This window comes from Monomorium pharaonis, chromosome 5, assembly GCF_013373865.1.
Source record: "Monomorium pharaonis isolate MP-MQ-018 chromosome 5, ASM1337386v2, whole genome shotgun sequence".
In the NCBI taxonomy this organism is placed as follows: domain Eukaryota; kingdom Metazoa; phylum Arthropoda; class Insecta; order Hymenoptera; family Formicidae; genus Monomorium; species Monomorium pharaonis.
The window spans coordinates 6,194,701-6,483,058 of NC_050471.1; the positions used below are offsets into that span (position 1 = coordinate 6,194,701).

Here is a 288,358-nt window from a genome sequence, read left to right on the forward strand (position 1 = left end):
TAAAAACAGATTAATTGTACCAATAAATGAACAATTATCGCTGAACGATTATTGACTCTGTATTTATTCAGAAATATAATAGCAAACATTTGTAATTTCGAGTGTTTATATCAAATTTATCAATATAATAAATAGCAAAAGCAATAATATAAAAGATAAAAGCTAAAGCATGTGAAGATTGTCTCTAATAACACACAATAAAAATGTGTGTATTTATTTTTATTATCTGTGTGTTATCAGAAAGATACAGACAAAATAAATATGTTTATATTAATTTTTTAATTTCGAAGTATTTTATCAATTTTCTGAATATTATGGTATACTTATATTTTTCAATATCTTAATTTTTAATTGTTAAATGTTTATAGCTTAAGAATGATCCCCGTTTGTTATAAACACATTTTGTTCACATGCAATTGAATTGCATACTGTCAACATATGTTTATGTGCACATTTTGCTTTCATCTTTTCGAAATATGGAATTTTATTGCATCACAAATATAATTAAACTTATATTCATCATATGTATTTTAAGATTCTATGAGTTAAGGAGTCGAAACATATTAGTGTCACTTTTTGAATTATTTTACTGATTTTATGATTTCAAAAATGTTTTGATATATCTCTTTGTATTTGATCTCTATACGTAGTCGTGTGGTCACCATCTGTAGGCACAGCTGTATGTTCTCCATTCGAGAATCTACAAATCCATATGGCCAATCCATGGATTAGCACATTTTGCGTTGTAAGAGACAGAATTACTATATACCAATTTTGTTTAATTTGATCGTTAATACGTATGCTAAATGAAATCCAACGTTGAGTAGTAACTAGTTAAAAAGTTAAAAATTATAAAGTTAAAAGTTAGTAACTTTTAACTTGGTTTAAAATAAGTTAACTTTAACTAATTATTTTTTAAATGCATAAACTTTAACTTATTAATTTTTTCTTTTAGTTAAAGAAAAAACTAAATATTTATTTTATTTAAATAAGTATCTTTAAGTTAAATTTATTTATGTAAAAGAAAACAATTAATAAAAAAATGCATTTTTTGATTTTTATGTTATTGTTTATATTTATAACTTATATTTCTTTGTTATATTTCATATAAATTTAATTTACAAAAAAATATTAAATTTAATGATGCATATTATAATAATTTTGAGTAATTTAACTTTAAGAAAATTGTGATATTTAAATTTATATAAATAATGCTTTTCAAAATTACTTTTTAATTTAAGTTAATTTAATCTTGACGTAACTTTTAACGAAAGTAACTTAATTTTATAAGCTATTAACTTTAATTTAATTTAGTTAAAAAATATATTAGTTTGTCTAATCATAAAAATCATGAAATATCTATTTTTTGGCTTAAAATTCTTCTGTAGTTATAATTTTTATCGATAAATGAAGGAAGGTATTTTATTTTATTAATAAGAAAAAAATTATCCATGAGACATTTTAATTTTATTTTCTTAGAACAATTCTGTTAAAGTATTTCGAACGCGCGTTCGCATGTTGTGGGCCATATTTTCATGATTACAACGAGTCCCGCGTTTCATCTCGGCAGTAGTCGGACTTGTCAAACCAGAAATTGGCCGCGCATCAACAAGCGTAACCGATCAAGGTCGTCCAGGATTTTTATTTTATCCCATTATTATTTTCCCACGGCGCTTGTAACTGACGTTTTTGTCGAATATGCTTAATTGAATATTGCGAGTTTTTCTTTAGCAAAATGTATAATTAGCGAGGTAAATAATTTGCTCTTTTATTATCTTTTTCCTGTTAATAAAATTTAATTATTTATAATATGCAAGATTTTGGGAAGGAAATAATATTATTGCGAATTTGTAGATAAATAAAGCTTGTAAAATATAAATATGAATGAATTATGTATTAGTCATATCAAAGAATAATGTTTTTTAAGATCTCTCAATACTATAATCATTTTCAATATTAATCAGATTTTCATAATCTTTAATGTTCTTGATATGCTTTTTTGATACATACAGGACTATTTTAAAATTAAATTTATATTTGTATTCAGATGTAGTTAAGAAACTAGGTAAGTGATAGTTAACAACTATTTATATCAGTTATTATTTCAAACGCGTGAGTATGACAATCTTCTACGTTCCCAGAAAACCTAAAAAAAAAAATTAAAATAGTTGCAGTTTACAAGAAGGAGGCAAAAAAATTACACCTTTGACTCAGAATCTGTAGATAATCACCGATAGATAATTTTTGCTCAAAACAACCGAGTTGATGCATATTTCTACGAAATAAACTGTTCGGATTAATTATTTTTGCGAAGTTGATATTTTCTTCGCATTACGCAGTCTTTAACGTTTCAAAAGATCACACTTTTGGTTTCTGAAATCTATTCATCAAAAAGATTCCATTTCCTTTTGAACGGATATCTTGCCAACATTTTTCGACATGGAAATCAAAGAATAAAAGAATGCCTGAAACGATCCTTGAGTGACTTTTGGTCACTCTTAAATATGATTCACTACATTCCTTTTCTTACGCCTTAGAATTGGTTGGGACTCGTAAATTATGCAGCCACCTTTAAATTATAAATTTTAAAATACGCATAGAAAATTTTATATAATTTTATATAAGTTCAAATTTGTATGTGAATTTTGCGAGAAAAGTAAATCAGAAATATAAATGTTATAAATTAATAAATTAAGTAAATATTATAGATATAGATTTGTATGCAAATTATGATTTTTAATTTAAATTTAAATATAAAAAAATATTGTTTTGTTTTTCATTGCTCTCGGGCATGACTTGTGATTAAATCGCACTGAAAATTTTGAATGAAAACAGTTTTTTTTGCTCGGCTACAAGAACTGTGTAATTTAGTGTATTATTCTCTAGATTTAATTATTTTAAAAAAGTTTAAATTTTTTGTAAGTATGTTAATTGAAATAAAATGCTTCGTATCACCTGTTGTAAGGATTGTATCAAGAATTCTGTGATTATCGAGTTACTTTTGCGATATCAGTGATTAAATTGTATATCTTAAAGTAAGGACGGCTGATTTGATAGCGATAAAAACTATACTTAAATATTTCCGCTAACATCTATATGTTCTACTGTTGTATTATTGAACGCCAATTATAATATATATTATGCGATATTTATTCTTAAATTTGGAATTTATTCTTAAAGCTAAAGCTTGATTTTTTAATTAATTATTTATATCTTGAGCAAAGATATATATAAGCTGATGAGATCTTTTTTGTTGTTGATTTATTATTTGTGAAGAAATCGATTAATCTACCGATTGAATCGTTCTTATGAATACGCTGATAATCCCACGATCTGATATTTTCCATAACAAACAAACGAATCTTGTCGGATACATTTCACGCCTTCACGATATATTTATGTAGTGTTATAAAAAGCTCTCGATCGTGGTGAATATCGGTCGCGCGCGCGAGAAAAAGAGAGCATTAATGACTGTTATTTTGGCCGGTAATTTCGCGCGCAATTGCACGAGTCAACTCGCTAAACAGACACGCCTGTGTTTCGCACGGTCGCCTTTCAATTCGCGTCGGATTCAAAAAGCAACCTCAGCGCTGGACACGGCCGATCTCTCATTTCCTTTCGCTCCTAAAGTGCACAGGTTGCAATAAAAAGAATTCATAATTCGCAGAAAAAAAGTAATTTAAGAAATTTTATGAATTGAATTAAGAATTTAAACCAAAGGCATTGGATTTAGAATCTAAATTATATTTATAATTTATAATATACTGTTCGTTTTATGCTAATCACGAATTAATATTTAATTCATTAATTATTTTAATTTTTCCCTTTGATAATTTTTATCAACTTTCAAATTGAAAATAGGACGAATAATGACTCTGTGTGTGCATGTGTGTGCGTGTGTGTCGGTACAAATATATTTCAAATTAACCATTCAATCCCGATTTAGATTATCTTGTTAAAGATGTCGGTGTGATTGTGGAAGATAATAGCAAGTTTTATTTCGTTCCCTCAATTTCCACCACGAGGTATCCTTGTAATAATAGTAACGAAGAACGTTCCACCCGGGCACTCGGGAGACGGAAGTCAGACGACAGCTGGCGATTGCGGGGGAGGATGCGGAGGCAAGAGAGGAGACGGCGAAGATGGTCGCGTTAAAGGCGAGCGGTATTAACTCGGGGAGTGCCACGTAATTTACGTTAACAGTCAACACGCGAACGCGCGACAGGAGGTGGCCTTTATCTTTCCCTGCGACACGTCACTTTTGGTGTGTCGAACATGATACCGTATTAATCCCATAACTCCCGGAGGGAGAGACCGTAATATTTTTATCAGCCCGTATTGCGTTTCAGCTCGTGTTCTACGCCGCGCAAAAGTTAGTCCGATTTGCTGCAATAAACAAATACTTTATTCAATATACGCTTGCGTATATATCGATAAAAATTTCAATATATAAAATATCTGATAAAATACATAAATAAAAATAACGTGATATTCGACACGAAGGGATGAATATTTATACGGCGGATTTGAATTTATTCTTGCAGAATAAACCGCGCTCGCCACGTAAAACATTTCCATATTAATGATCAGTAATATTCGAATGACGGGAGGAAACGCTGCGACTAACGAAAACGTCGCCATCGAGTGACACGAATCCCCCTGTTAGATACGCGTTTCGGAAAGTCGTCGATCTCGCGGCGAATCACGCGGGATCGATTTCCGCAGAATCAGCGTCGGTCTCGCTCTCTTATCGCGCGAGTTTCTTTTTTTTCTTTTTTTTTTTATTTTTTTATACGACCGCGCGATAAAACCCCACGTCGCGTACGTCGCGAACGAAACGCGTGACGCGTTAAACGCATTACGCGCGATAACCGAACCGCGCGTATCAGATCGGAATACGAGTGCTCGCGTACCCGCGCACGAGGGCACGCACGCGAGCCGGATCTTCTCATCGTCGTCGCGCCCGCAGTATCGCTTAATCTGTCTTTAGACTGATTGTGAGAACAATCCGATCCGGTCTTTACTGAGGATTGTTATCGTCACGATTGTTTGCTCTCTCTCCGCTATTATCGCCACCGTGAGTCGCTTAAAGAGGATGTTTTGGTCTTTCGCAGCAAGCGTTGGACAACATTTTATATTGATTTATGACTTTATGCGAATATACATCCTTATTCTTAAAGATTTTGCAGCAAAAGTATATTATGAAAATCATTCAAAATTGATTCTTTGTATCGTATTATTAAATTATATGTTTTCCTGTTGTTTGTAATCGTAAAAAATCTGCAAGATTTTCACCAGGCTTCTATTGATTTTGTAATTGACACTTTTAATCGAATAACATCATGATGCGAAAAATATATGCTGCGGCAAAGAAATGTTTTCACGAGTTTCTTGAAGAGTCTTCGCTTAATCTATTAACGTATGTTTATTTCAACAGCTTATAGAGACTACAAGATAAAATTGTCAACTTTGCTTTCTCTCTGTCAAGCCTTTTTCTGTAAGAAGAAAAATACGAGAACATGGGGTTTGTTTTAAGGGGGAGGGGGGGTTTCTTTCCCAGATGAGTGGCCCGACGAAATGAAAGAAATCACTGTTAACGCACAAGGAGCGCGTTGCGCCTGCTCGTGTCGTTTTTAGAGATGTGTGCTTGCACTCGATACCTTACGGTTGGTTTGACTCTGTCCAGTTCTCGACTCTCTTTCTCAGGCCTCGTCAAACACGATGATCTTCTTTCAGAAAAATAAAAAATCGGAAAGACTTGAGAATTTTGAGAATTAGCCTCATTTAGAATTTGTTACATTCTGCTTTAATATTTGTAATTGAGATTTAGATAGAAATTTATTTGGTGGGAAATCTATTTCTTAACGTTGCAAGATAAATTATAATTTTTTTGGAAAATTTTATACACGCAACGTTTGCAACAAGTTATTTTCGTATTACTGTTATATATTTGAGAATAGAATGTTTTATTATAAAATTAAATCTTTCTCTCTAGATTTAGATTTAAAAGAAAGTAGATGAATAATAACATATAATAATGACGTATATATGCGTATTATGTATATAAAATATTGATACATAAATATTTATCTTAAAAATGGTTTATGTTTAAATTTTGTGTAAAGCACATTGCATAAAATGTTATTTCAAGTCATTTTCACTTAGAGGAGAGAATTGTCTGCCTAATTGAGAAAGTTAATAACGTTAACCAGAACACGTAGATATGAAGTAATTGTTCCGTGGCAAATGCTTGGACAGAATACGCAGGACAGTTGGTGTGTGTCAGCCGTGTGAAAAGCCTTGGCTTATCGATTTTCCAGATTTAACAAACCAAGACAGCACATGCGACACATCCGCTAATATTTAACGCGTTATCTCTTACGCATTCGTGCTTATCTCGTCAGTTCATTGATTCACGCGCTTTCGTGAAATATATAGTTCTCAAACTACTCCGTTAAAACTAGTAGATGAGAAATATACGAAAATATATAATTTATTTATTATAACTTGATATGAGTTCTTAAAAATTATGATATATATTTACTCAGCATTTATTTGTATTAAAAATTTTATTACCTTTCTTTTGCTAAAAGTTTCTATATATCGCGCGTTAATATTGCAACATTATAGTCCGATTTTATTATATATAATCATAACAATTTTAAGATAAAAATGATTAAATCTAAAAGAATTATATTATTGCGTAATATTGAGTGATACTAAAAAATCTTGAAAATTTCTTTTTATATCTAATTATTTACGTAACATAATTTGTTTCTTTGATGATATCCCTGACAATTAAGTATCTGTCGGTCTAATAGCAGTACCGATACTAATTGACCGTGACAGTTTTTCAATGATGGGGGTTGTACATGACCTACCTACCGAGCCAATCGACCGATCGACTCGGCGTGACAGAGGGTCGTTAACGCGTCATCGTGCGGCGCGGAAGTTCAGCCCCGGCCCAGTCCCATATAGAGTCACGTCTCTGGTGCCTTATGACGTAGTCGGCAGCGGGGTGTCGTTCTATATTTACGGTGACGGTAATGTAACGATGCCTGGCTGCGTGCGTGCGTACGTACGTACGTACGTGCGTGCGTGCATGCGTGCGTTCACCCCGCGAAAGTAATCGTGGCGCGAGCGCGACACGCGCTTCCTGCATTTGCCTACACGATTATCGCCCCTTTTGGAACAGCCCCATATCGCTTATTTATACAGAGCCCGTCGTCCCGCTACTTCCGCAAGTCAGTCTCTTGATAGATCTTACGAACGATCGGGAGTCAATTTCCTTGGAAGTAATCCCAAGCTGATGTCTATCGGAATTTTTTAATCTTTGATATTAAATACTCTTATATACAACTCTAGAAATATAATATATCAGTAAAGTAAAATAGAACATTTGAAATAGAGCAATATACTGATGCTATCACATCTATCTCAATTAGGAACATTACTTTTTGAGAAAAATGTTATTTTTATTTGTCAGCATCACACGTTAGTTCTTAACTGTACCTAAATCTGCTTGGTATTTTCTATTGCAAATAATTTGAATAAGATTTGTTTCTTAAATTTTTTCCGGTAATTTTGAACGCTACCTATTGTTCGTAAAGTATGCGATGTTTCATTTTGCAAGAACCGCGTTGAGAGTCCCCAGGTGCAATTACGCACAGGGGCGTTCGCGTCGGCACTGCGAAATTGCATGTCAGTCGCCGATAAAATTAGGCCGGCTTAATAAGATCCGATTTCGCAGGCGCGATTAGATGGAGCGGCTGCCTTTCCTCTGTGGATTGCGCGAATGACAGTTGGTGCAATAATGCGTGGGCTCGGCCGGGCCCGCGGGGGAATCCCCGCGATGCGCCGCATAGGTTACACACCGGGCACATCACGAGCGATATCTATGAAACATATGCAACGATAGGGGTGCGTCGAAGCCATCGGTGAAACAAGGCGCGCACGTAGCCCCGATGCGTGTCGGCCAGATGTTCCCCTAAAAGGGCCAAGGAAATTCCCAAGGGTTCTCGAGGCCGCCCTCGCCTCGTGGACCATTTGCACACTCCTTAAGTGCATCATTGCAAAGTTTCATCCTTCCATTAGTCAGCTCGAGTACTCTGAGTACGTTAATAAAGATGGCCTTTTTTTCTAAATACCTTTTCAGAAACGGATTTAAATGTACTATTATGATAACTGTTTGTTAAGAAACATGAACAAGGAAGGAAGCGATGCTTAGAAGAATGACTTATATTATCTATAATAATTATTGATCATATCTGAAATCAAACTGCATTTGTTGGTGTAATTTGGCAGAGTGTAAAAAACATTACGTAAAAATATTAAATTGAACACATGTATATGTATTCAATTTAATATTTTTTTATGTATATGTATAATATTGCATTTTGGCGAACTATTCAAATTTATGTTTATATTAATGCATATCGATTCAATTTATATGAACTCGCATTTACATATTAGCTTTCACAGAGAATGCAAAATCTAGTTGAACGCGGTATACATAATAAATTGTCATTATCATCGTATATGGTAAAACGTTTTCATCGACATAGTAGAAACTTTCATTGAAATAGAAAAAAAAAATCGAGGTCTTTTTACGACCTATAAATCTTGGAATATAAACGACTTATTTTGGGAAAGGCGTGCGTTCCTCAAAGAATAGGAAAATTTTTGCCCACAAGCCGGATTTCTACAAACAGCCGTTTCAGCCAGATATACACTAGTACCACAATAAGTCCTATCGCGTTGACATTCCGTGGCTGTCTGAGGCTGAAGTGACCGCCCGCTGGGGCACTCAAATTCTATTATCCCGCCGTCCGCCGCCACCCTCTGCGCCAATCTCGTCGCGATCCTGGCGTCGTCCTGGCAATCGACCGACGGCCGGGACGACCCTCCTGCGAGTGGCACGTGAAGGATACGGCATGCTAATCCGGCGGGACCTCGAGGGTAACCAGATGGCAGGTCCTCGACTAATCCTGCGCCACCTGACAAGCAGCCAGTCAGTCAGATTCGTTCTTTCCTGTTCTGTTGCTTGCGGTCCCTCGTCGAGATAAACAAAGATAGAAAAGGACCTCAGCGCCTATTCATTATGAGGCCTCTCGAGCGGCGACCAGATTTATTATTTTTCGCGAACTGACGCGTTCAAGCAAATTATTTCCAATCTAAAACTGTTTTATTATATCTTTTCGAGAATCCCTGTCTAAATGATTATCTTAATACGCTAATATCGAGATGATTGTATGTTTTACACACGCACACATATAATTTATAGACTATAATGTTAAATGTGTAAACGCTTTGGTAGATGAGTAATGCGAACCTGATAGCGTAATATGCGCGCGCAGATGCATCTTTTACTTATTTGTCTAGTCAGGTCACCAAAATTACGCGATGACGAATTTGTCTGATCTCGCTGCGCCATTCCACTGTGTTTCGCGTCTTCAATGTGACACAATTCGTCTGGTAGCTGGTTGCTATGGCCAAGGTACACCTGCTCGCTGCTCTCATCTGCCCGCACGTTGCCTTAATAAATTTTGTCGCTTACCCGCAGACCCGGAGAAACGACCGTAATCTCTTAGTGGCTCTCGTAACACATTGGCATTCTAACGTATTTCTCGAAGGCATTTTGTGTTATGTCTCTCTCTATAATGCTTGCCGAGAATTATATATTTCGACCGCACGTTCGCACGTGTATACGTGAGTGCATGTGTAGTGACAGTTTTACGTTTATTCAATTTTGTTAATTTGTAAACCGAAGTCTATCAATCTGTTTTTAGCGTCAGAGCGTTCGAAACCGATTTTTAATTGTCTTTAATTCAATTAAGATTTCAAACTGAAAATATTTTTTCAAGCTTGCATTCCCCCTTTCTCTACTTCTCTGTACAAATACCCCGCGAGAGTTTCCTAATATTTATCCGGACGAGAACAAACTTATAGCCCACCGTATTTTATATCGAACAATCAGCTCGATAGTTATTCGCCCTCCGAGTCTCACCGTTAGAAATGCGAGAACGTGCATCGGCGTTATTGTCGCGCGCGTTTCCGACGCGACCGGCAGGAGCGGCGCGCATATGCGCGCTGGAAAAACGCGGAAAGGACGAGCGCAGGCAGTTGCATCCAGCGCGCGCCGTGTGTAGTTTATAATCTCTAAATATTTGATGGTCGGACCGCCGCGCGCGCGTCGCGCGCGCGATAGCGTCGGCGGAATGGTGGTCACATCTGCGCCAGTGTCGGCTTCAATTATTAAAGCTCCGCCATATGTCCTCTCCCGGGTATCTCTAATCCGTCCTGTTCTAACTCCCCTTGCCTGTGCATTGAACCCCGTTCTTCGCGATTCTCGCAAGTACCCGGGTGAAAATCGAAGGAGTGCCGTCTCTCACTGTTAAGACACACACGTCGCAATCTCGGAAAGAGATTTTATCTCCAGAGTTAAATGTCGCTCAAGCAACGAACATACATTACAGTTGATGTCGTACATGCTACACACGTTATTATAATTAAGATATTTATTTATCATTCAAAGAAATAATAAGGTCAATTTAATTAATAATTTTTAAAATTATTACTCGCCCTATTCCATTATGCACGGATAGTGGATTCTGGCTAGTTACTCTGTCGCGAATTTTGATTTTGGCCATTGCGCCTGTCCAAAAACAATTTCGTTACACGGAATTGTAACTGGGTATTAATCTTTCCTGGCAAATTGTTCTTATGCCGAATCCCAGCCATTCATCTCGCCGCGTTTTCGCTCGGAATAATGGGGGGGAAGATTACACAGCGGGTCGGGATCTCTTTATTATGCTCATTTGATTGAGGGCGTGACGCGATTGGCGCGATACACGCGTACGCGCACCAGTTGGAAATTCATGGTGTGTACACGAAATTTCGTAAATCAAGAGCAGGCGAGGGGGGAGGGGGAAACGCGTCCGACAGCTCGCGTGACAGTGGATACGCTTTGGCCGGTCAGATCCCGACTGTATCGCTGTACGGCGTGTAATTATGATCGGATTTGATGGATAGATGAACGGACGTGGCCGGCCGGATCGGATGATGTTCACATACTCGGCTACGTACGCGCGGCCGTCGTTTAATTCGGATAACGCGATATCCGCGCGCGCGATACGATCGTGCGATTGCCGACGAGGAGATGGGAATCGCGCCACACCACTGCACCGACGTCGTTCGTTATCTGCGATCTGAATTCCGATGCGTGTATCGGCTGTGAACTATCGCGACGAATAACGAACGGCAACGTTCATAGCGCGTCTTGTGACGAGGTCACGGTGTGAAATGAAAATATAATATAATCAGCTGACAAGTCAATTTAATATCAACAAAACGCTTTAATTTTACATACGCATTAGAGATATGCAAATCAAGGGTTTTTGACGCCAATTTGAATTGCGTTTAAATCTTATAAGGATTTCAAGTCAAATAAGTTGTTCTTCTCTAATGCATATTATAAATTTGATAAAAAATTTACGTAATCTGTTATTCGTTTAATTTTTTCAATTCTGGTTAAGTGTTAAGTAATTTCATGTTGTATTATTATTGGTTTTTTGATAATATTGCAAATTTGATGTATGATTTGTTAATATCTAAATTCTTCGCGTGACACAACTTTTCGAAGCTAAGACAAAGACTTAAATAATGTTTCTGTATATCTTTATTTTCCCAAGTATGGTATTTTGATCAATTTCTGGTAATAATTCAATTTTCTGCGTGATAGGGGGCTTTTATCCAATATATAAATAACGAAATATTAATAACCAAAACGTTTACTTCTGAAATATACTTTCCTAAAAATAGCGTTCTCTTTTTTAAAGAAGGGAATTTGGTTCCGAAATGAGCAGTCATTATTATCGACTTGACCCGCAGAAAGGGGCGCAACAGAAACATGTAACCAAGAGAAAGAGAGAGAGAGAGAGAGAGAGAGAGAGAGAGAGAGAGAGAGAGCTCTAGTTTTTTCTCCTTCTCCGCTTGGCCTCTTTCGCTCTTGATAGCTCACGATGTCGCCATTAGTTCGCCGCATGTCGCGGGAGACACGTGCTGTTTCAATTACAGCACCGTAAGGGCGGGATTTGTTGAGAAAGTAACAGGGAGAGCCAGTTTCAACCCTCTTTTTCAGCCCAGTACAATGACACGTGGTGACCTCGCCTCATTGAAACAACCAAAGAGAGGGCTGCCTCGAACTTGTTTGCGCTACTTTAGCCCGAAGAATCAATGGTCGAATTTATTTTTATGCTACAATTATTTTTATGCTACAAACAGTTTTTGCTTTCGTCGATGGGAGTTAATGTACATTTTTAACTTTTAACTCGAAATATTTAAAAGATATGTTTGCACGTATATGTCTTATTTGTATGAGAGGAGGATAAAAATTTTATTATATCTATTGACGAGATATAATATTACGTTAATTTGATTTGTTTCTCTTGTTATCTTGAATGCATCGGCACGTAATTGGCGCAAATTCCCATCTCTTGGAAATTGTAATTAAATTTACTATAATTAAATTTACTGCCAGTATGTAACTGGCTCAATTGTTAGAAATCGTAATCTAATTCACTAGCGCATCCAAAATATTCGATTAATTCGTCTATGCTAATTATAGATCTGAGGGATCTGCGGAGGGGGGGGGGAAGTGTGGGAAATAACTTTGGGGCTTGTCGATTAATCGGAAGAAGTCTCATCCGTATGCGCCGCGCGCGCGGTCGGTGGTGCATCGCACACGCACGCGAGAGACATCAAATTTACCTCCGGAGCCAGCAACGGCGGTTGTTTGCAATCACGTACAAACGTCGGGACGCCCATTGACGATGGTCGTCATTGTCAACGCGCGGCGCGATGACATTCCCCTTTGTTTACGCTATCCGTCGCACGAACGACAAATCACCGTGAATACTAACGCGATCGCGCTTCGCATCGGCTGGGTTCGCGTCGGCATGTATACGGTGTCCGAAAAGTATCGTACCGCGAATCCTGTCTGCAAACACTGGAGAGATATACAATGGAAGGCAAAGTGATAGTGTTGATTGTTTTAATGATGATTCACGAACTAAATCTGTGCGTTGAAATTAAATTGAAACGAAATCTCAGACTCGCAAGAGGATTATTTTTAATTCAGTTGCATTGTGCTGTGAATTTTAATTCGAGAATTATTTATTTATTTATTTAATATATTTAATATATTTACGTGTACGATGCATCACATAATCAAATTCTCTCGAAGTATTATACAATATTAAGAGGATTTGAAAAAATTATGTGAATTTTCACTGTCAAGGGTTAACAAGCGGGATAAATAACATTTGATGGATTTTTTTTTAAAGATAACCTCGACACCCCGTGTGCACGCAATGTGTGCTCGACGACGCGAATCAAGCTACCGTACGTCATCGAATATAAATGCACACACGCATATTTTCGTCGCGAAGCGTGTAATAAATTCGGAACGTAAAGACCCAGGTCACTTTCGACCTTTCTTGCTTGCGAACATGTGTTCGACATGTTCAAGAGTGACGCAATGCATAAAAACTATGGCTTTCATAATAAACGCAATAGTATGTTATATAGGCCATAAAGCCTAAAATACAAGAGAAGCATGAAGATCGTCACATGTAATGCAGCAACGTGGAATAGTAAACTGTCGAATAGCAAATCATATGCAAACGTATATATTACACAATTGCAAAGTAAATAGTTTTTGAAACACATCAAACCATAAAGTAAATATCTATTCTGATCCATATCTATATAAACTTTTAGATACTTCAAAATAAAATTGTTTTTTTTTTATATGTGTACGCACACTCGCATACACACAGAAGCAATTAAATCGCTCTTCCTGCCGCATCTGGAACTTTGCCGTTAGCTTTTCCATTATTTGTCTCCGATTCTCGTAATGTCTAAATAGTCGGGCGCAAACGAGCAAGACATCCGATTCTTGAATTACCGGCGAAGTTGGAAACACGTGTCGTCAAGCACTCGACACAGGATAATTACGAGTGGACTCTCTCTTTTTCTCTTTCTCTCTCATCCCAGATTTTCCATGTCGTTTAGACTCCATCGTTTCGCCGACGATTGCTCTCACCACGCCCAAAACAGACGACGTCCTTGTGCCGTAAAAAGTGGTCGAGTTTTACCGACGTGCAGAGTTTCCTCAAGATTGGAAATCACCGTTGGACCATCCAGATGCCAGACATAGCTTCGCTAAAACGTGTGTTGTGTTGTTGGCCACCACATGTGTAAAAATACTTGGAAAAGGTTAAGTTTTATTCACGCATATGGTCACTTTTGTTTTATAACCGAAGAATTTCCAGGATGCACGGAGGAACTTGTAATTATACAGAATATGGAAGAGTAAACCTGAAAATTGGAAAATGAACTGCAATAAATTTCCTCTGTACAACACGAACAAATTCATCTTGGTTTCCATTGTTAAAAATATTTTACATCTGAAATAATTAAGTTCAAGATTCTTTTACATATTAAATATCCGCGTGTATGCGAGCCTCCAATTAAAATCGCACGCAAAAAAAAAAATTAGACCACCCTGTTTCCGCGAGCCGATTAAGCTGCTCGAATTTAACTTTAAATAAGATTTGGGATGCACGGATGCTCCTACTCTCAGTCAGAAAGTAGTTAAAGGAACAAGCAAAAGTTCAAGCGCCAATTACGTGTAATTAATCGGTACTCGGAATCCTGGCGCGGCATGCATTTCTCAAGGGTTAATCAAGTGCCGGCGAATTAAAGCGGTAAGTTTCGGCCAATCCAATCATCCGGTCGATGGCTCCTTCCATTCAGGGGCAGGTGGTGCAATTTGACTCGAGGAACCATCGAATTCGTTGTTTCCTCGCGAGAGTGACGCGAATAAGAGGCGGGATCTGTACGTGCATATGTATATGTATGTGTTTGCGCGTGTATGTGTGTCATCGAGGCGTCCGAATTATCTGTCGAAGATCGCGTGGCTCGTCCCATCTGTCGTTCTATCGAATGCGGCAGAGATGTCAGGTGTATTCTTTTCGATTGAGGAATAATTGGTGAGAGCGAATATATAATAAATTCGCACCGAATTCGAATTTTGCCTGGCGAAACTTTTTCGATCAGCTCCTTTTGTTTTCCTCTTAATTCTTTTATAATACTATTATAACTTAACTATTCCACATGCAATTTTGTGTGTGTGTGTGTGTGTGTTGTGTGTAAGGGGGCTGTAAATATGTTATTTTAATAAAATCCGATATAATCAATTTTATATAATTTGATTATATAATATTATTTATTCCTTCAAATATATGGAAAGAACGATTTTATTATGAGATTAAAAAATTTGGAAAAAGATACAGATATAGAAATAATTTTGTTAGATTATCAAAATAATTATGTAAGACGCACAAGCTGATTGTTAAAATATTAACATTGTTTGCAGCATTACTCATCACACACTTCTTTCATAATTACTTTGATAGTCCAAGAAAATTGTTTACAGATCTATATCTACCTAAATTTTTAGATCCTTTGACAAAATCGTTCTTTCTGTGCTCTATTTTAATTCGGTTAATTGGCAGCAGGCGGTCCCGTCGCACTTTCTAATTTACAAGGAGACTATCGCGAGAAATTCGAGACGCATCGAGGTGCGGATGTTCTATGTCGCCTAGGTGTGAGTTTCCACGGGATATCGCGACATCGGTAGCCGAGGACCACGGAGATAGCGGGACACGCTACACGAATCGTATTTTCCCGTCTAATTAGCGCCGCCTGCCGTCGCCGTTCGTTGCGGTCGCAGGTGCTCGGGCTTTTATTTGCTCGCCAGAAAGTAGCAACAGCTGAAACCGCGCACCACCGCGTATACGCGGGCTCGGCTACGCTGCGTGTACGTGTGTGTGTGTGTGTGTGTGTGTGTGTATGTGTGTATGGACGACGTATGCGTGCGTACGCTCGATATATATATACCACTCTATCCGTACATCGTGGTTCTAACGCCGCTTGTAAATTGTCGACGCGCGATTGCTGGAAACCGCACTCGCCAGACCGCGTTTATCGTCGCGCGAGGAGCAGTCCTTCGCCCTCCACCCTCTTTTTAGGATTTTCGAAATCGCGGTTTTAGTCGGCGCACCTGTGCGATCGTTCTCCTCTCCGTTCCCTTTCTCGCGCTCCTTTAAATTGAAGCAGGCGAGATTTCAGGAAGGACGAGAGAATGAAAGACACGTGAATGCGCGAACAGCGGGATGGTTTGAGGTTTCCCCTTTATCTCACTCCGTGATTTTGCTTCCTAAAATAAAATGTCTAAATATATTTAAATAAAAAGTTTGCTAAAATGAGACATTGTTGCATTATAAATTCAAATGTAACGATTATTAGGCGCAGTGAGTTGTGAAATCTCTGGGAAGAAGATCCGAGTTCAAACTTCGATAGATCGAAATTATCTATGTAGTTTCTCACGCTGTTTCTCTTTAGCTGTTATTTTGACGCTAAATGCTTTATTTGTTATTTTACGGAAAATTAAATCACGCATATTAATAAAGCATTTCTTACATACTTGAACTTGCAGTGTGGAATTGATAATCTTGTTGAACGTCAAAGTAATCATGTCTGACACTTGAATTGTTAATTGGAAAAACGTTAAAACTTTTTACAGCGCTGCTCATCACGTTTGAACATTCTTCATAATTGTTTTGTGTCTAGCCACACTGAGAGAAATTTTCAAGTACCTTAGCAAACCCATTCTTTTCATGTAAATATATTTTTAGCTCTCCAGTGCACTGTGTACAAATAATTTTCATCATTTTTAATCGGGACGTTTTCCTTTAGATTTTTTTTTGTAACTTTGTCGAAGAGATTTTAACGAAACACGTGATACCTCTAGTTTACCCACGCTGTGGAATTCCAATCCTCCGGGTTTACCCTTCGGTCATGTTCCAATCCGCCGACGTCTCACTTGGCTCCCGTGGCGAGAACGCATTCCGGTAGCGGGAACGTTTCCGTTTGGAATTCGAAGACGCGCGCAACACGCATCTCGCGGGCGTGCGGGATCGGTTTAGCCGGCGGCGCGAGCTAGCATTAAAAGTTTATACTAGTAATTTGTATCCCTTCGGGCTGAGACTCTCCCCGGTTGAAGAAGGGAAGCCTCCGAAGTCTCTCACGCTGGCTGCAGTTACGTGATAATGGACCAGTGGAATCTTTCTACTGCTTCTCTCCCATTTTGCTACGAACGCGACTTGATCCAACGACCTTTCCTGGCGTACACTGTTCTAGTCGATACGCACTCTGATAGGCTGTATTATTTAAAAAATTTGGCAATTCTCCCGGAAGAGTATATTGAGATTGCTTTAGCAAGCTGCTGTGAATTAAGAGAAAGAAGGAGAGAAAGAGAGAAATCAAGTTAATATATGTCTTATATGTCTAAATATATTATTAACAAATTATATATACATATACATATATTTTAAAATAATATTTGATATATTTTTATAAACATTAAATAATTATGATGAAACATTTATTGTAGTCTGATCGTTTGTCAAAAATATATTCATATATTTCGTAAATTATTTTAAAAATTCTCTGTGATTATACAAATGTTTCTCACAATGATACATTTTGTATATTTATTCAGTTTGTCGCAAAAAAATTGTTAGAAACAAGTACTTTCGAGCAATTTAACCCTCTAATCTTTTTAATTTCAAACGTCCTCGGTTTCAACGAAGTCTTAATTTGAAGCTTGGTCGCTGAGATATTCATTGACAATTCAAGAATGGTTCCGTTGAATTTGTTGTGGAGGAAAAGTCATCTTCGAATTCATTGGGAGAGCGCGCGCTCCCCTGAAATTTTATGCAAATTCGACGATACATCCTGCAGCTTTAATGCCCGTAATCGTTACGCATTTAATCAATATAAAAAGATAGAATGAGACGGGCGGAGGCCCAGCTCCCGTCGAAAATTCGGGATCGTTTCAGCCAGCGGCCGGTCGAGTGCACACACGGTGGCAGTGGCATTTGCACCTAACACACTCACGTCAAGGAGAACCGGATCGCCCGGGTTGAGGAGTGGTCCTTTTCGTGCAGTGTCAAGGTGCTGCCCGCGAGACTATCTCGAGATTAAAGTCCAGTCAGGAACACGGGCAGCCTCAGGATTCCGGTACCCCGTAGTTGTGCCGTAGTTTAATCCTTCAAAGATTAACTTTTTTGTGTCAAACTTATATACAAAGGCATGTATCATTAAACGCTTCACGATGAATTTATATAGTGGAATTGATTTAACACAATCGCACGTAAGCGGAAAGTATGCATGAATATATACTGCATCTGAATATAAAGAGTAAACTCACATTCTTTTCCTTACGTAGTTTTGAATCGATCGTAGAGTTTGCTTTGAATATTCCCGATGGGGACTTCATTCCGGGAATCGGACTTTCCGAAAATTTTAATAGACCCACGGGTTTCATCCGTGGGAAAAATACACACGTTCGCCCACGTATGTTGTAAAAGTGCGTTCTCTAACTAGCATTATGTCGCGATGTGTTTGCCTACGTGAAAGTACACAAAGATGGACCAGGATGACCCTTAAGTGGCTATCCCTAGCATCCTTGTGCCCGATATGAAAAGTAGAATGTTCCGCTATTTCTACGTGTTATAGCAATACGATTAATTTTTATAATTAATTCTAAAAGGCTATTTTATGTTAATAATAATTAATTCATTATACCTTACACGTTAATTATAGTTATATTAATATTATCGGGTTGATCGCGCACATATGCAGGATGCCGATCTTTTCGATAGATAGCCGATAGCAAGAAACGAGTTATGCATTTTTTGTTTTGCATCGGTATTTTATAGTGATACCACCTGTATTTTATGTCTTTATTATTTATTCACGTTTTCAGTGAACCGCGAGAGATTTAAACGTTCTAGTGGCGCGATATATTCGAGGAGCGAGTACAGTTGTTGCAAAGATTCGATTTTTTTTTTTTTGACAAGTAATTGACAGTAAAGGACGACTTATGTTCTCCTTTTTACATGTATACATATAAATGACGGCGCAACCTTCCTTTCCCTGTACCACCTACACGCGTTTGCCTTAAATAGTCAACAAGGACGCGAGATGTTGACGCACAGAAAACAAGTCAAAATACTTTTCGCTCCATTATGGTATGGATAAGCCATTAAATTTTCATTAATAAGCTATTCGTTCTCTCTCTCTCCCTCTCTCTTTCGCTAAGACGTTTACGAAGTGTTTCAATGTCAAATTGGAACAAAAATAAAATGGTACTTCGAACGATTGTCCCTCTAAGAGGATTTCACAGCGTGGCAATCGACTCTCTACGATCAAAGATTCCTCGTCCTGCCCTTCCCAAACGGAGGCGATGAGAAAAAAGCAAGCAAAAGGTGGCGGGATTGTCCGATGAGGGACCTGGCGCCTACACGGTGCCTGGCACACCTGTGCCTGCCCGTCTCTCTCTCTCTTCCTCTCCCACCTCTCGCTTTTATTATTTTCCTTTTCCTCATCCCGGCCCCAGGCGCGGCAGTCTACTACATCTTCTCTATTCTCTCTGTCTCTGCGCCGCGCTATATCAAGTCCTCTCTACATGGTGCCAAGGAATCATACATGCAAACTTCAGTATTGTAAAGCGAGAAAAAGAGTTGGATATGAATCTTAAGAGATCTTTTACCTTTAATTTAGACAAAAAATGAGACGAAACAAATAGTGCGATCCTCTTTGTAGACAAAAAACAAATTGTCATTCTTTAGTTAATTGCAAATGTGTTTCATAATTTTAAGGCAAGCTTTAATGGTCAAGAGATAGTTCAACGTAGAAATTAAGAAAAGATGTAAAAAAACGATAGTTGACTATTAGTTGTATTTGATTTTTTCAATCAAATTGTCGACATTAAATCAGTCGAAGAATCCAGGTGATGTTCGTGCTGGTAATTTTTCAACACCCTGTATAGGCACGATTTCTGTCTTTATATCTTTCCGGTAGAGTTCAGAGCGGATCCAGCTTTTATCTTCTCGATCTACTTCATCGGTGAGCCGGCGCAAAAGCCACTTCTTCGTTTGTAGTAGATTTTAGTCACCTGAAGCGCTTCACGTCTTTCAAGTTTTGGAACATTACGTGACCGTTTCTTTAAGATCATCACATCCCGCATTAACGATTTTATCCAAGCATTTGCCACCTGGCTGAGAGAGAAAGAAATAGAGAGTGCCAATTTGACGTTTCTACGTGACGAGGTTTGGGCCTTGTCGGCTTTTGAACCGTTCGTTCGCTTATTTCCTTTTCGTGTAAATTGACTTTACAATTGAATCCATCAACGAAATATGAGATTAACGTGTTCCGTTGTGAAAGAAATCAACGTTCTCCTTGTATTACTTGATTTTATATATTGTTGGAATGCTACAATACCGCAACGAGCTGTTTCATTTATATTTGTATCCTAATCTTGAAAAATATTTTCAAGATATTAAAAAAAAAAAGAATATTTTAAGATAGGAGAAACTTTTGTCTAAGAAAAAAATGTTTTAAATATTATGTTACTTCTGACACATCGACATAATATGCTTATTTTTCTCTCTCTCGTTGAAAGCAAAATTATATTTATGATATAAATCTAAGTATATGCAACTTAGAGATTTTAATATTTTAATATATTTTACTTTACTCTTTCATGATATTCTCTGAAAAGTTCTTGGTAAGAAAAGGCGCTATTTGAAATTGTCGAAATGTATTGTTTAAATCCGAAATATAGGAGATGAAAGAAAAGAGGGAAAAGGTTCTTATAGGTAGGTGATATTGTCGAGAAAGGTCGGAGCAACCGTTGGCGCATCAACAGGTGGGTATCGGGTGGCGGAATGAGAGTCGAATCGAAGCAAGGTGAGGCGTGGCGGGGGCACGGGCACGCAAGCACTCACACAACCGCATCTGAAATGGCTTTTCTCCGAGCGCGGCTGGAGCGATCGTATTTCATCTCTCGTACATACGCGGTACCGCTTATTTCTCACGTTCTTAAAGCCCGGCCGTTCGGCTTCCTGACTTACGGGCCTCGATGAGGCGCGTCGCGAATAGTAACGGCTGCGGTATCTATGCTTCTGCTTATACAATCTCAGCATCACCGGCAATACGATATTTGTATACAGTTTTCTTATTCCAAAATAATTTTGAAAAAAGAAAATCAAGACAATTTTTTGCGCTAATTATTTATAGAGTTAACATATTACCTGTAATTTATTGTGAGAAGAAATTTTTCCTCAAACCCCCCCCTTTTTTTTTTCAAAAATAAAACTCTAATTTGACCGTAGCACGAATTTAAATTGCGCGCCAATTTATCCCAAAGTTGTTGAAATAAATTCTTTAGTTTGACAGTAAGAGTAAAGGAAAGAAGCAGCTTCCGTGCATAAGTATATACAATTTATTGACGCCACCGGAGACGCACGAAGATAATTTATTTTAATCTTCTTCTGAGTACTTTTTTAATCGAGTAACCGTATCCATCCACGGTGACGTCGCGATTGATAAATCTGTCTCACGGACAGATCTTCTCGAGAGGTCTCGATTGCGAGAAGTATATCATGCCGGCGCATCCCGTTCGGCCCATTCGGCAGAATGATTACACGAGACGGAAGAAGAGGGGAGGTAGCACCTCGAGGAGGAGTCCACCATGTATCGGCTACCTCGATACGCGTTTCCGCGAAGCCGTAAATCAGCGGCGCTGCGATTACGCACTCGTGACCGCGTAATTTATCTTTAAGAAGGCCATCAAGTGAAGGAAGAAGGAGAGCGAGCGAGTGCGAGGGAGTGAGGCCGAGTGAGACCGAGAGAGTGGAAAACGTTTCGCTGGATGATGGTGGGACCCTCTTTCGACCCGATTCGTTCGACGCGAGTGTTACAGGTGCGCCGGAGCCTGGGACCGGATCACTCGTTAAACACGCCACGACGCACCTGCCGCGGCATCATTCATTGCCTTTATTTCCCTCTGCTCTCCTCCTCTCCCCTCCTCTTCTTTGCTCGCAGCCCCGGTTCTCGATCTCGTTCCTTTCCTTTTTTCATCCCTTTTCTCGATTCTCACTTGAGGAGACGCCCTTGGCGACGCGCTCCAAACGCGCCATCGTCTTTCTCGTCCCTTCTGCTCGCTCTCCCTGTTACTCATGCTATAGAAATTCACCCGTGCATCTCTTCTTTTTTACTTTTACACGGGATCAGTCTCGGCACATCCTTTCAATTGTTTATTATGTACTACTTGTGGGGGAAGAAAAAGTTCTTTGACACGAAATGAAGATTTGATGATTAGTTACTTCCTTTGCACATATCAGGAACAGTGTAGATTTTAATAACGATGTTTTTCTTTAATTGGTGTTGATTCTTACGGAAAATTCGATAAAAGTGACGTTTTCAAACGACCGCCTGATGTTTTTCAATTTTTGATGATCAAATATTCTATAAATTTAGCTTTTATTAACATTCCGTTAAAATACATTTTAGACTAGTTGTGAATAAAGTAGCAAATGTCTTTTGTATATTATTTCTCTAAAACAAAGCAGAGCATTTAATTTTGCATGTCACATTTAAAATTCACAAATTTTCTTTTATCTGCTTTCATATTATTTTGTTCTGTTGGACAAGTAAAATAAAAGTTTTTGATCGATACATAGAAATCTAGCATCAATGTGTCACATTAAAAATTTACAAATTTTCTTTTACGTGCTTTCATATTCTTTTGTTCTGTTGGACAACAAGTAAAATAAAGATTTGTGAACGATATAGTACATAGAAATCTATCATCAATGTGTATCTCACCATGTGATGAAGAAAGATTCGATTTTAAAGCGCAAAATTTTATGCGCTTTTAAAGAAGATTATTACTGATTAGAAATCCGCTGTTGTTCTTTCTCAACAGAAATCTTGTCGACCTTACAGAAATGTCTAAAAGCTTTGCGGTCGGTTTAAGATTTAAGAAGCACTTTTCACGGCCAATCTCTGTTGTCTACACAGCTTAGAAAACTGTGCAGTTATAGTTGAAACAGAAGTCTGGAATTTTTTAGGTTCTAGGGCATTTGGAGTTCTCGAAAGGAAATTACGGATTATGTACAATAGGCTTTACCTTTCTCGAGAGAAAAAATGTTTCCCTTTTCAACGGGGCTTTTAACTGCAGCCGGATTAGTTGCGCCTTGAGTGGCCTGCCGTGGTAAGACGAACAGGTGCGATCGAACGGTGATCATTTCTAGGTATCAGTTACAAAACGCAGTAAGGGTCTCCGCTATCCATGAAAGTTAGTCGTGTCGACTGGTGCCATTGTACATCTGAAAGAATTTACTATCGCTATGCTCACATTCGATGGGACGCCGGAGAATCCTTACTGATTAGATAGCTGGGTATCCGTTGCGTAAGAAATTTTTTCTAAAGAAGTTTTGTTTGATTTATATTAGGTTTATGCAAAGCGAATAGCTTTTGAGACAGGTGCCGAATCCATAGGAATCTTCGAGAAACGTACCCGATTTCGTCGGTAGTTAGAAAGACTTTTTAATCCTTTGAATTAATGGAATTTTCGGACGGATATTGAGAAAGTGAGTAATTAATGCGTTTTACGACTTTCGTTAGATTTGGATTAATTCGGCTCGAATAAGTTATCGAAGATAGTTGATTTCTCAGATGCGAGGATTAAGCTTCCACTCAGTGATTTATTTCCCATAAAAAAATATCTTTTTAATTTTTTAAATATAATTTCTGGAAACATTGAGAATCTAATTACAAAATTTATTACATTTTTTTCGACTATGCTTAAATATCTTCTCGGTAAATCTGTTATAAATTATGCTGAAGCGCACGCTTAATCTCTTTGTTCTTCATTGTCGTAATCTAAAAAGAAACTAAATATATAAATCTTTATAATAAATAACGGAATATAAATGTTTCGTTAACTCAAACGCACCTCGTGCGTTTCTTCTAAAATTGCGTTTGAGTAAAAGTTGAAATTATAAGCCATTATATCTCGTTTTATAAGATAGACGAGACAAAGACGTGTCCGTGTAGGGCCGAACCGCAAAGGGCTTCAGGTATCGCGGGTAAAAAGCCCGCACGAGAACGACTTCGGCCGGGACCTCGGCCGTTAATATCGCATCGTTCATTTTCTCATTCTCTTCGAACGGGAGAAAGAGAAGACTGGGGCGTGCAGTGGGTGCGTTATGGGCAAGTAGACACAGGTGTTAAGGCAATTCTAGAGGGAAAAACCGGGCCCGGAACTCAATGGCTCGGTGACCCAGGTGGCCGGTCGGTGGTTGTGTATCGATGTCACCGGGATATTCCAAATATACTTTTCTGCCTCGTTGTTGTAAATTGTAAGCGATAGTCTCGGGTTACGCTCTCCCGTGCGAGAGTCGACCACGGATTTCTACCTGCGTCTCCCTCGGCCGCCTAATTAAGCGGTGCCTTCGTACAGTCGCTGCGTTCCCCCCGGAGTCTGGTTCGATGTGTGTTCCTAACTCTCTTGCTCTCTCTCTCTCTCTCTCTCGCTGTGTAAAAATTATATATGTGCAGGCGGGATCCTCCGGTGTATGATTTTATCGCGAAGCACATGAGATTCGCTTCTTACGGGAGCGGAGTAGTCGAGCGATTCCAGAAAACGTGGGTTTGTAAACCGGGGAATATAAAATGAGGAAAGGCGCAACCCGATACTCCCCGAGTGCACGATGGCACGTGTCTCTCGTTCCGCATAAAGGGAATCCGGGCGGCGTATGCATCATCCGCGAGGATCGCTCTCCTACGCTCTCCGGGCACAAAGCGCCGCGCCGGCAAGCCCCGTTCCACAAATCATAACGCGCGTATATCTCGACGAGTGTGCGCGCCGCCGTCATTAGTCCCCCGTGCTCACGGGGAAGATGGGCTTGTCTTTGACGACTGTTTATGCCGAAGAATATCCCGAGAACGTAATATTATAGGCACTTGCGAGATCATTCGTCTCTCTTTCTCTTCTTCGCCGGCCGTCATTATCCCTAATGAAATCGCGCGCGAGTCGTTATTATTATTACGTTATTATCGACTTTTCGAATCACGTCGGTCGAGAGTTGACGCGACTCCCGGCTTCCCTTTGTTTCCTCGCGGTCAATTGCACTAGGACCATCGCGTTAAGCCGTCCGCCGATCCGCCGAAAGATACTTCGGTCTTTCCGCGGCCCCCGCACTCGTAGCGAGAAAACCTCGCGCAAACAAGATAATCTCGGCGGCGCTCCCACTGAATCGTTCCTGGAAGCGGGACCGACCGCGAGGACACCGGTGAGAGGAAAGAGCCGCCAGGTACGCGCACTTAAGAAGCGAAAAAATGAGACTTTGCGAAGGCGTTTATCGTCGTCATACGAATACGCCGTGCCAATGCTACCGGATGCCTAGGAGCCGTTCAAGATGGGCGTTTCGTCATGCCTCGGGCTGATCTTCCATATCGTACCTTGAAAAGAATCGGCAGCTCAGTAATGGTTAAGAACAGAGATGCAAAAAGTTCAATTTGACGTAAAATTGCAATAAGGATAAAATCATGATTTTTTTTAAATAACAACACAAAATTGAATTTTATTTGTTAAATAGAATGAAACCGCAATTTAGAGAGTTAGTCTGGACTCTTGTTCCTTAAGTTCATCAATCGTCTTTTTCTTTCGCGTATCATTCGGTATCCTGGGTCCGAACGGATGAAATGTGTGGAAACGTGATTTCTTTATAGTCCTTCAAGGACTTCTCGCGGTTTCTCCATCGAGCGCGGTAATCGATAATCGAGTTATCTTCCATGGCTCATTGCCCTAATGGTCCTGTTTTCTCGTTAGCGTGCGGATGGAGATCAACCTTCGTCGGCAGCATGCGATCTCGATCTCTGCCTTACGAAACGGGCTTCGTAGCCGGCGGCCCGATCGATTCCGAGAAGGATATCTCGTAAATGTTAATTTACGGATCCAATATCGCGGCATGGCGACAGATACCTCGCGTCCCGATATCTTCTTGCCGATGCCTTCATCGTACGCGTGAACGTTGTTGCGCGCCGCGAATGTAATTCACGTGTCATTGAGAAACGAGACGTTTATGGAGCACTCGCGTGTATCCGCGGAATGGTCCCTCACCGATGTTGTTCTCAACATGAGCCGAAGATCGTTCGGCGCAGATGCGGAAAATGTACGGCAGATGCGCCTTTTATGGGATATACGTGATGTCATAATCTCTTCATCGGAGGCGGTAAACCGCCTGAGTTCTGTAAGACCGCCTACCGATTGTACGAATCGACCAGCGAGTAGCCCATTCTCCTCTCGAAAGGAGAACAATTGTCTTCAATCCACGATTTAGTCGAGATAATAAAAAAGACAAATGTCGCATCTGCGAGAGGATTTGTGCCTTTGAACTTTGCTTTCGTTCGCGTGACCTGATTTTAAGAGTTGCATAAAAATTTAAATGACTTATCATTGCTTCCGAAAATATTATAATTGCGACAACAAAATTTTGGATCTTTAGCAGATTTTATATATTGCGAAATATGTAGTTGAACAGCATTTTTTATAATTTATACGTAAATCGCAAAGTAAACAAATTAACGGTATTAATAGTAAATCGACGAAAACATCAAGTATAAGCCAATATCAGTCAAAGATTTTGATGTCTAAGAATTTTGCATGAATTATACAATTTATAGTTCAACTCAACTCAAACTGCAAATCAGTGATAAATATACTGATTGCAATTTAGAGAATAATGAGCATCTCTCGTGAAAAAAAAAGATATTGCGAAAAATCAGCTTTAAGGTTTTAATCGGAACCTTTGTACAATATTGTAAAATTATTAAGCATTAAGATTTGATCGATATTAGCTTTTCTTGCTTATATTCAAAGAAATTAACTTTCGTAAAAAAAGTTCCTAATTGATTTTTTCAAGAAGAGAACTAAAGTTCAGATTTTTGTGATATCGCGATATTTGAATGTAGCCGATGTTGCGATTATAGCCAAGTGAGATGTTTCGCGGAGCGGAGATCAATAACGACGAGACTGATTGGTCATTACCACGTGCAAACGAGCGTGCCAGGTGGAAATGTGTAAATCGTAAAATTTCACAAGACCCCCGCGTGTATCGGTAGCAAAATAATAATTCACGCGTTTCATGCGCGCGTTAATACTGTCGCCAGAACCTGCGAGCTGTTATTTTCATCGCGCCACGGCCAGATGTGAACGTTAAACGCGGTGACTAATGCAATTTCATGCTTTCTGGCAATCGGTAGCCTTTGAGTCGTTACACCGTACTATACTGGGTGTTCCAGAAGTGTCATCACGTTTTTTTTTATGCTGCTGCTGCTGCTGCGATAAAAAACGCGATCAATTACATGCTGAACATCCGAATCCATGGCGCTTTAATTGTTTGATTATCTTCTGAAAGGATCGAATATTAGAAAAAAAGAGGGAGGGAAGCTGCGCACGCGAGAACCGTTTTCTAGCTTTGAGACACATAGTTTTTCAGGGGTCAAGGCAATTTTTTCACCGGCTGTTCGTTTCCGCCACGGAGTCCCTGCCGATGTCGGCACCGACCGACTGGTCGCGCATAAACTCGCTGTTATTGTTGCGGCTATAGAAACACAATACGCGGTTCCAATGTCTCTTCGCGCGAAAGGCAGATCTCTCGGCTGCGAGAACGATAAAAGGATTCCGGGGGAGAGAAGGAGACAGGGCGACGGGTGAGCGAGCGAGAGAAAGGTCGATGCTGCGAGGGTGATGTCGCGGGGGTGACGGGGGATCGGCGGGCACCCCGCGACCGGCCGCGACGTAAAGATTACGAGGCGCGACATCTGGCGCCACGCACACACGGGCGCGCACACGTACGTGCCATGTGTTTTATGCCGAGAGCTCTCTCGCGAGAGAGAGAGAGAGGGGGTGGGAAAAGGGAGAGGGAGATCGTGCAGCCCGAGGATCAGAGTCCTCGCCCACTCTTTACTCTACCCGGTAGCCTGGACGAGGCGCGCGAGCCCGTCGCGCTGAGATTCCGCTCGCTCGAACGGCACTCGCCCTCGCGAATGCTTCACGACCCGTCGTACATGCGAGCGCGAACAATAGCGGTTACGTACGTACGAGCGGAATACTTAAGCCTGAACGTCTACGTGTAATCAGTAAGAAAGAGTACCATAGGCTGCCGCGGCAGGTGATGGGGAAATCATTAAATGGATTGATTGAGGATCCCGCGGTATACTTGAAGTGTCGGAAAACAAATGTTATAGAATTTTTACGGAATTTTTTCTGTAAAGCAGGATAAATTGATAGATAAGGCGAAGTTTATGTGAATAATTTCTTTATATAATGTTTCTTCGATTAATGTTTTTAATTATCGATCTTTTATCTCATTATTTGTTTCTTTTAAGACTTTTACTTTACTCGAAGGAACGAATCTGTCACAAAGTGTTTCCTCGGGTCTATAAAAATTTTTCTAAAAGTGTTAGACAGGGTAGATTACACAGTTCCATGATAATCCTTCTGTTTTTTTGGGGGGCCTCTTTTCCTAGCGGTTTCTATAATACATTCCAGCTTGATGTCGGGAGCGCCGCGTCAGTTGTGGGACATTTGTCAGAAACTCAAAGCTGGCATCTTCGCCGAGCGCTTCGAAATGCTCTAATTATACATCCACACAACGCTAGAGAAACCCGGACCGTTTTCTATTCCACCCGCGGAACACCTGCACGCATTCGTCTGGTCGCGTGGTCATGCGCGAAGTGTCATACACAGAGAGACGGCTGCTACGAGTGCGTCGCGAGGCGTCGCTGCGACTTACAAAACAAGGACGTCGGCTCGCGACGACGCCACGGCGCCGACGTCCAGCTGGCATCCCTGTCACCCCCCTTGACACGTACCGGAGTCGCGTCGCCGCGAATTCCGCGCTATCTCGATCGCCGCGACGTCGTTTTCTGCCGCTGGCTGCTTTGGCGCGATGAAAACGAACGCTTTCGTCTCGAGTTACGTGCAACACCCTTTTCCAAAGGACGTCGGTTCGTGACAATTTTGTTAACTTGAGAAAATTAATGCCAGCAAGAGGTTTAGTCATCTAATATTTCGGGAAGAGGAAAAGCCACATCTAAATTAGTAAAATAACTCAAAAGGCAAATAAAATTCGTAATTCTGTCAGATTATATACAAGTCCACGTGCGCAACATTCATAATTTACGATTTTAGTTTACTAGCGTCATTGATGCAATCTTTTGAATCATTTCGATGTTTAATTTACATCAGTTGGGACAGGTATATACGTTTCGTCATATGTCATTGGAGATTTTTTTGTGTCTCCGCGTTCGCGGGAACACCAGATATCCAAGAAAAGGAATGGGAGATTAACAAATGGTCCCATTTATATATACCGCTCTATTCTCGAGGCAAGTGTGCGCTCGCCCGCCGGCGTTGTTATTTCGCGCCAGCTGACCGCGAGGCATCCCAGAATCGGTGCGTCGTCGTCGGTCCAGTGCAGCGGCCGCGGGGCCACGGGTGGGTATTCTCAGTCTGGCTTGTCGTCCCCGCGAGTCTTTTCTCCCGCGCGCGTATTCGTCTCCCTCGAAACGTTCTAATTCCGTAGACACGTGCCCGGATGGAAACAGATGTACCCGTTCCTCCCCCGTGCTCCGCCACCACCCCGCCTCCTGCCGCCGCGTCTCCTTCTGTCGTATAAATATATTCGGTGAGTTTCAGTCGTTGAGTCGTGACCGGGTATGTCGGCCCTCGCCAGTGCCGTACTTAGACGTGCGATATAAAGTTACCGACGTGTGGCTTGGCGCCACACTGGCCGGACATTCTCGGTATTCGCCGTCCCGGTGACACCCGCGGCCACGTATCCCGACCCCGTGGATATTTCTTCCCCGGGCACCGGCCATCTGCGCGAAAACAACAACAATGGGCACAGGATAAAATATCGGATCGATGCTCGCGACGTCGCATTAATTTTAACCGTGGGCCAATTTGGCTCCATTAGCAGCGATCTGTCTTGCGTCACGTGCAGATGACTGTGAATTGTATAACGGAATGAACGAGATAAATATATATTGTGTACATTTTATGTCCCATTCCCAGATTTTTTTCTCGGTTGAGAGGAAATCTGCGCCTATTGTTAGATGAAACTGGGATGTATCAAAACACGTATTTTAATTCCCTTGCTCACTGCCGGCTTATCTATGCAAGATTTCTGTGACAGAGCCTTACATTAGGACGATAATCACAGTTGTTCGCAGTTAGCACTGCTTGCGATTGATTGTATCGGGGCTTAATTATTCGTGAACCGCATTTTCTCCTTTCACAAATAGAAAACCTTGTTCATAAGTAGAGACGGGCGCCTCGCTGCTAAGAAAACCCGGACAGAGCGAAACGTTTCCTGAAACACGGGCGAATTCTCAGGAATGCGAGAATGCGGGGTAGATAGTTAGATAGCTGGTATGTAGGTAGGTAGGTAGGTAGGTAGGTAGATAGGTGGATAGTCCCGGTGCAACCACACTGGCGTACGCGCTCGTGTTGCATTATTATGCATCGCATGTGAGTGCAGCGCACGTTTGTCGCGGGTCGGTCCGAGGCGGATCGGAGAACAGGATGAATCCTAGGAACACGGACTTACTCAGAAGGGAGGAAGTAAGCACGGCGACATCCTCGTCCCTAACGTACGGAGTACGGAATACGTCTTACTCTTTCTCTCTTCCTTTGTCATCTCTCTTGTCCGTCGCGATTCTGAACGTCCTCCGTCTCCGTCAATCATCGTGCTGCCGAGCGTGCGATGACCCGATTCCTCGAAAAAGATCACACGCCAGGCGACACCTGTCCCCGCGGAAGCTAGTCGTATCTTAATTTGATGTACTATTTCCATCCCCGCGAGGACGGTTCTTTCTTTTATTTTTTGCTCTAAGAAAGCGAGAAGGGTAAGAAAACGTCGCGTGGGTGTACGGCTCCTTTGCCTCCTTCTTCACCTCCTCGTGTCGAATGAGTCATCGAGACACGAGTCCGCGATCGCGCGCTCGCTTGCTCGCTTGCTCGACACGACTGGCATTATTATTCATGAGCCGGTAGCGCGAAACCTGGAATACGCGCGCTAGCCGTATGCCACGTGCTGTCGAAACTGTCGGCGAAGTCAAAGAAACACGGTTTCCGTTGGAATGGAGATTGTGAAGCGAAGACAAATTCTGCGCAATTGAAATTCGATCTCTCTCTCTCTCTCTCTCTCTGTATATACAAAAGTATAATTAAAATACAAAAATAACTATTACACGTGTATTTATTTCAAAAGTTAAATAATAATAATGAGCATTTGTAATGACACGCTAAAAGCATAACTATCTAATTAGATAGTAATTAAATAATACAATGAAGAATTCTCAAATAATAATTTGTAGAACAATAAAAAAGTATGTTTTTTTTTTAAACATAAATTATCTCTTCAAGTAATTGAATGACGTTAAAAAATGATACAGTGATGCCTATTATATCTTAATCATCCATAAATATCTACGAATCCGTTTTAGATCGCGATTGTATTACAAGGTAGGTGAAAAGAGAGAGGGAGAGAGAGAGAGAGAGAGATAGACGAAGTACAGAATTAGGGACACGTCTCATATTATTATAATGCGGAATTCTAGTAGTTGCGATGACACACGCGAACAATCACGTGGATGTAATTTTATGGTCTCGCGTATCTCCGCTTATGCGAGGAACACGATTCGGGATCCGCGTGGTCCCGCGTATGCACGCGCGGCCGCCTCGCCGTGTGCGTGCGCGGATGCGTGCGTACCTACACGCAGATACGTGCGTGTGCAAAAGGGCGACGCTGAGAAATGCGCGTGTGGCGCCAATGGCGGTGAATGCAACGCGACTCGAGCGGAGAGCCGGCTGCGGAATGCAGTTCCGAGCCAAACTCAGAGGCAGCCTCTCGTCTCTCGGCTACTGTGCGCAGAAACAAGAACGAAGGAAAGAGGAGGAGGGGGAGGGAAGGGAGAAAAAGGTGGATAGGGTCGGTAGGAAACGGGCCCCATCGTGAGCCCCCCGGGGCCCTTTATCATCGCGGATGCGAAACGAGATGTCGAAGCGCGCCGGGGTTGGAGATACGATCCGCCTTCTAGCCAGTCGGTGTGAGATGCAGAAGACGTGCCCTTTATTTTTCAGTATCTAAGTAATACAGGTGGTCGGGACACAAGATGGGCACCTAGATAGGCGAAAATTATTTAGGATACAAAAAAAAGAAGCGGCTTACATTTGAATGGTTTATGTGTTAGTTGCGGCAGGTCATTTTATTACGCGGTTTTTTTTTACGCAAAGACATACAGATTCTCGCAATCATTTTTGTTCGATATTACTTTTCTCGGATGCGAACAGACGATTAACGCAGGTACCAAAAATCTGTTAACGCCGATAAAGGAATTTCTCCCTTTGGACTTAAAAATTTTTCTATTGAAATTTTTTATTTGACACATGTGAATAAAATGATAAAGTATTGGGGCACATAAGTAAAACAAAATTAATTACCGTGTAAAATTCTTTTACGTCAAAGAATTGAAAAAAATTTAACATCTGTTAATAATTTGATCTTAATAATTGAAGCAATTTAATCTTAATGACCAAAGCAATAATTAAAATTGTTGCTGACTTTGCCATTACAAGTAATAAACGCTTAAATATGCATGTTTCGAAGATTGCTTCTCGCTTCTAGAGGATATAAACCATAATTTGCCGGCCGCAAGCTGACGATCGTACATTAATCTTATCGCTTCTTAGCGCGCAGAAATAATCTTGAAATTCTCCTCGCGATTTGATTAACAAGTAAGTAGCGATGATACAAAAAACAAGGGAGAAAGAGAGAGAGAGAGAGAGAGAGAGAGAAGAGAGAGAGAGGGAGAGAGAGGCGCCGACGAGCCTTTCCACCGGCGCGGCGCGGCAGATCCACTTTTTGCGGCGGCCAGGCGGGGCAGGTAGAGGCGTTCCTGCGGCGTGTCTCTTCTGCGCTCAATGTGCTCGATGTCACGACGTCGCGCGGAATGACGTGGCGTACTCCGCGTACTCGGGAGTTCAGGAGCTGTGCGGCAAAACCCCGCCAGAGAGAAGGAGCCGTTAATTCGAGCCGAGAAAGAGCCAGTCGGGTTCGAGTTCGCGAGGAACACGAGGCGCGCGCTTTAATTACTTCTTTCGCACGACGTCGTTAATGATACCGCGATTATGATTCGGCGTTTATGACCATTGAGCGACACGGGTGCTATCTTTCTCTTTCTCTCTTTTCTCTTCTTCCTCCTCCCCTTTTTCTCTCTCTCTCTCTCTCTCTCTTTCTCTTTCGCTCTTTTCCTTTCTCCCTTTTATTTCTCGGAATAGACCATGGGAAAGAGAGGTTCTTTTTTTCCCATCGTCTTTCCTTTCGCTTCCCTTATCGTTCAGTTTCTAATCTTATCTTAGAAATTGTATTCGCAGAAAGAAATTGATCTTCTACGATTTGAGATAGTTAATATTTGCAAACACGGCGTTTTACGGACTTGTAAATTCATCGATGCATGGACGACCGATGAAGATGAAATTCACCTTAGACTTCGTTTAGATCGAGTCCTGTGATGGATGACCGAATTTTCAATAAAATCCATTCTTTCTCCTCTCTCTCTCCCTCCCCCTCTCTCTCCAGCACAATCGACTCTCAAATATATTACACAATTGTGTACTAATGGCATAGTAGAAAAAGAAAAAAAAAACATATACGATATTGTAGTAACACAACATTTAAGAATCTTTCTGAAATTAAAAACAAACACGTGTACATGCATATATGTTGAGTTTTAAATAGAGAACATATTGATCCGGTACATGAGAATTGCTAATAACAATCTACGCTATTTATATTATGCTGTACTATAAATAATATAAATAAATAAACTTATTTTAAGTGTTAAAACTGATCAATCTCGATTGTAATTATCTCCACAAATTTAACAATGTTAATAAAAATTATATTAAAAAATGTGAAGGTTAATTTAGATATTTTAGATTAGATCTAATTTTTTAAATCTGGTATCCTGTTTTTAAATAGATAATGGAATAGTGTCCGATTAGAAATATTTTATTTTTATTTTAACGTAAAAAAAGCATTGTGCTAAACGAGCGCGGAGGTAATCTAATTAGAAGCTGGATCGTTATTTGCGATCGTTCCGGCTGTCCTTTCTGTTTATGTGGATTTATGGTACTTGCGTTCTGAACGACCAACAGAGCGAGGCGGGCGGCTCGTTCGTTTGCGTAATGCGAAACGGTGATTGACTAGTAGCCTCTCGGTTTGCACACCATATGGCGTCAGCCATGCAGCGAATCACGGCCTCCGTGCCTCGTCGGCCGCAAACAAGATGCCCTTTTTGCGTCGGATTCCTTTTTTCCATCTGTCCCTTCCTCGCTGTTCTTCCGCACCGACTAGAAGGGTGAGAAACTCTAGAGTAAACTTTCGGTGGCACAATCGCTTCGTTTGTAATTAAATATCGAACGCAGTTATTCAGTACAGGGGACTAACTTATAATATTTCGTTAGAGCATCAGTATTTTGCGCATATTAACGTTTATATTAATTTAATTTAAAACCTATTTGTATTAATTTAATTTAATTAAATGCAATAAATTCTTTACAGTCTTTTCAATTAGTATTATTAAATTGATTATTACTTTAATATTGTAATATTTTGGTTCAATTAAAAACTTGCGTTTCAAGATTGAACGGCGCGCAGTTCAAAGAACTAGAAAAAATATATAAAAACATATATGTGAAATATTGATTAAAACTCTAAGATTCGTTATGATCGCTGTTGACCTCTTTATCTAGATTTTAATTGTGTTACACATTTTATGGTCTTTATATATTAATTATTAATTTAATTATTTGATAAATAAAAAGCAAATTTCATTAATAATATAGGTACGCATAAGGGCAAATATTTATCTTCTTATGCTCAAATTTATATTACTTAAATTGATCGAAGGGCGCTCCATCGCGGTCTCTCATGTAAACAACCATATGGTATTACGACGTCAAGAGAGGAAAGAAGGTAGGAATTCAATCGGCCATTTCGTAGATTAGAAATTTCAATCTCACGAAATGAATTCTCGCCGTTCTCTCTCCTCAATTCATCCATTTCTCGCGGAGTGAGAGCTCCGCGGCTCTAATCGCCGCACATGCGGGGAGAACTTTGATTATCGACCCGCGGGACGTGTAATTGGCCGGGGGAGATCGTTAGCGCTTGTACGAGACTCGAGACCGGCAATTTCTTTCGCGATCGCCCGTGAATTATTGCGCCTTCGTAGAGTCGCCGGGTCCCCGTCTTAATACGGCGAGGCCGTGGAATCACGCCCGGCCGACATGGAGGGACGTTTCCGGTGTTTAGGAGGATCATTCTGGCCCCGGTAATCACCACCTGCCACCGCTAATTGCCAGCATTCGGACCGCCCCGAATGTCCGATGTGTTCCGACGATAATATTTGTCCGACACCAGCTTGCGTATAGTTTCCGCGACGATTGCTCACCGAATGCTCACCTGTGATCATGGCGCAGTTAACCGTACAACGCGATACTTTAATTTGTCTAGCGGGACCCGTCGATCTTCCAAAGGAAGAACGAGGCAGCTTTGCGTTATGGGAGTAATTTATCAATTAATCCTTTTTCTTGGAGTCGGGTGGTCAGGCGAAATTGGATTGTGCAAAAATTGTGAAGCGTCGTTAGCGTGCGAATAAACGACGCGTTCGAATGGCTGTCTGTAATCTGCACCGCGCTTAATAATTTTGTGTAGAATATCTGAAAAAACATTGAGAAATTCGTACGATTCGTGAGTAATTACTTGTGGCAATATTATCATCTTGCTTAGTGAAAATATTTCGTTGAATTTCAAGATGCGTTACGGTCAAAGTTAAGGGAGTGTTGGAAAACCGTCGCCGGTTGGCATGCGACGTGTTAAACCAACGTCGTGTAACACGTTTCTCGTCTTGCCGATGTTAATCGATGTTACCGCTCGCTCGTGAAACGCGAAGCGAATATTGGACGACTGACCGATCTGCTCCCGCACCTGCGACGTGATTATTAAAGGATCTCTTTGTCCTCGAGTGTCAAAACATATTTTACGGAAGATCTTTACATTTTTCTGAATACGTGACTTTTGTCACGTATTTAACCAAAAACTTAACCGAAGAAATAAATCTTTGCACATAAAAAAAAGGGAAAATACACGATTTAAACAAAGTGATATTGATAGCCTTGGTCTATTTAATTTTATTCTACTTTTCAATTTTAATTACGAATTTTTCGATAAATTTAGCATTGAGCTTTCTCGAGGTATCTTCAAATGGCTTGCTAATTATACAATTTCGTCTATCCTGAATCGATTTGCGTGCGAGGGCATTTTTTGGCAGCCGGGCGATAATTATTTTCAGCGGGCCATTTGTCGAACCGCGCGCCCTTTCCTTGTCTCAATTCGCGATCATTAACATCTCTATCTGTCGATCTACGGGCGCAGCTCCTCGATGCATCAGGTGCACAATGTAGGGGGAAGGTGGGGCACTAGGCAGGGTGGCAACGGCACATCGCGGACGCTCGTATGCTCGGGCAGGTGGATATGTGTGCATATGTGTACGTGCGCTGTGTGCACGTTCAGCGTGTTCACGCTCGCGAGTGCAAACAGCCGGAATGCTTAAGCACGCGCCGGAACCGGAAGCTGCTGGGTGAGCACGCGAGCAGCGCTGCACTTCGTGCACCGTCAGGTGCTACGGCGCAGGAAATTAGGGTGAAACGCTTTGCCGCGGAGGAGGGCGTGAAGGGGGAGGGGTGAAACAGGGGCACGACAGCAAAATTTGCATTAACAAGCCTGCCGGGGCGAGCGCGCGTTATCTCGCAACGACGAATCGATCCGCGATCTTGAAAGTTGCGACTATCGCGCGCGTGCGTTCAGGTGCGCGTAATTATAGTTCGATAAGGTGTTACTGGGACAAATTGTATTTATGCATCCTTAATATCGCGAAATAGGTACAAATATAGAATATATATCTAGATGTATTTTTCGCGGAAGACACTAGAAACTAAAGGATACAATTTTCTAAGAGGTAAAGAGAGAGAAAAAGATTATGATATTTAAAAATAACATTGATATTAAATACCGAGTAAAAGTTGAGGTATGCTTTTGCTAGCCTCCAAATTAAATTGTAAGAATAGCGTTTCGCTATCATGGATTTGCAATTAATTTGTATGGTAAATCTTAATTAATATTCAATATCGAACGACAAGTTCCTGGCATACGTAATATAACATTTTACATATTAATTAACATATTAATCTTATAAACAAGGTAACCGCAATACGTCTTCGTCATAAAGTCAACATTGCATAATTATCACGCGGAGTCATCTCAGGTTCGAACGGCGCAAAAAGAAGCGACCAGCTGCAACTGAAGCGAATTTCTTATCCCGTAAGAACCAACGGCAACGCACACTCGACCAGCGCGTTGGGTGCTCCTCGCGGGTCGTTCACGCGCGCGGCGTATTCTTCGGAAGGCGTCTCGGGCAGATCCGGAATTGGTTCCCCGGTGTAAACACCTGTACGCTTAATAATCGGGAATTTCTGGCGATTATCGAGCCCCGGTCGCTTTCGTTGCGCGCTGCTCGCCCTCCTCGCCTCATTACGTTACATCGCCCGCGAAAGCGGCATCTTGCAGCGCGCGAGTGCTACGGGGGCTACAGGTGTTGCCTTTTAATTTTCCAGAAGGTGCACAGAAGCAGGTATCGTTTACGCGGAAGTTGTTTTCTCTTCAAAAATATTTTTCTCTTTACGTAGAGACACAAACATAGATAACGAAGGACGAGAAAATATATTTAATACAAATAAAAATATATATAATAAATAATACATGCTCTCTACGTAAGAATTATCTCGCGCGAAGTTAAGACTGTAAGGTGTTCCATTGCATTGGCATGATAAAATTTGTAACTTATAATTTATATATTGTTTTATCATCATAATATTTTAACATGATTACAAAAATTAGAAACATACGAAATAAGCTAAAATGCAATTGATTGATGTAGTAAGTCGTATGACAAAAACAATTAGCTAATTTAAACAGATAAGATCAAGTCGCATTAGCCTTCGACACTGATATTCATCACGTGCGTTTGAAGTAAAGAACTCCAGCGATCGAATAATCTCACTTTCACGTCGATCATGGAAGCAGGTCGCGCGACACTCGCGCGTCTATCGATCCACCGTAAATCCCCCCTGGTACATAAGTTCGCGGGCACGAAATTATTCGACGTTTTAATGGCGCGGCCCGGACGATATCGATGCCCGCTGAACATCGGCCGGATGTGGGTCAGATGTCATGTGGGCGACCCCTATAAACGGCGCCGGCCGTCGCACAATGGCCACAATGCGGCGGCACGTCGGCGAGCCAAAAAGCCGCGCGTCGCACTCGCGCGCGTTATATGTTGTACATAATATACTACTCCGGTGTGACTCCGTCGCAGGTGAACACGAGCGAGCTTCACCTGGCGCGCGTGCCAACTGTCTAATTAATGACAATCGCCGTGTGCGAGCGAGAGGCCGCCCGTCTCTATTCATACATACGCGCGCAATTTGCCCCGGCTATGCACGTAGCCGGTAATGCCCGGGTCCGGCTTATCGATCCCGCCGTGATGTTGCCGAGATATCGGCCAAATTGGCCGTCCCTAGAGAAGGAGACGCGTGCCGCGCGTAAGGATTACATCAATTTACATGAGAATCGCACGAGTGTGCCGCGCGTCCATTGTATGGCTGAGCGAGGAGAATCTCGTCAAGTTAAAAAAAAAAAAAAGGATTGAAGATAAAAGTTTAAAGCACATATAAAGGCCGAATTAAGTGAATGAGAGAATTAAAATAAACGTTAGTAAAAGTCTCGTTTAGGTCTTTAATCGCTAATATAATTTGTTTAATTTTGACGCTTCTTTAATTCCTATTGAGGAATTAAAAGAAGTTTCACGTTATTTAATCTTCTGAACAACGCTCTCCCGATATCTCGTTTCAATTTTTCATGATCCACTAATCATTGCATGTCCGCAGATTGATTGACCATCCACATCTGCGGGCAGTATTTGTAATTGACCGAGAATTTTTCTTTTTCGCGCAGCGCGATCGCTCGGTAGTATACAAGTTATACACGATCGATTCGATTTGGCCGTGCATATCGATCGCCGACATGGACCGCATCCCCGCGAGCGGTCGGTAGGCGGAGATGAACCTGTAATGCACCAGAGAGCGTGGGACCGCTATGCGGGAAAAGTGCACGCTTCCTCGCGGATGAGATCGCGCGTAGCGCTACCGCGCGATTGGCCCGTGCTCTTGGCACGAGGACTTTTTACATCGCGATGCAAGAGGAATTATAGAGGATCTGTATCCCTATCTCGCGAGACGTATAATAACGGCAAAATATAGCATTTATCCTAATAATTCTTCTCCCGACGTTGTCTTCAAATATTCTGGATTATTTTTTTCTCATAAATCATAGGAAGAGATCGTTTTTTTTTTTTTGAAATTTATGATTATGATTATATTCTATATTGTTGTGTGTCTAGAAGAGATAATGGAGGGCCATGGAGGGCCTCTAATGCATGGGCGACGGTAGGGTTGCTAGTTACACGGCGTTGTTCATCTTCGCTCTGTAGCAATATATTTCGGGATAAAAGGATTTTACGAAAGATACAAGAAACAATGCTTTAGAAAATGAATCAAGATGGAATATCATGTCTCATTTAGTTATGTCTCATCTCGTATATTTCAGTCGTAATAACGACTGTTACGATCCAATTACGATCGAATTTCGATTGTTCATTACTATGATGCTAATTATTCGCCGCGTGAAGAATTTACGGCACGCGATAGTACGCGTATCGAACGATAACATATCGCCGGCATGTTCGCCGGCAAATGACAACCCAGGAACGTATTTTCATTTTCCGGACAGGATAACAAATGGAGGAATGTCTGAGAGGTTCAGAGAAAAAAAGAAGGAACGGGCCCGTGGAAATTACAGAAGGCCGCGGCGGAGCCACGGAGATTACTCCTGGTGCCTGAAACGCAGAAATAAGTGCGGGGAGGGCCAGTTGTGCCCCTCTTCCTTTTCTACCTGCAGGTTCGCGTGATGACGGCGTGTGCCCGCGGGGGCGTTCGATTCTTCTCGAGAGTCGTGGATCGCGTGCGAGTCTCGCAGCTGGAGAGTAGAGAGAAAGAGAGAGAACCCTCGGCTCTCGGGAGTTTATCGCCGGGCCCCCGGAGGCACGCGGGGCCCACTCGCAACGGGCACCTTAAACGTGGGCGGAACGGCAGGGGCGCCCCCGGGGTGTTTCTCACCCGCATACCTGATGTACGTGCCAGCCACCTTCTCACCCATCTCCTCTCCTCCTCCCTCTCCTTCTCCTGCTTCGGCTCCTTCTGCTCCTCTCGTCCTCTCCATTACCATTCGGCTTCTTGATCTCTCTCCTCTCTCGCTCTCTACTTCCACGCGCGTCTCTTCGCCTTCTTTTTGGATCTCGTCATCATCCTCTCTTTCTTTTCGCTTAGGAATTACTTAGCGCGCGCTCGTGCTTGTACGAGATAAGAATTCTTGATAGCCGGCTCACCCTTTTATTTCTCCACTTCTCTAAGATGGGATTAGAGAGTGTCGGGAATATAATGTACGAGGGAAAGTAGGAATATGAAATACTGCGCTGTGCGTGGATATATAGAAATACTGTTACGCTCGACTCGTAAAATTGGACACTTAATTATGTGAATTTACTTTCGTGTTCGTGTCTCGTGTATAGTTTATGCGCATTCCAGCGAGATAAGCGCCGAGCCACCACGCGCTGATGAGGGTTAATTTTCGCAGCGACCGTTCTATTCGGGAATAACGGGGAGTCCGGTCGCTCAAGAGAGTCCAATTTGTTCACGGCGCGGAATCCGGCGTGAGATCCGTTATCGAGCTCTGTCCGAGATTCTTTTCCGTAGACACGAAAGCCGCGGTGCCGTCGCCGCCGCCGACGCCGCCGCATTCCCGCGAAATTATTGCCTACCGGTAAACTCTCGGACCTTCCGCCGGCCGATGCCGGGTGTCTCGGAATTGAAATCGTAGAGAAGCGGTCTAAAGAAGAAGCAAGATGGAACTCCGATCCCACAGTGAGGAACAGAAGCGTTCGTATGGGCACCGTGAGAGACACGAAGGGTATAATGCACCCCTTTGGGTTTCCATGAGTAGGGAAGCTTTAATTAAAAAGTAGCGTTAGAGTTAAGATTTTTTGCTACTTAATTTAATTTAATGTAAATTTTTTATTTTTTACGATATGTATTAAGACCATGAAGTTATTGAAATGAGTAGCGACAGTTCTTTAAAAACGTATTATACGGGTAGATGAATGAAAACTTTTATTCTCGAAAAATCATTTAACTTTTTGTGAAATTTTTATATTTTAATAACAGTATCGTTCCTGTAATTACTATTTCGTGGCTGTTATTGCGATCGATTTATAATGATTTCGTAGAAACTATCTGGGGAATTGTAAACGACGCGCAATCGTCCCGCTCGACTCCAACGCAATTCTAATGAGGGAGCCTTAGATTTTAATAAGTTCCTAAGAAAAATTCCGACGGCAGCTCTATGGCTGCGCGCGGGCCCGTCGATCCTATGCTGCCCCGAGGACGTTCCCATGAGTCGGGGGCGGCCACGCCGACGCTTTCGTAGAGCTCTGGAAGATGCTGGATCCGAGAGAGAGCACCCCGCGGGCCATGCCATGTTCCACCTCGTGAGCGGTGCGTGCAACCGCGCGCTCTCGCAAACACGTTATTACGCGAACCCTTAATAACCCAGTGTGAGAGTTAACCTTTGCCTTTCTCTTTCTCTCTCTTCCTCTCTCTCTCACTCTCCCTTTCTCTTTTCTCTTCGAGGAGACTTCCACTTCCTTTCGCTCCTTCTTCTTCCTCGCTTCGATCCCAACTATCGGATTAGCTGTATTTCCAGAAACGTGTACGGTAGCCAGTTACATCTGGACGCAACCTTTGACATACCTTGCGGCTCTCTTGATCGATAATCGCCAGTGTGATTCGTATGAAGAGAAAAGAGGGAAGTTGTCCATTTAATTAAGCTTCAGTGCTTTCGTCAAGTTTGACATTTGGCAGTAATTCTTGATTTTGCAAGAGTTTCGATAATTACTATTTTAAGTGCAATATAAAGTTAGCTAGTATGCTAATGCAGCATTAATAGAAAAAGATTTCTTTTAAAACAGAAAATTACAAACCTATGATTGTAGACAAAAACTTGACTTTAGTCTTTTCTATGAATGTGTGTGTGATCAATTGATTTCAATGACAGTGGAGATGTTAATTCGTAATGCTTTTACTCCACGATCTCGATTCTTCAAAAATAGTCTTTGAGGAATTAGCTTCTATAGAATATTATATTCCTTTTACGTGATAAAAATATTGCAAAGAATAACGAATAATTTCACCACTGAAGAACGCATCTCGCCGCGTATGATTCGTCTCGGCGAATATTGAGCGACGATGTCGCGATGGGATGAATCAGGAAGCGATGCGAGGCAAGAAGTTCTTGGCCTCCGTGTCGCCGGATCACTGTCGACAGAAGGTATCTGCGTGGTCGTCGTTTGTCAACTCGCAACGCTTCCGCGAGATGAAGCTCTTATCCTCGAAATGACAAAAATTGTTATCACTTATGACACAATTGACTTGTCGACAATTAAATACCTCGTCGAACTGATAACGCAATTTTATATTTACGGATATTTGGAAACAAGAGGGTGAATGTTAACAATTAAATTTCACACGCGCGCACATTCATCTCGATCATCCGAGCTTGTCGAACGGGCGGGCTGCGGTATAAACATAGATCGTGGTTTATGTACTCCCAGCAGTAATGAAAAAACAAACAAAAATGAATGATATCTTTCGCCCTCTGAACAGGAGCGCGCTGTCGCGCGAGTTATCGATCTCCCCGCGATACGCGACGTGTTGCCGCCTCGGCCATCCCCTATCGGACGCCGCGCTGGGACGTAACGAAGGCGCTGCATCGCCCGCATCGAACGTCCCGCGAATTTCGGTATTAGGACCGTATGAAGCCCGAGGTCGAGCGCGCCGACGAGCGCACGGATGGGAGCGAGGTCCGACGGTCGTGGAGTCGTCCCCGGGGCCGGGACAACGCGCGTCTCCGCGTTGACGCGCACGACGTCGTATTCACATTAGTAGGATCCCCCGACGCGCCGGAGGTGTTTTCGGACGTCGGCCGGCCCGACGAGATAGTCCGGCGGATTATCATGCGCGTGCATGTCGACAAAGGAAGTTTAGCTTGTAAAGCTGATTAAACCTTAGTTAATCACAACCGAGCAGGCCGGCATGAGGTGGCTGGAGGTGTGCGTAGGCCGATCCCCTCTTCCCATCCCCGGTCGATCGCGGCTGCCCGCGATAGGGGCGTTCACCGTCTCCCCGCTCCTGGAGCTCTATCTCCCCCTCCCCACGAGTTCTCTCGTACGCGCGCCGATTCACGTCGACTGCGGTTCTCCCCCCCCCTCCCCCCCGTTTGCGCGCGCAAACTCGGACTCCTCGGGCACGTGCTCTCCCAGTAGCGGCTCGTGCGAGCGGGCGGTCCCGCGCGGCAAACCGGCGCGCGCGACACGCGCTCCGCGCCGCTCATGTTCGCCCGCTGCGCGCGACATAGCAACTGAATTCGGTACTGCAGTCCGCGAATTCCGGAGATTCTACCGTCATACCTAACGGCCGCGCGCGCGCGCCGACGACGATACTCTCCCGCACTTTGCGTGCGTGTCGCTGTTCCATCTTCCCTCTCGCGATCTTTCCCCCCTCCGACCGCAGGTTTACCTCCCGCGCGTTTCCATCTCGAAGGGTGAGAACCCACGAGAGGAAAAGCGTGTCGGAGACTCGTCCTTCGCCGCCGGCGCGAAGCCCCGTCACCGCGAGATTTCATTATTGGCGAGCACGAGATTAGATAATTTGATTCAGCTCCGACAGAATCGACGGAAATAATTTGTCCTGCGGAAACGAAAACTTCTCACACCATGTTTCGGAGGGGGAAAAACTCGCAAGACTTTGGAACGGGGCGGATCATCGGGACGCGTACCGATGCATACGAAACGGAGTCTCCGTCGCGAAGAACGAGAGTGGTTCTCCTCGTGCGCGCGTCCCAGCGCGAGGAGGACGCGGGAGAGCGCGAGCGAGTAACGGAGATTCGACGAAGACCGCGAGCGGGTACTAGCGCAGAAGTGATAGAGACAGAGGTATGGGGAAACCTCCTCGGACAGCTGGTCCCCTGGCACATCGGCGCAGCGCCGCAGCGCCACGCGTCACGGCGAGCACCATCGCAACGCGCGGCGCCTTTACGCCGGCCACCGCGACGCGGCTACGCCGTGGCGTTTTGACTCCTTCCTGCCCGACCATCGTCGCGATGCCGCGACGGCGGCGCTGACGAGCCCTCCTCGAACCGCCCGCCGCGCGTTCGACTTTCGGATGACGAGCAGCAGTGTGCCAAGACGCTCGAGCACCTCAAGCTAACGAGCTTAATCTAAAAGCTTCACGCACGAGAGAAACAAAAGCCGCGGTCTTGAGTCACTCGACACCCATTTTATGTATAATCTATAATAATTCGTCTCGGAATTTAGGATAGAGTTCCATTTGTGTAGCATGAATTTAAAGAAGCAGGATGCACACATATGTGTATAAAAAGATGTATCGAAAAATATATGACATAAAATAGTTATAAATAGTTATAGTTCTCCTTAAATCTAATAAGCAAATTATAGAGCATTTAAACATTAGCTTTAAAAGGGCCAATTAACTATTTTTTAGCTAGGATAGAACTTGTATTCATGAGACAAACTTATTCTTGATTTAGCGAGATGAATTTGTTTCAGTAAGCTTTTCATTCGTCTTGTTAATGAGATAGTTGAATAAAAGTGTACTTTTAAGAGTGAAGAGTCTATGCAATTTCAAGTCTATTAGTTTAATATAAATATTTTTTAAAATTCTCTTTTTTTTTTAATTTTATTATTAAGTTCTACTTTTGGTTCAGCTGCGTTACTGCTGTTATCCAGCATTAGACGCCACCTCTTGGTCAAGAAACATACGAAGAAGTAACAGTCATTTCATTCAGCAACTGCAACCCACAAACTGATGTAGCAATCAGTAAGATATCTTTATGGTAGATGGCAATACTGATGAAGTTGAGTCTCTTTACCAACATACGTTCTAAAATTTTAATTGATCAGGTATTGCGCTGGGGTATCGTTGATGACAATCGTCATTTGATATTCTACCTTCGTCACTGGTATCATTGACCAGATTTTCACTAAGGTCAATATCTAAATGTACAAGCAATTGCAAAAGACGCGATTTTCTCTGATCCATAAAAATCAAATTGACACAGTTGAATGTTGTTAATTTGCCATATCATGGTATTAATAATTTATGCATTGGTATTAATTATGATAACAATGTGTATATATTTTAATAAGATTATTAAATTTAATAGGTTTTTTCTTATGTAAATCTAGAGTGATATAAGAGTCGTTATTTTTAAAGAATATTTGATATTGATTTTTGTTAAAAATTGTATATTTATTTATATAAATTTGTCATATTGAGTGAACACTGAGTTTTCTACTAGATATTTCTAGTTGCGTCTTTCTCTTCTTTTTTGGTAACTTGCGTGAACTTATACTATCAATAAAAAAATGAGCGTAAAAACGCACTCAATTATTCTACATTATTCAACTAAACTTGAGAAAACTAAGAAAACGATTTTGACTTAATATAATTACAAGAAAAATTATTTAAAAGTCATTGTCATGTAATTTTGCAATTACAACAAAATTTCTTTCTCTAATGCTACTTAAAAAAAAAATTAAATTATAATAAATTACCTTAATTTTGAGAATTGAAAGCCTCGTTTCTAAATATCTAAACTAAAACTCATGGAGGCATCGTTATTAAAATATAAAGATGTCTCGCTATTGTCAAGCTGAAGGCCTGAACGGCCAAGTCCTAAAATCCGTAGGTAATAAAAACAAATACTGTCCCGTTTGGAATATGCCGTGTCGCAAAAAAAAATCGACACCTTTATCGCCGCGTTTAATTCGTAATCTCCTAGAAAAGTCTAAGTATATTCGCTCAAAACGTTATGAAATCGTTTTGCTCTTAAGAGGAACCGATTCGGCGCCATCTTCCACTGTAGTGCCATTTTCCTTCGCGTAGCTGGGTATGCCGGGCGGATTGTTCCAGCTCTGTAATTCGCCAGTGCCAAAAATGGCAAATGTCACCGCGCCGCAGAAATAGATGGCCGCTAGGATCCAAAAAATAATAGTCCACTGTGTGTAGGTCTGATTGTGGTATGTGATGTTACCGACCATGAAGGTGCTAAGGAAACCACCTATCGAGCTGAAAGTGTTGGCGATACCAAATATGGTCCCGGAGAAATTGGGCGCGATGTCGAGACCGTTTCCGAGATAACCGGCCGTTATGCCGCCGTTTATTGTCAGAGCAACGGTGAATACGATAACCGACGCCACGCGATCGCAACCATAGTACGCTTGGATCATCATGAGGATGCCGGGAGTTAGCACAGCTAGAAATTGAAGTTTGTTTGGTATTAGTCATACAATTTTTTTAATCCAATACTTTATCAATTCGTTGATTGCCACTCTTGATAGACTATATTGAAATTTTTCGAACGTTTGGTAAAAATAAACGCCGTCTAATACAAAATTTTGAGCGACATACATAATTATGTGACAATGTAAAATAACAAGTACGCTGTTCAATATACTATTCATGAGACTATAATCTGTTATTTAATTATATGCTTATGATAAAATAAAATGTTTACGATATAATAAAAGTTCTGCTGTGACGTAACGGTAAGACATAAAACACTTGCTGAGCAAACAACGTGTTCATTTATAGATTTTAAAAAATTTATGGAGACCGCTTAATTAAAAAAAGAATCTGTTTTACGAGTCACCTAGATCAAAATAAGAATATTTCGAAAACATTCGTGAATGTTATACTTACCGAACGTCGTAAAAATTTTACGTGTTGCTGTCACGGATAACTTGTTGTTGCGGAGCAAATAATCGGCCAAGATGGACATTGATAAGGCGAAAATGTACTTGCCTAAATAAGGTAACGAGGATAATAGTCCGTTCTGAAAATATTCATCTCATTAATATTTCAACGTATCCCATTAGTAATTAATCTCTTCCGTAACAAATATTATTTCCATCGAATAATCAGTGAAACAACGACGAAATAAAACATTTTATCTTTACTTGCACTGATTCAATATATACCTCTTTAATGTTGAAATGCAAGATGTACTTCATGTAAGTCGGAAGCTGATTGACAATGGTGTGATAACCGAAGACGCTGCACGCGTGCGTTATCACGATAGCCCAAACAGGCGCCGAAGTGATAAGTGCGCGCCACGGTATTGGTAGATGCTGTTGGTTAAAGTACTGCATTATTATTTTAAACATATAGATTAAAATGTTGTGGAATACATAAAGCACGATTTTTCAACCGCGATCAATACATTTGTTCCAATTTATATTGTTATCTTCGCTTAAAATTCTTAGATGATTAGAATAGATTAATGAAGGGCAAACTAAAATAGAATAAAATGCAATTTGGTATTAAAATGAATACTTTTTTTTACTATTATAACCTTGGTAGTGGTGGTCGTGCCAATCGCGCTCTCGATAAAGTGCCGCTCCTCCGCACTAATACGCGGATGCTGCGATGGTGAGTCGAACACCAGCAAGAACCACGTTACGCTCCAGATAATCCCGATCACGCCGGTCACGTAGAATACCGACTCCCAGCCTAACGAGGCGATGAGGAACCCGCACATCAGCATAGTTATCGCGGCGCCGAGGGATGAGGCTGCAAGTAACGAGGAGGCAAGAGTTTATGGCGCTGCGATTGACGCAACCGCGGTTCTTTGTCGCGTTCATAAAACGGCTGCGTCTATCTCGCGTAAGGCTCAAGAACGAGGACGGTTGACGATTATGGCATCTATTGGCCTGGATTTTCGCGATCGCGTGGCGAATTAGATCATGATCATTTACCCATCATGTGAGAGACGAACTTGCTACGCTCCGTCGGTGGAATCCATCGAGCAGTCATTGGCTGGATGGCAGGCCAGGTGGCACCCTGATTTGCGAGACGAATCAATTTTTGAGATACTGTCAGTACTAATTGCGTGATCGTTTGCAGTCACGTAAAACTCGATTGATGAGCGTAATTTGATTACGTGCAGAGACAGAGAAAGAGAAAGATGGAAAGAGAGAGAGAAATGCTCGATAGATTCAGATGTCAGAATTTCGCCTGTTAGATCGTTTCTCACGAGGCGGACGCGCACATTTATTTTAATTATAATGGTTTCCTGAATGAAATGGCGACGTACCATCATAAATCCCAACGCGACTCTTAACACGACGACCGCGATGTAGCCTAAGGAAGCCGCCAGCGGTGTCAGTAGTGTGAGGAAACTCGACATCAACATGCAGTAGCCGAAGATTCGTTTGGTACCGATTATCTCCGCGAGCCGACCGCCGGGAAACTCCGTGCAGATGTAACCCCAGAAAAAGCTGCCAAGGATCATATTTACCTCATATTCGTTCCATGAGTACTTGGTCTGGGCTCGTTCCTCCTAAGATTGAAAATCGAGAAATTTGTAAAAGTTGGACTTGAAAAAAATTGAGCGAAGGAAAATATCCCGCAATTATTAAGGCAAGGAAAATTAAAAGTTAAAGAGATCGATTAAGACAATCTTCGATGATCAATGAAAATGCGAACTCGAGTGAATCAAGGATAGTTCTCTCTGTTTAGGGTTGGGAAACTTTTTAAAAGTAACTCGTTATTGTTATTAATATTAAAAATTAAGTTATTGTTATTTAAAAACTAATGATTCGTTACTGTTACTGTTACTTTTTTAATGCTAAAACAAGATTAAATTAAACAAAAAGTTTGCTTTTATGTCTTTTAATATTAATAAAGCAATATTATTTTGTATCTTAAATTTGCACAAAACCGTAAAAATTAAAAAAGAAAGGAATGTTGATTTTGATTAAATTTACAAAATAGAGTAAAATATTTATACTTTTTTGCACCTTCAATTTTATGGGTAAAACTTTTAACATAATAATACAAAATTCAAAATTGTTCTTGAAATACATGCGACAGTATAATTATTGATTTATGACATCTTAAAACTGTACTTAAAACTGTACTTAAGGTGGTTTCAAACATAACAATAGACTATAAATATTGAAGAGTAAAGATTGAATATATACATACATAATGAAATCTGTTTAAATAGATTTAAAATGTAAAAAATAACGATGAAGATAACTATCAAATTTTTTATTGTTACTGAAAAATGTAACTACTTTATCGTTATAGTTTCACAAAGAGAAAAACGTTGTTACTAAATTCATTATTTATTTTTTATTTTTATTTTATTTATGATAAGAATTATTTTTAACAGAAAAAATAATTGCAATGGTAACAACAAAGTTATCAACAATGCATTACTCCTCAACGGTCGACAAAACAATTCTCAAGACTCTGTTTTGATGTAACAGTGAACTGTAGCAGTTTTCTATTGCAATTAATTACGATTAAACGTTGTATCGACTTTACAGTTTTGAATATAATCCCAATCGCGTGATAAGTTTAATCTGGATGATGAGGTCATTCACCGACTATAAGTTCGGCTTTACACGAGTTTCAACTAACCCGGTACCAGTGTGGGAACGTTGCGAGCCTGCTGCCGTTGTTCATCTCGTTGACTCTATTAACGTCGATGTCGATCGTCGGGGTCCTGGTGTCGTCGATCGGGGTGAGATCGTTCATCATCGTCGCCTGGGCACCGCACTCATCCGGCATCAACGCCGATCCGTTGGAATGCGAATGTTGACCGCTACTATTGTTCGATATTACCATCGAAACGATCGCTATCGTTAGATTCATGCGCAGCATATAGTTTAACATGAAGCCGAGAATCACCATAATGTCTAATACCTGCCGGCATGACAGACAATCTGGAAAAAAAACATTTGCGGTTATTTGTTTTGCGGTGAATTTTCTGTGGCTCGAAATCGACCACGAACATTCAGTCGATACATTAAATTAAACTAATGCATATTAACAATTACATAACATTTTTATTTATGTCTTCCTTATTGTAAAATAAGTTTATATATTTTTGATAATATTGAATAAGATATATTATTTAAGTACAAGAGAAAAAAAATCTAAGAAAATAGCTTCTTTTGAGAGAGATTTATACTAATAAGCCTTAAAATTATTATTGGTATTAAAAACTAGTATTGCTTTGAAATACATTATGAAATAATCATAGAAAACAATAGTCACATTAATTTTCTTCCGATTATTTGCGTTACGATTTTGTTTTATAGTTTTATATAAAACAACTTTCTAAATGAATATCTTGCTTAAAATTTTTAGCCCTTTAAGTTTCTCAGTTTTCCGTAAATTAAAAATATACAAATATTTAAAAAATCATAACAGATATGTTTGTTGAAATTTAAGAGGAATTATGTTGCGTCGTTTTGTTTTGTGTGTACAAGTGACGTTAGTTAGTTTTATTTACATTGACTTTATTTTGTCCGATTCTATGATTTCTTTTACACAATTACTGTCGATAGAGTGTGTGTCGAAAACAGGACGTTTGTATATATGCGACTGGTGAGCGTCGTCTGTGTCACATGTTCCTAGTGTGCTGTAAACAATTTTTACGTAACGTCAGCACGCAATCCACGCGGCTACGTATCGTTTCGGTCCATTATCGATCCCGATGCTATTGTACGCAATGCACCGCGGCTTATCTCGAGGTCATTGTTGGGGGATCCCGGACGTTTCGACGTACGAGATCACGCTTTCTCTCAATCCAATCGTCGCGGCGTTTATCATAAACGGAATCCCGAATTATGATGCGGCTACGCAAATGTTTTCCGCTTGCAGCGCGCCAATCAAGCGGAATGGATTAATTAAAAGCGCGTCGCGATTGTGCCAATTCACGACTCGGTCGCGTCTGTTTTGCTTTAATGAATCGTCATATATAAGTGGGTCTTCTCGGTCACTCGACGGTTTCCTCGTTCACTGGCAGGCCGCCGAAATTATTTCAAGAATGGCACTCGCCGGCCAATTATTTATCCTTTCCTTTCTTCGTTTACGCGCACGTCGTCTTAAGATTTCGCAAATCCGGAGACACGTGCGTCGTGATAGCGAAAGCTTCAGATTCCGCGAGACGTTACATCAACGTGGTGAGTTGTAAGAAGGAAGCTTGCGGAGCGAAGAAGCGGGCAAGCCCGCACTTAATCGTGGATCGCAAACAGGCGCACCTCGTCCCCGATATTAATAGTCAGCATTAGGTCGCCTTGCATCGTCCGTCGTTTGCATGCACTATGCGATCGTATCCGCAAAAGTCGAGTAGTTACTTTGCTTATCGCGAATTTGCGTCCGAGGTTATCGCAGAATCATTCGATGTTACTATATACACATAATGAATCAAATTCCATATACATAGAATTTAATGACTAATTCCCTTGGCCCATTTTTTTCCTCGATGGATGGAAACGCGAATTGAAATGAAAAGCAATAGTAGAAGCAATCTTTAAATAATTATTGTGGGTGTAAGATAAGATCAATGTGTCTGTGGAATGGCATAATTATTGAATAGAAATAATTATTGAAAATGAGAATTACTGGAAATGATGTTAATTTTCTGCGAATTAAGTAAGCAGCTGATAGAATCGTAATCGCGAGCAAATTGATGTGAACTCAAGTGGACTTTACTTCGGCAGAATTTTATTTTATTTATCTTTAAAAAATATAACAGATTGCTTAAAAAATTTACTGCGACGGGAGCCAGCCAACCTTCTTACGTCAGTTTACTCTGTCTAATCGTTCTCGTCTTTGACGCATTTAATTACAACAGAGAAACGCGTACCGAGAGACAAATAAGTTATGCCCCGTTGCGTAATCATGCACGTGTCGGACTTCGACGATGAAAGTGAATGGTCATCAATACGCGGACGATTAGAGTTCTTAGATTGAAAGGTAACCAAGAGGCGTTGCAACCAAGAGTCGGTACGGATAATTTGCGAGTTAAACGTTCCTCGACGAGGATCTAGTCAGCATTGTAAAGTCAACGCAAAGTCGTGCTCGTACTGTTGTATCTGACGTAACCAAAACCGTGAGTAAGGTCGAATGAAATCGTAGACAGGTTTATTCTTATTACGACGAAGTACTTTTATTTGGTAGATTTGAGCAATTTCAAAGAATTAAAAAAAATATTAATAGCAAAAGTTATAAAAGTTTACTGCATACAAGTTTTGATAAGCGTAAGTTAATATACAGTTGAGTAAACTATTTTTTAATTATTGAGTTTTAGCAACAATTGTAAAATAGTTCCAATTATGTGCATTCTATATATTATATAAAACTTGTATAATTATTATTTTTGTAATTACGGTTATTACGACAGGAACAACTACGTGTCTTTTTATATGAATGTGTTGAAATCGCTTCCGTATTTTTCTAGCTTTTTATAATATTTTTACATATAAGTCACTAAACTTAACTAGAAAGTTAATAATTTATTTTATTGCTTAGCCTGCTTTCCGATTAATAACAAAAAACAATTGATTTGAAATTCATATTTTATTTATATAGTAATAAAAAAGATATTTCTTTTATTTATACTTACACAAATGTAATTTTATTACACGCTTTACTTTTAGCTTTTAATTCAATTTTATTTAAATTTAATTAATTTTAATTTTAATGTTTTTAAAGATTATATTTAATATTTTATTTATCATGAGTTAAGATAATAAGACCCCCAAGATTGGCTTTGTTTGCTTTTCATTCAACCCTGCTCCTTTTTAAATGAGGAAATTTGATTTGCGTTGATGGATTATATTGTCTCTTTCCGTTTATAATCGTACGAAGAAACGCCAATCCTCCCGCGCGCAGTGACTCGTGACGTTAATAATGAAATCAATTAAGAAAATTAAGTCATTTGTTCCTCGTTATTTTTACTTTAATCGATCTGTGTGTTTCCGTATTCATTGTGACACGTTTATTCTATTTACTATGTTACGTAATAAATTCTTTATTCACGTTTGATCTAAATAGCTAAATTGTTACAGTTGCTATTCGATATTTTACTGTTGTACTTTTCATTTCAACATCTACGTGCTAGAAACGTATACGTTTTCCGTGCACGAGATTGCTTCGGTGAGGGCGAGATCCCAGTGAATATGTAATTTGGACGATTGGACAGGAGTGCCTATTTAAAAGTCCAATCTGACCGATATAATAACGACGTTCCTGAATCGAGAGCTCACCCGCCGCGTGTCGTGCTATCCACTTAACCGCTATTGCGACTATTACGCTGCCCGATCATGCAGCAATGAGCGGCTTGATACTTTAAATGCAGAAAATACATAACGCATTTCTAGTATTCGAAACTTATCAGACTTTGAATGTTTGATGATAATAATGACGCACAATATCCATAACGTACAATTTAGCTCTAGTTTGGTATGAAAGTTAGAAGTTTTGATCATTAAACGAAACAGCTAAATTGACAATTGTTGAAGACATACAAATTGGCAAAGAACAATCGTGTGAAGTTGATTACAATTCAACATAGTTTATTTAATTTGCAGACACTCATCAATCTTAATATCCATTGATATCTGATTTTAATAAATTTGTGCATTATATTAAATTGATTTAAGTCACATTGATTATTAATATAACAAGAAATTATAATTGATCTTTAAATAAAATTTAAAAAAGAAGACAAAGTTAAAATTTTCCAAAATGTTATTAAAAAAAATTAATTATTAACAGATTAAATTGTTCTACATCTGTTTATTTGTAAATGGTAGCAACGTTTCCAAACACAGTCTACATAATTTTTCATATGTAGAACAATATCAATTACACATCGTTTTATATATGTTAGTGTTGCAGGGTCAGCTTGACCAATGCTCAGCGCTAATCATAATTTTTACGGCTGCTTTTATACTTGATTTACAAGCCGGTTTCACTTGAGCGCAGGGTTGTGTCGTCGATGACCTCGATAACGTGACACTGGTTTTAATAGCCGGAAAACTTGGTAACGCGCTACGATATAATTAATGCAGATGAACCTTTGCATTTCCGAAAATAGGGGTTTTTCAATTAATTTTGTGCATAATATATAATTATTGATTTAATTTTTTTTCTGATTTAGATTAATAAGTTCCTGATTCGCATAAGCAACAAGATGTATAAAATGCATTCTAACACAAATATTTAAATTGTAAACATATTCTCGTTTTCCTCCTTAGGTATTAAAAAAAAAAAATTAATTAAGAATGCACGAAATATAATTTTTTAATATACATTATTAGTAATATTGCAAAGCATGCAGCGTCAAAATAATTGTCATTAATAGATTGCAACATGATCTTTGCTTTATTTCATGATTTTGTAGAAGCGTGTTCTTGTGTTGAGATGCATTATTTGTGTCGTGGATCAGATACCATTACGACCTTCACCTAGAACTCTGTACACGTTTTCCCGTTGGCTATTCATAGCGATTTCGTCGCTTTGCGAGAGCCCAAAATAGTGTACCTGGTTTTCTTAAAGTCGGGTTTGATGACATGCAACTTCGCGATTCGGAAACATCGATTCAGGTCAAGACATAAGTTTAACGACACAAACGGTATTTATTGTCTATGAGATTCATCGTTATATGCACTCGCATCTAATTGGTCGAAGATTAGAGGCTGGTGCGTCGCGTCGTGCCGCGTAGACTATAAGCGTTAAATTTATGAACACGCGATCGCCTGTCAGACGTCATGTGCGAATGTCGTAGATGATAATATGAATGTCGTATATGTTAACTTCATGAATGTGGAGGTGAAGATTCGGGGCAAACGGCGATTGTGAGTTTTAAATCGCGAATAGACTACGCTTATATTTCATGTAAACTTTATTCAGAAAGAGATCATAGATTACGCGAAGCATCATTTCCTTTATACATATGTATTAAATATAATAGCCACTAATGCTTTTCAATACCTTTTCTTTTTTTCTATATTTCATATCTTCTATTATTTTTATATCTGAAATATGTATATGTATAAAACGTTATTATTCACTTGAGTATAAGTGAAATTTATTTTTACATTTTTAAAGATTTTTTATTACGTGCAGATTAACTTATTTCATGTATACTTAGGTATATTTCTGTAATCAGTAAGATATTAGAAACGATAATGTAATATGTTTGTATATGTATCGATTAAGTGTATTGTCAGGAAGCTGACATTTTTATTACTTTAATTCAACCGTTGACGCGTCCGCCGCCTTCTTGACGAATCATCATCCCTTCCCGTAATAAAGAATACATTAACGTCTAAGCGGAAGCCGCGTTCGTTGCCGTCCGTCGCGAGACACGCGTACAACTTTAAGCTTGTCTACACATGAATCCGTTCATTTCCCTTCAAGAAAGTTATGCCATTGCATAAGTTTTTTTAGAAAAAAAAAAGTTTAATAGTATAAATAATATAATTAAGAAAATAAACGTAATATTAAAAATGTATGACAAATAATATTAATAATATAATATATATTCACATAGATTATTAATTAATGATTTTAAAATTATATTAAATATTCAATTTTTCAGTGTTATTCGTTTAAAATCGGAAAATCAAATGCGTGTAAATAAGACACGAAATGCGTAAAACAAACAGGTTTGCTTTAACCAATTATGACTTATGTTGAATTATTGTGTTGGAAAATCTAATAAAACCAGTTAAGAAATCTTGTTCTGCGAATTGCAATAAAAGTTAAATATTATATGACGTGTCACATGTTTAAGATAATACATGTTTAGAATACATTAAAATCAAATGAGATTTAGAGTAATACATATAAATAAAAATGCCTCGGTGAATAAAAATTTTAAATTTCCGTTATATACTATCGTCATACTCGTAAAATTTTGACCTTCTAAGCGTGCGATTTGCTCTGTTTATATTCTGATATAACGGAACATAAATTTATTTATTTGACTTGAATAAAACATTAGAACAAGATAAGCGTTACAAAAAACATTTCTATTCTCTATTACTTGCGTTTTCTTTTGTGTTGTATTAATTATATAATTTTATAACAATTATTTTAAATGATTGTGTCGATGATCAGTGATATTATGATAATTTAGGTCTATTTCTACCAACTTAGATTAACTTTAATCTTGATTTAATTTATTTGTTATCTTATTCTAATTCTAAAAATTAGAAAAAGATCAAGAATAAGTTAAACGGAGATTAAAGTTATTTTTCATTATTTATTCTTTATTCTTAATATTTATTCTATAAATATAAGAAAACCATGCTAATACGTTTCACAATTTTTTTATTTGCGAAAAATTATTTGCTAATCTACTTTTGTTAAAATTGGTCTTAAAATGTTATAATAACAAATTATTTATACAGTCATTTAACCCCTTGTCATGTCAACCGTGACTTACCTAGCACGTTGCGATTGGATGCCATTTCGCCGGTGATAATATAATGATGATTGCAAACACTCCTCACTGATTTTCCGGCCTTTCTGTTTTTCAATTTCAGCACACGTTTTCAAAAATCAGATTTAATTTAGCTATCTTTTGTTATTCCTACTGGAGTAGACTTATATTTTCTCCAATTAAATACGATTCTTCACGTGTAAACCATCATGTCACTCGAACGTTAATTGACACAAGGAAGAGCCTTTATACCCCTCTTAGAGGATTAACTCTTGGAAAAGCTCGCTTTTCATACGAATGCTTGCTCTAGCGTGGCAACTCGTTCGGTCGCCGCGCTTTAACTGTGCCTCTGCTCTAAATGCTGCCAAAAATCTCAGCTGCAAATCGCGGCGCTGGCTACTCGGAAGAAGACGAAGACGATGTAGAGGAGGCCCGTCAATAGCGTCAGCGTTGCGACACCGACGTCTTCCGCGGGCTGCGTCGTTCTCCCGCTTCGCGTTTCGCTCTGTTCCGTCGTAACGTTCCTCGGTGTCGTAACGAAGTTACTGCGTGCGATGAAGCGACGAGGTGGTAGAGGCAGAGGGAAAGAAAGAGATGAAGGGGGGCACGACCACGCACGTCACGAGCGTCCGCAGTTGTGTACAATGACGTGCTTTGTTCGCCGCGTCGAAGAAAAGATGAATGCGCCCTATCAAATCGGACCGACGATTTTTCCTACCCCCGTGTCTAGTATTCGCCGTGTCTAGAGGTGGATGGTATGCGAGGAACCAGGTGTGCGGACCAAAAAGAAGAAACGCTTTTCTTCACAGAAAGGTCTAAAAGGTTTTTGAAATTGGAAGATTAATCTTTAAGTATGTTACATGGTGCATCAATCTCCCTCAATCCCTAGATTTTTAAAATAATATTTTTTTCCGTCCTCAAACGCTTTTCTTCTTCTCCTATCTAACTTTTATATGAACTATAAACTTTTTTATTGCTATACATTTAACGAAGTTATATCTTTTTGCTATTTCAAATTTCGTAAACTTGTGTTTAATTGGAGCGATAATGTGAGAAAATAATGAGGTGGTCATAATATACACAATCTCAAGACGTTATTAATTATACAAATATTATATAGAAATACATATAATTGTTATATACATAAAGTTTTCCTTAGGTAATATATCGTGGATTCGTGTTCAGTGATATCGCAGTTAAGGGGTTAGTATAATTCCACACGCTCAAAATATCTCGCATTCGTTCCTTGCTCCGTTATTTCGCGAAGAGATAAATCTTTACGAAGTGACGGAAGATAACTGTTGTTCGAGCGATATGTTGTAACGTGCCAGGCGTTATCGTGACGTTGTAGTGATTAATCAACGTCAGTATTAATTCGCTGATCTGTCGCTTCAGCGTTCTAATGACTGTAATTGGTAGTTACCAAGCATATTCACCGCGCCGCTGACGTTCTCTCTGACAGGATTAATTAGGTCTAGAATCACCAACTGTCTCTTCGGTCACTTTGCGCGATTGAACGCTGAATGAAATGTCTGTTGAAGTAACCAAAGCAAAGTAAACGGAAGTAAACGAAGAACTGAAGAAATGAAGGCAACTTTCCATTGAAGTTAGTTGAAATAATCGAATATTGTTCCCGAAAATTAAAGTGCAAAACAGAATTCTACTTTTTTTAACTTTGTAGTGATAAAGTTACATTCTGACAAGGTGATTATTTGTTATCTCGAGCTTTGCAATGCAAACGAATCATAATTATTCGTATTTACATATATTCGCAAAGTATTATGTATTCAAGATATAAGATAAAACTTTTTAGTTGCGACGTAGTTGTCCTTCTCCGGGGCATTTCACGAAACAATTATCATATTTTTGTGAACAATACTTTAATTAGCATACTTTTAAAGATTTTTTTCTCTTTCTTGATTGAAGGGAAAAAAACAGATAATTTCTCGTTCTTCTAAGTTTTTACTTGAAACATCTATTAAATTCCGCTTTAAGAGAGTTTTTGTAAGAATAAGAAACGAGATTTGATTCGACAATGTTAATTACGAGCAAGAAGATATGCAAGGACATTCTGCGACGAAGCGAAAAGTACTTTTCTAATTTCTTTTTAGAATAACTGCCCATGATAACCGCATATCGCAATATAGCACGATATATGTTTAGACTTCGCGCGTTGTGTAATTCCATCAACTATCTTATACATTCACTTATCATCTCAACTAACAGGATATCTCTCTCTCGCATTCATTCTTTCGGTGTTGCGCAAGTACCGTTCCGAGTTCGGAAAGTTTTCATGGTACATGGATCCACGCGTTTAAACGACAAAACGCGATACTTACACCACGCGCACATCTCTTACAAACGGATAAAGCGCTCGCAATAGTTAATCGAGGATATTGAGCTTGCTGTTGGTCTTCCTCAATTGCGCCCGCCAGGGTATAATTTGACCATCGTCGGAGTCATCCTTGGCAGGATCGTCCCTCTTCTCGTCCACTTCGGGTTTTTCTTCCTTCTTGATGACGCACGACACCGCTGCCACCGCCGCTGGCAAAGCGTCCCTCTTCGGATTTGCCGACGTTGCTTCGAATTTCGTCGTCGATGTGCTAATCGAGGTCGACACCTGCGTCTGATTCAGTCTGCAATCAAATCGATAATTCGATTCTTGAATAACGTGCTTGAAAAATTTTTACCTTGCTACTTTGTTAATTAATGAAGGAAAAAATTAAATGTTAAAATATAATTATATTTTAATAATATGTAACAAGAAATAAAGCTTCAATAAAGAGGAATGCAAGAAGTAAAATCGGCGGTCACAGATTTGATGAGTTCAATTTTTTTATGCACGTATAAAATATTACGCGTAATGTTATACGTATCATGTATAATTACTCATGTAACATGAAACGGAGGAACTTGAGGTCAATTGCAACAAGAGGCAATTGTAATATTCACAATATTCACAATAATTGAAGCAGTTAGCCCTCGCTGCCCCTTTTCTCTATACGCGGAGTTAAAAACACGCGGAGTTAAATCTCGGGGGGGAAAAAAACAGCGCGAGATGAATCTCTTTCTAAAAAATATCACAATCCAAGTACAATTTTGTGACGAGCAGTTGAAACATTTCTCACTGTTGTAAGACTCGTTCCAATTAATTCTGGCTTTCTCCAATCACCGAGAAATAACGTTCAATGAGCGCTGATGATTGATTGATACGGATCCATTAATCTTTGTACCTCTTTTCCTCGTTGTCTTTCTTGGCGAGAAGCTGCCGTTTCCACGGCGGAATCGCTTTCTGCCGCCTCTCCTCGTTCTCTCGCGCTATCTGCTCCTCGAGCTCCTTCTTCGCTCGTTCGGCGGCTTTACGAGCTAACATTTGCCGCTTCCAGATTGGTATTACGTTTCCCGAGCTGTCCTTCTCGGGGATCTACAGAAAAGAAGTCCACAGTTCGAGATTTCAAAGCTAAATTGCACAAGAATATGAAAAAAGAGGAAAACAGATTCTTTTATGGATTAGAAAGATTAGACACTTTTACGATTTTTTAAAAATATGCGGTATGCTCTTCAAGAAGAATAACAAATAAAATGAGTGACAAATAAAATTCTTACTTGGTCAACGAAGTTCGTAACGTTGAACGCTTTGCTGATTTCCGACATGAGGTTCTGCTCCTGAGTCTTCTCGACCTGCGCCCTCTCCACCTTCAGCTTCTTGATGCCGGGTATATCCTTGGTGCGCTTCAGTTCGGCGATCAGATCCGTCTTTTGCACGAAGAACGGCTCCGACACTGAGACCGATACAGTTTTATCGAAAATTTATCCGCGACTTATTGATTTATTTTTTTTTTTAACTTTATAGCGAGGTAACACGGTCGTAATAAATTTCGTTCGACGCGCGCAATAAACACAGTGAAACGATCTCAAGGGGTCGATAATACTAAACGATTAATAGTAAAGCATAGAGTAACACTATAAGAACTGGAATCCACTGGGATAAGGTTGAAGTTTGAATCCCTCTCCGCTCGAGTTCGCGCAGAAGCGTTAAATTATACACGTGCATGTGTGTCGCGGACTAACTGGCTTACCGTTAGTCATGGACACGCTGCGAGGTGGCGGAGCGGAGAACGTCTTGGTGGCGTTCATCTTCGCGCCGGTCCGTCGTAGCTGGATACTCGTGAGGTCCTGGATGCTGATTGTGGCTAAGGGTTGCTGCGGGGAGTTGCTCTTGGAGCTCTCGGTCTCGGTGCCGGTGCCGGTGCCGGCATTCGCGGTCTGATTCCCCCCCCGTGCCCCTCGCTGTTGCAGGGGTGACAGGGGTGGTGGCGGGGGGCCCGTGGAAGATCCCTTGGCCTCCTCGTTGCTCCTTCGCGCCCCCTCCTCCTCGTCCGCCTCCTCCTCTTCACCCTGCTCCGTATTCCGGCTCTGGATGTCCAAGTTGTCCACTGACCTGCGAGCGCGATTTTCGCATTGTCACGCGAGCGGAAAATTTCATAATGCCGCTATGCTCGAAGACAAATTTGTTTGTTTCAATAAGATTTGTTTCATCTATCAGAGAATCATGATATTTAGGTATTTTGTTTCGCGTCTGTTGAGAGTAGATATATATTTTTAATGCATTAAATTATTTATGACAATCATATTACAAGATTTTAAACTTTTCGGGATATATTAATGCTTTAAAAATTGTTCGAGAAAGATTTTCATCAAATCTAAATTATTTCGAAGAGAAACGCCAATAAAAGGAGAGGGAAATATTTTGTCACATAATAAATGAAAAGTACTTTAACCCCGGAAGAAGAATGTCAGTCATGTTAAATTGATTTCTCACGTTTCTGCGTAATCGGAAAGTCCAATGCACGCGTGAGTTTACGTTTCTCTGCATAACTGAAAAGGCTTCAACTGGCGGCACCTGTTATGTCAGCCGTAAAGCAAACTTTAGCTATAATCATTACGAGGGTGATTGTCGATATTATTTCAAGTGCGTGAAGATTGAATTGATAAATCATAGTCGTAGACGTTGACGATAAATAAAAGCGTTCGATGTTTACCAAACTACTTTTCGTTTTTTTTTTAAATTGCGTGCTATAATGTGCGCGCACGGTTTGAATAATCGTACAGACACTATAAACGAAGCACTTGAAGTAAACTTTAAATCACCACCTTCTGAATAATTTAAATAATTGAAGTATATTACATACAGCATTCCTCGTTATTCGCTTGTTCAGTTCACGTATTCTAAACATCCTTGAAATGCACTACATATTTTGAATATTCATATCGTCAATTCGAAATCGTTTCAATTAAACAAACGACGATAGAATATTTGCCACTTCACATCTATCGATTAACAACCGCGATATACACGAAGGAAACAGACAGAAGTAAACACCGTTGTACGTAAGGTAGGAAGGATCACTGACCTCGCCTTCGACAGGCTGTTTTTAGACGACACCTTGCAGATACTCTTCAGGTATTCGGACGGCTTGAGTAGAGTATTGGAGTCCGCATTGGCGAACTTTGGCGGTATGAACGGCAGCACCATGTGCCTGTTTACCAGGTGGGACGCCTGGCTCGCTTTAATTTCGTCCGCGTCCACCGGTGCACTGGCGGGAGCCGGCACTTCCGGCTGTTGCGGATGCTCGCCGGAGGATGATGCGTCGGACTTGTTGGTCGCTGTTCCGAGACCGACCAGCAGCGTTAGAGAAAGAGAGAGAGACGGAGATAGACGGGGAGATATAGAGAAGGTGGAATAAATGTAAAAAGAGGAGCCGAGAGGAGAGGGAGTTTCTCGTTATATCCTGCAGCATTGGATGACGGTCGTTACCGAGGGGCAAGTGAAATCTAGGTAAGTATATTATATGCCCGGTGAGCGCTATGGTCTAGTAAGTGAGGCCACCTCCGCGCTGAGCATGATCCGCTAACAGTTTAATTAAAGGCCGAAGTATACGCGCGTGCAGCCCAAATTGAGATCGCGATGTGACGAGAGGAGGGGAGGGAGGTTCGTCCCTCCCTCCCTTCCTCCTACTCTCCTCTCCCTGCGCCAGTGTCCGATCGCGAGCCGAGCCGGCCCAATTAAACGCGGCGCTGATTAACATCTGCGAATTAATTTCGCGCGATTTTAACTGTAATTGCCGGTCGTCGTAGTCGATTTAGCTAATTGCCTTCGCTACGTTCGTATCGAAGAGTCAGAATGCACCCGCCCCGAAAATGTAGGCATAATTCGCACGAGCGTAACACGGCCGCCCGAGGTAATTACTTGCAGCAATAAAAAATACAGTAACAGAATTATGAATTGCGTATAACGGAGTTATCGCATTTCCTGATAGTCCGGAGGGGACCACAACCGGAGTTGGTCTTTCTCCTCGTTTATAGAAATCAATTAATTATAGCGGAGATAATCAAATTACGGAAGCGTTAAACGTCGAAGACAGAGAAACTTCGAATCTCGCGAGGTGTTCCGCAAGTAGCGTCATTAAGACTCGTTAAAGATAAAAATCTGTCGAGGAAGTAATTGAGAGTACAATGGTCTTTGCATTGACCGGTAGTCATAAAACATCGATCGGTCATAAAATTGCGTTCGTGCGTGACGCGATCTCTTCTCGTGATTGTTGCGAATAATGTTAAATTACGGTTATTTTATATATATATATACATATATATATTAAGAGGAAATGTCCTCTGTTATCTGACACGGAGTAATTTAGAAAACACAATAATTTCAACAAACGCGATCGCGTTTACGCAGCGTGCATTCAGCAATGACGCGTTTGTCTTCGATCCGCGATATTTCAAAATTGTAGATAAGCCGAAACGCTTGAACGAATTTCGCGGAAAATGTCAAGTGAATGCGCGTGCACGCACATTTTGTTCGAAGTCGAGCTGCAACTTTCGCGCTCGCGGCAATTTCGCAAGGGAGGGTATCAAAGAGAGCGTCAAGCACAATTTCTCACCGAAGGACTCGGTCCTTCCGTCCTGGCCGCTTCCTCGTGCATCTTTCTTGTCGGCACCTGCGTCCGCATTCGGCTTCGGGTTCACCAGGAGAACCACCACGTCATCGTCCGGCGGTGGCGGTGGTGGCGGTGGCGGTGGTTTCGAGAGACTAGGGAATGAAATTTTTGATTCCGATGTGATTATCGTGAAAAATACACAATATAAGTGTTTCAAAATATAATCTGTGATAAATTATTATCACAGATTAAAAATATTATTCATAGAATGTTGATTAAAAATCGTTGTTTGGACGCAAACTTTTTGCTCCTCGAATTTTCATGGTTTATGTATTAGTAAAAAGTATAAATGATCTTTCTCTGATGAGAAGATAATATTTCTTCTGAAGAAGAAAACATAGAAAATTGGTGGAGATAAGTTTTATCATTTCGTATAAGACAATGTGAAAGTACTTTTTATAATAACCGATTGCAGCGTCTGATAAAAATAAATAATAATAGTAGTAATAAAAATCCCGCCTGTTAGATAATTAAGGGGTTAGATAACATTTGTCAATTTTATGAAAACAAGTGAAGGTAAAAACCATGGAGAACAATCACAGTAATAGATACGTTCATCTAATTGCAGACAATAATAGTAAATGAAAACGAGTGAAAACATGTGGAAAGTTAAACAGTTATATGTACGTACGTGTATGCGTGTGTATATGTGTAGCAATAAAATTTATGAAGGTACGTTTATCGTATTTCGAAAGTAATTTCTTCACATTGAAAGATTCTTTTACAGCTTTTTTTTTTTAATCTAAGTTTTATAGTCCCCTCGCTCACCTGAACGAATCGACTCGAATTACTCATGTTCGTTTCATCGATGTATTAACGGCCAAAGACAATTGTCGGCAAGAGAACAGTTATCATCTACAATTCGCATTCGCATGATATCTCAAAGGAAAACGAACGGCAAAGTTAATGGGCAAAAGGAAAGGAGCAAATCGAATCGCGCGAAGTAGCGAGCAACTTCGCCGCTCGATCGACTTTCGATCGAGCTTTCTTTTATTGGCGCGGCTTTAACCCAAGTCTCTCGATCCGGTATCGATTCGCCCTACTTACCTAGGTCCGCCGTTGCCATTTGTACGGATCTCCTTTTCACTTTCCACCTGTGCGCTGGACGAGTCCTTCCTCTCTGTGAAACGAAACAGAATCGCGCACCGATCAATCGCAGTTGTTTGCGTCGTCGAATTGATTTGAGATTTCGCAGTGTAGTCACAATGCCCTGTTATCGCTTTTTGCGAAAAATTATCAGCGTCGAATCGCGTCATGTTAATTTGGTGACGAGTAAAGACAAGTTGTTTCTAATTTCATTACTCATCAGATATAATGGACACAGAATCACAATCAGAATATAGCGATAATAAAAACAAAGGAACACGAGCAGAAAATCATTTTTTGTTTTTGTGAATAATCTATTGTGATTTTTTAAATTCTCTCCTGTTAAAATGATTTTTTTCTTCTTACTCGATGACTTATTTTGTATACAAAAATTGAAAAGCTGTTTCATTTTATTTAAAGTCATGAATAATGACTTGTTACGATACTAGCACATAGTTTACGCGATTTATTTTTTGATCATAAGCACTGTGGCCACTCTGCGGGTATTTCCGGTTATTTTCGACATACCGTGCAGTACTTCCGAGTTCGTCTTGGTCCCCGGCTTGCCGATCCGTTCGCTGCTGCTGTGTCGCGATAAGGACGGAGTAGACGTCGTCGACGACAGGCCGTGGACCTCGCTGCTCATGTTCGAGGACTCGCTGGCGCTGCTGGATCGACTGTATCGCCTGTCGGTTTTTCGAGAACGACTGAAACGGTCAGAGACGATCGATGTTTCGCGAATTTACGAATTGGGAATTAAGTTTATCTATTAGCGATTAAGTACCTTATCTGCGAGATAAACGAACAAGAAAAATAATGATACGATGCAGTTCTCCAAACGCGTCGTCCACGAACAATCATCTCTTAATGATTGTAAAGTCAATTTAGAGCATAATACGGTTCCAAATGTTGTTACATCGAGATTGCTTACCTTCGTGGTCGATTTATAGTGTCTGATACTTTATTGTGCTGCGCTCATCAAAATTCTTTTCTTATAAGTTGACATGCGATTCGCGGTATCGCGAGAACGACTTTAATAATACCGCTACTCAGATTAATAAATATACACTTTGCCAGATAAATTTTTACATCTAACAACTTTTATTTAAAAAAGGGTGTAATAGTAAATATATGGTTCATGTTTTTCTTAAAAAATTTCTTTTATATTACTGCTTTAATATTATTTCTATATCTCTCTATATCTTGTAACAATGTTCTCTTTACAGCGATCGTTTTAGTTAAAAATTTAATATAGCAATGTTGTTTTTCTTTAACTTGAAAGAAAAAAAATTTTTGATGAGGAAATTAACTTTCAATTAATTCTTCTAATTTTAGGAGAGATTAAGGAATCAAATGTTTTGAACTAATTTCGATATAATCTTGCTTGCAGTGAAGTTAATTCGAATCATGTTACCTGCTGTCGGAGGTATTGTCCGCTGGCTTTTTGCGCGATGACGAGCTCACGCTGCTCGTTTCCTCCTGCCTCACGCAGATCTGCTCGTAAGCATGATCCGAGGGCTCCCTCGCGATCTCGGAGCGCGCCGCATGTCCGTTGCCGGGATGCGATCGGCCGACGAATCCGCCGTTGTTGATGTGCACGTCCACTTTCACTGAAAGCCAAAGCCTCGCTGAAATATTACGCATCGCACACGAGAAAACTGCCTTCCACGCGAAAACATATCACGCTCGAGAAGTTCTCCAGAACTTTAGCAAAGGTCAAACTTGCGATTCGCAAAAGTCGCCGCGGTCGATTACTTTGCAGAAACTACAACCTTGATTCTAAATTTTCATTAAATTATAATTATATTATAAATTTTTTATTTTACAATTAATTACAAACGAGCCTTATTTGGTTCATAGCTGAATCCCTTCGTGCTGATATTTCTTGTGTGGTTTTATATACATTTTCAAGTTTATCAAATGTGTCGAATAAATTATTAATATTGATAATAATGACGCTAACGAGCATTTATTATGGCAATAGGAATCCTTTTCAAATACTATAAAGAATTTATTGGAAAGAATAATAGCCAGAGAAATTTCCCTCTGAATTTCCGGATTCTTAGTTCGATCACTGAAATGTACACAGAAAAAAAAGTAATATGCCAATAACATATGTAATTGCGTTCTGCCAACTACATAAAATACTCAATACAATAATAGTTACTGTTAATGCAAGTACAATGTTGATACTGCAATAGCATATATTATTGTGTTGAATATATCTGTAGTTGACAGCCCGCAATTACATATCTTATTGGATATATATTTTTTTTTGGTGTATTAATATTTATCGCAACAACCAGAAAAAATGTATTAATGATGTAACAACATAGACCGATATGTGAAAACACAACTAAATCAAAGATGAGCCTTATTTGACATCTGGACATTTTTTATTTCAATTTTCGCGCACTATCGGCGACTTTTGTGCGTTTCGCTGAATCCTTGCTCGATCCGTTGATCGTAGTTTTTATTGCTCTTATTCATTAAGAGCCGCTGCACTGTAACGGCTTAACGGTATCCGCGGTAAATCGCGCGCGAGTCTTTAACCCGGTTTCCCGGAGCGCGCGTGTTGTTTGCGACGTGTGTGGCTTTTTTCGCTTCCCTGACAATTACCCCGAGTATCTCTCTTTCCTCGAGATCAGTCTCGCAGTATTCTACCGCGCACTTCTAGTCACATGTCGTTTGTAAAACTCACGACCAAACTTTATTGCTTGTGATGCCAAATCAACGAGAAGGACAATTAGTATTTACGTTCTTGTAGGACACATTTGTTTCATACAGACGTCGATTTACGATGTGCGATATTTATCATCAATTATTAATTAATCTTTTTAATTAAATTTGTGTGCTTTACTTTTAATTATTTAGAGATTCGATACTAATCGATATATTGAAACGCAAGCAATGAAAGCAGATGGTTCCATCTGCTCGACTTTTGAAATTTTGCAAATATGGAAAGAGAGACAGAAAAATCGCCAATACCGAACATCGGATGCGAATCGAGGTCGCCCTGGAGTCACAACAGTTGTTGAGAACCGACGAGGTTTTCGATAAACAGGGTGTCCCAGAATTATCGCTTCGACTTACCTTAGCTACAAATAATTTAACTCCGATAGAATTCATATTTCTTAAATTTGACATGATATCTTTTTTCAATGTTTTTGAACTGTTGCATTTAAATAGCCAAGCTTTGGATAAAAATCTTACTAGCAATGATCAACATTTGTTTCGAAGTAATGTAAATCCAATGACTTGTCATAAATTCGAATAATTTGCCGTTCGGTTAAAGCCCCCCTTCACTTTCGACGATCGTCGACAGGGTACTTTCTGGACACCGTGTGTAACGCGCGTTATATTGTAGCGATGAAATATCTGGGACGTGCTACTTACCAGTCAGAGTCTCATCTTTCCTCTCCGGCACATGGCGCTGGTCCGCCACGACGCCGTTCCGCGACTTCTCGGCGTCGCCGAACAGCCGCGTGATCCTGGTGTAGACGAGATCGTGCGGGCTGTGCAGGTAGAAAGACTCGGCCGCGTCCTTGGGTTTGGGCGGTTCGCCGATGTACGCACTCATGGGATTTATGTAGATACCGTCCCGCGGCCGAGAGCCCGGCGGGTGCAGGAAGAACGGCTCTTGGAACATGCCGCAGCCGCGCAACGAGCACTGCAACGTGTTTTAATGGCGCTTTTAGCATTTGATGATGCACAAGAAAAGAAAGAAAAAAACTATGAGCCTCTACAACTTTTTTATGAGAACGATTTCTTTTCAACTAGAATTTTAGAGATGAATTTATATTATGATATTGAGTTGATTTTACATTAAAAAAGTCGAAAACGTGCAGTAAAATTGTTTTATACGATGCGTCATTTCTGAGATAATTGAATTTGGAAATTGACATAGTTTTACTTGAGATGTAAAATATCATTACCTTTAAAAAGGTGTGTATTTGCACCTGTATCGGTACATTTTATAATAACTTTTTATAAAAAAATGATTAAGACAGTTTGAAAAAAAATTTCCAGAAGCTAATCTAGAAGCAAATTCAGCTTTAATATTTTAAGAAAAAAAAACGAGAGTTATCAAGAGAATCTTCGATGGTATCTAAGACGCCTTTCCTTTTTAAAAAAGATAGCTTAAGAATTCTGTACACACCTTTGTACACACTTTCTCCTGACCTGAGATGTCAAATCGCCAACTGTCATTTCAACATTTTGCTGAAGTCTACTCTTACCTTGTCGATGGAGCTCGCAACGCAGCTGCACGTGGTGGTGTCACTCATGTGGCCTGAGTAGTCCGACCCGGCACTATCCCTGGCCATCTTCGGGGTGACATTAGGAGGAGGTGGCTTGCCGGTCTCCTGCTGCACACCCGGACAAACGAAGAGCGATTAGAACTGTTCGCCGGCGATCGGCGCTTACCCGTAGATCCATTAGATCGGAATGATCTTGATCTTAACGTGGAACCTGTCGCGGAAACGATCGTCTCTTCCTTATTGAGCGAGCAATGGAAGCGCCTGAATCTCCTCTCTCTCTCTCTCTTTCTCTTTTCCTCGTTCTCTCTCCTGTTCTATCTCTCTAGCTCGTTTCCTCGATGTACCTCAATCGATTGCATTTGTCGAACTCTGTGTGCCCGAGGATTTGTGATAATCCCCGTTGCTTAATAGCGATTACCCACGGTTGCGCAAAAGTCTGGGATTGACCTCGTTCGCGTTCACCGGAAAAGTTTATTTTGCGAGAGAGGGAGAAAAACGCCGATGATTCGGCGAACATTGCAAGAACGCTACTATTGTTGTGGAAGGATGCAGCTATTTAGATATGTAACCTTGCATATGTAAGCGGTTTGTAATAAGGTGTAGGAAAGTGGAAACGCGCAAATTGTGACTAATGCTTCTATGTAATTTTTACGGAGGATTACGAGAAAATATTTATTTATTTATTTATCGAGCAAATATGGAATTAGTGATCAAATTTAGGATCTTAATACTAAAAAATGAGAGGAATAAAAAGAAATTAAATACTATCGTGTACGTTTGCTTAAATCCGACAAAAATTAAATCTTTTATCTATGTAATATAATTAAATTACAATGAGCTTATGAAGAAACTGTCAGGTATCGATTTTGCAACGCGATTTCAAATTAATATAAATAAGTAAATTAAACAATTAATATACGTTTTGTGATTTAAATAAAGCTCTACGGAGAGATTGTGAAAGGAAAGCGTAATTAATTCGCGCAATATCAACAAAATATATTGTTCGGCGTTAATCTGCTTCAAAACGCGTTAAAAAATAAATCGATTTGTGGTATACGTCGATCGGCGGAGAAAAAGCGATTAGATCTGAATTATTCGTACGGGCGGGGCAACTTTAACTTGAAACTGAACAAATTGGATTATTTTGCGTTTTGTTAGACTGGTAACCTGTTGACACGCTGATTAGATTATACTGTAAGATACGGGCTCGTAATTCTCTTTCTGTGTAATTCTATGTACGCGTGAAAACTGTGCGCGACTGCTTCTCAGTCGTTCTCGTTTCATCGAGGTGAAACTGTGTGTCGATACAAAACAAGATGCAGTACTCAGACATTCGACTAAGCCGATGAAATGTACGCGACAAAGAAAGGAGAGAGAGAGAGAGAGAGTTCTTTTTTAGAATATATTTTGAAATATCCTTTCGCACGCACACAAAATGAATAAAACGGATTAATTTTCGTCGTCAATCAAAAAATGCAAAACCAACGTGTCGATTGGAAATAATGTTATTAAATACGAATCTTTAGATATTTAGGTATTGTTGTTTGCTCAACTGTGTTTAATTAATTACAATTAAAGATGTACATATTTATAATATAGTTTATCTAAAATTAGTTTTTAGTCTTAAAGTTTATTATACCGAAATATTTTATTTCGAAAGATTAAACAGAGAAAAGAAATGGACAAAGTGACTGATAAAGTAGTTCTTGCTTTACCGAGCGTCATGGCGTTGCGGAAATACACTTGTATGCCGTACCGTAGTCGTTATGCAAATTCATACGCGATGTGCTTGGCCTGTGGTGTAATTGGGTCGCATGATGAAAGAAGGAAGCGAAAGAAGAGCGCGCCATCGCGTAAGAGGAGAGGATTTATTCTCCGTGGAGCGATAAAAGTGACAAATCTACGTCGCTCGGCCACGCGGGAAAGTGGTATTTAGATGATGGCCATACGCATTTTAATTTCCGCGCCGGTCGAGAGGAGAAATTCGCGCCGCGAGAGATCTCTCCTCACGTCTAAATGCGGCTCGACCAATCTCTCACGATCGCTATCTTGTTGAATTTGTACACTACATTTGTATATTTATTGAAATTGTTTCTTAAAAAATTCGTTCCTTTTATTTTAATTTGGACCTTCCTTTAGTTGAAGGAGATATGTCTCTCGTCTTGCCCTCGTCAAAATTGACAGGAGAAAACGCATATGTGATTTCACTGTCTGCTGCATCCTTATTGACTTCTCGATTGGGGTATCGCGTGAGCCTGGGTGGCATCTCGGGTCTCTTTACGAAGTTATGACAATGTATCGTGACAGAATGGAATGACAAACAGTCGCGGCAGCGCGATGTCACTGGTCCGTGATGGCGGGGCACCACCCCGGAAAAAATGTCCGTCCACGCGAATCCTTTCCCCATGACGTGTATTCCGTTGCGATACGCGCCAACGACACGCTTTCCGCTCAACCGGGTGAAGGCCGAAAAGCGACAAGAAGAAAAAAAAAAGGTATTTATGCGACGTATCAAGCGGACTTTTATTCGCATCTTTTATTTAGTGGAATTCCGCGTGCGAAACGAAATAACAGTGCGTCTTCAACTTTGTAAGTCGTGTTTTCAGTCTGTAATGACGTATTCGGGAATTATGATAATGAACTCTTTTCATCGATGTGCGATCACGCGAGGATCTCCTCTCCTTGATGTCGATCAAGTCGCCGCTGACGTGGTGTTTTTAATAGCCGGTTCATTGCCCACTGTAATTACGAATAACAGTTTGGCGCTTGCTTCCGACTAACAAGCCAGCTTCCTCCCGCTATCTCGCTATATTTTTACCGTAAATCGAAATATTCGTGTGAGCAAACATTAGAAAGCCGTGGATTTATAGCCGTTACATTTTTATTATCGGATCGGTGATTTTAAACACGTATCAAGTTAAATGTATCGGTCTCGAGAAAGTCTCAACAAAAACTTCTTCCTTCTTCTAATTTCACTTGAAAATGTTAGATTTAATGTAGATTTTAGCTTTTACTGTTCTTACTATCAAAATCAGCGGATGAGAAATTATAAAATAAAATAAACTTCGAAGAAATTTTTTTAAAAGCACAACTGAAAGGATAAAATACAAAAATTTTTTTAATAAAAAAATAAAATTTAGTAGAATAATTAATTAAGTAATCGTCACTTTCTCTTAAGACAAATTAAAAAGAAGATAAAAATAATAAGAGGAATGAAAATTCATATAAAATAAGAAAGCGTCCGAGTTAGATTTAATAAAGATTCCTGGAATTATTCATTTAAGAAATCAATTCTTCGTATTTTCTGAGCCGCGATATTTTGATTTCGCGTTTGACTTTTCGCGCAATACTCCCATTGCTGCAGATAACTTTAAAACTGCTTTAACCTCGTCTTGTTATCGGCCACGAACCGCATCGTAGCGTCTGCCTTATCTTCGCAAGCGCGGACACGCGGGAGAGACATCGGAGTCTCATGCGTGGAACTGACCCGCGCAAGGTCGACTTGTGCTACTCGCCACGCTGTAAAATACGATTTGTGATACCGCTGTGATGCTACTTCATTCATCACGACGGGGAAATGATATAGTGCCTGTCGATCGAGCGTAACTGCGAAACCGCGAATGAAATTCAAGTTATGAAGATACCTACGTTGGCGAACTTAATGAAATTGGCGAGCAGTTGGCGAAAAAAGGCTTTCCCAAAAATATATTTCATATTTAACGATTGGTAGAGGAGAGGATGATATTATGGTCCTTATTTAAATTGTACACTTTGTTAATAATTAATATTTTAAATTGAAAATTTGACATTTCCATTCGTTTTGATATGAAAACTTTGAAAAAGAGACTGTATTAGATTTGAGACGATCAACATGCTTATGAAATTACATACAAAATCTCGTATGCTGTTGTTTATCTTTGTATATAACTCAAAATGTATATAATCGAATAAAATGTTAAATTAACAAATGTACATATATTTGTGTGATAATACGTCTCAGTTTAAGGAAATATGTATAATTCAACGTTAAAATACTTTCAAAACGAGAAAGTTTCAAAACGTTTAAAAGTAAAAATTCCTTGTCCAATAAATGTCAGTTATGTATTGGTATATTAACGCTACTTTATAACTGCAAATTACTAAACAAATGACTTTATAAGTCATTTCACTTCAATTCTTTTACTATTCTTTACTAATAATCGAAATACTGTGACCAAAATATCTGTAAGAACTACAATACCATTTTGATTTAATTTTACGTCCAATATATTTCCATCACGACACGTTTCGCATTAAATCTATAATTGGCATATATGTGATACTTTGAGTTAAGTTGGACGTTACGTTTCTATTACAATAACACTTGGGATACATTGTGTTGAATTTATGACAGAATAAATATGTTTGATCTTGATATTAATATTCGAGACGAATCTGTCAGTTATACGGGCAATAAACATTTCGGATATCAATTTTACAATCTCTTACCTCGATCTCTTCGACGCGGAAATACGCGCGTAAGTGTGCATTTTCCCATTACACGCATGAACGTTCGCGCCGCTCATTACGAGTGAAAAGTAGCAGCTATTAGATTTGCACGCAAAACCGGATCATACGATAGAAACCACGGTTCTCCGTTACAGCCAGCCGATTTTATTAACTTTCAAGTCATCGTCGATTCGACGTCAGCAGAGTCGACCTTATGAACTTCGAATTAATTGTTCTTTTATTCTTTTTCCGAGTCAAATTTCTAACAAATGCGTGAAAAAAAAATGACGGATGTGAATCGAATTTTATGCCATACTACTTTTATAGTTTAAGTGTTCTTTGTACAGTCCAATATTTTTTATTGTTGATGCAAATTTAAATATATAATAGGATGTGTTATCTCAAAGTCGCGTATTGGACTGCGAGGAGAGGTTGAACGTTACCTCTCGGGAGTGTAGTACCTACAACATTACGGTACTTACGGATTACGGTTCACTTACGTATACACCCATGCAAAACCGGATTTCGCCGCTGCCACGTAACGCCGTAAAACCAAAAGCCTCAGGTCACCCGCTTGCCGTTCAAGAAAGTCCTCTCCAGAAGAAGACGCGGACTTCGCCCGATCTTCCCATCCATCTATCGGAACACACGCTTCGCTGTCCTAGTTTGGATTGGACCGAGACTTGCCGAGGCTCGCTCGTCAAGGCCGTTCATCCACGAGTCCCCAGAACCACCAGAGACAACGGTACTTCCGCTCCGCGTTGATCGAACGGCTGATCTACCTCGCACTCCGGACGAGTTTACAGGAGTAGCAGATTCTTCAAAATTGCCATCAGAAATCTCCAGCTTTTTACTAACCAGACTTGGCCTTCCTAAATTTTAAGCGGGAGATTCAGCGGATTTCAAATCTTGAAACTGACTCGCTCAGGTGTCTAATTTTTTCTAAACAGGTATGATTGTCCTGCCATCGATAAATATTTAGGATCTTTCGAAGTATCACAAGTATCAAAACTGATCTCTCCAAAGAATATCCAAAACTTTCCCAGGTGTTTGCGGTCACTTCTGACTGTCTTCGCATTCTAGAAAACTGGATCTCTTGCAGATTTAAACATGAAGACTGAAAGGATCCTTGGAATAATTCCCAGATATAATCTTTCGATTTGTGTATATTTTCAAATTTTAAAGAGGTAGAATTTCCCAGAGTCCTCGAAATTTCTACAATCACGCGACGCTGTTTTCCACTGGCTCTTGCCAACTCGGCGAACACGTCCGGTCAGCGCGAGCGGGCGCGCGACTATGACTCCCGAGCTAACACCGGAGTCACGCGCGAGTTAGCACCTGCCGGCAGGCTGGGTGACGCGGGTCGATTTCTCGACTGGTACCCGACGATGCCGCGCGCGAGTTTTCCTCTGATCGACGAGCGGTGAAGGGAGCAAACGAAGCGAGTAAACTCGCACCGCACCGCACCCGCGCCGTTCAGGTCCGGGTTGCCCTTTTCCGATTCTGGCTTCCAGAATCCGATGTCCGCCCAGATGGAGAGCAGCAGGCGCGAGAGCGATCGGGAAAACGGGCGCGCGGGTGACGGTCGGCCAACGAACTCGCGCGAGTCTCTCTCTCGGAGGCCGGTGCGTGCCACCGGTGCGAGCGCAGGAGGCGGCAGACCGGGACTCTCTCGCCACTCTCGAGCAGATCGTCGAGAGCCCACCTGCTCTCGTCCGAAGTGTACGACGAGGTAGGGATACGACGCTGCGGCCGTCCACCGGAGAGAAGACCTCTCCTCTCGCGGATCTCGTCCTTTTGCCTTTCCACGCCGAGTTGTCCTACTCCCGTAAAATCCTGCGGCTTTTCCTCGCCACGTTCCCATTCAAATCTTTCGATCTTTAGAGAGACCAATTAACTGGGAGATGTTTACTTTAATATCGTTTTTGAATAATTCTTAAAAGTTTTTCAGTTTATTATTTCAGTATTATATTTTTTTCTTTGAATTTTTGTTATATTAATGGACTGTAGATAACTCGAAAATTTAGGAACAATGTGTGCGCTTCTCCTTTATTAATATCTAAATATTAAAATGAGAAATAAAATAAAGAAACTTGTTTTGTCCACAAATGATCTTTTCACTTCTATTCTAAATTGATTCTAAATTTTATTCTAAATTTTATTCTATTTTAAATTTGGAATTTTCGATATCAAATAAATGACATCTTTACAGAAAATGTAGCTGTCAGCATAAAAAATTGACATTCATCTTCGGTTGCTTCTTATTAATTCGACGCGCGCCTTCTTGAAAAGTAAGCGCGACCTAGAAAACGTACACGGGATCGAGTTCTTTTTCTTCAGGTTTCTGTGCATCTGTGCGTTCCCCGTTATTTCTCTCTCCCAAGATGCAAAAGGAAGTCTCCTCTCGAACAGGGTGATGGAAAAGAGAAGCCATCGCCGCCGCAAGGTGGCACCGCTCTTTCCTCTCTTCGACTTTATCATTTCCCACCAAGAGAAGGATTTCTTGCCTCCTTCTCGCTCAATTCCACTACACCTAACTGTAACGAATGATTCCCTGCTGTTGCTGCTTCTGCTGCCGGTGCTGGTGGTTGAGTTTCTTCTTTAAGGTGCTACTGCGAGTCTCGGATTGAACAATTATGGATTCTATTCATAAGCGTTTATGAATAGAAGTTAATAATTCGTAAAATTACCGCGCAACTTCCTGTGAATATTTCCAAATGATTCATCGTAGGATTAAACGATTTTTAGTGATTATACGAAGAAAGCTAGTCTTTCAACCTTTTCCTTTCCTCACTTAATTATAATATGACATGGATTACTTCAGTATTTTATATTCAGTATATTTTCTCTTCTCATGACCAATTAATCGAGCAACATTAGAAGTCTTTGTATGACAGAGAAAACTCAAAGTCATTGCTTTTTATCATGCAAAATGTTGATTAATATATAATACGGATTTTTTAATTTAGGATTCTTATTATTTGTTCGTTTACTCGTAATTTGTAAAGATTAATTCACATTTCATCATTTGTAAAGTTTATAATCGTGGTACTACCGCTGAATCAAACTCTGTTTCTGTTTTTCTCGCTACAGAGTTTGTTGGATTTTTTTATTTTTAATGAATCCATAATTTAATCGAACTGGAATGCGATAAAATGTCAACAATTACTGGTTTTCAAGAATTAACAAGTGAAATCCATAAATCGGAATCTATTAAGTTTAGTTGTTAAATCATCTGTGAAAATTTATTTAGTATACTTCCATTTTTCAACAATTCTGCATTTTTAATTTTTGCGATTGGTAATAAAACTAGTCCGAGCGGTCTCCCGAATTGATATCGGCGACATTTTGAGAATTCACGTTCTCCAACATACAGCCTATCTTTTATCGAAAAAACCCTACTGTCACTTTGATTTTTTTCCGTTCGAGAACCAGTCGGATCAGTGTTGCGCAACACCTAGAATGTAGTAGAATTTTTCATTATTTTCTATGTGTATACCTTATTTTTGTAAAGCACTGATTAAACTGTTATGCACAAATGTAAAGATAAATGAATAAACAAACATTTATTGCGCCGCAAATTAGCAATAAACTTGAAATGTCTAAGCATTACGTACTAACATCACGTAATAAGGTATCATGAAAAGCAAATAAACACAAGAAAATAAACGTTAATAGACATCATGTGAAATTTGTAAATAGAATATGTGAAAAATTGATTTTATAAACGTTTATCCATTGTCTCGTGGAAGAAAATAGAACGTCGTTGTGACAAAGGAATTGTCCTACTGCTCTTGAGTAAATCGCACTTTCGTGAAATTATTCTATTTACCATGCCATAATCTCAGATTGCGAGATACGCTCTGTCGCTTTTATTTGTTTGCAGTTGTGGCAAAAGTTGCAATTAGATTCCTTTTTTTTTTTTCTGCAACCGCACATCACGTCTCTCACGAAAACAACGCGTGATCGTATGCAAATTTGCATCCTAATTATAGCTATAATTCCATTCGGTCGTTCATAACGATAATATCGAGATCGATACGCAAAAACATTCCGATAATTTAATCCTGCTCGCAATGCAAAAAAAAAAAAACTGAAGGCTTTCCTAAGCGAACGCGATGGACTCGTTATTACATGCCATCAGTAAATGACTGATTCTCCGCATGGTGAAAGTTCGAGAATATGGAGCGCAATTATGACAAATGCCTTGTTTATGGCAAGTGTTATTTTCTGCGTTGCAGTCGCGCTTTGCGCGAGCGAGCTTAAATCTGGAGCTCTATTAACATCAAATAGCACAAATGTTATATTTATTATATTTAATAACTGGCTGTTATACAGACTATTACGACATTTGTAGATATAAATCAAATTTATTCTACATCGTAAAACACAACAATTTTAGTTTAATGAGATATAAATCATGTCATATACAAATCTTAATTATAATTACTTTATATTATACTTTAATTATAATTACTTTGATATGTTATATATTATTATATATTATATTATTAAATATATGTTACAAGAAAGTATTGCGAAATTTCCGATAACAGCGGTTAACGATCTGGAATCAAAAATTACTCTCTTTACTGGTGCTTCATTTGGAATGCAACGCAACGTCTTCGTTGTAATCATGATTGATGGAAATTCGCGTATAATTACGCCAAAGGTGCGAGAAGGCGTACTCGTTTGGCGTGACGCAAAACTTTCTCGCGAGCAACAAACTTTTCGCGATAACCGATCGGTATCAAGGTGAAAATGATTAGATAAGTATACAGAATCCTTTTGACGAGCGTGCGTAAATCATAACGTGCGTGATGCTGCGAATTCATTTTGGAGGCGTCAACACATTCAATTTCGACGAAAGGCGAAACACAAATTTCTGTTAAACTACAACATTACTCATTTATCAAAATAAAAGTATAAAGATTACTGAAACCATGATCTTCACGAATCTGTAAAATAAGATATGATACAATAAAATGAAGAAATCAATGCTACTGTTGCTATTATTATTATTTACTTTGCTTTACTAAATTATTTGTCTTTTTAATATCGTATACGCATAATAATAAATTAGTATACATAATTAAAATTATATTGTAGAGAAGGAGAGAAAAGATTTATTTGTAACATAAAATTATTTGGCTGATTAACTTGTAAAGATTATTGCTATGGTTTGACTTATTTGTACGATGCAACTATTGAAAAAGACAATTTCATAAAATGATGAAATAAGTATCGTAAAACACAAGCATATTATACTTTGCTACGACACTGAATGTAGCAAACAAGGCAAGTTTGTAAATTGTAATTTTTAATGACGTCAAGAAATCAATAAAACATTTATCTATAATATAACACACGTCATTAATACACGCCTTTTCTGCTCATAAATCTCATTCAAAGATACAAGAATGTTTTCAGTAAACACAATGGAAATCGAGCCTCTAATCAGTATGCGAGTGCAGAGTGTGTATTGTGAAGAAATCTGAAAAGAAGATCTATACAAGAATCATTAATTCATTAATTGCTTGTGCATGTTCGAATTATCATGTTATTAGAAATGTTATCATGTATCATCGTGTCCATCGTTCAATTTCAATTTTATAATTTAAATTCAAAGTGGACATCAGATGCCAATAAAGAAAATTGTAAAAGGGAACACTATTATTAAGTAGAATATTTATTGTGTGAGTACATATAATTTGAGGAGCTCAAATGCTAGAATATCGAAATAACAAAATCAAAATTCACCGGGTGCTCTCATGGAAAATACCTGGCGTTGGAGACTGATTTGAATACGGTTCACACGACTCGATAATAACATGCGATGAGTCTGTGTCGTTGCGAGGGGCTCGTCTCGCCTACGAGAGGCGATAATACCGTAGCATGATGTGGAATTTCTGGCTCTTCGACTGGTTATCAGAGACAGCCTATTAATGTGGCCGTGCCCACACGGATAGTCGCGCTTGATTGGTCCGGGAGTAAACACGTTTTTTTTTTTCGTCCATAACAATCTATTATCCGTCATCGTCGTCTAAGGACGACCACGTTCGTATAAAACGGGAGAGTGCTGCGGGAATTCTGTATTTCGTGTTAAGAGAAGAGAGGTGTCTTCCAAAGGAAAAAACCGCCTGGCGCTATGAAGGACGTGCTCAAGGTAGCAAAAGTGTTTCGATTCTGACTGATTTTTCGAAAAAATTTAATGTACTAAAGGAAAGCCTTTTTTAATGGTAGAAATAACAGCTGAAAATTATTTGATTTAGAAAAAGACAGTATGCTTATTTTATTGAAAAATATCTTCTAGTATCTTACGGGATTCGGCTGTGAGTTCTCCAGCGAAGATGAGCGTTGTCCAGGAGCGCTGCCCATTGGGCAGAACAATCCACAGAAATGTCCATATGGTCTTTATGCGGAACAATTATCGGGCACTGCGTTTACTGGTGAGTAAAATCACCTCGACTTGCTCAAACTCTTTCAACATTCCTGAAGCAATTTATCTTAAAGAAAACTTTGTATATTGATTATTAGTTTTAGCAATCTGTAAATCGGATGGTATAGATTTATATAACAAATTTTAATGTGAACAATCTCGTTTGTTTCGAAATAAATTTGTTTCGTCACAAAAAAGATAAACTTATTTAAGTGTTAATTTAAGTGCGATTAGATTTCAAGTCTTTAACTTGTGTCTTATCAGATTTTGATAAGAGAAGTCTTAAGATATCATGAATTGTGTGATAATAAATGTTACTTGATTTGGATTCCTCATTCTCGCAATGATGAATCGATAATTTAATGATACTTGTTTCTGATACAATACCAGACGCTATATCACTCGAAAATGCCATTATTTCTATTTTTTAGTTCCGCGTAGTCACAATAAAAGATCGTGGCTGTATCGGATAAGACCGTCCGTCGTTCACAGTCCATTCAAACCCTTCATTAAAGCCCATGGTGCCGAATCTTATATGAAGAACGATTGGAACGATACTTACCCCAATCCCAACCAGGTAAATTTTCAAGAGTTCAAGGGTGCAAAATAACGATCTAACTAAACGATTAATATAATTGTAATTTAAAAAATTTTTCTCTTTTCTTCTCTCTCAATTTTCTTGAGAGAAGAAACGTGGAATAGATTTCTATTGCACCGAATCGTTTAATGAAATATGAATTATCGGAAGAACTAATTTTTCCAAAATTAATTGCCCGCGCTTTAGTTAAGATGGAAGGCCTTTGACATTCCGAGTCGACGAGATCCCGAAGTCGACTTTGTCGAGGGTCTTCACACTCTGTGCGGTGCCGGCGATCTCAAGGTGCGCCAAGGTGTCGCGGTGCACGTGTACTTGTGTAACGCATCTATGAAAGATAGGGCTTTCTATAACGCCGATGGTGATTTTCTCATCGGTAAGTGATAACAAAAAGATGACTTTTTCGACAAAAAAAAAAAACAAATATATCTTAATTTCCAAATACGATTGCAGTTCCACAGTTGGGCGATCTGCACATCACCACCGAGTTCGGCAAAATACAATGCGAGCCAAACGAGATATGTGTCATTCAGCAGGGAATGCGATTCTCCATAACCGTCTTCGGCCCATCCAGAGGTTACATCCTCGAGGTCTTCGATAATCATTTCCAGTTGCCAGATTTGGGTCCGATAGGTAATTCCATTGTTATATCCACGTCTCTCCCCGTCTCTCCGCGTCTCTCCCGGTCTCTTCCCGTCTCTCCGCGTCTCTCCCGGTCTCTCCCGGTCTCTCTCCGTCTCTCCCGGTCTCTCCCCGTCTCTCCCGGTATCTCCCCGTCTCTCCGCGTCTCTCCCGGTCTCTCCCCGTTTCTCCGCGTCTCTCCCGGTCTCTCCCCGTCTCTCCGCGTCTCTCCCGGTCTCTCCCCGTCTCTCCCCGTCTGTCTCAGTCTCAATTATATACTATCGAGAAATTAATTGTGGAAGTTACTTAATAATTTATAGAAACTTGAAAAAACTAATCTAAATTCGTAATTTTCTTAATATTAATAATAGACTTATAATAATAAACTTCGTACTTTGATCTTTAAGACAAATCTTTGTGAAAAAAATTATATAAGTGGCTATGCCGTCGTTAAACAATTCATTTTTTCTATTTTCGAAAAATTTGATTAAAAAATTAATGTTTCTTTGAGCAAATTAATAAGCTAAATTAACACATAGGAGCAAATGGCCTAGCGAATCCGAGAGACTTTCAGACACCAGTGGCTTCATATGAGGATCGCGAGATCGATTACGAGATCGTGTGTAAATATCATGGAAAGTTGTTTGTGGCTAATCAAAGTCATAGTCCCTTTGACGTGGTTGCGTGGCATGGCAATTACGTACCATACAAATACGATCTCAATAGGTTCATGGTCATCAATTCCGTCTCTTTTGATCATTGCGTGAGTAAACATTATCGCACGTCATAGATATCTGTAACAAATTCTAAGATTAAGATTTAAAAAGATTAAGATTCAAAAAAAATTTTCTATGAATTGCAATATTATTTCGTACATAAAATACAATTTTTTTAATATGAAATATGAAAGGAAAGCTCGCGGTTGATTGAATTTTATTTGTAACACTTGCTGTTTTCAACTTAATCCTTTTTTAATATGGATTTTAGATTTTAACGTAGAACAAATGTGTGGTAAATAATCCTCTTTCTTTTTAATCCTCCTGCATATTCATCGGATTAATCACTCTCGGAATGTTAAACAGCTCAATTAATTCCGCAGGATCCCTCCATCTTCACCGTGCTGACGTGCCCCACTAACAAGCCTGGAACCGCCGCGGCCGACTTTGTGATCTTTCCACCCCGATGGTCCGTACAAGAGCATACTTTCCGACCCCCTTACTATCACCGTAAGTATATTCCTAGAAAGTATATTTTTTGCATTTGTGTGCGCGCCGATGCAAAGATGAAACTAGTCTGTGCAAACTTTTCTTAACGCGATTTAACATGAAAGGGAAATCAAAGTGCACGCCAAAATGGCGTTTAATAAGATTATCGCAACATTACGTTGAGTTTTAAATTACACAAGTGCGTCAAAAATGTAAGAATTAAAATCCAAATCGATTAACAATTTAAGAGACATCCCGAGTACTTGAAATATCTTTCAAGTTTTTTTTAGACCTTTGGATCTTCAATTTGCTTGGTAATCGTTTGATAGCTATTTTGATGATCAAACTATCGATCCGTCGATCCGTAACGCGTTTACTAGACACGGTCGTCAAGAAATTGCGGATTCTGCGGCTTTTTTCCCCGAGTCACCGGTCTCGTGGGGTCGATTACGTGCGGCAAGAGTTCGAGCGCGAGTGCTCCGTCGAACTCGAGTCGGCGGTGTCTTCGTTCCAGAAGAGCGCCCCTGAAAATTGTGCAACCGAGTTGGCACGGAGAAAACTCGAAATTTTTCCCGGCGACCGATCGCGCAATATCTCTTTCTCCGGTAGGTCGTTTCACCGATTTCCTGTCGCCGCGATCCGATCGATTATGACGGGACGGGATGGGCCACTTTCGTTCGTTCGACCGACGCGATTGTCCCCGTCGCCGTTGTCATATTTCGCTACATTATCGCGCTCTCTTGTTGAGAAAGTCCATCGCGTGCAAGAATAGAGAGAGAGAGATGCGCAAGCGTGATGCCTATCAACTGGAGGTTGCATCCTTACGATGCATTAAGTAATTGAAAGCCACGAGAAACGGCCATTATCAGTATCTTCCAATATATCCATCCCGCCTATTATACAGAAGTTATGCTTGCGAAATTATAGGAATAATCGTGACAGAAGACTAAGCGCGTGGTGGTTTTCCGGAAAGCAATTATTTTTTGTCATCAGTGAATATTGAAAGTGTGTGTACATGTAAATGAAAGAAATTATGCATATTTATTCGGTAATTATCGTAAAATTGATAAGAAAATAATTGCGAAAAAATAACGTACAAAAATTATATCTTTATGAGGTACTTTGTCATTGTCAATATAAATATTTCATGATATTCAATAATAGTTTTTAGCTAAAAATTATTTTTTTGATTTATTTTATTTCAACTTTTTATTTGATTGTTTAATTTGGTTTCTTTACTCTATTTTATATAATATTCTTTTTATTTTATTACAGCTAAAATATTAAAATACTATAGGATATTAAAATTTAATTAATAACAATTTAAATAATTAAATCCTTTCTGCACAGATACTTGTTTATATACATTATACTAATATTTAATAGTACAATTTTATTTTGCTAATGTGAAACTGCGCAACAACAAGGCTACGAGCAATATCTTGGAATACTTTGAGCACCAGTAAGAGTAGCCGTTCGTTGCTTTCTCTGAGATTTGATAACCAGTATAGCAGTGTATTCAATGCGGGCCATTCTCCACGTTAATGAATAAGTCGGCGGCGCGTGGAGAGCGATAATATGCAAAATACGCGTAATTTCCATTGCAGATCCGGCTGCTGCGTCTCGTTGCGCGATCGCGAATCGCTCGTGACGTGCTCGTTTTGCATGTCGACTTGTCGATGATATCCGCCATTCATTCGTTGTCATGGTGTTAGTACTGAAACGCGTTAGTGCAATTAACGATTTAATAGCGATTAAGTTTCTTTCAAAATTCGATTCGTTTAAATAATTTGAAAGAAATAGCGTATATGACTATTTTGCTATTTTGTGTCCTTTTTAAATATGTAATTTATATCAATTTTTGCTACTATTAACAAACGCTTATACATACATAAATATAAATATAGTGTTATATACGTATTATTATTATTCGAGTAGAATAGATTTTTTATGCTATTCCTCTTATGCATAATTAAATCTTTTCAAAATTGCAAAAAATTACATAAATGGTCATTATGAATTTAATTTTTAGAAGAGAAGATGGCATTATAATTTTTGTAGCTATTATGCATGGTTCGTAATAAATCGTTGTCTCTGTTACATTTTAGAATAATTTCACATATCTATAAATTTATATAATGCAGCTTGTATTTATAATTAAAATTTCTTGACATTCTGCTGTTGGATTTTAAGGAAACTGTATGAGCGAATTTATGGGATTGATAAAGGGTCGTTACGAAGCAAAGGAGGATGGTTTTTCTGCCGGTGGTGCATCACTACATTCTATCATGACTCCGCACGGTCCCGATAAACAATGTTTCGATGCTGCGTCTAAGAACGAGTTAATGCCAGAACGGATTGCCGATGGTACGCAGGCATTTATGTTCGAAACTTCATACAGCATGGCTGTGACAGAATGGGCTAACAAGCTTTGCAACAAACTGGATAATGAGTACTACAAATGCTGGCAGAGTCTACAGAAACATTTTGACCTCACTGATAAGCCGGTCAAAGATATTTAAGACGACGATCAGATGTCTTCATTTTTTGACGCATTTACGAAGGAGACGATCTGTTTTATCAGTTCTAAAGATAAATTTTCTAAAGATAAACCTTTCTTCTCTCTCGAGGCAGAACAAATTTTTAAGACCACAATTTTCGTACGACAGTTTATTTTCGCAACTTTGAATCAACTTCGAGAAAAGAAGTTGATGATTTATTTTAACGAAGAAAAATAGAAAAGACATCAGAGTTTTTTCTTTTCAATAGCGACCACATTATTAAGAGCATTTGAGATATCTCTTATTATTAAGTTATTATTACTGGTAAATATTAATATTTTTGTTATTGAAAGAACAGGCGTTGTAATTTTTTTCTTCTCCGTTTGCCTCTTTCATAGTGTGTCGTATCCATGAAGATGTAGTATAAAATTGCAAAGTTATCTGGTGCGTGTAGCGGGGACTGATTATAAATTCGCCAACATCGCGTTCATACAAGGAATGTTACCGGGTGCAAAGAACTTTTAATCGCATCTACTTGCTAGCGAGTTCTCGATATGCAATTTGACGAAAGTATGTTAAATTATGCATTACTGACATTTAAAAGCACTTAAATTTATTTTGACATTAAAAAGTACTCAACTTCACTTTTTAATGATAATTAGATACTATGAAAATATATTAGTTATATTTTAAAATATTATTAGTGCAATAGTAAAATATTACTAAATTAGTTGTTTTTATATTTTTTCAAAACGTGCCGTGTAACTGTAGAATGAGTTTCGTAAAAGACAAATAATTAACTCCATGAAAACTAGAAAAAATTGATAAGATTATAAAATGTATTCTCTAGTAAAATTACAAAATTGGAATTGATTAGTTTGGCACTTCTGAGATACATAAATACTTTTAACTTAATCAATAAATTGTATTGAAATAGTATAGATGGATTTAAAAAGTAAGATATAATATTTAGTAATCAAATAATTAATTTCTGTAATAACAATCAAAAAGTAACTTAGCTGTAATACTCAAGAAATTAATAAAACACATTGTTGCGTAACTTTGTGAATACTAATATCTGCGCGAATATTATCATCGTAATTTTTGAAAATAGGATACGTTGTTCTGAATTACATTTTCTAAAATTTAAATATTTAGATAATTTTTTAAAATGTAACTAAAAATAAATTTAAATATATATATCTAAAAAAATAATTTAAATATGTACATCTATTGACTTTGCATAAACGAGTGAACAATGAAGATATTAAAGGCTTGGAAAAAACAGTTTCTTTTTCATTTTTTCCGCGGATTGTTTCGGATTTTTTCACAAGAGTAGAAAAATTTGTCGAAAAATTGGCATATGTTTTTCTTAAAATTTACATTTACTTTTGTATTTCTAAATAACTAGAGTTAATTTAAAGTTGGTCTATTATATATTTTCTGCTTTTAAAGTATTTTTTAGTATTAATTACAAGGGAAACATCAAATCACAGTAAATAAAAATAGAATTAATATTTTTTTAAATAATTCACATATTTTTTTACTAAAATATATTTTATTTCCAAATTAAATTGTAACTTATAATTTAAACAAAAAGCGTATTATATATAAACTTTATGAAATAAAAATAAAAGTTTTTACATGTTTTAAGCAGATTAAAACAAATTATAAAATTGTTTAAATAAAATAAATTATAACTTTTGTAAAAAACTTAACCTTATTCGCGTTCTAAGAATTAATGTTTTTATAAATCTAGTATTATAAATACAATAAGCGCGCGCGCGCGTGTGTGTGTGTAAGGTGTATGTGTGTGTGCATGTAATTTTAATTTACTTTAGGTAAAAAAGAGAAGAGCAATCTTTGATAAATGTAGAGAATAATATTAGAATAATAGAATATGACCTTTTTGGTTATAAATAATAGATGTTAATTTAGAAGAACTATAATTTAAAATAATATTGCATTATAATAATATGATTATGATTATAATTCATGTTCATAGTGATGTGGTTCATGATAAGATTAAACTCTCATATCTGATTGTAAGATTTAACATCCGCATAAACGTTCATGAAATTATTTCACCGTTGAAGACAATAAGAGTCATTAGTATTATTATCTAATATATCTCAAATCCTGCGATAATTATCTACGATAATTATTGTTTTAAACGAACGCATCATAAAATTGTTTATAAAATAAAAAGATACTTTTATAAAATAAAAGCACTTTTCTTTCTTTGTTTCACTCCAATTACGTATCACGTTTAATTTGCAGTTTGAAAATCGATATCGTATTTTAACAACATACCCCTTTATTCTTTATCTTATCAAGGACAGGAAATTGATTGTTCTTTTAGCAATTAAGTTTCTGCTTGCTCCTTACAGTCTGCGCTACATTTGCTAAAAATATATATATTTCCGAATCGCGAAAAGCAGTATCGATTAATCTTTCATGTTTTTCTCCTTTTGAATCATAACCGATTCGACACGGTAAAACCACTGAATGACTCGAGTCATCGATGATCCGTCTTGCAGAGATCGTTCTTGTCGACAAGCAATGCCTAGTAGTATCTGGCGTTCCCAGCAGAGTCTTCCTCGCATCGACGCGCAGTTTGCGACCTCGGGCCCGATAGAAGTGATCGTTGACACCGTTCTGCCGGAGGTATTTTGCGTCGTTCGACGTTGTGCGCGTGTGAATCAGAAAACCGTGGAATGATAACTGGACGTACGAATTGTCATCGTGATTCCGTCGTGATTTCGCCGCGCGGTGATTGACATGTCGTCGGGTTCAGCGTCGACACGTGCGGTCCGTCGAATGTTGCGCGTCGTCAAGTGAGCGAACAATAAACCCGGAAGAATGAAAGAGACAATACGCGACGGCTTCCTCGTCGCCGCGGTCGTCCTGTGCTCCTGGCTGACTGGACGTGCCGCAGCCTCGTATTGTTATCCGGACTACTGTCAGAACATGGTAAGTGTCACTTTGCTCTGATTATCTGTTTACGGCTACAGGTTTCTTTGAGGTATCACATCAACCATGTATACAGGGTGTCTCGGGGATCACGTGGTTTCTTCGACTTGACGAATTTATTTTTTAACTATTATTTATTAATTTTAATTATATTATCCTAGATGAAAATTAAATCGAATACTTCCTTTAATTTTAACTTAGGATATTGTTGGTATGTTACTTTTGGAGCAACGTATACATCGCGTTATGTGTACAATAACAATAGGTTGTATATACAGGGTGACTATTTTCTCACGTATTACTTTAATGTTTTAAATTTAGATATAATTTTTTTTCTTCACGAAAATATCGAGATACTAATAATTTTCAGGTTTATAAGAAAAAAATAAAGAGGAAGCGAAATAAAATTCTTTTTATGAATTAAATTTTAGGTAGCCAAGTAGGTTGCAAAATGGATTGCATTTGTTAGCTTTATATAAGTGACATTTTCAATTTGTTAATTAAATTTTTAATTAAATATGAATTTAATCACGAAGAGATATAATGCTGAAGATGAAAAAGTTTTGTAATATTTTCGTAAAGAAAAACTATTTCAATTTAATTAAGCTCTTTCAAAAAAGTAATATGAACAATGGAACACCTTGTATAACTTCCATAAAAACGCCTATTCTTAATATTTATATGATTAATCGATTTTAGTTATTGATTTACACATAATCTTTCGTTCTCTCTGCCTTTCTCATGAATAGATAGATAATAAGATTCGATAACAAATAAAATGCTCATTTTTGCATTATGTAAGCGATTGCTGATAAAACCTGAAATAAAAGTTTATCTTTAGCTCTGTGTCATTCAATTGAAATAACCTTTTTTTTTTCATCTCAAGAGCTGACTAATTACAATATCACGTACAGACATCTGCGAGACTTTGTATTCACAGTAAATTTGTATTTTTTTTTTTTTAGACTTACCTGGTTCCAACACCTGGTTTCCAATGTATACTGACGCCAGTACAAAGGGGCGAAGGTAGGCAGCGATAATATAATTTGGAGGAAGAATATCTCTCAGATTCGTTGAAAGTCGTACAATTTTTTCAGGTTGTGCAAAGCTAAAACTTGAGGATGTCGGAAAACCGTCCAAGCGCGACATCGACGTCGCAATTTTCACATTGTACGCGTACGTGACGAACGTTAGCAGCAGCGAAAAAACGACTGCGTTCAACCTATCGGTTTCGGACATCAATTTTCATAGTAAGGAAACATCAGTTGCTCGGCATACTTTAGCACACCCGAAATAGGTGTATATCTTCAATATCTCTCCGTCGCTGTGCAGATTAAAAGAAATCTCCTTTGTGTAAACTAGGGTTAATCACACGTTATCAAAACGTCGATGATAACGACGAGAACGCGTGCAGGCACGTAGAGTTTTACGGAAACGCCAGCCACCCTGCTCCCAAAGACTTGTACGTGTCGTGCCCGTTCTCCGGCACCGAATACGAGGGAGCCCCGTACCGCTTGGAATACCTTGCGATCGGAAAGAATTACGCGTACAACAGGGAGTACGTGTTTCAAGTACCGCGGCATGAACTTATCGGTGGGTTTCTCTCGTTAGCTCTCTCCCCGGCAAACACCAATCAAAAGACTGTTAGTTATAATTTCCTACTTAACAATATATAACGTATAACAGTTATATCACTGTCATAAGTTATGTAACAGTGTTGTAAAAGTTATGTATTGTTGAGTGGAAAATTACAACAGTTATGTAATTTGTGAGCGGTGTTTATTGGGTCTCTTCATTTCTACTTCGCGTATGACTTTGCGCCCTTCGTAACTGTCCCTTCGACTGTCTCTTTCAGAGGACGGCATCCAGGTCGAGACGTTCACGCCCTTCATATACATTGACGTGTCGGACCCGCCGATTCTGGCACTGCACGTACAACCGCTTCCGTCGACGTACAACGTGACGAAGTACAAGGCGTGGCTGATTAGGAACGACACAGGCTCGACGATCGTCAGCACGACGGTCCTCGCGAATGGGAACGACGGGCACGTGATACGGCACAATTTCTCGGTCCCGGAAGGCGTCTATCGCGTCCGAGTCGCGGCCCTGCATCCTGACTGCGGCGAGGACGGATGTGCGAACAGCACGTCGCCCTACATACACATAAGTAAATTCGCGATTCAGCTTATCCTTTTTATTTTTTCTCTTTGTTTTTTTTCTCGTCAACTTGTTCTTTTTCCTCTCGATCGTTTTTCTCTCTCAATGATATTGATTTCCTATTGTGGTAGAACACGCCTCCGACCGACTGCTGATTATGATAATTAGCTTGATATGGATACCACCTGTACTGTTGTACGCGGTGTACAACGTGTTTAAGCTGTACAGAAAGTGGGGTGAGAATTTTGTCGATTCTTTTTCCCTCGCAAGCAAAGGAACGTACTCTGACTCGTTCAATAAATTTTTTTTCCTTTATATGTAGTTTTAAAGAGATTGGCGATAAGGCCAAACTGCTTATTGGTGTACTCACCGACACATCCGTCGCACGTGAACGTGATGGCGGAATTCGCAAAGTATCTGCGATACTGTAATATCAACGCCATGATCGACATGTTTGATATTGCAGAAACCGCCAGCAAAGTGAGTAATCATAATAAATCGACGACGTGATACTGCGGCAATTGCTTTCGAAGTAGACTCACAATTTGATTACAGGAGTTTAATTGAATTTCATTTAATAATGCGTGATCACAGGACCCAGGACTCTGGTGCAACACGGCGTTTCAGACCGCGGACGTCGTGCTGGTTGTGACGTCGCCGCCGACGTCTGCGAATTCCGACGCGACAATCATTTATCGAAATGTAGACAACCACCTGTTGCGACTGCTGAAGGAGAACTATCCGCGTAGAAATAAGAGATATTACGCGGTATACTTGCCGTACTGCAAGCCGGATCATATACCAGAGGAGGCGCGGGTTTTCAAGAAGTTCCGCATACCCGAAGACCTTACCAGGCTCGTGAAAATGATCCATGGTATTGCCTGTCTGCGATTCTTCACGTCGTCGAACCACGAGCTGCTGGAGAGCATCAGATTCGCTACGGCAAAGATATCCGAAGATGAGGCCACCAGTGCGATTGTGAAGAACACCGAGGAGACCGGTGAGTGGCTTTATCGTGATAAATACTCGATTTAATTGATGTACAACAACACCTTGTTATCGCATTATTCTTCTTCACATACAATTCTTTGATTTATAGCAGATATATAGCAGATATGATTACTTTTTCTGTGCTTTATTTATTTTTCCTTGTGCTCGATGGAGATGTTATTTTATTATTATTGCATCAACAATTTTATGTGAGTGATTCTGGATTTTTTTAAGACGATCTGTTACCACCAATCGTCGTACAAGAGACTGCAAATTGCGATGCTGATCGATCCACCGAAGTGCGTAGGCCCGATTCGCCAGACAGCGATGTCATGCTTCAATCTTTCACGACACGTATTGACGAACTGAATTTACTTGGAGAGATTGACGAAGAAAAGTCCTTTGTCAATAATTCCGCGAGGAATAATTGCGAATTTCGCATAGATAAGCTGAACTTGTGATTTTTTTATATGTATGAATAGCATGTAGGAGATTATTTTCTTATCATTTTATTATCAATTGATTTTATATGTGATTGTAGTTGATTAGAATAAAAGAGTAATTTTCCACAAATTTATCGTGTCTCGTCTTCAACGCTCCTGCATTCTGAAACTTGAAAATCGTGTTTTACATGTATACGTATAATTATATTGTAATCTGATAAACAAATTTTTTATTACATATTACAATCGCTGTATTTCCCTTTAACGTTTTTTTCAATTTTGAGAAGATCGCCATTGCAATAAGAGGAAACACTGTTAGGAATCGGGTAAGAGTAATATAAAAAAATAATCAATTTGGAAGCGTCTTTTATATGTTTTTGTGATATATCAATTACAAGAAAATAATATGGCACAATATTAACCGGTTCTTAACGCGCGTGCGCCACATGTTAATGCCCCGGATTGGTTTAAGAAGAAAAAGGGGGGAAAAAACATCAAATGTGGTACTAGTCGAAATCATATGCAGTCGTGTCGTAAAATCCGTACGATAAATAACTAGGCTAATCGTGGGTGGAATGTTGCATCTTATACATAAATACAAAAGGGACGATTTCCGTTCCCAGTGAGGTACACGGCGAAACACAGTCTTCTTCGGATATGACGTCGTGTCAACCGGAGCCCACACACGCGTCTCGTAAAAAATACTACTCTTACGCTTCTGTCGTATCACTTCGATCTGCGTGCGATCTGCTGCTTCGTTGTGTCGGGCACACGAAAGCCACAAAAGCTAGTGCGACAATAAAAAGTATCTCGTTTCGAAAGAAAGCGTGACAATTAAGTTTCAAGTTAAATAGTAGGGTGCCGTACTTCGTAATTTCACAACCACGAATCTATCTATCAAGAAAGATTTGATGGAAGACCAAATCTGCAACTTCCCTAAACGGTTCATATCTTAAATTACGCGGCCTCAGGTGAAAAATTTTAAAATTAATCGTGAAAACGTTTTCTCACTTATTTGCACTATTGGAACTTGTACTTGTAACGGAAACTGCTAACGATTATAGTTAGGAAACATCTTATGGCTTTTAGTTTGGATAGCTTGTTCTCGATGAGCAACTATTCTCAAACTTCATCACAGTCGCATGGTGTGACATACAGAAAAAAATTTTTGAATGCTAAATATACAACGTCTTTTTTAAGAAATCGCACGATTGATAATAACGCGTAACTATTACTATTAATAGTATTAAAAGCGGCTTTACCAACGACAGACAGCCGTACTTTAAGTACATAAAAACATTGCAAATTAATTATTAATTTACACTTGGTATAGTAACTGCTTTGCGCGATATAGTTTATCTCTAACTTCCTATAGAGCCTTTTGTTCGATCAAGAATTGTTTCAGGAATTCTTTCGCGATATAATTTGAATCGCGGCTTATTCAACTCCGCGGGGTTGATATTTGTTCTTTCACAAGTGCAAATTGTCATTCATTCAGCACGTTATCGTGTCACTCCCTCAATTCCTATAAACTGCCATAAACAATGATACCCATCATCTCATGTGAATCATTCGTTTTCAATTGCTCGCACACAGTTTTCTCTCATACTTTCTCATTAAATAAATATGCCTCTCTTTCTCGTATAATTTGCAATTGTTCCCTCAATCAGCTACATTTATTTCTTTCCATCCATATCGCCTATCCGTCCCAAGACGACGAAAGCTCGTCGATATTCAGAAAACTCATGTGTTTTCTTATTTTGGATTTTTCTCATTTGTCAAATGTTCAACGTGAGATTACGTCGATCAATTCGTCACGTTATTGTCATTCCTGTCGTCATCCGTGCTCCCAAACATCAAGAGGTCCTCTGTCTCCGTCGATTTCTTCCCTTGCATATCGATATAGGACTGAGGACGTTCGTTAGGAGGTGTTCTTAGGTCGTTTTCACTGTTACTGGTCACGCTGACATTTCTCAGCTTTATCGGACTTTCGTAATGATTGGCGGTCAAGTTTGCGGGTCGTTCGTTCACGTAAGATGACTTCATGGGCTCGTCAGGGAAGGACGCTATAGACGGTTGCCAGAGCGCCTGCAGCTTGTCCACCTTGTCGCATTTTGTGACAGGCTCAGAAGATATTCGGCCGAGGTAGTTGACGGTATCTGTCCTTAGAGTCCCATTAGCAGTCTCGTTATTCACTTGATTGTTACCAGAACCTGCAAAAAAGGTTTGAATTTTAAGAATTCAAAATCGTGTATTATTACAAAATCAAATTGTTAAACAACTGTTAATAATAATTGATTCATTAGAAATTTTCCAAGCCGAGAATTTGAAAATAATTTTGAACTATCAAGATTTAGAAATTTCTTTAAATTCTTAGAAATATTAATAATGATGACAGTCATTTATAGACGACGGTATTTTGAATCAATTTGTTTCACTTGCCATTTTCGGTGTCCAAGCCTTGTAGAGATGCAAAGTAGGCTTGATTGTGAACAGTTCGTGGATTAAGATCGAGGTATTCAACACCATCCTCTAGCATGCGCTCCCAATGACTAGTTAGTTCCTTGAAAGACGGTCGCATGCTGGGCTCTTGATGCCAACACGACACCATTAACTTGTATCTGAAAAAATATCACTTTTTTACAATCGATTTGAAGATGTTTCTTTAGAAGTTATAAAAAATAAAAATGTTTTTTCGCGCTTTCTCTCTGTCTCGTCTTTCGCGAGAAAGAGAGAGAGAGAGAGAGAGAGAATGCAGCTTTATGACAAGCTTTACGACGCGCTGAAATAGTTAACCTACTTTATTTCAACTGCTAGCACTTTTCCAAGAGTATATCTTTGGCAATAGTTTAATTTAATTGAAAAGATTTCCTGTCACGTTCGAGGATTCAGTTATTTCTGTTTATTACTATTACTTCACATTGCATATTTTATTACTACATCATTAATTTAGTAACATAAACATACACAGCATATGTATTGAGGTTGATTTCGCAGTACAGCGATCTAATCTTCACAGAAGATGAATGTTTCACATATGATACGAAGTCACGCTACTATAATCATGAACTCCCTCTGATAATTACGCACGAGTCCCTCGTAATTATGAATATCGTACAAGTTACACGCAGTTCTACGTCCTTTGATTTTATCAACGTTGATTAGTCAGTTGAGTTAACTTTCAATTAGAACTCGGAAAAAACCGAGTTTCAAAGAACGTAAATAATAATTTTTTTTAAAGGTAATTATGAAAAGTGTAGAAAGAGAGAAAAAAGGGAAAGAAGAGCGGGAAAGAAAATAATAATACAGAAAAATTGTATATACAAAGCAACTGTGAAAAAAAAAATCATTGTGTTGAAGGAGAAAGCAACTTTTATGTAAAAGATAATTCTGAGACGTGAATTCATTTAGTAAATGAATAGGAAATGAATTACGATAAATGAAACTAAATTTCTAAAGTAGGCACAAGATTGATGATTCTTAAGATTAATGAACGTTAAGCACTTTAAATCACTAACGAGGCGATTGTTAAGCACTTACAACTGTTGCGAGCAATTAGCCGGCTTCTCCATACGGTAGCCGGCCTTCAGTAGATTGTAGAGATTATGCACGTCCACTCCAGGATACGGGGAGGCTCCTAACGTGACCAACTCCCACAGGAGCACGCCGAAGCTCCAAACGTCCGATTTGCTGGTGTACACATGGTCGGCCAGGGATTCTGGCGCCATCCATTTTACAGGCACTGCGGGCACGAACCGTAAAACCTTGGCTAACGCGAAGTAACAGTCGGGCTCGTGCGAGTCATTAAAGGTGTTTTTCCTCGCGAATCCGCCCGAAAGAATTACGACCGGATTACTCCGTCGTGGTTGAATTAGGGTCGTTACTATTAAGCTAAAATATCGTTCGTGCGACTCGTAATATCGCATTTTTCAATGCTGAATTACGATATTTTTTGTCCGATAATTTAGATTTCTCTTAATATTAGATACAAGTTTATAATTTATAAAATATTATTGGATACTAAATTATTATTTGATACACCGCTACATAAATAATGAGAGAATAGGTAATCCGCAAGTTTCGAATCGGAGTACAAATTATTAATTAGACAGACGGTCTTACCTCGTCCCTTGCTCCGCTTCAAGTACGCATCGTCCTCATATACATCACGAGTTAGACCGAAGTCCGAGATCTTGCAAACCTTACCGGTTGCAAGCAAAACATTCCTCGCCGCGAGATCCCGATGCACCAACTGCAGTGCGGACGAAACTTTGATTAATTGCTAATGACTTGACCGAGTCGAGTTGAGACATTTCTAGACTTTCGCTTTACCTTCCAGAGAATTGCAGAGAGAATTACAATCGCGTACTCTTAAATTTCATTAACTAATTTGCAAGAAAAGTCAATTTGAATATTATTAAATAATATTATTACAATGTTTTCTCTCTCTCTCTGTTATCAATTTTCAGTTAGTTCTATTATATATTTTGAATATTTTTCCATTTAAATATTTTATTTCATAAATAATGAGTTTAATAATTTAGAAACAAAGTTCCAGATATGTAATTTTCTGAATATTCCGACATGTATTACCGTACCTTAATATCGGCGAGATATGCCATTCCTTTACTTATTTGCCAGGCGAACGAGAGAATATCGCGCGGCGTTATAGTATAGTTCAATGCATTATCGCTACATTGCGATTCCTCGCCGACGTTGATCGGCGAAGTGGAAAGCAGTGACGTCGGTGCCGGGATCCTACTCTCCGACTCCAAGTGCCGGCTGCGTCTCAGATAGTTACTGAAATTTCGTGTAAATTTATCCCATAAACCGCGAGCATTATCCAGGAAATTGATGGTCAATAATCCGTCCGTCCGGCGTTCCCGAGAAACTTGGATTGCCAGGATGGCGATATGGATCTTCCGGCACGTGCACCGCGTCCGCGGAAAAATTTAATTACCGGGAGCAACTGGTTTTCGCAAAGGTTGTTGTCCCTGCCGGCGATGGTGGAATTCCACGCGGCGGAATTCCGCATCGCGGAGAATTCCCGGAGTTATTTCCGCGTTTGCAAGTCGGTCGCGTCGCGCTGCAACGTCCTTCATTTTGACATGTATATGGGAGCATTGTTGGCATAAATAGAGGATAAAACTGCTCGACCTTTGATGTTATTTCTCTCGACTATAACGAGACAATGAAAATACCAGACTACGAATACCAAGCATTAATATCCGCGCGCTATTTATTCATCTCTTTTCACGCCTAACAAAAGAACATTTTCTCTTTAACTTTCTAGGACAATATATGTCTAAGTTTCTTACCAGATCTTTTAAAATATTATTTTTCTCATGTATCTCATTCATAATATATTTCATATAAATTATAGTAATATATTTGCAAATATAAGAACTCGCAACATATACATACAAAATTCTCTAATCTAATCTCGGAAAGATGCTCGATTATTCGTCATACGAAGAAAGATAAAGTTATCTGCACATAAGTTAGAGTCAGTTTCGACAGGTATGACGCACGAATCGCGTCGATTCGCTTTCAGCCAGCGTAGCACGGGCTTTTATCGATAAGACCAGAAGCTCGTGAAACGGAAAGGTCGTAAATAGCGTCAGGACAGCGGCGATCGAATATATCACGGCGCGCACTTACCGTAAGGAGCCGTATTCGGCGAATTCGATGATGAGGTAGACGGGCGCGCCCGGCGGTGTCGTGCAAGCACCCAGCAGTCGGATCACGTTCGGATGCTGTGCCTCCTTTAGCAGCTGGTATTCGGATAGTAGATCTGCCAGTTCGGAGGCGCACGCGTCCTCCTTCAGGGTCTTCACCGCGACGGTCGTAGGTCCGGGAATTCCGCCGATGTTCATGGCCTTGGCGCGCAAAACGCGCCCGAACTCGCCCTCGCCCAGCACTTGCTCGATCTTCAGGAGCGATCGTGGAAATTCCCACTTTGGGTCCGGCTAAAATTCCATACGAAATTTCGATGGTTAGACACGCACGCGATTAATTTCGCTTTTTTTTTTCATCGCAAGCTCACTCCGCTGAACAGATAACGATTTTAATTTTTTTTTTTCTTGAAATAGAACGACTTTTAGTCATTGATAAGCTAATTCGACATTATATTTAGAGTTATGCTTGTTCTCTAAGTTTGACCTATTTACATTTAATATATACATGACGTTTATTCTTATTTTAATTCTCCTTTATTTTATTCACAACATATGAAGCAATTCCTTCAGTTGTATTTCCAGAGTTCTCGAACAAAGATCTTAAAGATAGAGAATGCGTGTACCGATTAATAAATCCTTTCGAGCTTGTTACGATAAGAGCTCTACTCCCTCTAATCCGAAATTACGCCTCGCTGGAACATGTTTCCAGATTCGTGTCAGACGATATCTGTTCGGCATTACTTCACACGAATTGCATTGCAAAAGGTACAGACGGATACCCAATTAAACGACGGTTCAAGAATAATAATAGGATCACGTAGCTAATTGAGAAATACCTTTACAAATTAGTAGTCATTTCGAATTAGGATTAGCATTACCTACATTGAGCCTTTTGCTATGTAATTCCGGATTAGGCTACCCATGTCCATTAATTATAGAGAATAATTTAAATTAATAAACGTGACACGAATCGTTAAATTTAGAAATCTTAGTTTAGAAAGTATAACGAAATTGACATTTTTAACATTCTCTGCTTTATGTTGCAAAGAAATCGAGAGGTTTCTCAGGAGATTTTCTTTTTGACAGGATGATAGAACTTTTTTCGGAAATGTCATACTATTCTTTTTTCGATGTATAAATTTTGCAATATGTCAATTTTGTGATACTTAAAATGATATTATCGCGTTATTCTCGACATCTCCAAAAATGTTCTTCGAAGATCTGGTATTCACTCTTACTGAACTGATGGAGAACACATTGTTGTAAAGCGATTATGATTTTAACGTTGCTCTGGCTTTTTCAATTTAGCAAATTTTGAGCAAGGTTGAGTGCATCGCGTTTGTCGTAAACAAGGAGCTAATATGATTAGCTCGCAGGGAATAAACAATTTAGCGGATAAAGCTACGTAAAGTCTTTTAAATTCGAGAATTAATTATTAACTGACGCAGATTCATTTGCTCGCCAATCAAAATCTTGTTATAAAATTACTCTATTCTAAAGTTTGATAACGAAATTTGTGCGACGTAAAAGTGCTCTCGATGAATTCGCGTGTGCGTCACGAAAAGGTTTACCCCCGTAAACTCACACTGTTCACTGAGCCGCACACGCCACGTTAGAGTCGATCCGACTTCGTTTTGACTTTATTGAATAAAAGTGACTTTATCTTGCTAGTGTCGCTTGAAGAACACGCCTCGCGAAGAATAGAAATATCGTGAATTCTTTCCACTGACATTTCGCGGCTTTACTCGTCTTTTTTCATCGATATTTTTATCGTGTTCTTTCATTCGGTTGTAGATGCTACAAGTAGCAGAACGCGCGTAACCCCCCTTTTTTAACTTAAATAACAACACATGGAAGAAAGTTTATATAATAATTATTAAGTATTATTATATTAGTTCAAAATTTAAGTATTACAAGAAAATAAACTAAATTTTGCGAGTAAATGGTATATTACGTTCAATTTTATGTTTTATTAGATTTTATTATTTTACGGGATATGTTTGCTCCGCATCTTTTCATTTGCATATTTCGAGCTGGTGGTATTTGGAGGAGATGCAGTGAAATATATTCGTATTCCGCTTTAGAGAAAGAAAGGAAAAATTCAGTTAAAAGTTCTTTTTTACTAGTTTTCTTTTATATAAATATAAAAGAAATCGGCAGTAAAGAAACTTTGCGTTTCAAAATCTTGACGATCATCTGTAAAAATTCTGGCAACCCTCACATAACTTTAAGCGTTGTTAATTAGACTGAACAATTTTGGGAATTGTTTCGAGATGCGGGAAACACCGAGTCGAACTTCAATTTCGACGTAACTCGAAGCAAATACGGAGTTGTGCTAAGAAGTTTTTGTAAACCATGGAATGTACGTTAACGCGTTAAATAAGATTCCTTTGCATACCTTCGTTCAAAGTAAATTACAAGCCCCTACGTGACAGGGACCCAAGATCGAAAAGCCCGCAGCGAAACTTGCGATCATCCGAGATATCGGAAAGCAGAACTACGCGGGAACGACGCGAGATGAGAAACCGTCTCTTGGTTCAGAGAAATAATAAAACGTCGATGAGTCTCACATCTCGCGTGATCCCCTTGAAATAATCTGCAAAATTTGCGAAGTATCGCACTCTCTCTCAAAGACGTCCGAGACTTCCTCAAAATTTTAAATTAAATCTTAAATTGATGCAATCTCGCGTTTTCTTATTGCCTCATCAGTAGTCAGCTGGGACGCCGTGGCCTTCCGAAAGGATGCGGCATCCAAGCGCAATTCTCCCAAGAATACGCAAAGATGTATTTTGCGGAAATGCGTCTTCCGCGATTTAACGTGTTTCTAAGAGACGGGCGATCAAGCGCGAGCAACAGCATTACTAAACAAATATCCCGAACGAACTTGAGGACTACGGAGCCTGACCGAGTTTTCACGACGCGTTTAGATTCCGAGAACCAACCCTCTCGAAGTCTCGCGCTCCTCCGTGCGGAAAGCTGAGGGAGCTTACGCGCTTTAGCACGCTGCTTCCAGGATTACGCGGATGCACGCGAGCACGCACGTACGATATATCACGTGCAGGAGGCGAAGTCTGCGGGTCATGTTGCGCAGTTGCAGGCACAGATGTGAAAAGAGAGCGAGTTTTATGATTTTCCCTCCCTTTTCGAGAGAAAAAGCTTATTAAAGAAATAAATAAAAGTGAGAAATGTATTTCTCCGCCATAACATTTTCTTTCACGCAAAACTTTGATAGAAGCCGAGCTATGATTGCCTCATCCGCGCGTTGATATCGAGCAAATTGCTCGTTTTTATTAAATTTTATATGTGACTAGAAAAAAATAAATAAAAAAACTGCAAAGGAGAAGCTTCTCTTGAATTTATATGTGAAAATGTATTTGATGATATATGATTCAGGTTTGTTTGATTTCGAGCACGTTTTTTTTTATTTCAAGCACAAAAAATGTACATCTTATAGATAAATTTATAGAAAAGTGAAATTTTAATATATGTATGCAATATTTAATATTAAACAACATAATTTCGATTAATAAAAGTCATTGAGTTATGTCCGAAAATCTCCTTCTAAATTTATTTGCAAAATTAATTAATTACTAGTTTCAAAAGACAAGACATCATAATCTAGATATAAGCGGCTTACAGAATAATTTTATTACTATTCAAGAATTATTAAAGAATGCCTTTTTATCTTTATTCACCGGAAAGTCTGCCGCAACTAGATAACACCGGCGTTAAAGTAATAAGAAAGTTTCTGCAACTTTGCAGGCTCTGTATCTTAGATAACGTCTATTCAAGAGTATATATCGAAGATCAAAATTATTATAATGTAAGTGAATTTAAAATTCGCTGTTGTAAATATGTAAGCTATGTAAATTGTACCGATTGCTGTGCTTTTATCGTTATAAATAAACATCATTTGATATTTTTTTTTTGTAAACACAAGTTCTTATGGTATGGAAATTATTCAATAAAATTAGTTGAATTTCAATGGAAACCGTTTTAGTGCAAGAATGAGGTAAGCCCATTATTTTCAGGTTTATCTCATTCTTATTCTAATTTTTTCCATTTCTAGTGGATAATGTCGGTAGATGTATTCTGAACAAAGTGAACGATTACTTACCGGGCATGTCTTCGGTAACAATAAATGACGATTCGCCGCTGTGAAAGTGTCCAAACCGATCAGGAGACCATCGCCGCGATCGATGTAGTCGGACGGCAAAATACCAATACCATTTGCCGCATCGTCCACCCTGTGTTTGCATTCCCGTCGAGCGCCCTTCGCCGCCATCCTGGAACGCAGAGCATCGCGATGCGGAAGACAAGCTATGTTGGCTCATGAAGCTATTTTGGTTTGTGGAGTGAAATAGGATAATTGGCGTTGAGCAAACCATGTCATTATCAATTGCGGGAGTGTAAATTACTTTCATCTTCTCTATGATAATAATCATTAATTTATAACGAGTTCGTATTGTATAACTAAATGTAAAATTATGAAATAACATGATTTCTTCTTGATAAAAAAATAAAAGAGTAAAGGAAGTTATTACAACAAATATTTTACCAAAATAAAATATGTTTAATTTTTCTTCTTTGGTTTCGATCGAACTATTTTAAGATGAATTAATGCAGCTTAGCAGAAGTTAGTTTGTTGTGGTCACTATTGTTACCATGAGAGAGAAATTCTAGTAGACATTGACCCAAATTCGAAAGTTTAGATAGCTTGCAGGCTTGTAAGTTTGAATTGCATATAGCAAGGTATGCTAGCGTTTGTAATACCTCTCCGCAATTTGATAGAAATTTATTGGCGGAGGTTGATGTCAAATTTCCAAACACATTCCATTTTAGTTTCTCTTTAAATTTTAAACTGTAGTAGAAAAATTATAAAAACACGTACTGACAAAAAATAACCAGATAGAATGTACTTAAAATTCACAAAAGGAATAGTAAGTGAAGATAACCGATTGCAAGCTGCGAACGTAAAAAAAACGTGCTATCGCAACGTGCATATCATTTAAACTTTCGCAATTCCGCTCTTTGCGAGAAACTTTCGTCGAGTTCGACTTTACTTCTGGACAAGTTAAACAAATATATTCTTTCCTTTTATGAAAAATTCTTTCGATTTGTATTCCTGCTATGAATTCTTTGATATATGTTAGGAGGTTATAAAACTTGAAAATATATTTGATTTTATATATATATATATATATATATATATATATATATATATATCATAAAGAAACATACAGGTAAATTTTCATCTTAGATCAATCGATTATAAATTATTAATTTATGCTATCTGGACATTTACTTGTATGATGTTTTGATACTTTGTATTTCTGTATTAATAAGCGTAATAATTTTTACACCTTTTTTTTACAGTATTTTCGCTTTATATCTACATTTTTAATATAACTTCGGAAAGTCCAAGGTTAAATAAACTACGTTCAAATCCCAGTTACTATAAGCCTCGCAATGCCCTTAATTCCTTGTAAACATAAGATTCAAGCCGATAAGCTCTTTGCACAAGCCACTGGTCCAGAAACGATTTACCAAATCCTTTTAAGACTCGTGCAGACCACAAGACTTCTAATAAGATATTGTCACGTTTTACTATCTTACATCGTACCATCTTATATCTTATACCAATATTCGGTTTTCCCAAACAGACTTTAATATTATATTTTACATGAATTCGGTTTTTTTTAAACAGAATTTACTATTATTTAATTCTTTCACTTTTATATCAATTTTAATCAGGCAATGAATAATAAATATAACATAAAAAAATTTATATAAGAGTAATATATATGTAAATGATGATTTTATTTAAACTTTTTTTTTTGCAAGAGAATGCTCGTTAGAAATTAAGTGTTTCTAAAGAAGACTTACATGATAATTTTCTTTAATATTATATGTATGTAAAATTTTTTAATGGCAGTAGAATAATTTTGTCATCTTATATAAATAATTTTTTTGCTTCTTACCTATATCTCCACATAACTAATGACCCCACAATCACGATCAACACAAACAGACTAGCCCCAATAACACCTATCATGCACGTAGGACCGCACGGTCCACTGGATGCTGCAAAAACGTAAAGGACAAAGTTAATAATGTTTGATAGAGTGAAAAACAGACCGTTTCGCGTAACATCATAATATTAAGAGAAAAAATTATGTAAATTTCTTTCTTCAATAAAAAATATTCAAAGTAAAGCCCAAATATTTGATGTATTAAATTGAAATATTTTATAATTTCAAATTTTAATACTAAGTTTCTACAAATAATTAAAAAATTGTGTTTAAACTATCAGTGGCATTTCTGTGATTCAATATTGCTTAGTACACGTGATTTCTATGGAAGAGAAAATGATGCGAAAGAAATGCGATGACCGACCTTTGCGCGCGCCCAACGTGACAATGTCGTTTTTTTGATTACGTGATTTTCTGTTTTCCAAGCGTTCCTCCCTTGTCATTCCGGACACATCATTTCCTTGCAAAAAGGAGTCGATTCCGCACATGCACTGTAGTAGATTGTCGCAGGTGCAAGTTTTCAGGCCGCTCTTAATGCCGCGGCCGTCGCTATTCATGTGGGCGAAATGAACATCAGCTAAAAACGCGAATACAACCACTCTCAGATCGATCGCCTCTCGAGGACGAGTATAGTAATCCTTCTTCAATAGCCCTTAAAGCCCTTTCGACGAGACGCTACTGCGACAACGCGAAATCCTTTTAAATGAAAGGCTTTTGAACACGAAAGAAATCGAAAGAGAGTACTATATCTAAAGTGTCAAGACTGAAGATCTATAACACGATTTTATATGTTGTCTTATACTTTTTCTATATGCATCTAAATTCTTTAATATTGTTTTAGAAATTTAGAGATTCTGAACTTTGAGGGCTGTTAAAATAGGAGAAATTTTCTCTTTTTTTTTTCTTAATAAAAGCATTTTAATTATCATAAATAAATTGTTATTTGATTATTTTTTCACAATATTAACAATAATTTCACAATAATAAAAATAATTTTTAACGCAACGATATTGTGGCATTTTAGCACCGTTGGTTTTACACTAATTCGGTCGGTGAAGCAATACATGCGACTCACATTCGACGGTGCAGTCTTGCGGACACATGTGCGGAACGCTGCGCTCCAGTTCGTCGCATTCGTTGTCCGGACAGTACGACAGATTCGGAGAACAAGTGGAATAATATTCTGACATTTGAGTAGCGTTGTTGTTTCTCCAAACGCATCGACCGATGAAACTGCCATTGCTATGCATAAATTCATTATTAAAGCCTTCTTATAATTACCCATACCGAAAGGGGCTTACATAAAGTATTACAAGCTATTTTCTCAGAATTATCAGGGGTGACTTCTATTATGTAGATCATGCTATTAGACGATGAGGAAATGATTACGAGAAATTTATTCTTCATTTTATTATCAATTATTTTATTATAAATTTAGAAAACCCTTAAATCGACCCGACTAAAATTAAATATTTAATAATTCTTTAAAAAGTATTCCCTATTCAGAAAAGTAAAATATGTAAATTTAATTTAAAAATAAAAAATAAAAACTAATTTGAAAAAAGGATTATATAAAATTATGTAAAATATAAATAAAGAAAAAACTGTAGCAACGGATCAAATAATAAGAGACAGTTTTTTAAAAAGTAACATTTTAAAATAATTTTAATAATGAAAGGTATTTTTATAAATATAACATTTATAATAATATTAAATTGCATTTTTTGCGGGAAACAGATTAAAATGCGAAAAAAAAACCATTACTTTTTATAACAAAGCAAATAAAAATAGAAAAAAAATGTAGAAAAAGATAAACCGTCAATTAACATCTTTTACCTTATCATGTCAGAAAACGATAATCGTCAAGGGGGACACAGAAAGCGAGTCAAGTGGAACCTAATGGAGGAGCCATAAACCTGGACGCGCTACCATCCGAAATAGTCGTTACGATGAAATTGTGCCTCGTGGCGACGTGACATTCTTCCGGGAAAAAGAACGAAAGTAATGACCCAGTCTCCCCATTTATTTCATTGTAGAAAATCACCGTCAATTCCGAGACACAATGATAGCGGGTTTGTTCGATATCAAATAGATTTGCTTTATATAAAAAGTCGTCATCGGTCAATAGTATCTTTCAAATAATGGCTTTTGTATCTATTACTTGAAAACTTATTAGTGCGTAATAACCAAAATATGCTTTGGCATTATTTCTCGAGCAATGTAACTATTTTTTTTTTTAGATTTTATATAAAATAAAGATTTGCAAAATGCAAGAGCATTTTGAAAATTCTTGATATACAGAAGCAAACTGGAATTATGCGCCATTTTCCACCGGTGTAATTATAAAGTAAGATATGCAACATTTGTGGAACGCAAGCACTCTGTGGAATGCGCTTCTGTTGTTAAACTCACTAGTATTAGATTTATACACCGCTTGGAAATTAAAGGGGACGTTTTTGCCGCGTAAAATAAAAAAACTGTTCAACGAAAGTTCTGCAAATGTAATAGTCTTTCAGGTAAATAGCAAATTATAAGACCTACTAATTACTTTGTAGAAATTTCGTTTCATCTATGATCACGATTTGATCATTTTAATATTAAGTATTATATCATATTTATAGAAGAAAATTATGGATCACTCTTATTTTTTGTTATTAAAAATATATTGGATTTTAAACAAAATTCATGCTAAGGATTCTGGTACTATTTATCAATCAGAAGAATAACGGTTTTATGAAGGGACCTGCTGCTATGAAGGAAAATAGATGGTACTCACCTGAGGACTCCGCTGCCAATTCCGCAGAACTTTTCGCATTTCTCGCGAGATTCCGCGTACGCGCATGTGTCCATCTCGTCTTGAGCCAATTGTGCGCACGTGACGATCTTCGATTGCGGCACATCAATCAGAGTCACTCGCAGCGTCTTGGTCATCGCGGTACCACCTGCTGCGATCCATTTTAACTTCAGTCTAGTGAACAAATTGATATACCATATTAGATTCACGTGACAAGAAGGATCGTTCTGGTCCGAGTGTTGATTCTTATTGACTCAGTCAAAACGCAAATCCTTTCTTATTAAAAAAAAAAGAATAGAAAGATATAAGTATTTTTAATTCAGATATATATTTAGATGCTCAATAAAGAATACGAAATATGTAATACAAATATTTAGACATATTATGCCGAAAATGTGTTGTTTGGATTGCACTCATGCTTGGTCGAAAGTATCTGGATATCTATCCAATTTGTTTTGAAGAACGTGACACGTTTCAATAGTTATGTGTAAATTCAGTGTATAATTATAATTGTAACATTCTTATAAATATAGGAAATTGATCGAAAGATGATAATTTCATTTATGATCTAGATTAGAAGCGTTATCTACGTTAATAGCACTTCGTTCTTTTTGTACAGAAAAAGCTATTTTATAATTAAGAACTAGTTTATTCTTGCATTATAATAGCAAGGCATTTATAGGATGACAAACTTACTGAACGGTTTTGGGCTCGGATCGTAGCTTAGTTTCATTGGAAACGTAAACGATACCATCCCGTTGGGTGACGTTGAAGGCACTCGAGCCGTTCACGAGAATGAAAGTTATCGAAGGATGCGGCTTCACGCTGGGTTTTGCCACGCGTAAATATCTAGGCGAAATCCGGGCTATCTTCGTATTCGTCGGATACAAAAATATCGGGACAGTCGATGGCGCTGCGGTTGTTAAAGCTTGATGTACCGGCCCTGAGAAAACTATACTGATGTTCACCTAAATAAAAAAAAAATAAATTATTGTTGATTTTATCTAAATCAAATTTTATAGGGGAAAAATTATGTACTTATTATATTATTCTTATTCATGTTTTATAATTATTTTTATTCTTCAGAATTTTATTTAAGAGTTATTCCGTTTCTAATTAAATACTTATTTATGAATCTCACTTTTCTATTAAACAGCTTTTTATGATGCTATTATACGAATATTGATTTTTTACAAAGTTTTTTTAATGATATAAAAATACTCTTGTAGTTGGAAGCTCTTCTTGTAGTAGGAGCTTACATAATGATTAATGATGCGAGAAAATCTTTTCATAGAGTATCTCAAAAACGATGAGAAGAAATATTATTATTATACTTTGAATTTCTCTGATTAACTTCTTATTTCATTATTATCTCAATGTGATTTAGTGTATATCTGCATAATTATTTTATATAACATACTTGTTATTATATTTATTATTTTTAAATGTTAATTAAATGATTTATTTTACAATATTATAAGCGAAAATTATTTTTAAAAAATTATTATTACAATGTCAAAGATATGCGATGGCTTATTACATGAAAAGAGGAAGTTTTACCACTAGAAGAGATCTCGAAAAAACTCAAATAATGTCTTGTCGCGAAAAATCGATATTAAAGACCACCACAGGTGCGATTGCTATTACGTGACGCTCTTTATTAGAATTTATCGTTCACATTTCTTGATAATCGCAGAATGGTATAGCAGGAAAAGTCCTCGGTATTTAAACGTGTACTAATATTTTCTAAACGCGAAGGAATTGCGAATGAATCTTTATCGCATTCGTTTATAATTTGATAGTGCCATCATGTCATTTTTTCCCTACACGGAAAAAGACTCTTTTTAATATTAAATTATATCTATAAGTTTAAGGTATTAACATAAAAAAATAGGAAAATATTTCTGAATTTTTGAAATTTCTGACACACCGTTTGTCTAAATCGTATCGTCAATATTTTACGTATTTATTTAATATAACCAACATTTGATAATAAAAAAAAAATTTAATAATATTAGCAAGAGAGTTTAAAAGGTAACATCTTGCTTTATGTTAACATTAAAAAAAATCAAGTATAGCTGTTTTTTTTAAATAATTTTGGCGATACTATTTAGAAGACTCAAGAGCGATTTATATCTAAATCATACTTTTTACAGTACAAAGAAGGTTTACAATAAATTAATTTGTTATTGAAAGATAGTAAAAGATTGAACATTGTAGTAACAAGCACCTAAAACATTTTAATATTTATTTGTTTATAAATCAGTACCAAATAGAAAATACCATAAAAAATAATTTAAATAATACGCATTTAGCAACTCTCTATTATATTTCGACTTTTCGTTTAAAAAGAATAAGGATGACGGAAAATTCAATTATTTTCTATACGTATTTATTGGAGAATAATTTAAAGAATCCATGAAGATCGGCATTCAATTGCAAAAACGTTAATATTGTGTTTTGCAAGGAAAGACATGATTATCCAAGAGGATCGCCGATACTTCAGACACGGCCTGATTTAAGGGTCACGGAATATATATCAAGAGCAGGTCGTCGAGGTCGCTTGGATATCGGCGTCGAGATTTATTTTCTCGCGTGGTTTCAATTTAAGCAGCTAATCGTGCGCAGCGCGGATGATATAGGGTATCCATTAAAGGTGCACGACGAGCGCGACTCGAATTAGAACGAATGCCATCTGATTATTATCGCTTTTATATATCGCGCGTTCTACAATTATTATCTTATTTCCAATTATATATTTAAGATGACATATATTCCACACGTCTGACACTATTGAGTGAGCAGAATTTAACAATGACACGTATGGATAGAGTATATTTATAAATATGTATAAATTTCGCTTTAACACGCCTTAATTATGAATATAAATTAAAAATAATTAAAAAATAAAATTAAGATTTCTTGATAAATCTGTCTATTTTCTGTAATCTGTAAAAAATTAAGCAATTTTTTCTTAATATTTAACATTTTACTTTACAACTTTAACTTAATATTTAAATTATTTCTACCAAATCATGAAATTAAAATTTATTTGCATAACTGTAGAAAAAAAGACTTTAGTTTTCGACATGATACATTTAACTTATAAATTAAATAATTTTTCAATAAAATCCACTGTGTGAGTGTTAAAAAGTTTTTAAAAATTTCTGGTTTTATATTTTACAATTTTAAATTCATCAAGATTTAAGAAGATTTTAGCTTGACGTTGGTTAAGTTTTTTTATTCGATGTTGTCACGTTCTCTGTATGAATCAACTGCAAATTCTGGTAGGTGTGAATGATTAAACATTCCCATCGTGAAAATGGTGGACAAAATGTTTGGAAATTGCATTCTACGCGGAACAATGCATCTGTTCGTGCATATTGCGCTTTGTTTCGCAATTCTGGAAGCTTCTTTGCGTATTTCATCACATCGAGCGATCAGTCAGATTATTTTGACCGAATAAATGTTTTTTTCCTGGGATGGAAAATTTTCCGGAAAGATCGTTTTCGTTCGTTTGTCCGAGGAAAAACTTCGGAGAATTGCGTTAATGACAATCGTATTATTCGAAACAAAGCTCGGCAATAAGTGACTTTACACCCACACGCCAATTTTAGATGGCGGACGCGGGTATTTAATCCGCGATTAGCTGCCTCCATGAAATCAATGCCGCACCCCAAGGAACCTCTAACAAGGCGAGATTTCACCACCTAATTGTTTAATGGCCTCCGATTATACGGGCAGTGAGAATTACGGATGCAAGGCACACGACTAATGGCCATTAATAAGTCCTTATCTTTCGACTTCCTCGATACAAACTTGAATCGATATTGTTTCGTGCCAATCGAGAGTTGACTCGACAGAAAGGAAATTTGCGTTTTAAAAAAAAACGCCCGCATTTATGAAAAGATAAATATGCTTTTGAGAGAAATTAATTACTTTTGAAAAATGAACAAATAAGACATTATTATTCACTTCTATCTGAAAAAGAGCGCTTTGCTTCTGAAATAATTAAAACTATTTAATTATATACAAATTTCTAGCGTTGCAATTTTATCTCGCTGTAGTAATCGAAATTAAATTTTAGCAGTCGTTACGTGATTATCGCTGATTTATATTTGATGTAAATGAGTGGAAGCAAGAGATTTGTACTTGATGTAAATGAGTGGAAATAATCCTTCATGGTCGAAAGTTCCACATTTCACGTAAAGTGTGATCGTAGATCTAACTCTGAGATATCACGGGCATCTTGGGTTTCTCGTATATTAAACCAGGCTCTCCACAAGTTATGAGATCAGTACGGTGCACTTTCGCCTCGAGTTTTACCAGTGCCGTTCAGTGACATATAACGGTGAGATATTGGGGAGGCTTCCGCCGATATTGTGGAATTTATCGGTGCAAACTTTTTTAATCGTATAACAGATTTCCACGCCATGCGTGTGTGCCTTTCGTTTATTTCGCTGAAAGCCAGGTCATTACAAAGAGCTCTGATTTGATTCTCTGATCCAACAATCAATTTTTAACAAATCCTAGTATTCTGTCCAATCTAAATTGCAACGTTTTTTATATTCGGTTTATAAATTTGAATTCCTTTTATATTTGTATTATTTTAATTGTCTTATATTAATAATAATTTAATTTTCTAATCTTGAAACTGACTTTGAATACGTGCGAAGAAATAAAGAAAAAGTTCTTCTAGGCCTCCAAACTACGAGACCAAAGAAATTATTGAGTCAGAGGACTTTAGAGTGTTCCGATCTTTAAAGTGCATTGGGGTAAGTTAAGAAACTAGGCTTTTACTCTACCACATGCTACTACGCTCGGAATCGGCTGTTAAGTTACTTAGCCGCTGTCCTTTGACACATTGCAAATGGAGCGAGTGTTTCAAGTAGCTTGCCAATGAGTGTCGGTGACGTAGAATCAATACTGACTCACCGAATTCGCCCCGTATCCCGCTAGAAGCGACTCATCCGTGACCTGCAGGACCACGCGGTATGGTGATTTCGGCAATAGTGTCGTCTTCGTGTGGATCCCTGGAAAATACGCGCGAGCTTCTGATTACGAACGCGGAAGTTACACGAGGCGAGTATTTATCAAGTGAAATGAAACGTAAAAAATGCGAAATGAGAATGGTACTCGGTACTCACTGGGAAAAATACCAGTCGAAGGCACCTGATCCGGGCGTTTGTGATGCTCAATCGGTAGAATGCTGTAACTTACGTTTAATGCATTTGCAGTATCATTAAGCAAACGAACGCTGTACTGGTTGCTGCTCACGGCATCCGCGTCCTTCAGGACTAAAAGATTATCGTCTATCAACCTAGAGTTCTGTAACATAAGAAAATATTTCTTTAAATATTGCTATAAAGTTTTCATTTATAAAATTTGCATGATTTTTTTTTGCAATTTGCATAGTTTAAAACAATAATGAGTACTTATTAATAATATTAGATTATTTTACATGTTTGTAGCTTTCTAAAACTGTTTTGTTTATACATTTTTCTCTTTTTTCTTTATACATTTTTCTCATAATCTATATATAAAATACAAAATTGTCGTGGAGCGTAAACTGGTACATTTCTTTGTCACTGAGAACAGATCATTGGTGTGTGTGTGGGGAGGGGGTGTATGTGTGAGTGTGTAATTTGTTCTTTTCACATATAACATAATTACATTTCAAATAAATAATAAATTATTTATTTCATTCTTTAATACTTAAATTGCTTTCATGTTTAAAATGTTCAGTTTTGATCCTTTTATTTTATAACTTTGGTATTTAATAAATAGAAATATATTGTATTATAAAATTTATCAATTTATTTTATTGTTAAGTACTCACTTGTGTTTGCCGAATTTTGCCATTATTGTCTATTATACCAGTTTTAGGACTCAATTTCTCAGACGCTTATTTTTGATGTTGCAAAAATATTAATTATTACAAAATATGAAATAGTATACTTTTTCAATCACTTCTTATTTTAATTTATTCATTTATTATAGTTATGATATAATAAACAATGTTTGATTTCTTAATAATCCTATAATATTTAAAGAAAATATGTGAAGAAAGCAATTTTTTTCAACGTGACTATTCTTTAAAATCTTTGAGAGTATTAAATTGCCTCATTTTCAAGTATTTTCACTGCACTTATCGAAACGACATAAGATTTCGATTAATCGATCGAACTTCGCTCATTAAAGTCTTGAACTAGGTTCGTAGAAAGTCCTCAGGTGTTTCAGTATTCGAACGAAATAATTGCTTCTCCGTGGAAGTGAAATGAACAATAAAAAGTAACAATTGAATGAAAGAAAAAAAGGTGTTTACCGAGAGCTGTGAAAAGTAGAGAAAGAAAAAGAAGATTTGACGCGGTAGAGAAGGGTATTTCGAGAGAGGTTTAATCAGGATCAATCCCAGAAGCTCCTCTCTCGTCGTAGGTATGCTTCATCACTCTCGCATGTCTTTTGTAATACTCGTCGCACTTGACGTTTCCTTTTTATTACGCGCGTCGCGTTGAAAACAATGCGATAATTACACGAACAATGAGCGCTTGATTAAGTCTCGTTTCCGACGTAGTGACGCTGTAGTTGGAAAATGCAATTCGTTCGTTGAGAAACATTAAAATTTGCTAGATAAAATGCTCTCAGGTACTGAATATGGTAAAAAAGATAAGAACAGTTAAAATTATTCACGCAAAAAGATTTTATCACACAATATTATTTTATAATTTTTACTTATTTTTATTATTATTTTCATTTATCCTTATGAAAATGTAATTTAGTACGATATCCTTTATCACTCTTTTCAATTTTTGTGTTTTATATATTTATTTATAAATAAAAGCGTCATTAAACGAGAGAGAGAGAGAGAGAGAGAGAGAGAGAGAGAGAGAGAGAGAGAGAGAGAGAGAGAAAATTCAATTTAATAATAATTCAAAATTTTTCTTTAAAGAATAATGGATTAAGAAATAATGGATATTATTAGACATAAAGTTAGATTAGAACTAGAACACAGAGTAGGCGGGCTTTTGATATAGATCAACGACGCCCTTATGCTCCGATGACGATAAATCAGTGACTTCCTTAATACTAGTTAATCGGTCCCAAGTTATTCGATCGTAGTAGCCGCTAAATTAGAACGGCTTGATTTCGCTCTTTGATATTGTGAAGTTACCTTGGAGAAATCCTCAAGCGTTATATTGATGGAAGTTTCGCCTTGCGCTTTCGGAGGATTGTCGTCTTCATCCAGAACGTCGATAGTAAGGACTTCCGTTTGTGCGTACTGTATCCCGGTCTCTTCCCAAATAACGCATCTCACCTGAATTTTAACGTGAGGTCCAGGTCCTCCCGGAGGAGGTCCAATAACGTCTCGGTCTAAGGATGCGTTTGCAAATAATTTACCGTCCACTATGTGAAAATAGTCTGTTCCTGAAAGTCGAGAATAACTTATCTCATAAACTTATTTCATTATTTTTACAACGACATGCTTCAAGTTCAATTTCAAATGCAGTATAACATGTACGTTATTCAAAAGTAGTTTCTGGTAGCAAAGCATCTATGTCATTAGCATAAATTAACATAACTGAAAAGGTTCCAAGAACAAACCGTGCAAGCGCCAAATTTATCAGATATGAATCTAATAAAAAAATAATGTTATATTAATATGACATTGATAATACCACTGATAAAAAAGCTTTAACAGACATTTATTATTTTAATGTATTATTATTCAAGTCAATATAAACCATTACTTTCATATTTTATCATTTTCAACATTAGTATCAAAGTTATTGTTATTTTGCAATACTGACACTTTCTCCAATATTATATAATTTTAATAAAATATTAAAACTGTTTGAAGCATTACACACACACACACACATACGCGCGCGCGGGTATATAAATGTATTTTTTTACAGTTTTGTATAAAAGTTTGATGTTTATATCCCACTATTGTTAGATTAAGCTCTCGTCCTAAAAAGTTGCATTTGAAATATGGCGCTTGCAACATTTTCCCGGTAGCCACTTCTATTGTATTCAGCTGCCAAAAAATAAAATTTTAAACTGCCAGTGAAGAGATTCAGGGATTTGATATATGATTCTGCATACACAAAGAGGACCACAACCGCCACAGATTTCTATTATTACGTATTATGTTACAATAATAGTAACGACGTCTTTAGCGAATTTTAATGATGGCAGTTTTGTGCTAATCTGACGGCAGCTTTAACTTCGCTCGCTGCCACGAACAGTTACGGTAGAATTTATTCGTATTTTACATCGAATGACTTCAATCAATCACTATTCACTGCTTTCCCGGCTTTGTCAGTGAAAAATGCTCGATCCTTGATGGAGGATTTATCTTTCGTAAATATAAACCTGACAGTTCAACGAGAATCGCTAGTGCAACGATACGATATTTATCGGAAACACTTCAACTAAAGAAGCTGAAGATCTCAAATACGTGGAGAATTAAGTTTTTAAATTCTTCATTAATTTAGTTAATTTTACGTTAGACACAGACACACATTCAACAATTTTTTAATGATTAAATTAATTTAAAATTTAAATCACTACTATTTGTAATTAAATTAATCGAATGGAGTACCAGATCGAACTAGGAAGGATCAGAAACTGAAAGGATTGAGATATCACTGAAGATACTTGCCATTCAATAATTCATAACTGATAACGCGAAATTTGGGACACACGTAGCTGTATACCTCCGGGCCAAACATGCCAATCATGGTGACTGGTTGATTCTCGTAAATCTTGTATCTTGATGTGTTCCAGAAGCACATGTCCTGCAACACGAGGGACTATGTGGATTAACGCCTCCGATAACATATATCTCGCCGCATTAACCCGTTAATAGTTGTTTACTTTCTTATGTGACAAAGAAATTAAACAAAACAAATTTCTATTCATAATGTTTCTACATTCTGTGAATAATAAAGTGAGTTACTATTCAATTTTCTTCTTATTCAAATCAACTTTCTTATTATTTATGTGCATGGTATGAATTTTAAATACTCCCAACTGCGATGGATCAGATTAAATGGGTCACTTGCAAATATTTAGAAGAAAGTAAAAATTTATTACGACATTTTACCTGGACAAAATCTGCACAGTTAATTGTTTTTCCCGTCACCGGTACTGGCTGTATTTTTATTTCAAGTACCGCTTCGCCAAAATTCTCTTCCGTCCCTTTGATAATAATATCGACGGCGCCTTACAACGTAAAAAATAACTATTTTAGCTTCAAGATTACATTTTATTTTTCTACAATAATATATTAGATAATATTTCTTTAAAAATTAAAAATGTGTATAAAGATGTATCTACCATTTTTGGGAAACTTCCGTAACATGACGTCGTTCCCATTTCTAAGGTAAATTAAAGACCCTTCGCGTGGCATGCGGATCTGGTACTTCACATTTTGTGGCTTAGTAGAGTCGTTCCGAAGAGTCCTAAGGTCAATTAATTTCACCTCCTTGTGTTCAGCCGAGTACGGTAACTTTATTGTGAGATCTGATTGCGGGAAGTAGAGTCCTGAAACAAAAGAAGGAAATACGTTTGTTCGATTCTTATCAGTAGCCTCTTCGTCCGCAATTTTTCCGGGCAGGATTTTTCAGACTGCGCATTAGGCTGACTTATATCGGATATCGTTCCTGAAAGTTGTCGCGATCAGGAACAATGGCTCTTCGCTCGTAAATTCTCCGCGAAACGAACTCAATGCCTCGCCGGAAGCGTAGGAGGGTATGACCCCGAATTTCGGGAAGCGCATGGCAGTAATGGTATGTACACTATATGTATAGTGGTGCAGTAACTTCAGGTTCGACGATTTTGCTGACGATTTCGCGCGCACGTCTCACACAGTTGGCACCCGGAAACATCACGTACACCTTGCGGCTGTTTGCCGCCGTTGCTACGTTCAAAGTTGACAGGTGCAGCACAGAAGTATCGACAAGTGAAAAGAAAATACATAAGAACAATAGTTTTTATTAATATAAAATCTATTAAATTCTTTTTACTTAGAACGGTAATAATTGTTAACAATTTCGTTATTTTTATTAATTCTATTTCTCCAAGAACAATGGTTGTATCATTTTTTATTACAAAATATAGAGAATGGAAAAGAATATTTCTAAGCAATTCTATTATATATTTCCATTAGGAATATTTTACATGCGCAACCGAGAATGTTTTTTTAATTTTGAATTTTAAAAAATGCAAGAGACGTGAAAGCAAAATCTGTTGTCGAATAGAAATTCAATAGTATTGCGAAAACTTGCTTAACGTTTAAATAAACGAAAACTATCTTCTATGAAAATCTGGATCCAATTTTGCTATTTTGTGTAGAGAGAGAGAGAGAGAGAGAGAGAGAGAGAGAGAGAGAGAGAGAGAGAGAGAGAGAGAGAGAGAGAGAGAGAGAGAGAGAGAGAGAGAGAGAGAGAGAGAGAGAGACAGAGATAAATTATATGGTAGAAGTCTCTGATGTATATTTCATAACAGTAAGAAAATTTGCATTTTTGTCGGAGGGCGAATATTCAAGCAATAGTTTTTCGTGTCCTTTTCTGAAATACAAAACCAATTTCGTGGAAAATAGAAAGGAGACTAACCGAGCATCTTCTTTCATTCGTGATACCGCAAGGATTCTTTTTGCAAGCTTTCCCAGGGTAAGGACTCCAGTATGCGAATGCAGGACGTACGTTTCTGAAACGTGTTCAGCCGCAAAAATGTGCGCCGCTGAATAAAATATGCCACGAGACGATCTAAAGGCCGTCTGGCATAAGGCATACGTTACAATATATGTATACGTCGAAGCCGATCGTCTGGTGGTTTCTACGTTTGAGCTTACGTTTGAACACGCTCTCGAGATCGTCGCCGCCACGTCCGGCAAATAAATTATGTCGCGAGAGGCGACTTTTCCTCTCATGCTTCCTGTCATGTGTTATAAATTGTATGATAAGAGCTCGCGAGACACAGGAAAAACTCTTTCTACCGCACGCAATTGCAGATCTGAGATACAAAAAGATATAACAATGCGATAGAGGCTGTTTGTTTCAAAAGTAATGTAAGTCTAATCTTAGAGTGTATAAATTTCAGAGAAATGTAAATGTAAAATTACGTAGTGTGATATGTTTATTTTAGCGAAATTAAAACTAAATTTACAGTCAGCACAGGAAATTAAACACGTCCACATTTTATGTAAAACAAATGTCGGAAACACACACATGCACGCAATCATATTATTCCGGAAATACAAAATACTTGGTCAGTAATCGTGCGAGAAACTAAGAAAGTCAGTTCTGAGTCTGTTTCTTATGGTTGGGTGGGTTCCTCTTTATTCGACGGGCATTTCCAATTTCGACTGGAATGGACATTCGACGATAGTCCATATATTCAGCGATAAGAGTCTGTATCGACTTGATCGTGCCAGGAGCGGTCTGGGGATATTCTGTCGCTCTTGTGAAATGATGATATTGCTCCCTTAAGTGCGACTGTCAAGGAGGATCAAGGGATTTAAAAGATAGTACAGTCGTTACATATTTATAGCGACACTTATATTGACGGCATTATATAGTATGATTTTTTGTATAACAAAATAAGACTATCAGATATATGCACATAATTTTATTATATATACCACACCACATAATGCATTGTATACAACAATATTATTTTATCGTTTGATTTCTTCTGTAAATCTTCTTATATTATTTATTTAATTATTTTATTAAATTTACATTTAAATTATGTTTATTTTTATTCTTTGTTAAGTCATTTTTTAAATTTCCATCTCGTCTCTGCAAACATTTTCATAAAAGAATAAAAATTGGAATCTTTTGAAGTATACTTATAAATTTTATTATATTTCCTTCCTCTCTTTAGGGTAATATAATTTTAAACGCATTTTATAAATATAACTTGAAGTTAAGGGGTAAATTAGAGGTAACTTATTATTAAAGGGCATTCGAATCTGAAGGCTCCATTTTTAGCTTAAGCCCTCTTAAAGAAATTACTATGAGAGATCGCGTTAAATGCTGAAACAACGATTTGGTTTTCCAATGAACGGTGGCAAATCTAATTTCGGTATTTGCGCGGGCAGATTCAATGTCGAGAAAGGGAGACATTACCGTTCCCTGCACCGGAACCTTCGCGTGTGGCCATCGTTGTCGGCTTGGAGGAACGAACCTCCCGCTCGGTGTCAAGGTGAGCGTGCAATCAATATATGCCGGAGCGGTTGTTAATTTTAATCCATGGATCGCGTGTACGGTTAGATACAGACGGAACGATTACGAGCACTTTTACAATCCGCCCTTCCTCCCACGCAAGTTCCTTGACACACACCATCCTCGAAAGATATTTCTCAAACAACATAGTATAGTATAGTGTATTCCAAAATCTTTCTAATTATAGATTTAGTGAGAATTTCAAAGATTTTTTGCGATTAAAATATTGAATAGTTTTCGAGTTAAAAGTTATAATAAAGCTTTCTCGTGAATTAAATTGTTACAAAACAATTTAATTAAAAAATTTTATTATACGTTGTTTTAAAAATCAAATTGAATCAAATTCAAATTTAAAATTTAAGACTTTTAAATTCTTTAATTTTCTAGAATTTGTTGAAGATATGGAATTGTTTAAAATATAGTTTCTTTTGAAATTTAATTTTTCAAATATTTTTTATATAAAATCTATTTCTAAATAAATGTTAAAAAACGACTTTCTCATTAAATGTTAGCGACAAGTAATGGTCATCCTAAAAAATTTTAAGTAATAGTTAATTTCTTTACTCATGTTTAATGTGTTTATCCAGATGTTAATTTGTTGTGTAAGCAAGTGTGTAAATTACCATATGTTTGTACACTCTCTTCCCTTCCCACTACATTGTCGATACGACATATTCAGCATGGGCTCTTAATTTGAATAGTAATTTCTATCTATACCTATCTCTCTCGTGGAAATGAGAACAATTAATTCTGTGACTGGAAGGCAAAGAACGATGTCCTCTATTAGAACAGTTTTCTCATTATACTCTTGAGATATAGAGTGAAATTGATCGTTCTTTTTTTTTATAAGACACAGATAAAAATTTCAATCGGCTATTAAGAAATATATCAGTAACTTTATAAAATTTTTAAGAATTAAAGAAGCGGCACACGAAGTAATACAATATAAAATAATATATTTAAAAAACGATAAAATCTAAATAAAGAAATACGGTGAATAGAATTTCTTTTAGCACTTTTATTTCAAGAAACTCACTGATCTTGAATACTACATTACGGTACTTTATCGCCGAGTAAATCCGCTTTATCACGAAACACGGACTAAGTTGCACATGCATTTAGGTACACCCGGTGCAAGCTGTCTGTATCCTAGGAGCGATCGACCATAGGGGAGTTCTCGGCGTGTTAAATGTCACAGGGAGTAGCGTTTGCATATTCAAGAGTGGATAACGCCAAGGTAGATACGTCTCGCAGACGTCTCCTTCTGTCTCTTTTCCTGTAATTGAATTCTCGATGCCGAATATCAGACTTCATTGGAATACTTATTTAGAGGTCTGGACAACGTATTTCTATATTCTAAAGATATTCCACATCTTATATAACAGAATATATACTATATGTAATATAATAAAATTATTATTATATAAAATACATTTAATAATAAATTATAGGATAAAAAATGTTTTAGTCAGTACTATTTTTCTCTAAATAAACAAAAAATTGTCAAAGAGAGATATTATTGCTAGCATTGGTTTTTCTGATATTAATCAGCGAGTCCATTAAATATGCGAATTTCAGACGTAATTTACGTAAAGTAGGTTCTACCAAGAATTCTGCTAAAATTCCGCGTATGATCATTTCCGCAATGGATGGATTCGATTTGCGCTTATGTGAGCCGTAAATCAGATGCGGATCTTAGGGAATCAGCTGTACGAAATAAGCTTTCTTGATAAATGTGATCCACTAATAATAAACGGACGCCAATGTGTAAGTATAACCGCGCGTTGCATTTAGCCCTAACAGTTATTACTCCGTGACAGATTTCTCTTGTAATCGTGGAACAAAGTCTAATGGACTTCGGCTGTCATTTCTCATTATTCCTTTCAATCGATACTTTCAACATTTTCAAGTGATATTGGACGAGTTAAGGATGATAATTTGCACTTCAATGCGATTGTTAAAATCCATTCAGCATGAATATTATCTAAAAGCGCATTTCTATTGTAGTTACGATTTTTCCTTAGATTTTGTAATTTTTTATGCATGTGATTTTTCATAAACAATGATTTAATTTAACTATAATAATAATTTTATCTGCTGTGCTACTTGTACAAATTGTGGTAGTGTGATGTTTATTTACGTAAACTTAAACTTAATTCCGACGCTGTCGATTACTAACCGTTCGTTCTCCGAAGCTCCGCGCACTTTTTGGGTAAAAGCAAGCTCAGTTTCGAGGAGCCGTAAAAATAGCGTGGTCGGCAGCGTAATTTTTCGAGGTGGCAATGAAAATAAAAGGGGCCTCGTCTAGCAGATGAAATAGGTGCCCGGTATTTCTGCCGCCTGTCTACTATAATGACATTCTGTAACCCCGCTTTATTGGTGCGACGGTGGTACGTTAATCCCAGGGATTCTCCACGAATGCCCGGAATTGTTTATTCCGCGGTCCGAACCCACCACCGAGACACCACATCTCACAAACGACACCGCGGATCGTTTATTAAACCATTTTACCCAACATGCCTATAGCGTCGTCAGTCTCCCGACGTACACACGTTCTCTCGTTTCTGAAAACCGGAATCCACCTGACTCTCGTCGAGGATTAGGAATGAATTACGCATATCGCTATGCACGCTGTCCTAGAACGATCGCAATTTTACCCCACATGGAGTTACATACATACTAGAGGAAGAAAAATGGAGAGTCATCTGTATGTTAAAAAGCAAAGAAAGTTGAACGGAAAACTTGGCGAATGTAGTTTTAAAAATAGAAATGAAGAATACACATACTTTTCATCATGTTATATATATATTTTTTTAAATTATATGCATTTCTTTAATATATGCTACTCTTTAAAATATCTTTCTTGGATGATAATGTCATTATAGAGTGAGATTCTAGTGCAATTGTATCGTTAAACCTTCAAGATTTTAAAGTTATATTGTAAAACTTTGCACGTTAATAACGTGCCAAGATAATGCATACGCCTTGAAGTACGACTTTAAACGTTCGCGATGATATGTTATCGCAGTGAAAGAAAAGCCGATCATATTCATGAATGGCTCCTCCTACTTAAGGGTTTTCGTTCGGGAAAGAAGAACACTGCAACACTCGTATTCTTAAGTGCTGTCGATATGACTTACGAGACGGGAACGCTTAGGGTTGTCGACACCGAGCGCCGAAAGTGGCGGATGAGCTCGGCTTATACCGCTTACAGAATTTTCTACGCCACGATACTTTATCGTTGTGATGTCGGAAGGACGTATATTAAGCGCCAATTCATTCGTATGATTTTTATACCAACCCCCGTTGGATTCATGAAATGTATATTACATTGGAGTTCGCAGAGCAAACACCGTTATTGATTTGACAAGAAAATTTTCTTGGCGATTTTTCTTTCAGGAGATGATTGAAGAGCTTTTTTCCAAACTATCTTAAATCCTTAATCTCAGACTCTTATTAATACATGTGGAAGTTGTATCTTTCCTATCTTAATTTATATTTCTTTAGAATATTTAGATTAAGAACAGTTGATCTCTTTTCGGAAATCAAAGAAGGAGAATTTAGCACATTTATAATTATCTTCAAATAAACATCTGTGAGTATATTTTTAACTTCATTATTTATAATATCTCATTTTTCATATCGTATAAAATCATAAAATATGATGTATTGGTATAATTTGTAATACAAATATGTATTATTTCCTGAAATTTTATTCAAATAACAGAAAAATATTCTTTAAATAAATCTTTCAACTCTCTCGTATAGGAATGTGTTAGGATACAAATATCTGCTCTTATACGTCACTCGTGGCGTTCTATTGTATCCCATGAGAGATATCCTAACGTTCGCGTACTTCATCTTCTTTACTGTTCTGCTACTCTTATCACATTTCGTCCAGTGTCGCTATAAAGATGTCACAATAAACGCCGCAACAATAAAGTAAGCCTGGCTATAAAGATGCATTATCACTGTCTTAATTTTAATGGAAGTTACAGAGATATTTAGAGACGATGTATTCTCTTCAATCTTAATGTACAAACTTTTGCGCTACCATAAAGAAATTAGCTCACTTCCTTCGTAATCAAGTATCACATGTTATTAATATTAAAATAGTAAATGATTTAATTTCCCAAAACGAAATTATTAATATGAAAATAAATTCATGGATCTTTTGATTTGAATAAATCACTCATGAATGTTTATTTAGGTGAATATTCGAATACGCGATGATATTAAAATTATTTGAGCGAATTATACGACTGCAGTCATACAATTAGCCATAACAAAGGGAAATTCAATTACCCAGTCGAACGCTGATCGGTGCTGTAATCGAACTAGGAATTGACGCGACAAACGGCGTAAGCTGCTGTACGAATTTCGGCGGCGAGCTATCGGCTAATCCCCGACTAATGGCTCGTACAAGCCGACTTTGCGAAGTTCGATTGCGGCGGATAATTATAGCATGTCGAAGTTGGACACCGAGGCGGCTTAAGCCTTGTGCATAATGCAGAACGGATAGAGAGACGAGTGCGAGAATCTGTCCGGGCCGATCGATGCAGTCCATGCGGGCGATAATACGCACGTAACGCTAACGTACGCGTACGTACGCATGCATGCATCCACGAACGCAGGTAAACGCGGGATCGTTATACGTAGAAACCCCGTATTTGCACATCGAGTTACAATTCCCGAAAATAGAGAACGTGAACACGATACGTGCAGCCATACAACGCAGCGGCCCTCGCTCCTCGATCTCGAGAAGGTCCCTTTTGCCCCGCGCAATCGTGAGGATTAACGTTCTATTCTGGCGCACTTCAATTTCCAAATTACAGAATAATTTTCATACGGAATCTTCGCTGCTAAATTACGCAGAATTCATTTTCGCGGTTAAATATAACGTACTTCTTTAATTCATACGGACGATTATATAGATTATTTTGCTTTTATATATATATTGGATTATCGAATAACTTTTCATCGCGGTATTTGTCGCGTCACAAAATGTGAAAGACACGCCACCGTTCGCTCGATCCTTCGTGTATGAAGAAACGTACGGGTGGAATATCCTGATATTTAATACTGACGATCCGTTAAAGCTGACGTATTGACGTGCGGACGACCGACCGACAGACCGATGCGATACGGAACACGTGTGTCAATAGGTCTCGAGGTGGGGAGGGAAGAAAGCGGGCTGGCTATTGTCGTGACACTTGGCAAGGAGATGGTCCTGGCGCGATGCCGCACGCGACCGCGGCGAGGTATTATGAATCCTCGAAAGACACCTGCATGCATGCGACGCCGATAAATAACGAGGGCCGCGCCTGTTTTTCCCCGCTTCTTTTTCCTCCCCCGCCCCCCCCCGCGTTTCCCTCATTTTCCCGCTTTTATCCCGATATCCGACCTCCCTCTATCCTCGAAACTTTCCGAAATAGCCTCGGCTATATTTAGGACACTACGGCACACTGGGGCTCTACGGAAAACTCCGCGGTCGTCGAGTATCCCGCACCTTTTAAGAGACGAACTTACGACCTCGTTAACATCGGCACGTTAATATCCGGCGCGGTACGTTAATGCGGTACGTGCTGTAACGTATGTGGCGAGAAACGAAACCGTAAACACTTGCGACTCGTTATTGCGTTACGGCGATGGCCTTACTCCATTTGGTCGCGGACGTGATTTTATATTGGGAAAGGGGGGTAGGGGGAGATTGAGAAGAATGTAATCTAAAATTTGCCAATAGGTCCTTTGGACCACTGAAATTTTAATTTTGCAAGTTTAGTATATTATAATGCTCGTTTCATAACACATATTTAAAGAATTTTTTAATATATATGTAAAAAAAAAAAAATTTGTGGTAAATCACCCCCTATATAATTAAACTTAGTTACGTATCTGCAGAATTTTTGCGGAAAGCGATAATTACGAGTTTATCGAGTTTGCGTGAAGTCGGATGCGGGAAATCCATAAATTTCGCATACATATCCATTATCCCAATACGATTTGACGCGGTACATTTCTCTGCTTAATATGTCCCTAATAAACAACTGATAATTCGTCATAAATTTGCATTTATAACCATATTGAAATTTTAACAACAAAAATCGTACCTTTATATTATAATTAAAGTCAATCATTAAATGGCAAATTAAATTACAAATAAATTGAATTATAATTTATAAAATGTTTTTGTGATTAATTAAGAATAATAATAATCTAATTATACGTACAAAAACATTTTACATTTCTTCCAAATTAAATTTTAGATTTAGCTTCTTATCTTGATATAAAATTATCGCTTAATTGATAAGATTATGGAAAGGGATATTTTACATGTACAGGCATGTTTGATTAATATCACATTAATAAGCAGTATCCTAATGCCTGGCCATTACGACACGCTGGATCGAGTAAGGAAGGATATATTATTAATTTTACATTCGCGTTGCTCGGGTAATCGGCCTTATCATCCGTGGTGAATAATGCTACGGGCGATATCGTAATGCCGTGCTTAAGTAATTCGCTTACCGCGTATACGCGATGTACATTAAATTTTATGGTATACGGCAGGCCCGTGATAATGGCACCGGCGCGCAACAATTGCGTCCGCGGCTGCATTTCGCGCGGCAAATAACAAACTTTTCCCGGAATCGTGCATTACAGAATAACAAAAAGTCATCCTGGAAATAAAAATTTTCTTCGAGAGATATCTCCCCACTTCCACACACGAGCACGTAAAGGCTGTATAATATCCTTTTCCTTCGACGCGTCGCAATTTCGTTCGCGCGGCGAGTTGGTTATTCATTGAAACGAAATTTTTCTTCTTTTTCTTCTCACCAGAATGATGCCCATCTCGCTCGCCGCTCTTCGCCAACACCCCATTTATTTTCAACCGACGAGATAAACTCGCGTGTATTTTTAGTGCAATTTTAGTTAGATTAAAAAATGTATTGCGTATCGTTTGAGATTTACGGCTCTCCGATGTATCTATTTTACATTGTTGACGGAAAGAGGAAATAAAATTAAATGATCGCGTTAATAAAATATTTTCGACATCGCGAGAGAATCGATGAAGTGAATCAAAGTAATGGATGTAAACTGTGACAGAAAAATATCAACTTGTTGATTTTCAAACGTGCTGTCATCGCAGAAATTTTTTTTTCAGATATCACACTTAAAAAAAAAGCAATTAACGAACATTTGAAAGTGACATGTTTTAATTAATTCATTTGATTTCAAACCAACAGGATTCCCTGGGGTATTTGTATGTACCTAAGCCGCGCGATCTTCTAATTAGTCGTAAAGATGATTACGGCAGCTTTAAGACCTCGCGATTAAACTTGTATGCCAACAGAATCTTGCTCTCTTCGTTAAATACGCTGCGTTTCTGTACCGCCCGGTAGCGGAACTAATTCGCACGTTCCTTTCCCGTCGCGCCAGGGCGAATAAATTAAGCAAATAAATTATGAACAAGGACTATTGTTCTCGCGCGGAACGCGCATTACTTTTGTATCGGATCGATCGGAATTTGCGGCACGTTGCGTTGTAATCGTCGTATCGTAACGAGAATTCACGCGCGATACGCACAGGTGCAGATGGCGATGTGATCATCGATTTTTCCCTCGCCCATCCCTCTAACAAACGATGGATATAATTGCTTTTAACTCGACTTTTATGTTCCATTCTTGGCCTCACTGCTAAGTTAAGTTTACCCAGGGACCGACCGCGTACACCATCGCGCTTTTACCGGCAATAAGGTGCCGAAGGCTTAATCAAAGTCTTGGTAAACATGGCCCAGTTTTCATATCACGATCACCTTACGACCACGAACAACACGATCGACGGGTACTTCCTTAATTTCCCGTCCTCCCGACGGGCTTAATGGACGATGGTTAATTAATGTTTAATGTCATTAACACTACACTAACTTTAATATTCATCTTATTTCAATATGAATACGTGAGAAACATGAATAAATCAAATTTCTTTATATAAATGCTCTTATTTCGGATAATTAATAAATCTTATTTTTAATCAAATTTTCGTATAGTTATATATATATATATTTGATTTATTGATTTATTGTTTTGTCCAATATATATTTTAGTGTGCATATATATTTTTGTACAAACCATTTTTTAATATTTAATTTTTAGTATATTCACATTTCACAAAAAATTAAGAAAATAAGAAAACGTGGAATATTTTTCAACAAAAAATGTGTATTTTTCTCGAGAGGTAAATGCTGAATTTTACATCAAATTATTACAGTTGGGAATTTAACGCCTGGTAGAAACTTATAATCATAATTGATTTTCTGTTGTTTACACATCTCGAGAAATCTCGGTTCTACCGCCACTCAAGTAAAACTCTTTAAAATTTCCACATGTAAATATATGTATCTACAAAATAATATTACGTTTTCCGATTACAATGTCATACTTATAAAATCGAGCATAAAAACCACCTGTGCAAGATGCAATACAATCGCTTAGCGATCGCACGAATGCAATATTCCTTACACATATTTCACTGTACGCGCGTTATTTTACATCTTTCCATTTCGCTAATGCAAAAAGTTTCAGTTAAAATCAGATGGTATACAGAATAAATGGTACACGTTGAACAAACTGAAACGTAATTTTTTAAACTTTATTCTTGGAAATTTTAATAATTTTAATGAGCACATATGTACAAACATTTCTATATATCATATTTGTCTAAGGGAGAGTTGTTGAATGCAAATAATTTAAATTATTTTTTATTATATTTTCCATTTGGTACTGATTTATACGCAAATAAATGTTGCAGATAGCAACTTGATATTTCAGGTACTTATTACTGCAACGTTTAATTTTTCATCAATAAAATTCAGTTGTTGTAAGCCTTTTTACACTACACTGCAAAAGGTAGATTTTTTCTCGTAATAATCACAAATATAAATTTGAGAAAAATAAGTACATGTACTACTGTAAATAGTCGTAAAGTAAAATGTTGTCAAATACAACATACTTTGATGTGCTGCGGAAGCATTTGCGTAAAATAGAAAACGACTAAAACTATGATAGATATGTAAATATATTTCCACGTGCTGTACTTGCGTAGAAAAAGATATTAGTGTTAATTTAACAATCATTGTCTCATACGTAAGCAAGAATAAAATCTTCCTTTAAGAGTTGGATAATTTTACATATATAAATATCAGCAGAATATTATACTTTTATTTCGATATAAATCACATTTCAAGAATATATAAGATTACACTATATAAAATTAGTTTATTAATTATAGTATTAAAATATTCTAATTCTTTGTTTAAAGATATTTCTTTTATCTAATTTTATATAATATCTTTTCTTAACTTTTGGTAAAAAATTATTATTAAGTACAAATATATTTTTCTATAATTGGACAAAAGCATACAAAATTCTTTATGTAAGCAAGTTACGTCTATTCAAGGTTTTAAACTCTTAAAAAATTTTCTATTCTCCTTATATATGAGAGACAATAAAATTGTAGATATGAGATTAATTTTTTCATGAGGAATGAGAGAAGAGACGCTCGCTGAGGATGTCGAAGAAAAGCGTGGCACAAAAATACGGCGACGAGTTCGAGAGCACGAAAACGGTCGCGCGAGAAAGTTGCACGTTGTTTTTCTTCTCGCGCGACTTTTTCCCGGAATCCGAGCGTGGAGCAACACAGGACGGCGACCTTGAATGCGCGATGTCACACGAGACGAGCGCTCAGTCGCGTTCGGTCGCGTTGCCTGGACGATGAGGCTCCAGCCGTAGATATTTTATTTATTTCGCTCGCGCCGCCCGCGAAAACTCGCCCCGAGACGCAGCTCCGGATTCGACGAGATGTAAACGAAATGTCTCGACACGTGTGTGCCGTTTCACCTCGTCCACCCTCGACCGAATCTGGCCGATATCGCGAGAAACTTTTCTCGTTACGACTTGCCAAAGGATATCGAGCGCCACGCGAGTAACGTTGGATTTATAACCTCAATACGTGTAGATATTTCAAGTATAATTTATTACACCCGTTTGTTTTTCGTGACGGCGCTTGATAACCTCGCCGTTTCTCTCGAATTTGCTGAAGGCGAAGTCCGAAGTCGCATCGATCATTCACGCTACTCAATTGGAAATATTTACCGTAAATGCGACTGTGAATTTCCATACGTCCTGATTCGTTAGAGGCAAGTATGTCGACGGACGGCCAAAATTCTAACGGTTGATCCTCATTAATATCTCAATAAGAGAGAATAATGACGCAGAACTCTCGAAGAACCTTTATTCCCACGGAGATAATGCACAACGCCAAAGAAACTTACTTAAAACACTTCTATCGGTGCACCGACGAAACGTGAAATCGTCAAGGCGGAATCCGTTCCCGCGTAGCGGCGCGAAATTAGGCACGTATCGCCAGCGTGATGACGTCACGCGAGCATTAGAAACGGCCGGCAGTTCGCGTCGAGCGTCGGTCCCGGTACGAGGTCCTTCGAGTCGCCGAACGTTACGCCTCGAGTCCCCGCGATTTCCCCTCCCCTCGGACACTGTCGCGCGGGTGAGCGACACGGAAGTGCCGAATTCAACGACGAGCCGTTATTTCGAGTCGCATTAATCCAGTAATCCACCCGTTGTCGGCTCTCTCGACCGTCCCGTCGCGAACAGTAGATTCTGTTGCCGGATCCCCCCCGGATTTCGATGGACTCTCGCATATGTATTTCTCTCGTTGATCGTCCGCGTTGAGCGTGTCCGTCACCGGCACACGTCGAACACGTCGGCGTGGATGGAAGTGCCGATGAGCTCGGCCGGAGCTTCGCGGATGATGCATCGCTCGCTCGCTCGTTTGAGATACAATGCTATTTGCGTCGCGGTCATTGCGCGCGTCCGCCATGACACCTCGCGAATCCCAACGGTCAAAAGTGCAGCGTCATGATTCGAGAATGCCGAAGGGACCTCCGCGATGTATCTGCTCGTCTCCGCGAACGAGTGTAAGACGACGACACTCGACTAATATCGTGTTTCGGGTAAAGTTGGCAAAATTATTCGTGTACTCCGTCGTTGGAGTACGATAAATAACCGTGAGAGATTGTCGGGGGATTGTCCGGTGATTAATGCTCGTGTGTGTATGTGTGTGATCGTGATCAACCGCAAAAGGATTAGTACGAGAAAAACGGAACCAGGATGGAGAACGACGAGTCCGACGGCAACGCGGTGGCGGCGCATCGACTGGTGAGTAGAAGTTTATTTATCGTCGTAGGTTGCCCGGAAAATAATGGCGTGCCCCGCTATTTTTAGAAAACTAATGTGTATAAAGAGGTTTTTATAAAATTTGTGTGGCGAGTATATTTAGTAAGACAATCGTCAGGGGTATTCTTCGTTAAAAATAATAGCTAAAAGAGAAGAAATTAAGTAATTCGTCTTCTTAATAGTGGAACTTATACTTTTCTGTGTATGCAAGGTATAGTTATTTTATTCATAATAAATATAAATATTTTATACATTTTTCTGTGGAGAGTAATGTAAAATTAATGATAAAAATAGTGAAGTTTATTAATAATGAATTCTTTGAAATAATTATGAGAAATCTATACAAATATTTTTCAAACGTTACCGGAAATTAATTTATGAATTGAATTAGTTAGATTAAATTCAATTTTCCGAATCAATCTAGTATTGCCAAATATCGCTAATATTTGAGATTTGGTTAATTTATTTCTCTCTTGAATTTAATTATATTTTACATTAATACAATATGATTATATTGTTTATATGAGGCGCGAATAAAAATAAATGCTGCAGATTTGATTTGGGCAGCTGAAGATGTTACCGGTGTTGTTTTTATTTGATCATTAAATTATGAAGCCTGCACGTCTCTTCATTTTATGCGACATATCTTTTCTCCAAATTAATTCACTGCTGCAGGTTACGCGTAACCAGATTTCAACATTATTTCATATGTGATTATTTCAAGTAGACAATACTGTTTCATATTTTGTGCTCCAAATTGTGTTAATATTTATCACATTTTCCGACACATTTTTTAACATCCTTCGTATTTTGCAATATTGTATAACTACAGCAATTCTGCATTAAAAAAATGTATAAAAAAAGGTTCTATTTAAAAAATACAAAAGTTCCATATTACAAAAACAGAAAAAAGGGGAACCATTCAAATATGTATTCTTTCAAAAATGTTTACAACCTAATTGTTTCAGATATACTTTTACAATATATTCGGTCGATACATTTTTCTATACAAATTCTTTAATTGATCTTTTTTACGCAATGTTTCTGCCCTCTCAATCTCGACGTGTTTGCCCAAGACACGGCGTAGGCGTCGAGAAACAAAATGTTGTTCGTTCTCAGAATAGCAGATGGAGACAATCGACGTCGTTTGAATTTCTCGACGCTCGTTAAAAGTCGTTAGTTCGTTAGGGCGTTAAGGCTTAATCCCCCTGTATCCGCGGAATGACAAATTGTATCATAAATTCAAGGGGGAAACGGAGCAAGGGATAAATTGAGCGAATTGTATATTTAGTCCTATTGTGTGTTCGTTCACCTTAAGTACCACTTGAAACTGCAACTGAATCTTTAATTCGCGAGAGGAAACAAATTATCTTAATGCCGTATAATCATAAGAGACATAATCATATTTTTTTGCACGATACAATCGACGATTGTACACGTGATGGTCATTACGTTTTTACGCAAATCGAGTTAGCGTGGAGCTGAATACAAAACAGGAATAAGATTTTCCTTTTTTAACAATTTAATTAAGGATCGTCTGCGAAGACGAGGAGAGAGATTTTCGTTTATTTCGCTTTCTATCGCGCGGAATTACGCTCCGTAGAATTTAGAACATTCGCGACGTCGTCGAGAGATGCATTAATCTGCGGACGAGCGAGAAAGAGAGAGAGAGAGAGTCGTCTCGACCGAAGTATCCTTTAAGCGTGGACAAGCGTGTCGCGTTTCGAGGAATTTAGTTTCCGGACGCGGACTCGTCCGCCTCCTCCTCGTGGTTATATCGAGGTGGACGGATACGTCGCGCGACGGATGCGACGATGTTGACTGACCCCCCCTTCAGGAGGACGGGGAGTGTGCAACGTATGCGCGCGACAGTTTTCTGTTTGCTCGGGTGATACACGTTCCATATACACACGGTAATGTCGCGGATGCGTCGCGAAAATGATACGGTCAACAACGAGCGCGCGCGCGCGCGCGACCATGCTAATTCCTCCGGCGGGGCGTCGTATGTGTTTTCCGTCGTGGTCAATGCGCCGATCGAGCTCAGATCGAACAAATTCGATCAATCCTCTTTGCGACGGACGGACGGACGAAACTATCCATTAACAGTTTTGCTCCCTTTTGGCGCCGCTCTTCGAGATTCTGATCGATGCGAGATATATTTTTCGCAGACGGGAGAAATTCCCTGACAATGTGTTCGTCAGCGGCATAAATGAAATTAATGTTTCTCATAAAATTTTTTAACAGTAGCTAGTAATTTTTTATGAACCGCCACACGTCTCTTTCTCTCTCTCTCTCTCTCTCTCTCGCGCGCGCGCACACGTGTATACATATTTTGTTTTGCCCTTTCACTTCAACTCTATTCACGACCGAGTCGTAAATAGTAGCTTATCGATGCAAACAGCAATGTGTATCTGCATCGTCGACAATTGGATATTTAGGGCGATTAGCTGATATCGAGATGGTCAACCGTTGCATATCAGAGATCGAAATCTGTGATGTTTTTCCATTGTGCCGGGCTATCGCGATTTAATACAATATAGCGTGAAATATTTAATATCTGATCTTTTTGTCAAAGCATATTTTTCAGTTAAACTCATTTTTCGAACTCGTGCAACGGAAAATTGTAGAAATAAAGGGTAGAAAGGTATAAAAGATTTTGCATGAAAATAAATAATTCCACGCAGACTTTATCATTTTATTACGTCATATGCCGAGTTGAGCTTGCTTAAATTTCAACATTTAAACATTAAATATTCCGCGTGGAACCGTACTAAAAAAGAATCACGGCGGGCTTCATATTCAGATTTTATTTCACGTTCCTCTTATTTCGTACCGAACGACGCGGGGGTGCGGCAGTACAAGTTTCCGTATCCGCCAACATTTGAAGGTGCGAACATTTTTGCGCGTTTCATGATTCATGTCTGCTCGTTCCCGCGGGGACGAGCATCCGTGTTTACAAATGAGATTAATCTCGGCGGCTTCTCTCTCGCATCCGCGCCGCGGGATTTATATCCCTTCGCCGCCGCAGTGATGCGAGTCGATCTACGATCGGACGTGCGTGGTGCCGTTTCTCGTCGTCGATATTGCCTGCGTAAATATTAGAAAGATGCGAATTGCCCGCGCCATATATGTGTGTGTGTGTGTGTGTGTTGTATAGCCGCAGCATTGACTATATACACGTGGCTTATCGAGGATTCTTCCAGCACGCTAAATCCTTTCCATTGAAAGGAATGAGATTTAACGCCTCAGAGATGTCTAAAACGGTCGCTCTATTGAGGACTCTCTTGGCATGCTAAATCCTTCCTTTGAGAAGAAAGATTTAACAGTTATTGTGATTGTTATCGTACCTCTATTATAATTGCGAAAGTTACTCCCGCCAACAGAGAAAAATATATAATTTTAATGTTCTCTGCCACCTGAATTCTCTCCCTGTGTCGAGCTCGTTTGAAACCTAGCTTTTCGAGAAATTTATCTATATTATGATGATACAATTGTTATAATTATTATACAATTATTATAATTTATTAGCCATTACGGAATTAATATCACATGTTACTAGTGACATTTGTTAAATTAATGAACATCCCAATTTTCCTATTAATTTGATCTTGAATGGAGGGTTTGTAATTAATTAATTTTGATCGATTTCCACGTTAAAGTTCTCACTATTGCTCCGTCATTATTGCTCTCGTGCTGTAATTTGTTCGTATACCTTGACGGTAACCCAGATTGCACGAAACTTTGTTCCCCGGCGTGTATCAGGTCACCGAAGTGTTGTCGTGTCTTTTTTAATCACTGTGCATGTGTCGGGCGAGATACACGACTTGCTGCGCCGTGTTGTCCGGTATGGCGCGAAAATGGATGATTTCCGCTGGGAAAACCATGCAATAATAAGAGTGATACGGGCGACAACGGTGAAACGCCGCGGAAGCCTAACGAAGAAATTAATGGTCTATTATGAGGCACGCGACAGCCGTGAACATTTGAGGCTTAAGTGGATTTACCGTGGAAATTCCTCGAAGGTAGGGCCTCCGACAGACGAGATACAGAGTGGTCGAAACCATACGCAGTCCATATCTTACGGAAATTATTCGAATGTAATGTGAAAGAGTATTTGTATATTATTTGTAAACAGAAACTAAATTAATTATTTGTTTTCCAAATCGACCGTACGACAAAAAGATTTAAAGTGAGAAATCACAAATTAATATAATCCGTGTAATATCGGGTTGCGTTTTGGCTATCCCGTAGAAGAAGCGTCAGGTGAAATGTTGAGAGAATTCTGTTTGCTTCTTAAGTCGGCCCCCGGCATTTACATACATGCCAACGTGTGAAAAATACAGCTGCGAATACATTTTCATAACACCTTGCATATCGTTTGATCCATCCCGTTGTTACAGGCTCGATTCGTATCAGACTTTCAGATTGGGATGAATTTAAATTACAATTCATTGTCGTCGATCATCCCGCGTGTTCGGACGCACAGTTAAAGCGCATTTGTCGTTACAAACTGTTGCATTAATAAGTTGTCATACTCGTCTTTATAAATTAAACACTACACCGATGTTTAACTAATTAATTAATCAATCTCTCGATTATTCAATTTTCGTTGTAATTTGAGCAGATGTATAATGAAGGAGAAGCATTTCCTATTATTTGTCCACTACCTTCGCTCATCAATTGTTGATGTAAATGCCGCTTGTAGACTATCGATCGTCTGTAAAAAAAAAAACTCGATCACTCGCTTCGCGATGGTATATTCTCGTCGCGTCTTAACCCGTCAGCTCGTTTTACTATTCTGCGACGTTCCATTTAAAGTGGAAATGTCCGGCTAAAGGTTAGATGTTATGAGACAATAAAGGTTAGTGTATTTTCTACCGATGATGCCTGGACAAGATATATCGCGCGCGATATCTACAACCATTAACAACGCCCATTCGCTTAATTTCGAAATTCCGGGTCGAAAAAATTTACATGCTCAAAGCATTTGTAGGTACGTGACTCGATTAGTTTCCGTAATGCGGAAATTTCAGGGGGGAGAATATTTACCCGCTGCGTGATATATTTATCGGTCCCACACCCGAATTTTATCTCCACGGAAGATATACATTATCGTCGTCGTATCATCACGGTACATATACAAATACAGAAACATGTCTTATGTAAACTATTCTAACGTAGAAAATGCGTTGTATTGCAAACACATGTAAAATAATTAAATAACGAGAAATTTTAATATATAATAGAATTAATAATTGAATAAATTGTATTTAACATTTATAATTGTGTGCCTATAATATTTCGTGATAATAAATTTAATATTATGTAAAGGTTGAAATATTACATTATATAATATAATAAATGAAATATTTATCTCTTTTATTTCTTTTTTGTATTGCAAAACTTGGTGCATTTTGCAAGATACATATATTATTTCCAACAAAATAATTTCTTTTATTTATATGATACAATATCAACGCAAAAGTTAAATAAAGAATAATTAGAACACACATTTTCAATTCGCGTGGCAAACATGGTAACGCAATAACGTTAATAATATTACTCCACACAATTTGACATTTTCGACTTTGTACGGACGGAAATCTTCTTGCGTACTGTACACAGTTAATTAGCAACAAACGTCAGCGGTCGGTTGTCGTCAACGTGGTTAACGCGCACCGTGCGTCACACGTGCGTTTTCGGTATGTGGGTTACGGGGTGTGGCGACAGCAGTCACCCCTCATGTGGGACCGACGCAGGATGGATTTTTACCTACATATACGTGTCTTTGACTTTTTTTTACCACGCGGGGGACAGGGAGGGCAGCGATGTAGTCAGATTAAATTACAGCGGTGCGTTGTAACGGGGCATTCATGTCGAGGAGGCGAGTCTCTCGATTACATTATCGCGCCGGTCCCATTACATTGCGTTAATAATACCGTATTCATTATGAGCGACGCGACCGCGAACAATGCTCACTTGCAAGTCACGTAATCGCCGTCCACGAACGGGCGCGCGGGCGTGTTTTCACAGAGCCGGCGTTATTTTCCCCGGAAAATTCGTTTCCATTCGGCGACCGATAACGGCCGTGTATGTGTTAACGATCCTATAAAATGCTGCCGAGTTTTCGCCGAGCCGTTTCGCGATTACGCGAATGAGAGCGCGATACCGTAAAGCTTTAGCGCGGCCGTAACGCGTGTTCGGGCGTTCGTGATGCGCTCACGCCATGTCAATGTCGACACGAAAGAGCAAAGTGGCGATACGATGATCACTGTCGTCGAGGATATTGAGTATCAATTCCCTTGATGCACTTTAGAGATCAAAGAAGTCCGGTGTATATAAAAATTACGGCGCGTGTAACTTTGTTATCGTGGATGAAACTTTCGAGATATCGACCTTCTGATGGTTTTGTATTATTTCGCACTTATTAGATCGTACCGTACGGATAATAGATGACATTTATAGTAGCACGATAATTACATCGATAATTTAATATTCTTTTCCACAGAATTTCCTTAACTGTGTTGATATTGTCTTTGCAAATATTATATATGATAACAAACTGTGGAATGACAATATAATGATAGCGAACTATCGTTAAAAGTCAAATCCCGCTACTGATTGTCATATTATTATATACACTGCTTGCTATTTTTATATGCCATGGAGAAAATTTTATATTAAAAATTACTATACGATAGCAATTACGGACCATAAGAAGAAATTTTAAAAAATTATACCACGAGGTAGTGTAAATACTATAATAATGATAACTGATAATTTGATGAAAAACATTAAAAATTTTCATAATTTCTTCTGTAATCCGCGTTTACTATTTACCATAATAATTTTTACCATAAAAATTCTCCCATGTACTCTCTTATTATAATTGTTAATTTTTTGCATTGAAAAGAGAGATTGCATCCTATTTTTAATCTGCTTCTAGCACGTATAATTACGCATACACATTGTTGCATAACGGAGCACCAAAGCTCAAAAGCTCATTGTGCAGTTAGGGTACACATAATTACTGCGTAATCGCCAAATTAAACGTAACAATTGAGCTATATGGAGCCTTATTACTAGTCCTATCGTGCCGAATATGTCTCCCGTCTTCGCTCGTTACTCGCGCAGCTTTATTAAATTAATGAACGCGTTCTTTGTGCCACCGTGCGGCATCACGTTGGCATTAATATTCTTCGGAGGTGCGATGTAGCCAGGCTTTGAAGGGAGCGCGAGAGACGCGTTTGTTGTTCGTGAACGAGATAGGAATCGATATTCTAGTCGCCGTAACGCGCAAAGGATGTTTCAATTTCATAAGCACATCCACTGCATGTCATACATGTGAGATAAGCGGTCGCGATTACGTTTAATGAATATACATGGCCGTGGGTGGCACACAATTTAACGTTTCGTGAAATGTCACGGTAAAGTCAAGGTGGTGCGCGATGGGATCTTCTTCGAGACTTCTCGTGCTTTTTTTTATATATAACCACGATCAATTTACAAGTACTCATGCATATACTGCCGCGCGGCAGTATATTATACATCTGAACTGAAGGCTGCCCGAGGTTGTTTGATTCCGGGTACCGTTGAATTATAATAACAATAATCATCCTGCAAAGCTTGATGCGAATTTGATGAGGAAAGATTAGAAATACGCGGAAAGCACAGGATCGCCGAGGTTAAGGCCAGCCATTTGCATGCCTCGAAACAATGGCTTGAGCTTTATTTTCTGCTACACCTGCAGTATAAAATACGTATATATGTGCGCGCGTATATGCAGGATATAATGATCGATATACGTCTGTATTGTGTGCGCGGCGACCAAAATAATAGTCGTAAAACAGTTATTTGGTTTACCGAAATCGTCAATTTTTTTTAAATACTTTATATATACCAGTATATTCAGCTTGTTTTCTGGACCGCATTGTTAATAATTATTTATTACATTCGTGAAATATTATTACGAGATATGTAGCACAAAATAACACATAATCTATAATTTACAAACAAGTGACTTATGAAAATTATAAAGCTACTTTAATATGATATTATTGTGCTTAAAACGGTGCTATCCTCTTTAAGCTTTTCATTTAAGATGTTTTTACTACCTCCACTACATTTTTTAACGTGATGAATATCGCTGAATTTTTTAGCTTTTTTTTTAAATAATAGAGTAAAAATGGCAAACTCGTTCGATTTGTTACTTCCGTCTATTTAAGTCTCCACTGATCTTTTTTTTTAAGCGGCGGTGATGTCTTTAAATCATTTTGAAAACAGAAAAAATGAAAGATAATATTATAAAGTGTATTTCTAGAAACACGTTCGTGACATGAACAATCCTAACCTACTTTTGCTCGAAACTGTAATTTGCCAGACGTTTCCTCAACATTTGTTTCGTGATATAGTTATTAATTTGATTAAATGTCGCGCACACATCGGAATTGTATTTTTTGTCCCTAACGCATTTTGATTAAATTACCAACGTTTTCACATTACTTGCGTGTTATTTTGCGTGGTTCGCAAAACACGAATATAACTGTGAAATCGCGTCCGTTAACAACACATGGATGCACTGGCAATTTATCCACGATAATGGAGCATGTTAAGATACACCAAGTTTTGCGGAGAGGAAAGAGGCGCGATTTAGAGTACTTGACACCCTGATGCACTTTCTTTTAAGGATCCCGAATCCTTTCTTGGTTGTTTCTTGGCCATTAGTTCACTGGGAGAGCACAGTTGTCAGGCAATGATTCATAGAAAGCACTCGAGAGCAGTAAAATAGCGCACATTTCGTGGAAATGCCGGACACAGAAATGTTATTCGCTTATTTCTTATATGCAAGCAATCAATATTAGAAATATCCAATCAAACTTATACTTGATGGAAATCGATCAGTTGAATCACAATAGAAACTCATAATTTAAAGTCCATTGGCTGGACTATAATCGAAATATATGTATAATTCAATCTAATTACAGAACTCGAATCAACAAGAGAGAAAGAATGTTGAACTTTGAATGTTGAAGCGATCTTAAAAGTTATGACTTTTCAAAAATTTATTCCTTGTATATACACAGAGAGAATTTTCTTTTAAAATTTATCTTCAAAATCTGGTAATTGTGGAATAATGTGTCACCTCGAGGAATTTTATTATACTTTTTAGTGAAATTTACTATACTTTTAGTAAATTTTACTAAAAATATAATAAATTTTACTATACCTTTAGTAAATTTAACTAAAAAATATAGTAAAATTCCTCGAGGTCATACATTATCCCATAATTACTAAATTTTGAGGATAAATTTTAAGAGAAAATTCTCTCCGTGTATTCTTTTAGATTAAATGTCTTGAAATATCTTCAATTTCAAGTTGCCAAATATATTCAACCTGCAATTTCCATTAAGCAAACTTGATCGTAATGCCTTCTTACACCGCCTAATGGCGTATGCTGGAAATCGATTCTTACGTGCACATAATGCACGCGCGCCCTTTGATTAGGTTGCAAGCGAGGGTGAGGGTTGCTTTTAGGACTCGTCTTGATTAACAATTTCGATGCGGCACGCGATGTTTGATTTTTCTATTTTGACCGTTTCCATAATTGTAACGTGCATTAATTTTTTATTGTTGTCGACAAATTATGAGGGGAATTTACAATTCGAAATTTGGTGTTAAATTAAAGAGATTACTGTTAACTGTTTCTAACATATTGTATTCTTGATAAAACCGTTTATATTATGTATAAAATTGTTTTTATAAAAGAATTATACGTATATTATATATATACATATAAATATACGTATAAAATAGTTTTTATAAAAAAATTATACATATATTATATATATATGTATGAAAGAAATGTACCTTTTACTCTTACGCGTTTCAATTAATTTATTCCTTGCAAGTCTAAAGCAGCTGATTATCATACTGTAAGTCCAATGGTGAAATAATCTTCACAAATTCTCGGAAATCCCACGCTTTAGAAAGTTAATTCAAAAGAGTGAGAACAGTTTTTCTTTTGAATCTGGTACCTGGCAAACGCCGCCATGAATGTATAGCCGGTGAACGGAGTCCGTAACTTTGCGGCAAGAAGACCCACACGTCAGACATTTTGCACCCGCTGCGTGTTTTGTCGCGTCATTAACAGGGAGTCTCGCCGTTCTCATTACTATTCATGGTATGTAATGACTTGACGCGCAAATGTGAAGCATCATGCCTCGCGACAGTGGCGAACGATCCAATTTTTTTTCCATCCTCTCAAGTCCAATCTCCTATTAATATTCAATATTTTGAAACAAGTTCTTTTGCTGTCGGCATATTCGGTCATTGAAACATTATTGTGCGAAAAACTGTCATCATTAGTATAGTAAATTCACGTTAGAATTATATTCATATAATAAATAAATAACCAACAAAGAATCAAGTTATATCCTGAAGGATTATTACGATTTATAACGTGCAAATTTAACTTTAAATTTAATTTAACTTTAACATTCTCGCGCACATTGTTATTTTTTCAAAAAAAGTTGCGGATATATTTTTCAAAATGACATTTTGCGATTCACACTGGCTATAGCTTGCCTTCGGCTCGGATCCTTTTTATTCTACATAATCGCCCACTGCCACATGTGTGATAGCGTTCATTAATTACTCGCATAAATACCGACGCGCGCGTGGGTGTCGCTTGCATCGGATTAACATTCATACGCGACGCTTCATCGTCCGACGCGTGGTGGCCGCGGCGCGGCGTTTCGATTATCGATCCTTGAGGGCCAAGCGTTGCGGTACGACATCGGGGATGCTATAGTTCGGCCCGCAAATAAAAAGAGCATTATTGCGGCGAGGCGATAAACGTCGGGCGTGAATGACGCGCCCGCTTCGAAAAAGGTTTCACGTCGCGCGCGACGATTTGTACTTATCGAACTTTCGCGCGGTGCTTTATCGATAGTATCGTGAAGGGCCCCTTTCAGAATCCCGTCAACAGTGGACGCTATTGTGCGGACGGAATACCGCGCGGCTCTGTGATCTAGCGTTCTAGTTTCGTTGTCGCCCCTCCCCCCCTCCCCCCTCCCATGTCTGCACGTCACACGAAAATTCGCGGAAATCGCTCGGCAGGATCGCCGAGGAAAAATGTCACGCGAAATTTACACCGCGCTCTCTATTTTCGGTGGGAAGACGTGCGAAATGCTAATATCTCCTTTCGCGATACGACGCGTAATCCCTCGCGATAACTTATCTCAACCAAACTCCGCTGCGCCTATCTTTCTGCGTCGGAAACTGTATATACCTATCCGCTTATATTTTGTGGCCCTACACATCACGTGCTAAGGTTTTTTTTACATTTCTCGCTACGCGCACCACGTCGGGCGTTACATTATTTTACAGTTTTCTAACTCGTAGCTCCTCCGTCAGCTCGCCATTACAAATTGCATCCGATATACCAGCAGCTAAGTATAGTAGCTCGCGCGCTTGGCGTTAAAAAATGCACATTTCTTCACCTATCTCTCGCGGAACATCATTAGCCAACGCGCATTTAGCTTCCTGTCGACCAGCGCATTTCGATCGCGTGTGTACGCTCGCTTTGCTAAATTACAGGTTCGCATGAGCTTTGCTAATCTTGTAATTAATTTCCTAAAATGACGCGGTGTCGCGTCGAGAATTCCAACTCGTCGCCTCGTGAACTTACATTATTTAAAGACGTCCATTGTACGACGGGACAGGACGAGGGGTAACGGCGATCGCCGGTTAAAAGGACTGAAATATAGTTTCGCGATGGCGACCCCGATGCAACCGCGGAAACGCAGCCAAGGTCGCGACTTGCCATTGAATGGCGCGAATTCAATGTCAATGAAGCCGGGTGACTTTCTTCGACGAGATCGATGTCGAATTTCGCCGGCTGGACGGCGGGCAAACGCGATAGCGTGACGCGAGTAATAAACCGGCGCAGTCTTGCCATGCCGGAGTTCTGCACAGCGTCCGTGGGCTGCGTGGGGTGGGACCAACCCTGCCGCATTCACCCTCGCCTCGTCGTCGTCGGCGTCGTCGTCGTATCCTCCCTCTTACGTTAATGCGTCGGGGCCACGGCAAGAAAAGGAGCAAAAAGCCGCATCTGCGGGGAACCAAGCCGTCGATACCGAGCACAACGTCAGATACCCCTTGATATAGTGCGATAGTATCAAATTGTGTCTGCAATTACGTAGGTTTTGGTATCTCGAAAATTGAACTTGATTAAAAGAAAAAAAAAGGACTGCTCCCTTTTCCTCCTTGCGCTGCGTGCAATCTAGATGCTATTGTATTTTTATTGCCGCGCATACAATGCAGCTAATGGACAATGGGGAAATGTTTAATTACTCTGAACTTTAAACTATGACGTCAATTTCCCGGACAATATTTCCTATAGGCTTTTCCTGTGTTCTTTGCTCTTTGCATTTTTTAAGCAATATTTTTCTAATATTTTAGCGCGGATATTTTTAAAAATAATTAATTGGATCCATATTTTTTGGAAAAATATAAATCCCGTTTCTGAAAAGGAGATTTCAAGCGATACTTCATGCATTTTTTTTTTTTTATTTAGAGATTCGAGATATAGTTATTGAGTTGAAATACAGATATACGGTTTATTTGATTTGTTTTTGGGATTATGCCAAGGCTACGTTTGAAAAATGAGGGTCCTTCAGAGATTATAATGCGATAGGGCAATAACGAGAACTGTCGTACAACGCGATCTTGTCACGCGTGACGTATCGGCCTGAATGGTTGGCTGCAAAAAATACGGTCGTATGCGAAAGGCCGGTATCGATTCTCGCGATTAATCGGGGCCGCATACACGTGAGAATACGCGTTCGGCACGTGACACTGCGATCGTTGCATGATCAAACACAAATGTCGACTTTTCCGTAGCACTGTTACAAAAGCGCTCAAAGAGGTTTTGCTGTTCGTGACTTTTGCCCCGGTGTCCTCAGGCTCAATCTAGATTCGCCGTCGGCACTTCAACAGGCTTTGTAAATCGTTACACTGTTTCACGTCAAACATTAGATTGCTTAAAAGAAAGAGAAAGAGATTATCGTAATATGTCGCTTGTGATGTTGTTATACAAGAGATACATACTTTTATTTAAATTGCATCTTTTATACCACTATAGCGTAATGCTAATGAAATGTGAGCTCATTTGCAAGTCACAGTCATAGAAGAATCACTTCCTTATGGTATACTTTGAGCCTTATTATATACATACACAAATGCATAAAAACTCTGAACTAATGATTAATAACTGGGACCCCTAATTTAATGAATTAAATTCAGCCTTGTGGATTTTAGCTAGGTTTTTTTTAGAGATCTTGCACAATTCCGTAAACTCTAGATACCGTGCCTAGTGTGCGACTTATGGTGCTTGAAGGACTAAATGACCCTGCCGGTGCACCTGGAGCTGCGTTCTGCGAATTGCGTTATCGCCAGCCCCTATCAATGCACCCTTGCCCGAGACCCTTTTTCGCGCTCGTGCGATTCCGTATGCGAAATCGATAGTCCCCGTGCGGGCGTGCGTGAGAAGTCAAGCGAAGACCGACGGACGGGGCCTGTCTGTAACTTGTAGCGCTTACAGCCGCCTATAACGCGCCTCCTGCGCATTTACGAAATTCGCATTGTCTCGTGACACGCCGCTTCCTGGGAATTACATACAATGTTATATTCCGTAAAGCGTATACGGCGTAAGAATTGAATTAGAGCGAGTCGCTCGGAGAGATGTGTTCCCGGTGTTGCGAAGAGAGATTGCAATTTAACGGCGACTTGTTAAGCTTGATATAACTAAATGCGAGCCCGGCTTTGCGCATCGTTGAAAACATCAGTGCAATATTACCGTCTTGTAATTTACGTACTGTAATTACAACGTTATAACTGTTACAGTTTGCACGATATCGCAACGTGATGAGACTGTAATCGCAGCTTAATGGCGGTAGCGTTATAAGTTCATAATGTTATCAGATTATAAAGTCACAAAGTAAAACTAATATTATATACAACAATGGGCGCGTTACGGAGTAAAACCTTTCGCTTCCACCGCCGACGTTTACCAACGGCGCGAGCCGGGGGATAATTGGATGAGTGCGGCAGCATTGATGCATTAGGAAAACGCGGCGCATCTGCCACGCGGAGAATTACGTTCCAAGTGCAAAGGTTAATCCCATAGTCACCCTCTCAATTCCCGCTCTCCGCCAATTAGGGATTGGTCTAATATAGGATAATCTTAGGTCAACTTGGCTGTCATCTAAAAGCTTTCCCTTATGCGACATAATTATCGTTAACCCCTCGACGAAATTCTGATTTTCGATAGTATTATTTTGAGGTTGCGATATAATTAGAGATTAGTTCTGTAAAATTTATATTTTTATATTTTTTATGTTTAAATAAATTTTTGTTGAGCGAAATTGTAAAGAATTTATCGTAAAGAATTTATATCAACGGAATTTTTTTCAACGAAATAACGAACAGATGGTTTCTATAAAAGAAAAAAAATTCAATGCGAAAGTTTTAGTGTATCCGTCAATGTTTTTTGGGCTGTATTATACCTAACGAGATTCGATAACGGCACGTCTGCTTATTATTTTTGATGCGTCAGCTGTTTTATCCAACAAATATTGCGTGATGTTTCGGCATAGGATTGCAAATAAGATACGGCAATTTAGCATACAATAGCTACTTAATTAATTAATCATGGATATGGCGCGACTTAAAAAATTCAATTACAACATTGTAAATGATCGTTTGTATTCTTTCGCTTGTATTATTTAGCTAGGAAATATGTCAGTGACGAATACGACGGTCAAGCAGTCTGGCTATTTTCGTTATACTGGATTTATTGGTTACGATATTAAACCATAAATTACAAATGTGTTTCCGATGTGTTTTCATAAATTGCGCACAAAATTATTAATTTATCTTTCGTTCTTTCGATAGATAATATAAATGAAACAAACTTTTCTGAAACCGATAAATGATTATGAAAGATCACGTGGCAAAAATAAGAAAACTTCGGTGCAGGTATATAATAATTTTGAAGTTTTCTCTTGCGTTATGATCTAAATTCACCGCAAATGCAACATTATTTTTATTTGTCATAATGACAGATGATGTTTGCATTATAGAATATAGACGACACATATGAGAAAGCTGTCTTAATAATGTTTGCGAAATTTTTTGGGACATACCTGAGACCACTGATATCCTTATCACCATTAACGAGGATAACAGCAAAGTCACGAACTGCAATCCAGGTCTCTGCATGATGGATGATACACGTCTGTCGTTCGACCAATTGCAAAGATCACTTTGACATTGCATTCACTGCGACTTGAGATTGCACACCGATTCGGCGAAGTTATTCTCTCGCCAAAATTCACCGCCGCGTCCGTTACATCCGTCTTCCTGTCAAGTGGGGAAACATTAAAATTACAGTTAGCGGAGTATAATTCGCATTAAATAATTGTTTTAATGCGAAGCAAAATGTGACATAGAAATTTGTGACATAGAAAATAAATAAAACATTGTGATTGATTTTTGCAAAGATTATTAATGAAGTTCTTTCTGCGTTTTGACGCAAAGATACACAGGTTGCCTCACCAGGGAATGTCAATATTTTGGGAGACAATAATGGCGGTCGTTTTGGGAAGAAAAGAGGATATATTGAAAAGAGGATAAATCCGTGTATGCTTTCGAACGTTTATCGTAGATTATGAATTAAAGAAAAGGGAAAATGTTATTGTTTGTTATATAAAATCTTATTGTACATCAGATGTGTCTCGAATCTTGTAACGATGTCAATTATTTGTTTTATTTTAAATCAATGAATGAGCGATTCCTGCTGGTTTTTTAAGTGTAAATGTAAAGTTTTATTTATTCGTAATCGGATAAATTGTATGTTTGCTCCGAATAATTAATATTGGATCTTAAAAAAAAATTTTATAACACTCTTTAAATGTCGGTGATTTTTGCTGCGCGTTTTGAAAAAAGTCCATGATTTTTTCTACGTTGAAGTCAGAGGAAAAATGCTAATGATGTCATTAATGAAAACAATGCCGATTATTGTTAAACTATAATCATATACCTTCTCGTGAAATCCGCTATACTTCCGGCGGTGGCCGAGCGACAACGGGAACAATACGTAGCGGCGCCGATCTCGGAGAACGACTTTTTACGAGCTCAAATTGATGTCTCATTTTTTAATATCACGTTTGACGGTTTTCGTACAGAGACGTTGTAAATGTAGGCAAAAGAGGCGGTATCCAGACGTCGCGACGTTACGGCGTTGCGGCCAATACTAAAACGACGTCGGGACACCCGCCGTTATCAGACACAATTTTCCACGCGTGCGCACGCGCCCCCGAGAAACCCGCGGGGGCTGCTGAAGCGGCGCGGGGTTACGTGGGGCAACAATACCGAGGGAATTCCCTATGGCCGCACTGGGAATAGGTGCGACTCCTCTTTTGCACGTCGTTCGTAGGTTCATGACACTACACTCGTATTTCGATTATTAACACCTCGGTATGTATAGTAACGATTTCAATGGACGGTTTTACGAAGTGCAAGTCTGCACTTGAGACGCTTTGATTTGAAACAAAAATAGTTGAAATGTTGTATTTTAACAAAGTATTTTATGAAAGTATTTTAACAAATTAAATTTAAAAAAATTTGATAACTCAATATAAATTAAATTTTTAAAAAATTGAAATAAAAATTAACTCAATATTTAATTAAAATTTTACAAGCAATGTCTTCAAGGAATATTTTAATATAATGGTACTAGTATGAAAAATATGCTGAAATTGATTAAATCTCTTATTTTGATAGATAAAATATTTAAAATATTTTACAAGAAGTCTATTACATAAACAATGATTTAAGCTAAATTTCGATGCAAATTAGATACAATTTTTAGCAAATATATATGTAGGAAAATGGATATTTTATATTTATCTCTATGAATTGCGTATAATTTACGGCTAATTGTTTAAATAAAAAGTAGAAAAATATAAGATTATTATAAATTGCTATATTAAAAAATCTAAAATACTTAAATATTTCGTTAAAAAATACGTGTTTTGTTATCAATTTGTTATAGTTATATCTATTTTATTGAATGTGTCACATTTAACCTATATTTTATATTTAGCTTATTTTTTTCACTTCTATATTAATTTTTTACAAAGTACAGTTGTGTATTGATCGTATTTTGTCTCACCTGCAACAGGTTATATTATTTATTCGCATTATTCGCTTTTCTCCTAATTTGGCTAGAACATTAATATATGGTGGGCTCTCTCTCTCTTTCTCTTTCTGTTTTCCACTTGCTTCTCGTAAACAGAAGATCCCGTGAAACCGGAGATGTTAGTACGCCCTTAATGTCGAGCCTGTAGTTAGGGGAATGCCGTCGTGTTTCTCCCTTATTTTTCTTAGGATGAGCTTAGACGCGTGACACGCGTTTGATTTAGAGCACGACGTTTAGACGCCGATGGCGTTTTTTCAGTCTCGCGGATGTTTCATTCGCGAGGAAAGGCGTCTTTATGATTTAGCGACTTTCTCGTCGAGCAATACACTTAACTAAATGCTTTTTCCTGCTCAGTATCGTTCCCATGCTCTCGCGGATCCCTTAGGTCTTAAAATAATTTGAAATTTTTACTATATAAGATATTACTGTTATTATTATGTTAAAACAATGTTTTTATTTTATTCTAAAAACTATTTTAAATTTTTATTTTAAAAAAGTAAGACAAAATGGCAAGTTTTAGAGTAAACAAATTAATATAATTTTTTAGAATAAAATAAAATCAAATTTATCAAAAATTTTGTCAAATATTGTTGGCTCAAAAAGCTTGATAAAAATTTTCTTTATATCGTTCGTAATCAATATTGGAAAATACTTGTTTCTTTTCTTATGCTCAGTACATCACTGCCGTTTCTTCCGCGTGTTTTAGCGAAGATTGCGCGTTGCCGGTTTATACTTATTCACAAAGTTCGTAAAAAGTTAAATCGGGACATCAAAAACAAATGTCCAGCATATGATTTACGGTTTACGCAACAAAGTCTTCGCTGCTGAATGTATTTGCTTTACATTCACGATATGTATCTTGCTACCATTACTGATGAATCGAATACTGTAAAATTGCAAATGTAGAAAATTCTCTGCGATTTATCATCATATTTTATTTTTAAAATAAGAATAAATATCGAAAGAAGTAAGATTGTTCTTCTTAAAAAACTAAATTAAATTGCAATTTTTAAAAAACATTTTTATATAAATAAAAGTTGTATATTAGTAATTTTTACTAATTTATTAACTCAAATTTTTATAAAATTTTATCTTATTGTCTAACTTATTAAAAATTTTAATTCTAAAATAATTAACATATGTATATCGAAATGATGTTATTTTTCTTATCTCTTAAATAACTCTGTTTAAAACGTAGTCATTTTCTACAGGTAAAATGATATAATGACCAAGTGGTTGATTAGCTTTATATATTCGATGTTATGAGATCTGTATTAGTACCGAATAGCTATCTATATAGGCGGTTCCCATTTTGCATAATCCATATGGTCAATTTATATAACTCTTGTCATATCTACCATATAACTCTTGTCACATGTGTTTGTTTTGTGTGACTGCATTACAGCATTATATATATATAATGTAGTAGATATATATGCACTGAGAAAAAATGTTGTTAATTTGACTTAATTTTCCAACTAAATTAAATTTTATCTATTCAAATATTTATATATTTCAATTAACTATATAAATACTATGAATTGAAATTCGTGCATTTAAATTAAATGCATAAATTCTTAAACTTACAAAATTTTAATTTAGTTGGAAAATTTTGTCACATTAATAATATTTTTTTCTCAATGTAGTAATATATTAATTTAAAACAATGATTTTAAATATTGAAATAATATGCTTGTTATTAAATCGAGCAGTAGATTTTGGGAATCTACTTTTTCCATATTGATTCATTGTACGCAATATTATATTTTGGGATTAGCGTCCAGCATCCACGCGATCGTAAAGCACGACATGTGCTTGTTTATTAATCGATATAACGATCATAACATTTTATTTGTCGCTACGTCGATGAGTGTGTGAATGATATATACATTATCGCATTTTTTACCTTTCCATGAGTGGGACGCTCGCATCGTGAAATTTTTTATCTGTATGCACGCTGCACTAAAGATAAAACTCACCCCATGAAATAGATTGTAGCGTAGTAACGTTGTTTGTCATCCCGGTATTATGACTGCTCAAGTAACAAGCTCTATTCTCATCATATCTTTCGGGCTTCCAATTTCACTTTAAGTAGGACACATATGTTCAATATATAATTTAAAAGAAAATTTTAAATATAATTAAGTTTTCCACAGTTTTAAAGTTTCGATAATTTCTTAAATTACAAAAATTCTATTTTAATTTTTAATAACTTTCGAAAATTTTTATCTCCTGAAAGATTCTTTTCGTAAAAAGATACAAGAAATATTTGTGGCAAACAACTCAGTTATTTTCGTAACGTAAGCATAATGGATGCGGTATAAAATCTTGCTGGAAATCGTTTGTGTCATCTCGGATTACGTGTATCGAAAAGTTTATACATTGTCGAGTACTTTAACTCGAAAGAATCCTGTATCCGAGAGACGTGTTTCGAGCAAGAAAATGGTGCGCCCCTTGCATCGTAGTAATGGCCGGACTGGGATAGCGCGCATGAGGGGTGCATTTCAATTGATCCACCGTTATCGCGAGGAGGGTTCGTTGACCAACATTATCGTATATAACGAAGCGCACGCGAAGTCTCGGTGTGCGCTTGCTTGAAATGTCCTTGAAGAGCAATCGCTTCTCCATTAAGGCCACCGACGTTATTAGCTCTACTATAGGTATGCTTGATTATAATTGACACAATTAAACAAAAAGAAGTTAAGGAATTTCTGGTTTTTCAAATCTTAATTAATTGAAAATAATTGTCTTTCTTTTAAATTTCTTATAATTATTTTGTAAATTAATATGAATTTATTAAAAAAATAGCTGAAGAATAATAATAAAGATTAATTATTTTTTTAATCTTTAATTTGCTAGTACAATAATAGTCTTTCTCGGGGTTTCTGTTATCTACGAGTCGAAAAATATGCCTTTTGTGAAACATTTTATATGTATATTAAATTATATGTAATGGACCTATATATTCCATCATTAGCCTCGAAGTCTTTTGTCTCGAAGCAGGAGTTTCTCGTGCTTAATGGATCCGAAGGGTTGTTCGTTTATTTTCGCGATTCATATGCCGCAAATACATACAACTTCTCGATTGTCCGTACAAAAATCGATACGTAGGGAATGACTCCTTTTTTTCTCGTGTTACACTTTAATTACTGCTTTCAGTGATATTAGTATGCCTATTCGTAGCATTGAATAGTGCTTTTGATGAACAGACATTTTCATAGGATCTTTTACTTTTGTGTTATAACATTTCTGAGCTTCTCGTTCAACGAGCAAAAAGAAGTGTGATTACATATCAATATTACTGACAAAACAAAAAACCGCGGACGAAATTTTTTTCTGTGTCGTTAAAAGTAGTCGTTAGTCTCGCTAATCTCGATTGCTGTGAATATATAGGATAGATGCAAATTATTCTTGAGCAACGTTAATTACCAAACTAATTACTATGTTGTACGCCATTCCCTGCGACGAGCTTGAGAAGATAAACAGGACATTTTTCTATGTATCAAGCTTTAATTCTTCTACGAACTTTGTCTAGCTACTTTCGACAAGAAATTACCGTTATTTAGTGAACGGGGCAACTTTTGTTATTTTCTGCTTTGCTTAATTTTACAAATATACTATAGTTTTACATTGATAATTTTCTTCTCTCAGGAGTTTATTTTCGTTCTTCTAAATATTCTAGCTTCTTCTAAATATCTCTTTGTAGAATAATCTGTTAATCTATATTGTGTGAAAAATTGTTTATTGATTGAAATTTGACTTGATTATACGTTACGCATTATTAGGCAAATGAGATGAATAACGATGCTTGCTTCGCGCCTGTGACTGGCAGTCTGTGATTTATCGATATGGCTGCAAGGATACTGATGTCATACACTATTGCTCCGCTGTGTGCGACGCAATGTCCCGGCGGAAGAGATGCTCGCTCTCGTTGTCTAGACCGGGGAAAGTCCCGATGAGTCAGACTGGCGGAATCATCCCCCCGAGAAAAGAGTAGTTTACCACATCCTTTTCATAACCATTGTACGAAAATTAAGCCTTTGATGCTTAGAGCAAAGGGGATAAGTCAGAAAGAACATTCTATTGTTCAGAGAAATCAAAATTATCACGCCTAATTTCATTATACGTATATACAGTCTATATAATTATATATTATTTCTATGTATTTAATTAATTAAAAACGTTAATTTTAAAATTATTATCTTTATATATTTTCGAAATTATTATTAAGTGATAATGTAATACTTTTGTAAAATACAATAGAGAAATAATGTATTATTATGAAACCCAAGTTATTTTCTCTCTCGCTGTTTAAATTATATCTCAAAGCGAATCGAGTTAAAAGAGCTAAATTCTTTTCATCAAGAGTCTTTCCCGTAAAATCAGCTTGATATAAAACTCGAAAGAAACATATCTCTTAGAGTCGGTTGTTCCATTTTCTTGGTAAACTTATCTATCAGATAAATATATGTTTGTCTTTATTTATTTAAGAAAAGAAATGAAGGTAGACACATGCTTACCTGGTAGGTAAATTTACCAAGAGGTTGGAACAACCGGCTCTTAGAACTCTCAGTGAGACGCATAATGAAATTTCGCATAGTATATTTTTGTTTTTTTTCTTTTGATATGAGCAACGTTTTTCTCTTTAAGGCTTTATTCTCTCGTTAATTTCGAAAAAAATAGTATTTTAAATAATAAGATGATAGATTTCTAAATGTTAGATTTTTGAATTGTAATTTTTTTAAATTGACCTATTTTTTATGTTAAAATGCTTTTCAAAATGTTTTTTATTTACCAACTTTTACTTTGCTGTGTACAAGATTATTTGCTAGTCATTCTATCGTTGCACCACCGTTTATGACTTGAACATATATTGCATTTTTAATGACCGTATGGTAGTATCGGGAGTTTTATTTACGATTTATTCCGCATTTTATGTAACACTGTGTTTGGAAAATTAACAACAAATATCTCAATTTAATTTCGCAATTTAATTTAATTACTGTTTCGGTATCAAGGAAAGTCTTCGAATATTATGCAATATTAATCCATAATTTATAGAGAAAAATTATTTGATTCGTCAGCGAATATAATTCGCAAAATTTAGCAGGACTTTCTGCAGCAAGGATTTCCGAATCGAAAACGTGCATAAGTTACGAGCTTTGGTATTCTAATTTTTCATGTCGTTTGGTATTCCCGGAATTTCGTAAATGTAGCTGGGAAACGTTCAGTTGCGCTCGCAGTCGCGTCGAAATGATTTCGATACTGTTATCAGATCTTTATTACATTCCGCTTTTATGCTAACGCATTTATGTCCTTTATAGCAGCCGTCCTTTATTAAATTTATTAAAAGTGATTAAAGATTAATCGATCGTCTACTTTGTAACGGTAGACAGAAAATATTAACGTTATATCTGTATTTTCTTCACAATATATTCTTTCCGCTATTTGAATTGTAATAGGAGATTGTCATTGATGAAATCTGACGATTTCATCTGCTACGTCTTTTGGATTATAACGTCATCCCAGCGAGCATAATCACTATGGGGGGATCGAATTGCAATTTGGGCTTAAGGAAACTCTACGGGGTGAAATCGTCGACACGTATAGAATTGATCGGCGATAAGTAACGTGAAACGTCAGCGCACACGCGTCACGATGTCATGTTATCAGGAAATGATCCCTTATGGATCGTCTTCGTCGTAAGACGAGTTTACCATATTATCATGATTAGATCGTGCTAAATTCGTGCGGGGAATCGATTGGTTACGCAGGTGAATGCGGAGGACCATCAGCATCGCAGAGTAAAAATGCTAATTTCCCGAATGACGAGGTTTGCCGATCGTCCGCGTGCATTGTTTTGGACAAACGCGTTGCACGCGATGAATTATTCATGGCGAGGTAGGCGCGGGGGCGGCAAGCTTAATGCCGCTCGATTTTACGACGGATAAGAGCGCGGACTTCATTTCACGATCGAGAGAGTTACAAGTCCACGTACTTTAAGAATGTGCGTGAATATATTCGTCTGGCGTTTTTAAAGCGGCTAAAAACTTTTGTGAAATGAAAAGGAAATTATTCGACTCTCGTTGTTTCGGCGATTTTACAGCAGGGTTTAATGAACGCCATACGATAAATAAAATGATATAGTAAGTACGAGCCAATTAATTCCTAAAAGTATATCTTAGAAGTTACATATTTGATGTTTTGCTTTAAGGATAAGAGTTTTTGAAAACTTTGTAAATATCGTTATTTGTCAAGAATGATACGAGAGGAAAGAAAGATATACGAAAATTTCATTACCTGTAAAATTTCGGAACTTGTTGCTCCGGAAATGCGGTTTATTAGACGCGCAATTTTTGCAAACTGCGTAAATTGTGTTTGTAGAGGATCCAGCAAAAAGAAATAAATTGAATGAGAAAATTTCTAGACAACTAGTTTCAGAGTTTTTATTCTCGAGCGCTTCACGGAACAAGCGGAAAGCTCGATCGCGAGACTGAAGTTACTCGTTTTATATAAGAACTTTTTTTGCGCGGAAAAATTCTGACGAGATAAATCCGTCATGTCAGCTTCGTGTTATTTTTCATCTGCATGCCCAGTTTACTGCGGGAGTTGGCTGTGGTGAAAGTGTTGAGTTGTACTCAACTTGGCATTGATGCGGGTGCTAAACAACACTTTACAACGAGAATTATATTACAAATTTTCTCTCTTTCTCTCTTTCTCTTTTCTACTTTCTTCATTCTTTCTTTCCTATGGTAAAACAGGAAGGCTGAAGAAAAAGGCTCGAGATGAGATAGTAATATATGTAGAAGTACGAGCTAGTATGTTTGTCTTAATTTCATAAATATTTCAGCGGTAAAATTAAAACGTGTTTGTGCTTCCGTACTTTGTATATATATGTAGTCTTTGCATATATTTCACTTTAATCTTTCACCAAAAAATACTCGTGTTCTTTTACCGTAACAAATGCACTTTGCGCGTTAAAGTAAATGAAAGATACGTGAGTAATAAATTATATTAATTAAATGTATTAAATCGTATCTCTTAAAATTATTGAGAATTGCTCAAGTAAGCAAGAAACATGAAAGTAACATTTAAAAATAGTGATTTTATATGTATTTTTCAACGTTTGTAAAACAATACCTGCATGTAGATATACATATATACATGCTACATAGAGAAAGAGAATATTCTTCCAAAAATATACAATTACAACATGTTGTCTGTATTTATTAATTTATATATAATTATATGAGAGTGAAATAGAGTTTTGAGCATTTTTTAATGTTGTTTCTAACTTTATTTCTCCCTCCAATTTAGAATCTTTAATTTTAGTTTTATGTATCTTTAATTTATTATCCACTGATAAAATTAATTCTACATGTGCATTTGAGGATTAGACTGTTTTGATCAAAAAACTCTATTTCTAAGAAAGCAAGAATCCACAGTCAGTAAACATGAGGATATTCTGCATGGCGGCCGATAACATAGCTACGAGTAAATAAGGTATCAGTACTCGGTATACTTTTACTCAACCGATAATACATAGGTTATCGAACTACTGGGAAATGTTCGAAAATAGCGAATACCTGCTCAAGGTATATTGTGTATGTTATATCATCTGTAGAATATGATAAAAGAATTAATAATTTTCAGCATCCCTATTCGGTCCACATTAGAGGGCACGAAGAGTATGTTCTGATATTTTCTTGAGATGTTAGATGACCGATTTGTACAATCATTTAGGCTTAGCAAATCCACGGATTCGAGCACAATATATTTTACTTTTGATACCCCCACGTACATTTACCTATTATATATATTTATTTATCCAATTTTATGAGCAAGAATATGATAAATACTTGAGAAAACTTGGAAGATGCAATTCAACTTCAAAAAAGTAATGAAAAAATATAGGAATAATAAAAAATTAAGACAAGATACGCATACGTGATACTTAATTTATTACATAGTTACATCAGATTAGTGAAAGCTAAAGTTTATTTTTTACTTAGATTTTTTAATTTAAAAAAGTATTACATTTGTATACTGGTAAAAAAAAAAGAATTACATTTTAAAATTTATAAAGCCAATTTAATAGATGTGACAATCGTTGAATGCAAAATGATTTACCGACATTTATACTCTATATGGGTAGCTTAATTTGCGAAAAACGAAATGTTTATTTTACGGAAATTATAACATCACAGGCTAACCAATTTGTATCGCAGTTAATATACACTCGTACAAACATCTTTATTCGCAATATATTTGCCTTTAATTAACGCATTTAATAAAGCAGCCGCTATATTTATAGTTATAAAATATTAATGAAACATCATGACTATTACATGACCCAAAATGAATAACACATATTAAATGCAACAGAGATTAAATCAAAGATAAAATTGCCGAAGTGATCGATGCGTGGACTTGTTTAAATAATGATGCGGGATGAGTCGCTTTACATATGTACCGTTCGGTATATAATCCTATAAAATAAATCATGAAATTATTGTCTGCCACGTAAAGAGACCGCCACACAAAGTAAATTTCCAAATAACGTGAAACTCTGACGCTTATGTCAATTTTGTATGATTACATAATAACGTATTAATTTGATTTTTAAACAGAATATTGGGTTAAACATATGATAAATTTTCAGAAGTAAGCAATAATTATGTATTTTGTATTTATAATTCTGATTATTACTAACATATTACCTTATTTTGCATGCGTATAATATTATTATGTATGTAATTTTATAATTGCAGAAAGTTGTACAAATTAGATTAGAACTTTTCGTACATAACACGTTGCTCTTTCGAGACATAATTATTTGAGTTTTGGTCCTTGAGACAACACCCGACATTCGTGTAAGCCAGAAGCGTACGGAAAGCTCTTAATCCCTGGGTAGCATTAAACATTCTTTGGGACCGCGTTATCCTCGGAGTTATCCCGAAAGGGTTAAGTGACGAATAACTGTACGGCTTACGTTAATTCCGCGGTGGTGGCGGCGGGCTGCCCTATATATTGCACGATTGCGCCAGACCAGAGGAAACCGCGTACAAGTTCGGATGTTTATGCTTCGAGCAAAACCGAGAAGTACAGCTCCAGCGGAGTAACTCTCGCCTTGCCGCCGCTATGGCAATAAGCATGCACTATATGGTTCCCTCATGCATATTCGGCAAAGGTAAACTTTACGACGAATTTGCCCCTCGGCCAGTTCCGCGCACAACTAGCTAATTAACTATTGCGCCGGATAACTTTCGATAACTGCGACTGTCCGCGACACTGTCACGCAGCTTACACGTAATCAACCTGTCGTCGTTATCCGTGATGCGATATTCATGCAAGTTGACGCGAGTTTCCTGTCACTAAGCGACGATGAGTGATTTCGAACGAATTTGAAGTGGAAAATGCTTTTCAATTTAAATGTGACTTCCTTAAATTTTCGTGGAAGAAACTAAAAGCAGCTTAACCCAAATATATATTTGCGAATAGAAAGATTTAAAATATGAGTAAAATAAGACGTTAAATCGTTTTTAAGCCTTCTAGAAATGTTAATGAAATTAATTATACGTTGTAGTTCTTTCAAAAACTTTAAAAGAATGAAAATGAAATAATGATATGGGAGGAATAAAGTTTGATTCTATCTTTCGTTACGCATATTATTAAAGGCTGAAAAACATAACAAAGTGTTTTAAGAAACACATTATCCGAAATACATGCGCATAAACGAAGGTGGCTGTTCAAGATGGTTGTTAGGATTAAAGACGCTATTCAGGTAGCGATATTTTCATAATCGTAAAAAGTAGCATTATATTCGCATTTGCGTTTCTTGTTTCGGACGCTATAAACTTTTACGAAGGTATATTACTGTCATAACATAACGTCAGGAAAGATTCTTTTTTAAACAACATACACGAAATGTTTTCATAAAACTCGGAAGTACTTGTTTTATTGTGAGTCATTAAATGTTGTTCGGCTGAGAAATATCGAAAAAGGATAAAAAAAGAGATAGTCATAGTATTCTATAAAAAATTATATTACGTCTATTTTTCCCAAGGAGGAAAGAAAGTCAGATTTATTTAGCGTTGAATTTTTCTTATTTTATATTTTATATTTTTTTCCTAAATTCTTTCTTCGATAAATAGTTTTAGATAAATATCACAGCCTAGCCAAGCTTTCTCAAGCAACTACACATTTAATTGAATTTCTACAATTTTGTAGGTACGACTTCGAAATGTTTGTGTGTTGCTCTCTTCATGATTTTGATGTGCTAATCTCAGCAAGTTTCGCCGGCGATTCTTTCACAGATTGCGGAAAGAATAGAGATACGCAGAAGCATACTGTGAAAAGAAAATACTATATTAGAAGAGAAATCAAATTGAATTCTATTCAGTAACTAAAATTAATTATAATTATATAATTAAGTCAATTAATCTACAATATTTGAGCATTTGTAACAATGATTTATGAGGTTTGTTGCAAATTTATACATATTACGTGCATAATTGGATAATCTTGACACTGAAGAAAATAATATTTACGAATATAATTGCATGATAAAATAATTAAGAGCTCTATTTTTATTACTATAATCAAAAAGTAATAGCTGTAGTATTTATAATAATAATAATTTTACATTTACAATTTTACCAACTATGAAAAAATTGTACTGTAAGTTATAATTTCAAATACAATAAAATATTAAGAGAAGAGACAGATATGAAAATAACAAATAAAATAAAAATTTTTACGTAGGAAAAGCAATTACAATTATAATGATTGTATAACTTTTCTTAACATTTGCTTATTCTTACGTAATTAACTAATATTCTTACGTAATAGCTACAATTTGTATTATTAAAACAATTATAAATGTATAGTTGGCATTAGAAATGACTGAATTATATTTAATTTATAATAGAATTGCAATTATTTTTTTCTGTCAGTGTAATGCAACAATTTAAATATTTGTATGTGTGTGTGTGTGTGTGTGTGTGTGTGTGTGTGTGTGTGTGTGTGTGTGTGTGTGTGTGTGTGTGTGTGTGTGTGTGTGTAATAGATAAATCTTATTTATTATTTATAAAATATGATACGATTCGAAGGGATTAAACTGATTTGCATTGCGTTAATCGTACCTGAGAAAAAACAGCCCAATCCTACGAAAGCTATGATGCATTCGGTGTCCAGAAGCGCGGAGAAAATTAGATTTCCCAAGATAGCGCCAATATTTCCAATGGTCACTAGGATACTGGTGCTCGTGACTCTGCAACAAAAAGATCAATTTATATCGATCGATTATATTTATCTCCTCATGACGATATATCCTTGTTTTTCGCGTTAACGGATATGGACGATGATAAGCAGCGAATCGAGGATTGCGTTCGATAAGTTCCGAGATTGCTACCGTTTGCGCGTACTCGCCACATCTGCCACGTGGTTGCACGTGGCGCAATTAATTTCTCCAGAATTGTACGGGGATGGGCGGGCATGACTGAGAGAAAGAGAGAGAGAGAGAGAGAAAGCGGAGGATACGGTCGCGCGTGTCAAAGAGACGCGCTTATATATTCGCGTGGCATTACCTTAATGGGACGGGAATAACGTCGACATTCACCGCGGTAACGATATTACCCGCTATTCTTGTCGTCACGATAACCGCCGCCGCCAGCGTCAGCATATACGGCGAAGACTGCGCCCAATTTATTCCGAAACTGCTTGCCGCCGATATCAGGAGGGCCATGACTGCAACAATGGTGTTGTACCCGTTAATTTATGGATTATTCCCGCGGAACAATTGTACCATGGACAACACTTAGCCACTTCTTCGCCATGCAGTAAGAATACATAAACATGCACACAAAGAAAATCTTGATATTCTCTTTAGAAGAAGGAAAAGATTATTTTTTTATACAATTACTTATTACATTTGTTCTTTGTGTAAGATAATTTATATTAATTTCTTTAACAAAATTAGGAAGGATGATACTTTTAATGTTTACACAGTGTATAAATGTAACGATATCTTACGCATTATGATCTGTTTTCGAAGCTTGGTAGTCATTATGAATCCGGCGAGAAATGAGAATAGAACAGCTGACGATGCGATGATGGTGGAATTTCGATAAACGTCGGGATTAATGGTCCACTGGAAAAGCATCAAGGCGTTACATAAATTCTGTTGAGGGAAATTGTTAATGAGACTCGCCGCTTGCGGTTAATCGATGATCGACGGTTTAATTACTCGTTAATTAGAAAATCTCTGCGGTTTTATCTCAAGATTGATACTGTGATATTGATTTGACAATAATTACATTAATAACAAAGTGCGTCTTGGCGTCTCGTGTGTTTTTTTACCAACCCTCAAACATACGTCGTCAAAGTTCGAGCAATTCAAATATTGCCTGGCCGGTAAGGTTGCGTTAACATCCAGCATCTCGCATATGGTCGGCTGCCGCCTGTGCTTCAGCGTCCAATTGTCCTGATCAAAGTTGTTGAGAATAATAAAGAGATGCGGCACCCATAGCCTCATCGTGTTAAATCTACAATCGAATAGTATTCACCGGGTTCAAGTATAATATTTATCGCGTCGGAAAGCGTCCAAGGGGGCATCGCGACTTATCCAAACTTACCCGAGCATACTTCCAAATTGGAGGAAACTTACGAAGCCGAAGGCAGGCAGGTATGCCGTCGTTGTCAATAGTAATTTTGTGTTGTACAACGAGATGCGCATCCTCTCGAGGCTCGCTTCGAGCATGGGACGCGCCAATTGCGTCTTTTGCTGAACGAACAGCGCTTTTATCTGCAACGAGAAGGGAACGACGATGAAAGGCGCCCTTTTCTCGGCTCACCGAGTGAATTATGCGTCCGATTTGTGCACCGCTATCTAAATGTAGTGGCGCGAGCGGCATAGAATACGAAAGTATAGACATCTAGTATAAGATAGGGAAAAGTATATAATGTATGATACATAAAGCACGAACGGTATAAATTTATCATTGTTTTCATTATCACAAGATCCGAATGAATAGATCTGTGAAATGGTGATTTATTGTCCAAAGGTTTCGCGATAAAAAGAGGTGCAAAATTTAAATTCGTTTGGGATCGTAACGCCCAGTACCACCGACCCTGCCTTCGTTCGCCTGGAAAATACGATTTGCGCCTTTCTCTACTTCCGCTTCCGCTTTACTTCGCTTTTTTTCCCTTCGCCGCGGACGTGCCGTAAATAAAACGTGTCGTTTGTATCTAGCCGAGGTGCTATGAAGTCGCGGAGGATATCTCCCGGTCATTTGTTAGAGCCCGAAACAACGAGTTTTGCTCGATAAGCCGGTAAAACGTTAATAACGCCCGAATAATGCAATATTGTCGTTGCTCGAGTCAGAAACGAAAATGTATCTTGGTCTATGTTCTGCTAAAAAAAAAAAACGATCAATAACGAGTGCAGCAATACATATATATGTTCGCTTGAAAGAGATTGAAGATAATAAAAACTGAAAAGTTTCAGAGAGATCAAACTTTTTAAATTAAGTTTCAGTGTTTCGGCTTAAGCGAGTTAATAAAAATAGATAGTCCAATCTGAAAAGGACAAAAGTATAGGAGAAAGTAAGAGATATGGAGATAAAAGTTAAGTCGTTTTACGCGTCATTTGACTTACCGGGAACGTATCCGCAGGCTGCCTAGTGTTCATACAATATATTCTCTTAAGCAATTTCAAGGCAGCATCTGACCTGCCAATTGCCATGAGATACTTAGGGCTTTCCGGTAACATGAACGCTGTCAAGAGACCGACGACGGAAGGTATCGAGCAGATCAGTAGATATATACGCCAAGAATTGTAGTCTTGCTTAAGGATTTCGATGTGCCAATCCAACGGTAATATTATCATGCCCAGAGCTGTTGAGTCGTACGTTTAATTACGAGACAAATCCGTAAGAGCACATGTGTCGTGTCTTTATTAAATTTTTTTTCCTCCCCGGGAAATATCGAACAATCTTTCGAGTTTTCGTTCTTGCGACATTGTCTGCTTTGTGGAGATAGATAACAGGCAACGAGAAGTATTAATCATATAGAGAATCAGTCCGTCAGCTAAAATTAATTAATTTATTTCTCGAAGCTTTGCAATCTCGCTGCATTCAGCCAGAACTATTCGGTGCCAATGTGATTCATCGTACGCGTTGTTAAGTAAAGTTTGCTGGTTATTATACACGGAACGTCGCGATAGTGACACGTAATTTAGTTTCGAACTAGTTCCGCCAACCTCGGCGAAACAAGTATGGGATCGCTTACGAATCCTTTTCGCATGATTCATTCTCAAAATATTATAGTTATATTTAGACAGATTAATAGTACAAACAAAATAAACGGTAGATACAATACTGATAATAATTGTAATTGGGAAATTATTACGATTAGATACTTATTATAGCTCTAAATTATATATATTTTATTATACCTTTGCATGCGTCATTTATTTGGTCTTGTGGGCAACAAATTGTTGTTGTTAAGTACGGGGCATTAAACTATGTGTCGCGCGATCGCGTGTTTACCTGCTGGTATGATATTCGCCATGGCGAAGAGAAATCCCGTCCATATGGTAAAGCGGGGCTTATACCTCGTCGAATGGAATTCCGTCAGGTACGTCATCGCCATCGCTAACGGGCCGCCTACGCTGTAAATCATAGATAGCGCGCGTTACATTTTATCGAGCGTAAGATTGCGGGGTGAAGAGTGCACGATAAACTTTCGGTAATACCTAAAAAAAGATGCACTTGAACTCGAGATTTTCAGTAGAAGGAAATTTGATTAATATTTTTTAGTATTATTATTATTCTGGTGATCAAAATTATAGATGTTAAGTATTTGATTAATTATAATAGAATAAAAAGATTAAATAGAAATTTTAGAAATAATTCTTTGCCAAATTTTAATTTAAATAAATATAAAATGTGTTAAATATGTAAGTAAAACGATCGTGAATTTACATTTTAAGAGAATTTTGAAAAAAAATCTTAATAGTTTTCTTTAGAATTATATAAATACTTACCAAATTCCACTCATAAATTTGACTAGTAGAAATATGTAATACTTCTGTACCGCACTGCTCACAATATTCAAAATTGAATCACCTAATGATGCGAGGATGAACAGCGTTTTCACACTTATATAGGGCGTTATGTAGTCCCATAAAAAAGCAGACATCGTCATAGCTACAAAATATCAATATCTATATAACATCACAATATTTAATATAATTGCAACAGAGAATCTACAACATGACAATAATGTCTAATAACAATATTAATATTTGACAGTTTTGATTTGAAAGTTTTTAAAAAAGATAGAACTTATTTACTGTTAAGTTACTAAGTATATCTTTTAGTATAGTAATTTTTTAATAAATTATTTTCTAGACTGTTAGAATGACGTTTAGGCATTTAGTTTACAATTATTGCAATTATTTTAATTGATCTCAATTTGAATTTCATACCTACGTAAGGAAATGCGACAAGCATGCCTTTACGAAAATATGTAATAAGCTGAAGGTCGCATTCTGCCGATGCCAAGATGAATGCGCTAGAGGTAGTGTCAAAAACGGCGGCCCATGCAATTGGCAGCACCGCCAGTAGTAATAGCACATTAAACAATCCATATCCTAAGATAGGGAAATAAAATAATGTAATAAAATTCGTTACGCGTTCGAAATAATTAAGGGATCTTACCGGTCGTAGATATGGCTCTGTCGAAATCGGCGGGTTCGTTACCAGGGTCTGAAAAACGAAAAGCAAAGTTACGAAACGAGAATATTACTATTGAGTTATATAACAAACGACGCAGTTAAGATATATGAAAGAGTTTAGGTATAGAGATATTTACGTGCAGAAAAAATCAATTAATTACAAATAATACAAGGAAATAAGAAAAAGAAAGTTAACATTAAAAAAAAAAATAATTATATGCTATTATATAAAATTATACTACTGATGAAAACGCGACTTATTTAATAGATACATTGAAAAAATAGATATTAAACAAAATGCCTCTGCTTGTATATATATATATATATATATATATATATATATATATATATATATATATATATGTATAGTATATGAAACTTTTATCTAAAATTCATGCATAATACCTACAGTTTGTAAAAACTATTCCGCACATTGTTTCTTTCACGTGGTATGTTAATCACAGACGAGGATAGAAATTTATACACATACAGAATTTATATACAGAAATTTACACTTACAAACAGAAAAAGATCTGTTAGAAGAATAAAATTATATTTTTTCTTAATATCTCACTGTTCGGTAATCTGGATAGGAACTCGTAGGACGATTTGTCATTTGCTCCTGTGTGTGTGCACCATTGCGTTAACTCGCTACGTAGAATTATTTTGACTTTGAAGTATACTGGTTAACACTACCCGGATGTTACACAAAGAAGGGCTTCGGGTTCTCACCGGTTGTCGTGATCGTAGAGATCTTGTCATGATTCCGGTCACTCGCGAGCATATCCGACACGACGAACTGAAGAGACGACTGCGCTCGACGTGATGGAGTTAACCTCGCTTCTCTCAGAACGAAAATAGAAGCCCCAGTTGATTTAGGTAGCGATCTTTCGACGCCCGGTACTTCTTGTTGCTATTGGAACAGAACTAATTGCGTCAGGTATCCGGCTGTTCATTCACGTTGGATAAAAAAGCAAACGTAATTTACGAGAACGTGTTCAGATATACATTTTTTTATCAGTGCAATTCGCGGCACGCGTGCAATCGGATAAAATGCGATCACGTTTTCTGGCGTGCTTTTCTCTCGCGTAACCCATTAATAAAACCGGGTTAAATGAGCCAATTGGTCGATGGAAGTGTCTCAGCTGTTTCTTGTTAATGAATCATGTGTCTTAAAAAATCAGTTATATATATAATTTGCATTGGATATTGATTGACGATATAAAATTAATCTTATTTCCGCGAAAAATACAGGAAATAGATAAGATTGCATAAAAGCCATTGTGTCAACTAAACAATCTTATCTATTTCCTGAATATTCATTGTTAAATTTAATTTATTTATTTTATATTAAAATAATATAATAATAAAAAATTTATTAAAATAATAGTAATTAGAATAATTTAAATTTTTGATTTATACTTATTTTTATATTTTTTAAAATAAAAGTTAATTAAAATATTAAGCTTAGAAGTATAGTATAAATTTTAAAATAAATAAACACCTTAAAGATTTTTTTATGGAAAAGTAAAAGACAGTATGTTTCTTATCATGATTAGCGTATCACATGTTGCTCTGTACAAATACAAATACTTTTGTTGACGTGAATTAATGTGTTCGCGGTTTTGTTCGCTACTTTGCCTATTGAGATATGACTGACGAACGAAGGAAGTAGTCTGGTTTGTTGTTTACATTTGTGCAATAAATTTGCGTTTCACTGATTAGATAACGAGGAAACACTATAAAGGAATATCATACTTAAATTAATTTCACATAAATATAAATAAAATAATAAAAATTTTTAATAATTTTTCAATTTATTATTGTATTCCTTAATTTATTTTATAATATATAAAGTTATCTTATATTATTATAATATATAAAAAATGATTAAAAAGTATTGTAACATAATATATATGAGAATCAAAGATAAGCATTGAAAAAGATATCATTACTTAATTACAAACTTTTATATATTTATATACTTTAATGCATCAGGTTGCATTAAATCAATGTTACAATTAAAATCTAAATTGTTTTTTTAAATAATCATGATGAGATATCCATTTATATCTTGATAAGATTTGCTCCAAAAAAAAAAACAGATTATTAATTTGATAAAAAATAATTTGAAGGAAAAAACTTTTTTTGTACTTATTTTACCGCAAAGGCTCGTCATTTCTGGTTTCGGGCTATGCAGAGATACGTTTTACGGCGGCAGAAACGGAAATGGATATTTGATCCGGTATCGCTCTGATCTTTGGTTACTGACAATACTGACTATGTTCTCTCAGTGGTGTTCGACCCAGTTGACAGGAATACAAGAGTGCTGTAGCAGGTTCAAATTGGATTCAATGTAGTGTTCTCCCTGTTCTTTGACCAATGATTTTCACTTAATGGCGAGAGAAGTGCACAAATTGTCACGTAGGAAAAGTTCTTGTAAAGTTAATTCCAGCATTATTTCACTATTATTAGATTTTAAATAGATTTGATTATCTTATTTTACACGTAAAATTGTTTATTTTGAAAAAATTAGTTAATTTACAATTATTTTATCTTTATCTGTTTCATTAAATTGAATCAGATCTTTTAATTTTGTAGCTCTATTTTTTATATAAATGGAAACAGTAAGAAATAATTTATTTGATTTTATTTTGTAACTTGTTTTTTATTTCTGAATAAATATAAGTCTAATAAGTTCTAATATTCTCTCGTTCATGAGAGATTCTCGTGAAGGGATATTATACTTTTCATTTTTAGTTCTTAATTAGCATGAGGGGAAAGAAACTAAGGAAAACTGTTATTGTAGATAGCATAAATTTAATTTAGCTTATAAAAAATTTTATAGTTTTACAGTATGTGTGTGTGTGTGTGTGTGTGTTTAGTAATAAAATAAAAAAACAGTATAACAATATTCTACAATATATATCGTCAAATAATAATTGTTACTGATATTGACAATCCATGAAAACGACGCATAGCATGTTATTATTATTATTGCCCATTGTGGTTTCATTTACAAACTGTAATCGTTTGAAGCATTTGGACCATCAATTTCCAATTTGGAGATCCAATTGAGAATTTTTTTTCCAATAAACTATACCACAATTAAAGCGATTCAAATCTAGATGAATTATTATTAATGCGAAAAAAATTGCATATACGTCATATAGGTATGCAATTTATAGTGGATACGATTCCATTAATCTCGACTAAAGCCAGTTACATTACAGATACAATCACATTTTTTACATTACTTTCTAATTACATTCTTTATCTTTTTTTAATTAATATCTCAAATATATTTATTATTGAGCATTACTATGTAAAATTATATATATTTATCTACTATTCTGTTATTTATTTCTAAGTATCTATTATATTCAGTTATTAGAATCAAATATAAAATAAATAGAAGAAAAGTAGGTAATTTCAAAGCGAAGAGATGCGAGATAATGTAAATTATTTCAACATGGAAGTTGGACGATTCAGGTAATTTTGAAGTCAAGTGCAATTTAAGCATAACGGACAAGCGTAACACGCTTATTGTTAATATTTGTAATAAAATAATATGAATAATTTTTATAATTAAACTTGATTAAAAAGCACGCACCAAGTATACGCACAGCGAGACCGATCGAGCATTTATCCTCTATTATCTAATAAAAAATTTCTTATATATAATCATATTTAATTATATATAATTATATATATATAATTATATAATAATTTATATACATTTTATACAATAATTTATATGCACTTTTTTTATTTCACTTTTCTTTTTTTCACAACACTTACCTTTAAATAGCTCCACAACACTTGTTTGATTGCATTAAGAATTTCTGGCAAAAATTTACGAATAGCACAAGTTGGAATTCTGAAGAGCAATTCCAGAGAGTGATAGGAGTCTCTTGTAGTTAAATTTCGAAGAGTAATTTCCAATTTTGTTAGGTATGGAATAGCAAGTCGCATTAGAGTGTCCTTTTTTTGAATGAGTGGACGTATCTTTTTTAAAATTCTCTTTAAATTTCTCGTACGGTAATCGCAATACTTTACGCACTTTACGGTATGTAACTTGATCATCCAATGCGAGTTCTTTGAAAATATTGTCCGATGCCTCCTGAGCTAATCTCTTACTTATCCATTTCCGAGCCCATATTTTTTTTTTTCTTTTCTATTTTATTATACACTGAATTTTAGCTTGAAGAAATCGTGCACAAAACACAATAGCGACTCGAGTTATAACATTCCGTGACGCCATGACGAATGCTAGTGACTTCATTTGCTTATCAACAATGTGTAAATCTCGATGTAAATAGTTCAGCATAGAACGAATTTTGTTGGTCAAAAATTCGCAAAAAAGCGACAAGCTAGCGCTAAAAAATATTAACAACAAGCGTCGAAAATTGCTCAGTTGTGGCGGAGCGATTTTTTATTCGTTTGACAAGAGCGAAAATTGAAGATGTTTAACTTTATGGTAGCGATTAATAGACGCCGCGACCTTAAAATTGTAAACGCTAACAAATAAAAAATCAGCGTTTTTATTAGCGAATTCGCTAACAAATTAAAACGCTTGTTAACAAATGAATAAAAGTCGCTCCATGTAAATTACGTTTTAATGAGTTTCTCAAGATATTCGATGCGAAATGCGGGTTCTATTCAAACTTGTTTGGTTTTCGTAAAGCTCTACTCTCGAATTCTTGCAAGGACGCTGCAACCACTACGCTAAAAGAGGAATAACGATATCTCGTTTCTCTAATATCTACTTAACTCTCCCAACTCGTGACTTACATCATTGAATTCGCTTAACTTCTCATTCGCTGCACACGAAATTTTAATATATTGGATGATTTGACATAGCAAGAACATTGTGCAAAAAAAAGGATCTAATACACTGGTTGTTATTTACAAAGCTGTTTAGATTAGAATTTCTAATGTAAACTTTAACTTAAAAAGAAATTCAAAAGGAGAAAACAGAAGGGACAGAAAAAATTACTATAGGTAAATCGAAAGTAAAAAAATATTACGTTATTGCTTTTCTTTGGATTTGGGAAAGCGAAAAACAAACTTTGTTTGAAACCCCTCGAATGAGTTCTCCCATCTCAGATTGACGAGTTGGAGAACCGAGCTCTCAGAAACCGTGATCCCGTGTTTGCGAGTAAATTTGCACCGATCCTTCTCCGTAACGCGCGCCGAATATCGAAGGTAAGAAAAGGAAACGGAAAGTTTGCGTGTGCACTTAAGCTAGTGAAATGGAATGGAACTCGGGAAATACATGTCCGCCCGCGTAAAAAAATTATTTCTGAATGGATTGTACACGTATGAAGGAGTATTTTTCGATGACATCATGTATGCGAGTAGAACTCATAACGTTTTGTAAGATAATGTTATTTTTCTTTACGAAAAATCAATGTTAGATAATTGTCACTGGATATTATAAAATTATTTTAACGAAATAATTTATATTTTGTATTAAATTTTAGAATCTTATTTAAAATTTTTTATGTCACATATTTTAATATAAATATATAATTACATTTTATATATTCAGATTTTTTATTTATTTTTTATGTGACGTATAAAAATATAATTTAAATTCTGATATGAATTGTAAAATGCTAAACGAGTTTAAGTATGCAATAATTTTTAAAGAAAAAATGACAGAGTTATTGGGAAAATCTATGAATTATATAATTATTTATGATTTTCCACAATAGTTTTTTTATATTTAAAAGATTCAAGATAAAATTAATTTTTTAAAATACTAGCTTATTCTCTCTCTCTCTCTCTCTCTCTCTCTCTCTCTCTCCCCCCTCTCCTCTCTTTCTCTCTTTTTCTAGAAGAATGTAGATTATTGCATATTTGCTTTACGTCTTTTAGTAGATGCAATTTTAAAATTCTTTTTTCCCATTGTTTTAAAAACGAGAATAAAATTGAAATATGCAATAGACTTAAAAATGTAAAAGAATTTAAAAGAACGCATTGTACATGAAAATATCCATCCCGTTAAATTAGTTTATCCTTCATATTTGACATACGCGCTGCCGTTGTTTTTGTCATGGACCCTCTTGATTCATCTCGTACAATAATATGCACCCTCACGGGCACTGGACGTGGGTCTTAGTCCATCAATCCCGCTAAATGACGGCCTTTGCTAGTTGCACGAGAGGGCACAGCGGATGCCGTCCAATATCCACGGGTCTTGCGTGAGATCCTTGGATCCTTGCGGCACGTGCACTAACCGGCGACTTAATGGAGCCTAGACCATACGGCGTCACCATGTGCCGTTTGTAATTTCTCTGCGTTCGCATACGTTGATGTTGCCCCGTGTAACACGTATTATATAGTACCCCATATAATTATACGGGATCCATAATTATATCGCGGCTAGCGGAAACTATAAAACCGCAGATGAATATAATTATGAATATAATTAGGAAACATCCAAATTTTTAATGAAGAAAATTTTTGAGAGAGAAAGATTTAAATAGCTTGATCATAAGAAACAGATTTTTGATTGATTTTAAGAAAACTTTTTTTAATGTAATTTTATAATATCAAATTGTCAGGGTATCTGAGAAAAACCCCCGTAAAAAGATTATTTATTGATAGTTTAATAATTTCTTCTTTGACGGCGCAAGACATATCGAAACTTGCTAAGTATAGGTCACAGGCGCGTGGTTGTGAAAGAAGTATGACGATGATGAAAAAGTCAAAAGCCTCCGGGCTTGCCAACGCTCATAAAAACGCGGAAACGTTCGAAGGAGACCATGTACGTGCTCGTACTGGATGGCGTTATACTTCCTCGCGATCTTCTATGAAACCCGCGTACGTTTCGGTTACTTGGTACTTTCGAAAGTGCGGAAGTACAAAGTGCCGTCCTTAAGTCATCTATTACGGTTACTATCGCGAAAGTTTATCACTGTGGTATCTGCCGCGACGAGTTACGCATACGTTTGCCTAATATTGGGATATAGTTACATAATATTGTGATTTCTTCATTTCCCTTTAAAATAAGTTTGAATTTTATGCCGAACATGCTAAGACGAAATTTAAAGAAGAAAATTAAATTCTTTTTATTAATATCTTTCTACAATTTTTTAATAGATTGGTGTACTTTGGTATTATTACATATGTATATAAAAAATAATAATAAAGTTTCTTTTACTATGTGTTTTTAATATTATGTTTGAATTTAGTCTTAGCATTTTTATTACTTTTCTTATAGAAAAAATTTTTATTAATGTGTCGGGTATTAAAACGGATGAGGCCGAATATATATATTTTTTAATATTTAAAGACGATATAACGCGTGGAGAATTGAATAATTGGGGGAATTAAGTTAATATAAATAAGAGAAGAAGATAAAGGAACGGTATATTCGACTTATTCGCGCTCAGTCATTGACTGCTATCTCAAGTCGAGCTACGGAAAATTCGATTTCGTCGTGAAGCTCGCGGGCGAGTTTATGAGGCTAACGAACCGGTAGATATCGAATTATGGCAAGGAAGAAGGAACAACAAGGAGGATAGAAAAGATCTTCGGCAGGATCTACGGATAAAATTGGTTTACACCAGTGATAAACGTGTTTCGTTGCCATCTACTATTGCTGACGACAGAGCGCGACCGTATTCAGCAATAAATATAGTTATATAGAACATCTTTGCGAGACTATATTATGGAGAAGTATAGTAGTAAACGTATTTACAGATAGAAAATGTTCACAGATAGAAAATGTCTTTTCATGTTTCTTGTATTAATGTTTTATTTTGTTTGTATTATTCTTAACTTTTGACTAAAAATTATAGAATTGAGACTATTTGCATTCCAATAAAATTTGATTTTTGAAGCAAAAATTTAATTTAAAGTTTTATTGTCAAAGCATTTCGAAATTGGAAACATTAATAATACATTAACAAGCTAAATTGTATAATTAAATAAAAAAAATTATATTGCTCTTTTTCCTTCTTTTTCTTCTTCCTTTTAAGAAAACATTAAAAGACTATTTATTAAATTTATATTCAAGTAAAATCATACGTAAGTTAAAATCAAATAATTATGTACATTAAACATACAAATTTTTTACATGAGTATGTAAAACGGTAAAATTGTAGGCACAGTACAAAACACTGTGTCGTGTCTCAATTTTGCTTATTTTTCGTTTCAAGCTGTCTAAACCAGTGATGAAGTGCTTTAATTGTCTGACACGTTGCCAACGGATAAATGTAGTACGGAATACTCGTATCGGAACAGCCTGAAAAGTAGGGAAAAAGCAATCAGCAAAAATCTCACGAACGGAATTTTTGCTTTTTTGTATTTCCGCCTAGCTGTGACTCCCATGAGATTTTTCGAAGATAATTATTCGGTATACAATGCGTTCTATCTCGTAATCACTTCTCGTGTTCAAATTGATTGCGTACGAAATAATAAACTCCGTGCGCTAATTGCTACAGTGAAAAGTGGTTTTCGTCATGTTCGGGCAGCACGCTCTAAGCCGGATCGATCAATGTAATTGCGACAGGGGAGTATAAACGTGCAATTATTTTTTTTCTTTATTGTTCATTTCGAAGATATTTAAATTTGAAAAATTTTTTATCTTAGATATTTTCCTATTTAATATATTTGTATTGTTAATTGTGGAAACAATTATAATTTTAATATGTTACATATGTTACATATTGTAACGTGTATGTAGACTTGTGTATTATTATAACAAATATTTTAAAATTAAATAATAATAGAAGAATTACAATTATCATATTGCAGAATTGCAAAAGTAGAGTATAATTGATTGCATAGTAATTCGCGATTGACGTTCTGCTTCATTGTTGGTTTTGATGTATTGCAATCTAATTATTAATATCATATATGTGAATACACAATTAATATGATGTATTTCACAGCAAATATCAAGACAATACATAATATAAAAGGTTTGTTAAGAAAATAATTATCCATACACTCATTAGAAACCTGTGCGAAATAATTACATAGGTTTCGATACACATGAACTCATTATCGTCGTAGATATCATGGCATTCGTAAAGTCTGGCAAGTAGTACGTATTGCAATGCTCCAGGCGTGCGCAGCATTGCGTCGGCAAATCCGCAGACTCCATTGATGTAAGCAAATATTGGAAACACGTCGGCTTTTGGTGCTAACGTCAAAAGCTAATGATACAAAGACAAACTAGTCGTGCGCTAATCCGCTTCCGCATCTCCCTCCTCCTCTTGCTTCTCCTCTTCCTTTCGAAAACCAGATCCCGTGGTAATTCACGCGGAGCCATAAGGTTCTCTGGATTTCGAAACCCGGATGCTATTCGCATTTCAGTTCTCCCTTTGGCCGTAAGATAATCTGGAATACATTTGCGAAAAGCGGTCGTATATATACAGTGAACAATACCTAATGCCATAAATATATTACATTTGACACGCGTTCTCGTACAGGCCGTTATATACATCTTATGTATTTATGTCAATACATCTAATGTATGTAGGACTTATCTTCCAGGCTTTCCAACATTATCTTAAAATGAATTTAAAAGAGATTTTGTAGACTATGCCTTCTTTCCTTAAAACAATATGCAATACAACACATGATTTTAAGAAAAATATTAGTTTATATTTTAAATATCTGTTTAAAATCTTTATACTTTCCTACACATAGAAATAATTCAGTAAACTTTAATCTTCTGTTCATTCATTTTTATTGAAAGGATAAATGGCGCACTTTTTCTATTGTATTAGTAGTCCTTTCTAAATCCTTCACAATTTTTCCTTTTATTTTGCTCTATTCTTTACCTTTCATCTTCAATCTTTACTATTCAGCGTTTAAAAGGATGCTCTTATAATGCAATATTCTGGTTGTTTGTTCGTGAATCTCCTTTAATGGAATTTGTTATTGCCTTATTGAAGACGCTTTACTTTTAGAAACAGCGCTTGGAAACCTTATTTTCATTTTCTATTATACTCGTGCATCGCATTGAAAATTTGTATTTCCATTACTCATGGTATTTCTTACAGGTTCATGCATCTTTTTTCACATATACACGCGCATACAGATTCTTCTCAACCTTTTCCAATTTTCTTTGCATAAACACAATTCTTTGAATTGTGTATTTGACATTTGCAATAACTAACACAAATTTACAGTTTATTGTTGTTGAATATGTACAATTTTTTTTACAGTATTGAAATTTCAAAAGAAAAATCTATATTTCTCAGATAAGGATATTTCGAAAACGAATTGAAATTTTAATTTGTCAATTCTCACGGTTGAATTAACGCGTTCGAGATTACTTGCTTCCTGTAAAGAGAAATCCCTCTATAAATCATAATGCGACCAGCGGCTTTGACGACGAGCAGGCGATTATCCGCGGGGGAAAAGCCAAGAAGAAAACCAAGTATGTGACGAAGGGCCGCCCTATGACGGAAGAAATTCCCGAAGATTCCTCTCGAAGGTGATACCACTACGGTAACCCACTTTAACAACCATCCTGTATACGCTATCTACGCTTCCTCGTCTTCCTATCGTTCCTCGAATTCTTCCGTTTGTTTGCGCCAACGTGTACGAGATACGAGTCGCGCACAGGAAGCACGCGCGCTACACTTGTGACGTTACACGGGGAACTCGTTGGAGCGAGAGATATTCGAGGTAGCCAATTTATTTTCCCGACTGATTCTTCAAAGAACTTCCTCTGGTTGGTATGTCGTCGCTCTTTAAATCGACAAAGTTCTGACGCGTCCCTTAAAGGCACCTCTCAGTAGCGCTGCTTTTTCTTTCTGCTCTCTCTTTCTGTTGATAAGAATCGAATCCTTCTATCGAATGCGGCGGTATTCGGTTAAGACAATACGGCTATTGAAAGAATTTTAAATTCTTTTTACGAAATACGGACTAATTGTGAAATATATGGTATTTTATTGCTATACTCCTTGTAATTTGTTAAAAGGTAAATTACACGGTGACTTTTTATAATTCAGTCGTAACAAGAAACATGCTAAAATGTGGTTTTATTTAAAAGAAAATCTCTTAGTTTTTTTGAATTATTTAACAGAATATTAAATTAAACTTTATAAAATATAATAAAGGGTTTTTCTACTATTTAAGATTCGAAGATCATGCTATGACACACTACGTGTACACTGTACACTATAATTCCAAAAGGACAGGGTAATTTACAGTCCATTGGCGCGATAATACCGTTATTCTGACGAGGACTAAAACTTCAATGGGACATTATGCGGGAATGCGAGAGCGGCGCCCAAGTCGGAGGTGCAGTAACTGAACCCTGACAAGACCTCGGGAGGTGCGATCTTTCCTCTCCGAGTTTTAGTCGTCGACTTTTGCCCGCGAATTTACATACGCGCCCTCCTTTTCCGCGTCGTTCTAGCCGTGTAAGAGTTATTCTAATGGTGTCGACCACCTTTCATCAAGTAGTTCACTAGTATTCACCTGGAGATGAAAACTTAAAAAATTGCTAAACGAGTTGAAATGTTACTTCTATCGAGCTAATATCTTTCAATTAATAATATCTCATTTAGAAGCAATTTAAATACAAATTAATTATGACCCTTAACGTTCTCGATTTTTATTTTTCTTTGTGAATATTTCATATTTGCAACATTTTCTTTTCCGATCTTTGAATGAATCATCATTATAGTGTAACAGTTTTACGAAGTTTCTGATAGTGAGTAGAATTTTTAAAGTAAAATATAATTATTTAGTAGATATCTCCTTCTGACAGACGCTGATTCTTCTATTTACTTCTCACACAGGGACAATCCTTAGGCTTTCTTAGGCTTCTTATCTCTACTTTCTTTCGCTCTTTCATGATGAACTACAGAAAAGATGGAGGCTGAGTGCCGGGTCGATGCTGTGAAACAACTCGAAGGTGGAAAACGAAGAAAGAGAGAAAAGTCTCTTTCTCACTTTGTTTTCTACGGGCGCGTCGTAAAGCGTTAATTAAATTACGTTTCTGTAGAAAGAATGAGAGGGTGAGAAGGGAGTGGCTCTCTTTAAAAGTTACCGGTCGGAGTTAGCCGACCGTCGTTTTGCGAAAAGTTGACAGAATTCGTTTGATGTCCCCACGGACCGATTTCCTCGCGGGAAAAGGAGAAGTGAAGAGGAGAGGAAGAGGACGTCTTAAATTAAGAAGTTGAAATTTTTCCGATGCTCTCTAATATTTAAAGCTTTCGGACCGACGGTAAGATGCGAGATCGCGTGTCGTTAAAGAAAATTTTTTGCATTTACGGTAGGAGGTATACGCCATCATCGATGAGCACGTAGCGCTTTCCCGAGTGTATCGCCCTTTTCGAACACGTGACGAGAAAATTCTTTCATACTTTATACAGGCGAGCATTGGCTTGTCCATCTGTCTGTTTCCTTCTCTAGACTTCCCTTTCGTTCTACCGTTATTTTTTGGTTCATATTTTATAGCTGCGTGCCGCTATATCGAAAACAGTCGCGTACCTGGCAGACGCTCGCACAAAGTCTTGTAAAAATATCGGGATATAAAACGCAGCATATACCACAGGCATGGCAATTTTTTTTTGACGATAAATTTATATGTTCTTTGAAGAATTTAAAGTGTATATATATTTTTTTTAATTTAATATTTTTCCACAGTTTTAACGTTTAAAATAAAATATTTTTGTATACACAATTAAATTTTTAAACTTAATATTTGATTTTTAATTTATTTCATATTTTTATTCAGATTTAACTGAAACTGATAGAATTCAATTGCAATTTTGAATTGCCAGTGAAAAACAAGTTCTGTTGGCCACTTACATTTAAAAGACACAATTTCTTGATGTTAAATTAATCTTATTGATTAATTTAAATTTAAAGAAAGATTAATTTAAATTTGAATTTGATTTATTCTTTATTTTATAATTTACACACACACACACACACAAATGTTATTGACACCAAAAGTTAAAAGAATTGTCATTGCTTTTAGTTCATCTCTTTCGGCAAAAGCGAACGACTTTCGAAACATCTTGCGCACTATTCTTCGGCAAACCCGTTTCGGGACTCCACCTTTTTCCATAGTTCCTCTATGTCTTTACTTGGCAATTACCGTAACTCTCTTTATCTACCGGCGACTCTCGCCTATTCTCCCTCGATCCATGGCTCGCAGGAGCCCTTTTTTCCCAGGTTGAGTCGTAGAATCTAGAACAGTCCCTTCTAGAATTCGATGGGGGTGCACCGCTCCCTTGGGAACGACGTTCACGCCGTTTGCTATTGCCCCCGGGGTACACCACGCTAATGTCCCCCTTAAAGGGAAGGAATTGTCGTTCGTTTCGTCGTAGACGAGGTGGGATGTTGAAATTTATTTCACCTCCATCCGCAAACTTTGTTGGGGTTCATCTCTCTAGAGTTAATGTCTTGACAAGGCGAAAAGTAACTTAATCAGCAATTAAAATGTCCATATCAAGTTCTTTCTAATATTATTCGAAACAAAAACAATATTTTTTGCAATATATTTAAATATTATAATAGTGTCTAGCGATATAAATTATCGTATTTTTTATGAATTATTTTGCGCAGAATAAGTAACGATAAAAATGTAGTAATTATTAATGAGAATTAATACAATTTTATAGTATTAATAATAGTAAATATTAAATATTAAATAGCGAAATATCAAATATTAAATATTGTAGAGATACTTTTTATTTTTTCGAGATTTTAATTTGCGGAATTCTGTTTCGTTAACAATCGCTAATTCAATTAGACACTTGTCATTGTCACAACTGTGGGTACATTCTCCATTCGCTTCGATGGTTTGTACTTGAGTTTCTCTTTGATTCGTCAGTTTAGAGAACGCGTGCACTCGACGACTTGGAATTAATGCGCTTGTACATTTTGAGATGGTTTTGTGAGGCGTATAGTTTCCTCTGAATTTCATTCTCTTGCGGCTTGTAGGTAAAACTGTACTTTATTAAATCAGCTCTTGCCTTCAACTTATACTTCGTTTGTTAGTGGCAATTGAGGATTTTAACCTTAGGTTATTGAAACTAATGAGGTGTACGAGTTTAAATGAAGTGTTACAAATTGGATTATCTAATTATGTTTCGCTCTACGTTTTCGCAGAAGTAATTTGATTTTATTTTCTAGATATACTTGTAAAAAAAGATAAAAGTAATTTTCTAAAAAAGTGCAAGAAGCCAATTTAAGCAAGGAATATTTAAAAAAGATGAATTTTTAAACTATCGAAACGTATATCGAAATGTATCAACAAAGATAGAACATTTCAAAATTCTTAATAGTAATCTTAACGTTAGGGTTTTCTGACTTATTATTTAGAATATTTATAAAAGCTAGACATTAGTCAGCTTTCCAATACTGTAATGTTTTTCCAATCATATTAATTAAACGAAGGTATTATCGTCAGTAATTTGTCCATTTGAAAGCAAATAATGTGTATAAAAACATTTCTTTGTAGCATAAAGTTATCAAAAATTATCTTTTCGCTTATCTCGACAAAATATTTCAGTTGAATTACCGAGTTGGCTCGAATAAATTCTCGTAATCTACAGAATCGTGAGTACCATAAAACGAATCATATGCACGGTTCAAACGAAGCCTTAGACTTCGTTTTTTCCCGTCAATCCGGAAAATTGTCTATGTCGGCCTTTTTCCCAATCGCAGCTGTAAGTCGCGATGGAATGCGAACGAGATGGGCTTTAAACCGGAAGAAGATAGCGTGAAATTGAAAGGACCGCCAGCTAGCTCGACGACGAAACAGACGAGCGAGAAGGAGAGAGGTGAAAGAGCGCGAGCGAGTGAGAGCGTAATGAATTCCAGCACACCTTTTGGCGAGAGAACTCCTCTCGCCGAACGGAAACTTCCTGAGAGAATGGAAATTCTCGTAGAATCATGCGATTCCTGAATATTCCGCGACGTAGGCTTCCAGAGCTCCTCCTTGGAGTGAGTCTCGCTTTGAGTACCTAACGCGGGTATTGCACGCCGCGCCGCCGTCGCGTTCGCATTCGTCACGACTCTGCTTCTGAAAGTTAGCGTGTTCAGTGTTATTTGGTTACTCTGTAACCTAGCGAGAAACTCTCACAATAACCGCAACTGCAATAAGAAATTATTTAGTTAATCCTCTCGTTACGCTTTGGATTATTATGGAGCAAATAAACGGGATTTTTCTGGCCACAGGCCAGAATTTTAAGTATTTCTTTGTGAATACTCTCCCTTTAATATTTGCGACGTTAAAAATATTGTGAAAACTTAGCGACTAGAAAATCAATTTGACATGGTTGATTACTTGTGGTTTAGCTCCACGTCATATATTTTGTGCTTCAAATATTGAGATATTTACTTGTGTATGCGAGGCACGTAAGAGGAAACTTACAAACTCTTTACGACTTGTTTGCGGACGACGTATTCAAAGTTACACGACAATGTGCTTACACTGGCGGAATTAAGCAGGTCATCGGACCGTTTGCAACGCGTCGCAAACGTTTCAACAGACGATTGTATAAAACTCGTGCGAAATGGAGTGGCAGACATGTGCGAAAATGACGAGGCGGCGTTACACTTTAGGGGAGCCGTTACTCGGAATAACACGACCGCCACGCGTATCTTTCAATGCGCTTTTCCAGTGCATTTTGCGAAAATGGAAACCGCTTGCGAGTTACATATAGCCTTGCAGGCGTATGCATCCGAAAGTGGATATTTTTATAGCTTTCAAATATTATAAGCTGTTTTTTTATCCAAGTTTAATTTTATTAATCAAGAAGTAGGTATTCAATCCATTAATAATATTATTTGACTAAATATTAATATTAATGTTCATAAATTAGTGAATTGTATGATGTATTTCTGTTATTATTGTAACCAGTTTAAAATTATTCGAGTCACTGCGCGGCCGCATATATTTTGTTAAATAACGGCTTATTTTCACTTTGTTGGCAAATCATTATTCTCCACTCAAATTACCGTAACTACTTCCAACGATCGTAATTGTGAATTCAATTTGGCAGCGTTTCGATCGTTTTATTATTTTTTTTTCTGATCCTCTGCGGTCTGGTAAGGTGGTGGGTGGTGCCTCGAATGCTTTTCATTTGCAGAATGAGGGATCCTTCAAATGTCTTGAGTGTTTATCTCAAGACGAGTGCCAATCTTTTTGGAAAGCTCGATTGCTTATTTGACTTGAATCCTCAGTTTCAACTGATATATTAGATCTGACACATATTGTTTGCTAATTATTCTTGTTTATCTAAATTAAATCTAGTGCTTTTTGTATTTTTTCACCCTTTTGAAGCTATAAATTTATTAAAAATAAAGTTTAACATTTTAATACACTTATTGATTTTTTAAAATCTACATGAATATTGAACCATTTCAAATGCTGAAATAATTAATAATTATTTTCTAATTTATATTTGATTATTAGCTTTATTGACTAGTTGCTACATTTTTTACTATTTTAATTAGAAAAAGATTATGTATTAACTTTTTACTACATTTCCATACATTTTCATTAATTATCTGTTATTTCTCAAATTAATTTGGGATACCTTGAGATCTTCATTATTTAAATATTCTAAAAATTAGAATAGACAAAGGACAATACAAAAGTACACTCACGGAATTGGAGTCTTTCTAGGTATATATTTCGGCGAATTTTCTGGGATACAGCGGAATTTAGCCAGAATTCGCTTTAGTACTGCATTTTTCTCTATTAATAGTAGATAAATCTTTATTTAACGGTGGATTGGAAGGCGAGTACATAACGCAAAGAAAACTAGACTTTTTCATGATATGTTTCTTAAGATAAAAATTATCCTAGGATGAAATGGAAAAAATTACCGGAATTTTCGGAATATTTTCTAAAAAGTCTTTTAATGAATAGATAAAATAAATAGGATGTTCAAAATACATGACAAGAGCTGTAAGAAAAAAAAAAACATTATTTAAATAGTACAAAATTAATTTTTTAAGCAAGTGTAACGTATCGGAGATCTATCGTTAAAGCTTTTTGTAAATCACAGAGCACCCTATAAAAAACTCATATGCTTTATTTATATCTAAAGTATATCAATATTTCCGAAACATTAGAGTATCGGTCGGTGCATATGATTCGCGGAGCGAAAGAATGAACAGCCCATGTTCTTCTCTCCCCGATATCGTCTTCTTTTTCCGGAAGCGTAAGACGCGCGTAATATCGCGCAGATTTTCCATTACCTCTTCCGCCTGAGCGATCGCGCTTCCTCTCTTCTTCCGCGCGAACTCCATCTCTCGCGTGCCCTGCGGCGACCGGGGAAGCAAAGAAAAAAATGTTAAATTTTTCCTATCCCTTCTCTCTCCCCTTGCTTGTGCGAAAATCTCCCGCGTTTTCTCATTACGATGGTTTCTCGACTCCTTTTCTTACGATTTATTCCTTCCACTATGAATATTTTATCACGTCGATATAAATGGATCTTTTACAGATCGATGAACGAGAGACAGTGAAACACGATAATTGTATATTTATATACAATTATGTATAAACAATTTCTGTTTTAAATAAGAAAATAATAAAATTGAGGTCGAAACGTTATGCTACTGAAGTTTTAATAATAAAATTGACCAGTTGGTTAACTGAACAAAAAAATTTGCTAACTTATTTTGTAATTAATTAATATTAATATAGCTATTAATTTTATTAGCTCTAATTATTATATGTTTTTGTTTTTTTTAATTTGAAAAAATTGCATATTAATTATTACAATGCCAGGTAGTCATTATAATTAATTGTTATTATTCTAAGTAATTTAAGATGTAACATTAAATATGATCTTAGGTGAAATTAATTTCGGATGAATTTCTGCGCCAGGTGCATATTACGTCAATATCGTGACGCTTGTGCGGTGTCCGATTGCATCTTCAGTATCTCGTATTACATTAGGAATCCCGACTCAGAGGACAGCGTCATCGCGTTAGTATCGACGTCCTTTGACGATTTAGAGCCTTTGCAATGTATTCCGAGCTAGACAGAAATGCCACCCGATCCCTGGGTAAATGCGCATATCACCCCTGTGTATACACTATAGACTCTCGAGCGTGGCGGGACACACTCGATGGCTCTCACGCGGCACAGTCGTAGTTCTGGTCAGCAAGATCCGTGAAAGCTGAATAAACGGTCTTTCTATTCTCTCCTCCTACAGCGAGGCTGCCAACTGTTCCCGTGGGTTTATCGATAAAGCGTGAACGCAATCGAAGATCACTTACCAATCGCCGCATTTACGTAAACCGATTTCCGAAATCACATGTATCACGATTCTACGCGGCACGAATTGATTTCGTGTGTAAACTAGCATATGTGTATAATAAAGCGACCATATATGTTTTAGAGAGGGTACAATGTTTAATTTAATCAAGTATGATTAATTAAATTCTATTGCTTATTTTTTTGCATGAGAGCAAATTTTTAATCTTTTCTGTCACGATTCTTCTTCCCCATTGTCCGATATTGTGAGCTGGATTTTATATTCAATGTTTTTAGATTTTTATTTCTTGAAATGTGGAAACTGTTCGTTCAATTTCGAATTTCCTAGAAGGAAAAAAAAACGAATGTTTGCTCAATGGCAAAAAATTATATGCACGTTATAACGATAAGAGTAAAACTTACGGCTGATGGACACGGAGAGTTTCATTGCTAAACTGAAAGAGAAGAAAGAAAAACCGGCAAAAATCAGGACAGTCCATTTTTGACAGAATTGTTATCGGAAACACTCAACGTAATTTTTAATTCATATTTTTCCTGCTATTTCAATATATCTGATATTTTCGCTTTACTTAGTATTTTTAATTTAAAGAAACTAATAAATTTATTGAACTTTCTTGAATTTATCCGTCATTCATCTCTTATTTATAACTTATTAATTGAAAGGATAAACTTGGCCGGTTTCAAGCTTCTTGTAATCTTATTAACTGAGCTCTCTAGATTCAATCAGCTTTTCTCGTAGCTAGGCACATGCTACTATTTGTACTTTTTAAGAAAATGCGATACGAAAGTTCAACATTAAGATTCGAGATATCGACCCGGGACTTAGCGCTAAGTGCTTCATTCAGAAGGGTGCGACTGGATACTGAGCAATTTGAATAAATAGTATGCGGCGCCGAGACATCTCCATTAGACGTCGATATTCGGATGGGTTTGGAGGGAGAGTCGTCAGTGGATGAGGGTAGAGGGGCGGGAGGGTGCGGAGAATAGCTCTGAAACGCAAATTGCGGAAGACGAGCTGCGGAACAAAGGCCATGTACTAGAAAGCGCGACGAGATCCACTCGGACGTTCGCACTACATTCGCCGCATTTGACGAACGATCGCAAGGTATACACTGTAAAAGAATTATGTAAAATTACATAAATAATATTTGTAAAATTACACAATTTTATATATTCTTTTATAAATTGTATAACTTTTACACATATTTATGAAATTTTTTATTTTTTATTCTACGGTGTAAGGTCTTAAAAAGGATGGCAAGTTCGATACAAAATTTACTATTTGACAAACTTGAAAAGATAATCTTTTATTCACGAAGATTTAATCGATGAAATAGAGTGAGGAAATTACTTCAAATAAAGACTTTAATTTTCAGAATTTTGAATTGATGAATATTAAGTGCTTCAAGAGAATAAACAGTGGAATTATATTTCTTAAAATTCAAAATCAGTTTTATCTTAGCAAAGTTCTCTACTTTAAATTTAATAGAAAGTAATTGTTAATCTTCATAGACACAAAATTTTATAAATGTTATTTAATGCTTCTAAAAGGTAGTTATTATATTTATGGTTCAAAATATTATTTTTTATTAAGAAAAAGAATACAATAAACTTTTATTTGTAATTAATATCTAATTGTATGACATTAAAAACGGGACATAAGTTAAAAGAAATAAAAAAAAACTCTGTGAATTTTTATAGTACCTCAATATTTTATAAAGGATCAAAAACTTATCCGAAAAGATTTCCAACAAAACTTTCATTGAAAAGAAATGTTCAAATCGATTGGATCGTACTATGGCATCTTTTTCAGAACGCGTACATAAGTAGGATATACGTAAGCAATTAAGCCGATTGGAATTTTTTTCGAGTATACGGCAAGAGATCAACGTTATTCGAGGCTGGGTGAATCCGATTAAACCTTATAGATTCTTGCTTCTCTTTTCCTCCCCCTTTCCAGAAGGGTGTTTCATTACGCCGCTTGGACGCTGGATAATGCAAATAAGTCGAAAGCGGTATTACCGCAGCTCCGAAGCGTTGTCCGAGGCAACAAATTAAAACAACGAGGTAGCGCGCAATGCGGGAGTTAGGAACGCGCGAGATTTAAGGTAGTTCAGGCAGTTGCGACTCGACATCCGACTCGCCTCGCTCGGCATGCGATAGCCGACCGCCGCATTTAATATTCCCTCAAATTTCGTTCCATTCTTTACATATTCGCATGCTGGATGCTGCGATATTTTTTGCGGATTTAAAAGAAATCGCATATACGTTTGCGACAGATTACGTACATGCAATAGTATGTATCTTATATCCTTGCCGTGAAAGCATGGATAGTAAAAAATATTAGAAGAAAACTCTAATGTTGACACAATAGAATTAAGACTCAGTTTCTCCACATTATTAGAATTATATAACTTCTTTTTTACGTTTTGTAATAAAAAAAAGCTTCTTATTTTTAATTTCTTAATTTTTTTAATTATCGATACTAAGATTGCAGAAATTTACTGAATTACTTTTTATAATTTATTTTCTTTATGTTAATTGTTACGAGACAGAGAGAGAGAGAGAGAGAGAGAGAGAGGGATAAAGAAAAAATTAATACATTCTATTTTTTATTTGAATCACACAATTCTCCGGGGAAATTTTACAGATATCCGAGCCATCGTAAAACAGAGTTAAGTACCACCGATATACCAAGTGCTTAGGCGAAAATAATAAATCAGACTAGGAAAAAAAGCGCGCGGAGAAACGATCGGAGGAACGTAAGGAGGAAGTTTCACTAGCCATAAAAATTAACGTTACACCGCGTGCTTATAATGGAATTCGCCGGCCACGGGGCGATTCCCCGTGAGAGTTACGGCTCTCATTGGTTGCCCAACATTGAGTTAACTTTGCATAAAATTACCGCGAAACGATTAATTGACCGGCGTACGTTTATGCGATCCTTTTTCGCGCGGGAAAAACGCACTTTATCACGAAAGATCTTTTTTAATTTGTAAGTATGCGCGATTGTTAACGAATTTTCAAAGTGGAAGGCTAAACCACTCGCTTTTGCCTCCTCAATTTCTGACGCGTCTTACAGGATCGCATGACGTCAATGAAAACAGTTTTCTTATGTGAGATTAACAACTTGTCGGCGCGTTAAGCATCGATTATCCGATATAATCGATTCTGCGCGCGTTTCGCCCAACTCCCAAAATTTCCGGCCGTTGCTCCAGATATACGAGTTATCGAGTTCATAATTAACGGCGTCTCCGACAGCCGCGCGTACCGAGGCGCGATACACAGACAAGGCGCGTCGTGCGCGGAATCGGTGTATCAAGGAAACTTCCAACGTGTAAAAGTTCTTCCACTCAGGCTGCAACTAAGTCAGACCGATAACAGCGGCACGGTGCGTAGAATTACGAACAGCTTGATAACAACGACGAGACATCCTCAGCCTCCGAAAAGAGGAACAACTTTAAAAACTTTAGAAATAGGCCAAAATTGAAAATATGTTATATAAATTATAAATAAAATTATAAATGAAATAATAAACGAAATTGTCTAAATCTCTAAAATTTTTTAAATTTAGAATACTGCCAGACTCAAAAAGTTTATCAAACGTTTTAAAAATATAAAATTAATAAAATTAATCGTGTAATATTTTTTAAATCTATTTAGTGCTTATTTTTTTTTATTCGAGGAATTTTAAATATACAAAATCTAATTACACTCGGATCTGTGAATGTTGGCACAACATTCTATTAATATAAAAAAAGTTACAGTTCTAGTAGCACTTTACATAATTCTCGAGTTTTTTATAAAAATAAAAAAAAGTTCAGCAATCTTTATATGAAAAAAATAAAAATTAAAAAATGTGCTAATTTTGTAAAGTTAGCACACCATCTAACCACTAAAGTACAAGAAAGCAATAAATATTATTATTTATAATACCAGTTCCAGATAATACTGCTAGAATTCTAACATTATGTGTAATAATAATAAAAAAATATTAACGATTTCTTATTTTTACACTTTTAAATGATTATAACAATTTTCCATAGTTCTTGTATAGTTCTATAATTTTTAATGATTTTTAAACAAAATTCCGACGATTAAACATTTTTTAATAACTTTTTTATGCTTGAAATCAGCATAAGTAAAGATGTTGTGCTAAGTACTTATCGCAGTTCTTTTAAATGTTCTCACTAGTTCTCGCATAATTCTATGTTCTACAGTGTTCTCATTTTTAAACAGAGTTCCGGCGATTAAGCATTTTTAATTTTTTTAATGCTTGTAGTCAGCACGACGCCTTTACTCGAGTGTCGTGCTGACTTCGAGCGTAGAAAAATTATTTTAAAATGTTTACCCGCTGGAACTCTGTTTAAAAACCATTGAAAAGCATAGAATTATACAAGAACTATCAAGAATTGTCGCTAGAATTATTATAACTATTCAACACGACACCTTTACTCGAGTTCTGATTTCAAGCATAAAATAGTTATTAAAAAATGTTTAACTGCTGGAACTTTGTTTAAAAATAAGTGTAAACCATAGAACTTTGCGAGAACTAGCGAGAACTTTCGCTATAACTGCGATAAATACCAGCACGACACCTTGTGTTTATTTCAGGCATTAAAAAATTATTAAAATATGTTTACTCGGCGGAACTCTATTTAAAAATGATTACAAAGTTTAGAAGTGTTAAATACTACCGAGAATTGTCGTTAAAGTTATCATAAATACTCAGCACGACACTTTTTGTCCAAGTATCGTGCCGCGGTTAATATTGAAAGTGTAAAAAAATTAAAAAAAATTGTTTTATTATTATTACACATGTTAGAAACTCTAGCAGTACTATCTGGAACTAGTATTATAAATGATAATATTTATTGCTTTCTTGTACTTTAGAGAGAAAGTGTCGTGCTAACTTTGCAAAGTTAGTACATTTTTTCATTTTTATTTTTTTCGTGTAAGGTAAAACTCTTTTATTTTTTTGAAGAACTCGAGAACTATGGAAGATGATACTAGAACTGTAATTATTTTTTTTATATTAATAAAATGTCACAGCTTCACGTGCCAGCTTCACAGATCCATTACACTCTACGTAATTTTCTGTTATAAGACAACAGTAAAAGCCATAAGGTTGTTGTTCGTGACCGTGTTCGCAAAGGAAGTGTAGCAATTGAAGAGCGCCAAGAGACCTCGACTACGAAAAGGGTGAAGTACGGGGTGTGGGAGTATGAAGTGAGACGGAGGCGAACGAGGAGGAGAGAGAAAGATCCGCAGACGGAGGACTGTCAGCAAACTGCATTTACCATTGTTACTTCAAAGACGCGCCCGGCATTGTGCCCTCCGCGTAACTTTCCTTAACGATTCTGCGGGCCCGCGCTTGTGTTTTCCCTAAATACGACGAAACTCAGAGATAAGCCGAAACCAGTTAAGGCATCACGTGAACTCCCTTCAACCGACCTATCCCCTATCCCGTACTTCGCCGTTTGCTTGCCAGACCAGGAATCGTTTAATCTCGGCGAAAGGAGGTAGCGCGAAGAGTTTACTAACTCCTCGACCATTTGGGATATCCAATTCGCGTTCCTTCGCCATGATCTTTAAGCACTTCATTGTCCCGCGAAACAACGCGCGCGCTTGACCCACTGTCTCTGACTGGGAAGTAGAAGAGAGGAGGAAACTTTTGAAGAACGTGTCAAAACATGCGGTTGCCGAGCACTTGTTGTTGTTGAAGGGATACTATTGTTGCCTGGTGGAGCCGAAATGTTATAAAGAAAGTTGAGTTGAAGTTTGATAAGTGTTTGGAGTTGTGGAGTATGCTACTTTTGCACCTTTTCTAATAGACGATGCATAAATTAAACTTCCACAAGAGATTTTTAAGAAGAAATTTGTTTAAATAAGATAATATCACCATAAAGTTAATAAAAATAAATATGTAATTATGTTTACATAAAGAGAAAAATATGTTAAAATGTTAATAGCTTTGGTTTTACAGAAACAAATGTAATTTTTCAACAGAATTATTTTTTATATATTGGAGATTTTCCTTTTTATGAAAACAAATTTTTCTTAAACATTTTTCGTGCCATTAAAATAATGGAGATATATTTATTAGTTTCAAATTTAATTGACCACATTTTGGACTTTTTATCCATTAAAATATGTTTATTATTAAAATATATTACTAGCTGTGTGCAAAAATACATATTATGTCAATGAGAAATCGTTGATGGGAATGTCTTTCCAACCGAACGCAACTTCAACGATAAGCAAACTGAACGTAGAAGTAAATGCGAGTTCCGTACGATAATTAGGGAAATTCTTGAGCGAAGGGATTCGCTATCCGGTTACGATCCATTCCGTTTACTTCCGGTCGTAATTCGCAATGCGAAAGTTCCGCGAACGAGAGCTCCGTTAAATTAAACGCCCGTGCAATCGGCACACGCGTAATGGTGGACGTTCGATAGAATTCAACCGTGAGGTAGTCTTTGTTGATTTTACTTATCGAAAACTGAAGAAAGCCCATTTTGTTTCATTTCGTATACGTTGCAAAATTTTCTAAGGTTTTCGTTCATCATTTTCTGGGAATATATGTTGGATATGCGACGATAATGCAACATCAACGAGGATAATCCTTCTCGAAAAATCTGCTTTCCCAGTCGTATCTTTCTATTTCTAATTTATCGTGCATTTACTTTTCATGTTTTTTTACAGATTTCTTTCGCAAGGAGATTTTTCTGGATTACACCGAATTTTATTATGCTTTGCGCGGCCATCGCCATCTCGTTTCCGTTTGCCCTTTTCGCGACCATGAGCTGCCCTTTCATACGCGCGCGTGCACGTTTATTGGTGTGCTTTAATGCTATTCCTTTGATTTACAGTGAGAAATGGATCTTCGGCCAGTGAAGGTTCATTCTAAATGAAGAAAGATATGTCGATTCCTCTCTGATCATTATAAGCCGAATTATGCGATATTGTTATTGACGATTGTAGAAAGATTACTTCAATTATTTTTTTATATTTGCACACGTAGATCAATTTACGTTTGTATCAGCGAAAATACAAATGCCAGCGAAAAGGAAGATCAAGCAGGCAGTTTTGAAATGCTTGGTTTGAGAGCTTTCGAGCTTGAAATGGTATTTGAAGTTTTCTTGTGAAAAAAGTATACTGCAGTATACATATAAATATATTTAACTGAAACGCATTTGGTGGTTTTAACTAAAAATTAATCTCTTTTGAAATAAACAGAACGGAAAGTATACTTTATGTAAATAGCTCGTAAATATTCTAACTTACGGCGTGGAACAAGTGTTAAAGAACAATAGCAAATTAGATTTAAAAAAAATGCAGTTTACAGTTAACATCTCCATTTTTGGAAGCAATTTTACTTTTAAATGGGAAATATATTTTGACATGAAAAGCTATTTTTCAGGCTAATTTTAATTTCAGTTTCTTTAAAAGAAAAAAATAATTTACTTTATATTGCAAACAATAACATCCGACCTAGCTGACCAATAGCTAATCGATAACTGACACTGATGATTTGGAAAACTGCCATTTATTATTGAGAGGCAATTGTTTTTACAAGTTGAATTCGAGCGTTATTATATTTATTCTTCAAACGCGGTCAACAGGTTTTTTTATCAAAAACTGTCAATGTGACTTTTTTAAAAATAAGAAAATTTTAAAGTTACTTTTTATTTTATTCTTTTATAAAATTGACTTTATAGCAATAATGATGTCATGTTTTAATTAAAATAAGAGTAAAGACATAATATAATTTAAGTAACTTTTACAATTTTTAAATAAAAATGTTTTTTATTTTATGATTTTCTCGTTTTTTAAATTATATCACATTTTTTGTTTCTTTTTTGCCTTCTTTAAAATTTTCACGGCACACCGGTTGATAAACTCTAGACTAAAGTCTTTATTAGAATATTGTTGCGATATGAAATAATTAAATTCACATTGCATCTGTAATTGCACGATGAAGTAGATACTCAAGTTCTGCGGTGATACATAAGCAATACAAACTAAATGAAAAAGAATTAGTCGTTCTATTTGGATGGGACTCGCCTGAGAAATTCGAGCGAATGCTGAGACTCTCAGGACTTGGCACGCGAACGTGTCGGGGTGGTGCGAGATTACACGAGGAATGACGTTAGTGTAATGGCGTTACATTACGCGCCATCGTCCCTTTGCTGTTGCGCGATTTCGCGCACGGAAAGCGCACGATTAGAATTCGTCGCGTGGTGCGCGCGATATTATCGCGCGCATAAGACAAAGAGAGAGAGAGAGAGAGAGAGACAATTAAATTACCGCCATTGAAATTGAATTATTTCGAACTGGCAGTGTAGAGCCGCGTGCTGCTCGGCCGACCGCATACAAAGTGGCGAGATTTCGGAGACGGCGCGACATCGTCGCGTTCGATCAACGTCCGCGTTAATTAGATAGCGGACGCTACGATGGTCGATAATTATGTGACGCCACTTTAACGAGATCGAAGTCTCGACGAGAGTACGTCCCTTTGTTTCGCACGTGTACGAGGGAGATGATTTTTGCAGGAAATTATGTCGACTTAAAGTGCTTCATCCGATTGAAATCGTTTGAGGAAACGTGAGTTCGATGTGTAGGACTAATGAAAATGTAATTAAAAGTGAACTTTATAATTTTATAAGAAACTTTTAAGAGTATTATTATTAAATGAGATTTTATCATCGCATGCACAATTTAAAGTTAAAAAAATGTTAATATTTTAGTCTTCAGCTACTTTTAAGATGAAGGAAAGTAGACGAGTGTAACAACGCGGTTAGGACTTTTTTTCCAATTCGACATTATTTCAACTTTTTTCAACTTTGATTATTGGATCTCTTGAAAAACGGTTTAAAAACACGTCGACATTGAATAATTCCCTTCCCTCCCTCTTTTCCCGGTTGTCTGACGACCCGTGTACGAGCGAAATAAGGTTCGCGGGCCGTGTCGTCGATCTAAATTGCAAAACGGAGATTCCACCCTCCTGATCGAAAGAGTCTCTATTCGCGTGTGGGTCCCGGCACAAAAGAGATTGAACGTGATTTATCGAGCGCGGGACGACTTTCCGCGCGCGCGAGCGACGTGCCGATAAGTATTGCAATATGGCGGGCAATTTCGTAATATCTCACTAACTGATCCCTATCGTGCTACCGTGTTGCGAGGCGCTCCCATCTCGTACTTGGACAGTTCAATTACCGAGCTAGATGCTATACAACCGCTCCCTCTCCCCCTCGTTCGCTTCCCGGAGAACATTTTCCTCGTGCTAACTATACTGAAGAGATTCGCGAGGTAATCACCCCTTCCGCGCGTTCATCTCGCGATGAGATATACAGATATCAATAATAAACATAGGGTGTGCGCCCCAGCTTATCCATGCTGTCTTCCTTCCACTGGATTTTTGCAGTAATTTGTGATATTTTTCAGAATTTAGTTTTATTTTATATTTTTATATTTTCTATATACAGAAATATTATATTAAAATGATTTTAGAATTGTTGTTTAAGAAAATACTAAAAAGACTAATTAGTTATGATGATTAAAATTTACATTGATAGATCCCCTTTTTTTCAGGAAAATTAAAATAATTTAAAAAAATTATTGTAATTATTATAATTTTTTTTATAATAAAACAATTATTTTCCTAATACATTTGATAATAACTTTTAGTAATAATCTATAAAAATAAAAGTTGTATACACAATATACATAGAATAACCGTAAATATAGTGAATAAGAAATAAGTGATCAAGATTGGGAGGTAATAAGTTAACTTGCTAAATGGCTTACGATTACTTTATACTCAGATTCTTTCACACTGCGGATGGAATCTGTCTGACATTTAATTCAGCACAAAGTATGCGGGTACAGCTTTCTATGTCTTAAATCGCGGCTTATCTCGGGACGATTGCGTGGTAATAATTATAATTCACGCCGACGGGGCCCACGTCGCGTTAAGATCCCATTACGGATTTAACGACGATCTTATCGGCAACGTATACTAGGCGACGCGGTAGGAAATTTAGCCGCAAATCTGCCCCGCCGAATCGCTCCCGATTTTCGTTCGCGACACCCCCTGGGATCTCGTGGGGAAACGTTACGCACGAAGGTTCGAACAGCATAAACGCGATCTAGCAAGTTGTGCATTTTTAAACAAATACATATTAAAAGTATACATTAAATATATGGTATATATATATATATATATATATTTAATGTATAAATTTACTGTATTATATATTTAATGTATTATGTATTAAAAAGTATACATTAAATATATACATTAAACTTGATTTTATTTATACATTCTTTTTGACGAATGTGGAAATGAGATTATTTAGTTGGAGCGTTTTAAAATTATAGTTTTACAACTAAATATGATTATACGTTTACATTATTTTTAACACGTTCTATTCTCCATCTTTTCTTTCGTAAAACATTAAATTCTTAAGGTCGGAAGTTACTCACAGTACGTATACTTCATTCGGAGGAGGTATTACTCCCGATGTGAAACAGATATAACATCATACTTTCCGAAACAGACATTCTTCTCCGTCCTCCCCGATTCTCTCGCCAGCGTTGTGCGCGGAGTCGTAATCCATTATTGCCGACGTGAGTCGTAACCACTGCTATTCGTCTACGTAAATCCGGAAGAATGGTCGCGGCTACGACATTAGACACGCTCGTGCGGCGGCGATTTTTTTTTCGAAGAAAAAAAAAAACGGACGCGAAATGTTTCCTATTATCGCGATGGGTTTCGCGAAGGTATTTCCTATGGCGGCCTCGCAGTTCCTCCCCGAACGAAATTCGGCGGTCGTTATGTAGATTTCACGTTTTCCACCATTTCCCTTCCCCCTTCCTGGCGGTCCCACGGAACGGATTTATGCTTTCGGTATTGCGCTCTGAATTGCTGATTTATGACGTATACGGCACCATTACGTACGTTTAATCTATAATCCAATTTGCTTTTCGTCACCACGACGATACGTCCGAACGATCAGAGGTGTGCAACGTGATTGGAATATTTTTCCGCCACGTGTTTTATGCGCGCGTATGTAAACCGCCACTCCCCATCGATTTCATTTCGAAACGACCTTAGCAACGATATATATAGATTAATAATTAACGTAATGCGGTTCAGAAAAGAAGCACATTTTAAAATTGATTCTTTCCCCAGTCGTCATATCATCACATAATTAGATAATTGCGTTTTAACGTAATGTATCCACATTACACTACTGCATTATGAAAATAAACTTTTAACTTGATATAAAACGTTCTTAATCTCAAGAGAGAGAGGAAGAGAGAGAATCATCGGTCAATCTTCTTTCTTTTTACGCATTATCCGCACGTCTCCGTAACTTTCTAACGTATTTGCCAATCACGAGATAAGCTCTCTGGCGGCAAGTTAATTTCGGTCTATTTTAAAGAGAAAGATAGAGCTATGCTAATAAGGGCAGCAGCCAGCGGCAACGTCCCCGCTCATTAAGTCAATATTGAACATTTGCCGGTTCCATATTCCCGATCACAAATTTCCCGGTCTCGCCGATCCGATTTCTCTCTCCTCGGCGAGTTCTTCCGCACTCTCGATAACTTCCGGCAAATTTTACGTCGGACGCCGACTGTTCGGCGACTGATCGAAAAGTTCGGTGAGTTTAGTAACTCCGACGCGATGTTACTATCGAAAATGTGTTACCCGTTAGCGAAGCGTTCAAGAAATACTTACGGAACTTTTCAACATCGGAAGATAGTTTTGCACCGCAGCTGCGACGGCTCATCCGTTCGTGATGATGGATACCGATGTCACTTAGCGCGAAATTAATCTATGATTGATTAATTTCCAATTTCGTTGCGCTGCTTTAGTCAGAACTCTCTCTCTCTCTCTCTTTCTCTCTCTCTCTCTCTCTCTCTCTCTCTCTCTCTCTCTCTCTCTCTCTTTCTGATACTTTAGTACATTTTTTGAAGCATTTGTAATTGAATTACGTGGATTAAAAATTATTTTAAGAACGTGAGAAATATTGTTTCCCTGTTTCCAGGTACTAAATCTTAAAATTTAAAAATCTAATTAATCTAAATTTTCTGCATAATGTCTTTATGACTGCAACTTTAAAGATTATAACCGAAGAAAAGAGAATTGTATTTCTTTCTAAGATTACCATTATTTGATAAAGATCACGAAATCGAGCTACATTAGTGTACTTCAGTCTTAATTATAACTTGGATTACTTGCAATATTTACATGTAATTTATGGAAAGAAGATTTGTTTTATCGGAGGAAAAGATAGATCAAAGTGTTAATTCGCCAAGGTCCCGAAGATCCGTGGATTCTGACAGATAAAGTCGGTTACATTAGGAAAGTTCTCCAACGGAGAGTTACTTATCGTCGGCAAACTTGCCATTGGAACCGGGAAGTTATCCTTCATTATTCGCGAGTGTTTTGAAACAGTAGTCAATTAAAGTTAAACGAATTTCATCGAACTTCTCAGCATGCTATTTCCATTTCTCACTGCCTACATAATTTGCCACGCTATCCTAATTACTTCCATGTCGTTCGAATTACGTGCTTTCATTTTCCGGTACAGATCTCGCACTTTTGAAGGAACATTCGAAAAGGAACATTGAGAGGGAAAAAATGAAAATCCGTCCTGTTATGCGTAAATGTAACATTTATTCAGCATAAATTATGACGATAGATACATAGATTAGGTATAGATACAAAATGAATTGACTGTAGACAGGACTGTAGTGAAAATACATCGAATGTTCGCGCTTTCTTCGTTCCGGCAGTTTTCTTATTAGCAATAAACACTTATCTGAATCTCTTCTTTAAACCTTTCTGATCTTACAATAAAAGTGAGTCATTAGTCAGTTTTGCGCATGTCACGTTTATCCGTTTTCTAAATAAACGTGTTTTGATTGTATAACATGTAGAATTCCGTTTATATAGTTCAATGGGAATTCACGCACCCTAAAGCTTTAATTGTTCAAAAATACAAAAAAGCGAATATTATATCATTAATTGATATCTAGCTTTATTGGCAATTATCTCTTGGCTAGGAAAAATATCTTGAACGGTTTTGATTTGATTTTGCTGCACCGGAAAGGACTATTTTGATTCTTTTCTTATTCACAATCTGAAGAACGAAGAAATCGCAATTAACTGATTATCTCTGTCGCTCATTTTACAAATGCAGGCGCGGAGAGGAGATTCGAAAGTACCTCGAGCATCTTCTCAGGCGCATGGTATCGCGCGATTAACGACGTGACAACAGTGGCGAGAATAAAATACAATATACGATTACACGTTCGCGCGGAAAATATACGTTTTCATAGAAAATATATAGCCTCGGGTTTCGCGTACGATGGGAACATTTTGTGCTGTTACTTCGTTTTCATGTCGGTTCCATGCAATATCATGCGAACGAAAAGGCTTTACGACCAATACTGCAAGTGTGTCAGATGCAAGAATATAAAAATAGTGCAATTGATATCACTGGACGTAAAAATGTCTTGCGAAATTCAAGTTATGTGTATCTGAAAGAATGTACGTCACGCATTTGAATTGTTGTGTACAAAAATGTTTATTTAACAATCGAATTTGTCTAGAAAAATATCTATTAAATATCTGTCTTCTATGCAACTTAGGCAAATTAATATCAATTATTTACGTTATAAATTCAATGAAATTAGTACACTTTAATTTAGAAGTAAACTTCCTTATACTACAAATTATTTGTAGTTAAATTAAAAGATAATAGGTATACATATTTAAATTAGTATAATTGCATATCACAGAGGAATTATTTGTTTATTGCTCCATTTGAATTCCGAATTTACTCTTCGTTGCTTTAATGTGCATCATTCTCGTTTGTTGTAAAACCCCTCTATTCAGCTGTGTTTGTGGCGCAATCAATGTACAGTCAGCCAAAGAGCCACTGTTGAATGCCCTTTCATCGCGCGTACCCACCTGCAATTTCGCACGGCGTTACCGCGCGCTCATTAAGCCTACGGCCTAATCGATTAATTAGACGTACGTTGTTAAACGAGTCGTGTGTGCGTTACGCATTGATGGTGACTTCGCAGAGAGACCTTAGGAGCTATCGCGCTAGTGGCTTTGATTTCGAGATTTGATTTTCAATCAAACGCGAAAACAGTGAGCAATTATTCGCCGACACGCGAACATCAGTTATTCTAAAAACCACAGAATTGCTCGATACGTAAGAATTAAAACCGACATAATTTCGTTTTTCCATATTGTAAACTCAAAGTTTTGTCAAGTTTTGCACGTCAGTTATCGTAATTCCATCATTGTCAATAAATGTTTTCAGTGACAAATTGTTTTCACTGTGGACGACAATATTTTAATAATGTGATTTATGGATGAAAATCTTCATAGCGATCATAGAATCACCAACTTCCAATTTGTAATTGTTTTAATAAAAAAATTTAAAGAAAAACAAGAAAAGATCAGGATTAGGAGCTAAAGATTAGCTTTCAATTCAGGATTTGTAACTTATAAAAAAAATTGATTCTAGCGTTACGCTCGACGATTTCAATAAGCGGTTTAATTTACTGTACGAGCGAGCTGTCCTATTTGCGTAACAACGACAAAAAAAACCGCAGCTTTTAGGAGCCACATTTGTATCGCGGGTTTTCGCTTTGCTTTCATTCATGAATCACGCGTAAAATATCGCCCCGTATTTCAGCCGCTGTCGAGATCATTTTTTGCGTGTCTACGCGCTGTCGAAATTCTACCGGTTTCAATTCCCCGCCGCCGGGTAAAACGCCTAGGGACCGATCAATGTCTCGATCAACGAAATCGCACGCTAGTACTCTCTGGGATTTAGCACCAGATAAAAAAATAAAGCTGCCCCGCTACTGCTGCCGCCGCCGCCGCCGTCGCCGCCACCGCGGAGGAGCGCGCAATCGTAAATTTCGACCGATCGAAAAGAAAGGAAAAGAAAGAAAAAGAAAGAAAGATAGAAAGAAGAAAAGTAAACGCAGAACGCAATAATGTGTGCAAAATATGATTTCCTTTTATCACTAAATATATCGCTGTAACCTACATGTATGTATATATAATATATATATAATATATATATATATATAATATTTATGTATTTATTTTTTATGTATATGTAATGTCGAATACACAGTATGAATCGATTTTTATCGATTAATTAATGAGGATCACAGCCATAGCTTTGAATACGAATGTTTCGTTCGTATTTTTTTTCTTCTTTTTCTTCTTTTCCTAGTTAAGTCCAGTATAGTGACGTAATCAGTTTAACAGTTCTCACAAGGATATAGTTGTTCTCTCGCTACCCGCTACGTGACTACACATCGATTACATCGAGACATGGATGCGACAGTCGCACCATTTACACCATTTACGTGAAATTAATGAAACGTAATCAAATTTAAAACACATTTCTGCTCAAACTTTTGCAGTTATTTCACATATTATATGACACAACTCGCGGTTAAGCGGACGTTTATCGAGCGAAATAATACACATCTATTTGTATTTATATATATTTCTATTTAACGACACTAAAAATGCATTTAATTTTGCATATTATTAATTTAATATAAAAATCGTATTTGCGCGCGATAGAGACACGACATAAAAATCGCAACGCCATAAATAATGTTGCGACGTTGTGTACATATATTATCTTAAAATGTTTTTTATCAAAAAATTGGCTTAGGGCGTTATTAGGAAGGTTTCCAAATAGCGTAAGCCCATATGCGATAAGTGATAAAGTTAAGTTACAAGCCATCTATGAATTACGTCATAAATTTAAAGATAACTGTGCGTTTTTAGCATGAAACACTTGGTGTTTCTGGCATTCAAAAGTTGCCAGCTGATACATTCAGAGAAAGAATTTGAAGTTTACAATCTAAGGACTGCTTTAAACGTTATAGCATTATTTTCAATCGTTCGCTGATTTCAATCTTTTTTACTTATTGATATTACCAAGTCCGACTGTCGTATCCTAATGGAAATTATCAGCGGTCCATCGCGACCGTCGACGCTCCCACGGCGTGTTAATCGAAAGCCGCGAGATCGCGAGTCGAGGATCTTAGCCGCCTAGAAAAAATAAGATTTGCCGATCGACGTTCGCGCGAGCGGTGAAGATTCGACTGGCGTTCTAACGAGAAGGAGAACGGGAGAGGGGAGCGAGGGGGGGAAATGGAGAGGAGGAGAAATACCGAGATCGACTCGGAGAGAAACGAGAAACGGAGCGTCGACAGCGTCGCGACGCCCGACGATGAGCACGACGACGACGACCATCGATTCTGCTACGATTACTACTTGGCGTTCTCTACGTTTACGTTCTCGTTATATCTCGAAGATAGGGCACGGCTCGCTTCCTCTGTCGCATCCAAATCGCCGAGATCGATTTTGATTCGGGTTTCATTGATGAGATGAGAGAGTAAAATCTTTAACAATGTCTTTAATAATATTGTGAAAAATTGTGCGTCTATCGAATACGTAAATATAAAATCACAATCAAATGTTTAAGTAGAATCAAATATATAATTTTTTTTTATACTTCGTTGATAATTGTTACTTTAATTTGTATCACGATTTTACGTAGAATAAAATTTCTTAAATATCACAGCTTGGCCTCTAATGCTTTAACATTAATTTATATGTTGAAATTATTTCAAGGATGTCAAGGTACAAATAATAAATTTTCAAATATCTTATTCATAATTATGTTTCATTATTTGCAATTTAAAGTTGAATTCCTAAAGAATCTCAACCACGACTTCAGAAGAGATTTCCTTTACGATTTTGAATGTAAGTTAATTTAAACATTATCAAGAATATAATTTACTAAATTATTAAATGTAACTATTCGAAATATTTGTAAAAGTTAAATTAATTTGAACATACTTTGGACGATTCGAATGCGATTAGGTAGCGCGACGCGATAAGATAGACCTAGAGACCCGTTGTGCAGCTTGAAGACGAAGATAGGTGACCTCTCTTTAGACTTGAAGGAAGCGTGCATCAGTGGGTCTAGACTACGGCTAAGTAGTTAGGAGGGACCGTGATATCGGACGTACGTATTCACTTAAATCATCCTAAAAGGCTTATAGAAGACTACCCCGAAACGTGAGGAGACACGACCACTAACATTTTAGGCGACACGATAATATTATTCTGCCGGAAGCGAAACCGAGAACTCTCGCAGCGAGCATGAATTGAATAATGCACCGTCATGTCATAGCCGTGATACGCCAAAATAACAGTCGATATAGAATATCCCAAATCGATATCCTGAAGAGAGCGAAAATTTAATGAAATACAATTAATAATAGTAATTGCATATTTTTCTTGCTTTCTAAAACTTTGTTGAATTTATGTCAATTGTACTATAAGGCTTTTCACACGAAATGTCATCTCTTAGATTTATCATGCATTTGAAAATTCAATTAAGTTGAAATTGAAAAGCAAGATAAATTTTTAATAATTTGAAACAACTGGCACTTCGGCATTTTTCATTGCGAAAAAAATTGATTCAGGATTTTTGCTACGTAATGGACGCGTGTTTGCGACTATCCAGGAAATTTTCCAATATTATCGACATCTCGTTGCGCTTCACTGCTACACAGCCAGAAATATTTGTCGCGTTTCGCGAGGGCTTTAAAAGCCAGCGGGAATTTCGGCCGTAAATGGCATCGATAGTGTAGGGAGAGAACGGAGGGGTATCGAATATTCGCGATTCGCTGAGGATCTTAACAAGTTCCGTGCTCATAAATCGGCTTCCTGTCAACTCACGTCAATCAAAAGTGTCATAAACCGGCGGTCATGAATCTTAAGAGTCGAGAAGCCGAGCGAGATCTCGCGCCGTCGTCTCTTGTCTGGACTCGCTCGCTTGCTCGCCCGGCGCCGGAAATTCCGTTGTTGAACTTGGGAGCCGCGGCGCCGTAAAACGGAAGCGAGGCTTTTCGCCAAGTAAGAAGGAAAGCGGATCGTGTCGAACGAAGCGCTACGTTTCTACCAGAGAAATAATCTTCAGCTAGAAGGAACGAGCTACGAAAAATTCTACTATTTCTTTTTATTAATCTTGGCTTCGTAGACTTAAAATTTGTAATCCATAGGCTTTGCGAGGGTTCTCGGTGTAACCTTTTAGATATAATTTGCCGCTATTAAAAACAATCTAACTAGCTACGACGGGCAGTCCGTGCTAAAGACTAGATCGGCTAATAGAAGCGACTGATGAGTACTACTGATTTACAACATCAACGAAGATCTTTAAAAATTCCATCTACTTGCGGAGAGGGTGTTACTGTATGCGTGCGTGCGTGTATGTGTGTGTGTGTGTTTATGCATAGGTTTTATGCGCTCTACATACTTATTTACATGCAGTGGGAGGTATACCTTTCTTATCGATTCTTTACTCGATTTTCGCAATTCAAGTAACGTGGATAATGATAACGAACTTGATTCTGACACACACACCCAATGGCAAGTACCTGTACAATGAACCCTCGTTAGAGCGAATTCGGAGAAACTCGAAACAGTCGAAACTAGTAGTAGGTTGTGAAGGGTGGTAGGTAGTGAAGGATTTGTGGCGTTGGACGATTCGAGCTAACGAGAGTTTACCGTATCGTGAGCAATATCGGCATTGCACATAATTATTGCCTTCCAGCAGCAATCGGGATTTCTATTAAAGCGCAGATTAGGATTAATAATTGCTGACGGAAGCGGGAAACTTTTTCTCACAATCTTGAATTGCGAAACAACATTAAACCCTGTAAACATGTGACTCCGCTCAAATAGGAGGCTCGAGGGATTTGACTGAACTCGATTGCCCCTATCCACGGTGATTTAAGAAAAGCGTCGCATTATTCAGCAATGTTAAGGTAAAAGCAATTAAGACAGTCAATCACAAAGTTCTTCTATTAACCCTTTCAGTATATGCCTGCCCTACATACATTGCACGTCAGTTTTCATTATCTGCCATGCGCAATAATTAAATTTTATTAAATTTTACATTCAGAAATTTCTGACTAATTTACTGACTAATTTAACGTTCATTAATGAGAACTTGAAGAAAGTCAAAGGTCAAATTGATGAAAGAAATAAAGCAATATTTGTTGCAATATTTCTATTAAATTTGATACTGAAAGGATTATTTTAATGGAATTCCTGACATAGGTTTAGTAACTATTAAAAATGCGTCTCTAAGGGAAATAATCTGAAATAGCATTCTAGAAGTTTGTCCCAACACTCGAAAATGTACTTACTTTATCTCAATAATTGAACAAAAGCTCTTAACGCAATGCGTATCTTAATATAAAAATGCGAACGACTTAACTTTCTTGCGCACTATCGCACATAGTATATTTATTTGGCATTATAGGTAATTCCTTGAGCAAAAGCGAAAGGTACTAGATTTTCATCGAGGACTATAAAAGGGGAGTTACGTACGACGAGTTTAATATAATAGGATTTCTGTGATCGCCGTTTCATCGGCGTCTTTTTAAAGGCAGCAGCGTCAAACTCGTATGAGTACACTCTGCCGTTAATGCTTTTACATAGAAACAATTCGAAAATCGCGACGCAACATCGATAACATCGGTAATATTATTAAACAATCACAAAAAAAGAGACAAGTAACAATAATCATCATTTAATAAACCATTTAAACGCGACGTCAAAAAAAAAAAAAAAAAAACGTAACTTTTAAATACGGATCAATTATTTCACATTAAAATACAATACGGAAAGACTCGTCGAATCTTTCACGACCGTTCCGTTAACGGAGGCTCTTCTCTTGACTCGCCGGAATCGCATCCCATCCCGAAACGAACGACCGTTGACTTAGATCTCATCGTGGGATGCATCGTGGCCGGTGTGAGTGACTTCCTACTTTTTAGCAAAAATAAGTATCGTGTTACGCGTTTGCAACACCGATCCACGATGATCCCCCGTACGTAAGGTAAAACGAGAAGAGGAGATATCTCGCTTTGTGTCACGTGTGTGTCCGGCGTCAGTGCAGCGAAGCTCTCTTTCTCCCGTGGCTTTTCTTCCTTCCTTGAGCGACGTCCGTCGGCGGTGGCTCAAAGAAAGGGGCGCGTAACAAGCTTTGAAATACCTTGTAAGCCGGCTACACGCTACAGCTATATACTTCCTATAAAGCCTTAGACCAGCGGCGAAACGATATTTATAACCGGCATTCTGACACGGGCCTCGCCATATGAAATTTTCCATTCTAGCGAACCGTCAAACTTGAAATGCGACGTGTGACCCTCGGCAAAACTAGTTAAATAATAATTTTATCATCGAAGGTATAAATCAATAAATTCTGTTCCATTTTGGAGTAACTTTGCACTCGAAAGTTATGTTGCATTTTACACAGTGAGAAAGATTTCTTTAAATTTAATAAACCCGTTTTGTTCGACTATTCCAAAGGATATTTTTTTATTCTAATAAATTTGATTAAATTAAAAAAAAATGTGTATAAAATTTATTAAAAGCAAAAAAATATATTCTTTGAAATAGTCGAACAAAACGGTTTATTAAATCTAAAAAAAATTTTTCTCTCTATGTGACACAAGTTAAATTTTTACATATTGCACTAAACATCAAAAGTTTCTAAAAATTCATGTCAATTAAATGTTTCATTTGTGTTTGAATACATGTAAAAGAAGCGGAACGTAAAAGCTGTGCGATGTCATTTTTAGGAAGTTGGAAATGTCGTTCGAAGCTGAAAGCATTTTAATTTTTTTTTTTTATATATTAATCCTTTTCAGTGGTTCTGCAGATCTCTTTTAGACGCCTTTTAATTTTTCGACTGGCCGCGAAATGAGGTTGGAAATATCGTTTCGTCGGTCTCGGGCCCTTCACCATGCGCTTCATTCGCGCGCTCTGACTCTGTAGTAATTGTCAGGTACAGTGCTCGTCAACGATGGCTTTGAATTGGCACACACACACACATATATATATATGTATATATATATATATGTAACACTACTTTAGGTAGCTGATTCGCCGTGGATTCACCGAGAAAAAGCCTTAGCCGTTAATCACTTAGTAATTGTAATCTCGGACGAGGCGGCGGCAGCCATCGATGCGTCGATCGATGAGAAGCAGTGTACCTTGTGGGTTAGAGATGTGTGTGTGTGTGTGTGTGTGTGTGTGTGTGTGTGTGTGTGTGTGTGTGCGTGTTGCGATCTTGGATTATCGTCGGCAGAAAGTTGCAAGTAACTTACGTGCTAGTACTTTGGTAAAACGGTTTTCGCATCCTCTCGATCAACGTCGCCCTCTGTATACGCTTCTTCGCTTATAGGTATACGCGTCGCTCGACGACTTCCATTAAGAGCTAATTAATTCGATCTAATTTAAGAACTAATCTTTGGACGTTTGGCTCTGTCGCGCAGGGCCGCCACTCAACTTTGGTATCTCTCGTTTCTACACTTCGCGATAATAACGATCCTCCTTCGGCCGTTCTTATCTCCTCCGAAGAAACGAAGCGTCGTTTTCCAGGTCGCTGTCAGATCGTGTGCGATCTCGAATTTGATTGTGCGCGAAAAAGAAATGACGTATCTTGGCAATTCGAGGTACACAGGGAGATACTGTGCAGTCAATTGGAGCGCTAATTAAGCCCGAAACGCAATGTTCCGTGTACATGAACAAATCGTGCCGTTACACACGTAATTTTAGAAAGTCAAAAGAATATTGCTATCCAAAGAATTAAGTTACCGCGAGAGATACACATCGCGAGTTTATTTTGCGGGAAATCTTGTAAAAGAATATTTATTCTGTAAGAATTAAAACTCTCGACATTCTTTTTTTCTCCTCATAATCCACTTTATCTTTGATCCGCACTTCTACCTTTCATCTCCCATTACCACGAGCTAATGTTGATTCTGCGCAAATTCAAGCTTCCTTCTTCACACTCTACCTTGATTATCTCCCATCCTTATGTTTTACAGGAGATAGATGTAGATAACTTCACACAGAACAGAATTGCGGTTGTTTGCCATTCTTTTCTGCTCACCCTTGTACTATTTCTTTATCCGCTTCCCTCCGTATTTTTCACTTTTCGATGACGTTACCATCCGCAGCTTTTATCTTACGCATGATCATTCACCTGTTACAGAAGCGGGCGATAAATGACAAGCGCAAACACACAGGCGGATTTAGCGATCCAATTTTGTACACAGATATCTTTCCAAGAGTTTCTCGATTACGAGCTATTCGCGATTAAACGCCTCCGCGATCAAGGAACGCCTCGAGGATACGTTTCGTTAAGCCGATCTGCCAGGAGGTTCGGGATTTCGTGATCGAGTTCGCGCTAAGGAGCGAGTCCTTCCTGACGGTTTATCCTGAGCGGCAAATGCATTCCCCCGAGCGCAATTGCGAACGCACGCGGAAGTGCATCTCGCTCCCCCTCCCCGCCGGCGGCCCCATGCCTCCCCCAGCTACGTGTAATGCTCGCAGTCCCCACACTCGGAGAGCGTGGGTGTGGACGGACACTAGGTGGGATTCGGATCCTCGTACGCCTTCTCGTAGTCCCGCCGCCGTATCACCGCGAAGTGGGTCATCTGGAAGGAGTTGGTCTTCTTGCAGCCGCGCTCCAGCGTGCCCGTCATACTGTAGCCCATGTTGAAGTCGCTCGACGAGACGTTCGACGTCAGGTACAGCTGTAACAGGGCGGCAAGCAGATCGATACGATATCACTGCGTTGCTCTCGCGCACATACGAAACTCGAGAAGTGTTTACCCCTCTACAGTTTTTCTTTATATCCCCGGCTGTTACATCAATAATCTTGTTAATAATATTATATAAATAATGATACACTTATATGAAATCGTAATAGAGAATTATAATAAATATGCTATATTATATTAATAATACGATAAAAAGTATTTTTGACCACATTTTTTTATGTTTGTGCCGGGATATGCCTTAACGTGAATATACAGTAAGTTCATTTTCCATGCAAAAAGACACGGCTAAAACCATTCGTCCAAATCCCCTGGTCGGACTGCTTGTAATTAAAAGTTAACCAGTTGGGGGAAAAAAATTGCCGCAAAGCGTATCTGTGTTAATTAAAACGTTCCCAGAGCTCTTTTGGCAATTTACATTTAAAAAACATTGCAATTCGTGCTCTCGCTATTATACCGGGGGATGATATTTCGGACGCGCAGTCAGTCCGGCGAACCTCAATAGCAGATCATTAGGACACAGGGAAGCTCGCGTATACCGATGCAAAGGATGAGAGAGATTACGCTGGTCCCTTAGGCAAGATCGGCTCTCCATCAAAATTGCATGCGCGACAGTTATGGCTGACGGTTCGCGCGCGGACATGTGTTACTTTCCAACAGCAGCACTGGCACATTCCGGCACGGTTGATGACACGCATAAGAAAACCCGTGCGGCTTTCGCGTTTTTGTATCATAAAACCCCGTGGCAGCGTTACGCGCGACTCCGTCGTTTGCCCGCAATGGCATCTCTACTCCAGGCATTTGGGGAATATGTGTATGCGCGCGATTCCCGTCCGGGTCTGCTCCCGCCGTGGAAAAAGTCTGCTCCCGGTGCGATCTCCCTTCAGGCAGCACGATAAACGTTGCTCGAAAACGAAGCGCGTCGCGACGTGTGCCCGAGGCATGCCATCAACGTCGCACGACGTATGCGAGGCGCGTCGACGCCTTTTGTCGGCCGACGGTTATTCCCCTTTCCTGCGTTTCTGCGAATCTCTGAGTCCTCCGGCGCCTTGAGGGAAAGGGGGAAATTAAAAAGTTGCGGTGACAATAACACGGCCGTCTGCCGTAACGAGTTACGTCGCTATGATCGGCGACGATGAGCGAACGTGACGTGTGCTCTCAGTAAAAAGATTAACGACCGTGTTACGCTGTAGAATCGTATTTTTCCGCGTGCGGTGTATCCGCCGGGCGTGATTATGACGGTAAGCGAGTGAGACGTGTAATATCCAGTGATAAATTCGATAACCGTTATGTTTCGCGTGTTTGACGAATATGAAATTTATCATCGGGAAATACCGCAACGTCACGCTCCCACGCGTGCTTCCTCAGCGTGTTTCGCGCGCCCCGGACGAACCGGAATTGTGTGTGTGTTTTTTTTTCACGTGCGCCAAACGATCTTGCTAATTCACGCGGCCGCGCGCCATCGAGACGGACATTCGGGGGATGCGATTTCTCAATTCGTTTAATTTGTTTTGCGCGACCTGTTTCTATAATTGCGGGAGGAACGGAGAACGATGCTCGCGCGTACGTGTTACAATGCGTGGTGATGTCAAGTTTTATGCGTTGCCATATATTTCTTTTATTTAATTATCGTCCTCCCGGCTCTCGAGATAGAGGCGTCTAAAAATTGCAGGCGCGCATTTACTGCGAGATACCTTTTTTACGCGGAGAAACGAAGCGGAGATATACGTTTTGATCGCGCAGCGACGGCGCGGCGCCGTGAATACGTTGCCCGCGCGCGGAAATATCACGGAGACAAAATTTCTCGTAATCCGACAATCTGCAGATTAGCCGGAGCGGACTGCGAGCTTCCGATATAACGTCTGGTGCATCGTTTAAAAAGATTGTGCAACCCTCGCCCGACGTTCTTTCGCCGAATAAAAAGTAATTAGTGTAATATAAAAAGAGTACAATTTACAAATACTATAAATTCCATTTTTTATTATTTATAATAAATTAAATATTATACTTTTATGAATATAAATTACACGTTTTCCATTTACATAAGTAAACATAGATGTATTAAAAAGATATATTAAAGAATAAAGAAAGAAGATATGGGATCTATATTAAAAGAATTAGAATTTTTTATAGGAAAAAAATTTATAATAGGCTGTATTTATTTATCTGTTATATATTTTGAAATATACATATATTATTACTTCATAATTTCGAAATAATTTGGTTAATAATTGAGTCAAGGTAAAACAAAAGTAAAGGGAATATAACATGGTTGCTTTCTAAACGATTAATTTTCTACTAGGCATAAGTGATGAATTTGACGACTAGATAAAACGTGTTATTTAATTTACAAAAAAATACGAAAATAAAAAACGCTTATTACGCATTTCATTAATAACATTAACAGCAATTACAAAATTTTATGAATTACGAAATAGCATATTTTATATTGATAGGTTTTTATTAAAAATAAGAATAAGTGAAATTTGAACTAAAAAAATTAAAGAATACATTTAATTATATAAATTATATAAATTCACACCTTGAAATCGGGATCGGTAGTCATCCTCTTGAACGAGCCGATAATATAAAGCGTGCCCGTACCCGTGTCTACCATTTTTGCCTGAGTACTATACCTGAAACACAATCAAGATTTTTCGAATTGAAACCTTATGACCAATAATATTTTTTGTACAAAGCAATCGAGTTAATAGAAAAATCCATGGATGAAAAGAATTATGGGCATGTATATACACATATGTATATACATGCCCAGGGCCTGTGTATATGTATATAATAACGAGAAGGAAAAAAACGTCAAAGAAGAAACCGTGCAATCGATTTTGATACCGAGTATGAGCAGAGAGTTATCAATTCGTCGTCTTTAGCTCGTCCGCTTTTCATTCTAGCTTCTCTTTGACGTAATCCTTGAGAAGGAGATCGACCTTCGAGCTCACCCTCGATATTTTTATTCTCTGTCCCGGGGTTGTAAAGTGTGCAAGGGTAGCGAAGCATTGTATGCTAACAAAAGGCGTTCGTATAATAAGGAAGTGGATTCTCCCGATTGTTATTCTTTCGTAAAAACTAACGAAAACTATTAATATTACGACAGCAACAACACTACGGCAGCCTAAAGATATTCGGTATTTCTTCATTATCTAATTCCACTTTCTCCCATTAATTATAATTATTAAAGAAATTAGATATTTCTGTGTAGTTTATTAACTTTATAATCTACTATGAATTTACATAAAATTATTATTAAGTGGTAAAAGTTTTTAATGTGTTTGAACTTTGAATGCTGATTTAAGACTTCTGAGGACCATCTTGAATGCGCATTATTGAGTTAATTGACGATCGTCGTTAGTCACGTTAGCTACGTCTTTAGAGCACATTGTGATCTTCATCAAAGTAATGAAAAGGGGAAATCGTGCAGGGGATGTGATTGAAAAGACGAGGGAAATTACACTTGACTGGTGACGAGAGATGCTTTATAAATGACAAAAGAAAAAAGTACAAAGAGATACTTCAAATTTTATTATATTATTTAATATTACTAAATTTTTGTATCACTAATTATTACACAAATTTTATCATTAGGGGGAGAAACTTTTTACATTAATAATATTGATAAAGTAAATATGTAATGTACACATATATGTATTATTTTTCAACTTTCTTTTAGAAGCAACATTTTATCTTTTGTTTTTCAAGAATTAAAAAATTAAAATATATTTTCATAAAGTTAAAAGATACTTCCTTTTTCTTTTTTTTTCTTTTTAAATAAAAATTTAATAATTAAATGTTAAATAAAGTAACAACATAGACACAAAAAAAATTTGTAGAAAAATAAAAATAATAAATATCAAATTAAAAGATACTATCTGAAAGCTTTCAAGGAAAAGGAAACTTTTTTCTGCATAAAGGAAGTAAACGGGAGATGGAAGAGGGCGGAGTGCAGGGACAGTATAGTTCACCAACACCCGCACGAACAACTTGAGGGGCTTATTCCGGTGGAGATACCTTTCGAGGGCCGGCGACGATCATTAAAAGTTTAAACGGCCTCTATTGAGGTGAACGGCGGCGGATCCGACACTCGGCGCCGGTTGCCTTTGATTTCCCCGGCCTCGAGAGGAAAGGGTGTGCAAGGAAAAATCCGAACTGTCGAAGAAAGGCACGTAGACGTCACTTTCTAGCGTTTACGCAACAATGCGGGCGCCAAATAGATGGTGACTTGGCGTGTGCCCGTGACGTAAACACACCTCGAGAACGTTTTTCGACTTCTCGGCTTTGACGTTATCGACGATCTCGCACAAAGTACTTTTAATATATGCGTAACAGCTGGTAGTGAACACGATCAAATGCTTATAATGCATGTCTATCAGTCAGGTGGGAAAAGTGAACTGCGCGGGATCGAATTTATTCATAATGGCAAACACGTGTGTCGACAGGCTTGCGCGAAATATCACAAATATCTATACTACATAAATGTACTCTCTAAATCTGAGCCGGTGAAATCTTATTGATTTGCAGCTCTATATTTGTGACCATGATCATCAATGACGGTTTACTGTATTTCGATGACTTCGATTAAGTGAAGGAGACTCTCACTGACTGGAGTCAGCGTACTATCACCGAAAAACAGTGTGTATCACTAATTGAACACAGTTACAAGTATAGACTGAAATCAAGACTATTCGCTTGTCATTCAAAGAATAATATACTGATTCTGATTTAGAGAATATAATGACTATTTATCAGTTGAGAGAAGAAGGAATTTGTTACAAGAGGTCATAATAAGAACATTTTTATTCGAAGGATAAGCACTTGAAGAATTCACTTGAAGAAAAAATGAACTGAGTGATACCGAATGCCAATTAGCAAAATCAGGAACTCTAATTAGCGACAATAATTACGTTGATAATTAATGTACATTAGAGAGTTATACACACTATACTCTAGAGATATATTGTTTACTTTCTAGAGCATGTATTGGCTCATTATCGATAAATTGACGAGCTCATCGCGACATATTTGTCGAGTATCTCCAATCGGTTTGGATTTGGTTGCAGTCGATTGCCCCGCGTGAGAGGTCGAAATCCTCGATGAAGATAAATGGGTGAGATTTCCTCGACCAACGAGCCGAACTGTCGTTGCGTTTCAATCCGTAAAAGCTTTTGTTGGCCGAGCAATGATGGAGATCGCTATAAAATAGTAATTTTTGGGGATCAATTAAACTTTGATGTAACTATCTCGATGTTCTAACACGAGATTGATAAAGTTTTGTTGACCGAGCAGTTACCGAAGATTTTCGAAGAGACGGGTAGAAGCGGGGAGAGACCGGGAGAGACGGGGAGAGACCGGCAGAAACCGGGAGAGACGGGGAGAGACGGGGAGAGACCGGGAGAGACGGGGAGAGACCGGAAGAGACGACGTGTGTGAAGTTAGCATCTCATAAAAATACTGCAGAATTACTTGCATCCAGCGTAGTTCTACAGTTCTTGATAGGTTTCAACAATAGTTCCGATGATATAAATAATTAAAACATTTTTTAAACAACTATTTTGCCCGAAAAATTTGAATTTTGAGGGCTAAACGTGAGATGCTGTTCAAATATCGACAGTTCTATTTATTTTAACGCAGTTCTCATATAGTTCCGGACGCGTACAATAATTTTCTAAAAAGTTCCGGTGATATAAATAATTAAAACATTTTTTAAACAATTATTTTGCCCGAAAAACTTGAATTTTAAAGGCTAGACGTGAGATGCTGGTCGAATATCGACAGTTCTATTTATATTAACGCAGTTCCCATATAGATACGGACGCGTACAATAATTTTCTAAAGAGTTCCGGTGATATAAATAATTAAAACATTTTTTAAATAATTATTTTGCTCGAAAAACTTGAATTTTATGGGCTAGACGTGAGATGCTGTTCAAATATCGACAGTTCTATTTATTTTAACGCAGTTCTCATATAGTTCCGGACGCGTATAATAATTTTCTAAAAAGTTCCGGTGATATAATTAACTAAAACATTTTTTAAACAATTATTTTGCCCGGAAAACTTGAATTTTATGGGCTAGACGTGAGATGCTGGTCGAATATCGACAGTTCTATTTCTTTTAACGCAGTTTCCATATAGATACGAACACGTACATTAATTTTCTAAAGAGTTCCGGTGATATAAATAATTAAAACATTTTTTAAAAATTTATTTTGCTCTCAAAATTTAAATTTTTCGGGTGAGACCGGGAGAGACGAGGAGAGACCGGGAGAGACCGGAAGAGACGGGGAGAGGCCGGGAGAGACCGGGAGAGACGGGGAGAGACGAGGAGAGACGGGGAGAGACGAGGAGAGACGGGGAGAGACGGGGAGAGACGGGGAGAGACCGGAAGAGACGGGGAGAGACGGGTAGAGACGGGGAGAGGCTAGGAGAGACGAGGAGAGTCGGGGAGAGATCGGGAGAGACGGGGAGAGACATAATATAAATGTATATTGTAAAGTTTTCTAGTTATATTTCTCGAAATATATTTTTGCACGTCTGCGAAATATACGAAAACAGACATACGTATTCGTGTGTTTACAAGCTATATACAGATTACTATTTAATTATTTATTTTATATAAATATTTATTAAAAAGTATTGTAATTTATATATATACATTTAAGTAATAAATTAAATATAGGTTTTAATAGTAATATATTTAATTAATTTTATACACATTAAAAGAAGTAAATTAATTTAATACTAACCGAACGGTTTATCCTCTTTTGCCAAACTGTTGTAAAACACTTTAAACATTTCAAGTGTTGGAGAGCAACGAAAATGTTCTACAATCCACGTATCGTTTACTACATGTCCTGTTAAATCTCACATTGCTTTAGCGTCATTCACAGTTATAGTAAATTAAAGCAATCTGTTACGTAAATTATTTTAATTGTGAGAGTATAAAGTTTAATAAGAGAATAGTAATTTTTTAAAAATTATAATTATTTTTTTAAGAACGTTCACATTTATCTAAAACACAATTAATAATTTTATACATTTAAGATACATTGAAGTGTACGTTGAAGTGTACATTAAATGTATAATACACACACACGTATGCGCGTGTGTATGTGTAAACTGTTAAAATTTTCTTTTTCGAACGGTTTTCAAGTCGGATTAAGTAATAGATATGTTAAGCCTCTCATGAGAGAATTTTTGTTGATCGATCAACGATCGAAAATCCAAGTAACAATCTTCGAGATTTCAAATGAGATTTCTATCTTGATATTTCAATCTTGAAAATTTCCGTTGACCGGGAAATTATCGAAATCTAAATGGAGTAGTTTTCTTCGAGAATCGAATCGAGACAGAAGTAAACTGAACAGTCGATCAAAATACATAGTTGCGGAATAATATTATTTGTATTTGGTAGGATTGTCAGAGAGAATAACGCGAGCTGTACATACACGTGTCCACGGATAGGGACGTGGGAATTGATTTGTACTGCCAAGAGCCGTTTATACCACGTGTTTACTAAGACGGACAGCCTGGTTCTCGTAACTCAGCTACTGGAACGACGACGGGAATATAGGCTCTCCTGTACTGTGAGCAGAGCCGAGAGATATTTAGGCAAGTTCGGTCGTCTTCGCAAACTCCGTTCGATCCTGCCCGTCTATGCCCGGTGCACCGAGTTATGGATGACCTCCGGAGTCAATTTTGATATATTAATCGGTGTACGGCCAGTATACGATTATTGCGCGTGCAAAGCCTTTAGCACGGCAATACTCTTGATCTCGTAACAGATGATCGAGTTGTAATATCTGTAGTAAACTGTATAATCTTTTAATAGACACAGCTTTTGCTTGACTTAACTTTTCTAAGAAATATTTTACACAGATATCTTTTTATGCGAAATAATAAATTGTATAAAAGAGAAACTGCGTAAAATTAAAGAGTTAAAAATATTTGCAATGCTTCTCATTGTTAAAAATTTGCTCTTCTCTCCTTTTGTAGAAGCAAAATATTTAAATATATTCTTTCTGTATATTTTTAGTTATTGAAATAAATATCGCGCGTAATGTTTTTGCAAGCAATTTTTCATAAAGAAAGAAGGAACGCGGGACTATTTTTCCGAGAATCCGAGGTACAACATTTGATCCCGAGCGTCGTAAAACATCGCGATTTTATCGTACGGCCTAAAGCCTGCTTGCCAGCTCGTCTCCACCTTCTCGAGATTTATCATGGCTCTCAGCATTCGGAGGAAGACAATGAGGGCGTCTCTTTTCTCCTACGCGATCGAACGAATCGCTATAAATCGGGAGTCCCTTATCGACTTCGACCGCCGACCGGCGACCTTAACGGCGCCGAAATCTATGGACGCCGGAAAGTTAGACGGGCCCCAGTTTCCCAAAGTGATACGACCGCCAAGAGGAGAGAGATCTCACCCTCTACCCTGGTTATACGGTATTCTGTCTCCGTTCACGTTATCCACCTCTATCAACTTTACGTATACGTGTGTTTCCACATGAGCTCGTTATCTCAATGGGGATAACGCGCTTCGCGTTCCGAAAACCGTCAAAAGACTCGGATGTTGTAAACACGGGCGTTACACGATAATTACGCTGGCAAAATATTTTCGGCAAAAGCTTAGTTTAGTTGAGGATTTTTTAATATGTCCGTAGCAAACAAATATATTTTAATAAAACTCCATAGTTAGTATATAAACAAATATTTTTTTATTTACATGTATATTTCACAGACGCAACTGCATTTTTCGTTATATGAAACAAATATTTTTTTGGCGTTGAAAAATGCTTCAATTAAATAGCTTTTGTTAAATTTTTTTTTAATGTAACAAATATAAATGAACGGATCAAAATACGATGAGTATTGAAGCATTCTTACTGACATGAGCTGTCGGATAAAACACAAGATGATTAAGTGAAAATTCTTCGATGTTGCCCTCTTCACTATCGAAGTTGTATTGTGATGCAACTTTAATTTAATAATAACTCTCACCTTCTTGTTCCAGCAACTTCGACGACCTTGCACCGACTCCGGCTCCACCAGAACGGCGTCAGAGTCCAGTAGGAACTACTCGCGCTTCTCGCCCAGCCCTCCTCGGGAAACAAAAGGACCTGCGACAAACGGTGAGTCAGCTTTTAAATATCTTATTATCCTTCACGTGAAAAGTCTTTCAAATGTACACGTAACGTCAGAAACACTACACTGAGAGAAGAGTTTGCTTAGATAAAAACTACAAAACTAGCACAATTACTTTCACTCAAAGTATATCGAATAATTAAACGAACTGTGTGTTGACATGGCCATCAATGCATTGGAACTATATAATTATACTGTCTTTATCGACAAAACGTGTCGCACTAATTATACGATTCGCTCCGTTGATTTTACTCTCGATTGAACGTATTTGGTTCCATCAAGCAATTCCTTCGTCTTAGTGTAGGATAATAGAACGTGGAACGTCGATAGCGAGCTCGCTGGAGAAGCTATAGCGCTCTCAAATAAAGTAGACGGGATTGGGAAAAAGGCTTCGTTGGGACTTCTTCGCGGCGTCTTCGACGAGTTCGAGTCTTCCCGAGGAAGATTTGTTGGAGCGAGTTCCCTCGCGAAAGGAGGAGGACGCCGTATCCCTCGCGAGAGGAAAAAAAAAACTCCTCGACCTTCTTCCACCCTCACCCGTCGCACCCCGGTGATCCGGTTTCCGCTCTTCGGCTTTTCCGAGCCTCGGAAGCTATGTGACCGAAATATTGAAACTACACACACCCAACGCCGTTTCTACTCTTACGCGTGCGACGAAGAGGGAGGAACCATCCCCTCGTGTCTTTCTTCTCCCACTGCGGATCCCTCGCACGCGATACAGGCATCCGTCATCTCGAGGATTTTCTATACCGCGAACATGGATAAATCGCTCTTTAATCGGCACACATATCTCACGAGAAACACGTAAGGTTGTTGTTTTTCTCTCGCTTGACAGTTTGGCAGAAACAGGTGGATTGCGTGAAATTTGATTCGTTTAGACTTACATCGATTTCTGTTGTTGAGGGAATTGTAAAAATATTGAAACTTAAATTCTCAAAATATTCCTCTTTCGTAATTTGTAATATAATATATATAAATAGATTTACAGAAAATTCATAAAATAGATAATCCGTGTTATTTTAGGAGCTATGTGAAATTTCGCAATTCCGCTACAAATTCAACTGCATCACGTACCGAGGCAAATATTTCGCTTTATCAACACAAGCCATTTCGCTTCTTCATTACTATTACCCGACATCTCCAAAGCTCCCTTGGCAACAATTTTGCTGGCACCCCGGATATTTCGCGATAACCGTGCATTTCCGTCGAAATTACGATACGTCGTAAATTGCCATCTGTCAGCAAGAATGCGCTTTCTTCCCTCGAGCTACGAGAGTGAGGGTAGCGAGACGTGAGAAGAGGAGCACACAGCAAAGTCGAAAAGATGAAGGGTTGGAAGAGCAGTTCTCGACGATCAGGGCTCCTTCCCTTTTCTCTCTCTCTTTTTCGGGTTACCGCGAGAGAGCTCGTTGCCAAAATTTCTTGATTTGCTGTTCCGGAACGGCAGAACAGTCGGCGGGGACAATCTCTGAGAGAGAGAGAGAGAAAGAGAGAAAGAGAGAAAGACAGAGAGTGAGAGGGGAGGGGGAAGGGAAAGCGCGATTTTATCGGATCTCGTGGAATTGCATTCCAGCCACGTAAACGGGAATATCGAGATTCAGATGAACCTCCATCTCATCCCTCTATCCTTCGTTCCGATACGAGTCGAGAGTGGTGCAACAAATTCACGATTAACGTCTGTTCCCTGCTTTTCCCTTTTTATTTTCATTCTCGTTTCCAATAGTAGCCAAATGGACACGCGATAATCCTAACAATCGTCGGAATTATATTAGATTTTGATCGCTACGAATCAACTTATAGGTAGATGACGTTATGCAAAACTGAGTGCTTTCCAAGCGTTTATTTTAAATACATTACATAATAAAAATTTTAATGCCGTTGTTTTAAATTTAAACAAATAAGATAATGCATTTTAAGAGATCAAAAGGTTTAACTTTCTGATTTGATTGATTTATATATAACTTTTAGATTTTATGTCCACAAGTCTATTTTCTAGATCGATTCACGAAACCGCGTGCTTTCTACGTAAAATGCCAGTTCAAAGGTACATATTTCTACTTCTAGCTCAGTTGAAATAAATGATGGTAACGTGTATACGTAATACATCCTACAGCGGACTTTAATATATGAAAAATTCAAAGTTTCACATTACTGAGTTAGCTTCGTATCTCGAAGTTTTCTGCGTTAATTTTTCCAACTTTTCCGTAACATATAGCGTATAACGTGTATAACGATTACACGGCAAAACCGAACACATTTCTGTATCGCAGGAAATTCATCTCGCGGCCATAAAGTATGTATAAAGCTGGAAATATAATTCGCTATAGACTGGCGCAATTATTCGCTTGCTCGCCGATCAAATTCGCATGATTACGTTTGCAGTATATCGGTTCCGTCGTTCTCTCGTTCTCTTTCTCTCGATTTGATACCGCAGCAACCAATCGAACGGCCGAGTTTACTGGTCTTTAATAATGTTTCGCAAATCATCGAATCGCATTAGTCGGAATAGCGAGATCCGCTTTTACATACAGTCGGTGAAATCCGTTATTTAGTATTTTATACTGTGGTATATTATAACACGTGACAGGTGTTATGTCATAATGATTATCTTTATCCTAAACGTTATAATATGCTCTTTTAATGTACGCTATATAAAATTCTTTTATTTTATACGTGATTAATTAATTCTGTCTGGATATATTATTATTATTTATTTCCATTAGTTCTTTCTCTTTCTCTATTTATCCAAAATGCAATTAAGTGCAGTTTACGTATCAACTGTACTTCGAAATTGATTTAACTTGAAGTATGCATGGTTTACAATTTATCTCTCAAAAGAAACTTTTTAATATAGTTGGTAATTGAAAACTTCAGGGACAAAATGCAAGATTAATGCTTACAAAATCTCGGATTTTCTCCCGAATGAAATGTATCGAGGTATTAGACGGAAACTGATTGGAGCTTGGCTTCAATTTTGACCAAGAATGTTTCGAGCTAGCAATTACTTGTATATTGCGTCGGAGAACACTGAATCGAGTCAATGACGCGCCAATATCCGCCTTTTTGCTGCTTTTAATAAGCAAGGATCACGCACGAATCTCGCAATTTCCTCTTTCGATTTGAGCTCGAGCGCGGGTGGATCGTAAGGACGAAGTCCGGGTAAAGTAAAATAAAAGCAAACGACCGTGCACGCGGGCGCGCGCGCGCGAAGTAGAGCAAAAAGAAACGACCGACTGCTAAGGGCTGCGAGGGTAAGGGCGGAATACAAACAGTCGATGGGACGAAGGACGGAATTTCTCGGCCAAAGTTTCCGCGCTCTTTCCTCCCGTCTATTTTTCTTTCCTCCGACCCCTTTTTTCCGTCTCCGTAATTTTCGCCCGTATATTTCGTAATTCCAGGGCGACGCATATCTGGCCTCAAAAAGACTTTATTGTTTATATAGAAGTTAAAACACTTTTTTCTTCACGAATTAATGAATATATTCGTCAATTGTTTGAGTAAAATTTGATAAAGAAATTAGCAAAAGTCTCTTTAATATAAAACGGAAATGTTTTCAAGCACGGTCTATTAATTCGAATTCATGAGATAATAGTGACATTTTGTGCGTCACTGAGTGTGTCGCGATTATGGGAACATGCCAACCACAATTACAGTCCTTTTTTCTCCCATGCAGAAGAACAATCGAACAAATTGAACCAATTCGCGCGGATCGGAAACGATCAGAAAGCGGTCGCGGGTTTGTGTAATGGCTGCCCTTTCCTGTCGAACATGCAAATTTATCGGCGCTCAAACATCGAAACGCCCGGAGGCGGACAATTTGTCCATTAACGATTCCAATTGCCTGTCGTAGTTATGGTTTCCTTTTTATTTTGCGGAATAGAAACCTTTTCCTATCCTGTTTGCGTCGCTTTTATTGGAAGCTCAAATTGCGCGAGAAAATTATCTTCAATGCGTGAAATAATGAAAGGAATAAATTCGAACTATCAAAAGCGGGATTAATCGTCAATCGCGGAATTCAGAGATAAAATAAATCAACCTGCTGTGTTTCATTTGTCTATTCATACCCCAGATTCTGGATATTAAAATTCTTCCGCGCACGGCATCGCAATTCACCTGCAATTAATGCTCCCGCAATTAAAATTGGGGCAAAATTAAGTTTCGTGAATTTAATTTTCTCGCCTCTAAGATTTATTTCGAGTCGCGTCATCGAAAAAGTCGGTTGGACCCGCTGTTGAAGCTGTATGAAGCTGTTCCGTTGACCTTGTTTGCGCAGAATCTTGTTCGCGCAACCTTACTCGCGACTGTTACCGTCGCGTTTAAGTGCCGCGATAACGAGAAGCGGAACAACCGGAGTCGTCGACAAATACACCCGATATTATGCGCACAAGGATCACCGCGACTCGCGTTTATATCGGTCTGAATGCTGTTGATTGAATAAGTGGATCTCACGCGCGGCTGACGTTCTGCCACGACTGTCTTCTTCTTCCTCTGTACATAGCTTGTGAATTCTCTCTCTCTCTCTTTCTCTTCGGTAATTTACCATCCTTCACATCACAGGGAGCAAGCGGAATTTTGCAACGGTTCCTTCCTCGGTCACGCCCGTCATTTATTTTCCTGCTCCACTTCCGCGTGTCACGAGGCATGCTTAATTATTGTCGGAAACGACATTAACGGTCGTTATAATTTTGCTCGATCGATTTTCCGCGCGTTTTGTACGAGCCAAGGAGTTCACCAGAGCATGAATATGTACCGCGCAGACAATTGAAGAAATATTTAACTTAATTAGATTGCATTTGAAAAGCCATTATCGAGCAAATGCGTCTCATTAGTGACGAAATCGAACAAATGTGGGAAGAGAGTTAATTAATAATTGTAATAGAAAAAAGATATTTTTTCAGTGCAAAATTTTCTTGAGTGAAGAGATCTTTTCACGCAATAAATTGAAGCATTATAACATCTTAATGGAGAAAAGAAAATAAAGAAAATAATGTACAGCATAAAATATTGTACATTGTATCAAATATGGTACGATTGAATCCGAAATATCTCTCAAAATAAATAATGCATGAACGGTGAATCATGTTTGAAGGCGATCTTAAATCAATAACGAATTTCAAATTAAAATTTTGTTTTTTGAGCTATTCATCCCGAAAATTTATTCCATTTTACGTCCTTCCTGCTATATACATTTTTTGTTGTTTGAATACTTTTTTACATCTCATATTAATTTATTAAAATATTCATTGCATTATTTCGTTATTGATCGCGCATTTCCTCGGGCAGTACGTGCGTGTGTGATGTATTTACGAAACAACCATTCTTGGGCAACAATAGCCAAGCAGTACCGTTATTGATACTAGATATTGCCGACCTGGTATCCATTATTGGTACCAGATATTGTCGACCTAATATCAATTTGTGCTAGGGTTGTCAAGTGCCAAAGGTATCGCGCGAGTGCAGCCACGGCAGCTTTATCGTGCACGGCTCGCTGCCGTCGTATCATGCTCACCTTAATTTCGGAAAATCCGGTTTTCGAACGCACAAGCGGCGGCCGGCGCGACCGCTGAAGCGTGGCCGTAGTTTCGCAAGCGAGGCGAGGGTATCGCCATCGGTGAACGATAGCCCGCGTTTCGCCATTCGTGCGACCGTGTTGGCCGCACGTTGCGCATAGGGGATGCCGGTTTACCCGATAATCCGGTAGTTCGGTCCATTGCCCCGCCATAATCCCGTCCCGTACCCGCCACACTGGACGCACGGCGTCGCTCCGTTCGCGACAATGGCACCACGGGCGATTTCTTTGCGACAGTATCTCTCAGAACCCACTAAACGCGATCAATTTTCAACTACGAATAATTGAAAACATAGTTATCATTACTAAAAGATGCATTCTTGTGCATTCCGTGAAGAATGATATTTTATTGCCCCGAAACTCGCATCTCTCTTTTGTCTAATCATGTTTAATCGTTACCGAAAACTTGATTAAATTTCTGTTCTTCATTATCACTGATCACTGAGCAGCCGAGTGTAATGCGATAGCATGGGGGCTAGAAGAAGTATCCGCCGATTGTACGTTCGTAGTTTATATCCGAACGAGGGAGCGAGCGCGCATAGTGATCGTGAATCCAATCTCGGGTTAATGGACTGCGGACATAAAATCGATAGGCTGACGATAAACGTCATTGTCCTTCGAGGAGCGATTCGACGGGATGGCATCGTTGTTCGACGTATCGTGATTCGACGCGCCGCGCCGCGCTGATTCGGTCCATCTGCTTGTCAGAATGAAGTATCGGACAGCTTTCTCCGTGACCGGGAGAACTGCGCCGGCACCTAAATTCCGCCTGGGATTAGCTGATTGCGAATTGCGATCGTGGGACGTGCACCGCTGCTGCATCGTACATCTGCATCGAGTCGCGCGAGCAACAGAAACCTGATGATAATCTGGTAATCCGTCGGGAGAAATCGGTCACACGTGAAGATGTACATTTACGATCTTCCCTTATGCGAATAATACACGGTGAAAAACATTTTGTATATGTGTTAAAATTTTCCTATGTGAAAAGTTTTGTGTTAAATTTCTAACAGAGTTGTGTATTAATTTATTTCGTATTGTTGTAAAAATTTGAATGGATAAATTGGGACATGAAATATGTTAAATTTAACACAATTTTAGAGTGTACAGACGTAATTTTCTAGATTGTACGTCGTATTGTACGTGAACGCGTTTAATTTTAAGCGCTTTAAATATTCTGTGGTGTTTTATTTCTTCATCTTTTATCTCAAAATATAATTTTATTTTGCATTCGATTCACAAGGTACAGGCGCATATAGAGAACTTCCATGTTTCCCATATTAATTCTTCAACTGTTGATTTATTTATTCACGTTTTCTGTTTATGTTTTCTTTTTAATAATCAGAGGGGAAGCTATACTTCGATACAGTAGCTTTACGATAATTTCTCAGTGATTCGAGCGAATTGTTTAATCCATACTGGAGAATAGTGTACATTTTGCAAATAACATGTAGCTTTTGCATCGAGTCCCATTAATTAGGGAGCACGATTAACGTATTAACGTGATTACTCGGTTCGTTACGCCGCCATATACGCGTCGCCGTTCACGTCCCTAAATTTGTTCAACCTATTTTCGCGTTCTCGTCGAAACTCAACGACGTGTATTAGCGAGTTATTACGTATGCCGTACGCACGATATCATTTATTCATTTCAGTTATTATAGGACCACTCAGTGCCATTCTCGGCCATTATCGGCAATGCCCAGGACGGCTCGGGTTACCTCATTTGCATTTTTGTACCTAGGTGTTAGTAAATATTCAGAGAATATTTACTAACCGATATCGTCATCACAATGTGTAGAAATGGATTCGAGAAGCCACCGAATTTAAATCAGGATATTCTTATTTTCGTTTTTCTTATTTTCGTTATTTCGCATTTTTGTCTAATTAATACTAAATAGATATACGTTTTATTTTATTTTAACTAAGATTAATGACCAAGATCCATTTTTATTAAAAATGTTTTAAATTTTAATAGAAACTTGAAGTAGTTTAGGAATATATATTAAAATAAATGATTTTTAAAAGTAGTTTGCACAGTTTCCACAATGTTACAATTTCACGTAATTATTAAAAGAAACAAAGTTATAGAACCGTACATGTTTAAAATCGGATTAAGTCGTGAAGGATTAACGGATGCGGAGCGGAAAACCCTCAGCGCCTCTAAAGCCCCCACGTGAATGCGGTCGACGATCTCGAATCGCAAATGCGAATGCCGAGGGACCGGTGAGACCTCGCATCGATATATCGTCTGTACAATGTCCAAGCATCCGTAGGACACTCGATATCGCACTTGCCGTGATTCGCCCGCCTCGTAATTCGAGGCGGATGGCGAACGTTCCGTTTCCCTCCTAAACATTACAAATGTGCGCTATGTCTGTGAGAAGTGTATTGATTAGGAACGCGCACATCAATGAATCACGAAGAATTTTATCTTTATAGTGGCATACGGCATACAAAATAATGCAAATATGAATGCAATTATACAATTATGTGTATAATGTAACGTGCTATATATAATATTATCTTGAGCAATTTTTTAAGAAACCGATCTCAAAAATATAATTATCTCCTCGTACAAAGGAATGGATGAGAAGTACTGTGTTTTATCAACCTCTATTCAATTATAACATTAATCATTACAAAATCGTCAAATAATTTGTTCACAAATGTCGATATTAGCTTCAATCTAAAATACGATAATGTCCGTTGAATTCTTTGATCAGTCACACATCTTTCATCAATTTTGATCAATCACACCTGTCAATATAACACGGGATCAAGAATAAGAGGTCCATTCGTCAAGGGATTCGTCAAGATGCTGTCTTTGGGGAAAGCGATGATCTGCAAGATAATCTAAAGAGGGAGACAGGGAAAGAGAAAGAGAGAGAGAGAGAGAGAGAGACGCTATGCAACCATGATTACCAATGTCGTGTCGAGTTTGTAGTTCGCGCTGTGTGTGTCGGTGGTTCGAATTACCGGTGTCTGCAAGCATGTCGCGGTAGACATGCGAAGATCGTCGCGTCACTTAGCGAGATCATGCGACGACGACTCCGGCAAGTTTCGCACGAGGACGTGCTGGGCCGGCGACGACGCCGTCGAATGCATGCAAATAACGTTATTGCATCCCCCTCCCCCGACAAAGGAGAATATGATATTCCGCCTGTACCAACTAAGCAGCAGTCGAGCACCTGTACCATGCTTTCTTGGAACACGCAGGTACATTGTAATTTGAGTTTGGCCAAGGAATTAGCCGACGTGCGACGCAACAATAGAAACTTTGGTACACTACGCGCGAGTATACAGCATAGATATACCAAGCATATCTAGGGAATATGGGCGACTAAGATCTTGTCGGAAGTACGCAAGTAAGCAAGTCAATAGGACGTGTATCATACCAGCTTTGGTAATTTCGACATATAAAATTTGTAAGTATCAAATTTTTAAAAAAGTTTTCCAACAAAGATATTTTTCGTAAAAATTTCTCTTCTATTTAAATTCTTGAATTTTTGGGATATTTTAAATTTAAATAATTGATAGTGTAATGAAGGAGATGTAAAAACAAACGATGCTAAATATTAATTGTCTTTCATCCGACATTATTAAATTCTAAATGAGGAAATGTAGGTACTGGATAAGATAATAAATCGGCATATGAAAAGGGCTTTTTGCTAGGGACAGCAGTCACGTTTTCGTGTTTCTTATAGCGGTCTCAGTGTGGATTACGCCGTTTCGGTGTTATCCTGCGCGCTCTTCGGGGGTTTTATCGGTCGCTTCGTTTTGTTCCTTCTCGCGCGCGGGCTGGTGACTCGCGCCTCGAAGACAAAGTGCCGAGGGAATTTTCCGGGTTAGCCTCGTTCCGGAAAAAGACCAGCGAAACGACACGGTACGGGCGAACGATGTGCGGTACCGGCCGATAAATATATATCAGGATTAAATCTGGTTTTTTTTTGTCTGTAGAAATAGCAGAAATCGCATTATGTCGATCCAGACCTCGTTTTTCTCGCCTTTCCCTTGACGAACACGTAATTAGACATCACGGGATTTCGTTGGGTTGTTCATCTTGTTCTTCGGGTAGACAAAGTATCAATTTTTTAAACGAAATATTATGATACTTTAATTTTGATTTAAAAAATTGTATTTTATACAGCACAATTTTATATATAAGCGGTACCTTTTAATGCATCTGAGAAATTAGAAAATATAATCATCAAATACGGCTATTTGCCGCTGAATCGCCGACTCTAAATTGATTTTTCGTCGATAATTTACGGGAATGACAAGCGAAACGTAGTCTGCATCTTGCTGTACTTTATCCACTTTTCAGTCTCCCTCGATTTAATGCACTCTCCGAGCTATAGACATCCCAGCGAGTTATTTTCGCGAGTAATTCTCTCTCTCTCTCTCTCTCTCTCTCTCTCTCTCTCTCTCTCTCTCTCTCTCACTCTTCTCTCCTCCCCCCTTTCTCTCAATAGAGAGTGGCTTCCTGACAGAAATCCGAAGATTTCCACGGCATCGATTTCAATCAATCCTGTTGCCACCATCTTGCCTCTCTTTTTCTTTTCTAGTCCTTCTCGCGAAGTTTCCCATTTACGTCTTGAGAAATTGCCGTTTCCCGGGCATTCATTTGCACTGGGTGAATTTATCCTCCCCGGTACTTATCCCAGGTACGACTGACATACGATTAACACCACGAAATCAACAATAGTGTTTATTTAATGAAACATTTTGTAGAGATCTTCTCTAATTAATTTGCGTTGATATTAATGTTGATTTTTGCTGTCTCAGATTACTTTCATATGTGTTATTTTTGTATGTACTTAAAAATCAATTTAATAAATATTCTCCTAAATTATTGACATAATTCAAATTATATGATTCAAATGAAACGATATATACTGCAATATATTTATTGAATATTTATTGTATTATATATTATGTAGTATATAATAAATACTATATAATATATAATGCAATAAATACTTTTTATTTATATACTTGTATCATATTTGTAATAAACTGGCAATATATGTTATTTTAAATTAGAGAATAATTTAAATCCAAGAAAGTAAGGTAATACGAACAATTTTCTGAAAACAAAAATAATGCTCCCCAAGTTTTTTTTACTGTTGTGCGCAACGCAATTTTTCTGGGAAAGCAGCAAAACACGTCGTGTTAATCGAAAAAGCACATCACGGAACAATTAAGCGCGGCGCAGTGTACCTATTACATCCAGTTGTTATCCATGAAATTCGCACTTCGCTCGGTCGAGTTTAATGATCTATTAAAATCGTAGCAATCGAGTTTTGCCGGGACTTCTATTTCGAAGCGTACTGACCATGTCAAGCACCAATCCCTTGCGATTCTTGCATAAAAAAAAAACGAAGATAAAGTTGTTTGTTATTGCCTCGGATTTGATTCAAGTATACCGAAAAAAGTCTATGAATATTTCATATATACGTATTCGTCACATAAAATTTTATTTGATAAATTTGACGAAATCCAATTTTTGTACGAAATTTGATAGAATTTAGAAACGACGAAAAATGTTAACGCGCATCTGAAAAACATCGACAGTAACACAGGCTAAATTTTCCGGGGTTTATCTCTTACTTTTCATGAGATAATAGACATAAATTGTCAGCCTAACTCGCAGACTGTCATACGACGCCTTCACATGCTCGCTTTCTGCATACGAGGCACACTCGATGGTGCCTCGTAAATTAAAGGGCACAATGGCCGGCGTGGAAACGTCGTAGCCCCTCTTCAAACTGGAAACCTGAGGATAAAACGTGAGGATGATCGAGAGGATAGCCAACGAGAAATAGCGGAAAACAAAGGAAGATAGATCGACATTTTATCAGATATTTCTCGCGCGATAAATTGAAAATTATCTGACGTTAGCTCTTAAAAAATTTATTAGAAACATATATAATATATGTTGACACACACATACTTTATTTTATAATAATATAAAATCCGATATTATAATATGAAATAATATAAAAGGTAATCTTACAAATCAAGTGTAAATAACAATAAAATATGTACATATCAAATAGAAATTATAATAAAATATAATCATAAATGTATAAAATGATAAACATAAATTGAGATAATTTAATTTTAAGTGGCGGAAAATTCATTTTTTAACATTGTTTCTATATTAAATAAAATTGTCATTACATTAGATACTTCGATAGCACGTATTATAATGTTAACGTTAATGCAAGCATCCGCTTGTTAGCCCATTTGAATTTACGGTATGCACGAGAAAAGAACAGTGGTTTGAGTGCAGGTAAGAGGCTTAAACAAGGGAGGCTCGTTAAAAACAAGTGGCGTCGATTAAAAACGCCGACCCTACTCTCGCTATGATATATCGGCAAATACGCGAAGGTGCTTTTCTTCAAGCTGCATTTTCCTTTCTCTCCTCCGTTCTTTGTTTCTTATGTCCTCTTTTATTTCCTTTTCCTTAGCCGTGCAACATTGTCTACCACCATAATGTTCAGATTTTTAGCTGAAAAGACTCTTTTGCTGTGGAGCGATTGTTTTCTCTTCATGAAGCGGTTATATTCAAGAAAATTTAAAATAATCGCAGGAAGAGAATAACAAGATTTAGATTATTAAACCGAGGAAAGTTTATCGGGAAGGAATGTGCCAAAAAAATGCGAAATATTTTTATTAATAAATTTTAATGTCAACGCACTGAAATGTCATCCTTTCTTATCGAGAAATAAGTTTTGTTTGCACAAAAATTTGTCCGTATTTCTTTTTTAACCTAATTCATTAACTAAAGAAACCGAACAATTGCGATTTTACTACGGCTTTTGAAATTATAAAGACAACTCACCGAGCGCCAACTCACCCTGAGCGGCACACCGCCGGTCTTCCCCCTTGCCTAGTAATATCTCGTAATATCGCATAGTTACTCGCGTGCGGCGAAGCGGAATACACGCGCGGGCGTCTCTACTTTCCCGCGGCGTGTTTTGCATAATTCGAGTGGAGAAATGGAATCCGCGGCATGCCGGAAAAGCGCGCGGCATATAGAACGTTCTGTTTAAGACTAACGATACGTCCATCACATTCATAATAACGTAATATACAATAATATTTAAAGCGAGCGGGCGTACGCTGCGCGAGATTGTCTGGCATCTCGCACCTTACCCTCGGGGAATGGCACGGGGTACGGTAGACCCCCTATGCGATAAGCGACTCGCACCACAATCCGGTAATATTAGATCTCTGCGGCATTTGACCTATATTAAGCTCGTTCCGCTAAATGCACTAATTTTCTCTTAACGAGAGAAAACACTGCGAAAGAGGGAGAGGAGCATTTCTAGGAAAATATTGTTATACTTTTTAAATTTACAGATTCTAAAAAATTAAGACACAGCCTAAAACAGCTTCTAAAATTACCTACACTGTAAAAAAATTTGTGTAAAATTACACCTATATTAATGGAGTCTCAAAATTACCCGCTATAATAGTGTATGTAATTTTACACAAACTTTTTACAACGTACATACCTACTAGATAAATATTGTACTTGTAAAAGTACTAAATTTTGAATGCAAATTTGTACAACAATTTTACAATCTAATGAATACTCAATCTACTCGGGAGAGATTATAAATTTTAGGATTCTGCGATGAAAAAGTTATAAGTAGGTTAAGCGGTTGTAAATAGATTGCAATTCTTATTTACAGCAGCTTGAGAGAGAAAATTATTATCGTCCAGATTTTCTTCCCGATCGTTCCAAGTGAAATAACGAGCTGCAGCGAACTGCAAATCTTTAGAGGCCAGTGACTCCGTTCGCGGTTTCTCGAATGTTACACCGACATAAATTCCGACCTATACCCGCCAGCAGTAAATCCATCCTTGGGGATCGATCAGCGCTGCAATCGCAATAAAACGTTATTGTTACGTACCGAGAGGACGGATGGAGGGACAAACCGCCGCATCGCCGTTGAAAACGCGCGCGCGCACTTGCTCTATTTTACTACTCGTCTCTTAAGAAGAATGCCGGCAAAATAAACATTTTTCAACGTTGTCAGAGCCAAATTCCGTAAAGCTACGTTCAAGCAGGAAAAGGAGAGAAAGAGCAGCTTTTTAATTAAAGGTATAGAAGTGCGCTTCCTCACGAAATTATGCAGAATACTGGTGGGATGGCGAGGAGGAGGGGGAAAGGGGGAGAAACTCAATAATTCGATACGATGAAAAACGCGCATTCCCCGAGTGCGAGCAATCAGCATGAAAGCTTATTGTCGTTCTCGTACCTCTCGTTATCTCGGTCGCGAAGACAATGGCGGGTCCCGCGATTACGGGACTTAGACGGCACACGGTAAATTCACACAAGATCGTATCGTCACGAGCCATTACGTTATTATTACAACGCCGCGCGGCAGTTTGTCCGTATTACCTTAATGGCAGCGCGGCAATCGTATTTCTTCCCTCCTTGAGGGGGGGGGGGGGCTCTGTGTCCCATATGGCGAAACGCGAAAAGGTACCGGTGTATACGCAATTCGTATAAACGTAGAGACGCAAGAATTACGCCACCGAGTATTGTTGAGCACATGTTCACATTCGTCTTCGAACGAGACACGAGGGAACAGGGCAAATCGATTGATCTAACTCCGGAGATTATCGGAAGAAACGTCTTCCATTCATTTCAATCCATCGAAACGTCCAGCTTCCAATTCATCCGGCGAGGAAAAAAAAAATTGTCTGATTACATATTGGAATCAGACTATCCAAAAGTAGATTTTTCCTTGGCGAAGAAGATTATCAGGTAACTTTGAAGTCGACATTAGATATTAATTAATTGTCTCTCTCTATCAAAGTTTAACGAAATTATTTTTAAATCTATAACACAAAAAAAATATCGATTGATATCAAATCGATCGAATAATAATTATAAGTCGCAGAGCGAAGGGGGTGCGGGATCTGAACACCCGGTAGGATCCTGCGCGAAGCACACGTCTCGCCGTGTGATACGAAGATACAACGGTCGTACCGCGCGCTTTTATCTCGCGGCGCACGCGATATCGGGGGTGGTCCAGAAACAGCACGAAAAGCTCGCTCTCGCCTACAAGCGTCTCTCTCTCTCTCTCTCTCTCTCTCGGGGGAGGAAACGGCTGCGTGCATTGCGCGCCCCCGCGCGCGCGGTATGCACCGCGTCCTGCGACCTACATCAACAACGGGCGCGAGTACAGCGAGAGCGAGGATACATTATTACTGCCATCGGAAAGCGAAGCTCTCTCCGATGCGATGGTAGTGCGACGGCCGGAGGGTGTTTCAGGGTCGGTTGCCATGGCGATACGCTGGGACCGCTGCCACGGGGGTGCAGCCTGGAATATCCACCCTCCTGCCTCTTTTCCGCGATTCCCTCTTCTCCCTCCTTCCCTCCCTCGACCATCTCTTCCCTCCTTTCTCCTTCTCTCTCTCTCTCTCTCTTTCTCTCTTTCTCTGTTTCTCCCTACGTTTCTCCCTCCTCTATCGTTGCCACCGCTCTCACCGTTTGCGTTTTTCTCCCCCGTATACATACGTATTCACTCGGCCGCCCTCCCTGCCATCCGCCCGACTACCCTCCTCATCGCCCTTGCCGGCCCTTTCGCCTCTTTTGTTCCCAGGCTGACTCCCTTTCAACGGAGGCAACGGTGGCTGGCTTTGGCCTCTCTTCTTCTCCCTCCTTCTCCGACATCTAATCGCGCATCGTCCACCGCGCGATTTTATTTCGTCACGGCGAGTTTAATCCCGGTACACTTGCGTGGTACCGCTGTTATACGTTGCCTCACTCACGCGATATTGCTGCACGATAACGATCGATAATGCGTAATAACGGCCCGCGAAAACGTGACTACCGCGTCGACGAAATTTCGCGAGGGTCAGACATGTTCATCGCGACCAATCACGATTCGCAAGTTTGAACAAGCGATTTCGTTAGCAATTGTATCCCCATCGATTGTAATATCCAAACAATCATCAGTGTACTATCGATATCAGTAGATGTGAATATCCATATTCTAAACAAGTTTTGGTATAAACATAAAAAATCTGAAATTGCGTTTGTAATATTTGGAAGAAATGGGGAAAAAAAACTGACATAACAAGTTGGCTAATTATTCGGTTGAAAAACGTGTCACAACATTGAAATAATTCGTATGCATACGCGTGCGAGTCATATGTTTAAACTCAACATTATAATTTAAAAAATGTATGTCACTGGTATATTTAAAGGGACGGTTTTCGATCGTTTTGATCGAAGAGCTCTGTTTTTTCCGGATCAGCGACCGATCAACGTTTTATTGAATATTGATATTCTCGTCATTATAGAATCTGTATAATCGCATATCCACGCGCCGAAGGGAGATAAAGGAAATCCCGGTTATAATGAGCGTGCCGGAATCCCGGACGCGCTTGTTAAAAAGCAATTACTCTTGTCGTGCGGAGAGCTATTCGCGACAAAACTACTTCGCTTGAAAATCGCTCACTTCGCGTTCTCGCTTTGCTCATTTGAATCACTCATTCCCGCTCGGTCGATTCTCAAAGGTCGCGGGAAACGCGTTTGTCGCGTACGATTCGCGTTTATCCTCGAGTCGCGTAAATTTCCCGTGGGTGAGAGAAGAAATAAGAAGAAGAAGAAAAAAAAAGAAGACAGCGGAGAGAGAAGAATAAGAAGAGGCAGAAGAGAAAGGGGTAGAAGGAAGCGATGCGCCGCGCCGTGGGAAGAAAAGCGTTCGCCGAAGATATACGACGACGGGCGCTCCGCCGCGAGTAAATTGTAATCGCGCCGCTTCTTCCGAGTGCACATGCATGACTGCAACCGTATCGTGCATTCGTGACAAAGTGCCCCTCCGATATTCGCGTGTGTGCATACTCGCGTGCGTTCATGAAAGAATGTGCACTCGCGGATAATTTTATTTGCCGCGGAAAGCGCCTTTAATAGCATGCCGTCGTACAATATATTCTTTCGGGGTCTTTATCCCCCCCCTCCCCGTCCACGGTATATCGCTCGTATTTACGGATAATTTCATAAGCGCGAGCGCGCGCTTTTAATAGCGATTCATTCAATCTCGCGCAGTGGAGAGATTTCTCGCGGAAAGATATATTTTCCGGGATACCTCGCTGTTTTTCCCCGCCGGATCTCTCCGGGCAATTTCGCCGGGTCCGCTAATTAACTTTTAACAGGAACAAATAGATAACGCTCAGTCGGGTTATAAGCTAAGCGGCCTCGTTTTTCCCGGAAATGCATGAAGAATTATTTTTCTATCCAAGAGGAGAAACTCAAGGAAGAATACATAAATACATATTAGCTCTTAACTCTACTTCCTTATTCCGTGCACGAATAATTAATGTGCGCTGTGTAACTTTAATAATTACTTAAAATAAATTTTTCAGGAGCCCGTGTGACAGATAAGCAGCCTTAAATATAAATTAATAATTCAATTAAAAAGTCCAAATTTTTTGCGAATTTACTATGATGACAAGTTCTTTGATACGCACTTTTGTCTCCCTTTCTCGCTCGTCTTCTTCGAGATATGTGTAATATATTGGATAATTTACAATAGATTAAGGAACTTTCCTGAGCAAAGTGACGATCACGAAATGATATTTGCGAACAGTCATTAATTACCGTTGTTCGAACGTCAAGACAATACGAAAGACAGTGCGAGAAAATGCGATTGTACTTTTATCCATTGCCCGCGGAATATACATTGATCATCCGCGGGACGGGTGAGGTGAGGCGATTAATCAGAGCGCGATAGACGGTCGTCGCGAGGATACCTCCTCGGTGAAGTCGATACCGCAGCCATCGCCGCTAACGAAACACGTGTCAGCGCGCGTTAAGTCGCAAACCCCAGAGAACCAGTGCGACACGCTCATTAATCACCAGCACGTCGAGCGTGATGGATTAAAATCAGCGGCGCATCCCTGCCATTTTCTTTCTTCGCGAATCATTTCCCCCTTCGATCAGACGTCCCTAAAGTTTTTCAAGTTTTTACAGGTATGAGTTACGCTAACACGACAGAGCTGGTAAAATTTTTTGTTTATCCTTTAGAAAAATATTTAAAAAGATTTTCATATGGTATCCCATAATTTAACGTATTTTACTTGAAAAAAAAAATGTTAAATCCAAAATTTAATTTTAAAGTCTTAAAAACTCAATCTAAAAATATGTAAAGATAAAATTTTATGCTACAGATATATTCAAGATACATATTTATATTCATAAGATTTATATTCACAATATAACCTGTTTACCCTTTCACATAGCTACTTGATATTTCATCAAGTAATATTATTTCTATCGAGTTTTTCAATTACAATATTATTTCAAAAGAAGATTATTTCGCAGACTCTACAATCTGCTTTTATTCAGCAATTTTCTAAGAAATTCTACTCTGTTCTCATAAATTATCAATCGATTCTAACATTTTCCTCTCTGTGAGCACAGAGATACCGCCTGTGTTTACCATTTAGCTCGCATTAAAGTATCGAAGGGCGCGTAAAAATAACTGCGGCATTATCGTCAATGACATATTGACGAGGAATAGTACATGACGTGGGTGGATAGTTCAGCATTATTATTAGCCCAAAAACTATTGTTAGAATTACATTGTTTTTACATGATGATAGCGTAAAGCCGAGTGGGAATAGCGGCGAGGAAGTTAATGAATCAATTGTTGAGATATGAGATAATATTTACGTGGGTCAAAGTAACACTTAACTCCGTGTTATTTCGGGGTGAGATAACCCTCATAATCATATATTCGATAAACGACGTAGGTAAATCATATCTTATTATCATACTCGTCTTTAAAAAAAAAAAAAGCTAAATTAACGACATATAATAAATAATCGTATCTCTGTCGTCGATTAATAATTGCATGTGTGTAAAACCCTGTAAAACGTAAATACAAGGTACGATATCTTATGAATCCACTTATACTTCGTCTTTGAAATTTTGCAAGACTGGCATTCGGAATTTGGAGAAGAATATCTTCGCGGAATGGAAACTTACCGCGCTCATATTTCTGACTCTGGGGTAACTCTTAAATTCTCCGTATCCGAGCATCCGCGTAATGTCTAAGATTGATGCGTAAGATATACCGGGAGGAGAAAGCATATTTCGAGGAAACGAGCGAGCGAGAAAATAGGAAATCTGTCCGAGGAGCCGTGCGAAGATCTGCGCGACGCGCGGCGCTTCCGTTATCAGACAATTGAAATTTCCGACGACAGATAGGCATCGCGACTCCGTTTGCCGTAATCGACAGGCAGCTGCACCGAAATTCCGTCTCTCAGCCCGACTGCCCGGCATTATTTTCTCATCGAGGTGGCAAGAAACCTGATTTATCCGCGCTGTTCAAAGGCAAGAGAACTTCTTGCGCGTATCCACGAAGAATTCGCGGATAAATGACACGTAGAAGTGGAAAGATGACACGAGCAAGCCAACTTCGAGCCGAATAATAAATGACCGCGATGAATAATAACTGGGTTATTGAAAGAAAATTCTAGCCGATATGAGTCGGAGTTTCCCAACTCGCAGCATTAGCCTAGTTCTCGGATAAGGCCTTCCTCCGGTTCCTCTCCGAGAGGAGGCTCGCCTCCTTCTTTCCTTCTCACCGACCACTTTGCTATGCTTTCTTTATTCCACGAAGCCACGTCCGCGTAATGGCTATTCAGATATCGAATCGATTTATTTCCCAGGGGGCTTTCGGAAACTTCGCCCATCTCTGCGGTGAACTTGGAATAGCTATCTCTTTCTCCTTCTTTCTTTCGCTCTTACATTTATCTCGCTTTAGCGATGCACTTTGGTCCCCGAGACCCTGGACCCCTTTACCATAGAGCGTGAAATGTTCATTGGGTCACATTCGTTTCGCAAAACTTTTATCGCCACATTTTGTCTAAATCTTCTAAATCGACCGTTAAAGGAAGCACTCGAGATAAATTACAATTTATGCCCGCAGCCCGACAAATTGAGATTTTATTTATATATTTGAGTATCTGATGAATTCTTTTATTAATTAAAAATGTATTTTTATATTTAGAATTATTTTAACGGAAAAGGGAGATCTTAAAGATGCGTCTGAGCATCGATATCCAGCTGGTAACCGTGTTTCAAGACACGAAATTGTTAGTGCGCGAATAATTAATTTACTATTATTATAAAATTATTTTACAAATTATTATAATATTAATTAATATATTTTATAAATAAATGATAATTATGTTTCAGTTACAACGTAATGTGCAAGCTATAACAATTAACGGTTAATATAATTAACATTTACGTTAATTTATCGAGAAATTTAGTTTAGATGTAGCAATCAAACGTTTTAAAAGCATCTTCTTAGTCAGGAAATTCGATGTAATCGAGCGATAAATAGACAGTTTAATTATACGGATAAATGGATGGACGGAGTTAGTTTCATTAGATAGATAAATGGATATGTGGGTAGAGATTTATACCTAGTTAGGCCAATTATCGAAGAGATTTTGATATAATGCTATCAGGACGATTGCTTCTCTACAAATGTGATTAAAATCACGTCCAATTAAGGAAAGCGAACAGAAAAGTCGATAACTGTTAATGGAAAGATCAAGCGGTTGAATGAATGGTATTGCATTTTCATGAAAGTTATATTTTCTTACATTCTAATACAACATATATGAAGAATAATCCACGTAACAAATTATATCAATTCTAAACGTGTATTTTTCACATATACCAATATTTTTGTTGCTTAAATAATTTTATTTGAAAAGTTTAAGAAGTTATTACAAAAAAAAAACCAATTATAATATTCAAAAGATATTGCAATGTGAGGATTAATACTTTCAACTTGTAATTGAATAAAGGAAAGCTTAGTAGAAGATTGTGTAATTTTTTTTGTGGATATATAAATCAATCGTATTCTCTCGAGATTAAAGTTCGATGGAAAAAGAGGAAACTTGATAATTGTACTTATCTGAATTCTTCCATATACACAGAAATATGAACGGGTTACTAGGACATGCACATTAAGTCTTCGCGAGGGAACTACTCGGGAGAATAGTTTAAGTGCCTTTCTAGAGAAAGCTCATCAAGACGCTCGTCAAATAATTAATACTCTCCTCCGAAGAGAGATGGAGTACTTTAAGATTCACTTCGACGCGTCTTCAAAGAAAATTCGTGACTACTCGTCAATATTCACAAAAGAACGTTCGCGATATTAATTGTTGAATTTTAATTTTTTAGATGTACTAAAGTGTAATATAAAACATCATCAGGTTTTAATTATCGTCAAAGAAATATATAATAGAAAAATTATCAGAAAAGCTTTAATTAAAGTGAAATAAGGAATTAAAATAAAAAAAAAAGGATTTAAAAAAATTATCTTTTAATAACAGATTTTATTATATTCTCGTCTATTGAGATTTATAAACTTCGTTAAACAAATTCAACATTAAATCTTTAGAGGGATAAAGTAAAGTACAATTAAGAGGGTTGAAGTTTCTGTATCGCGAAATAAGACCGTGATGGCAAACTGTCTAACCTTATTCGGATATCCGTTGTATCTGAGAAGCTTCTTGCAACACTTGCCGCGGTTTTCGTAGTAGAACATCTGCACCATGTCCGCGCGATCGGTCGCGCCGCTGACGGTGAACGGCGCCCTGGATGATGACTGCGGTTGTTGCTGCTGTTGCTGCTGGGTCGACGGTTGCCGACGCCCCAGTGGCACGCACGGGCACCACCCCGAGACCATCACACCGATCGGGCCCGTTGCCGGCCCGATTCGCCCGACCCAACGCTTCGAATCCTTCGTCGCTTCCTCGTTTCTTCGAAGATCACTTCGCCCCGCTGAAGACAAGTCTCTTCATGGTGTCCCGCTGTCGCCAACTCTTTGTCTCGTCACTACGTAAATCTATACTTTGTTTCCAATCTTACGAGATCCTTACAACGAAGATCTCGTCAGAAATCTGATGATTTTTAACAGTGAAAACTGCGTTGTGACTCCGCTAGCACATGTTAAGACTTTTAGAAAACGGAAGTTCTAAAAAAGGAAGAAATTTTTGAAATGATGGCGACAATGGTTGTCACGTGGCGTGAATTTGGCAGCGAGTCTTGTACTTGTATATTGGTGCGTTTGGCAGCAAGCACTGATGGAGATCTGAAAAAGAAAAAAAAAAGATAATTAGAGATAACTGTGTGTTAGATACATAGAATGCGAACGAATTCATTCTTCTTAACTACATGTTCTTATTTCTGTCTCCAAAGCGCTAACATTACGTTTGTCTTATCCCGTGCACAAAAAGTTTAACAAATGGGAGGTAAACAGAAGCGAGGAATATTTATCATCAGCCATGAATCCTAAAGCTTAAAGGGACTTGGTATTTGCGCTAAATGCACTGAATACACTGAATACTGTTTTCCATAAAAAAAAAATAATAAAACGAAACTCATTTATATGCTTCTTTAAAACTGAAAGTAACTGCCTTTTACCACGAACGAACAAAATGCATTTGCGAAACACGGCGAGGCTTAATTCTGAGGCGCGTCAATTAAATCCAAGCTCTCTCCGAGCTCATCCGAACATCAGGGCGAAATTGCGGAACGTGGCAGGCGTCAAGGAGGGAGCGAATATCCCGCCAGAATATCTGCGTGAAGCTGCAGTTCGTTCCATCCGCGAGTGTCGTTCGTGCTTTTCAGACTTTCGAAGAAATCTGTCGGATTAAATCCGAGTGCATGTCGCTTCGAATTACGCGCGGTCGGATCCATTACCTCCCCAAAAAAGCGTGCTCTCCGTAAATCAACGGCCGTTAGATTTGCCGTTCGATCTCGTGGCTTAAATTAACGACTGCTGCAAAAAGCGCGGCAGGTTGATAAATTGGCGGATAGACGGATAGGCGCCGTAGATGGATGAATTTCCTCCCGTTATATAGATTCCCTAAGGACGACCTGAGATAAATAGATATAATTTATTTAGATCTTGAGACGGATTCTGTAAGATACGAGGAAAGGAAACTAGAACGGGGCACTTGAGATTGGTGATAGGATACACGGATAACATAGCCACATTAATTAAATGAATTTTTAAGTTATGGTATTAGCAAACAAATGTATATTTTACATTGCAACTGGTTTCTTTCTTTTAAAGAAGCAATACCGCAAAATAATTGCGCTAAAAATAGCAATAGTAGCATAAGATGCAGGCGCGTAAAGATTAATTCAGTTGCCATCTGGAATTACGAAAGAAATAATGTATTGTTAATAGAAAAGCAATCTTCTAAAGAGCGATTTCTTTTTTAATACAATTATGTGTTGCGTGTGTAATGATATGCAAATTATTCGATTATATCGTAGAACCATCCGAGAAATTGTTAGTGGAGACGTTTTATTTTCGGCAAAACAAAACGAACGCAACGCAAACCGACTAAGGGTGGGCGGTGGAACGCCGAGGATAAGAGAGGGGATGGTGAATCCGTAAAGATGAGAAAAACAACACAAGAATTTGCAATTCATGAGAAACGTCGTCGTCGCCGTCGTCGGCCGTGCGTTAGTCACAGAATGCGCGACCTAATTTAAGAATGGAAAATTTGCGCCGTGTCTCCCCTACTCTTGGGTAATAAACGCGTCGCATACTGTGCAAACATCATTCGACTTACAGAAAATAGCGAGAAGAATTTTCACCTTTCATTTCCTTCGACAAAAGATCCACAGTAGTTCCATCAAAGAATTTGCCTTTTTGCCATTTTAGCGGAATCTTTCTCGGCAAAAATGTGTATATTATTTTTTAAATATTATATTTAATATTGCGTAGAGAAAGAGATAAATAGATGTGGAGCTTGTATTTAAGCTTGGAATATATATATATATATATATATATATATATAAGAGTGCCTTAGGATTTAAGGAGAAGGATGAAAGAGCTACAGAAAAATAATTTCATTAGGGAAAGATGTACTCGGCGAAGGAGTCTAGCGAAGAAAAATACAGCGAGATAGCTTCGAGTCATTCTGCAGAGGCATTAGAGTGCGGAAGATTAATTGAGCCACGATTTATATGTATTTCCGGCGAAGGTGTGAAGACGCCCCTTTCGCGTTTTCCAAGACAAAGCCGAACGCACGGACTCGCCTGAGCGCTTCCGCGGTTTCCACGAATTTCGAGTCTAATTTCTGTCCGACCTCTCTCGCAATACGGGTCGCCGAGGTGTCGAGAGGACGCGCGATAAGTTTGCTTTACGGTTGTGCCAGATGACGTCGACTCGAGCCCCGTTTAATAAAGCGCAGGCCGCGGCGAGTAGCCCGAGATCTGCCTTCCGCAGTGACTTTCAGCTCACCCGGTACGCGTCGTAAAGAGGTGTAATCGGTCAAACGTGCGGGATGAGCCGGAACGAATGCGCTTAAAACGTGGGAAGTGAAAATTTTCCGGTTACGTCGAAACCAATTAGCATTAATTACAATTAATTTTGTTCGCCCTGTGTTTCATCCTCCTACGTCTATTGTATATCTGACACAAAAAATAATTGCAAAATTAGAAACAGCCCCTATAAACCCTGCGGATCGATAGCCTCGTTACTACCTAGTATCAGCGGGACGAACAAAGGATTGGTGAATTTTTCAAATCCACCAGAGAAGAGAGAGAAAAAGAGAGAGAGAGAGCATTGAATCGTTAACCAGTATCGGTTGAGGCGTGGGAAATTCCAGGTGATAAACATTTTACGGCTCCCAGTAGATGAAGCGGAAGCGAGCTTCTTTATTTATGGAAATCTGCGGATCATAAGGTTTAATAAATAAATTTATTAAACAAACGTTTATATTGTGAAAACGCGCAATACATACATGCGCTTTCGCGAGAGGGAGCTCTCATAAAATTCAGCGAGAAACGCGGGTTCATGAAGAATGAAATTCGACGGACGTGTATACGAGTTCGTTTCTTTGCAACTTTTGACTTCGCGTTTCCCTCCCTCCCCCGCTTCCTTCTCTCATTCTTTCTTTTTCTCTCTCCGGGCCCATTCGTCCGTTGATGTAACAATTTTTCACCGTGACATTCCCGGCTTAGAGCTATCCCTCGGGAGTTCAGCCTGCTCTCGTTTCGTTCTTGGCCGAGTGGTCATAGATTACTCGCTAAAGCATAGTGTAATCCCGAGTTCTCGTTATTCTGACATAACGCGCTATGCGAAATGCGGCGGATCATACAGCGGGACGTGAATGATAGATTATTTTGAGACGTTAATGTACCTTTATGACAGTTACATATTTCTAACTGCAAGATAATAATAGCCACGGAGAATTAATTGTTACTATGGCTGTCGAGCGAAGAAGAAAACCGAATTTAAGCGAAGCAATATTTATTGTGCGCCAAACGTTTAATTTAATTAATTCTCTTTTAGCGTTTTCCAAGTGTCTTTCTTTCAATGACTATTCTTTACAGATATGTAAACCCTATGCATTCTCTCTGCAATTTTTTTTCTCTTTCGGAGATCTACTTTCATATTTATTTGAGTGTTTAAGGAGTTAATATCGATCGCCGCCGCAGACGAAGCACTCTGTTCTGCCATGAACTAGTTTCGATTGAATAAGTTCAGAGCAATTCCTTGTCGCTGTCGTTGCCGTCACTGTGAATTTTCCCTGCGATCCGCAACTTTTCGGGGGGACCGGCTGACTAGTTCGGGCGCGGATTTCTGCACGAACGAGCTAAATCGACTCGACCGGTCTCGCCGGAATTGCTTCGTTCGGAGTCTCGCGGAACCGCTAGTAAAATCAACGGCGACAGCGCATCGATTTTTCAACGGCAGGTCGGAGAGAGAGTTTAATTAAATCGCGGAACTTGCGCGCGAGAGGCGACATTGAAGGAACGTAAAATCCGTAAAAACGCAAATTAACCCCTTCAGTATCGGCGACGCATCGTAGAAACCGATCATTGATGAGATTCTCGTAAAAAAAGTTCGTAGGATTCATCATTATCGAGTAACGAACGTTCTGAGAGGCAATTACTTACGGACACAGTTCTTTCGGTGACGGAGTTAAGTAATCAAAATACATGCAGAAACGTTCGAAATAACAATGCGATTTTTAATGAGTTGTAGACGAAATACAACTTAGAATCAACAGAAGACAAAACGTATGGAGAAAATATTATTAAAAAATGTTTCCTTGAAAGTGTTTTCACTGAAACTAAAATGATACGATGGAGTGGAGTTATTTAATTCGAAGTCACAATTTTTTGAGGAAAGAAAAATGCGATGATAGAAATATCGAAATCGTACGGACGCAAACATTGAAAGTCACAAAGTATCGTGACGTTTAATCGCTGGCCAGCTGAATAAATTGCAGCTAACGAGGGCAAATTCTAGGTTCTCTATACTTAATTCCGGAATTATAGTGGCGGTGACACTCGGTCGCGCGAGAAATAAAAGCGCGCGAAAAAAAAAGACGGGGCAAGTTATGACGTTCGCGCGCGCCGTATGAATTTTCGCGGAAAAGTAGTTCGTTCGTAGAATATTTCGCAAGTGTGACGCTCCGTTGTTACAAGCAATGCTTTTTCCGGGCACGTTTATACGGTATATAGAAAGTGCGCTCGTTAAATCTCGGCGTTGCCTCGGACGCACCGGGCCGCGCGTCCCCCTCTATAAGTTCGACGAGCAGTAGTAGTTTTGTAACAAGCTGTGCCGTCGCGAGTGCAGTCACGTGCGTGCGAGCTCGTTTCCGGACCTGATAAAACTCCCGCGATAATTATCGCGGCAAATAAACGGTCGGCGGAGGCCTGACGTTACGGAGGTTAGTGTGTAAACTCACGAGGGACGATCGCGCACATGTGCGTCCAAGCGACGAACTAGGAGCGAGCACGTGCGCTTTGAGACTCTCAACGGGTTAAGTCTTTCTCCGAATAGGGAAGAAGCGAAGAGAGAACTGGAGAAAATGGAAACAAGTACTTCCCGAGATCAAGATTTTGTTTCTCTCTCTTTTTTTTTGAGAAATCGCTCAATCCCAATGCAGTAATGTCGGCTTCGTTAACACGGCGAAGATCAAAGGTGCTGATTTCTTGGCGCAGTTACTCCATCAATGACGTTGTCATCGGTTCGCGTTAATTGAAGGCCAGCGGATCAACGTTGATTAATTTCGCCGAACGCGCCTGTCGGGAAGTTTACGGAAAAATTTCACTCGTCGATACGCATTTCCGCGCGGCGACCTCGCGGCGAGTAATAAAGGTGCTTAACGGAGCCGAACGTATCATATGCACCTGCAACATCCCCGGCTGACAGTTTGATGTATGGGACCGCGGCGATGCACGCGCGGGCGACACGAGCAAAAAGTCTCTCCGCGCCGTAATCCCTCTTCGTTCCCCGGGAAATCTCATTACGGAAAAGTTCGAGGCGAGGCTCTCCGCGTTGCCTCGCGTCGCGTCGCGACGCGTCGCACGGCTGGATGGAGAATTCACCCTCCAACGTACAGGGGGAATCGTCTACGGGATGAGTGCGTGGGAGTAGCGAGAAGAGAGAGAGAGAGAGAGGGGGCGCGCGGAAGGAGAGAGTGGGAAAGAATATTCTTGTAACCATTGTCGGGCAGATAACTTCCGCGATATCTCTTCAACGCGACGCTGTGGTGAATTTAAACTTGTTGCGGCCCTTACGACAACGCGAGAGAGACTCTTTCCTTATTAAATTTAAAATTTTTAAATTGGTAGTATGATTCATTCATAAGGTTTTCTTTTATTCTTATAATAAGAGACTTTTCTCGCAATGTGAGACTTCGTATAATTTTTTATCGCGATGGCGGTAACTTTTCGGTATATTTATGTGACATTGGAGGCACATTTAAATTTTCTGTAGTCTTAAGCAATGATATGGCTGAAGTTCCTTCCTTCCTCTTTGTCACCTTTGTCACCTCTTTGTCACCTTGCGTAAAACGTTTGTTTATAAATGACTGGTTTGCTCAGTGATCTCATTACAAAGATAATGAGCTTAAGTCTAATAAGTAAAGGAAAGTGATAAGTTGAAGACGTGAGAAACTTAATCCTAGAATATTCAAAATTATTAATGTTGCATCAATTAAGATTAGTCAGAGTTCCTCGGGAACGTACCTTCGTTGAGTGGATCCTCCGATCTCAAATCTCGCGAGTGTCCTCCGTAACTCCGGCTTATATCAAGGCTGCTCCAACTTGGATGGCAGAAAAGCCGACTGGCGCGCACACACCGTACGTGTAACTAGGTCCGCCGGATATTACATTCCGAATTTCCGGCGGTCTTAATTTTCCTTCCACGCGCCCGAAACATCCTCTCCTCCATGTACTTTAGAAAGGAAGCATCTGTCGAAGGAGTAGAAACGAGAGGAACCGTCAGATAACCGGCGCGAGAGACCAAGGGAAAGAGACAGAGAAAGAGAGAGAGGGAGGGGGACGTACAGACTCTGTTAGCCGATCCAGTAGAATTGGCCGTTCCTTCAGGACGAGCTTGAGTGACAGGAGAGGAAGGAGGGAAGCCGCGCACAACTACACCATGGGTGGACGTGGGTCGCGTGTTTCAGTCGACGTGCGGACGCGGACTAAAGCTCTCGACGGACGGACGGGCGCTCGTCGTCGCGTCGCGTCGGCTCGCGCGACGGCGAGAAGCGGCGGCGCTTCCTCTTCCCTCGTGGTCGTCGCCCGTACGGCGCAGGGCTGACTGAGGGAGGCCGTGGCGCCGAGCGTCGTGACGCGACGCGTCGCGCCGCTCCACGCCGCGCCGCGCCGCGCCGCGCCGCCGGAGCCAACCCTCGGGCTTGCGTTCGTTCGCGTGTGCCCGAGCCGCGCCGATCTCACACCCTCTCTCGCCGAAGAATTTTCGTCCCCGTTAAGGGTAATCATTTTGTTGGAGAAGAATCGGCTTACGGTTGTTCAAAACCGCTGTCCTGCAATAGTGCATCTTACAATTACGTCAATGCCACAATCAACATTCAGCGAGTGTTTTACAGTCAAATTGTTTGAAAGGCACATTTGAATTTTAAATGAATTGTATGTAAATTGTATCTATACATTTCGAAAATTTTTAAAAAGGTAACAACTTGTCATTTTGAACAACTAGTGATTTTGTGATTATTTGATTGTCTAGCGTACTACATGACAGTGTTTTAATATTGGCTTCGAATATGGGTCTCTTCATCTAATGAAAATAGATAACAAATAGATACATATTGTAAATTTCATTTTTATTCAGTCATGCGAACTAATATATAAATTATACTTTTTACGATGACGTAACATTTCTCTCTCGTCACTTTTAATTAAATTTTTAATTAATTTTATCATATTGTGTATGTTATATACCAGCTTTTAATAATTAACTGCAGTATAGTAACAAATTATAAAGAGATCGCTGATTTCAGCTCATAATTATTCGCCGCTTTTTTCAATTTAGTATTATGCTTTAATATTAATTTGATATTCTATTATATTTCTATCCAGATTGTTTCCAGTGCATATAAAAGAAAGAAAAACAAACTTTTCTGATAATGCAAATGCATTTTTTAAAAGATCTTGTGCAACATTTTGATAAAAAATCTACGAATCTTAATAATATTAGGAGTGTAGACGTAGATAAGTATTTTAAAAATATTTTTTGGTCATACTGAAAAATGCTTTTTTTTTATAATTTGCATGGGCAACGAATATTTTTGAAATCTCTGCATTTGAAATCTAATCTTGCTCTTGATTATGTGAACAGAAATTAATTAGACAATCAGAATATTTACTACGAAGCAATGCGGAGGGGACGAATGCGAGCGTCTAATTTAAAATCCCATTTACCCGCCGTTATTATAACGTCGCATAACCGCCGTCCCACAACTGCCGTATCATACTTCACGGTAAGAATGACAATTCACGAGATCCTGCAGGATCACGATGCTGCAATTGCAAAGATACCAGCCACAATTCACGTGGCTCGAAAGGTATATTAATAAGCGGTACCCAGGACAGAGGATGCAACGTCTCCTTCTCCACTTTCTACTCTTTGTGCTTCTCACCACCACGCTTTTTCCCTGTTCCACCCTTTGTGGTGTACAGCGTGCGTTTCCGTGTGCCGTGTACGAGCGTGTATATGTACGTACCTTGACGGTACATTTCCGGGATCCAGAATATCACTATTTCTCTCGCTTCCTCAATTCTCTCCTCTTATTTTCTGGAAAGGAAAACGAGCACGAGAGTTGGGCACTTCGTGTCTGCAAGCGTCGTCTCCACGAGTCGCTTCTTTGATATCTATCTGTCGTTTGTTCGTCTCTTTCACTTTTTTGTTTTCTTTCTCTCTCTCTCTCTCTCTATCTCCCACGTGGTCGTCCACCGTTATCGCGCGGTGTTCTCGTTTATATCTGATATTTTGCTCTCGGGTGCTCAACGTTAAAACGGACATCTAACTTCGAGTCGCCGAAGACGTTGGAAAACACGTCTGACCATTTTTACGTCCATCACAAGCTCGTAACCCATTTGAAATATCCAAAGTCTGGAAACGACGTCGCTCTATATTTCCTCTATAAAGTGCAAAAATTTCCTTTAAAGAGCGGAGCTAAAAAGTCAGAGAAATTTCGACATGTCGAAAACTGATGGGACTTTCTTGTTTCTGATCATAAATCGTATCGAATGGGAATAGAGATTTCCAACGAAAAATAAAATGCACGGTAAGATGAAAGCTTTTCTTACGTTGCTTCTCTTCTATCACATTTCTTCTAACAGTGACGATTTTTTTTTTTATAACCGATGTGACGTGCGCTGCCGATTAATCGCAGGAAATCTTTGCAGACGACAATTATTGCCCGCGACATGAATACGTTTCGGCCCCTGGCGGGTCATTTCGACCACTGGGCACGCGTATTTCTCATGCACGGAAACACGATACGTGAGCCGCGTGGAGATGCCAGGCGGCGGCCCTCCGAGTAACCGGAAGAAATGAATATTTCAGAAGACGAGCCGTGAGGTGCGAGTATCTCATTTTTTCATACGATCGCGGGACGCGAACTGGGACGATCGGGCCATTTGTTTTAAGAATTGATCGTCCTCTGCCGGCCATCAACGTCCTCGAGGAGGACTCGTCGACGAGTGATGTATCCCGATGACGGAATACATGAAACTTCCGGTTTGTCAGAAGTCGGACGTTTGATATGTTATATGTATGTAAAATTGCACCCATTCGTTTTTTTTTTGTTTTTTTTTAGACTTAGCGTTAGTCTCACTTTCGAGTCGCGGCTCCGACACGGATGAGATTCGTGCTCGCCTCCTTCATCCTGCCACGTGTCCGTGAATCGGATTAGGGCGGACTCGGGAAAGATCTGAGGGACGATAATGTCAGGGGCCGACACAGAGAAGCGGAAGCTAGACCGGATATAGAGCTTCGTGGCGGGTCGTCGTCGTGCACGCACACGCACGCCTGTCGTCGACTCGTCTACACGTACACGTTCACACAGTGCCACGCACTGTGCAGCTTCGTGCCCTTTATCCTCTTTGTCCGCTTTTATTTTCTCCCGCGGCACGGAGTGGATTAGAGTGTCCGTAGCAAGTGTTCGAATTGCATTTCCAGCGATGCCGTGACGATCGCTATCGTCGCTGCCCAAAAGTTACCGTCGCGGTGGTGAAAGTAAACTGAAATGTATATACATCGTTGAGATGACATCTCGACGATACACTTGTTTCGTTCAACGAGAGGCAACTACGTCCTGAATTTGCTCGACAAACGCCTTGTTTTTGCTGAGATTTGATCCTCTTCCGTTGAATTTTATTTTATACAATTTCTTTTGTTTCTTTTCTTACACATATTAGTGAAATCTTAGTGCGCTTTTCGCATGTAATTTCATTCCTGATAAACAAATATAGAGACATCAGTCTAATTAACTGTGAGTCTTTGAATAAAAGATTGATGCGAATAACAATAACGTCAATCAAATAAATACTTATTAAACTTAATCATAACACAGCCATCAATTAACGTTAACATGACTTCACGTATAATACTGCAGGATGGAAGCGAGTGCGCAGAAGCAAATAGAACACGATGTAATATTGATCGTTTAGTCGTGTAAATATTATTTATAATGACTATTACTATAACTATGAGAGAATGACATATTGCGAAAGAGAGAAATTACTCATACCTGATCATCAAATTAATAATACAGAGTAATGAGAGTTAATAACATGAGATGTAAAAAGAAAGTAGTTATGTGTTTTCACCTGCAGTCCGATAATTTATTACATTAATTGTCTTATCCCGATAATATCTATTTACTGTTATAAAAAATATTTTTGCATGATAAAAGGAATAATAATTTATATAAAAATTAATAAAATGACCAATATATTTTTATAAGAATGTACATATGTTTATTTAATCAAACAGTATTATTAATAGTAGGAATTTCGTCAATTAATCTAAAATTGGCTGTATTCTAATCGATTATCTTAATTGCAAAATATGGGCAATATTTAAATGTATCCAGAATTATAAAAAGTTCAACGATTGAACGTTTACACGAAAACCATCCGTAAATAATGCTACAATTGATTTTCGGGCGATGTCTTTTCATTCTTAATCTTAATGTACCCGACACTGTAAATTCTAACAGTGCATATACACATTGCATGCACCGTCCGTCATTTTTATAACGGACTACTTATCTTGTATCCTCCCCTACTTACGTACGTATTCACCAACAACGTAGGAGGATTTGACCTTTTGTTTTTAACGTTTGCGAACAAAACGCCTCGCTGTCGCGGGACTTTTTGCTCCTGTTAACGTTATTAGTGCGTTTCGAGTTTGCAAGGTACAACGGTCGAGCGAACACAGAGTTACCTCAACCATTTGAAATTAAATGGCCTAGAGCGATTCGACATCGGCTTTTAAAATATTCGCACAAAAGTTCAGTTTGGTGAAAAAGAGTTATTTAATTCAAACACACACATATACCCACCTAACTTTTTTCATTATTGTACGAAACCATCATGTGCAATTATTATCATTCGAAAATTGTATTTTTTATTTACTTTTTACTTTTATTTTTTAGATTTAATCAAAAATTAGTAATTTCCTTACCTTATCTCCTTTTTAGAGGACAATTTATTCTCTCACGAGACAGAAATGCTTACCTATTAACTAATTGCAATCAAATTATAGCAATTGATCGTTAGGTTTCGCTAAAGATTTGGATCTACTAGGAATAATTGTATATAAAAGCTAAATTTATTCTATGAAATGGAATTTATTTAATTAAAATATCATTATTGAAGCGATACTCGTATAAGCGCGTTAAAATTAACATAAAATGAGCAGGATTACTACATTTGCGATCTAAGGGTTCAGACGGCTCTGCGAGCGAGTATATTCCCGTCGCATGTTTCTAACTTTAGAACACTTGGGGACATCGGACTGGCGCGCGTGTGCAGCTACGTTTGCATACGAATGTATCGCATACCCGTGGCTAACGATGTCGCATACTTGTACTCTTCAATTTCGTTCGCAAAGGAGAAGATTCGTTAACGTCTCAGTATATATCCGGACAACCGCCGGTATGTTAAGGGAGAGCATTGCCCCCTAAAAACAAAGCTCCAAAAAGATTTTCTTCGAGCAAGCTTGTACACAAATCGCGTTGTTTCATCTAAAATATTTCATACAGTGATACTCATCCATTTTAATATTTTAGTGCGTGAAAAAATTAAATTAATGATTATGGTAAAGTAATTACAATTATATTATCTAAAAAATACAAGATTTTTAATTCAATGAAAGTTACATGAGGTAAGTAAAAAAATTGAGATTAACGAAAAACACTGCCAAATTTATATCAAAATTGTTATGCGAGCACACATATACGCCTTTTGTAATTTTTATTGGGCCTATTTATCACATGTTTTGGAAATAACTGAAAGGAAATCATGCTGTCAAAAATACAATCGTGATAAAAAGACAAAGGTGAGATACGTAAACGCGGCTATTCCCAGCGTGAAAGCAAGCACGCGTGACTGCATGAAAACAAGAATCAAAACGATTCTTGCGGCACACGTTGCGTCACGCCTTGAATGTATAATGCGCGATACCATGCACGGTTGCGATGTTTCTAGTAGGAAAGAAAAAAATGCGTATGCATGTCAACGTGGCGTGAGTTTTCCCACCGGTTAAACGTACGTCAGTCATTCGGTACACGTGGAACCGGAAAAGTATTAATCTTCCAGTAGTCTCACGCACACAGAACACGAAAGCGTTCGTCGACATCGATTAGGAATATTTATCGATTTGCGATTCTTGAATTTTGTTTTTTTGTCTTTAATGTTTATTTTAGGATAAGAAGAGATATCTTGTTCTTTTTTTAAAAAGGCCGTGTAAGCGATTTTGCTGTTGACAGTGGTTACATTTTTATAAATAATATATAAGATAAATATTTTATAACTTTGAATTGAAAACCTAATAAGCAACACTTTGATGAATATAAATAAAATTTCAACTCAAAACATTAATTATAAACGAAGTTATTAAATAAAATATAAATGGATGGCCATATTACCACCTTCTCCTCTATATTTTTTAAAGATACGTTTAGTGGACTTTGTGCACCAGACGACCGCTTGTAAAACGCGAAATAGCACGATTGCCGGAAGGTTAATTGCGACGAGCACTGCGCTTCAAAGCGGTGTTTTGCTACGCTCGTGAAGCCTCTCTTAACGAAGATCAGCGTTGCTCCCTTTGATTTATGAAAGTGATTTTATAGTTTCACTGATCCGCTTGAATTTGTCGATTGGCATTACCGTTCTCTCTCTCTCTCTCTCTCTCTCTCTCTCTCTCTCTCTCTCTCTCTCTGTCTCTCTTGCGAGTTAATTTATTCTCAAATGGAATCGACAAATCAATTCTCATTTTCCCGTTTCCTTCGGCTTGAGCGCTGAATAGAAAAACGTACTATTGTTGTGCAAAGTTTCGATGACTCGTTACAAGCAATTCGCGAGCGTAAAGCGTCGAACTTTTTATTGACACATACAACTCGGAACCATCTGCAAGAATTTAAGTTTTGTCAATTTCCTTTTTCTTTTCGCAATTTCGAGCGATCAATTTGCTTACACTTCCCGGATGATTGCGGCTCGATTGGAGACTGATAATAATGGACTGTATAACATAAAATAGTTTCGAATATTTTGTAGTAAAGATTGAACCGAACTTTTTAAAGTTATTCCGAAATTTAATAATTATATTTTTTGTGTATAACTTTAAACAAAAGTTGAAACTTAAATATTGAAACATTTCAGGAATACATGCTAGTATATTTTTCTATATTTTTATTTTTTATTTTTCCACGTTTTTATTCAGTGTTTAGTAAAACCTGGAGTAAAACCATCTAGAATTTTGGGGCGTTTTTTTTACCTTTAAAAATCATACAGGGATTTTTATCGAATTTTATTAATACTCAGAAAAACTACTGAAATTTCAGTTTTGATTTTAAATTACTTATGACATTTTATAACAACATATTATATTTAACAATAGAAGACAATACACGGTAAAAAAAGAGTATAAGCCTTACTAATATTATATTGTAGTAAGCTTTTTCTGTACTACTTCATAGATTTCACGGCTCCAATAGGATAGATATAATCTTGTGTGGAAGCTGCGTCTTTTTTAACGTACTATATATAATTTACTCGCATTGCTTGCAATTTATTTCAAAGTTACACCAAAAAAATTGTTTAATCTCACCTGGAATTTCGAATAAAAATACCTGAAAATTCGAGTATTTTCAGAGAACTTTTTAAGATTTGAGTAAGTACCTGTATTATTATGTATACTTTGCAAATGTTTCATGTCTCATTCTCTTAAGAAGAATGTTAAGGAACTAAGAATTATGTTTAATGAAAAGATACAGATTTCTTTATCTGAAAAAGTTCTCGTCGCATAATAGATTGCGCAATTGGCTTGGCGCTTTAACCGTACACACCGCGCATTGATCAACTTAATTAAAGCTTCTATTAGTTCGCCTTATAGATTAGTCGGATCGAGAGGGCGTGATGTCATCTTAATCACCCCAATCGCGAACTTCGACGGTTCGCGTAGCAAAAGTTGTCGCGCGTGATCGATGGGAACTCGATGCAAGGAACATGTAGCTCTCACGATATTTCCCACGGTACATAGACTCCAAATGTTCCGCTTGTCCGTTCCGAAGTCGCAGCCGTGCGCCGCTCCTTCAGCTATCGCGCGAAATATTTTCCGGAATAAAAGTACACGTCTCTCGCGCGCTCTCAACTTTCGTGTCTGATCATACGCGTCTCCAAACATCCGACATTTTTCTCAATATGTTCGCGTCGAAATCGTTGTAGCGATACGACTCACCTAATATTTGTAGTCTCTCTCGGTATGAAACTATATGGCCATAATGACGATGAAAGCGAGGATATCAAAACGATTATTAGCAATAAATTGGCGTCAAAAAGGGAATTGTTAACAATTCTGATAGAAACAAATTGAGTTAATCATTGAGTTAATAAAGCGAAATTAATTATCAATTAATTTAATAAGTATATACATGTGTTTATACACATATGCATAGTTTATTAAAATTATCAAACAGTTCTAGAATAATCATGTTAAAAACATGTAATTGAGATAAATGGAGATGGCAGAAATATTGTCTCTGAACAATTTCTCTTCGTTCAATTAGACGGGAATCCGCGGAAGTCAAGAAAAACACAATTATATAAAATACTTGCAGTTTTTTGGTTCTTTTAAAATAACAACTGCACGATTAATCCTTTTTTCCATCTCGTCTCATTGTTTCTCGCAGATAAGCAGCAACTTAAAAAGGCTAGAGATCAGAGTAATTAAAAATAAATCTGTTTATCTTATGGGAATACGAAAAATAGACAAAATTCGTTGAAGATAATCGAAAGTAACCGAAAGTACATCAGGGCTAATAAAAAGACTATATAGTTTATAGAAAGGGTGGAAAGAGAAGAACAAAGGACGAAAAGAGCAGAATGGAGAGGATTCGAGTTACGCTACCGAAAGCAGTCTGAACCGTTTCGTACTTTCCTATCCGTCCGTCTCCAGTTCCCTTTCTCTCCGCTGACGTCTGTTCACAAGTACACGTGTATACGTGTATACGTACACACGAATGTAAATAAGCCGTCTACATGGCGCCTGTGTGTACAGTATACGTTATTTATGGTCGCGAACGTCTACGTCCCGACCAAACTATTATTCTCCCTCTCTTTCTCTTTCCTTAGACTTGCTTAGGTTACTTCCTTTAAGCGGTGATCTTACCCCTCCTTCTAGTGAAGGATCACCCGTCGAAACCGGGAAACCAGATGGCTTTTGTACAATACGTCGAAACCCGATGTCGACGCGAAGGAGTTTGTTTATCTCGACATTTTCCTGGCATCGCTACGTCGATCATCGGCGAAGGAAAAGGGTATTATCCTGTAAGACGCGAATTTCATAAAGGAAACGCTTCCACGTACTTACGTCAGTATATCGATTTTATACGCGTCCCAATATTTCGAGTACAAACATGCGGATGATAGCGAGCACTCTACCCGCACAATAATGCTTATTAGATGACGCTAACTTTTAGAAAATATATCAAACTTGCTGGAATCATCATTAATCTCGGAGTAATTACGCTATTTTGTATATTACGCTGGAGAGAGGACTTAGAGTTTCTTAAGACTTCTTGATTTATAGCATATTAAAATTCATACTTGCAGCATTAGAGCGAGAACATCTATTATAACTTACAAAATGTTCCAGAATCAACGACTGGATCGAAATAAGATACAAGATATGGATTAGTTTTATCTTAATTGGAATATACCGTGAGCATCAATAATTATTGTAACTAACACGCATATTGTATATAATTTAGTTATCAATATAAATTTTGTACTTTCTTAAAAAGATTGTTTAGTTTAAAAAGTAGAGAGAAGCCATGTAACTTTTTATTCATATCTTTTTATTTAAAAAAACTTTCAATATTGCCATTTTTTAAATAATGAATAATAAATAATGGACAAAATTTGAATAATAAAAGCGATAATTTATTATTTAAAAATATTCTCTTTATAATACTAATAAATATTAATGTGGAAAAAATTGAAAAAGAATTTTTTATAATAATGTTTTAAGTGTAATAACGTTGTTGTCACATAGTACAACGTCAAGAAAATTGTATAATTTATGAACATTTTCTTTTCTATTCTAACATGCAAATGTAATAAATTATCTAAATAAATGAAAATTACTATCTTCAGCTCATACATATTGCTTATAGCATATTCATCGATTTTGAAACACAGTTTAATTCGGAATACGCAATATCACAAGTTGACGAGCAATTTAATAGTATTAATGTTAACAAGCATTTACAAGATTTCCCCTTCTCTAAAAAAAGTTTTATATGGACGACTTAGAGTTTCTTAAGACTTCTTGATTTATATTTTATTAGTGAGAGATTAAATTATTAATAACTCTCTTTTCCATAAGAATATATTTCCATACTTTTCCTTCCCCTTCTTTATATTTTAACAAGTTATTTTTAAAAATCTATATACAATATTAAAAATTTTTGTTAAATTCTTGAAATGTCTATATATTAATGAAAAATTTGTTTTCAAAATTTTGTCAAGTTTTAATATTACATAAAAAAAACTAGAGAACCTTTTTAACGGATTACATATAGTATTTAATTAATCTATTAAGCTTTTACAAAAAATTTCAAATTTCCCATTTCAATACCAAATTTTCTTTAATAAATAGTTTTATACATTAATTACATATATTTTGTTACAAGAGAGAAAATAACATCTTTCACATACGAAGTATTGGGTAAACTTCTGTCGTTCTGGATGATTTGTAGCTCGTGGCTCATTTTTATTTCTTTTTCGGTGTAACGCACTCTATCGACAATCCTCTCTCGTAACCAACGAGCCCCATAAACACGTAACCGCACTACGACCGCGCTTTCGTGGCCATTAACGATGGATAGTATGCCGCCGGTGTAAGGAGCATTAGGTCCATTCTCCCTTCGGCACGCATACGAGCTAGGGCACGGGCACGCCCGCGCCACCCCCCGCTCCATTCATGCGGGCCCTCCGATGCGATCCGGATCCTTCCGAGGCCGAGCAGTGCAAATTGCTATCATCTCGATCGTCCGGCAGTACGTACAGGAAGGAGGGTACCTCGGATATATACTCTCCCTTGATTATTTGAAACAGCATACCGCCCAGCTCGATGGGATCATTGAACGACCAGTGACGCGTTTTGAGGTCAAAGGTCCCTGTGGTTCTTTTAATTAGATTCGGTATTTCCGAAAATGTCTAATTCTATTTTTACTAAATAAAATTTATTGATGAATATTAATACTTTTTTTTATAAAAGAATAATTTTATGTTAATTTTGTTCTACCAAAAAATTACTAAACTCCGTGTGTGATTAAAAGATAAATAAAGGTAAATTTGTGAACATTACAGATTATTCGTATAAATATTATTCATCATCTTCCTTACTTGATTTAATATCTGTAGAGCTATTTTAGCATATTATAGTTAGTCACAGAAGGAATTTAGTGCGATTGAATATGGTTGAATGGTAGCAACCCTAAACTCCATTGGACCAGCGCAGTTTCGCTGTACGTTCACCATGCTCGATTGAATTTCACCCCGCAACAATCCGATCTGTTGTCAATGACAAATAGCAAGCCTCCCATTGTTCTATTCGCTAAAGCTGTCACTCTCCGTCTATCCATTCCCGCATGCTCTCATATAATTGAAATGAACCTACTAACCCGTCGCGAAAGCCATTGTCGTCCGTTTCCACTGTCGTTTACCTTGCGTCACTCATCGCGTTCTTCGAGAATGAGTCTAATGAATAAGATCCATCAAGTAACTCCTTCTCAATGTCTGGAATTGCTATAACGATTCCTCGCATTCTCAAACTTAACGAACGCTTTAAGATTACACATATATTGTTTTTTATATTATTTTTATATTATTTATTAAAATAAAACGTTATATACACGTTATCTTCTAAATAGTGATTAAAATTTCTATTTTTTTTCGACAATTTTTATTTTTCGTGATTTATAGAATTATTTTTAGTAAACAATTTTTTTAATCGAAGCTGTCGCGAATTTGATACTAAATACGTAGTGTTAATACCACACGTTTAGCATGATATTGGCAAATGACACGACGAATCGTCGTCATATTTACCAAATTATCGTCGTAAATCACCTGTTGCCGCGGCCTGGATCAATTACATACGAGCGACAAGTTGCACGATAACGAATGGCATTAGGCCATAAAACCCATCGCGGCATCAGCGATTTTTGGAGACGCTCATTATTCCAGTCCCGTGCTCGTTTTACGATAATTGATAGCGCTGTAATGTCTGACACACTGGTAGATACTCCGGCCATTACATTACCAATGTTGAATCCTTTCGATTCCTAAGCATAAATTTGCAAAAAAAGGATAATTAAGTTTAATTTTTATGTTTTGTTATTTATTTTTTATATTTTTATGTTTTGATTTTTAACATTTTAATATATATATTTTAATTTTTTAGAATCTTTCTTTTTTTTTAGTTTTCAATATTTTTCCTTTTTGAGGTATTTTATTAAATTTTTTTGTACTTTTTTAGCAATAAAAGTTGTTTAAAAAAATAAAAATTTTTCTAAAATCTTTGTAGTATACAGCTATTTTTATTTTCAGTTTTCTGTAATCATTTTTGTTGGATGTGTCCTGCATATTCGATTTTTGCTTGCGCCGATCACGTTTCTGTGTTCATGTTCAATTGGTCAATGGGCAAGCAACGCTTCGGCATCGCGTTTAGTCGAGGGAGGGACGAGAAATGCCGATAGAGGTCCCATTTGTGCCACGGTCGAGGTGTTATGGGACAATTGTTTCGGACGCGACCAGCACGTTTCTAATCGTAATTCGAATAACGGGGGCGATGCGTTCGACATCCCTAAATTCTGATGCAGTCGGAATATAACACTTGCCGATTTGGCTGCGGGTACCGCAATTGCGCGGCAGCCAAACATTCCTAAACTCTAACGAATATTCTCTAGTATAAATTCCCTTCTCTTCTATCTTTCTCTAATCTTTGTTACGTTCGCTTTTCATTGCGCGAATAAAAATGGGCAAAAAAAATTCAAATTAATTGCTTTTGTCGCCTCAACTTTTTCATTGTTTCCTTGTAACTTCCTATTAACTTACTGTACTGTTAATATTTGTACTTTTATACGCGGTTCAATTTAGCATTAAATGCGATTTTTTAAATTAAATAAAGAGTTTAATAGTGTCTATAAAACATAATTTGAGCTAGAACTGGAGCACCCTGTATATTTATAGAGTTCTCGCCGATCTCAACGGTCGGTGTCACGGTACGCACGTTAAACTTTCCGCAGAGTAATTTTCTACGCTCTCTCGGGGACGGGAGTAGTATTGTTTCTGGAGGCTCGGTTAGATGAAGGGTCGAAAACTGGATGAGCACTTAAAAACGACGGGCCCTAACGAACCTATTTGCATTCAATAATGAAACGACCGGACGAGCGCGCGTATCTACACCATGACCCCCCGTCAAAGGGTTTCACCGCCATCCATTCCCCTTCACCCGATTAATAATTCAACTTTAATACCGAGCGGCTCGTCATTGTCTTGCGACGGATGATTCACAGTCGCCTGTTTTTCCACAGAAACCAAACACGGATTGTTTGAAAATGAATTTAAAAGGTATTTTATAATAATATAAACGAAAAATAAATCTCACGCAATAAAGAAAGAAACAAAGTCAAACTTTAGTGAAAAATAAAAATAGAGAACTAAATAGAAATGAAATCTTTATTATATACATAGTTTTGATTCTCGGTAATAAATTTAAAAATTTCGGTGAATTAAATCACGCAGATTTATGCGTCATTTTAAATGTGAAATTAGAATATCATAAAATTTTATATCCTGATGTGTTTCTTGAAAAGAGGCAGGATTATTTACGTCCAAGTTTTTATCTTTTAATGCTTTTCCTCTGTTTCTTGCAATCTACTAAAGCGATCGAGCAACGCGTACGAATCCAACCACCTCCGTGATAGAAGCTGGATTTAATTGAAAAAGGTTTATCAAGCGTTATCAATGTAAAACATATGCACGTATACGTATGTATATGTATATCTTAAGCCATATGCAGATGCGTGGAGTACGAGGTAGAGATTACAGCGACGATTACATCGGCAACGAGAAATCCGATAACACCTCTGTAATGTAAACGTTACTCGGACCGAATCCCGCATACCTCGGACTCGCTGCTGCGACTCGTTCGAAAGTAGGAGCGATTCGATACAGCGTTCCCAATACCATCGCGATTTTTTTAGTCCATCCTCCGCAATATTTTTTCCGAATAATATAACCCACGTTCCCCAGATATTTTCAATTTCCCGCGACCGCGCGCGCGTTCTATCTGACGAAATAACATTCATATCGTTACGAAAACACCACTCGACTTATGTTAGCAAAATACGATCCATCCACTGTGCATGGAAAAATGCCTGCCGATGACAGATACGTGGTATGCAAACGGGAATTAATAAAATGCGACGAAATAATAAATATAGAATTTGTTTACGCGTGAAGTCATTTGAAAATTTTTATTTTACTTTACAGTAAAATTTTATAGAAATCTGTCATTTTTAACATTTTTTATGAAATTGTTAATTTTATCAATTAATTAATATTCATTTTTTATTTATTTCTACATTTTAACATTCTAAAAAAAAAAGATAAATTAAAATCTTTTTCATAAATTAATATTTTTCAAAAACAACTTAAAAATATAAAAATGGAGCGGCTGATGAAATAACGGGGATAATTCCGAATATTCTAACATTTTCTGACAGACGAATTAACCTGTTACGTTCGCGGTACAACGACGGTAATCCTCGACAGACAGCCATCGCGGTTAATTTTCCACGGAGAGGAGGAGCAGGACGGAAAAATTCGCCCGTAGACCATATAAACTCGGCGGATGTCGAGTACTCGGTGGAATACTATCCTCCGGAACAACGACAACGTTAAGCTGCACCATTGGCTGTGTTCCAGATTTTCCGAAAATTTCCGCGGGATCGACTACTCTCTGTATATGGAGTCAACGGTGTAACGCGAGGGCCGATACTCGATTTTCTAGAGGATAAAAATGGATTTTCTCTCCCGCGCGATAATTGAAGCGTATTCATTGCTGTTTTTTCCCTCCCACCCTCTCTGTCCCCTCCTTTCTCCCGTGCCTTCTTTTCCGCGGTTATTCTTTTCTCTGTCCGGATTTTTCGCGAGCACTTAGCCCATCAGAGCGCATTAATAGTTAACCGGATACCATAATGGTCGGTCGCGCAATTTCGAACATTGTTTTAATTTCCTACTATAAGCGCACCGCGTACGAAAGCAATTTAATTCCCACATAATAGCCCGGTTTACGCTGCCTACGTCGACGGATTAATTGAGTACTTTCGTTCGTAGGCTGTTCATACCCGCAGTTGAAATAGCTCGAGATCTGGATTTGAACTTTATTTGCAAAATTTTCTTACTACGTGTGTACGTGTTATATTAATCATGCGCGCGAAATTCGCAGTATTATTTGGTATGTGTGTAATTTAATGAGTCGACGGTTATTTATCTGGCACATCAAAACTACATTTCGTATGTCACGAGGTTATATCATAAAAATAAAGTAATAAAAAGAAATTATTCTTATGATAGCATATTATAAAATGAATTTTGTACTTTTAAAACAAATTTTCGATGATATTCGCATACGCAATATTGCGCTTAGAGAAACTTAAAATTATGTAAACAAGGATAATGAAAATTGCATGTAATAAAATTATTTTAGATAAGATCAAAATATATCATTATTTAAATTATCTTAAGATGATATTACTTTTGAACAAAACAATTTAGAATGTAAATAATATGTTTATAATTTTATTTATTACTAGCTATGCTCTGCCACGCGTTGCTGTGGCTCTCTATTCTTATGCTACGTTTTTTTCAAATTTTCTTTGCTTTTGTTGTTTAACTTTCAAGAACCTTACTTTACTGTTGCTCTTTATTTTATTTTTGAATAAGCATTTATCTATCTTTAATAAATCTAATATTCACGTACTTCTAACTTTTTTTTCTGAAAGCTGCCATGGATTTAGAAATCCATTCAAAAGACTGTTTTAAATAAATTCCTTTTTTTAAATAAAATAACAGTCATCTTAATTTTTCTTATTACCTTAATTTAAACACAATAGAAACATTCTTCGCCTCTCCCGGTCTCTCCCGTCTCTCCTGGTCTTTCCCCGTCTCTCCCGGTCTCTCCCCGTCTCTCCCGGTCTCTCCCGGTCTCTCCCCGTCTCTACCCGTCTCTCCCCGTCTCTCCCGGTCTCTCCCCGTTTCTCTGCGTCTCTCCCGGTCTCTCCCCGTCTCTCCCGGTCTCTCCCCGTCTCTTCCCGTCTCCCCCGGTCTCTCCCCGTCTCAATGTATCAAAATTTCAATAATATTAATGAAAAACTATTTCTTACACTTAAATTATGGCCATTATTTTTGAAACACACGTATTTCTAAAATCAGACCCCATAAGAACACTCCCGGTTACGAATGCAACGTTGTGTCAAAATTTCAAAGCAATCAGTGAAAAACTTACGGAGATCTTAGATGAGGAACAAACATTTACATTTATATATATATATATATATATATATATATATATATAGATAGATATACAAATCTTTATTTCTTAAAAACAAAAGTTTTTCAAATAATTTAATCTGTTTCTTTTTTTATTTGGTGTGTTATGTATTATTTAATACATAAAAAATTATACAGAAAGTGTATGATTTACAATTACATTATAGTGACTAATAAAGTTTTTTGTAAAAGTTTTTTAATTACCTGTAATTATACTACTAGAATTATACTATTAGAAGGATTATACTACTAGAAGCTTAATAACTATAATATTGTAACTATCGCGTATCACCTAAAGAGAGTCCATAGTAGAGATATATATATTTATTAATATCCCAGAGATAGCCTTGAGGCTCTGTACGCAATAGAAGCTCTATTGTTTGGTTATTAGGTTTCGCTTGTCTCGGGGTTCGAGTTAGCGGTCGCATTCGACTACATTCGCGTAATTGAATTCCGGCCGTTTGGTTGACCAGTTGCGTAGCATTGGGTCTGGCATGGTGGTATCTGCGCCAAGCTCTATCCCTTTCCCATGCAAATGAAGTAGTGATGAGACGGATGAACTTATCGTTCTTCTCGTCATGTTCTGCCTCATCAGCCGTGCTTACTTTCACGCCGTTATTATTCGCATCGAATGTAACATCTCCCTTACGACCTATTTTGCCGCATAGTCTTTTGGGATTAATCTTAATCTGTCTGCTGCCTACCTATCTCACATAATACATACGAGAGAGAGAGAGAGAGAGAGAGAGAGATATGCCTTCTTCATACAATATTAAATTTAAATGCAACATAATCTTCAAGTCGACTTTTAAAAGACAAAGTTTTAAATTTTATTAATATTGTTTATAAACCTAATAATATTTGTAGTTGGGAAAAAAATTGTTCACTTATTTCAAAGTATTTTTTACTATAGAAAAAAATATGACGCTTTTATTGTAAAAAATGATATTTTATTTTTCTGTACATTTCATTGTTTTTTCAATGATAAATATTACATCAGTGTCCATTTGAACTGACATTCCATCGCTCGTTACAACCACATATCAATCACGTACGTTAAAAAAAGCATTATTTCTGGGGTTTCTCTTGTGTTCCAACGAGAATTAAACATAGATATATCGAGTTTACATTGTGCTGTTACATGTATTCGAAGGAAGAGTTGCAGCTTCCCATCGGAATACAGTGATAAATACGTACACGAATAACGTAATGCTCCTGACGAGGGTCGAAACATCCGTTATGCCGCACGTCGACGAGGTTGGATGAAGCTGAGTGGAGCTATGTTGACTGCAAAAGCGAATAATGCAACGTGATGTAGCTCCGCGCACGCTATTCCGCGGGGATCCGGGAAGGATACAGGCGGAAACTGCAATTGAGAGGAATTGACCCGAAAGAGGTGTACAGAGGGTGTGACATATATAATATATATATAGTACATGTATACGTACATTATGTACATTATGTATATAGACATATATATAGTACATGTACATGTATATTATATGTATGTATGTACATACATATGTATTGTGACATTGCAGTACATAATTTATAGAATAAAGTATAATTTTAAACATTTATTTAACATTTATTTTTATTTTTTTCACATAAAATACAGTCAAATATTTAAATTTCAGTGTAATTAAAAAGTTTGTAATTTGAATTTGTTAATGCATGAATTTAAAAAATAAATTGTTGATGTGATCAAAGTCATTAGTTACTTCAGAGAAGTGTTTGAAAATGTGCCGTAATGATACAGTTTGTATTTTTCACAGATAAGCTATTTTTTTACAGCACTTACTTTTTAATGACAGAAGAAAAATTAATATAAGAAGAAAAATATTATAATATTATTATTAAATATTATTCAAATATATATTTGTGTTTTGATCTGTATCGAAATACTTGAACATCTTTGAAATTGTACTTTTGAACAAAAAAAAAAGTATTTTTTTTTTTCATTAAAAAGAAACCGTTCTACGCAACATTTTTCGCAGTGAGATTAACAAGCAACTGATAGTTGACACAATGAGAATTACCAAATTCGAAAATTTTATTTTGTTCAGAATTGTATCATGTTTGCACAATTTTATCCTGCATTGTTGTTGCATTTGTTTGTTGCAGTTGCTGCAATTGTTTTTATTTTGCATTTGTTCTTCGGGCTCAGCAATGTAATAGATGTTTTACATTCTAATTTTGTTTTTTCTTTTGGCATATTTTTCTCTTTTATTTACACATAGAAAATTTTTATTTAAAACAATAATTTGAAAAATACAAGGCACTAAACACTTGAATTTAAAAAAAATGTACAGTTTGCATTTTTAGAGGCAAATTCCTTCCTCTCTGAGTTTTCCTCCTGTTGTTTTCCTGAGTTTGTACTAGCGTATGTTTGTAAAATGACTGTGCACCGAACTTTATCCCTCTAACGATCGTCGAGGCCACGAATATGTATCCCCCGCTCATTAAGGCGTGTCTTTGCGCGGCGCCGAGTTCACGTGAAAACACGGCGGATTACAGCTAATTGGTTTTTAAGCTTCACAAAATGACCGCGAGCACTCGTTACGATTTCCACCGGACAATCGCGGATAAGATGGTTTGCGGCATGTCCCCACAATACGGCGACCGCATTGTGTTATAATGCTCGAGCGTATGAAAATTGCAGCGATATTTTTCTTCAAAGCATCTCGTAGGAAAATTGCAGTACTTAGGAGCTATTTACGTAAAATTATACAAATATTTCCGTTACAAAAACGTGCATCTCAGTTATCGAAATGTGAGTGCGGCTTGTCTTTTTCCCGATGAACACATTTGATCTTTTTTTTTTCTACGCGCTTATATCTCTCTTCCAAGCTTTCTTTGATTACTGGCTTGCATAACAAAAAAATTTTCTCCACATATGAGAGTGCAAAAAATTTTGTTTGTAACCCGTACCATAATCAAGGATTTGTAAATTATGTTACCGTTAACAGCCAACCATGATTGTAGAATTCTGTGCGGCAGATTTTTATATGGAGAAAGAGAGATGAATACCAAGGGGTTTTTTTATTTATTATGTATGTTTTTATCGTTCTTTTAATTTGCCACGTAGATCTCGATGCTACTAAAAACCCTATTTCCTGCCTCGATACTCCGCCGATCGATCCGCACCCTTAATTTAATCCGATTGTTACGCGCGCGCGCAGGAAAGAGCCGATCAGACGATAATTGGTATTACTCGAAGAATTCCAATCCCGAGTTTCGTAATGGCGTTCGCGAATTAATCGATTTACGGGACGAGTCGTAAGAAGGATTAAACTGGGCCCGAGCTTAAAACAGATCATTGCGCAAATCGCCGATCGGAGCGTCGTCGTACCGAAGTAGTTGCCGAAACATTTCGGTCATCGAAATGTCGTCGTTGTACAGCGTCCGTCGTGAGAGAACTCCCTTTATTCGCCATTCGACGTCTCCACGCGCGATTTATTGATCCACGCACAATTCCACCACGGCCAACTCTAGCTTCCGTCCGTCTGTCCGGTCCAATCTCCCGTCAGCAGCATGTTACGTAACCCTGAAGCGAGGCCAACAACGGTAGGCTCTCAGAGGCCACGATTTACAAAGACGATTGCATTTTATGAGATAAAACGGATTTGCATACACGTGTTTGTGTTCTCGAGCAAAATATCTTGAAAAGTACTAGAAAGACAAATGTAATATAATACAGATTATATAAAATACGAGATGCCAGGCATTATTTGAAAAATCGCGAAATATACGCAAATTATGTTCGTAGATTATATTCGCGTCGTTGCTACCTCAGGATTTATATAGTATAAATTGTAAACGAGATAATCGGGATAATGAACTCCTGATAATTATTCGGGTTCGAATTATTCCCGATCTGCATCTCGATATCCCGAATAATATGCAATTACTGCGCGTGTAATCTGATTATTACTATTCCCCAGATTTACATGCAATATAAAACATATATATGCAATATAATAAATAACGCGAGGCGCGTGCGCGCGTAATTCACGTAATCCATAGATTATGTCGCCGATAAAATCGATCTCACCCGGATCCGTCGGGAGGTCGCTGAAGCCCATGTTAACAGATAATAAAATATCGCGCGTTCACCGGACTCGCGTATGATTTCCGTTTCGTTTCGTAATCGGAGGCCTCCGACGACGGCAGAGCGGCGTCGATAATAACTGCGGAGTGCTCGCGCGTACAAGTAGTCTGTAAAAAGATTCGCCGCGCTTAATGACGTCGTAGTAACTCGCAATTTATTCAAATCTATGCTAACCGACATTACGGCCCGTGCGCGCGCTCTTCATTCAAATTGCCGGTAAATCATATCAGCGGCAATTTACATGCCAGGGATCCTTAATTCGCCGTCTTTATTACCGGTCGACGCGGCGACGCAGCCTTTGTCATGTCGCAATATCATCCCTCCGGTTTTCCGGCGTGTCTCCATGCATCTGTAATCTAAAAATTTTTTGTCTCATCGAGACAGAGCGAGTGACTGATGACGGCAAAATCTGCTGCTGTAAGCTCGAACTGATTTTCGTTCGAGCTCGGTGCATCTTGTCAAATTTAAAAACCCTTCTCCTGCACTTTATCCGCTTGCATTTTTTTTTTTTTTTAACAAATCTCATCTTTATGCGATTATTGTCAGAACCGTAAAAAGTTAGTTTACTTCCTTCTCCGCGTTAATGCAACAATAATAACAATAAAGCAAAAAAAAACGGACCTTCCATCTAACGTGATATCTTTTGCTATTTTCTTTTAATTCGCGCATTCTATTATTACTCCTTATATACAGTTTTTCTACAACTTTCTCTCTTCTGTCTTTTTTATTTTTCAGTTTACCTTGATTAATTATGGTTTCTCTTTTTCAGTCGTGCTCTCCACGGCTCGCCGGCTGTGATAACACACTTCCGTGTGTATCAAGTAAGTGCATTCGCCTCATCCATTCGCTACCTCCCCAAAGAGCGCACTCCGAAGATGAGCTTCGAAATTCGACGCGCCTCATCAGGATACACCCCGCGTTTCGCGATCGCGTCCATCGTGATCGTTGCCATTAGGAATTTAAATATTGATCCCCGCCATCGCGCGCGTAATTGTAATGGAATCTCTAAAAGCCCGACCGTGCAGAAATTGAAGCGCTCGCCGGCCAGCCGGCCATTCGGAATCGCAGATCAAAGTTCCCGATTAACTGAGTTAACTCGCGAGAGCGGACTATGCTGGCCCCGCCGTCCACCGCGATTTATTACGGACTCGAGCAATATTACATCTAGCATATAACGTAATATAGCGACCGGCTGTGTAGCCGTCGCAGTTCCGAGACATTTTGCGAGCGTTCGCCGTTTTTGCGAAAATTCCGCATTTACGACTCATAGTCGAGTCGTGATATATTGTCCGAGGACTGGCGCTTGCTTGTCTGCGGACTACGAAGTGGTCTGCCTCTTGCGACATCGCATGAAGTCCAGTTGCCAATAGAACGGCTGACTGAATAAATGAAATATGTCGCATGTTCTACGCAAAGGCAATCATCTGTCGGATCGGTTGATGAATTGAGATTTCGAATAATATTCTAAGGATTTTAGAGGAAGAGACTTCAGTTTGGAAATTTCTTTAATTTGATACTTTTATACCTGCAAAGAGATCGTAAAAATAAAAAAAGAAGGCTAATTTGAATTACAATTATTATTACGTTAACATTTTATATTGTGATAAGAACGAAAGTAATACGATAACACGAATTGATGATAACAATTAGTGAGAAGAGTCCGCTTCGTCACACATTCGTTGTTTAACTTCTGAAGTGCCGCAGTCTGTTCTATCAACTCAGTAACTGGTTTTATCCTACTTGAAATCGCGCAAAATTACATGTTCTCAAAGACAAATTTCTTCCTCAGGAATCTCTTTCGCACTGTCAAACGAGTCGGACGATATCGTTTAATAAAGTTACCTCACGAAGCGCAATATTAAATGAATTGAGTCGCGCGCTGCTGCTGTTGCTACTGAGAGCATCCATTCCACTTCGGAGGCGATAACTCCGAAACACTATAAATGTTGCATTCCGCCTTCATCTCCACTCGGCCGTTCATTATTTGGCAAGGTTATTACAAACTTACTCGGGCCACCATAGCTCTTTCCAAGCTGACGCTCCGAATTCCTCGCTCTTTCTCCAATTGCTCTCATCCGACAAGTATTCCTCTTCCATTTCCGTAAGCAAGTTACGTTTTCTATTACCGTTCGAATGAACAGAGTGTTCTAGTTTTCGCGTTCGTGACGTAATCAAAGGATTAACGAGAGAATTGCTGACGTAATAAATTAATCGAAGACGATGCGCTAAATTTTCTCGGCAACAAATAAATTGAATTTTGTTGGATAATACTTTCTCACGATTTCTCTCTCTCTCTCTATCTCTCTCTCTCCTCTTTTTCTTCTCTCTCTTCTCTTCCCTCTCTTTCCTTAATTGTTATTAAATAATCAAGCTTCAAATTAGCGTTCTACGAATAAAATTAAACAAAGATCAAAGTTTCTTTGTGATCTTTCAACAATAGAAGCTCTTTTAACAATAGATGACCCAACAAGACGCATCGATACAAATGACATTTTCTCTGTTTAATCTGGAACATCTGCGATATAGAAAAAGCGTGTGTTATCTGACGTTATTGTCCTCGAGCAAAGAACAGAACCACCGCGGTCATACCTATTCGCGAATGAAGTGGACGAACAAAAGCTCTCGATATCAGTCTCGCCTGTTGTTATTGATATCCAATATTCAGGTTGGACAAAAGAGAGAGAGAGAGAAAGATCAGACTGACGCTTTCCATCAGTCAGCCGTCATTGCCATTGGTTTTCGCCCCAAGCGTTGCGGAAAATATTTATCTTTGGAGAACAAAATTTGAATAATATTAATGTACTTTATTATAAAATTTTCAACAGTTTTTTAATTTTTTGAGAATGCAAAAATGCTGGTTCTAATAAGTATAATAAAGGTAGAAAACTTGCGGTTTATCGATGAGATTTTCAAATTGCTTATATTTTTTATTATTTAAACGCATTTTTTATATCATAAATAATACAATATTAAAAAAGAAGAAAGAAAGACATAATTTTTTATAAAATTATAATTTTGTATTTATATTATCAGATAATTATTATATATACTTGGCAACACTATATAAATTTAACTTTCTAAACCTTCGTAAATTTTAATAATAGAAATATTTTTTGATAAGTTATTATACCACTGTCTTTAGAAAACATTTCAAAATAACAATTGCAATATTTTTGCAATAATATTTATTTTTAATTTCTTCTTACATAATTAAAATCTAATTATTTTTGCAGAAAATCTAATTTGATTTATAAAATAAATAAGATTTTTTTATCACTGATAAGAGTTTAGGCTTACAAAAACGAATTAAAATCTAATTAAACAGAATTTTTCATCTAAAATCTGTAATCGAATATAAATCTGCGATCGTTTAGATGACCGACATTTTTGTTGTGGGATAATTTAAATCTTTTTTTAATGATTAATGGAACTATACATATGGTAACACATTATGTGGTCATAAAATCAGTGTAGTATATACATGATAGAGATAATCCGTAGTTCGTTTATCCCGAACGCATGATCGCGGATCACGTGTATCAATATTTACTCACGTTCTCGACGAATGACTGCGAGAACGCGCGGATCCACTGGTGTTTCTCTGATGGCGACAAAATCTCATCATTCTTTCGGCCATTCTCGCAGACCCTGCACCCTGGACATTTCTTTGTCGAGAGAGGAAGAGAGAGAGAGGAAAGGACGGATCGAACGATCGCGACTTATCGTCGACACGGTACGTGACGACAATATTTGTCGATTTCGATTCGTCCCTTTTTCCGAGGAGCGGTCGAACGCGCTTGCTCGCCCGTCAGAATGCAGGATTACGTGACGCGTGTTGGAAAAACCGGTATGGCAATTTTGTTTTCGGGTTGTCTTTTATTTGTGGATAAAAAATTCACGAGGTATTGCACAATCCGATAAACGATGCACTTAACACGTATGATAGAATGATGTTTGGATAAGAGAAAATTAATATAAAACTTTTGTTTTGAAATATTTACTTAAAAATGAATATCAATTTGATATAATCATGTTTTTAGTTTGCATTGTTTATTAATAAGTTCTTAAAATTTATCTAATGTGTATGTGTGTTTTGATGATATTTAATATAATTCTAAAAACGCGTATTAGAGTGGAATGTTAAAAACACAATTGTTTTCGAGGACGTTTATAAGAGTGTTTTTATTTTATATGTGTTTAAATATTATGCAAAAAAGTTTTATATATATATATATATATATTTATTTATTTATTTATAATGTAAAGAAACAAACTTTTTGAAAGAAAAGTTCGATAATCAAATATTAAAATCTGTCTCAACCTTTTCCAAAGGTAAGGTGAAAAGTTCGATGTCACGTTAAGTCACATCAGCCATTTCTCAGGTGCCTGGGTAATCCTTTGCAGCTTTAGTAATCCTCCAAAACTCAGTACACCTCGACAAGGAAACAAGGAGACAAGTCTCGAAGGGTCATAGGGTCGCATCCTCGTAACGTTCCTTGTATATTCTGTAGGATCGAAAAGTTTCCTCTCGATCCTGAAGCTTGTTGTGTGATTCATGACAGAAAGCTGGCAAGTAAAGCCAAGTCCAAGAACGTATGCGAAACTTGCTAATCGCACAACAGCGTCATTCTTCGGTGATCAAAGAATCAAAGGATAGAAAGTAGAAAGTTTGCATTTTCATCAGTTTTCTAGGTTATTGTTCAATCTTTATAAAATAAAAAGACTTTTGAGGAAAGAAAAATTTAATTTTCTTCTTGTGAAAGACAATAAAATGTTCTTAAATTTTTATAATATCTCAAGAATAGACAAAATAAAAGATAAATGAGATAAAAATAGTAGTAAAAGTTATCAATACAGATGATGTAAACTAATACACTTTTTTTAAATCTCTGCAAATATTTGTGAGAAAGGGAAATGACAAAGCGAAAAAAGTAATATGATTGTGCCAGTGTATATCATATCAAACCTATCGAATGCAACGAAAATAACTTGGAAAATATCGTAGTGGAAGCTCGCAGTGTCAGCATCCTTATAACTGAACACAGTTTTACATAGTAAACATACCTTTCTATTTTGTAGTATTTGTTATCGAATTTTGCTCGTCAGAGCCCGCAAAACCTTCTGTTACTATAATATAAATTTGCACCTGTAAATTTTATAATTATATAACATTAAATTTAAAATTAATTAGAAACAAGTAACATGTTACAATACTATCATATATACTATTTAAATAGAGTAATCTAAATCATAAAAAATTGAATATTATGAAAAATTATATCTTTTTAAAAGAGAAAAGAAATATGAATGTATAAAAAACAAATACAAATCTATGTAAAAAATAAAATGAAAAACAATATAATTGTAGCATGCAAATTTAATCGTCTTATGTTTAAATTTGCTTCTGTGTGTGAAATTTGTCTTATACAAAATAAAAATACTAAATATACTTTTTTTATTCTCAGGAAATATTAATAAGTAATTAAAAAATTAGACATTGATAAAATTTGATATTTTTTTATATAGTTAGCAATAATAAAGTGACACTTTTAAATTTATTCAATCAATTTTGAATTGGACAATCTCGTACTGACATCAGAATTGAGCTCGTGACAAAAAATAATAGGTTAAATCGCATGAGAGCAACTTTCAGAGAGCAACGTTCACTCGTGTTTTTTTTTTTTTTTTTGCTAGATCAACGTGTCTCTCACGAATACGATTGCAAATGTAGTGCGCGGTTGTCCTTATCGTTATCAACGGTCCGACACTCCTCCCTAGAGTGTCGCGAACGGAAAGTTCGCTAACCGAACATAGAGATGGATCCATAAGATCTCTAGGGAGAAGAGCTTTCAGAATCAATCTTCTCTTTCCCAGATTCTAATCTAAATGTCAAATGAAAATATTGTTCCAACTTTATGACCTTTGAGATTTGGGAAGAAGCTTTATACACATTGATATTGTCATCAATTTCAAGTTAGCAAGTAATAATCGAGTGTGCAACAAAAAAGATATAACCCTTCTTTTTCTTCTTGTTAGTTCATGATGTTAGAAATATTTTTATCGTTTTGAAAATTTATTAATATATTGATATTGTAATATACATAAACTAATTTATATTAAATATGACTCCTTGTAGTTCAAATATATAATTTATATTTGAATATTAAGTTTTGCGATTAATTCATAATTTCTAATGAATATAATAGTATACTTGTCAAAATCACATTTCTCTTACGTAAACTTTTTCGCATTCACATTTAAATTAAGTATTTGTAATTTGATAACTACACAGTTGAAGCACTCGCTTTAAAACAGATATATATTTTCAAAAGAATAAATCCTTTTAAAGGATTCGTTTCTATCTTGAAGTTTAATTTCACGAAAGCGGGCTTTCGCTAATCGAGTTTTGATGTCGGCTTCATCTTCATTCCTTCGATTCGGTGAGAAAAGGTACGAGTACCAAGAACGCGTGCAAAACGCGTTCTTGCAGGCACGTTTTACAATTCTCTGCGAATCGCGATTCCTTTCATCGCGCCTTTTGCAAAACACGATGGCATCGATGAACTGTCTGCACCGTGCACTTCCGCGATATACACCAGGGATCGTCGAACTGATGAAATACGGATGGAACGAGGTAGCCATGTGCGATACAGAAAGTAAAAGGAAAATGTAATCAGAACGTACGTAGATACGCTGCATATGCGATATAGAATGTGTGTGTAAAATTATGTTATTGTTTAAAATTGCTACTACGATTAAAAATAAATTCAATTTTCAACTTTATTCGCAGATCTTAATGAAAAAGTATTAACTTCAATAGAAGAGTCGTACATTTTTCTTATATTAATTTTTCCAATTTTAATGTTTAAAACTATATATTCATTAATTCTTTTTTCTGTAAGACACAAATAAGTTTTAAATTCAAGAGAAGTCTATCATCAGAAAATAACTGAAAATTTTTATTACTCCCCGATATCGTCATTCGTTGCACATCTTCATTCATTATTAATGTTGTGAATGATAGACTTAATTTCTCTCGCAGGAGAGAATGGCGCCATCACGTCGGAGGTCCATAAACACGCTTTCGATGGATGGTATGGGAAAGCGAGACGAAGGAGTGTTGTTCTTGCTTAGGGTTCTTGGCAGAACACTGATTTGTCAGCGGCGCTACATTAGCCTTCTCGTCGAGAAGGGGCCAATAAACCACCCGCCGGCTCGCAGTCGGAAAAACGAAGACTTGAGTAGGAAAACAGTCGACTTATTGGACGATTCCGCCCGCAGCGAGTGCGCATCGTCGGGAAAGTTTCGCAAAACGTGTTACGGTTATTCAGTATATAACGAAGCCCATAGGAAAGAATAATCTCCCGCACTTTGTTACTTAGACTTAACTTGTCGCAACACGCAATCGAAGTGACTGTATAGTTCCAATATGTTGTCAAAGCATAGAGATTAAAGGCCTTAGCAGAACAGCTGATTTATATATTTTACAATGTTTCATGCTTTAAATTTTTGTAATATATAATAACTATTCTCTGTCTAAATCAGCCATTCTGTTAAGGTCCTGAGACTAATACTTTGAACTCACTCCGGATTTTATTAATAAAAGTTGAGGCTGGGTCTATGAATCGCTGTTAAAATTGTTTCAATTAAAAAGTAATAAACAACGAAGTTTTGTGTGTACGCAAGAGATCAAATTCGAATATATGCGACTGTTTTTACTTAGGTATCTCATATTACTGATTTTATATTATTTATTGCGCCGGTTTGAACTTGTACTTTTTTTATTTTTATTTTTGTCTTTAATTGTTTTATTATCAAATTATATATTAATTTTATTAGCATCGGTGGCCTCTTGGCGCATCCTGGTCGATTTTCGCAAATAATGTAACTACGAGGGATCTCCGTATTTCGTACACGGTGTCGGTCCGCCGACGTTATTGCCCGCATTTGTTACCATTGCGGGCGCGTGTAATGGCCCGGAGGATTAGCAATTTGTCAATTAGTGCCCAGTTAATTTATTTATCGCCATGTATTCGCGGAGCGACGACTCTTTCAGCCTCGAACTTACGTCCCGCGGCATTCGCAAGCGGCAACCGCGGCGAGCATGCGGCTTCCTTAACGCCTCCCTTAATTTAGATATAGGATAGTAATAAGAGCATCATACACGCCACCGACGAATAATCGCGGTTACACCGGAAAAACAAAACCATATCCTTTTATATATAGCACATTTAATTTCCGATAAAATTGATAGCTTGTGGCACTCTTTCCATATCAAACTATTGCTATAATAATTTTTTTTTAATTGATTTTTAAAAAAGATACATAATGATTTATACATCATACTAAACCTTCATATATCTTACTTTAGTTAGGAAAAAGTTTAAATACTTATGACGAGCCTCTATTTCGAACTTAAGAGTAAATTCTTTTTTACCGCTGCATTTATTTATTCTGTTTAAATCAGTTTCTTGGTATTTCTTTTTTTCTAAAAAAAGGATTGAAAAAATTATCTTTGGGGGAGAATTCACGCTCGAATGGAGCGAAAGAAAGCGATATGTAGTATTTGATCAAAAGCCGGATTAGCTTGTCGCTCATGGTGACAGCTCCGGGACCATAATGATATTTATGCTAAAACTGGTGATGATGGAGTTAGCAGCGACGGGAACCGATTTCGCCATAAACACGACTCGACACTCAGTGGCCACTCCGGGGTATCGTCGAACCCCCACCGTGGAATAATATACATGTCTGCCGCGGTTGCAGCATCACGGTTCACACGCTTAGTAAATATAGCCGAGCCGGCTAAAAATGGTTATCGGTGAAAGCGAACACCGTAAACGTATTTATTGCCCTTAATAGAAAAGGCTCGATGTGTTGCCCTTCACCTCATATTTTAATAGAAAAAAAAAGAAGCAAATAATACTTGATGATAAATACTTTGTAATGTTTGAAATTATATGTATAAATTAATAAGGCTAATAATAATTTCTTTTAAATCCCTCTCAACTTAAAGTACGAATTCTGTTTAGCGATCGAATTAATTTTGAATTAATTGTTCACTTGATAAGATAAGACTTAATAAGACAAGAATAGCATAAATATTTTTCAAGGAAAGATTGAAAAGTCTTATCAAAGCCGCGCGTCATCTGATAATGGAAGCGCGACATACAAACGTCATAGCAAGCACGGTGTGAAATCTGCGATGCGATTCGAGATGCAACACGTATTGAACATGAATCTTTGTCAAAATCGATGCGCGCGCGATTCGTGTGCAGCATGCATTTGATGCATGTTGCACCGCGCTTCGAATCGCATGTTAGTAGTATCGCCTCGACCTGCCTTATGCATAACTGCCTGCTGCCGCCAGAATAACGTTACATCGTAAAGAGCCGCCGTACAACAAACACTAGGAAAGCCGAGACGGCAGCTGTACACTCACTCTCTCTCACACACACACATACACACACGCGCGCGCACAGAGAATGCCGTGTATAATACGTGACTGATGATTTACAGGCTGCTAATTCAAAATCCAATTAATAACAGCTATGGGAGATAGTAATTAAATTCCTGTTATTGTAGCTATTACCAATTATTTCCTGAACTAAATGTTACTAGTATTACATAATTGAAGAGATACGTAAAAGTGTTAAAACTATTACGCTGAAAAAAGGCTTGGTTGTAATAATCTAATTTTGGTTAAAGTTACCCCAGAGCTTCAAGTGAAACAGTTTCAAACTAAACGTAAAATAATTATAATTAACGAAATATTTATAATTATTATTAAACGTTTTGTTATTGCCATAATTTTGTTATTATTATATTTGTTTATAGCAGCCAAATATTTCGAACGATACTAATTAAAAAATGTGTTGTATTTGTGACTATAATTTCATAGTAAAATAATTATAGTCAAGAATATAATTTTTATTGTAAAATTATTACTTTAATAATAGTAATATAACAAAAAATAACCATATGTTATAATTTAAAATTGTATAATTAATAGCACATTTTTTTCATAATTGGCATCACTATAAGTATCTAGTTATTATTATTAATATTATAGTTACTATAAAAATCGTATTTCTGATTACAATTATTTTACTGTACAATTATAACCGCAAAGGCCATATATTTTTCTATCAGCATATTATTACTAATGCTTCTCACGAATTTACATAGGAGTTTTTTCTGTGATACATTACACTGCATCAATCATTGCATTCATATTAAATCCCAATATGAAATGGCTATTACCGGCGGTTTTTCTTATCTCATATTTCGAGATCTTCAATGTGTCCCGCGCGAAAGTATTCCCCGCATACCGCGCAACACACCGCGTAATGACAGACGGAGTGATAACGATAACCGAGCGCATACTCGTTCGTTCGTCGTTTTCAGCTCCGAGCTCTGACATAGAATATCGGGTAGCTCGGGCGAGATTCCGGACGAATTCACGTCGGAAAAAAAGCCGAGACCGCTATTTTTATTATTTTTCCTCCTCGTATATATTCTCCGTCGGCATCCACCCGGGAATCCGTTCATCAAACGGAACCAACGAAGCGGCAAATATCCCGCGGAAAGGACGACACGGCCCATATACAGAGTATGATTTTTCAAAGGACGGCCGATGGAACGAGTCGGCCTCCTCTTTCTTTCGTTTCTTTTATTCCTCCCGTTGCTTATTTTTCCCGATGCGCACGCGCAATGAAATTTAATAACATCACATCAAAATAATGTTATAATAACGTTTGTGTCCGTCGAAATTTCAAGATTCACACAAATTGATATGGTATTCTAATTGAAATGAGACCCATTTAAAATTGTCTTCGGAGCTTCATAATCACCTCTTCTCTCTTTGATTGTTCACGTCTCGACGACAATACGTTTATCGCCGAATCTACATTTCGAAGTTTATATACGGACGGACAAAGAAAACTCGCGGGACGTAACTTTTGGGCTTCATCGTCGCGGCGAGATGCCACCGCTCGTTTATTCAGACTTTATTATGTCCTCGATGCTTGTCACGGTCCAGCGAGCGCGCGCGTCTTTGCCCGATATTGAAAAGTCTGGATCGCTTCTTTCTACTTCCCGTCTCCGCTCCGCTTTTGCCGCGTCGTTCCGCTGTTCGTTCCGCCTTCCAGGACCTTACCAAGGCGCTCCACGTTTTATAGGGCATACATATCGAAGTCCTAAGGCTATATATAGTGAGACGCGAGCGTGTTGCATTTTCCGATCGTACGGAGGGAAGGCCGGAGTGGATTATATGAGCAAAGGGAAATCTCGTGGCCCACGGCGAAGACTCTTCCGTGCGATAGGTCGAATTTAGAAGGAAATATGAAGATGTATGTAGTCGGAATAGCATTCGCAAATCGCATACATATTCGATAAAGAGATAGTTTAATATCGCGAACAAATTCCTGAATTAAGGTCTTATTTCTCTTTTTATTGCGTGAAACGCAGTTATTTTGGAAATATTCCCCAATGTAAACTTCACTAAAATAACATAACAAACATCAATAATAGCCGATAAAATTACTGATTGCCGGTAAAAACTGATAAACACTGGTAAATAATACGTAGAGACATAAACTCATAATACATGATTATCGTAACATGCATAATTATAATTATAATTATAATATATGAAATTCCTATTCTCTTATATAGAACACGTGGAAATTCCATGTGGATAATTTTGGACCGGCATTATTATCGCATCCTTAATCACGCGTTCCCAAATTGCCGGCTGAATAATCCAATTCTTCATTGTTCGGCCATTTCATACCCCGCGGGCTTTTATTTTCCGTGCCTGTACATTCCGCGCGTGAGATTATTCTTTTGCAAGATCATATTTCCAAATACCCATTGTCCACCACGCTTTATCGCGCAACGGCCCCGTAACGGAACGGAATTGCGCCAGAACGTGGGAGGGGGATTCGTTTTCGGCGCGAAAATCGACGGGATATCGAATTTAACGAGCCGCCGGGTGCATCACGCCTCGACCGAAGGCGGGCCTCGGATAATCGTGTAATTGGATAATTCATAGCGAATAAGCGCCCGCGTACTTGCACTCGCGGAGTGCCCCATTGTCACGGACCACCGGCTTTGTAATGCAAAACTAATTTCCCCGTAATCCTCCTTTTCTCGCCCCCTTCCTCCCCTACCCCACCAAGCAACCTAGCTTCTCTTCTAGGCCCTCCTGTGTGTCCGTCGCGTAATCACGGCGGAAACTTTTCTTTTCCGCGAGAAAGCGGACAAAAGGAAAACGCTTCGAGGAGCCAGCTCGAGTGGAACGATAGAGGCGCGACAATCGAGGAATATTAATCGATCGCGCGGTTCTCGATAAGATTGCGATTGTGAGCACTAAATCTTATTCCCCCCCCCCCCTTTTCCCCCTTTTCCGTTCTGGCAATGGATTTCCGCCATGGTTTTAGGATGTAGCATTGTATTTTAGATTTTAGAATAAGGACGCGATTGAAAGTAGACCAAACGTCGAAACTTGATCAGAAATTATTGTTTAATCCGCTTGATATTAAATTGCTTAATACTTTTAGTTTATGGCATTTTCAGAACGTTTCTTCGTAAATTTTTCATTTTTACTTTCAAGAATTTTCTTTAGAAATCTTACGTATGCAAATAAATTGAGATAAATCGTCTCGAGGTGTCGTTCCATTGAAATGTTTGCACGTAAAACGAGGTCTTGCGAAATTCAATTGAAAACTTCGACATTTTTTCATTCGCATTATTCTTCAGCATCTTTATGTTACCGTCGATACGGGCGGAATAATGTACACGGCGCCGTTTTTCATTCGATCGCAACTACCACCATCCTTCGCAACCATTTTTTATATGGACGATCAGTGATTTTTTTTTATTACCGTCGAGACTCGGCGGTATCGAGGGAGAAAAAGGGGGGGTGGGAAAAAGAGAGATAAGTCGGGCCGATAAACGGGTCCGATTTATTGCGTCATTAATTTTGTTTATCGACACGCGAATCGCGTTGCGATTGCGCTCGCAGCGACTACGTCGGCGAAATTCAGTTGCGAAATTAGGTCGCGTAAAAACGCCCCCAAAATGTTGTTTACCCGCGCAATTTTATCGCTCGCGCTCGTACATTTCTTCCGTGCGTGTCGATAATACACATATATCACAGCTCGCCCTCGTGTACGATATCTTGTCACCGAATTGCCTGTAATTACCGCAAATTCGTCGAAATCGTGCTAATTGCCGCAGTGCGATGTAAAATGCCGCATATAATTTTCACTTTTCTTTCACTTCTGTCAAATGTCAACGTAATTTAATAAATGTAACATTTCTCATATTTGATAAACTAATATATAAAATTGGGTTTAAATTAATGTATCTTTTATTTTAATAATTATAAACCCATCTTATAATAATTGTATATTATTCTTTAAATAAAACTTAATTAGAATATAACATTGCATGCAACTTATATTCTTTCTAGTAATGCGAAGTAAGCCGAGTAAAAAAACCAATTAGCATCGCGGAAAAAAAACTTTATTATCATCTTACTGTGCTGAAATTCCACCATGTTCATTACATTTTTTGAGAGATTATTCATTAAAATACTTCTAATGATTAAAATATATTAAAATATAATTATTACAAAGTATTAATTTTTTTAGAAAAATAAATTTTAATTAAAATTTCATTAAAATAATATAAAATACTCATTCATCAAAATAATATAATTATAACTAATAATTAAATTATGCACTGTTGTCATTATCATGTTAAAGACTTTAATTATTTGTATCTTATAGATTCTGAAATCATAATAATTATAATGTTAATTTTCTCTCCTGACAGAGTTATCTAAATATTTTATTCAAGGCCCCCGAAAATAAAGTCCTACCATCTCACATTATTGTGTTGCACAAAACATCTGAGAAATTCGGATTTACGTCACTCCGGAGATAGACCATCGGCGCGCATCATGGTGGGCGCGCGCAGTAGAGAAGGTAGCTGTACAGTCAGACACGTGAGATGAGTCCAGTAGAGGGATTTCGCACGTGATAAGGCTGCGCGAACGGCCGTTTTCTTCTCTTGCCGGGTCGTTTCGTTTCTCTCTCTCTCTCTCTCTCTCTCTCTCTCTCTCTCTCTCTCTCTCTTTCTCCCCCCCCCTCTCTCTCCTCTGCCCCATTTGCTACCTGCAGGTGATACTCCCCGTTCCGATCGTAATACCGTCCGCCGTTATGTCCGCTACGTGGATTCCTTTCTCGACGCGATCGGGATATAAACCTGACGGTCCCGGCTCGCGATAAAGCGTCGTTCGATCGTCATTGTGCTCTCGCCCTTCAGGAAACGCTGAAAGACTACGATCGCTGGCGATGATTCGTGCCCATTCTCGAGAGGAATGCCCCGGCCGAAAGAGATACGGGATGTCCTCGAGCTGTCGCGTCAGCCCCTCGTTGTCTCGTTGGGAGTTTTGGAAATTACGTACGAAAAGAAACTGTTCCAAAAACAGACATCCATGTGAATGCTTTTTCCAGATAAAATATATTAGTATAGTGCGTACTCCAGCTCGGTTTTTTTTTTAAAATGTGAATTTTTTAAACATATTCCTTGTTTATTCTAAATTCTTATTAGCAAAAGATATTTAGAATAATTGCAATTGTAAAACACTGTAATTTTCTAAATTGTCTTGCCAATTACGTTTTACCCATATAGGAAAATATTTATTAAATAGAAGATTTATCTTATATTTTTTAAATTCCAAATTACATATTTTAATAATTGTACGTTAAATTAACTGTTTACTATTTGAAAAGAGCAAAAATTATTTATTGTTTAGTTATCTTTTCATTTTTTTGAATTTGTTTAACAATTTTATATGTATTTTTTCATTTTTACCCCATATAATTTTACCAAATGTACTTTAAAAAACATTTTATTTGTTTCAATTTTTGCTTAAAAGAAATTGATGAAATTCACGAAAAGCTGGATCAGAAATAGACTCCGTAACGCAGTCATTATTGCCTCAATTCTATCGTAAAGCAAATCGCAGAACGGGACAATTGCAACGCCTAAATGGCTGCAGTTTAGTGTAAAGACCCTCTGTTTATATCCAAGCATCCGACGGCGAAGTAGGACCGGCGGGTTAACGGGCGTTTAGTCGCATCGCGAACGGACGGAGAAGACTGTTCTCCCCTGTTATTTACGAGGATGCGGGAAACGCATAGGACCGAATCGGAGCTACGTGTTAAGACTGGCTGTATAGCTCGTTAAGGTTGTATTACGACGCCGGAGCTGATACGGAGCGGCATCGCGTCGTGACGACATTTCGTCGTCGACGAAATTGGACGTCCGCGCGCGTAGTCTCGAAACGTCTAATAAATCCTTCGATAATCGCACTTGACACCGCTATCGACGGAATCGGGACAAGTGCTCGTATTCGTTGCCATCGTACGCGACGACGGCTAGCTATTCGTATTCGAGAATTCCTAGGATTCCTATTCCGTAGGACATACTTACTGCACTACATTATTGCAAGTCTCAAATTAAATGTTTTTGTTAAGCTAAAGTTAATAAGAATTTCGATTTTCCTAAATCGATAAAACGATCGTGACGTAAGACTGAAAGGCAATGAGCCTTATAGAGACTTATCGTCCAATTACATCGAGCTGTTTTATATTCATCCAAAGTTTCGTCTGCTGTCAGAATTCACGAATTTTCCTCGCGGTAAAATCTACCAACCGCATTTAGCGATCTAAATAATAACGAAGGAAGCAGCAGCGAAAAATTCGTACGGTCTCACTCGAGGGAGGTGGAGGAGGCGAGGTTGAAGTGTATCGGCCGATGTTCGGAGGGAATAGCCAAGTAGGTAGAAAATACGTGATCCGGAATCTAGTATCGTGTATCGGAAAATCTAGCTATTACTCGACGCGTATTCCCGTCGTTCGGTCCTCTGCCCTCCTTTTACCTCCGCGACCTTTCCCTACCTATCTCCCTAACGTCGAGTTTTATTTTGCCTCCCACGGGATCTCCCTCGGCCGGTCGCGAGACGGTATTTTTATTCAAATTTCGCTCGATCCGTCCTCTTGAAGTTCTTCTCGAGAGGGGCGGGCATCGCATTATACGAGTCGAAGTCGCTCGCTCGCTCGCTCGTTCGCTCTAATGCCGCAGCTTCGTAAATTCTATTTGCTCTTGGCCCTTGCCTTACGCGGGTCGGTAGTCGGCCGCTTGTAAATGGCACGATCGATATTCGCCTAACTGCTGCGAAATAATCGGCTGCGCTCCCATGGAGCGGAAACGATCTGAAGAGCCTGTGTGTCTTTATTGAGAGGATATCGGAGTTAGCATTGCCACGAGAAGAATTGAAAATGTATTAATGTAATTTGCGATACACGGTATCTTCGAGGCAGGAAGATGAAAGAGGGAAGAAAATGCGCGTATATATTGGAAATGAACGCTAATAATGTACATGCTGATACAGAGAGGGTAACGAGAAATGGATGGAAATAATGCGAAAAGAGTTGGAAGTATTTGTATCGTGCTCTCGGGGAAATTGTTCCCGGGAGAAAGAAAGAAATATCCAGAGAGCGATTTGTATATTATTCGAATTTTGTTGGCACGACGGCGAATGATGGGAGGTGGAAGGTGGAAGTGAATTCGTTGGAATATTTCATGCGAGCATCAACGTCTGAAATGGCGCTACTTACCTAGGAGCAACGTATAAAGTTTTATTAGTAAGTTCCGCCACGGGATCCTCTTTCTCTCTCTATCTCCCTCTCTTCCTTTTCGGTCGTGCACCCACTTTTGCCAAGTTTCGTAAACTAGCTTGCGGATTGGACGTGAGAGTCCCAACGTGAGATGAATCACACTAGAAACACGCCGTCCTAGAATAATTTAGGGTGATAGTCTAATGCACGACGTGTATAATGACAACAAAAATGTCTCTGCATCTGTGTCGAGTATGTCGAATCAAAAATATACAATTAACTTTGCATTTTTATGCATTTATGCCATTTCTACATATTATAAAAAGTTTGAACGAATAAGTTCTCAATTTTCCAGGGATATATATTCCCATATTTCATCAACTATTTTTAAAAAATAAATATATATTATCCTTATCAATATTATTGATAATGATCTAAATTAAACATCCGCATTTCGCGCTTTTGATCTAAAAACAGTCGCGGAAAGTCTAGGAGTACTGTCGGAGCTATACCAAGAGTAACAAGAAGAAAGGGTCCCTAGTAATTCTCCAAAAGAGAAAGAGAGAGAGAGAGAGAGAGAGAATTCTGCCACAATGCGGCGGCTAAACTCGGAAACCTTGCCGAGCAAACCGAGAGACGGCGATCTAGCGCCGGCATTGTACCACTGTCCGGTGCACACATTGCTGATAAGACTTACTTCCTTCCCCGTTAAGTTCTTTGCTGGCAAAGAAAAAAATCTTGGAAAATACCTCGTCATAAGCGTTACACTAAACAAGAGTAGTCCCGTCTGAGCATCGTCTCATACTCGCGTTAAATCCGAGATGAACGACCAATAACTAAAGTAAACGAACTCTGGATTACGCAATGAAGAGAAATATTCACTAAGATGCCAATCGGTGTTACAAAGTGATTGCATCGGGTGACTGATATCAGTTTTTTGTGTTGTTATATGCTAATTTATTTCTCATTCTTGAATACTTCCTTATTGTATGTTTTCTTTCCATTTTATGAAATAATCCATTTTACTTGCATTCACATATTCCAAAGAACAAATTTTTATTGCGAACTTCAACTATGTAATATTCATAAGAGTTATTTCTGAATCTGATATGAATATTTTCTTCACATTTTCGACAAGATGTGCTTTCAAAGTTTTGAACTTCACAAAAGAAGTAATTTTATACAGCATAGCTTACTATTATCATATGTTTTATGTTAAATATATAATAAATCTTGTTAAAAAAATGTCAGTATATATTAATTAATTTTAATATATTTTTTAAATACATGTAATACATTTTTAATATATTTATTACATTTAATATAATTATATGTGGACATTAATGTTCGCATATGTAACAACAAAGATACAAGTCATGTTAAATCTGATCGAAAGTCAGGATTATCCCAGAAGTGCTTTGTAGCGATATTTCGCTCGAGCTTAGCATCCCAGAGCAATAAGCTTGCTGGCTGCGTTCGCAGCTAGAATTACGTGACGCGCCATTGTACATATCTCTTCGTCGTCGTCACGGGCGCGCTAATCATCGAGAGAATACCAAGAGAGACGCCAGGTACAATGAGGGTTTCGTCTAGACCGTAATTAGGCGAGACCACGTTCGAAGTCCTCTTGGAGACGCGGACACAAACATATCACCGTCATAGCGATATATCGTATCGTAGCGGTTAAACGGACAAGTCACCGTGACAAGAACCGGTGATGCATTTGTCTGGATCGTGTGGCGTGCCAAAATGTACCAGGGAAGTACGAGAGAATTTCATAATAGACGCGAAACTGTTCAATAATGTAGAAGCAAAGAAGATTGAAATGTTTTTAGAACTTAGAAATTACGCTATCTCTCCAAGAAAAATATAAGCGCGAAGAAATTCTGTCAAGTTAAATATATGAAAAGGTATCTAATAAGAAGTGGAAGAAAAATTAATTAATGAATTAAGAAATACGATACGAGACTGCCAAAGAATTTGACTTTTTCTCTAATTGTTAATAAAAATTGTTTCAAAAAAATTTGGTCAAATTGCTTACTGGGGAAAGCTATGAGCTTTACTTATTCTCTTTATGATTAGCGCGCTCGTAACAACGATGAAGAGGAGAATCTAAGATAATTTGAGAGACGATTTAAAATGTATTTACTTTGTTATATCACTTACTGTATCCTTTTACACATAGATACATGACACATAGATTTTACACAAAGCTAAAGAAACTTATGTCGACCGTGACGGAAATGACAATAGGTGAAGAAAGAACCGTGAAGGAAATAAAGAAATCCGTCTGTCGGAAGTGGTAATGCAAGAGTTGTTAATGACTCTCTAACGAGGTGTGGGTCAATCTTATTTCGCCGGAAGAGAAAGAGACCATCTGAGACACGGGAAATAAGACTGACTTTTCTTTAGCTACCTTCTGTCTTTGCCTTCGCCATCGACCTACCGATGACCCTTTGCTTTCTTTTCCGCCTCCCCCTGGATTTATCTCTCTTACATCGTCTTTTCACCCTCGCGTTTCAACGTGAAGAAATTTCGTTTTTATGTCTCTCCCCCCCCCTCTCTCTCTCTCTCTCTCTCTCTCTCTCTCTCTCTTTCTATTTTTTGTTGTGCATCATCTTAAATATTCCGCTCTGTTTTCTCCGCAACTTCCGTTTGCCCGCCGGAAGTCACGCTGCATCCTCGAATACATTCCGAGAAAGAGCTTGAGATCGAGATAGGGAAATAGGAGATTGTCGAGAGGCAAGACTGCGAAATATTCTCGAGCATCCTTACAGCTCGAGAGACGAGCTTCTCTCTCGGACGGTATCGGATGAAAAGATAAGAATTATTAATGCTGAACGCGCTCGCGAAGGACGACGGCGTTACATTGTACTGGGTGTTTGAAAGCTGCAACTGCTTGCTCGACTAAAAAGTCTCAGATAAATTTTGAAATGGGAGAATTTTCTTAAACAAGAATTTAGTGAATGATGTTTTGCTGTCGATACTTTATATGCCTATTATATTTAAGTAATAGACTTGAAATAATAAAATTTTCAAAATGCTGTTAATAAAGATATTTATATAAGAGTAATATTTACACCTAAATTTTAAATACGACTAAGCTCGCTTAAAAATAACTGAACCAGAAAATTTTACTATTTTTTTTTTAAATACACGTTTTATTTTATTAAAACCACTGTGTTATGACTGTTTTAATTTTAATAATGTATTGTATTTTTCTTTTTGCTTTAAATAAACTGCAATTTTTTAAATTTATATTTTAATAAACAATTTTTTAAATTTTTATCTCGTTAAAAAAATTTTCGGACATTACCAAACGTTGTAAATGTATCTGTACTTTTTATGCAGATGTTTTTGTTTTCGTTACGCGTCTAAATAATCGCAAAACGCGAGCTATTATAGCGTGGTTTGTAGTCTAACTCGCGGAAATTGATGATGAATAAACGCGATGCACCGGCTTAATTGGATCGGCATTTCTGAGGGCTATCGGCCGGCCAGTCGAAATTAGCTCTCTTGTGCCCAGTTGCATGACCGATTGCGCTCTCGTGTGTCCTTATCATTATCACGGCCCTTTTGCTCTGGCTTTTGCGTTTTCATTCATTATTAATGGGATAGAAATCGATGCCACGATATTCCCAGTTGTCCTCTCGCCTTATTGTTACGACGTCATAATGAATTTACGTCGGATTTCGGGTTTATCGTGTGTATTGAGTATCCCAAAATTGCTCGGATGACACTTAGGATATTTTAATTAAAAAACTTTAGAGATATTAAAGTTATTAGCAATTGGAAGTGAAAAGCTTTTCACAAACTTAAACTCTTTGAGAAAACATTTTGAAATAGATATTTCTGTTAACGTACCAATTCTGTATCTCTTTTTATATAAAATAATTTAAGAAATATTATTAACATTAGAATAATTTTAACCTTTTATAATTCTGATTCTTAAACTTTAATTTATTTTTAATTATCTTATATATCGATATATATTTGCATTTTTACAAATGAGTAAATGATTGACACGAAGCACACGCTTTCTTTCTCATAATCCTTTTCAAAAAATAAAAGTCCTCAAAATGTCTTTGAAAAGACTGAAAAATTAGTTCTAGTCTGTTACCATCGAAAAGTCGTTCAATTTAATCTTCCGGTCGTAGAGGCGGCGCGAGAGTGCGAGTTGCCAACCAGAAGAAGATTTCTGAATCCCCTGTGAGCAACCGGCTACCAACGATCGTGACCTATCGATTTGCCCTATATCAAAGCTTGCGATTGGAGCACGTATCGGAATTGCACGGGAATTGCGCCTCGTTGTCGATAAGCGTGGAAGTCGCACGCCTTCTCGATGATTTAGTCGAGGCTCCGCTCGAGTCCTCCTTCGAAGACTTGAATCGACTATCGATGCCACTTTTACTCCCAGATATCCAACTGCTTTCTAACACTTTGAAATTTTACTTTGAAAAAGCCTTGTCGTGTTTTAACTTGTGGAAATCTGTTATCCACAAGGAAAAACAAAAGAGGAGATCCTTTTGGTACCAGTGATAGTCAATACTTGAAGTGCATTTTATACATTTTTATGTCTGAACATTGTATCTTCAAATAACACATTTTACCGCAATTACTTCGATGAATATGAAGTATGTATATTCTTTTTTTATTGAAATGTTGGAATTGCAAATGAGTATATACTAATTATATTATATTTAATAAGTTTTTAGATACATTTGCATATAAAAATATTATTTCTTGTAATTAAAATAACTTTTAAAATACTTTTACATTATTTTTAACATTTAAGCACAAGAAATAAAAATTCTAATTGATTAAATATATTAAATCTTTTATTAGCATACTTAACAGATTCGTTCAATTTATTATAAAAATAAAGGTAAGATATATGTATATAGGATTCAAACTTCATGACTATGCTGTTCTACACAGGATCGCACTTTTGTCGGAGCTTTTGGTCAGAAGTCTCACATGCAATTCGGCGGCGGGCACCGCCAAAGACTCGCCGCGGCTATTAAAACACTGGTGATCGAGAAAGTTTGCGAATTTATCGCTTCATTCTTGTTCAGGAATATTTATGACCGGTAGACCGGTCGCGAAAGTTTCCTTCGGTTCGTTTTCGCGCGAAACTCGCGCGTTAACACCAAAGCTCTCGTCCAGCTTTGTGACCGTCGTGATCGCATACGTGTCCTCCTCCCATGTAACAACCCAGCTTTGTAGAAACAGCCGACGCGACACAGAGCCGACTGTTGTTTTTAGACGCACGCGAACGAATTGCACACTGGGTGTAAATCGGCGCCGAGGACATAGCCAGGACCGCGAGCTAGAACTTGGCGGAAAATGGTGAGCTCGTTGAATCCGTTCGTGAGAACTTGCAATGGTGCGTTTAAACTTTAAACGACACCGCCTTATCTCATGCGTTTTACAAGTCGCATTATAGCAGAAGTTTGCGTCGATCGAGTGGGCTCAGTGTCATGACGCCGACTTATATAACGGACGTGACTGTTACTTCCGGTTTGTGAAATGCATCTCGTTTATATACGAGGTGTTGCAAAGTCAATGCACTAGCTTTATTGAGTCTGTGATCGATGTGAAATCAATCTTTTCTCAAGACATATATTTCGGACTTCTTTTTAAAATGATTTTATTAATTGACTAAATGAATACAAAGTATCGCGTTTGAAGTGATCTTCTAAAATGTAGTTTTTATTAAATTGAGGATTATATAAAGAAGTCTCTTTGAGAAATTTAATTTTAAGAGATAATAAAAACTTGTCTTTCAGATAATTTTAGATGAATATATATTTTCTTATATTGTATATAATTTTTTAAATTTACCTTGAAACTTAACACGATTGTTTAAACATTCTTTAACTAGATATTAAAATTTTGAATAAAAATCTTGATTAAAAATTTGCCTTTGTTTTTAAATTATATATTAAATACCTAAAGTTTATATGATACAGCATATTAGAATATTTGTTTTTAAATTATATATTAAATACATAAAGTTTGTACAGCATATTAGAATATTTTACATTTTAATTAAAATGTAAAGTTATTTTAATTAAATTCCAAGAAATTATTTTTTTTTTCTTTATTACGCGAATACGAAATTATTTAAAAGACCAATATGGACTAGCATAAGTCGCGCTTAGGGATCTCTCATTACATTTAGGAAGAAAAGCGGAACACCCCGTATATGACCTCTACTTTACATAGCCGGTCCCGTGCGGGAGGGCTATCGTTCGAATGGCCGGAGGGCGAGTTTCATATTCAATGAAATCTCGAGGTACAAGAAATTTGTAATCCGCATCCATTACCGGCCGTCACTTCGAGATGGCATTTAATTTTCCCACTCTCAAGGTCGGCCGAAATTTCGACCCGGATCAATGTAAATCTTTTTGATGCATGTACATCCGATTTAAACAGACGATCCGCTTATTTCCTTAATCTCGATGTAGATCACATCCATGTAGCTCGTATAAATCGCACATGGTGGTTGGCGTAAACCAATTTAATAACAGTAATAGGTACAAGAGAAATACTTCGAGCTTTTATGTATCAATCTAAAATCAAGATGAGTCGAATTATACTTATTTATTAATATTTTATATAATACGAAAATATTATTTTCTAATAATATCTTCTAAAATCTAAGGAAACTTCGTAAATTTAAATCGTGATTTAGCGAAAATTGACGGGGTTTTTTATGACGCCTCTCAGACGTACGTGCCAAGATTGCTGAGAAATGCAATTTATAGGAAATGATTACTGTCGCGGGCGCGCTCGTCTGATCGGTGTCTTTCATCTTTTATTTGCGTTTAACTAGCGTGAATGCGAGACGTTACGATCGACGATAAATTGCCATTAATAGTCTCGCTGCAGTGACATTGCGCGGATATCGCACATCCATCGAGATGAAAAGATTCGTTTGCTGCTGACATATGTATTTTTACCACGATTCTCCTATCCATTCTTTACAAATAATGTGATAATTAAAATAATATTGTAAAATGTTTATCTACTATATTTATATCATCGTAAGTTTTTTTTATAGGTCTCGATGGACTTATAAAGTTCGTTAATTTTACGATTTAATATTAAAGAAATCTAAGAAAGAAGGTTTTGAAAGTAAAAATTTCAAACTATTCTATTTGATCTTATCTATCCATCTTTGTCTTAATAAAATTAAAAATATAGAAACAAAAGAGAAGAAGAGGTATATACTCTTTGTATCTTTTTTCTCCGCTTTATATATTTTCAAACTTTATATGTTATTTATAAAATTAAAATCTATAGTGACAGTTTATTACTTTTACTTATTTATCACATAGATATATAGTGATCTCCTCGAAGCAATTGCTCAAAAAATATCTGGTACAAAAATATTTTTTTCTCTTTAAAAAAACTTTTGAAATGGATAAACTAATAATAATATAAATAAAAAACTTTTCTTTTTATATTTTACTAGCTAGAAAACAAAGATATAATAAATAAAATAACCAGTCTTACCAATCTTTTTATTGGATATATTTGCTATTTTTTTTACTTACGACTTTTTTTGCATTTTTAATAGCATATACTAAATCGCATTTCTACCTCGACTATTTTGTTAGCTATTGTGCAAATTTTCAATGGATCAACGTTCGTATGACTGGCGTAATGATGCTATAAAAGATAATGTCCGTCACAATGCCCATTATTTTAACACTTGCGTGATAGCGGTATAATAATTTTGCATCAATGCAAATTTCAATACAAGGATATTTTATGTAAAAATCGAAGAACATTTGATTTAATGCAATTTGATTTAATGGAGCAAGTTTATACAAGACAAAATTTATGATACAATCTTTCTATACAAAATGAATTCTTTATATAAATTATTTCTTTGTTTTATATTTTTTCATTTTTTATTTCTTACATTGTTAATATTATATATAGTATACATCAATAAATATTTATATAACAATTAAATTTTGAATTAAAGTATGATTATCACTTTCAACTTATTTATACGAAAGATATCTTAATAGTTATTATATTTACATTATAAAATATTTTAAAATTTGGATTTAACACAAAAATTATAAATCACTCTTCTTTCCTAGACTTAAAAAAAAATTAATATTTGTATGACTCTTTCTTAATATAGCCAACTAGCGATCGATCAATTTTTCCATTAGGGAGATATGGCATTTCTTTCGTAAAGCACAGATCTCCGTGCTTAAACACGTCGGTCACATTTCTTTGTACATATTTTATTAGTTCGTCTTTTGTCACCTAAACATAACATAAACTTTTCACAAATAATCTTATTTGTCTCTATGTAAAAAAAAAATAATTAGCTTCAAACCTGATATTCGTATTTTAGCCTAATATAAGCCATCGGAATTTCGCCATATTCTCTATGTGGTACGGATTTTACAACGACTTCCAACACAGCCGGATGATTTTGTAACACATTCTCGATTATTGTAGGTGGAATACAATATAGTTTGTATTTAATAAGGTTCTTTATTTTATCGATGATGAAGATTTCGCCAGTTTTTTTATAGAAGCCATAATCTTCGGTGCAGTGCCATGTAGAAGTAACTGAAAACATGTAATGTTATTTTATTTGTTATTAACATTTTTTATGACTTTTTCTAAACCAGCGTGCAATACACATTAAGAGTTATCATATACTGACTAGCAGCTGATGACAGCGTTATGTTTTTGTTTTTATTTTTTTTTCTTTGAATACAATTTGGCAATTTGCACGTCTTAGTATTGCACCACTTGCACGTGAGTTTGAACCAGATTTCGCCTAGTGTATCTGAACTCAGATTGGCCTTCGTTCTTTCTTCATTAAGAATCATTAAATTAACATTTTTAGCCACGTGACCGCTCGATCCGATCGATTTACTGTTTCGTTGATAAGCAGCAATTATGCCTACTTTTGATAAGCCTGCAAAACTCAATGATTATCAATTTCAAACAGACAATTCCTATTATTATAAATAATAAGTAAAATAAAAATTGTACATACTATATACTTGAACGATAGAAGCGTTAGTAAAGTGCTTGATGAGTTGTTCGTAGATAACGTGATTGATGGCTGAATCGCCGAATATTAGTTGCTTCAAAGAAGAGACATCATACATACGGATGTCAGTTTTAAACAATTGGCTGCACATTGCGCTTTGAAGAAACACCCATTTCACCTGAAGTGCATACATAAATATCTTATAGTTTGTTCATTTTGAAAATAAAATTTGATTGTTTTTAGATATTACCTTGTACTTCTCTATTGCATTGTACATATTTTCATCGTAGAATTTCGAGCACTTGATCACTGTGACATACGAAACTATGCTACGAATGGTCAAGAGTAGATGATAAGTCCAACTTAAAGGCCCATACCATAGACCAATGCCATCAGGAGACATTTCGGGTACCTCCTGATTTGATGGAAACACGAAAGAGAAGTAACGAATATACGTTTTACCTGGATAACTTGTTGCTGTGGTGCAAAACATATTCACCACGATATCTATTGGATTCATATCCTTGCAGTAAAATTCATTAATTTTGTCTTGTTCAAAATTACCACTTAATATAGATTCGAGAGAAATTTCTTCGTGACCTTCAACCTTGCCGAAAGTTACGATTTTTGGAACAGCTATTGTATCACAAGTAAGATTTAAGCGATTTATAGCTCGCATGAGTATTAGGTAATCGTTTCTATCAACAAAGATTACTTCTGGTTTATATTCCACTAAAAAATACATTACTCGTACGTCGTCTAAAAATATTCATTATTGAGTAAATTAAAGATATGCTTATATGTATGAATGTGAAAATAAATAATGCTAAATTTTAGAGAAAGATTAATGTACCTTCGAAGTATTTTGGATCCCACGGATTGATAATAGCACCGACATATAAACCCGCTAGAAGCGGTATGTAGCTAAGCATTTGCTGAGATGTACTTATTGATATCGTGATATTTTTCCCGAGTATTTGCCTTTTTAACCATAATGCACACTTCACGCTGTTCTCTAGCATCTGTTGGTATGTAGTTTTTTCATCTGTCTCTGCATCTATCTATAAGATAGCGATCACATTATTAAACATATTAAAGATATTAATACATTATACGTCTTATTAAATGAGATATTCTTTTATTTTCTTTTACTTTTATGTTCTTTCATTATTCATTGTGTATAATGCTTACAGCGTGTGTTGTACGTAGTGATATAAATTTATTATTAAAATAAGCTTTATTATTACCTGACCGATGAAATTCGGCCTGAATTTAAATGCGCTCAAAATCATGTTCCCAATATTTATATCATGAATTAGTTCTTCTTCTCCACTGAGTATATTATTGTTTTTCAAAAACTAAAGATACATGAATTTTAGTAATAAAATTTATATATTTATTAATGTAATGGATTAGGTACCTCGTTATGTATGTATGTATCTGTTACCTTACACGCCATATCGTTATTAAATTGCTTAAATTAATAATAATACTGAGAGAACTGTTATTGAAATCACAGCACTGTTCAAGCGCTTCTTGTATCGCAACGACTACAAGTTTTACCTTGTACCGATATTTATTTATGTGTCTGTGCAAAATGACGTTACGGCTAAAAGTTAAACGAATTTGTTTTGCTAGAGATCTCCTTAATCAAGCTGCTTCTAGTTAGTGGATAACGTTTTTACTTTTGTTTTGTATTTTATTTATTTATTCTGCGTCTTTAGTCTGCCAATTTTCTACGCTCTGCAAATTTTACTCATCCCAGTAATTCAATACAGCTTAGTAACTTGACACTTG

At 37.6% G+C, this 288,358-nt stretch overlaps 8 protein-coding genes, 1 long non-coding RNA gene and 1 pseudogene across 15 annotated transcripts in view; 3 read left to right on the plus strand and 7 right to left on the minus strand.

Moving 5' to 3' along the window:
• Positions 1-18,970: 18,970 nt before the first annotated feature.
• On the minus strand, positions 18,971-40,445 carry LOC118645581 (annotated as a pseudogene).
• A 5,141-nt stretch (positions 40,446-45,586) lies between these two features.
• LOC105840083 (putative inorganic phosphate cotransporter) lies at positions 45,587-57,087 on the minus strand. Its single transcript, XM_012686836.3, has 8 exons — positions 56,613-57,087; positions 49,787-50,091; positions 48,453-48,698; positions 48,115-48,199; positions 47,712-47,929; positions 47,338-47,487; positions 47,060-47,192; positions 45,587-46,613 (listed from the first exon to the last, which is right to left on the minus strand). The coding sequence occupies exons 1-8, from the start codon at positions 56,635-56,637 to the stop codon at positions 46,168-46,170; spliced, it is 1,608 nt and encodes a 535-aa protein (XP_012542290.1). The 5' UTR covers positions 56,638-57,087; the 3' UTR covers positions 45,587-46,167.
• Positions 56,784-74,031, minus strand: LOC105840081 (espin). The gene is made up of 12 exons (XM_012686834.3): positions 73,944-74,031; positions 68,935-69,063; positions 68,093-68,366; positions 66,111-66,306; positions 65,225-65,403; positions 64,658-64,730; positions 63,554-63,702; positions 62,024-62,276; positions 60,689-61,050; positions 60,216-60,391; positions 59,843-60,033; positions 56,784-59,245 (listed from the first exon to the last, which is right to left on the minus strand). Exons 1-12 carry the CDS (start codon positions 73,953-73,955, stop codon positions 58,993-58,995), a joined length of 2,247 nt encoding a protein of 748 aa, XP_012542288.2. The 5' UTR covers positions 73,956-74,031; the 3' UTR covers positions 56,784-58,992.
• A 5,488-nt stretch (positions 74,032-79,519) lies between these two features.
• Positions 79,520-86,078, plus strand: LOC105840086 (homogentisate 1,2-dioxygenase). 2 transcript variants are annotated; one of them, XM_012686839.3, is made up of 8 exons: positions 79,520-79,609; positions 79,757-79,892; positions 80,314-80,459; positions 80,667-80,853; positions 80,931-81,110; positions 81,638-81,861; positions 82,198-82,324; positions 84,497-86,078. In XM_012686839.3, the coding sequence occupies exons 1-8, from the start codon at positions 79,592-79,594 to the stop codon at positions 84,823-84,825; spliced, it is 1,347 nt and encodes a 448-aa protein (XP_012542293.1). In that variant the 5' UTR covers positions 79,520-79,591; the 3' UTR covers positions 84,826-86,078. The 2 variants fall into 2 exon arrangements, with proteins under 2 accessions (XP_012542293.1, XP_036142814.1); XM_036286921.1 differs by lacking the exon at positions 79,520-79,609 and adding an exon at positions 79,612-79,682.
• Positions 86,079-87,395: 1,317 nt separating this feature from the next.
• LOC105840082 lies at positions 87,396-91,497 on the plus strand. Of its 2 annotated transcripts, none has more exons than XM_036286786.1 (9): positions 87,396-87,777; positions 88,743-88,803; positions 88,858-89,027; positions 89,140-89,370; positions 89,633-89,944; positions 90,066-90,170; positions 90,257-90,414; positions 90,529-90,934; positions 91,159-91,497. In XM_036286786.1, the coding sequence occupies exons 2-9, from the start codon at positions 88,772-88,774 to the stop codon at positions 91,383-91,385; spliced, it is 1,641 nt and encodes a 546-aa protein (XP_036142679.1). In that variant the 5' UTR covers positions 87,396-87,777; positions 88,743-88,771; the 3' UTR covers positions 91,386-91,497. The 2 variants fall into 2 exon arrangements, with proteins under 2 accessions (XP_036142679.1, XP_012542289.1); XM_012686835.3 differs by having other exon boundaries at positions 87,397-87,777; positions 88,875-89,027.
• A 219-nt stretch (positions 91,498-91,716) lies between these two features.
• LOC105840080 (proto-oncogene tyrosine-protein kinase receptor Ret) lies at positions 91,717-145,698 on the minus strand. The gene is made up of 20 exons (XM_012686833.3): positions 145,462-145,698; positions 144,566-144,782; positions 115,214-115,420; positions 114,981-115,099; positions 114,537-114,672; positions 113,043-113,296; positions 111,019-111,199; positions 110,807-110,904; positions 106,568-106,839; positions 105,854-106,045; positions 104,153-104,319; positions 103,442-103,654; positions 103,027-103,129; positions 101,163-101,331; positions 97,029-97,336; positions 95,966-96,167; positions 95,490-95,619; positions 94,908-95,109; positions 93,810-93,988; positions 91,717-93,580 (listed from the first exon to the last, which is right to left on the minus strand). Exons 2-20 carry the CDS (start codon positions 144,696-144,698, stop codon positions 93,174-93,176), a joined length of 3,672 nt encoding a protein of 1,223 aa, XP_012542287.1. The 5' UTR covers positions 144,699-144,782; positions 145,462-145,698; the 3' UTR covers positions 91,717-93,173.
• A 10,951-nt stretch (positions 145,699-156,649) lies between these two features.
• LOC105840091 (synaptic vesicle glycoprotein 2B) lies at positions 156,650-163,585 on the minus strand. 4 transcript variants are annotated; one of them, XR_004963350.1, is made up of 12 exons: positions 163,094-163,145; positions 162,345-162,392; positions 162,113-162,277; positions 161,669-161,831; positions 161,172-161,293; positions 160,280-160,518; positions 159,258-159,427; positions 158,987-159,167; positions 158,656-158,773; positions 158,260-158,370; positions 157,767-157,894; positions 156,650-156,971 (listed from the first exon to the last, which is right to left on the minus strand). XR_004963350.1 is itself a non-coding variant. In XM_036287251.1 (12 exons), the coding sequence occupies exons 1-12, from the start codon at positions 163,143-163,145 to the stop codon at positions 156,886-156,888; spliced, it is 1,539 nt and encodes a 512-aa protein (XP_036143144.1). In that variant the 5' UTR covers positions 163,146-163,585; the 3' UTR covers positions 156,650-156,885. The 4 variants fall into 4 exon arrangements, 3 of the variants coding, with proteins under 3 accessions (XP_036143144.1, XP_036143143.1, XP_036143141.1); XM_036287251.1 differs by having other exon boundaries at positions 158,211-158,370; positions 158,987-159,106; positions 159,290-159,427; positions 163,094-163,585; XM_036287250.1 differs by having other exon boundaries at positions 158,211-158,370; positions 158,999-159,167; positions 163,094-163,585.
• Positions 163,586-201,352: 37,767 nt separating this feature from the next.
• On the minus strand, positions 201,353-240,687 carry LOC105835689. The gene is made up of 5 exons (XM_036286932.1): positions 240,088-240,687; positions 233,561-234,175; positions 212,312-212,430; positions 205,843-205,936; positions 201,353-203,276 (listed from the first exon to the last, which is right to left on the minus strand). Exons 2-5 carry the CDS (start codon positions 233,768-233,770, stop codon positions 203,109-203,111), a joined length of 591 nt encoding a protein of 196 aa, XP_036142825.1. The 5' UTR covers positions 233,771-234,175; positions 240,088-240,687; the 3' UTR covers positions 201,353-203,108.
• A 17,624-nt stretch (positions 240,688-258,311) lies between these two features.
• On the plus strand, positions 258,312-269,810 carry LOC118645680. Its single transcript, XR_004963364.1, has 2 exons — positions 258,312-261,651; positions 267,873-269,810. It is a non-coding gene; the product is annotated as an uncharacterized LOC118645680 (long non-coding RNA).
• A 15,512-nt stretch (positions 269,811-285,322) lies between these two features.
• Positions 285,323-288,358, minus strand: part of LOC105829323 (4-coumarate--CoA ligase-like 9) — a 4,542-nt gene continuing 1,506 nt past the window's right edge. Inside the window, exons 1-7 of one of the 2 annotated variants that reach the window (XM_036287402.1) lie at positions 287,809-288,358; positions 287,415-287,622; positions 286,812-287,320; positions 286,565-286,739; positions 286,226-286,483; positions 285,890-286,128; positions 285,323-285,816 (exon numbers count right to left, since the gene is read on the minus strand). The exon at positions 287,809-288,358 is cut by the window's right edge and continues 1,506 nt beyond it. In XM_036287402.1, the coding sequence (XP_036143295.1) occupies positions 285,658-285,816; positions 285,890-286,128; positions 286,226-286,483; positions 286,565-286,739; positions 286,812-287,320; positions 287,415-287,622; positions 287,809-287,853 (1,593 nt within the window). In that variant the 5' untranslated portion in view covers positions 287,854-288,358 and the 3' untranslated portion in view covers positions 285,323-285,657. Of the gene's footprint in view, positions 285,817-285,889; positions 286,129-286,225; positions 286,484-286,564; positions 286,740-286,811; positions 287,321-287,414 lie in introns of both variants that reach the window. The other variant, XM_036287403.1, reaches the window with a different exon arrangement.

What these genes read in the sequence shown, in the direction of transcription:
- LOC105840081 (XM_012686834.3), bottom strand. An exon ending in GAACTCGGAAGTACTGCACG is followed by an intron (nt 64,731 to 65,224) that starts GTATGTCGAAAA and finishes TTCGTTTCACAG; the next exon opens with AGAGGAAGGACTCGTCCAGC. An exon ending in AATGGCAACGGCGGACCTAG is followed by an intron (nt 63,703 to 64,657) that starts GTAAGTAGGGCG and finishes TTCATTCCCTAG; the next exon opens with TCTCTCGAAACCACCGCCAC.
- LOC105840082 (XM_012686835.3), top strand. Translation starts at nt 87,667, where the DNA reads ATGAAAGAGACAATACGCGACGGCTTCCTCGTCGCCGCGGTCGTCCTG. An exon ending in GTCGCCCTACATACACATAA is followed by an intron (nt 89,945 to 90,065) that starts GTAAATTCGCGA and finishes CTATTGTGGTAG; the next exon opens with AACACGCCTCCGACCGACTG. An exon ending in TAAGCTGTACAGAAAGTGGG is followed by an intron (nt 90,171 to 90,256) that starts GTGAGAATTTTG and finishes CTTTATATGTAG; the next exon opens with TTTTAAAGAGATTGGCGATA.
- LOC105835689 (XM_036286932.1), bottom strand. Translation starts at nt 233,770, where the DNA reads ATGGTCTCGGGGTGGTGCCCGTGCGTGCCACTGGGGCGTCGGCAACCG. An exon ending in ACAACGGATATCCGAATAAG is followed by an intron (nt 212,431 to 233,560) that starts GTTAGACAGTTT and finishes CGTTTGTCGCAG; the next exon opens with GTCCTTTTGTTTCCCGAGGA. An exon ending in GAAGTTGCTGGAACAAGAAG is followed by an intron (nt 205,937 to 212,311) that starts GTGAGAGTTATT and finishes ATTGTGTTTCAG; the next exon opens with GTATAGTACTCAGGCAAAAA.
- LOC105840080 (XM_012686833.3), bottom strand. Translation starts at nt 144,698, where the DNA reads ATGCAATGTCAAAGTGATCTTTGCAATTGGTCGAACGACAGACGTGTA. An exon ending in GCAAGACTGCACCGTCGAAT is followed by an intron (nt 103,655 to 104,152) that starts GTGAGTCGCATG and finishes TCGCGTTTTTAG; the next exon opens with CTGATGTTCATTTCGCCCAC. An exon ending in TTAGTTATGTGGAGATATAG is followed by an intron (nt 101,332 to 103,026) that starts GTAAGAAGCAAA and finishes TCTGCGTTCCAG; the next exon opens with GATGGCGGCGAAGGGCGCTC.
- LOC105840086 (XM_012686839.3), top strand. An exon ending in ATCGGGCACTGCGTTTACTG is followed by an intron (nt 79,893 to 80,313) that starts GTGAGTAAAATC and finishes TCTATTTTTTAG; the next exon opens with TTCCGCGTAGTCACAATAAA. An exon ending in GCCAGATTTGGGTCCGATAG is followed by an intron (nt 81,111 to 81,637) that starts GTAATTCCATTG and finishes ATTAACACATAG; the next exon opens with GAGCAAATGGCCTAGCGAAT.
- LOC105840091 (XM_036287248.1), bottom strand. Translation starts at nt 163,145, where the DNA reads ATGCTCGCGAGTGACCGGAATCATGACAAGATCTCTACGATCACGACA. An exon ending in CTCTACGATCACGACAACCG is followed by an intron (nt 162,393 to 163,093) that starts GTGAGAACCCGA and finishes TTCGTTTTTCAG; the next exon opens with ACCCTGGTAACGAACCCGCC. An exon ending in ATTGGGCTGTTTTTTCTCAG is followed by an intron (nt 156,972 to 157,766) that starts GTACGATTAACG and finishes TTCTTTTCACAG; the next exon opens with TATGCTTCTGCGTATCTCTA.
- LOC105840083 (XM_012686836.3), bottom strand. Translation starts at nt 56,637, where the DNA reads ATGGCATCCAATCGCAACGTGCTAG. An exon ending in TCGCGTTGGGATTTATGATG is followed by an intron (nt 48,200 to 48,452) that starts GTACGTCGCCAT and finishes CTCGCAAATCAG; the next exon opens with GGTGCCACCTGGCCTGCCAT. An exon ending in GTTCGTCTCTCACATGATGG is followed by an intron (nt 47,930 to 48,114) that starts GTAAATGATCAT and finishes CGTTACTTGCAG; the next exon opens with CCTCATCCCTCGGCGCCGCG.